Source organism: Pseudopipra pipra, chromosome 2 (genome assembly GCF_036250125.1).
Source record: "Pseudopipra pipra isolate bDixPip1 chromosome 2, bDixPip1.hap1, whole genome shotgun sequence".
Lineage (NCBI taxonomy): Eukaryota > Metazoa > Chordata > Aves > Passeriformes > Pipridae > Pseudopipra > Pseudopipra pipra.
This window is the reverse complement of record NC_087550.1, coordinates 29640408-29923135: the sequence shown is the minus strand read 5'-3', so window position 1 is coordinate 29923135 and position 282728 is coordinate 29640408. Positions and strand designations below refer to the sequence as shown.

The following is a 282728-nucleotide window of genomic DNA, read 5'->3' as shown; positions in this document are numbered from 1 at the left end:
AGCTTTGCTGCCAGGAGCTGCCGAGCTTCTTGCACAACCACACGGCAAGGCCAGCAGTTCCAGTTCGAACTCTGCATGCCAGGCACCACCCCATGATAAGACCTAAGTCATCTACCTTGTTCTGTTTGCTAAACTTTCACCCTGATTGTCCCTTCTTCCAACAGGGTTGCTAAGGTCAAAAGCCTGGAGAAGACAGTGCACACTGGCACAGCTTCTTGCTGCACCCAAAATACCCAGACACCCCTCCTCTCCTTATCTGTGCCATCCTCCTCCTTTTTCCTGTATTCTCCTACCTCTCATCTCTGACCTGTCAGAACAAGTGCATAGATGCTCCAAACAAGTGCTGTGTCTTGTAGCATTGCTGTCTGTTTTGACCAGCAGGCTTAACACTGCGCCTGCATATCCAATATATTTGCAAGCTCACTGATGTTTTTCCATTAATTCTCATTAATTGCTCTCAAGCTCTGCCTTATCCACAGGATAAAGAGGCCTGGAGTACACCAAGTCCTGTTTCTAGCTGCTGAAACAAGATTAGCCGTCAGTATACCACTTACTCCAGAGCTGTTAGCATTTTTTTTCATTCCCACCATCTCAGTGTGCTTGGCAGCCATCTCTGTACACACAGAGCACTGTTGGATGGACATGAAAGAACTGCTTTGGAGGGAGCATGGTGACAAAAAGACAAAGGCTGCTGGGTGACAGCAAGTGCTGAGCTGCACATTCTTGGTGGATATAGGCTAGAGTTTATTTACATCCTCTGCCTCCTAGCTGTCTGCTCCCAATCCACCATGTAGTCATGATCCCGTCACTAAAAAGTGGAGTCTCACACCAAGACACCTAATAGCTAGCTAAAACTACCTGGTGGCCAGTCCACCTCACTTTGTTCAGCTCCACTCACACCCACCCTGACTTTCAAGGATTCTCCAATAAAAGGTCTTTTGCCTTCAGAGAGGAAGTGGTTCTGACCACTCGTCACTGCATGCTTCTTCCCTCTCCTTATTACACACAGCTCTCTCCTGTCTCTTGCTTTAGCTGCTAGACACATTGCCAGCAAGTGACATGTTCTGGGTATAAGATAATCCTTCTGGCTAGTTCACCGCTTCCTGCCAGCTCCAGGACTCCATTCTGGAATCACTCTGCTGGGCCCTCTGCTGCATAATCTCTCAGTGCTTTACTCCATTCTATCCTTCCTTGGTTTCCTCTTACTCTGTTCCCTAAACATCATATTCAGTTTCAATTCAACCAGCTCCATGCTGGCTGCTCTGAGACAGAGGAGAGTGCTGCCGGGCTTTGAGAATGTGTTGTCCTTCTGTGTGGACAGCCTCCTCTTTGTTCACATTCAAACAACACCAGGGAAGAAAGGTAGAAACTGTTTGTGTCCCAGAAATCCACAGTTCCAGTTGTGCCATCAGTCACTCTTCCACTGATTTGCAGCATCGGAGAGCTGTAAAAAGACAGTGACACAATAATAGCAACTATTTGCCCTGAGCGAAAGACAGCATCTTTAAACTATTTTGTTGTGCAGGGGATCTGGTAGTTTTGTAGGAAACCTATCCTGGCTATGGAAGGAGTTTCACAATGAATTCAAGCGCAAAAAGCAGATATACAAGTAGTAGAAAAAAAGATTGGCTAAGAAGAAAGAGGATGGAAGCACTGCTTGGGTACTGAAGGACAAAATCAGAAAGGCCTCTCAGAGCCCAGCTGGAGCAAAAAGTTGCATGGGATAGGGTGGGTGATGAAGGGGATTCTGTAACTATCCTAGTAGCCAGTCCAGGGAAAATCCAGGTCTCCTGCTGAGGAATGGGTGGACAAACTAGTGTTGGATGCCTCGGCCTTAGATGAGGCTGAAGTACTCAAAGCCTTTCTTGCAATAGTCTGTAAGAAGCAAAGCCTGCTCCCAGATTTCCAGACATATCATAATGGTTTGGAAAACTGAGGGATAGCCAGGTGTAGGGCAGCAGCAGACTTGATACTACTTAGAGAGGTTGAATTTATTACAGTGCATGAGATTGCATAGAATACACTTCAAGGGTGCTAGGACATATTCAAAGCTGCCTGGTGTGATTATAAGATCAGAGTCTTTGACAACTGGAAAAAGGTTAACATTGCCCTCAACTGTATAGAAAGCAATCAAGATGACTTGGTGAGCCCCAGACCAGCTATTCTTACCTCAGTGCTATGTCCTCTTGGCACCCAGTGCCAAATGTGCCAAGGACATAAATGTATTCAGGAAAGGTTGATACTGGTTTACCAAGGGCAAACTGACTGCGTTTTAAAATGACAGCACTGGCTGTTTGTATTAGGGGAGAGCAGTTGATGTAATATACTTTGACAAGAGTTACCCTGTAGGCACAGCACACTCCTTTGGAAGGAGGGGGAGGTATGGCAGCAAACCACTACTCAGCATACTGGGAACTGGGAAGATGTAAAATATCACAGGGAGTGTGAATGACATCATCAGTAGATTAGCTCCTCCTAACTGCAGGTTGGTGTCCTGGCAATGTGAGAGTGCCTTGAGCAACCTCTTCACACCCTCACACAAGGTAAAATACATCAGAACGAGTAAGTGTTGCACCTACACCAACTGATTGTTCAATAAAATATTCTGTAGCACTGAACATTGACCTGGAGGCAAAGGTAAAGCTAGATGGACTACACAAAGCCATAATCAACTGACCAAATATTAGCAGATTTCTCCTAACCCTTTAAGGAGAAATATCTGGAAACAGAAGAATCATAGAATCATAGAATAGGTTGGGTTGGAAAAGACCTCCAAGATCATCAAGTCCAACCCCTGATCCAACTCCAATTACTATATCATGGCACTAAGAAGCACCCCACATCTATTGCCACTACATGCTTCTGATGCTTCTAGCCACTACATGCTTCTAGCCTGTTCTGGTACAGTGATGGCCATGCTGGGACAACCAAGAGGATGCTTCAGTGGAGAAGGCAGAAACTAAGAGAGCAGGCCATACAGGTTGACTAGCATTTTTCTGTGCACTGGGGTGTGGAACAGGCTTAGAGCGATACTGGAAGAGGTGGGTCAGACACTGTGAGGTAGAATGACAAAGCACAGCATGCAAATATCTGCAGGTTAATATGGATCTGGAATGGCTGGAGATGAGACCCCACAGTAGCTACTGGTCCATTTTCTGCCCCATGTGACAGGGTGCTGCAAAGAACGAGGCATTGTTGTTTCCTTACTGCAAAGAAGCCCCACATTCAGATTTCTGTCTCAGTCCACTGAGAATGAGGAGCTCACATAAAAGGTAGAGACAGGAAAGATAGAGAGAAGGAAGCCTATGGCTCTCACTTCTAGGGTGATCAAGGCAGAATGGAAAGGCCCAGGCAGCAGGATTATTTTGGAAGAATAATTGATTTTAATAGGCAAATAGAGAGAAGGAGACAGAGTAGAGTCATGAGGAAGTCTTCTCCGGTGTTGAGAGCTTCCCACAATTCACTCATAAAACTCACCACCTGTCCCTCTTAAGCTTCTGTTCCAGGGACACCACTTTTCTTCGCAACAAGCACAGACCTAGCTGCTAAGCACTCGTGTTCAGTCCTGCCTCACTCCCTGAGACACTGCTTCCTCTCTGCTCATGACATTAGTGATAACAACATAGATACCTACGGCATTGAGCTCTGAGAATACGGTGTTGGCATTGAGGTTGGGAAAGATGCTAATGGGCTACATGCAGCTGGTCTTTGTGTCTGTCTGATTGATTCTTCTGTTGTCTCATTTATCTCCTCCAAGACGATATCATCACTTCTCAGACTCTGGAATTCTGTAAGAAAAGAGATAAAAACATTTCTGAGGGTTTTGTATCCATCTGTCATGATTTCAATGTGAATCAAGGGGGCAGAGAGTGGAGCATCATTTCAGATTATGTTATTTTTAAAAATGGGAGCAATAGGAAGTCTGGTTTAAACACAGAAACATCTCCTATCCCAACTGCTTTTTTAATGCCCTACCTTGAGCAAGCAAACTGTATCTGTGCAACCAAAGTGTTCGCACCCACAAACCACACATCAGATATTTCTTTTATCTCAGAAGAAAGACTGGACTCATTAATATGAGTCTCAACTGGGTTTTGCAGTGTTGGTGGGAAGCCACTTCAAACATGGTTTTCATGGCTGTGCTCCAAAAACCTTCCTGGAAGGACCTGGTTCAGAGAGCATGGGGACAGAACAGTACAACCCCTTTGGCTCCCAGGTCTTCCATTCACCTGGCATGTCCTGCAGTCCTTGGCACTAGTACCAGGGAGATTATAACCCCTTTCCTTTGTGCCCCTCTTTCATCACCTTGCCCTTCCACATCAGGGAAGATAAGGAAATGATGAGCTGGGCTATGCCTCTACAGTCTCTGTGTCGGGGCACTGCACAAGCAAACACACCTTATGACTGTATATCTGATGCCAAGTGAGAGCATTTGGAACCATTGCTGTGTCCTTTTGGGCCTCCAGTCCAGAGAAGGCTGCCAGTGAACTGAGGTGTGTCCAGCCTGCTCTCCTGCCCCAGTTCAAGTTGCAGTGGCTGCTTCTAGCTCCCAAGAGCTGTCAGCATTTCCAGGCATGGGTCCCACCTTTCCCTTCCTACCAACCCTCTCAACAGAATTCACACCTTTAAGGCTTCCTATGAGCTTTAGATTTTCTCAGTCTGTATTTTTAAAGTGTCGCTAAATTTTCCTGACCCTAACTTCAGCAGAACAAAATGTATTCTCTTAGTTCAGTTTAGTTCACAAAAAGTTAAGTCCCAGTCAAGGAAAAAAGCTAAAACTATCTTCTCAAGAGCCAACACTGTGCCGTAAATCTGTGCTAAAGCTAAATTTCTAGCCAGCACTGATGTCCATGTTTTGGCTGCTCTGTCCTCACACACATAGCTAGTCAGGAACTGGACTTTCCATTCACAAGGAAAAATGTTTGTCTTTATTTCTATTTTCCCCCTCTTTGTTTTCTTTATTTTGTTTGGAGGTTTTGGTTGGTATTTGGGATTTTGTTTTGGTTTGTTTGTATTTTCGGGGGGGGGGATGTTTTGATTTGGCTTGGTTTCAAATACATTTAGAAAAAGGTATCAGACTTGCTTACAGAAAAAAATTGCTCTAAATGATGTGTTTGGAAACACCACAGATTTACACTAATATGATGGTTTTAATTTTTTGTTTTGTGTGTGGGACCAGAGCATTACAACACACCCCGTTACCTCTCAGGGATGTATGATCACTGTGAATGATACTCTTGCATCAGAACGAGAAAAAAGGCAGAGCATAAAGGCAGTGTGATGCTGCTCCCTCACTCTCCTGAAGTTTTGTCTCAACACTTCTGCACTGGTGGTTTTCCTGAGCTGGACAAGCCCCTGCAGGTTTCAGTGCAGTGGTGGCGTCTGTCCACATTGGGCTTGGCTGACATTGGCCTTGTCTGGCTCTGTTTGTCAGAACCTTGTCTTACATTACCTAACACAGGTCCCTCTGCTTTGTGTTTATGGTAAGGCTGCTTCTGATATGCCACTCTGATAAGTTTAGTCCAGCTGAGCCAGCTGTATCTTGCATGCCCATCAGTTTTCCCTCCCTGTGGCCCTTGAGAGGCATTTTTAGTGCCATCTTTCAAGCAAACAGAACTCAGTCTTTGTGGACCAAGAGGTGAGGTCCTACTGCAAGGAACACTGTGACAGACACAGCTATTTGTTTCAGCAGCAAAGATCCTCGTGGACATGCACGGTGGAGGTGACACCTCTATTTCTCTTTCCCTGAAGAACTGATGACCCCTTGCCTATGAGTCATAAGCTACTGGAGTACTATTGGGCTTCATTTTATTTTGCATGCATCTCAAGGGCCCATACCTTGGTGCTATGCCTGTTGCCTTTCTACCACACATTGTCTTCAGTCTTTCTTTTCCTCAGTTTCTCACCTGCTTCTGTCAAAGTTTACATTTTTCTCTCTCAGCCCTGTTCCACCTTTTCACACTTATGAATGCCTCATCTTCCTTCCAGATCTTGGGGATTTTTTAGTTTGCATCACATTCCTCCTTCAGAGAAGAGAAGGTTGAGTGGAGACCTCATAGCAGCCTTCCAGTATCTGAAGGGATACAGTGAGGATGGAGAGGGACCTTTCATCTGGAACTGTAGCGATAGGACAATGGAGAATGGCTTCAGATTGAAAGAGGGGAAATTTAGGTTAGATATATGGAAGAAATTCCTTACTGTGACGGTGGTGAGGCACTGGCACAGGTTGTTCAGAGAAGTTGTGGCTGCCCCATGACTGGAAGTGTTTAAGGCCAGGTTGGATGGGGCTCTGAGCAACTTGGTCTAGTGGAAGTTGTCCCTGCCCATAGCAGGGGAGTTGGATCTAGGTGGTCTTTAAGGTTCCTTCCAACCCAAACCATTCTATGATTCTGTCCTCAGAGGTCAGCAACCCACCATTCTCTTTTTACTGATTGCTTCACTACATCCTCATAGTCTTCACTGTTTCTCTTCTATATTCAGACACCTATGGGCTCTTCCATACATATCAATGTCTGCTGTTACACTGCTGTGTCCATGTCCCTCCACACCTTCACCACTGATGCCAGCCTTCATCCTCTCCTGGTTCTGGGTCCTTTTGCCTTCCTCAGTGGAAAATTATTCTGGTTGCTCTGTCCTAAACATTGAGGACTCTTTAGGTCATAGACTTGCATCATAGCCTAGGGTCAAAGAAGAGTTATGAGGTTAAGACTGTCATTGTGAGCTTTGATCCATACCAGAGAGAGCACTCTGAAAGAAATAAGCAAAGCAAAGGGGCAATAAAGCTAGTCCAGACTCCAAAGAATTTAATGTAAAAAGTTAAAAACAAGATAATATGGCAGACAATAGCAGTTGGTGACAGGAATATAAAGGAAGCAATAAACATCTGAGTTTGTTTGTGATGGAGATGCAAATTTGCTGATGGAAGGCAAATTTGTTCATGATGGAGAAGACTAAAAGACAGGATGAAACAGAGACCAGAGATGAAAGATCGGGTGCTGTTTGATCAGGTTGATCACTATATGGGTGACCAGTTACTGGTTCAGTACATGATCTGCAATGGCCCCACATTGCATGTCACAGTGACTGGTGCACCAATGTGACTGCCTTACATAAATCCATGTGCCCATTTGCTAAACAGAAAACAGTTGTGCAACACAAGCAGAAAACAGACTTAGCAGGTCAGTCATGTGTCTATCAGGCATGCTAAAGCTGTGTCTTATGGAAAAGGAAGAGACAATTCTTGTAAACACTGTAATTTAGTGAGATATAGCATAGAAACAAGATTTATCACAGCAAGTGAATTATTTTAGAAGTTACACAGCACGTCTCCACTAGAAATGGCATACTTTCAAGTAACACCTATTAAATTGCCTTAGCGATAGATATTTTAGGAAACAATATGATTTTCTTTCCTCATCTAAGACAGGCTGAGTGATGTCTTTCACAGCAGCATGCTATGAAGATAACTGCCTTTTGTCTGGTAACTCACAGTGTAAGGACAGAGCCAGGCTAAAGCGTAAGTGACAGACCACAGACATGTACCCCAGGTTTTCCAGTAAGCCTCTCTCATGTCTTCAAAGAATCCTTCTAAAAGTGCAGAAAACATTAGAACTGCGTCCTTGGTCCTGTCTATAGAAAGCCTGAAAAAAAGCCAAGGACATGTAAGTTTTCTGCACAGCAAACTGTGTGTTTGATTTACCTGCTGTCAGGATCTTTCTCATGATGTGTACAGCATGAGAAAACATTGTACTGAGTCACCTCCTGCTGCTGCTCCATCACAGCCCGTCATAATGGCATTAGCAGTGTGTCCACACCTTCCTTCCTCTCAAATGAAACCTATGATGGCACAGTCCCCCACCACACTAGCAAATGTTCCTTCTTGGAGTAGCCCTCAAAGAAAGGCTTAGCAACTTTGCTTGGAGGTAAGACTGCAGTTCTGCTTGGGCTCTCATCCAGATATGTTCCCAAGAGAGAAGCAGCCCCAGCTCCTGAAATGTCTGGAACTAAAATGTGCTCTTTTTAGAGCACAAAATCAAATATAAAGATTTGTGCACTGGACATGCATCAGTGAAATCTACCTCCAATAAAATGTGGGTTTTGTTCTTTTTTTTTTTCTCCCCGCACATTTCTTCTCACAGAAATAAATTGCTATTTTTGGCTGGTACGCAAATATGTTCATCACAAATAGCACAAGCAAAAAGTGACAAATATTGTCAGTGATGCTGTGACACTCTATCATGCTCTAGCCTGTAAAACAGCACTGAAACGTTTGACGTGGCTGATGTCACTTGTGACCTTCGGGGGCCTTCTCTTGTCAACTCAGCAGTAGTTTCACTCTTTGAAGGGTTCTCCAGTGACTCATTTCTGTGGAGGACTGTGGAGGCCACAAGAACTGCCTACACGCTCACTTGGATGTGATGAACAGTTTCAACTGAAAACAACCCATTTTCACACATTCAAACCATTTAAGTGCAAACAGGTTTTCCTTTTGAAGCTTCCTTACAATTTTCAAAAATAACCAGATCTAAAACAAAGCCTCATTTATCACGAAAACTACACAAAACATTAATTTAGAGCTCAGTGAATCACGTGCTTTGGCCCCAAGTGAATTTGCTCTTTGCTTCCTATTTTGACAAAGAAAACCGAAATATTAAGAGTTAAGTTTGAGCTAGATATGCCTATGAGTTTGGATGGCTGGGTTTTATTTTTTTAGCTCAGCTAGAATTGAAAAACAATCCTAGATTAGCCCAGAGCACTCCCCAGCTCCAAGGCTGGTTGCATACCAAACTTAGCAAAACACAGGCCAGGCGCATGCAGCAGCCAGTAACGTCAGGCTTCAGAAAGTCTATACTGGATCTCTGTTATGCTGAGCTTTTTCAGACTTTACGTTATTCCCTACTGTTTCCTCATTGCAGCCTGCTGACTCTGGAGCTATATTAGCCAGAATCCTGCTCTAGGGTACTCTGGGTTCTGTCATCTTTTCCTTCCTCTAACTTCAGTCCATCCTCCTCCTCTAAAGGATATTTTATTTCTACATTTTTTTGATGAACTGTTCCTATAGTTTCTGCCAAAAACACAAGCATTGACTTTCTGGACTTGTTAGATAGCTGTAGGGCAGGAAAAGGAGAACCTGAGAATAGGTGGATGCCCAGTACTCCCTAGGCAAGAGAGCCATGGGTGAGAGCAGTCCAGACCCTATAGTGGGCCACGGAATACCCCAGTCCCTGAGCTGTAGGATCAGTTTTTGGGAACTGGCTTACTCTGTTGGGCAGTGGGGTTTTCTCTTCACAACACTGCTCCTTTCAGACACTCAGTGCTGAATGCACATGGGCATGATGTCAGAGGAGGACATGAAGGTCACTTGCCAGACAGAGGGAGCAAAGCATCAGCTACAGGAAAAGGGGCCCCTTCTTCACCCTTCTAGCACAGAAGTTGAGGACCACAGCAAGAAGAGAGCAGGGGCAGAAATCTCAGGTACTTTATCTCTGGACAGGATTCATAACCTCCAACAACATCCCTCTCCCTTTTACTGAGAAACACTGGGAAAGTATTTGTAGGCAAACAAAAGGATTTGGGTAAACAGGAAGCAGAGATGCACACCTTTTTAGTTTAAAAACTCCTAAGGAGTAACAGTAAGGGAATTAAAGGTGATTTGCATGGAGGCTGAGAGGAATTACCATTTCCACTAGACTAAAACAGCAAAGAGTGCTGAGCTAGCCAAAAAGGTTGCAGGGTTGATGCGGGTGACATTTCAGGGTATAGTCCCAGGCTGTGATAAAGGAATAAGAAACAGAAGACCTACAAGGTAAAAGCAAAATGCAAATCAGACACTTATTTAATATTTTTTATTTCAAAACCAGGAAACAACCACATTAATAAGCATATAAAATCCATCCAAAATATTCACAATGCTGTTACAGAAAAAGAAAATAACGAAGAGATACCATGTGAGAAAGGCCTACACATTTCAGTCCAAGCCAACACACATCTGATGCAAAGTATGGAATGCTCTTATGCACAGCCATAGGGGTAATTTCCTAACATACAGATACTCCATATAGAAATATCATGTCTGGACGTGCTGGAGGGTCAAAGGAAGGGCACAGAAATCTGTGTAACTGAGTCAAAATGTCAAAGTTGGGAAAGAAGTCTTATAGAATACTTCTGAGAATAAATATCTGGCATGTAAGCCTGATAAAAAGCTAGGTAAAATTGGATGTAGTACAACTGCATTGTGCAAAGCTGGGGTATTTCAAATTAATTCACAGCAGCAAATTTAACTGATCTCTGCAACTGTATCATATTAGGGAAGATAGAAACATCATCACTAGTTACTGAAAACGTCAGACAGACCCCCCAGAATATACATCAATGGGAACTTCTCTAACCTGTTCTGAAGCAGTATGTTGGTAAGAAAGCTTGGGCTATCTATGCTACAAAAGTCTTGCTGTCCTTCCTACCTTTCTGAGCCTTTCCTCCTTTTATCCAACTTGGACTCCGTGAGCTTGCCTCTCTTCTAGCAAATCCAGTAATGAATTCCAGCAGGTAGACCTGAGTTTGATCAAGTCCAAAACTGCAGACTAGATGCAGACTTCATCTTAGAGCAGGAGTTTAAATTGGACCTACCTCTGTGCTACCTTTAGACAGCTTGTGCAGGCCTGGACAGGCACAGGCCTGGAGTCTCCTGACAGAGCAGTGCAGTCACTGAAGTAAAGCTCCCACCCCTTGACTGCAAGTATAACCTACGTGCTACTTTTTGCCTACCTGAACTGAACTGTGCTAGCCAGAGTGCATGCACACACACTCTCAACTGCCCAGCAGTATGACAAGTGGGGATACCAACGTTTTCTGATGTACAATTACTGTCTGCCACATCCCTTTTAACAGAGGCACTATTATAGAGCTGTACACACCTACACAGCACGCTGCTGAGCACCACATCATCATGCAGATATTCCAGAGAGGATACATGGGGCAAAAACATTAGGCCTGCAACCAAGCAGGGGACTGAGCACTACAGACCTTTCATACTGCTAAACTAGCAACTTCCAGTACCTCTGTTCTCTAGTCCTGCATGTCTACTTTTATGAACTTACATGTACCATAACTGACCATGCCTGTGTCCAGAAGGGTCATGCTACATGCCTCTGTAATATTTATAGGAACAACTGCTAAGAAAAATATAGCTTTGAAAAATAATTTTTGTCCTTGCACGCCTTTAAGTAACGATCTGCAACTTTCAGACTTTATGACCTATTAGAATACAACAGAAAAGCCAAAAAGAAAATCAAGAGAAGGCAGGAAAAGTTACTTTCTGGTTAGCAATCACCACCCTCAATCATCCATAGAATGCTTAAAACCATGTCTGAAAATATGATCTAACAACACTCATTGTAAGCTCCAATATCACTTCCTAATGAACACTTGGGAACAGTTATTTAAAATAGCCACCAAAAAATCCCTAATAACAGAGATTTTGGTGGAGAAACATACCTCTTTTCACAAGTACACAATTCCTTGAATTTCTTTCCAGAGGGCACAAATAACTTAAAGGTAATGTGCATAATTGGCTCTGTTGTACATACCACCCAAAATGATCTCTTTTTTAATACCACATTCCTCCTTTACAGTCCTTATTGCGCCTCAAGTCTACAGCATCTTTTGTTAGAATAGCTATTTCTCTTAAACTTCCTCAATTTCTTTATCTGTACATTTTTGTACACCATTAAAAAAATAAATATTTACAAAGTGACATACAAATAAATAAACTGAAGTAAAAGTATGCTTTCAGTTTGTCTATACAAAAAAAAAATAAAAGAGCAGGAAAAATATGCATGTGACTTGGTCCCCTTTTACCTGAGGCTAAAAAAAGTGCACACTGGATAGGAAAAAGCAACCTGGCTTTTTGGTAGGCTTGCTAAATTCCAGTGTAACACTGTACACACGCACACAAGATAGACTCAAAGGGCTGGGGACTTGTTTAGCGGGTCACTTTAACTCACTACAAAAATAGTAATTCAAATACATAATGGTCACTGTGTGCATAAGTATGTCAACCCCAAATGGCAATTTGATGTGAGGAAAGCAAAAAACATTGCCAGCTCTTCTCTGTTCTCCTGGTGTTTGACAGGAAAGATGAGATTATTTTTGCAAGTGCCAGGTGCTTTCCAGTATGGCAGACTACCCATATCAGATTCGATTAATGCTGGTAAGCCTGGCACAATGGGCAAGCATGTGGGTGAAAAGAAGAAAATAGCAGCAATTGAGGAGGGGAAAAATGTCCCAGTTCTCATGGTTTTCTTTTCTCATTCCTTTAATGACTCTTTAGGCATGTGAGAGTTGAAGAATGGGTGTTTCACAAATCTTAGGCAACTTCTTTGTTAGGTCGTATGCTGTTCAGCTCCACCATGGGGTTCTTCTCTAAAGGGGATGTAGGGTTGGATGCTGCTCGTCCTTCAAAGCCCCTGGAGATGTCTTCAAAAGTCCTGCCCTTGGTCTCCGGCACTTTGAAGAATGTGAAGACAAAGAAGATGACCAGGAAAACGAGGAAGATGAGGAAGACATAGGAGCCACACAGTTTCTGCAGGGAGGACAAAAGCAAGAGGTTTTGATTTGAAAATAAATCTAAATGCAAGGTCATTTGCCATTGACAGGTCAAAATTCCAACACATTTCTCCAACAATCTTCTTCTCATTGATGTTTTTTAAAATTAAATCAGGTTCCTGTGGGCTTCTGAAAGACTTTAATGTTCCTAGGGGTGACCAAAATTGAGGCTTTTAAAGGGAAAGCCTTGATGTGATAACAGAAATGGCTCTTTCAACTATTTGCAAGCTTCAAGCAGTTGAGACACCAGAATATAAGGTGAGCAATGGCACTTCAGTAACAATCCTAAGACTGACTCACGGACCTCCGGATTCACCAGCCCTCTGCTCAAAGCAGTGACAGCTTCCAGGAGAGGTCAGGTTATTAAAGGTCATACAGTCATGTACTGGAAGTCTCCATGGATGGAGATTCTACAGCCTTTCTGGACACCTATTCCAATGCTGCAGTGCTCTCACAGTGCTTTATAAACCAGGACTTACCTCTGCATAGGGGAAGAGCATTCCCACCAAGAAATTGGAGGTCCAATTGGAACACCCAGCCACTGCCATGGCTGCAGGCCGTGGGCCCTGGCTGAAGAGTTCTGCCACAATGAACCATGGGATAGGGCCAGGGCCAATCTCAAAAAGAGCCACAAAGCCAAAAGTGGCAACAATGCTGATATATTTGATCCATTCCAAAATGTCCTGCAAGGGAACAAAATACAATCAGCTGCAGTTTGAGGCAAACATGGCACAGCACAATGCCAACTCCAGTGTCACAACTTTCTCAGCTGCACTGTGAACACTGTAGCAGCTTCCAGAGTTACAAAATCACGCTCCCTACTGCACACTCATGTATAGCCCCAGCTCTACCTGCCCTACAGCACAGCACTGCAGATGTAAAGTCTTATAGGTCCCCTGCTGGGGTCACCATGAATAAGAACACTGTTTACTCACCTTCAGAGCTAAAGCAATAGTCATAACAGCAGCACACACAGCCATGCCAGCCAAACCAACTAAATGGAGGGTCCTGCGCCCTGCACGCTCCACCAGGAAGAGCTGGAAAAAGGTTAGAAGAAAAATCCATTACTTTGGTAGCAAAAGTATGACAGGTTCCCTTGCTCAGTGTGTCCTGCACCTCTTTTCTCATCTGCCTATAGCCCTCAGTGACAGTGGTGATCTCAGTTCAGGTCACCAGACTACTCCATCCTCAGCACAAGTTTTTCCACTCTGGTTCTTGCTGCTGCTTTCTCTCATCACTTTTCCCCTATGCACTCCTTTTTCACCTTTCTTTTCACCTAGGAAAACAATACCTCTTTCTGCCCACCTCTCCTCCCACAAATGCCTTTGATTAATTCTTTTCTTTGCTCCTACAGGTCATTGTCTAGCTCAATGCTTTGCCACAGCCACTGGCTACTTGTCTTTAGTCACATCTCTTAAAGAGGTCTAGGCCTCCTTCCACTCACCGACACAACAGTGAAGACCGTGTTCACCACGCCAGCTCCAATGGTGGCATACACAGGCTGTTTGATACCAGCTCTTTCAAAAATCCCAGTTGAATAATAGAATACCTGGTAAGAGAAGCAAAAGTTGGACACAGTCATGATCCCATGTTTGAGAGCATGTCCCTCATTCTCTGCCTAATTGGCTTGCACATCCCAACAGGGAGTTTTAAGCAGCACTCCACAGTTCCAGTCACGGCTCATTCACTTGGTGCAAGGCAGCAGTGTCTTGCCACAGTGTGCGTGGGAAAAGTGAAAGCCAATACAATATCCACCTTCCATCTCAGCCATCTTTGCCATATCATACAACAGTGACCTCCAGTCAAGGCACAAAGAGGTTTTTGGAGGTACAGTTCTCTCTGCATCAGTGGCAAGTGCAAGTTTAGCCACAGATAAGGGAGGCCCAGCAGATGGGACAGGAAGATAACTCACAGCATTGATGCCTGAGAGCTGTTGGGAGAGCTGCAGCATGATGGCAATGATAATGGCTTGCCGATAGTTTGGAGAACGGAAGAGCTCTGGCACAGTGGCTTTTTTTTCTTGGGACATTTTAGCACTTTCTTCTTTCATCTCCTGGATGTCTTGAGACACATCTTGTGTACCACGGAGCTTCTGGAGAACTGGAGGGAGGAACCAAAAAATGTCAGGCATAATACTCAGACCTACCGGCCATGGGTGCGTGACTGTATCCTGCCCTGCTATTTCAGGAAGGGCACAGCAGGAAGAGTGGAACACCTGCCAGCTGGTGTTTGGGCCTGTTACACGGGAAAGACCAAGCCTCTACATGCAGCCTTGCTCATCTTTTCAACCCAGGTCAGGGTGTTGTGATCAACATGGAAATCAGGCACAGGCCCTAGTCATGTTGATTGATCTCCAAGCTTATATTTGATCTCAAATTCTGTTCATGCTCTTGCCGGAGCTGATCTCAGACCTCCAAGCTCCTTGTTAAATGTCATCCTATTTCCTGCCTTTCAGGAGGAGTGGCAGCAGCTCATCCTGCTACTTCCCACCAGGCCAGGTGCCACTCCTCAAGTCTTAATCCCACCTGGCGCCTCTGTTGGGATGCCAGGTTTCTCATGCTTTCTGGCATTGGTGCAACCTAAAGGATGGGAGGGTACACCAGGCCTGATGCCCTCCAGGAGTCACACCCTAATCCACCACAGGCTCCAGAGTCAGACCTGGCCTCCCACTCAAGCTCAGTGTAGGCTGAGTGTGTTCTGGGAGCCAGAACCCTGCCCTGCCCCTTCGAGATGAGTTCGTACCTGCTTGTGCTTTCTCTTCTTCCATCCTGTTGATCAATAGGAAACGGGGGCTCTCAGGGCAGAAAAGAAGACCCACGCACTGCAGGATTGCTGGGAGGACTGTGAACCCCAGAAGCAGTGGCCAAAGTGCTTCAGTCCCCATGATTCCCTCCAGGCCAAATATCTACACCAAAAATTAGAGAGAAAGCAGAGTGATTTAAACACTTCAGTTCCTCACTCCCACCCCAGTATTACAGGACCACATACTGCACCTGATGGCAAGTACAACCCTCCTCACCCTCCCCCAGCCCTCCTTTTCCTCCCCCACGGGTATGAGCAGGTTGTGCCAAGCCTACCTGAGCCACCAGGATGCCCACAACAATGCCCAGCTGGTTGAGGGTGCCAAAAGCTCCACGGACACTGGTGGGTGAGACCTCACTGATGTACATGGGCACAAAGCCGGTGCAGAGACCACAGAAGACACCAATAATGAAGCGGCCAATAATCAGCATCTCCACTGCCTTTGCCGCCTTAGAGAAGGCCATGAGAAGGCCACCAGCAAAGGCCAAGACATTCACCAGTAGCATGGAGTTCCTCCTGCCCAGGAAAAGATGTTAAGACTGAGCTTAAACCGCCAACAGGAAAATCACTGGGAGGAGGATAAACCTGACCATGATCTCCTGTCTCAGTGGTAGGAACAGAATAATACCCATTCAACTCCTGCCTTGACCTGAAACCCTTCCTTTCTTTTTGCTGCCCACATTCATCCCCAGACATCTCCTCCTCCCTTCCGCTCACCTCTGCCCTCTTCCTCCCAAAACTGCATTGCAGAAGGGAAAAATACCCTAACAGATTGTATCCCTCATCCCAACTTACCTGCCAAATCTGTTGACAAACACGCTGACTGAGAAGGAGCCGATCATACCTCCTACTGAGAAGATGGCCACAGAAAGGGACCACAGGGACGTGAGGAGCTCTTGGGAGACAGCCCTCCCACTCCTATCTGACAGGGTTTTGTTGAAGAACGTCCGGATGATCTGCAAGAGATCAGGTGGAGACAGAGTTACAATCCAGAAGGAGGTATTTTGCACTGGGGAGAGGGGAGACTACTGTCTTTCTTGCTGCCATGAAAACAATAGACCCCCTCACTCAAAAAAAAAAAAATCAGCAGGCAGTAACAAGTCATACAAGGGGAAGATGAGGGTGCAGAAAGAGGAAATAGCATGATGAGGGAGAGATTGCTTCACTGAATTGGGGGGTGAGGGTGGGCAGGTGGGGTACACACAAGACAGCAGTGTTTATTAGGGAAAACAGGCTTATCTTCTGAGTATTTTGGATTAGGTGAGTCACTGGTGGTTCTTGGGAGGAGATGTGAGACAGTTGGGAGTGAAAGGGAACAAGAAAACATGAACAGAGAATGGAAGGGGACATTTCTGGCAATACCAAAACACTGGAAGCAGGGAGGGGCTTTCTGGTATGGACATTGTTAAAAGAGACACAAGGCTTCACTGAAGTAAGGCTGAAAAGCAGCATTATGTAAAACAACTCAACAAGGCCATGACGCTGATTTCAAAGGCATTCCCCCAGATAGTGAGGGAAATTTTGCATGGGCTAGGGGGGGACAGAGTGTCTGTCCCCAGCAGATGGCAGCAGGACATTAGCTAGGGAGGACCAACCCCCATCCCCCATCCCGCTGGTGATGTGACATCTCTTCCCGGAGACAGGGTGGATGTGGTATTGGTGACTCAGTTCTTGAGAGAGGAACCATCTTAAAGTTACATGAAAACCACATCTCTCATTTTCTTCTTCTCTCCTTTCTTAGGCTACAGTCATGAGATGATTCGGTCAGAGTGCCCAAGTCACAACCCTTTTGCAAGCACTGAAACTATACTTAACACAAGGAATGAATAAACAAGTAAAATAAAGAAACCTGAAATAAACTAAACTAGGGCAACTGTAATCCTTACCAACCCTGGACTGTTTTCTGCACATTGCTTGCTACATTCCTTCTGCCATGGCTGGTTTATTCTGACTCAAAATTGAAGTTGCTCACGTTCCTCCACATACTACATATGGCAGATGGAGCCCTCCTTCCCCCCCCCCTCCTAATTAGGAGAATTAACCTCTCTGTGTGCTCTTTCTCCTCCCCAAAAGTTTGCCCTTCCTGTCCATTGTTGTATTTGAAAGGGGACTTTAAACGTCTTATTGACTTCATAAACCAGAACCAAATTATAAGCTTGGATGACAGTCCCTCTCCTTTGTATACCTCTGTTTTCCCATCAGCCCCTCACTCATACCATCTCCCCAGCCCATTCTTGCTCTCACCTTCTCAGGTGCATTGATGACACCAGTGTTGTACCCAAACTGAAGAGAGCCAATGGCAGCAATGCAAACAGCATAGATAAGGGGTGCTGTGACTTTCTGTGGAGAGAGGAAACATTTAGTTAATTTGACTTTCTAATCAACTTGAGTTTCTCTTCAGCATGAACAGCAGCTGCACCTCATAGGTGCCATATGCAAGTGCACCAAGGGCCGGGAATGGCCTTTCATCCAGTAAAGGTAGGTACCTACCAGTAGCATCCCCTGGATCTCCCTCCCTGGAAAGGGAAATGCAACTGTACAGAAGGAAAAAGTTCTGTGACTAGAAGTGGGAGGCCTTGTCAGGGCCTCCCCTTTATTATCTCCTGACCTTTAACAACTATTCTCAGCTCATTAGTAATGAATACACTGGCTGCATTAGTAGCTGTTATTTTGGGTTGATCTGCTTTACAGAAGCTTTTGCTGATCTCTGGCGTGTCATGAAAGAAGGGTCTAACTTTCCTGTGCCAGCTGACAAGTTCCCATAAACTGAGTCTCAGATCTGCCCATGAGCTACACTGGCAGCCACTCATAACAGTTACAACACGCACTCTTCAGCAACAGGCTTGTTTTTCCCAGGCTAGAGCTTCCCAACCCTGCCCCAGGGCACCTGGCACAGCAGCCTCCCTCAGAGATGGCAACAGTTACTGCCAACCTTCCCGTTTATTTTTCTTGAAGCTGTGGCAATAGTTGATATTTTAAATGAAGCACACTCCCTGGAATTTCAGTATATGTCAATCTCTGTTAAATTAAAATAAAAACTGCTGAGCCCTCAGAGCCATGGAGAAAGGTGGAAGGTCCAGCCCTCAGAAGTCTCACATACTGAGAAACGTGTCAGTGAAAAACATCTGACATTTTATTCGGTTTTGAAGCTTGTGGCATTTAAGCCAGCTCCGAGTGAGGGAGGTGTGGGGGAGCAGGTGACTCAGGAGCTGGCGCTTAGGCCAACAGTGCTTGAGTTGGCACAATTTGGAAAGATCGTGTTTCCATCTCAGGAGGGATTGGAAGCTTTTCCAAAAATATTAACAGTCCCTTTTCCAAGACTTTCCAATTATTGTACTTATACTGGCAGAGTAGAGATAAGTACTTGGTGGGGCCTACTATCACAGCTCTTTCAGTCGCTCACTTTCTAGCCCAGCTCCAGTAGCTGCTCACAGAACTGCCCAGTTTTTGATAATAGCCTTCTTCCAGTGCTCATACCACCTTCACCAATCTTTCAAGCCAAGCATGTATGTCCTTCTGGCCTGCACAACCCTAAGACGCCTACCAGTTCGGCCCCAGTAAACAGAAACTGAGGAAATTACTCTCGGGCATGGCTTCCTCCACCTACATCATGTAAATGTCTCAAGCTCGAGTTCTCTTCCTCCCGAGGTCAGTAATGGAGACAGAGGGGACAAGGTGCAGATGTTCACCGAGGTAGCATTCACACCTGAACACACCCTAGGCAATCTAGGCATTCTCCATGGCACCCTGTGACTTCTCCCCTCATCTTTATCTCGAGAAAATTTGGCACAGAACCACAAGGACACAGCTCTTTCAAAGCATCTGGACGATGCTGTAAAAAGGCATTACAATATTTAAGCACTTTAAAGACTCCAGGCTATGTCATCTTTAGTCAGTAGGTATAGTTAAACTGCGAACAAAAAAACCCAGCTCTCCACATCTTCAACTCAAGAGCACCTTTCCCCCAGGACTCTGCTTTGTCATGGCTTGCGATGACCACAGCTGGCCTTTTGCTTCCGGTACCTCGCTTTGTGGGTACCCCTCACCTACATGGCACATACATAAGCTATAAGTTGTTCTGCCCTCCTTCATACTTCCTTCTCCTGGCTGTTGCCTGCTATTTGTCTCCTACCCAGCCTCCTACCACCTAGCCATCACGTGGCATGACCCATACCCTCCAATGAGCCAGGCCGTGATCTAGTGTATGGATCATTTGTTACTGTTGCAACTGCCTCACTCCCCAAAAGGCAAACAGGGAGCTCAGAAATAGTACAGCTCCACCCACTCTATCTAAAGGCTCAAGGCTGAGGTCTGTACACCAGCAAGGAATTCACACCACCCCCCCTCCCTCCGACCACAGGCATCAGTAGCATTCGTTATCCAGGAGATGCTCCTCACCAGCTCCCCTCCGTCACCGAGCGGAACTCCAGAGCTGTACAACTTGTTGAGCCCAGCGGGAGCAGCCTCTCTAAGCGACCTTGACCGGGCGCTCCCCTTTTCTCTGCCTCATCCTCTCGCACTGCCCCCATCTCCCATCAATATGGCGATGCAAGGCCTCGTCCTTCCCCGATCCTGCTGTTCCCGTCTAACTCTAATCCCCCGGCATCCCGCTCCGGGTTCCGCTGGGAATTTGCTGTCTCTCTTGGTACATTCAAACACACACATCATGAGCTGACGCCACTGCTACACACCTCACTCTCAGCTGCAGATGAACTACGATATCGACAAATGTCCCCTGTTCTCCATAGGAGAAAGAAGGGAAAGATACGCTTCGCCGCCTTCTTGAAATTTAAAAATGCCTTTATACATCATGCCAGCACCAAACAAAATGCCTTTAATAACAACCCCCCTTCTAGCATCCTAAACCCTGAGACAAACCGAGTGCGGCGCTGCCAGCAAAACAAACCTCGTGATCAATACCCTAAAACCCGGACAGCATCATGTGCATCATCAGGCCACGCGCACGAAACCAAATCGATCTTGCGACCTACAACAACCCGTTCCAAACTGTGCCCGCCCCCGCGCCCCGTCTCCCCTCCCGCAGATGGGGGTTTATTCCGAGCCACCCTCCGAAGGGGCCAAGCAGCGGCCCTGCCGGCACCACCGCCGCATCCATCTTCACTGAGACCAACAGACACCCGGCGGCGGCGGCCACCGAGCCGACAACCAAACCCGGCCGCCCGCCGGTCGCGACAGCATCCCCGCTCCCCGGCCCTCCGCCGAAGCGCCCGGGTACCCGAGCGGCGAGGGGAAAGAGGACGAGAAGGAACCCGCGCTCCCCATCCCACCTTTTTGTCATCCATGGTCGGCGGCTCCCGGACAACGTCTGCGGGCGAACGGCCACCCGTCCCCACCTAACGGAACCCGCGAGGAGGCGGCGCCGCACCCGCCCACGCCCGAGACTTGGTGCGCGCCCGCCCCGCACGGATTTATGGGCTCGCCACGGGAGGGTGGGAAGGAGGGGCGGGGAGGGGCTGCCGGGCATCCTGTCATTTCTGTTTTCAAGGAGAGAAAAAAAAAAAAAAAAAAAATCACGAAACACCCCTCCGAGCTCGCACCACTCTCTGACGAGAACTTGCGTGCCGGGCGGCCGGGCGGTCATGGAGCGGGGCGGGCGGTGGCACCGGGCGGGGCGTGCCGGGCGGCGGGGTGGCCATGGAGCGCCCCGGCTCCGCTCCCCGCTCCGCAGGGACGCAGGGAGAAGGCACGGGCGGCGGGGACAAGGGCCCACCACACCTTGGATGTCACTCGCAGACGTTGGCTAATTGGTACAATACCGCTGGTTTGCGCCGAAAGCAGCTGCGTGACACAAAGCGACATCTTTATTTATTATTTATTGTATTTAAAAATAAAGATATTTATTATTCAGTCTATAAGCCAAAGCAGCAAGGCCGGCAGTGACGGTGCAGAGAGGCAGCCACACAAACAGCACGGGCAGAAACCTGAAGTCTAACGCTGTGCTCTGTGGGTGCTCATCCCTCCTCCCAAAGCTGTGCATGAAGCACAGTTCTGGATAGCTGAGTTTGGGGGATTTTTTTGTTTGTTTGTTTTGTTGGTTGCATGTTTTTATTTTTAAAAACAAATTTTTCCTACGATGCTAGAATCTACGGGGGCAAAGCCAAAGCTGCATTTAGCCTAAGACTTGCACCCTTCCTTACAAGGGCATGTAGTGACAGGACAAGAAGGAATGGCTTCAAAATGACAGAGGGCAGGTTTAGATTAGATAATAAGAAGAAATTCTTTACTGTGAGAGTGGTGAAGCACTGGCACAGATTGCACAGAGAATTGTGGATGCCCCTTCTGTGGAAGTGTTCAAGGCCAGGTTGGATGGAGCTTTGAGCAACCTGGTGTAGTGGAAGGTTTCTCTGCCCATGGCAGGGAGATTGGAACTAGATGATTTTTAAGGTCACTTGTAACCAAAACTGTCCTATGATTAAATCAAACTAGGCTACTGTGCTCCATAGTCATTTACTATCCATCCTTCAGGTCAAACAATTACCAAACTCTTCTAGGAGAATAATGAAGAGCTGTGCTTTGAATCTCGGGCAAAACTGCTGTCAAACAATAGAAGTCTTCACTGAATTAAGAACCTGTCAAGGACTTCGACTTCAGCAAATGGCAACAGCTGAGAGCTGGGGATGAGGGCAAGGACAGGGGGAGAAACCTGACAGCCTGTTTTTTCATTGTTAGAAAAAACACCTTGAGACCAGACACCACTTTTGTCATAAGATTCTGGGGAACTGGAACAATCACATTTTAAATTCGCTTCTGCTGTTTGTTTGGCGTGGTCACCTGGCCACACATAACGAAATCAACAGGTCAAAGCTTTCCCCCACTCACCCTCACAAATATCCTTTTATTTTATGGCATTTATAAGGGCGAGTGAGGTTGATAAATACTCATGGGATATTTATGTGGTAAGTACCTCGTGGGTATTTGTGTGGTGTTAAAATATTATTTCCAGCAGAAAAAGCTGTGTAGAAGGGCACAGGATGCCTGCACGGTCCTCTTTCTTAGGCTATGTGACAAAAGCTCCTCTTCACACCCACAAAAGAGGATGGAGAGACAATAGCAGAAGAGGAGCCCAACTAAGACCCTGCCCCAGCTACTCCCAGGCCCATCAGAAGAGCCATTAGCACATCAAAGGCCCAATTTTCACACACCCGGAGGAAAACAGGGACACAATGCCAGGCGACAACCCGGATTAAGGACTCAGAGGAAGGGACACCCTGCCTGGGCCAGGTGCCGTCCCAGGAGAGCCATCAGCCCTATTGTTCAGGTGTGAAACTCATCACAAAGCCAGAGCTGGAGCACCTTTTAGACTGGGGAAGAGGTGGTGCTGCGTGCAGGGGCACCGGACACCTTACAGGATGCAGGGGAAGAGAATTTTGGGATTGCACAGGACTTAGTATGGGATGTTTAGGGGAGGAAACAAAGAGAAAAGGAGAGACGAGGGGAAAAAAGGGACAGTTGCATGTCAACTCTTAGCTGGCCAGCACAAGTGTCCAGCCTTGTCCTGCGCTTGATTAGCACCGTTTGCCCAATCCTGTTAATTTCTATTTCTAACTCTTTTCCTTGGTGAGGTGTTCTCTATTTGAGGGTGGGGTGTGTGTATGGAGGTCTGAGTGCCGGGTCACAGTGGCCCACGTGCCCAGGGTGCAGCAAGTACGGCTGTACAGATGAGGGTATGAGCACAAATAAAGATCCAACCAGATAGCTGGCAACCAGGTGAAGCGGCCTGGGAGCTGGGCTGCCTGTAAGGGAGGAGCTGCCTATCGGAGGGACCGGGACAGTCCCAGCCAGCTGCTGGAGAGACCGTGGGGTCTGGGGGTCTATAGGGGTGAGAACCACTGGTGTCTGCTTGTCTCTAAGGGCAAGGCCATGGCAGGTTGGCTATAGAGAGACCAGGATTGTCCTGGCCAGGACACCTGAGTGCGTGTCTCTGTGTGTGCATCACCAACAGGAGTGGGGCTGCAGCCTCATGCCAGCGTCAGGGAGACTGGTATCTGGGGTCAGACTCTCTGACCTCAGCTCCTGGAAGGATCCACTTTACCATATTTGCATATTTACATATATATATATGTATATTTCCCACTACTGGACCTCCATCCTGCTTGTTTCGTGAGGCCATTGGTGCTGCTTGTGTTTGTGTAAATGCACAGTGTGTCTGTTGATCCGTGTGGCAGCCGTGTATATACATGTACGTATGTGATGCATACATGTGTTTTTATGCACGTGTCTACAGGGAATGCATGGTCAGCCTTGCTACTGGTTGCACCTGGGAGCAAGGAGCTGTGTCCAGCCTAATTCCCTAACCCTCTTTGACTAATTTTGGCTCACACTTGTTTTTCCTTTTCCTAGTTTATTTTCCATTTGTTTGCAAACACAGCAAACTCTACCTTGAGTCTGATCACCCAGATGTCTCAAACTTTGGCATTAGCTCAGGAAATATTAATTTACTAGTTAGTGTGAATAGTTGCCATATTTGTGGAGGCTCTAAGCATATCCAAATTGTAGAAGCAATTTTTGGACTGCATTCTTCTGAAATGTCCTCATTCCTTGTTTATTCTTAACCCACATGAATCTGTTGCTAGTGCTAAGCAATCCAAACTTCCAGACTAGATTAAATACATACCAGTCCAATTTAAAAGCAATAAGAGTTCAGCTGAAAATTAAGTCTCTAACACATAATGCAAAACATATTGGGTTGTACTTCTTTATTTTACAGCGCTGGCAAAGTAAACAGTAGTAAAAAAGAGACACAAGCTCAAAATGCACCACTGGAACCCAAATTTTCCTAAGGAATGTGGGAAAAACACCCATTTCAGTGAGTTTTGCCCCATTTGCTTATGCTTAAATATTCACATTTGAAGTTTGCATCATAGGCTGTTCCTCCTAAATACCAGTTTTGTTTCTGTCCTAGGACACACACCTACCTCCCACATCACAGATCACTTCTGGGGGAAGTACCTTAACAGCTCCTTAGCAGGGCTATCTGATACAGCACAAGTAAAACTAATCACCCAGATTTTTCTGAATATAATACTCGTATATTATGCAAAATGCATTAACTGGCTAGGATGGAGGCCCACTGCATGTGGACAGGCAGATGTAAGATTGCTAAGGGAAGGGCAAGGCAGAACCGGTCCCAGGTAGAACTTGATGCTGTCTGCCCCACATTAACCACCAGTATCCTAACCACAGAGCTATAGGGATTGGGAAAGGCTTGCCTTCTGCTTAACAAGCTTTTTTCTTTCTAGCTTTGAGAACACTTGCATGTCTAAACTAGTGCATGCCAACTAACATTTCATTTCCAGCTTACATTTTCTGAGGAAAGCTGGTTTAGTCAGAGAATCCCTATCTAACATTAAGCAAGAGCCCCAACAATGGGCAAGCCTGTTCTTATTTTGATTTATTTCAGAGACTGGAGCTGGCAAGTCACAGAATCACCTTGCTGTGGCTTTTTGAGAACATCAGTGGAGGTCCAGCAGGTACAGTTCTCTGGCAAACATGTTTCATATACACAAGGCCTTGGCTCAAGGCACAAATGAGAAGGCACCAAAAATTGGGTGCTAAAAAAACCTCGAACTAACATTTTTGATCCTGACCATGCCTCCACAACCTAATGGGAACAGAGACTGATCAACAGGGATAGATCACCCACAGGGGCATCACTGTGCTGTCCAAGCTCCTGGGAAGCTATATTTCACTTTGCCCTACCTGCTTTGTCAAATCTGCCCAACTTGCTGCCCCATATGATGAAGCTTTTTCTAGTCTCTCTCTTTTGCCTCCAAATTTGGCAAACCCTTTCTCATGTTTCTTCTTATTTTGCCCGGAGAGCAAATTCTTCAGAGATAAGAGGAGCAGGGACAAGGAGGATTATTATGCAGTGTTTGCCTTGAGAGCTGATTTTGTGCTTTTCTGTTTGTTGTATTTATAACAAAAGAGCATTCAGAACAAAAGAGAGAGAATGAGAGCCAGCATGGGCCAGATGCTTCCCCCTCAAGCCATGAGTAACTTTTATTGTTGAGAGGAGGTTAGAAGGAGGGGGGGGAAGGAGGAAAGATAAAAGAGAGAAACAACAAGATGGGTGGGATGTAGGTTGGCCCGTACACAACAGGAGGTTGAGTGAGAAAGGAACCAATGGAGAGACAGAAGGCAAAAACAAAAAGACATAATGAGGTAAAGAAAGAAAGCACTAAAGCAGATTAAAAGGGTGAGGCAGAGGAATAAAGGAGAAAAGGAAGGAAAGGCAGCGGCAAAATACCAGAGGAAAAAGTATAACCTGTGAACTAGACAGAAAATATGAACAGACAGAGAGAGGTACAGGGGGAAGCTACAGAATTACCCAAGTAAGAGAGCACAGACATAGCACTGCAGAGATCATAGCATTAAATCAAAGTCACCTTTAATTTCTGCCCTCTACCACAGTGCAATGTAGGTTGAAGCTAATGTCTGAAAACTTTGCTAATAAACCTAATCAGTTAATCAAATCATTGAAGTAAAAAGTTTTTAATACTTTAACAATCGCTTGCAAAGGGGAAGTAACCATTGTAAAAAAAAAATCTATGGAACCCAACATTTAATACTTTAATAACGATTCACAAAGAGAAAGTAATTTTTATTAAAAGAATGAATAGTTCTGCAGAAACCTACATGCTGGAGAGTAAACCAGGAACAGTAGCATATCATTGAAAATTCTGTTTCCTCTCTCTACCTATCTTGGTGCTACACAAGAGACTCGACAACTCCCAGAAAGCCATCTAAGATTTCCTAGTCCCACTTCCTGTACTCAGCGCTGGTGAGGCCACACCTCGAGTACTGTGTCCAGTTCTGGGCTCTTCAGTTCAGGAAGGATATTGAGGTGCTGGAGCAGGTCCAGAGAAGAGCAACAAGGCTGGTGAAAGGGACTCAAGCACAAGTCCTGTGAGGAGAGGCTGAGGGAGCTGGGGTTGTTTAGCCTGGAGAAGAGGAGGCTCAGGGGAGACCTCATCACTCTCTACAACTCCCTGAAAGGAGGTTGTAGCCAGGTGGGGGTTGGAGGTTTTTAAGATGAGATTGGATGTGGCACTTAGTGCCATGGTCTAGTAAACACGGGGTAGTGGATCAAGGGTTGGGCTTGATGATCTCAGAGGTCCCTTCCAACCCGGCTGATTCTATGATTCTATGATGGAAGCTCAAGAGTGAGCTAGCAGGAGACTGCAGGGCAGGAGTGAGAACCTTTGGCAAAAATATCTGTGGTAGGGGTTTTTTTAATATATCAGCCACTGCATCTCACTGTGTTTTTCTCCACCCTGAGCAAGAAACTAAATTTGAAGGGCAATGTAAGAAAACAACCTGGCTAATGAAGTTCAATTAAAACACATCAGCATAAGAGAAAAAAAATGTAACAGGGAGTAAAATTACAAAGAGAATTTCCTAGCTAAGTCCTGAGCATAGCAATAGGAAGATACACCTAGTTCAGGAGAGTGGTTGGGCTGGGGGTCGGCTCAAGAGAAGGCCTGGAGAGGAACAGAAGCTACTGGGATAGAGGGATAGATGGGATAGAGGGAAGTAGGGTTGCCAGTCAGCTAAGACCCCTTTCCTCCCTTCCTTTTCCCAAGGGGTGAACAGTACATGCATAAGGACTGGGTTGTTTTTGATGAGTCTTCACAAAACTAATATGGTCAAGAAATTACTATATTGGGATGGTAAAATATTATTTTCTAAGGAGTGGGGAAACAGTTTTTCTCTGGAAGAGATAACAAGAAACTCTCTTTGGTACGTGCGGGGCACCATGCCAGCCTGATGAAAGGATGATGGGAAGTCTAACGAATGCAGCTAGACAATGTTCTCTAGCTGCTTAACCAGCTGCAGTGTTTCAGTCACACAGATACCAATCAGACAGCATAGGCTTCCTCACAGCAGCATTTTATGCCTAGCCTGGTCAATCCAGCACCAGGGGAATAGGTGCTAGGGAATGCTGCCTGATGGCACATGGAGCCAGTCTGGGCCTGCACCCCATGGCACAGACTGGAGGTGTTTCATCAGTGTAAGCTGCCTTATCTCATGTCCCCATTTAGGCATACTTCTCACACCCCTACATTAGTAAGAGAAAACTACACGCAGGGCCAGCACATACACATACAGTATGCAGAGCTGAACCCACCCACTATACCTACACACTCCCCAGCAAATACACACATTAAGACATACATATATTGACACAACAGTTGAGATATATAAACACACAGACACACTGGGCACAAGCAGAGCTGCAGATTCACAAACACCACTTCTGGAGGCATTTCTCATCAAGCCATGTTCTTCTCCCAGGTACTTGACCCGAACCATACTATATTTTCCAGCAACAGAGTGAAGGATTGTAGCCTGGGGCGGAGGGGCTCAGAGACTATGATAATGGCTCATTAACACATGTGATTACAGCAGCTGGGTTCACAGCAAAAAAAACAAAGCCCCTGGCTGACCCTTCTCCACTCCCCTCACTATTGTAATCTAAAATTAGCTGCAGATGAGCTGGAAACACTCAGCAGGACCTGAGCCTCCCCTTATCCCTATGCGGGTTGTTTTACCTCGTGGGCTAACAATGGCTAAGCCAGTTTATCACACTGGGGTTTATCATTCCTCTCCCAGCACGAGATGCTCTGAGCTGCCCCGTGGCTGTGCTCCCCTCTCCCCCAAGTACAGCATCCCACACTTGCTGCTCAGTAGCCAGGGGCACAAGGAGCAGCTCATGCAGGACTAGAAAGGGGGTGATGTGAAGAGTGCTCCAAAACACGCATATCACTCCTGTGCTGAGATCCAGGCAGAGCAGATGAGGAAAGATGAGATTAAACCCATCTTTAGGAAGAGCTGCCTCATTGCAGCCAGTCCTGCTCTGCATCACTGGCAGGGTCAACCACAAGAAAGGGGGCAGGAGAGATCCCAGCATGCAGCCCCATCATCCCATCCCATCCCATCCCATCCCATCCCATCAATTCTACCCCACTCCCCCTCAGAAATGGGGTGTCAGCAAGCCAGGGTGGGTATCACCCATAAGCTGCCCCCTCATTTTATACTTCCCCCTTTTCAGGGGAAGACTAGGTGTTTCCCAATTCATGCTCTCTGTCTCTTCCTCATCCTCCTTTCTCACTCTCCAGTGATGCTGCTCTGCTCATGCAAACCCTTCTGGATCTTGCGTTGCTCCCCTCTGGGTGCTCCACACACCCTCTGTCCTCCCCCAGGATCATTCCTGCACCCTTTCACAGCTCACTTCCACTCCTACACATGCATGTATCTGCTTGCCCGTGGCCCTCCTCATCTCTTTGAAAACTAGTGGTTATATTCAGCCAGCCTAGCTGTGTGAGGATGCTGTGCACACAGCTTCTCAGGTGTGTTTCTGTGGGCAGGTGGAGGATTCTCTGGAGCCTGCTGCATTATGGTTGCATTTCCATATAAAATGTTCACACCTGAGTAACTTTATGTTCTGATACAGAAACAGATACATAATGTGTGTTGTTACATACCTGTACGAACATTAGGATTTCTGAGATTACCAGTGCATAAATTCATAATATTAAAATGTGTACATCTATATTACTTTATGTCCATATATGTATTTCTGTGCATGCTTTTATTTCTGAACATACATTCAAATATAAAAAGATATTTGCAAACATGCTACTTTGTACATACAAAGGTACACACATGATCACATGAGTGTATACATAATATATAGCTGTATTTTTGTTTGTGTTTGCATATCTCTACTTGCTTGCATTCATGTGTCTACTATATTTGTTTATATATATACATTTCTATGTACTGGTATTCAGCTGTTCCCTATTTGAAAGCCTGTGTTTTTATTTTTATTTTTATTGTTTATTTCTACTGGGCACAGTTTGTTCAAACCCAAACATTAACTTTCACATTTGCAAAAATAAAAGCAAAACAAAAACCTACACAGAAACTTCTGTAGGTAATGAAGGAGGGCTTTTTCTTTGTATTTAGTTGTGCAAAAAATATCACTCTCTACAGCGATAAGGTCTCAAACCCGGAAAAAGGGAGAGCTTGAACAGTAAAGATAAGATTTTGCTGAAAGCATTAAGAAAGTTAATGCTATTGACCAAATCCTCAAAAGAAATCTGTACTTTTCCAATCAGATGTGAAAGGCAATACTTTCAATATGTTGCAACACTGTTTGCAACAGGGTAGGCCACGACTGCTGCTCTGCTCAGCTACCCTTTGCTTTACAGGGAAATGTATGGAGAGCTCCTTCGTATACCCCAGTGGCAACTCCCAGCGGGGATTGCTGTGAGAATCACACAGGAGCCATGGCTGCTGTGGCCCAGGCCTCTCCAGAGAAAGCTCTGGAAACTGGAGAGGTCACAGGCCTCATCCTTCCAACCCACGTTACTGCAGCAAGAGTCCTCATCCCAAAATACTATGTTTGCTCTGAAACGGCTTTCACTGTAGCCCTGTTTCTCAGCAAGGAACAGGCCACCTACTGAGAAGTCAGGGACCAAGACAAAGAATAAGCTTTGAGGCAGAGATGGTTAAAACATCTCCAGTACTGAGGAGCTTCAGATTCAAGTTCCCCAGAGACAACATACATTACTGGACAGCTGTAGGAAACAGGCTCGGCACTGCTCCATGGCTTTTGGTCTTATGATAGCAACAGCATCCATGAGAAAGCATCTACACCACTTGTTCCAATAGGGGCTTCACTCTTGGAGTCATTCCTTCAGGGAGTTGGGGCAGACTGTGCAGGTATGTATTGCATGGAAAACATCATCACAGTCAGCTCTGACCCTGCTGCAATCTGCCTGAGCAGACAGGTAGTGGACAGTGGGGATGAGGTGCCCATCCCACAGCTCCAGGTAGGGCTGAGGTAGTGTTCACAGGAGAAGTCACCACACATCTTTCCAGGAGGCAAAGTGCTTGGCCTCAGGTCAGTGCTTCTGCACAGATTTGTTCCAGTTTAATTGACCAGGTGGGAACAGGGTGCACTTTGAAAGACATTATACTTTTGAATTAGCTCTCCTGCCAAGTGCATTATCGCTCTACAAACAATGTGAGTATGGGGAAATGCACCTGGGAAAGCAGCAACTAGATGCAGACACTAGGAAGAGTGTAGATTCCTCTGTTGATGACACAGATAAGTAGAGCTGGCCATTCCCCAGCTCAGAAATTAAACTAAAGAAAGAGATGGCAGGTCTAGGATAACAAGGAGCCATAGGGCAGGGACTACATGCTGGCCAGTCCAATAACCCTGGCTACTGACAGAGCTACAAGAATGCTAATAAGGGGACATAGAGAAGGGACATACAGAGGGGAAACCACCTAGAGGGAATAACTGAGGCATCCATTCAGCCTTTAAACTTTGCCTCTTCAGCCAGTGGTCTTCTCCCCAGTAAGCACCAATTTTAAACACCAGTAGTTCCCCTTCTACAAAACTCTGCTCCAGGCAGGCCCAGACATCATGTTTGTACCCACTGGCCAAGTGCCTTGGTTTCAGAATGTCACATAACTCTACTTTAGCCAGCTCTTGGCACCTCCTGCATTCCTGCCTATTCCTTTTCAGGCTATCTCTCTTCTCTTTCCCTTCTTTCTTTTTCTTCAAGTCTGCTTCCATCTCTGTTTGGTTTCTCCACCTGTCCTTTTCCCTATTGCTGTATCTGTTTCCAAACAATGTACATCTTTCTATACACTTCCCCCTCAACACGTATTTCCTCTTTGCCCTGCTACACATCAGTGCTCCTCCTTCCCCCATCCTCGCTCCCCCTCATCACTCCTTCCCCCATCATTTTTCATTGTCTGTGCCTCCCTATAACACCTCCACCTTCTGCAGTTGTGATCCCTCATTTCCATCACAAAGTCCCTTAGGAAAGGATGCCGCGGTCACCACAGGGTTAAAAGAACTAGCGGAGGGGGGGGGGGGTGAGCTGCCCTTCTCTGTCCTTGATTAGTGCCATCAGCCTTTTGGAAGACAGCAGGTGGCCTGAGGGAGCTGGGCTGCATCCTCATGCAGTCTCTCATGCCCTCAGCACTTAGGGGAGTGCAGCAGTCCTGCTATCGGCTGTGCCAGTGCCAGGTGGGAGGGAGGGAGGCAGGCCAGGTAAAGCAGGCTTTTTGGCAGACACAGCCAGTACCACATGGGGAAACCTCAAACACATGAGGATTGAAGGGGATTGATAGGGTGAGTGACTGTGCTTTTTTATGCAGCTGGAGCATATTAAGTGTAATTTTCCTTGTGCTCAGATGCTTTGCAGAGGCCCCTGGGTCCCACACGCTGCTCATGTGTTCCTCTGGGCTGCAGTGAGGCTCCTTGAGGCCTTCCCACAGTATATCATGGAGTCCCTCCTAGTAAATCTCACTTCTGACCCACCTATTCACACATACGTTATGTATATGTGCATAGCTCAGATCACCAAGCAGCTGAATTTCTAAAGAAGTGAATACCTCACTGCAGTCAGTCTGACAGACATCCGCCCTGGAAAACTCAGTCTCCCTGGCAATGGAGAGTGTGAAAACTGAATATCCCTGGCAATGGAGAGTGTGAAGAAACAGACGAAACAGAAGTATATTTTTCAGAAAAGCAAGAAGCAGACATCTCCTGTAGAGACATCAACATTCCCTCCACTCAGAAACACAGTAGGACAATTTAGGGTGTAGAAATAAAATATGCCAAAAACAAAGGGGACTTGGCTGAGTGAGAATGAGTACTGGAATTTATGCATGATGTCACAGACTATGCCTTTTAGCCAAAGTCCCCCAACTGAAGGATTGCTGTGTTGTTCCTGCTTCTGGTACAGCCAGTCAGAACCTGACATGAGATAGGGCAGTATCTTGCCAGGTTCTCAGTCTTCAGCAGATCACAGAACAATATGTCAAGTGCTTCAAAATAAGTCACTAATTGCACACCCTGCCCCATCCATAAGGCACATATACACACCACTTCTGCAGCACTGTAGGATCTGGACATCTCATAGCCTTGATTTTTCACAGGACCCCACTAAAGGAGGAAAGAGCCTTTATCAAATGTAGAACTGAGACAGAGACAAAAAGTACATCCCAGTTTGAGATGCCACAATGCTGAGCACTACAGCATTGGGACTTTGTCCCTTAAATGGGAACTAGGAGCCCATAAGAAGAAATTAATATTACTACAATGGATCAAAAAAGCACACTGGGGAGCCCTAATACAAACTGACACAGAGGAAATCAGTAAATCCCAGCACTGTCCAGGTTACACTGCTGTACTCAGCACTGCTGGGAGCTGCCTCCCTCCAGAGGGGAGCCTGCAACCTCTGTTTTTCTGAATCTACACTCATCCCACTCTTCTAAAAAAGAAGCTACTAAAGAATCTGTTCTTTCTCTCCATTGACAAGAATAGCTTTATGATTAGTGCAATACCCCAGAACAAGAGACCATTGTTCTGCTTCTCCATCAAGGGACCCATGTTCTACATTCCTAGACATGGTGTTCATGGATCCACAAGTTGCTACTGAAGGACAAACCCATTTACCACGTTGCTCTGAACGCCTGATTAGATCTCATAACCACCTGTGATAGTCCTTAAAATATACACATGCTCTGCCTAATAAATTCAAACATGCTCATGGTGAAAAAAGACTAGAAGCCAAGATCACCTGTTTTCTGTACCTATGCCAGGTAAGGTAGGAATCAGGCTTCCTCATGCCTCATACCCAATGCATCCTTCATTATTCTTTGTATAGGGATGTGTCCCACTACCTGACCCAGAATTGCAATCATTAACTTCTTAGGGTCTCCACCACCCCAGTTGCCTCCAGTAGTGAGAACAGCTTCCTATGGAGGCTTTTTCACAAAAGCACACTAAACACCACATGTCATGTCTGTTCCAGTAGGGATTCAAACAGTATCCTCAGAAATAAAATAATAATAAAAATTTGCCTCCAGTATATGACACTCACTGAGTGTGGAGTTTTTTGAACATATTTTTTAGGTGTAGTTGCCTAAATGCTGCCTCTATCCCCCTTCAGATTCATAAGCCACTGTATTGAAGTCTGCCTTAAATAACAAGCACTGCACTACCTGTCTAGAGAAAAAGCAACTGAACAAAGGGTTGGGCAAACTACAAAAAAACATTGCACTGGGCCTGGAAACATGTCTTGAGGGAAGACACTGCATGCATAGGTGGTGGTGTAGTACAGCCTGCTTAGACCATGGCATTCTTAACTCTAGTCAGTGTCCTCGCACTACAAAATAATACAAAATGTCACTTCTCTCCAACTTTAAGTCTCATCTGTTCTTCTAGATCTTCTTATGGTAGCATACTGACTGAGACACAGAAATAGAAAAAGGGATTAATAAGAACTGAAGCAAAACTCTGAGGGAAGGAAATATCTGTCTTACAGAAAGTGGACAGAAAAAGGGGGAGGAAAAACAAGATGCAGGTTAAGACAATGTAAGAAAGGAATAGCTAAGCAAAAAAAAAAAAAAGAAAGTACAGGAATGTAATAAAAAATAAGAAAAGGAGAAACAGAAAAAAGATGGCTGATATAGAAACATATCTCCTTCTACTGGATGATATTCTTCTGATTGTCAGAAGGTTGCATGACAGCATAAGGGAAGGATGTTCTTACAGCATTTTTGTGTCAAGTGAAGCAATTAGTGCAACACTGAGTGACAGGGACAGAATACTTGCAGCATTCCTCCACAACCTGCAGAAGGATTTTCTTGGTTGAAAGTCCACTACTTCAGCAAGTCAGTAACTGTCAGGTCTTCAAAGTTTCTTTTGATCAAGAAATATCTCCTGCACTATGCCTGATGTTAAGTTCAGGCTCTGCGCAGCTCTCATGTCACAAAGGTGCAGAGCACCACAACCATTCAGCTACTCTATGCCAAGAAGTTCAGGTTTCCCTGAGAATTTGGGACCCTTAGCCAAACCACCTTTAACAGGTCCAAAGACTTATCAGATAACACATTCTTCAGCCTTTCAGAAGAGTCACTGGATCAGAGACAGAGAAGACAATGTGCTTGTCACATGAGACCCTAAATCCTGAACTGACCTAAAAATGCAGTGAAGCTCAAAACTCTATGAATAACATATTTATCTGCAACTGATTCCTAATCAAGCACTGATGCAAGATTTCTGGGAACACCTTAAACTATGGAGTGAAATGTAGTAGTAAAATAAATGTCTGACCACTGTTGCCATTATCTGATGTTCACACAGCAGAAACAAGCCTCCCTGAATCCCATGCCATTCTGTGCCAGGCTCAGTGTAAGACTTGGAATTACTTTCCCATGGCAGCCACTCCCCTAATTCTTCCAGAGTTTACCCCACAGAGCTCAGAATATTGCAGAAACCAACAAATGAAACTACTGATGACATGATCTTCAGAGCCTGGAGCCAGCTAGAGATGCATTATTAATAGGATTAATTAATTAATCCTTCTGAAGGGTCCAATTTAAATCAGGATGACACTGTAGAAAGCAGCGTATGTATATCAAGAATAAGAGAGAGCTATATCCTCAAGATTTATCTTGAGGCCTACATACATAAGGGAAAAGAACTAGTATTAACTCTGTTTAGCTGATATGAAAACCTGACACATAGTAATTACATGGCTTGGCCCAAGAGAGGATCTGTGATGGAGCCATAAATCAAACCCCAATATCCAGAGACACAGACCAGTGCTTCACCAGCTAGGCAATCCACAGCCTTCCTCTGGACTAAAAGCAGACTATGACACAGGCAGCTGATAGGTCTGCTAAACAGAGCCACTCTAAGTCCTGTATGTATAGTGTTATTTGTTTTCGTTCTAGATTTCATGCTCCCTTACTTACTTGAAGCCTCCGGCACCAACAAACAATTTTCCGGGAAGCAAGAAAGTGTAGTTATAGATCATAAACCCTCACTTGCCTGCTGGGAATGTGCACAGCTGATGCTATCAGGGGAAAATACATATGTCAGATTCTGTCCATCTAGCCCAGACCAGAAACAAGAAAATGACCTTTAAAGTCCCCTAAATTTTTGTGCTTAGATCACTAGAAAACTGATTTTCCAGTAGGACACTCTTCCTAAACTAGGAAGAAAACCAAACCACTCACTGGCTGGTGTTATACACCAAAAGAAGCTGAGGTACAGCCCTTGGGAAATTGCTGTACAGAGCATGGAAGTATTATTGTGACTGCCTATGTGAACCTAAGCACATTACTTTTCACTGAGAGGAATAAGGGCTGCTCAGTACCATGACATTGTTCCTAAACAGACAGATTGTCTCCTTTCAAAAACAAAGAGAGGATCAAGATAACACTGAAGAAAACACAACAAAAACATAACTTACTCTTGCAGGCCTATGGCCAGTTCTTCTGACCAGGACATTCAAAAGGCTAAAACAAACCTCAGTGGCTTGAAGTGCAGTAAAAGACCTGCCAGTCACAGAGAAACTACATGACATGCTTGAATACTGTACAACCCTTTCTGTCTCTAATTTTGGCTCCCTAATCACCTAATATCTGGACCTGATGTAAACTGCGGTGGCGAAGCAGGTTTATACGAGTTCAGCACGCTCTGTGAAGATCAACTGTCTCCTCCTGCTAGGCAGTAGGTGGATGTTGAACCTGCCCAGCCCCTTCTGTCCATCAGGGTGCCCAGAAGACAGCAGGAAGGTCATTTCGAGTCCTCCATTTTCTAGTACAAAAAAGGCTATAGAGATCCAGAGTCGTGGATGACAAACACACATGGTTCCCAGGCAATAAACTGTACCCACTTTCCCCAGCAGGTACCAACCTTTCTAGTTTCATTCTGCGTTTCCTCCCCTGTCATAGGCTCAGCTGGTGGGCAGTCATGTTTCAACTCTGTCCAAACCAGTGAAGGTGTCTGGACATAACTCAATGGGGTTAACTTCACAGGCAGAATCTCTGATGGGGGACATTTCTCTTCCAAATTTCCATTTGAGGCTGATTTCCATTTGAAAGGCAGATAAGCTATTCCCTGTGCTTCACCTTTCTGTCATCCTTCAAGCAGGGAGGCACAATCAGATCAGGAGCAAGTGCACATGTACACAAGATGCCCACATCTTGTGGGCATGTTAAGCAGTGGGAGTTGGACACATGGAGCAGATCTGGATTTTATCCACATGGGGAAGATCTTATAATAGCTCTAACTTCACTCTGGCTCTTCCCCAGATGGAAAGGTGCTGGCACATCTGGCAGCAATCAAAGGCATTCAAGTACTGTATTCCCCTCACTCTCCGTTCCCTGTATCCCCACCTTGCCTGCAGCTTTGAAGCTCCACCAGAGCTATCCCACTTTGTGACTCACCAGTGGGAATCTGCCAGCCTCCACCAGTGTGAAATTAAGACAGATCCACAGCAGTTTAAGTGACAATGAATTTAACTCCCTTTCAAAGAGAAAAGGAGAATATATGTCACCTATCCCACCCAGTGCACAAATCCTGCAAATGCCAGTTATCACAACCTGAAAAATTGCATGGAAACTAAACGCAGCAATCCAACACAGACAAGCCTGCATCTGCTCACCCCAGATACCACTTCTGTCATTCCTACCTTGTAACAGCTCTCCCACAAGCCTCTTTCTCTTGGGGCCCCCTCTATCTGCAGCATCCCTCTGTTACACACTCAGGTAATCCTCGAGGAGGAGCTCTGTTACCGTTGAAAATCTTTGCCCTCACCACCTGCCCTGACATTTTCTTCTACTGCCTTCCTAATTCCATGATATGGAATTACCCTCCCACTTTCTAAGTACTTTCCTGAGGGCAATAGCTCCTGCTCTGCTCTGGAGATTGTGATACTGCTCTCCCCGCCAGGCTTCCAGTCTCAGCTGACCTGGCTCGATCTCCAACCCCCACATGGCCTGCCAGACTCACCTGCTTTCACTGAGGAAAAGGTGAAAGGCAGCACAGCAAAAGAAGGAGCTACATCTGGACCAGCACCTTAACTGTGTCATCTTGTCCCATTGTGAAGAACGAAGGGGCTGATCTCTTTATACCTGTCCCCTAAGAAAGCTTCTGTTTTCTGCCCAGCTACGAGCACCAATCAAACAGGACTGCTCATCCTGGTGAACAGAAGGCCAAGGGAACTGGGATCTGGCTACGCTGGAGACAGTAAAACAGACTCCAGCACTGCTGGATCAGACCTTCAGGACCTCCTCTCCTTTGCCCTTTCACTTGTCCCTTATGTCCTTTCTCCTCACCTGTGCTCTCCCTCTACCCCACTCCTGTCCAAGAGGCTGGTGCAGAGGTGTCACTGAGGGGATCTCAGTGGCACAGTGACAGAGCCAGCATGTCAGCACTAAGCCAAGACCAGCAATCCTGGACAGATCCATGGTGTGCAGGCTCTACAAGGTCCCTTGATTTGCTGTGCTTTTCCTGCTCCCCAGAGGAGCTGGAGGGACAAAAACACAGACCCTGTGGTTGGACCCAGTCAGGCTAGATCTTTAAACATAAGTAGGCTGCAGCAGTTCCCTGGTGCCTCTGGGATTGCCACAGGGCACGGTTAAATCTCTCTGACCTCATAATCTCTCATCCGTTTCTAGGAAAACCTGGCAGTGCTACAGGGCACTTCCTTCCCTTTAAAGCTTTCAAGTTGTCTTTCATTCACAGCTGAACCAATCAGGTGTCCTGGCTTGCTCCACCTGGGATAAGGACTCTGCCTCTACATATGCAACAATTACGACTATTTTGGAGTTACTGTGGCTCATGGATTTTGTTAAAGGCTGACTGTTTTCCTTCTTTCAGACAAGGAATGTTGTTATCTGTGAGCATGCTAAAACATGATGACTTCTGACGATGCTTCCTTTGACCCCACCATGGGACAAATGAGCACAAAAAATGTTTGTGATTCTTGTGTTGTGCATAGAATAAGTTTAGACTTTTTCTCTGAATTTGTTAAAGTGCAGGTCACAAATGGGGAGCTCTTGAGAAGGGTAAACAAATTCCCGTTTTAGTCTTTCATGTGAGTCATGTTGTCTCAGATCTATTATAAAAATCTCTTATCAGCCTGTTTCACAATGAATGGTTATTTTTATAGTTATACGATCAGGTTTTGATGTGCAAGTTGTTTCAAAGTTGTCTCCAGACAAAAATGGCTTTGGAAACAGGGTACTTGTTACTGATTGAGGTAGTTTTTATTTTGCATAGAAACAGATGTAAGGATATCCATAGCAGAATAATTATCCCACTGAGATGAACGCCAGTTTACTTCCCCTCATAAATAGGTACAGCTAGATTCAATGTCAACATGAGCCTTTGTAGCCAGCAAGGCCTTAGAACAAGAGAATCTTCTTGGGCATATTAATATTGCTCCAGACAAAGTCAGCCTTGATTTGTCATTAAGTCCTTTGCCCAGAACACCATGTTAGGGACTGCACAGAGAAACTTCCACAATAACGGCAACAAATATTCCCAACAAAGGTCAGAGTTATTTAATGATCTTGCCATATGACAAGGATCAGTCATGCCAGACCTGGAAATAGACTTGAAGCCTTCTAATTTTGTAATCCCATTATCCCCTGTTCCCCACCTCCACAGCAACTGAAGTCACTGGCACTTCTTCTGTTCTCTTCCACCTTAGCATCTTTGCAGCCAAAGCTTGCTCCAAGATGGGTAACCTGATGGGAATGTGCAACTGGATCCCTCAGCCTATTCTTCTTACCTCACGCATCTGCCACGTACTTGTTCTCCTGTCCCCTTTCACCCCAAACTTCTGTGCTGTGCTCTGTACCCAGCACTGGCCATCTCCCGCACACGTTACACATCCCCCTTGCCTTTGCAACAGTTATCTTCTCCATCATCTCTTCTCCATCATCATTCTCCTCACCAGCCTAATTTTTTAGAATACCTACCACCTCCTCTCTTTCTCAGGATTAATCTAGACAGAGTTTAAGGTTATTATCCACAAAGGATAATGCAGTCATTTAACCAGTCTAATATGGACACAGCAGACCGGCTTTAAGTCATGTTAGACTAACTGGATCACGTTAGAATCTAAGAAGTGTACCTTAAATCCTAATTGAGGCAAGAAATCAGTGTTTCTTTGCATATTTATTAGTTTTTATCAGTTTCTGACATCTTTCCAAGAGTCTCTCCTCATTTTTGTTCTGGTCATTATCTTTTGAAACATCGCTTTTTCCTCCCTTTCTCACCAAAAAAGGCTCCTTTTCACAACTTGATCATCACCCTAAACAGGACGCAAGCTGCTTCCCCTTTGCATGTGTTTATGTTAATATGTGCTTGCTTCTCATTCCAAGTTTATCGCTCCTGCCTCAAAGACTTTTTTTTTTTTGAGAAGAACAAAGAACTTCTTTTACGTCTTAGATATGGATAAGGTGAGGCCATGATTCAGGAAGACTGTCGCTAATCACATGGGGAGGCAAAGAGAGACTAGAAAATAAGGCTGCAGTGAAAGCATGGAGGCAAAAGGTTACAGATAGGGCTGAGTAACAGCTAATACCAAGATCAAGGAGGAGGCCTGATTCCACCTTCCCACTCGTGCCTTTGGTACCCAGGAAGGGGAAGGCAGTAGCAAAAATCAGACTGCGCAACGGGATCCAGCTCACTCCAACACTCCCCTCTGCTGGCCGGTGCCCGGGGCCCCGGGCAGGGCGCGGTGTACTGGGACGGGGGGGGGCTCCGGATTGCCCCTCTTTGCCCCCAAGAGACAACGGGACCTGGGTGAGCCCGAACTACCTCTGTTAGCTGAACCACAAAGTTCTTCTTTGAGGCTGAGGATGGCTGAATTATTGGGGGAACTTTAGCTCAATTCCAGGTATCTATTTTGTGTTACTCAAACAACTTTAAGGTCAATTAGTGGGTCTTTTTTGTCTTGAAATGCACGCTAATATACTGCAACACTCTTATCTCCTTATGGCTCCTAGCCGTTTCCTCCAGTGGCCTGGATTTGCTTTCCTCACTGCAGAAGCTACAAGAAAATGATAAACAGGAAGACCCAAAAGGCCAGATCATTTACACGTAGGCACATGTATCCATAATGTATTCTGGATAATGCTAAATAGCATGGGAAAGAGTTATTTGTTTTGCCATATCCTTTTGTACTTAAAGAAATACTGATGTATGGTCTTGGTTTGTCAGGCAGTGGGAGCTTCTTGGCCTGCTCCCCAGATGTTCACAGATCTGTAAAATTTCCTAGAGCCTTTTTGTTGATAATGCAATATAGAAGGCACTATTTGGCAACTGCAGAACTCTTGCTGTTTTGTTGCAGGGGATCTGCAATGTATGTCATGTCTGCTGGATATGTATTGCAGAGAGTTTTTTGATTTCCTTCCTATCTGGTAAGACTGCAGGCTTACAGCCAAGTCTCATGTTTCCTAAGGTTCCCAGCTCTAGATCCTTTTACAACTTAAAATTTCCTTTATCTTGCTTTTAGCTACAAGTTTCAGATGGGTTTTCTGGGGTACTTAAACCTTGATAAGCATTCATTTCAACATGAGTTCATTTCCCAAACCTCCTAACTCCGGCTGTGCCCCACCCTCCTCTCTGGTGCCCATAACACAGCTTCCCAGCTGCCCTCCCAGTCATTCCACGCTGCTGCCTCTCCTCGCCCCAGTTCTTCCACCCACTCCCTTTTCCTCTTTCCCCGTTTCCCTCACCAGTCTCCTCTCCTTCCGTCTCCTTCTTCCTTCCTCCCTTTCTCTTCGCTTTCTCTGAATGGCTGTAACGCTGCCAGGATTTGACAGATGACCCAGCCCCGTCTCCGAATTAGCTAAATTAGCTCTATTAGCTACATTAGCTGTGTGAGTTAAGGGGAAACCCTCTTTCGCAAGCTCAGCCCTGCCAATCCTGGACAAGAGAGGGCCATTTTTAGGGATTCCTGCAGTTCCCTGCAGTCACTTAGCTGTCTGACGCTGTTCGCTTCTGAATCGAGCCCTGGCGCTCAGCCAGGGCAGCCTGTGAGGTGTGCATTGATGTATCCTGACAGTTATTTATGGTGTAAAAAAATGTGCCCGTTGCCCCAGGAAACCGGCTCTCCCGCTCATCTCAGGCAGGGTTTGCTAAGCAGTGTGCTTGTGCTTAAGAGTAGCTAAGATCCGGCAGCGCTTCCCTTACCTGTTGCAAAACAGGAGGGCAGGGACAGGCAGGACCACCTGCCGACTGGCGGCAGAGGCCACAGAGGGGATGGGTGATTTATTGAAATGTCTGACGAACAGCTAGCTGCTTGTCAGACACAGTAAGTGGAGGGGATTGGAGGGAAGAGCAATCCGGTTCCCATGGCAACCATGCTCAAGTCATCTGAGGTCAAAATGATGACCGAGGCTGCCAGAGAAAACGAATTTTGATGTGAGGATAAATCCCACGGCAGTGACTGCCATCAGTCTGCCACCTCTGGGTGCCTGAGCAGCCCTGCCCCCCCCTTTTTCCGACCCCCCCCTCAAACTGGACTGCACTTCTCTGCACCACAGTGCTTCTAGGGGTCCTCACAAAGCCTGATCATCTCCCTCAATGCCTGCCCTGAATTCACCCCTAGCTATTTTTGTTTCTGGGTCATCGAGATCACATCTGCATAGCCAGCAGAGGCAGTGTGGGCTGGCACATCCTCGCTCCTCTGAACCACCAGCAAGAGCTGCCCACAGCACTCTGAGGGGCCCAGAGCACCAGCCCACCACCAGCCAGTGAAGGCTCAGCTCGCCAGTCACCACTTCTTTGCTGTCCTCAAGGACCCAACTTCACCGAAAGCCAACGCATAGATGACTAGTGACGATAAAATCACGTTAGCTTCTTTTTTTTTTGGAAAGCAGCTGGAATTGAGCAGTTTCTGCCGAATCCTGCTGCGCTGAAACGGATTTCTGTTGCCATCTGGTGGTAACTGAAGAGCACCTGGAAATATAGACAAATTGCCAAGATCCACATCCTCACCATTCTCTGAGAGGGGCTTGTTCTCCTCCACTAGAACGGGCTGCCCAGGGAGGTGGTTGTCACCATCCCTGGAAGTGTTCAGGAAACAACTGGACGTGGCACTTAGTGCCATGGTCTATTTGACAAGGTGGTTATCCATCAGAAGCTGGACCAGGTGATCTTGGAACAGGGGAGAATGTTAATGCTATTAGATTTTATTTTATTTTATATCTAGATTCAAAGTTATACCTGTCATTGCAAGCACACTCTGCAGTTTTCAATTCAACACTGGCAATTTTCTTGACTATTCCACATGCTGTAGTCAAGACTCTCTCATAACCTCTTAAACCTACACTTTAGCTCATCTAAATTAAAAATCTTCAGTCTAGGTCTGAGAGTTGTTGAATGAGTCATCCACAGTCAGTCAGCTAATGAATGTACAATAACCAACCCCATCTGCCTGTTGCAGAAATCTCCTTAAAGGATTGCACCCCTGCTTGTGGAGGAACATATGAACCACCATCCAGCCTCAGACTCCCTCTCTATCTAGCCCAGGGCTCCATCCCATTGCTGGCTTAGGAGCAGAGGACTCATGAAAGTTTTCACGTCAGATGGTTTGCCCCAACACGTTCCTTTTGTGGGTGCTATTGCAGCTTCTGCTGGAGCCTGGCTTAAACTGTAGCATCAGCATTTCTGCAGGTAGCCACAAATTCACCCTCTTGTTGACTCATTACTCCCTGGTAGAGAATAATTCCCTTCCTGTTTAAGGAGGGCACCAAATCCACGGACAATGCAGAAGCAGGGCACCCTAATGGCATTTGATTGTAATCTTCCTTTGGTTTTTGCTTCCCCCTACTCTTAGCCTGCCTTTGTGTCTCCCCCCATGCCAACCTTGCTCTTGTCTCTGTTCCCTGCTCCAGCCTAGCCACATCTGCCTGCTGGAACCACCCAATTTCCTTCACAATCATCTTGCCTAAACTCCAACAAACTGCCTTTACCAGTCAGGCAGAGAGCCCATGGAGAATTTCCCACTCTGTTTTTCCCAGAGGCAGAGATGACTCATGACATCTTGTCACTCCCAGTAACTTAGCTGATAAAATCCCAGGAGCAGCCAGTCATACTTCAGCTCTGTGTGGATGTTGGTTCTCCAGCAGCAGCATCTGCCCCATTTGACGCAATCTGTGGAAGTGCACCAGTGCCTTCACTAGCCCCATCTCGGAGCTGAACCTTCCCTTGCCACACAAAACTAAAGAAGACCATCAATGTTGTTTTGGTGCTGTTCACCTATGTCACAGGTTATTTTTGACCAATTCTCCTGTGTGTGCTCTTGCTTTGCTTGCCAGAGGTGGATGACAAACAAGCCCTCCACTGCAGAAAGTGAGGAATTACTTTTAACCCTTTATATAGACCCCGGGAGACAGCAGTCAGCAGAGCTGCACTTACAACATTAAACCAAAGGGAGAGGGACTTTGTGTGGATATTTGGCAGTACCGTGACCCTCAGGTCCCAGGAAAGAACTCTATAATGCAGCATCTCCACTTCCAACACGGGCTGATTGGAAAAGTCCTGGTGCAGCTTTAAAAATCCTTCCTTCACTTTAGTTAATTCATTTTTTATTCTCTACATCAGTTCGGACATCCACTGTCAAGACAGGGAGGCTGAATGTTTGAGGGGCTCATAAATGGCAGTGATTTGCACACCCCGTTCTCTGCAGCTTCACGTTTCAGCCCCATATTCGGTGCCTTCGCAATTGAGAGCAGAGACAGACACTAGACAGTGGTTTGCCACCATGCTGCTGTAAGGCAGGGGAGGGATCATTTGAGGGCCATTTTGAGTTAAACACCTGATTCCACACACATCACAAATGTAGACAGCCCAAGACACCCCACCAACCTGTCAGCCCATCATTCTGCTCCAAAATGAGGTAACCTCGTCCCACCACAGTATGATGGCAGTGGATCACACGGGTCTGAAAGACACAGGAGAAACTTCATAGTCTCTAGAAACTTCATAGACACAGGATTTTGCTAAGAATGTTAATGGTCTTCTACAGTTTAGCCCAGGAGCAGATCTTCATTCACTCCACATTACTTTGTGACAGAGATTATTTGGTTACAGAACCACACTAGTAAATGACATGGTGACTGGGAGTGTTCCCCTGCACATTTGATGTTTAAAGTTTAATTAGCAGCCCACTAGCAATCTTCTTAACAGTTCCTTACAGTTTAGAAATCAGCACACAGCAAGGAACGTTCCAGAAGGTAGTCTGCTTGCAGCCAGACTGTTATGGAGGGTAAGAGAGTTTAGCACTGTGGCCACTCCATGCTCATTAGCCTCAGAGCCAGAGAAGAGTCTTGTTTAATTTACTACCAGAGTGAGCCTTTCTCTCCGAATGGGCACAGAACTAATTTATCAACACTTTGTTCACTTTTCATATTTCCCAATTACTTTAGGCTTTCTGCATGGTACCAAAATAATTTGGGGCAAGGGACTAATGCAGTTTAGGCTCAAAGTCATCTATCACTAGCATGTCTCTACAAGTAATGTTTGATTCACTATGATGACAGAGTCAAGTTTATTGATTTCTTTTTTTTTTTTTTAAGTTGCATTGCCTTCAGAAAACTAGAGCTTGTTGCTAGTTTTGAGGATCCAAGTTACTGGAAACACTGTTGTCACCAAGTCAAGTGCACTGCTCTACCACAGAGTTGTGCTCTTCCCCACAACTCCCATTGATTTGATCCCAGACATGAAGACTCCTTGAAAGAACCAAAGCCAATGCTGATTTGAAGCAAAGCCAGTTTACTCTGAATACTTAACACAGTGTTCCTTGTTCCCAGAGCTTCATCTACAGATCTCCACAATGTTTCTGAGCTGGAAAGGAGAGCTTTCTTAAATCTTGTGCTACCTATCAAGAACTGAAGAGAAAATACTGGGAAATACAAGTACCTCTTTCATTGCATCCCTGAGCTACTTGCTTGCATGTGTTAAAAATCACTACAAAGCTGGAGTTGGGGAAGAATAGAAGTTCTTAATCCAATAGGATACAAACGGTAAACCAGTCTCCCAGGCCACAGCTGGTCATTTTGAGTATATGGCTACTCATTTTGCTAACAGTGATTTTTCCAGAGGCTGCAGACTAACTTAGTTCTGAATATTTTGCATCATCCCCAGCTGCATGTCATAACCTCAGCAATGTCATTTTAAGCCACCCAGAGCAAAACTGCTGCCTCGTACTGATTCATAAGAAGGACTAAGAATGATTCATGTAAAGATTTCAAGGCTCACAGATTGAACCAGGCCTACTGGTGCTCAGGGACTCTGCAAATGTTTACTACCAATTTGCTACCAAGTTATAAAGTAATCACTTCCCCTGACACAGAGTCCTTAAGCAAAGGACAGTATTTTCTGGACAGCAGCCATTCAATGAAAACCTTACACAAGCCTTTATAAATAATTTTTCCCCTTTCTGTTCATCCCGTGTTTTCTCACATCTTTGAGTCAAATGTTTGAGTCAAAAATCTTCTGATTATGCACAGGAACATAGTTGTCTCCATTCCTCGTTCCTTGGACAGAAGGGCATCTGATCCTGACTATTCCTATAAACCAACAACTTTGGAACATAATTAGCAATACTGTGAAAAAATCCTGCAACTAATTAGGACCATGTCTGGCCAGTGGTAACACCACTTGAAGGAGTATGTCGTGCTTTCAAATGCGGACTGATCAGAAAGTTTTAATAGTTCAGAGAAGAAACTGAATTAATTTAAAGTTAAATAGCTGCTTCCTTTTCCTGTTTCCACTCTACTGCCTCAGGCTGAGTGAAAGAGTAGGACAGCAGATGCCTGTCTCTGAAAGGAAACCTTAGCCAGCTCCCTTTTCAAGCTCAGTATCTTAATTTTAAATTCAGTTATGTTTTGGTCTGACTCACACACCTTTGGGACATTCTTTGCTATCGTCTCTCCTGGGCATCAGTCCACTAACAGCTAATTCAGCATCCTCAGCCAGGATGTTCCCCCTCAGAAACTCTGAACAGTTTGTGGGTACGTAACCCTAACAAATACCCCTGTCTCAAGTGTATTGACAGTGATGACAGCACTAGACAGTCATGAGAGCTACATAAATTTTCAGTTCTTTCTGAAAACTAGTGAAGTATTTGGCTGAACCACTTCCTTCAGCAATGAATTCTCCAGTGTAATCTCATGATACGGAAAAGAGTTTCCCCATTTTCACTCCCCAGTTTCATTGAATGGTCCCGTTGTTCTCATATTATGATACAGGCAGAACAGAAGCTCTTAAGTCTACTTTTCCTACTCTAGCAACTATTTTATAAACTGTCTGTCCACTTTTATATCTCTCCTTTTCAAAATTGCAACCTCTGTTTTTCTAATGTCTTGGAGTTTTTACATGCCTTACTCACTCAAGTCACCATTTCCTGAAGTCTCCTCTTTGAGAGCAGAGTTCTGTGTCCTCTCCAGAGCATTCAGACAAGATTGTCCCCACTGGTGCTGAAATCTCATGCCTGTGATTATTATAATTTAAACCACAGAAGGATAACATCAAGCCTTGCAATTGCAATGTTGACACTGCATTTCAATTACTGTTGTGCTGCCCAGTCACCTTCCCTGTTTAGGTCTGACTGAAGTCTCCCAGAGACCTCTCTAACATGGCTACTCTGATGTTGATTCATTGTTCACTTTTCCCTCCTCTTCCCAGGTGAACAATAAAGAAACACAACACAGGACACAGGATAATCCTTAAGACATTCTGCTTTTAACCTTTTGCCATTATGCAAATTGTTCAGCTCCACCCTCTGTTTGCTGCTTATGAGACAGTTCTTGTTCAAAGACAATTCTTTTCATTTTACACTGTAATGCTTAAAAATTTTTAACATTTTTTTTTGTTTGCAAAACTGGGGGAAGGACATTTTGGAAAGTCCCTAATTAATTCTGCATTTTCTTTTCCTACTGTTCACCCTAACTTTGGCCACTCTATACATAGTTGTTCTTAAATTAGTAGCATCCTTCCAATTAACAGCTCCTTTCCCTACCTGTTGATTACCATCAAGTGTGTATCTGGCCAGCCATCAGATCCTTCCTAGTCTCCATTTTACTACACAAGTTTTTTAAACCAAAGTTTTGGTGATAGGATCTCCGTTCTCCAGAAAATTCTCTAAGCCATTCTTCCATCTGTTTCCATTTGAATGAATCTTTATTGAGAATGAATTATCAGAATTATTCACAATATTCTATATGAGATATTTTTAATAGAAAATTTTCTTGATAATTTCCTGGATCCCATTTGCCTTTTAGCAGTTTATGGTGTGTGAGCAGCTAATATTCAAAGACCCTTTTGCTCCTTCTCTCTCATTTCCAGTTGGTGAACTCCCAGGAAAAAAAAAAAGTTATTAGTCCCTATATTCATGGTAGTAAATTTTGCATACCTGAATCTCATCCAAGATTTCATTTCATCCATCCTTCAGTATTCGTTTATAACATCCTGATCATTCTGTCCTTGTGTCATCAGCAAATTTCATCCAAATGCTCTTTTTATTTATGCCAAGGCCAGGAATTCAAATATGAAACAAGATAAGGCCCTGGAGTGACCTTCATTAGTAATCCCTTTTCCCTATCAAGATTCAGCTTTTGTGGAGCAGTCTCAAAGACCTTTTAAAAATCTAAATATATCAGATTAAATGTTTCTCTTTTATTAACTTCTTTATTGGCACATCCAGAAAACTGAGAAGAGGATTTATGAGATATTCTCTGCTTAAAGAATTAATCTTGGTTATCATAATCTTCCAGGTGTTTTGACATATTTTTAATTACCATTCCAACCAGCTTTCAAGAAACAGATAAAAGCTTCTCTATTCTACTTCCCTGCTTCATCCCCAGCACCTCTTCTTAAATTGTGGGTACTGTCTGTATTGTGCCCTCTCATGCTCTGGTTCCATAGCAGATTTCTATGAGAGACCAAATATTTTTACTAACCCAAGGAGCCAAGATGCCCAAGTACTCCTCACTTGAAGTTCTCTGGAATTCTTGGAGCTATACCATATTATGTTTAAAATAATTAGTTTGGTCCAACATTCCTCCTTAGGAGACCTCAATCTTCAAAAGCTGCTTCATTGTAATAAACAGAATGCATGCAGGACAGGAATATAAAAGTCTCAAAACTGAAGGCGTATAAGAAAAAGCAAAATTTTTTTCGATATTCTCTTTAACCTCCCTTGATCCAACACATGCATCAATTATTTCACAGGCTTCCTGGCTCTCACACCCTGTAAGATTCTCATTTATCCTTTTCATTCATTTCATTGTTTGCTCTGCAACTCCCTGTTGTATCTTCCCTCCTAATTATTAAATGCTGCAAATTCAAGCTTCTCCCTACCGTAAATTTTAAAAAACCTCTTGCATGACTCCAAAATTATAAGTTAAGTCACACAGGTATCCTATTTTCCTTTTGATCCACGGGAACGCTTGTCATCCAAGACTATTATTATTGCTGATATCATAGGTATCCACTGGCACTTCTAAGGATTTTAATCTTTTACTATTAAGTCTGATGTCTGCTTCTCAGTCAGAATGCAATGGCATGAACCCCTCATTAGTTTGAGTTATTGCGATCAAACTTCATATCCTGTCTGCATTTTCACACCATCTGCTTTTGAAGTGGCAGACAGGCTGTTAATCAGACTTACTGTGCTTCAGTGCCTGTGAAGTGTAGTGGCTCTTTGAAAAGTGACTTCAGGTTGTTCTTCATTTACTGTTTCAAGCAATTTCTGTCCACACTTACAGACAGAGATTTCCTAGCTGCCAGCCCTGGGAATGTGTCCACAGCTTTCCTTCCCTGGCACCATTGCTCAATATGAAGACCCAAACAGGGTTTTCCTTTAAGGACAGCTACCAATTGATCTTTTGGTTTGTTCACTCTAAGTATCCGAAACTTAGAATACAATTTTGTCAATTCAACAGGAAGGAGCAATATCCAGCTTCCTCTCTCAGGGCTATTTTAATTCTGCAGGGTTAACAAGCAGGAAAAATAGTACAAATTATTTCAGCCTGTCAAGTCAGAAGATTAGTCAGAACACACCTAAGCATCTGAATTGCTGACTAAGAAGGTACCTTTTCGTGTAGGCTTTTTAGAGGAAAATCACTTTACAACTTTGCTGTACTTTGAGCCTATGGCAGTATAATGTGTAACAGTATCTTTTTGAGCTTTTGGGCCCTAGAATCTGATCGTCATTATCAATTTGTCTGTCTGTACAACTACTGATATGTCTCACTTGTGAGTACTTCATAATCTTTAACATAGTAACACTACATAAACCTTCTGAGTTGGGAAAGTGCAATTATCGCAGAAATAATTTTCTCATGGAAAACTCTGTAGATGTTTTACACTGACAGAAAACCAGCATGAATTAAAAATGTACACAGAACAAATTCAATTCATTCACTGATGCCTTCTTCTCTTCCCAGCAAAATGCCTTTGTCTCATCCAAGTCTGCTAGAATAGAGGACAACAGACCCTAGGTCTGCCAGATCATGACAGCCAGGAATCTCATCCCCAGGGGTCCTCTACTCTCTAGCCTTGCAAGCACAGAAATCATGCAGGAGTCTGCATTTAAGTATTACTTAGAATCATGTAGGCACTTGCTGATGCTGACAGTTCTGACTTCACCTCCAAGTTTTTCAGCTTGAATGGGAGTTCCAGATCAAGACTCCTACGTACAAACTTCCCTTACCAATCTTTACACAAGACATGGTTCCCAGAGGCCCATTCAGAGCACAGCTTGACCACAGGGAACTCATACGAAGGGCTGGGCAGACCAAGCACATCATGGTTAAAATATTTTCCCCAGTTTGTGGGAGACCTGGATCCCAACTCCTGCCTCCCCACAGTGCTTTCTGTCAGAGATACCACAATCTGAACATGCAGTTGAGCATTTTGCTGTAAGTATTTGTCCTTTTGTATCTCCCTGGTATCTCCCATATACTGCCTGAATGTCCTGAAGGCTGGGGTTTATAATCCACCAATTTTTGTCTCTGTGAGTATTTAATCAATCATTCACACAAGGAGGAAAATGTTCAAGGAGAAAAAAAAGCCTTAGAAAAGCAACTGCCTCCAATTACCTGGATAAAAAATGCTGGATAACAAAAGCATTTACCTAAGATATGATGGCATGTCTTGCTTTCAAATAGGGCATTTGACCTCAGGACACAGAGGGAGCAGTCTCCTTCTGCTCATGATCCTTGGGAATGAGCCCTACTCTGTCCCTGTACTTATCTACAGCCACTATGCCTGTCTATAGGATCAAGGGAAAAGCGGGTGAGCCAGGTTTAAACCTCTGCTATAAAGCTATGACAAGAATGAAGGTCCCTTGCAGAGATCTTAAAAAACAAGAACTCATGTAGGGTTCATGGAAATAAGGGACCAAATACAGAAGACAGACTTTATTTTTGTCCTTGCAGAGGGAAAGGTCATGGTGCAAACTAGAGATTTAAAAGGCTTAAGAGAACCAGAATGAAAAGAGACATAACAAACGCACCAATTAGGGGAAAAGCTTCAGTTAGAACTTGTGCCTTGTCAGTCATCAAAGAATCCAATTACAAGACCAAAACTGGTAAGGAACCAGGCTTTGTTAGTTCTGTAATTCACAGAACTACCTGCTTCAAAGCACATTAAAGTGCAGCTGTAGCCTGAAAAATGACTATTACAGCCATGTGTGATGGCATGGAGCCTGCACAGAGTCAGGCTTGGAGAAAACAAAGACCAAACCATCAGTCAGAAATGAATGCTGGGACCTTCCTTCTTTTGACAAAGCCTCTCTGTATTGGAAGCACAGCCAATGTCCCTGTCTTGGACTTCTGAGGGTTTCAGGGAAGAGTTCATACTGTAGCAGCTCCTACTTGAAAGCAGAGGTGGGATAATGGCAGAGACAGGACAGTCCATGTAGAAATCACTTTTATGGGTAATGAGAGACAGAGAGGCTTCTGACTACCCAAAATATTCCATTATCTTCACCAGTGACTAAAACTCTGGAGCACAGCTGATTTGATTTTTTTAATGCAATCTGGAAGGGTTACAGTGTCACACTCCTCAGGAAGGCAATAGCTGTAAGATATAGAACACGCTCCATTCCTGAGAGCCTGAGTGCAGTGTAAGTGAGAAGAGGATACACTTCACCCTGAGAATTCAGTCATACCTGCAGAGCAAGTGACTAAATTAAATTCAAAGGCCTCCAGGACCAGAGGACATAGTCTTAAACTGCATCAGGGGAGGTTTAGATTGAACATTAGAAGGAATTTCTTCACAGAAAGGGTGATTAGACATTGGAATGGACTGCCCAAGGAAGTGGTGGAGTCACCATCCCAGGAGGTGCTTAAGGAAAAACTGGACGTGGCACTTAGTGCCATGGTCTAGTTCACACGGTGCTGATCCGGCAAAGGTTGGACTCAGTGATCTCAGAGGCCTTTTCCAACCTAATTGATTCTGTGATTCTCTGATTTTACCTGCACCTACAGCAGCACGAGCACACCAGTGACAGCAGCAGGGCCACTGTTCTCCTCCATATACCACCACCATCACCCATCCATCCAAGCACTGTACTGCAGAGAGACCTCGACAAACTAGAGACAGGCAACCACCAACCTCATGAAGTTTAAAAAGGGCAAATGCCAGATTCTGCACCTGGGACAGGGCAACCCTGGATATGTGTACAGATTAAGGAACAAGAGGCTGGAGAGCAGTGGAAGGGGATTTGGGGGTCCTGGTCGATGACAAGTTGAATATGAGTCAGCAGTGCCCTGGCAGCCAGGAGGGCCAACAGTGTTCTGGGGGGCATCAGGCAAAGCATCACCAGCTGGTCACGGGAGGGGATTGTCCCGCTTTGTTCTGCACTGGTGCGGCCTCACCCTGAATATTGTGTGCAGTTATGAGCACTGTAATATAAGAAAGATATTAAGCTACTGGACGGCATCCAAAGGAGGGCAATGAAGATGGTGAAGGGCCTTGAGAGGAAGCAGTATGAGGAGTGGCTGAGGGCACTTGGTCTGTTCAGCCCGGAGAAGACTGAGAGGAGACCTCACTGAGGTTTTCAGCATCCTCCTGAGGGGAAGAGGAGGGGCAGGCACTGATCTCTTCACTCTCAGGAACTCGAGAAAACGGCGAGAAGCTGAGCCAGGGGAGGTTTAAGTTGGATATCAGGAAAAAGTTTTTCACCCAGAGGGTGGTTGGGCACTGGAACAGGCTCCCCAGGGAAGTGGTCACAGCATCAAGCCTGCCTATTCAAGAAGCATTTGGACGATACGCTGAGGCACATGGTGTGACTCCTGGGGAGTCCTGTGCAGGGCCAGGAACTGGCCTCGAAGATCCTGATGGGTCCTTTTCAACTCAGCACATTCTGTGATTGCGCTGTTTGGTCTGAGCCGACCCCAAAGCCCATGCAGAGCCCGGCAGCGCAGCCGCCGCTGCCCCTGCACACAACATGGAGCCTCCGCTGCCATTTCGCGGGCGCCGCTCCCCGCGCGCCCCATGTCCCGGGGGCGGGGCGGCCCCGCGCCGGCCCCGCCCGCCACGTGACGTCACGCACAGCGCGCGCCGCGGGAGAGCTCGGGGTACGCTCACGGCACCGCCCCCGCCGCGCATGCGCTGCACGGAGGGAGGCGGGGGCGGCACCGCCGGGGGCTGAGGGGTCACTCACCCGGAAGCCGCCGGGCCCCAGGCAGGAAGTGACCCCCGCGCGCGCGCCGCAACCAGCGGGCCCCGGATCCGCCCGCCCGCGCGGCCCTCGGTGACTTCTGTGACTGACGGGGCGGCTCCGCCCTGCCCGCCTCGCCCCGCCTCCCGTGGGTCCCGTGGCCAATCGGAAATGCGGGTTGTCCCTCCGTCTCCATCTCCTCCTTGACGGATGGATGCGGGAGCCAATCAGGCCGACGGCCCCGCCCCCGCCGCCCGCCAATGCGCGCCGCGCGATGCGGCTCTCGCGGTCTGGGAGCCGGGAGGGTGGGCCCGGCCGGGCGCGCGCGCCCCCGCCCCGGCCGCGCCGCCGCCCGCGCTCCTCGCCGGGGGAGCCGCCCCCGCCTCGCTGCCGCCCTGGGGGGGCTCCCACCGCTCCCGCGCCGGGGCAGCCTCGCCGCCCGCCACACGTTCCCTGTCTGGATGCGACACGGGGCGGGGAGGAGCCGCCCGGCCCGGGGGCTCCGCGCACTCTTAAGGTGGCCCCAGAGTCCGGCGGGAGCAGGACCGGTGGGCGTGTCCCCGCAGAGGCGCGGTGGCGGCAGCGGGGGCTGCCTGTGTGAGGGCGGCGTGCGGGGGCGGCTGCGGGAGAATTCTCGCTTCGCCATCGGGGTTGGGGAGCCGGGTGGAGGTTGGTATCGGGACATAAGCGCCTGTCACATGAGGGATTCCTGTTGCTGAGACGGGGAGCGGTGGCTGGAGACGAAGTGTCTGCACTCCCGCATGTCCCGGTCTGGGCCAGCAAACACGTCCCTTGACGCTTTTCCGACCTTTGAGACTCCTGAGCTCCCGGAAAGTCCAGTGGGGTTACCCACTGGTGGGTATACCAGGCACTGCTGGGGATACCAGGTATCACGGGCTTTCTTGTAGTTTGGATCCTAAACATGTTTGAAGTGCAGAGTTTTAAACCACCGGTTTTGGCTTCTTGATTGTGTAAGATGCATCGTTACCCAGGTAAGTATGTCGCTTCCATAGAGTACTCTGAGAAGTCATTCAGAGCTCGTAACGTAACTAAAGTAAATTTTTACATATACGTTTACAGAGTCACAGAATCAATTAGGTTGGAAAAGGCCACTGAGATCATCTTGTCCAACCTGTGACTCTGCACCACCACGTCAACTAGACCATGACACTAAATGCCATGCAGTCTTAAACACTTCCAGGGACAGTGACTCCACCATCTCCTTGGGCAGCCCGTTCCAATGTGTAATCAACCTTTCAGTGAAGAAATTCTTCCTAATGTCCAACCTGAACCTCCCCTGGAGCAGCTTGAGACTATGTCCTCTCATCCTGTCACTAGCTGGGAGGAGAGGCTGACCCCCACCTGGCTACAGCCTCCTTTCAGGTAGTTGCAGACAATAAGGTCACCTCTCAGCCTCCTCAGCACCCCCAGCTCCCTCAGCCATTCTCATACTTACACACAAGTACATAAAAGAAAGGATTTCCTAGATAAAAAGAGGTTTTGAAAAAAAGCCACAAGCCAAATGCCAAACCCTAGCCAGGGAGAAAAACACCTTAGGGTACCTGCATGTTACACGGCGTTGCTGAGATGCCTGTTTACTACTAGTTGCAAATGGAAGGAACAGTCCTTCAGTCAGGATGTGAAAGAGAATTCCTTCCCAAATACTGAGAGTTTCAATGTCCTAACTGCCAAAAAACAAAGCCACCTCCTACACCTTCCTGGATGCCAGAAGCCCCAACTGCCCGCTACCCATCTGTCAAAATTTACAGCTCTCCTTAGACAAATATTAACAATTCAGTCATGCACAAAACCAGTGGCATCTTGAAAAAATTGGAAGAAGCATAAAATACACGGAATGTAATGTAAAAATAAGTTACATGGTGACTAGTTTACTTTTTTCCCCCATGTCTCCATCTGCTCTATTTTCTACTTAGCTTGGAAAGTCTTTGGGATGTGTCTTTGTTCTCTGAATGCTAAATATTATGATGGATCATGATCCATTCACCTCTGTGTGTCTCTGCCACACTATCCTTTGCCCTGCCTCCCTAGGGCACTTTTTATGTTGGATGCAAATTTTTGTATTTACATTCTTTCAAGTAGTGGAACAAGTTAAGTTACATCATATATTTTTATTGTCTATAAAAAGCAGGCAGTATTTCAGGTATTCATTTGGGAGAGAGGATCCTGAAATCAAAATGAAAAATAAGTAGGGAACACACACTGGATGCCTGGCACACGTCAAGTCCAACCGCAGCTTTTTAACACCTCTGCAGTTGGCTACAGATCAAACAACTCGGAGATAGCACCCATCAGTGCCTCCCAGCACAGTGGTGCTCCTGCCTTGTCTCCTGGCAAAGAGGAGCCCGAGCACTGTATGGACACAAATCCCAGCTAGAGGGGGACTGGGCGACTTCGTATGGAAATAGCAGAGACCCAAAGACCACATAGCCTAAACAGAAGTCCAAGGAGGGGCAGAAGAACAAGGGAACCGAAGCTAAGATGTTCACCCAGGACTGGAGCGAGGCTAGGAGAAAGGACAGAGCTCTGCTGTAGTGGTGGGAGGGAAAGAGGTGGTTGTTGGCCCTTGGTAATGATCAGGAACACCATAGTGGGGTCTGTAATGAGATAATATGAATATGGGAAAAGGGGCAGGGAACCCTCCTTGAAAGAGGGAAGAAAACGTAAGTAGCATAGGGAGAAGAGCTATGACTAGAGCTGCTGGCATTGGAGCAGAAGAATGGTTTGGTGTGGAAAAAGGAGAGCCTAACAGCATCTTGAGAGGATGGTGACTGACTTCCTGAAATGAAGGCATTGAACTTTGGCACAGGTTTTGACAGGTTGAAGGAATGCAAGGAGTCATTGCAGGTGCAATGGTAAACTAAGCCCTGCAGAAACAGCAAATATTACAACACACCTTCTACCATCAGAACAATTTCCATATTACAGTTTCCAGAAGGAAAAAAAATTACTCAGAAAATGCCATTTCCTCCCAGCATGTGTGCTGTCCTCTGCTCCAAACCTTACAGAAGTGCTACCATTTAGGATGCAGATGCAAAACTACCTCCAAAAAGAAAAGATTATCAAATGCAAGGTGTCTTTCAGAGAACTGGGGTAGGGACCCTGAGGGAGGCTGTTTCACGGTCGTGCATTTCAGATTGACATGTCAAAGCGACCTGCCTAGGACACTGGCATCAGGTGCAGGGGGACGCCGGGCAGCGCCTGCTCCTTCCTACATCCACATTTTGGAGTATTTGGTCTACTTAGTGTGCTTCGCTGCACAGTCCTCTTTAATGCTATAAATGCTATAATGCTATAAAATAATGGCCTTGGTCTGCAGCCCTGAGACACCCCAATATGACACTCCCAGTTTTCAGGCAACTGGGTTAAAGTGGGACAATGCTGTATGTAATTTGCAGAATCACAAAATAGGTAGGGTTGGAAAGGACCACAGTCAGTCATCTGGTCCAACGTCACTACTCAAGCAGGTCATCCTAGAGCACATGGCACAGGATTGTGTCCAGTCAGTTCTTATTCATTTCCAGTGAGGCAGATTCTACCTCTCTGGGCAATCTGTTCCAGTGTGTAGTCACCTGCACAGCAAAGAAGTTCTTCCTCATATTCAGGTGGAACTTCCCATGCACCATTTTCTGCCCATTGCCTGTTTGTCCTAGGGGTTAGTATCACTGAGAAAAGCCTGGCTCTATCTTCTTGGCACCTCCGCTTTAGATATTTATATACATTAATGAGGTGAATTAATGGGGTTTCCTATATGGTTCTAGCTGGTTGTAACAAATAGGAGAGATAGCGATGAGACTTTTAATAGGGTTGTGGCGATCTGGTGATGTCCCTGCAATAGGTTATTGACAAACACAAGGCGTGAGGGGAGATTACCAGAGACGGAGAGAAGAATTGTTTTGCGGTGGAAGTTGACCCCGAGCATCCTGGAGCTGGGCACAAGCACTGCGTGGGCGGTGGGAGCAGCGCGGGTCACCCAGGAGGGAGACCCCGACCCAGGGCCCGGGCAGCCGTCTGGGAGCCGGGAGGGTGGAGGAGCCCCCGGGCGGGGGGCGATGACCGGCTGTCGCCGGGGTGATCCCGCCAGCTGAGGGGCGGCAAGAGGCGGCTGCTGGCAGCGCCCTCGGGGGCGAGGGCCCCGCGGCCACCGCCAGGGTGACTCGAGCCCCGGTGCCGGGGATGGTCGGGGCCCTGGCCGGTCCCCGCGGGCAGCCGGCCCCCCCCCTCCGGCCGGCAGAGCAGGTAGGCAACCGCAGCTCCCCCGGCCCGGCGCCTCCTTAACCCGGGGAGGCGGGGGCGGCCGCGGCCAGGGGGAGCCGGGGGAGGCGGAGCGGCGGCTGGGGAGGAGCCGGGGCCTGCAGTGGAGCCGCAGCCCGGAGCAGCAGCCGCGGGAGCGGCGGGGCCTGGAGAGACTCAGCGCCGCCCGGGCCGGGCCCCCGCACCGGAGCCCGGGAAGCGCCCCGCGGACGAAGCCGCGGCCCGGCGGAAGGCGGCGAAGGCGCCGCGCAGCCCCGCGCAGGCCCGTGAGCCGCCGCGGCCTCCCGTGGTAGCCGAGCCCGGGCAGGAGGAGCTGGGGCCTGGGGGGAAGTCAGGGACAGCGGCCGCGGTGGGGGGACACCCCCGTAGCCTGCCGGGGTGGGGGAGAGACCCTGCCCGCCGCCCCCCGCCCCGCCCGCAACCCCGCCGGGCAGCTCCGCTCCCGGTGCGGGGACACCCCGGCGGCCCCCCCTGCCAGGCCCCTTCCCCGCAGCTGGTGAGGAGCTTAACACTCGCCCCCTTCCCCACTAACGAGCCAAGGCTGCGCAGAGGCCCCCGGCACACAGCCTAGGCAACTGTCTAGAAGGAGGTTTGCTCTTCCTCGCTGTGGGACAGTCTTCTGGAGCTCCCTCGATACGAGGGGAGAGGTGTCCTCAGATCCCAGTTTCTAAGGATTGTGAGAATAACCCTTACCACCTACTCCCCCCTGCTACTGAGGAAATTCCTCCCTCAAGCAGAGCGGACAGCCCTTCCCCAGACCAGATAGTAACAGGGGAGTCTTCACAGAAGGAATCCTGTATGCCCAAGAGAGGCAGTCCCCAAGACAGAAATAAGCAGGAGCTCCAGATACTTACCTAGTAATTTTAATTATTTACATCTACTCAGCAGGCGGCAAAGCGAAACAAGGGAGAGAAAGCAGAGGCAGATTTAGCTTTTCTTTCCTTTTCCAGTTGCTGGTAACTGGAGATAAAGGTAATTTCCAATACTGATCCCATCTTCCTTCATCCCAAGGAATATCCCTCATCCCCTAATTCTAAGAGGGTTTTCTTCAAATACCCTGTGCAAGGAGAGAAGACACACCTCCTAGTTACAGGGAAAGGAAAAGACAGATTTTGCTGATAATATCCACAGAGATAGCAAGAATTTTTTCAGAGAAAGATATTTGCCCACCTTTAAGGACAAGGTGTACCTAGACAAAAGAAAAGAGAGATTTCCAGGTAGGGAAATTGGGGAAATTGATTTCTGAAATAATCTGACTGTCAGTAAAAAGGCTGTCTCCCGGGGGAACACCCCTTTGGTACTTAGCTGCCAAAAGGGAGAGAGGATCTCCATCCCAGGATAAAACCAGCTGTTTTAGGGAACTGACTATCCCAAGCAGATTGTTTTAATACTCAAGATCCTGATTTCATCCACAATCCTTTCACCCTCAAAATATTTCTTGAAGAAGCTCTTGGAATAGCTGACAGCAACACTGAGTATGGGTCTCAGAGAAGGAGTGTGAAGGGCAGCACCCCAGCAACCAGCACTGAAGATAATCCACCTCCCTCCAGAAAATCTTCCAGACAGAGTGAGTGACCACATTATATCACTTCTTTATTCCTAGCTGTCCTTCTCTCTCGCCTTCTGTCCTTGTTTTCCATGTCTTTTCTCTCACTGTATCTGCTTTCCTTTTAATCTTTTCTCTCGTTCTGTTTCTGAACCTTTCCCCAGGCTTCTTTCTCTGTGTGTCTTTCTCTGTTTCCCTCATTTAGCTCCCTTATATGCTGTATGGAATTGACCTGATTCTTTCCCTCACTATTTAGCTTATGGGAGACCTTATCCCTATTTAATTGTAAGAAACCTCTCTGCCCTTTCTCTTCTACTTTTTTTTCCTGGTTTATTCATCCTGGGCTCAGCCTGTTTCATCACCGGTGTGAATTAGTTTCTGTCATTTAGGGGTCATTGAGAAGGGTAATACTGGCCAAAAAAAGCTTTGAGGAGACAGGAGCAGTGATTTCTGGTGCCAGTGTCCAAGGATGCACTCATGGGGTGGAGTTCTCCGTGTGGGTTCTACTGTGCTTGTAACTGTGAGAATGAAATCATTGTGTGATGCAGACCTCACTGTGCTTGGGATCCAGAGGTACAGATCCCCATGCAAGTGCTCTGAGATGTGTGTCCTAATGTACCTGAGGGACTGTGGGATGAATTCTGGAAAGAGTGCCCTTGAGAGTGGGTTCTATGGTGCGCAGGGGCCTGGGAATGAAAACCGTGACAGTGCTGGTGGACCTGCTCCGAAAGCCGGGAGAAGCCATGCGGTTGCCACCAGTCTTCGTTTGTGCTTTATGCTGTGTTCAGGGGCTAGGAACATGAATCCTAATGCTGGTGCTATGTGAGCTGAGCTGCTGCTTTTTGTAAATGAGGCAGTTAATTCCCAGTCACAAATGAGTATTCTGACACCACTGTAGTGATTTCCTGAGAAATCAAGTCTGAGGGAGATTTCATCTCAAATGAAGCCAAAGCAGATTCCAGTAGTAGAAGAATCATGCCTAAGGATATCTCACCTGAAGTATTCTTGTTTCTGTTCTCCAGTGAGATATCAGCGAGGAAATCCAAGATCAAAAGGGCCAGGGCAGGAACCCTTTTAGAAGCCTTTTGGGAGAGCAATGGTTAAACAGGGAGTCCCTAAAGAAGGAACTCCTTGGTGTAATGTGCTAGCCAGATCAGACAAAAGATGCCAGAGTGATTCCCCATTTTGGCAGAGGATTCTGTCAGTTATCCATAGCTTCAGAAGACGCCTCTTTCTAAGGGAAGGCTGAACCACCTAGCATACATATGTTCTGGGGGTACTGTTAGATGCCCTCCTACCTGTTGCCCTATAGTTATGCAATCAGCCTGTTTTGAGTACAGCTGTGTTATCTAGCACGAGGAAAGAGATAACCGAGGCATTTTGGCCTTTGTACATTCAAGGGGGTAACTGACTTCTCATGCTCCTGAGGTTAATTTACCTCATGCTGCCCCCTTCCTCACAGTAATGACTTGACATTTTTCAAGTGCTTTTGGCTCTGATGGATTGCAGAGCACTTTACAGAATATATATGCCAGTCTTAATAAAATTCTGCTCTTCCACAACAATTATCTTTCTGCATATGAAACATTTTTTTTCCTTCTATTAATGATAAAGATTAAGATTTTTATACTTGCTGCCTGAGTATTAAATATTCATGACAGACATACAAGTCTGAAAGTGGTGTGCTGTAGACTAATTGTTATATATTTGTTAATTACTGACAGAGCATGAAGTACTGACTTGGACACAAAATTAAGACAATCTCTGCTCTGAAGATCTTGTAGTCTAAAACACAGCTATGCAAAAGCTAGGGCGTACTCATAAATTTAAGGGAAAAGGGAATAATTTTTAGAGAGCATAGCTCTTCAGTGTGATCATGTGTTCACATCAAGTGTTTGTCACAGGTGAAAATGCAGCTTCCTCTGAGATGGAATACTGCAGCTGTTCTGCACCATTTATTTTATACAAAAGTATTCATAAAAGAAAAAGGGAGAGTATTATTTGTCTTCATGAAAGTGCAAGGTACTTTATAGACACGTTTAAATGAAAGTGCTATGTCTATAAGAGTTTACATTAAGAATATTAAATCTGAATACCTAAAATTAGATTTTAAAAACCACATTAATGTACCTAAGTAAATAGCCTAATTCTTGTAAATCCCCAGGAACACAGAGTTGGCTTCAACAGAAGGAATGAAGTCTTCAACATCTGAGTAAAGAGACACTTAGGTACATGTGTATGGGTTTGTAAATTTAAATCTGGACATTCATGCTTACAAAACTTGACTTTTTAGATTCAAGCAGTCTGATCCTGTCCTATGGGCACTCAACTCCCATCTAAGAACTGAGTGTGTGGCATTTCTCAGGTCAAGTCCTTGAGTAAAATGAAATGAGATGGTATAGAGAGTTATGGGAAAAGGATTATGTTATGATCAGGAGGTTATAATAGTGTTTAAGTATGTGTTCTGTAAGTTCTTGGGTTTTATCTTGAAATCTGCTTTTGTAGGCAAGTTTCTAAGATAGAATAAGGAGTCTGAAAAGTTGGAATGAAAGAATGAAATACAATAAACAGTTTGAGGAGTTTGGATGTAATTTCCCAGTCCAAGACAGGGTTGTGACTATTGTACTTCTGGTTTGGTTTTTTGTTGTTTTGGGTTGGTCCGTCCCCCCCCCCCCCTAAAAATACAGCTGGTGTCTTCAGAGAAGTTTATTCTTACCACAGAGGCACAGGTTACAGCTTACTACCTCCTCCCCTAAACTTCAACTGACCTTCATGTAGTGGGAGATTCTGTCTGCATCCCAGTTAGGATCTTTGGCCTTTTACTTCAAGTGTCAGAAAGGAGGTACGGTTAATGGCAACTGTGATATGGACAGCTGTCCCTCAAGAGCAGGACTGGGCTGATTATCTCATTTTACACAGCTGTCAGAGAGGAATTAGATCTTGGTCGTTAGCAACCAGATGATGAAAAATGTTTTTGGACTAATTTTTCCATTTGCTTCTCCCAGCCTTGGGTAGCACTGTAACCAGTGACTTTCACACAGAACCCTCTATGCTATGTAGTACTCCATTAGCTGAATATGTTTCTGACTGATGCTTCAGAATTGAAACTTCAAAAAAAACATTGTTTCTAGCATTTGCAGCCTGGAAGACAATTTAGAAAAGATGAGTAGTCCATAGATTAATGGACAGCCTAATATGGTATCTCTAACGTGTTTTAACTCTCCAGTTGTGTTAATTCTGAAGCCTGAAGAAAAGCCTTTAACTCACTGTATTGCTGGCAGTTGTACATTTTATTTTAGCAAGAATATCCAGTTGATGTGTTCCACCTCCAAATGCTTATCATCTTGGTAGGAGGCAGTATTGGTACTTGCTATCTGTTCTGCTGGTTTTGTTTCCTTCTTCCTTCTACGGGATATAAGATGAACCTAAAAATCTATAATATGTTTCTTCCTGTACTCATGTTATGTTTTTCACTTTTAAATCCGTCTATGTATTACTGAGATAGAGCAACCATGCTGCAATATGCTTTCACAATTAATTAATTGTGAATTTTCATTTTAAGTTTGAAATGAAAATGCATAATACTGGGAATGTTTCAAAATTCAGAGATCTCACAACCAAGTTTAGGACCAATTTAATGTTGTATCCCGTGGTGCTTTGCCAAGATTTGGACTAGACTGTTGTTTTATCCTTCTAGTTTTGACCTGCCCAATCTTTTACCCCATCCTATTAAGGACCTTAGAATTGTCTTGGAGGCAGACAGCACAGATATTGCTAGTGCCTGACCTTTGTGATCCCTTTCCTGAACTCCTGGGTTCTGTAGCATTGCATGACACTCGAGTTTCTCTCCTGCATCTTTAAGGCCCAGCATGTTTCCACCCTGCCTACTTCTTGACTTGCGTTTCCTCCTACACCCCACTCCTCCTCTCAGCTGTCCCTGCTCTTTGCATCTCGTTTCCCTTGCAGTCCCTTTGGCATTCTGTCCTCTGGTCCTACAAGCCTAAAATGCTGCTTTTCGTCAAGTAAGCATCCCTCATCTCCTCTCTAGGATTCTTCACTGACAGGAATCCTTTCTTACTATGTCTCGCAGGTTCTGGTCTTACCTGTATTTTGACCTGTTCCTAGTTTGGCTTTCATTAGATTATATGCCTGTGTGGACACATATGATTTTTTTTGTCTGAGGTTATCTCAAGAAACTTTTTTTTTAATCAGTGAAAATATCCAGTTCTGCTTGTCTGTGAAGTGTCACTTTGTCTCCACATTCTCTTACCCTTCCTTTTCCTCTGGCCCCCTTCGTTCCTCAGGAATTGCTAGATTTTGGTTGATTAGAATGAAAACCCCTTGCATTACATTTTCTGGTTCCCTCTAGCACTTGAGGATCTTGGTTTTCAGAACTGAGGTGAACAGTTTGTTCAAGGCCCAGTACCTCATTCCTTATCTTTCTGAGCTGGTCAGTTTATTTGATGTGAAGTCAGGAACTAAGGGAATGTATGTTCTTTTTTTGGCCTTTTTTATGTATAAGAGAGACCGAGTAATGAGGGACAGGGTGAGATGATGAGTGAGAGCTTTTATACCTCGAGGAAAAAATATTTGCTTTTTTGTTTTTTACAATTAGCAATTCAAATTTTGTTTATGCTCTCTGCTGTATAAAGACTGTGGCTGATTATAGCAGAAATATGTAATTACTGTTAAAAGTTCAAATCTGAATAATTGGGAAGGAATCTGAACTCTTTGTGGTCACAAATTAAAGGAGCAAAGTTTCTGAATTCTCAGTTTCCCCCTAGAAAACTGTGGTTAAATAAAACCAAGACAAATTCTCCCTTCTCATCAGGAACTTGCAGAGAAAAGTAAGCAAGCTACTAAAATAGTTACATCTGAAATTCCCTTTATCTGAACAAAGCAGACAAGCTTTGAATGTAGAGAAATAGTCTGGGATTTGGGAGACCCATGTTATCTGCATGGTTCTGCTACTCCTTTGCTGGCTGACCTTGGGCTGCACGCTTCTCCATGCATGGCTTCCCATTTATCCTGGAATAGGTTATTGTAAGGGTTCCAAAGTATAAGGATGAAAACCACTTTTTAATGGCTGGCTGTTCTTCTTGCTGTTGATTGCCTTAATTACAATGTGATATTGAACTCAAAAACTTTATATGCTGGTTTTTGTGACATTAAGAAACAGCGAAAGCACGATGCCCTGATTAATTCTTGTTTCCTGGGAGGACCAGTGACTCCAAAATTAAGAGATCCTGTACCATATCTGCAGTCTAGAACTGTTTAGTGAGTTGATTTCACTACAGATATTCTCACTCCCTTGAAGCTTCTCCTGAGATCTCTAATGACCTTTTCTTGGCCAGGTCTCAGGGTCTCTATTCCATCTTCATCCATCTTGGCTTCACTGCTGTTTTTGACACTTGATCATGCCCAGTCTTGAAATCTTGTCCTCCCTTGACTTTTGTGTCAGTATTTTCCTGGTTTCCCTCCTACTGTTCTAGTCATTCATTCAGTAGCTTCTGCAGTAAGCTATTTACCTTCCTCCTTTTTTTTTTTTTTCCCACAAGTTAGACACAATGACCCACTTCTGGTGTCCTCTCTTTGCTTTTCTTTACCTCCTTCATTCCAGGGATATTAAATTATGCAACTTTGCATACTACCTTAACATATTTTTTAAAATTAATTGCTGCAATTGCTGAGGCCAATACGGAATTCTAGACAGCTCCTTTGAGATTTCCCTTTGTTTCCTGCTTTCCCCTGTTGCAAACCACCACAGCTGGGCCTATAACATGTCCTTGCTCTGAACATATAGGATGGAGACTCATCTTCCAGTTCATGGCATGAATCTTTTGCTGCTGCTTTCTCAGTCTCTTTGGGTAACCCTTGCTCCTTCATTTACCATCTCTGTTACTGCTCCCTGTTCTTGCTGGCCTCTGACAACTGTGTTACCTTCTTGTCTTTTTAAAACCACAATTTCTGAAGCTGTCCTCCTGGCATGTTTTCTCAACACGTTGCCATCTCCTCCTTGACAAGCCTGTGCATTGGCTACCATCCACCACATAAGGTTCCAGCTTCTTGTACTTACTCTGAGGGGCCTTCACATTTATGTTTCTCCTCTATCTGTTGCCGTCTCTTACTGCGTTGTCCTTTGCTCTGCCAGCAACACAAGCATGACATTGTGCTTTTCCATTTTTTGCATGAGCATCTCTTCATTTTCTTCCTCAGCTGACTCATATCTTGATACACAGAGGAATATTGCCAGCCGGTAGAGGCCAGACACACTGGAAACTACTTATTTCGTAGAATTGTAGAATCATTAAGGTTGGAAAGGACCTCTGAGATCATCACCTCCAACTGTTAATTGTGTGTTTGCAATTAACTGTTTTCAAATATACAAATAACTGTTACTAGCACATTTGAAAATTATTCAAGATGTCTAACTGATAGTCAGAGGCAGTTGTCTTACTGCATGTACCCCCCTCTCCCTGACTTCTTTCGTGAAGTAAATAAAGATTGTCATAAGCAAAGACACAACATCTCAAAGAGTGGGACGGTCAGGGTTAGAGCAGAATAATATTTACTTGCAGCTGCAAGGTGACAACTGTGGCAAACGTGTGTGGAAGAAAGGGACTTCTTTCAGTGTCTGTAAGGAGATGAACAGAAGATTTAGTTTCAGGATGATACACAAAACGGAGCATTTTATGAGTAGGATGCAGAAAACCAAGTAGCAACACAAGCATTTGAAGCAAGGAGAAACCATTAATGAGTGTGTGTTATGTGGCAGTGTGGTTCTGAATCCTCTTGACCTTCAAGCTTGGTACAAATCTTTACAAGTTGTGAGCCTGGTGAGGGATTGTCAGGTGTTTTGTTTGCTGGAAGACAGTTCAGCCAGTTTAGTTGAGAATAACAGCTAACAGAATAGTAAAAAGGAATTATGTTAAAGCAGTGGTTGAGAGCTGATTTATGAGCTTCACGCAGTATTACTTGATTCTTCTGATCATTCTCCAACTTCAATTTCAGCTGTGCTTTGCTCTCAAACTCCTCTTTAGCAGGCTTTTCTGCAGTGGTTTGGTAACCTCAACTCTGGGAGCGTGTGCTGTATGTATATTTTGGGCACGTGGTATACAACTAAGCTGTGCTGGATAGCAGTTTCCTGATTTCCTATGAATTCAGTACATAGTTCTTGCTAGTGCTTGATACCCATTTCCACAAGTGGGTTGTGGCTTGTTTTAGCAACTATTGCAGAGTTCATATTGACTAATCTATTTTCAGTGGTTCAACCTTTCGTGAACAAGTTCTGACCACTTGCAGTCAGTTTGTCATTTTCCCTATACCTGGCTGCCATTCCTTTCTCTTATATAGAAGCTTTTCACTATTACTGTCATTAAACTGCAAGGTTAACAGTAATTTTTCACTGAGAGACCCATTTTTTAATGTAAGAATACAGTTTTCTTTTTATAAGCATGTTACACACAGAAACCCAAGTTAAAAGAATGTATCTTTGCAATGCTGTGCAGATCTTCTGAGCAAGATATTCTGAATGCTGATCTACTTCTGATGTTGTCTCCAATTTCAGAGACAATCTGGATATTGTATCAGTGTTTGCGTATCTTGTACTGAAGGTTTATGACTGGATGTGATTCTGATAAGCAGATAGAATTGAAATCTTTCTCTTCAACTTGTGTGCTCCCTAAGGCTGGGGGAAATACCTGCTCTTAGATACTGTTTCTCTACCACAGACTTCCTGGTTTCCAAGGGAAAATTTCATTCCAGATATGTGCTCATAAATTTGAATTATTTCAAAACCAGTACCCGATACCTTTCTCAGTGTAAGAGTAATTGTTCTGTTAATATTCTTAAAGCAAATGTCAAAGATTTCTCTCCTGCCTTGGCATATGTTCCGAATTACAGCTCCTACTTCCAATGGTAAAATATTGTGTAGTGATTCTGAGGGTGGAGAGATGCTGGAGAGCCATTTCTGCTGCGGTGATGTATTTTCATTGAGCTTCTTCAAAGTGCTTGGTTTACTTTTTACTTAAAATCTGTTATTGGAAGGGTTGTCATAGGACATTTGGCTTATGATTAGAATAAATCTTTTCTAGTAGTCTTATTACAAAGGAAATAACTTCCAGCTCAAAAGTATTTTAGGCATACCACTATTCTCAATATAATTTGCTGTTTCTTTTGACAGGTGTTACATATTCCCCACTTTCCCTTTTGCAGCATCATAAATAAACAAACTAGTCCTAACTTTGAACACGTATTTTCAGACTGTCTAAGGGGTGTCTGCAATGTCCGTGTAGTATTTCTCAGTGCATTTTTTTCCTGCATGTTTATATAGCAGACAACAAAAATATTTGATTAGTTGATCTTATTAAAATCTGGCAAGTCATTAGCTGTGCTCCATCCTAGCCTGCTATGCCCGTAAAGATACTGTCTCCCTTGACATGAGCATATTTCAGACTTTGGCTGTAATGCCATCTGTTGATAAGTTTAAATAAGCAGGTCATGTTTTGTAAACGAGACCATTTGTCAGTTCCATACAAAGCTAGGACATAATTGCCTTTGGAATTGAATCCTGACACACTTCCAACATGAGGGTTTTGGTGACTTTATAGTCCCCACAAGACTTCATGCTCCATTAGTACCAAAAATGTCTGTGCAGTCAGTGCTGTTCATTTACTCAATTCAGAGTACAAAATTATATCCTGCTTGTGCACCGTTCACAAAATGGAGGGAATCAAAAGGTTCTATGTTAAAATGTGCTATCATGATATTTATGTAATCAGTAAATATTATGAAAATAAATTTGTTTTCTTTTTATTTTTCTTGAGATTTAATACGAACAATTAGTCCAGTGATTTTTATATATTAAGCTATGTGTTGTCTGAAAGTTTTCATCTAACTCTGATTTTTAGTACATCTTAGTGTGTCCTGTATCTTTTAGCAAATTTCCATTCAGCATGCCATAATCACAGAATCACCTGTGTTCTTTTACACAAAATAGCACTGAACATTGAAAGCCATTCTGTCTTGCACACTGAGTGGTTCTGAGGAGGGGTACAGAGCCAGACTGCTGTGACAGGGGCAAGTGCAGGTTGTGACAGTTCCCGCTCATACAGGCGGTACCACGCCGTGTGCTCTTCGGTGACAGCAACTTCCTCCTCTTGGATTATTTTTCCCTTTGTGGCTCATGGCTAGCGAGAACTGTGTGCCCCCCGTTACCACACCTGCAAGCCTATAGTTAATTGGGAAAATGTTTTCCGGCTTGTTCTACTGGTCGCAAAGTAGGGAAGTGTGGCTCTAGGGTATGACAATTTCTCTTACCTCCTTGCCCCAGGGGCTATTTTTCCTTCTTTCATGTGACACTGCAGGCAGAAGTGTACTTTCAAACTGCAATGCTTTTCTCTTGTCACTAATGTGACACCTGCCACTCCTTCCAGGTTAAGTTTTATTTTATGAACAATACCCAGCATCCTCTCTCTCTTCCTTCTTCATTTGATTCCATAAACATAAACATCTTCTGAAGACTTCTCACAATTAGTTACCAAAATGATGGGTAGAAATTTCAGACTGTGCAGATAATCAGGTTCCTTTTTTCCAATTTCTTACATGAAACAAGTATCTCTGTGAGAACATTTGCTTAGAGAAGATCAGATTTTTAAGTGTTTTGTTCCTGCTGTCTTAGTTCACACCTTCTTGTTTTTGAGGGAAGACACATGTCTTAAAATGGCAAATTTCTCCTGCCAGAATTAGCAAAATTGATTATTTCCCCCTTTCTGTATTGGATAAGAACACAGTGTTTTTGCATGTGTAATTTACACAAGTATGTCAAAATTGCCTTTTTGTCATCAAAGTAGAGGCTGTCTGTTTCTTCATGCATGTGGTATTCTTATGTTTTACTTTTTCTTCTTACACTTTGATGCAGTTTCCTTTAGTTGACATGGTGCTCACCTTTCTGTTTCAGAAGGGTTGCAGTCTGTTTTTTGTCAGCTTGGGTTTGAGCTTTTCTGTTTGCTAAATACCTTAGAAAATAGGTGTATCACTGAGTATATTAGAGGGATATTGTTAGTTAGATCACTGGATCTGTGTTTCAGGCACCTAAATAGAAGCGGTCATGTATTTATGGGTCATTGTCAGTCATTGCTTGGTAGTTTTTTGTGCATTTCTTCTCTCTCAAAGTTTATGTTGAGAAATCTATGTTGAGTCTTCTTTGAATGTTTTGCCATAGTGTTTCATTGGATCAGAGTAGCAGCAAATAAAGCAACAGTGAAGGTAAACACAGAAATGTAGAGATTTATTCTAGAATATGCATCTTCTGTAGGCAGAGCACAGCATGGTTTCATTCATTGTATGGCTCCCTGCTTCAGTCGTAACTGATTCTGACTGGCCAGCTTTTGAGTTCAGCCTTGGAGAATGTTTCAGGCTGTAAATGTTTATTAACTGCGTTCAGTGTGACCCTCAGAGTGTTGTTCCCCACATTTCGTACATTTTTCAGTCCTGATATATAAGTAGCAATGATCTTGGATAACATCTGACTGGGTTGGAGCAAGCACTTGCAAAGTAGCAGGGCAGGCAAAGTACAGATTTCTTCACTGTGGCAGTAGGAATAGTCCTTACTATCCAACAGACAGAAGGCTGGCTTGCATGATCTTCGATTTGCTGCTAGTTACAAGTATTCAGAGTAAGGCAGTAGTTTTCCTGGAAAGCTGTAGTGAAGTATTACTAGTCCCAAGCAAATTAGTGGTTATTAAAAGGTATTCAATGCAAGGATTTTTTTTAAACCATTTTTCTTATGAACTGGACAGATTCTTGTCTGTTTAACAGATTTTTGTCTGTAGTTTGGGATCAGTGCTTGGCTGGCATTTTTGCATCTCTCTGACCTGTCTGACTTGAGGTTGTACTGTAACTAGTTAGTGCTTGGGAAGTGAAGACTGCAGACAGTTTCCAGCTGTTGATGGTGGTTATGACTTGGCTACCTTACCCTTGCTTTTTAAAGTCAGCCAAATACATAAACAGATAGAATTTACTGTGTAAAGTGGGAGAATTCTGGTCTTCATCTTTCTTTTTACTTCTTCAAAGTTAATTCTGGCTTGCTAATGTGGTAGGATATTTTAAAATATCCTTGATTTCAATTCAATGTGTTTATTAGTTACTACTATTTTTTTCTTTGTTTGAATGGGATCATAAGAGAAGAGTTCAAAAGAAGATTTGCCAGGCAATAAGCTGGGAAGGGAAAGTTGGAAGAATCATCAGCCTCTCTGGTTTGGCTGCAGTCTTGTTTTATTATACCATTAAGTAGTGTCAAGCTGGTGCACCAACCACTTGAATAAGGTGAATGAGATATACAACACAAATTAACAATAATATTAACTGCATAGCAAGTATTCTTTTAAATAATTTAGTAACCAATTACACAGCGTTATTTTTGCCCTGAAAGTGTTCTGGAATTGCCACCTTACCTTAGGTTTGACTATGCCTGATTATTACAGATCCAGTATTGCCAGCATACAGGCTTTTAAATCCAGTAACATGATCAAGTTCAAACTTGGAAAAAACCCTCTTATTCCACTGCTTTGAAATTTCCCATGGAATTGCTGTTGCATCTGAGTCTTCACTTTCTGTCCTAAATTACTGTCTAGTGTATATGTCCTTAAAGAGCTGATGTGTTTTACTGAAAAGTGGTTGTTTCAATACTGGGTGACTAGTGCATTTGTATAGACAGAATTTTTTATTTAAGATTTTGGGATTTTGTTTTGTTGTCAAAGATTTTTATAAACCAAGGAATGGAAATATTAAAATTCTTAGTGTGGGTGTAATCTGACCCAATTCTAACCTTGCTGTCTCCCTGACAAGTATATTTTACACAAATGCATGAAAGCTTGTGTATTTGATGATGGGCGTATTGCATATCAGCCTTACATTTTACTGCATAGCAAATCATCCCAGATGCTCTACTGACATAACCTGGGCAAATCCGAAGCTCTGTGAAAACTGCAGGGTTCTCTTCTGCCTCTTGAATTTCTGGTGTTTCAGATTGGTATCTTATTCTGCCATAGGCTTTTATAACCTAATTTTCTTGATTTCTATGCTTGCCTTAAAAAAAGGGGGTAGGGGAGGAATGGAACTGAGAAATTTGTATTTATTTTACTTTGGAGTTGTTAATACAACTGATATTTCGTAATGATTTAACAAGAAGCAGTAATCTGTTGTCCAATTGCACCATGGAAATTAAAAATTTTATGAGGCACACTTAGAAAATTAAGCATTCAATGTATATTTAGTTCATGTTTGGTTTTTCCCAAGTGGAATACTGCTTTTAGTGAGGGCTGTACCTGTGAACTTACCATGCTGTGTTTTGCGTACATGGTGGTCTGTCCATCCCGACTGGATAAAAATATATCGTTTCTTTTCCCTTGTATTATTCAGGAAGGAATAGTCCTGCTGGTTTGGTTTTTCTTTTTTTTCTTCTTTTTTGTGTGTGTCTGTAAATTTCAAATGTTTGATACTAGATCAAATCAATCAAAATGTTATTCAATAATCTACATCTTGAGGATGGTGGATAATGTAAGGCCTTTTGCAGCTCTCTAGTTAGCTGTTTAGCAAGTGGTTGTCCCTATCACGTGTGATAGTGTGGCAAATAAATACATGGGTAAATTAGTTGCAGTTGGGGTTTTCCTTTCCTCTGCAGAGAGAAAAATGTTTCCACTCGCCATAGATACTGTAGAGCTGCAATTGTACTTTTCAGTCAGTGAGTGCTGTGAGTGTGAGTGACAATGTTAGCTGTTCAGTTAGGAGGTGTTTTTTGAGGCCAGGGCTTTGGAGCCACTGTCTGTGGGGGTTGAGGGATGGATTTTGTTGGGGAATTGTGTGGGTGTTTGAGCCCTAAGAGGTGTGGTGAGCACATGCATGGAAATGAAAGGCTTAGTGCTTATGAATGCATTGGAATATGGACTTTAAGTGCTTCAGTGCTGTGAGAACACTTCAGTGCAGAAGTGAAAGGTATAATGCATATGGCTGTGGGAGAAGGACCGGTAGCTTCTGTGTCGAAATGCTGGGTGCATCTGTCTCTGGATCTGTGCATCCACACTGTTATTGTCAAATACCTATTTTTAGAATGAGTATCTAATTGGTATTCATGCAGATGGGTGTCTCCCTGTCTCATCTGATCCACTCATCTGAGTGATGCACTCGGTGGGAGGTGTCTGCTGACGAATCTTTCTGAAGCGAAGTGTGTTCGTGTCAGTCTGTTTTCTCTTACATGTATGCATGTGTTTAATTTGTCACAAATGTCTACATAAGTATGTGCACGTGTTTGTGTTTCCCTTTTCTATGCACTAGCATGCTCAAAGATAGTACCATCTAAACCTCAGAAATAAACGATGCAGAACTTGCATCTCTTCAAGACTTGATTCTTCTCTTTATGCAAAGAATAAGCACAAAGCACTGCAGGTTGTGGCCATGGAAACTTACCTACCTCATTCCAGACTTCAAGGGATCGCTCCTAGTGTAGTGATACAGCCAGTTGTGAGTAGGAATGATGAACTTTCTGCTGCCTTGTCTACAACAAAAGACGACATAAAAGTTTGTGTGCTAAGTGCACAAGTTCCTACAAGCTCATGCTGCTAACTATTTTATTAATATGAAATAAATGCTAAGTAGAGATCCCTGGATACTACTGCAATCCAGGTGTGTTTTGTTTTTATGAGGGGAAGTATATAATATTTATGAGAAAAGATCCGGAGTCTCTTCCTACCCTGTGGCAAACTTGTGTGACTTCGGATGAGTAAGTTCTTCCTGTGTCTTAGAATTGGAGAAAATACTTGCCTGCTATGTTGTGAATTAAGCAAGATTTAATTCAATAAAATTATATATATACATTTAGGAAAAATTGGTTATGGTAGGCAAAGCTTTAACTATTAAGAGCTTAATATAGTCTGTTCCAACTCGACATGGTAGATGTAATTATCTATATATAGTATTATGCATGATCTTGGTGTTTTAAAATGAGATATGTAATCCTAGCTCTAAGGAATAGGATTCATTATAATGTCACCTAATGCAAAAAAAGAGGCTAGGCCTTAGAGAGAAATTAATTTGCCCCTGAATTAAGATAGTCTTGACTTTGAAGATTATCTAATTAAACTGTTGTTTGTGTATGGCATGAATGAGTATTCCCTTTTAGCTATGATTTTCCTCTTACCTGACACAGTAAACCTACTGGATTAGAGGTAATCTTGGTGAAGGGTACCAAGGTTATATGGATTGGGTGGTAAGGGAGTGAATGTGATACAGCTGCTGAAAGGACTCTGAACAGATCTTGGTTCTTTACCTGGGGGCAGTGCTCTGGGTAAGACTGCCCTAGTAATGCTACCATCAGCACTGTCCCAGCTTCTGTCAGTAAGGATGGTCCTCCCAGAGACACAGTCATAGGCCCTTTTGGGTGCTTCTGTCTGGCTGTGAATAAGGGATATGAACTAGGATGGTCTTCACACAGGTGTTTGTGATAGGGGGAGAAACAGAGGAGGAATGCAAATGAGTGGTTTTGTTCTCAAGAGTTCACCTTGTTTGTGTCTCAGGAGTTTCCTTTCTGCTCCTTTCTCCTCACAGGTACTCCTGCTTCCAGCACCATGGCCTCTGACCTGGAAAGCAGCCTCACTTCCATAGACTGGCTCCCACAGCTTACTTTAAGGGCTACTATTGAAAAATTAGGGGGTTCCTCACAAGCAGGACCTCCAGGGTCTGCCCGAAAGTGTCCACCAGGCTCACCAACAGATCCTAATGCCACACTGAGTAAGGATGAGGCTGCAGTGCACCAAGATGGGAAGCCACGTTACAGCTATGCCACTTTGATCACATATGCCATCAACTCATCGCCTGCCAAGAAGATGACGCTTAGTGAGATCTACCGTTGGATCTGTGACAACTTTCCCTACTACAAAAATGCTGGTATTGGTTGGAAGGTGAGGGCTTGCACTAAAATACTCTTTTTGCCTAATTACAAGACTTATTTTCTTAATTCTCTGCAAAATACCCCCACTGAGAAAAACAAGACAGCTGTAAAACTAAGTTGAGCGACTGGAGAAAATGCAGAGCTAGGAGTCCCATTTTCTCTGAGAATTTTGTTGTATGTGGTGCTTCCTTAAGAAGGAGTGTGCAAAGGAACTCCACCAACAACTATGAAGAAAAACAAAACAAAAAACCCCCACAAAACCCACATTCCTACCAAGCTCTGCATCATTTTTCTATTTTCACCGCACCTTCTGTAGATGTAGGGGTGGTTCAGCCCCATATTATCATCTAATCCATCTCTCTTTCCACAGCTTCTGTTCTGCTCCATTCCAGGTATATGTAGTGAGCTTTGGCTTTTGAGTATGCACCATTCTATTTTCTCTACCTGTTCCAGGGCATACTCAGAACACTGTATGTTTTTGTTGTAGCACTTACCCATATCTCTTACTCTCTCATCAGAACTCTATTCGTCATAACCTCTCTCTGAATAAATGTTTTCGAAAGGTGCCTCGACCGAGAGATGATCCAGGGAAGGTAAGAAATCAGCATGCTCCTGGACAAGCAATTTAAAACTGCAGGGGATAACCTGGGGTTGCCCTTTCTAACTCATGGTTGGAATTTGAAACCTAAAGTGTAGGCAAAAATGGAAGCAGTAGTAAGATTTACTGCAGTCCTTTGGCTACAGACACATTTACTTAAAGGGAACCTCTAAAGGGGCCCTAGTGGTTTTAGTAATTATTTTTCCTATCTATGATCTTCAGTTGACTTTAAAGATACTGTAAGAAGTCAAAAATGGGGTTGAATCTACCTTACTAGTTTTGTTTCTTTTTCTTCTTGATCTCTGTCTAAAATGTGGGTCTAGTACAACCTGTTCTGTTATGAATATCATAGTGACTACTGGTGAACAGCAGGATTATGATGTGACAGTCATGAATTTCCTGGAGGCAAGATCTGTGAGAGTGAGAGCAGAACCTAGACTGCAAAATATTTAGTGTTGGGAAAAAAATATCATCATCACATTGTTTAAATCTGTAGAAATCATTTACAAGTAAAACTCAAGAATTTAGGAATTTGTTGGCCAAGTAAAGGCTAATAAAGCTCTGATAGTATATATAGATTGTAAAGGGGATTGCTAGCAAAACCAAAACTTGGCAGATATTATTGTTTAAAAAAACTCACAATTAAACAAGCTGAAGGAGATGGTGGGGCAAGAAGTTATGTATCTAGACAGAAAGATTGTCTCTTCCCCCTCGTCCTAAAGTTATCAGAAAGGACCACTTGCTTAGGCCTTTTATTTCAGGTTATATTTAAAGGACTATGTGGTCTCAATTGGTGTTTATAAATTGAAGTAGTAGATCTTTGAAGATCACTGCTCAAAAATATAATTGATTATATGCCTTACTCCAGGAAATCCTAACTGACTTAAGGGTATATGTTTGCAGGTGTTCATTGGCACGTTGGGCTGGGTTTGTAATGAAAACATGTTCTGTGCTTTATACTTATTCGGATTATTCAGATTTCAATTAGAGTTTAAAATGAGCTAAATTACACTCTGGAATTCTCTTTATACTTATTCAGAAAAGAACACACATTATTATAGACTATTTTGTGTTGAAAGGGACCTCTGGAGGTCAACATGCACCCCCACCCCCACTCCCAGGCAGGAACAATTAGATTAGGTTCTTGAGGGTTTTGTTGGATTTTGAGTATCTCCAAGGATAGATATAGCAAAACTGGCCACTTGTTCCAGTGCTGTACCACCAACATTGTGAAGAATTTTTTCTTCATATCTGACTGTGCTTTCCCTTGCTTTAACTTGTATTTGTTGCCTCTTATTCTTGTGCTGTACATTTTAAAGAAGAATTTGATTCTGTCATGTTTTATTTCCCTACACAGTTGAAGACAGTGGTTAGATCCCCTTAGCTTTCTCTTGTCCCAGCTAAACAGATCTCTTCTGTGAACTGCTTGTACATTATATATTTTAGTTCCTAATCATTGTGGTGACCCTTTTGTGGGTGCATTCTAGTCTGTCAGTATCTGTCTTGCATGGGAACCCCCCAAATGGGCAGAGCACTCAAACTGGAATCTCACAACCATGGAAAAAGAACGATCCTTCTAACTGTCTGCCAAATCAGAATATTGAGTTGGATCTCACCAGTCAATAACAAATTCAAGTTTGGGAGGAAGCTACTGAAGGGAGTGTGCAGGCCCAAAGAGTTCACCTAGCTTGGATCAAACCATCCTTTTGGTGTCCTGTCACAGAGTGATGGAAAAGTGGAGTATTCTGCCTTCCACCAGTAGCATTGTATCTCATTGTGTGCAACCCAGTGCAAGAGAGGAATCTCTGTACAACACCCAAGTCTCTGTCTGATGTTTTAGAGGGTGGTCCATGTGGTCTTAATGTTTAGTTGGTGCTACATTCTGTGAGTCAGTAGTCCCCTGCTTCAGGAAGCTCTGTGATTTAATCATGCATTCACCAATGGATCTTCTTCCAGGGCTCTTATTGGACAATAGATACATGTCCAGATATATCTCGCAAGAGGCGGCATCCTCCAGATGATGACGTGAGTGTTTTCCTTTCCAGACAGCATGGAGCGGGGTGGGAATTCCCTTCTGGTTTCAAGGAGTCCTTCCAGCACCAGACCATGGTAGTGTTTTGGGGGCAGGGTGTACAGATGGGGAGACAAAGGCTAGGAACGAATGAACTAGTGTGTTTGTCCTGCTGATTGGCTGTTGGTGCTGCTATTCAGTAGCAAAATTAATCTCGTGTAAAGTCCCTTATCCTGACTTCTCAGGGACTAAGGCCCAGCCCTCCTCTTTTTTAAGCCATGAACTTCTACAGCGGGGGAGCTGGCTTCCCATCTGCAGTTTCACTTCTCCATCTGTTTTTGATTTCTGATCCTTTCCTTTTCTCTTTCTTCCCCATCCACAGATACCGCAAGACTCCCCAGAGCAAGAGGCAAGTAAAAGCCCCCGAGGGGCTGTTCCAGTCAGCACAGAAGCCTCTTTGCCACCTGAGGCCACCCCTCAGATGTCGATCCAGAGCACCACCCCCATTGCCAACTACAGTCAGGTGAGCAGCAGGGGAAAAGATAAAGTGGGAGGAACAGCACGGGGGAGGATGCATGAATGGAAAAGTGGTGAGGAGAGGGAATTGTGAAAATTGTGATATGGAGGCAAAAATAAAAAGAAGGGAAAGAGCTGAAATTGCAGAGATAGAAAATAAGGAGGAAGTGAATTTTAGCAAAGGGCTGGATGGGGATAAGGATAAAGGCATAATGATATTAGATAGCTGAAGAAAATGCTGGAGCCATTGGGCTGCAGAGGGAGGGCAGTGGTTGGTATTCCGCAAGGAAAATGGCATTAGGGAAGATTTGCTGGGGGATGAGCTAAGTGATATGGGACATGAGTGCATGTTCTATGTGTATCTGGTCTCTGGATCTCTGTCTCAAGTTACAAAAACTAGTACAAGCTAAAGGCTTCATTTCTTGCTCCCTTAGCAGGGTGCAGGGCCTGTGGATGTTGCCTCTACTGTAGCCGGGGGGCAGGGCCGTGAAGGGGCTGATGTGCCACCCCCACTGTACAGTGCCAACCATGACTTCAAGTTCTCCTACTCTGAGATCAACTTCCAGGATCTTAGCTGGTCCTTCCGAAATCTCTACAAATCCATGCTGGAGAAATCATCTTCCTCTCAGCACGGTGAGTAACTGCATGCGTCATGTGGGGTGGGCAGGTATCTGCCCACACAGTCTTGTCCATTTGGCATCTCTCAGATCTTTCCTCACTTTGGAGCCTGTGCAAACAGACGTTCCTTCCTTGGCATGCTGTAATTACTTCTGCCAGGAGCAGATAAGAAATTTGCACGTCCTTTATCTATTGCTCCCCCTAGTTCTCTTAGAATAAAGAGGATCGTGATTTAAAAATACCTTCTGTTGATACAAATGCAAGTACTGAAATGGCAGAAACTGAGAGAAATGAAGTCCTGAAGAAAAGCACATCGGAGAAATATTCACAGTCTGTCAGGCTAGAAACCATAAGAGGGAGGAGATTGTTGCATGTGGAGTTTCTCCAGGAGAGTGGAAAGTCATCATTGCTCAGATCTGTTAAAACTAGGTTTGTACAATGCCGTGGAGAACTGTGCTTCTTAGTTTGAGAGCACGGAAGGGAGAGCCCCCAACTCTATTCATAGCTTGCATTTCTGGGATTGAGGAAGCAGCCACCAGAGGGCAGAATCGCTGCAGGGATGAGATGTCCACGGAAAACACTTCAGAAAAGCCTACAGTTCTTCCCGCCTTTAAATACTTCTAAATACTAATCTGGAATAAAAAGGAATATGTTATTACATGAGCCTTTCACCTGTGCTACTAGCCAACACACAGTGCAGGCAAAGTTTGCCACTCTAGGAGGAGCCTCCTGAGCTTGTATCTTACGTGAAATAAAAATTTATATACTTCTACTGCTTCCATTGTGCTGGCACTTGAGATTCCTAGTAGGAATGTGTGAGGTGTTGCAGGATGAGCAAGCTACAAAAATGTAGAGAAGAACCTTGAGTTGGTGTGTTCCTCTGTTTTTGCAAACTTAGCAGTAGTCTGTTTTTTCCCTCTCCAAGTCTTAGGCTGTAAGGCACTCTAGGAAAACATGCAGGTTTTGAGGAAATTTTGTAGGCAACTTTGGAGTCAGGATGGCAGTATTCATACTTTTGCCCCATTGCAGTAGTAGGAAGCTCTGATCTTGAATCAAGGCTTGATCTTGAATGTAGTGAAAACCTGAGGCTTGGTTGCAGATGGTCAGGTAAGGGTACTCAAAGTGAGTAGCTCAGGTTAATGTCATGTAATGTCCCTGTGATTTTTTTCACAGAGGTTCCACAATGTGTGGGGAGAATGAACCAGGGAAGCAGACATAAGAGATATGCTGAGCTCCTGGTATTGGGGAATAGTGGAGAACAACTGATGCTCCTGCATCAGGGGATGCCTGAAATGCAGGAAGATAGAAATTACACACCCAATGAGTCAGGAGGAATGAAAGTCATGAAGGAGCCCTGATGTGTACAATGTGATCTGTGTACAAAAGCAGATCCTTTTATGTGTGTGAGAAAAATTGGGAAGATTCCTGGCCAAGCTGCTTGTAGAAGGGGCCTGAATGGAGCCCTGGGAAACAGCAAGTCAGATGTATCAAGTTAACTGTTTTCTAAATGTTTTGTTGTTTAAGTTTGCTTAGTGGTCATTTATGGGAAAACAACATGTGCATGACATTTCAGGAGAGCATGAGTTACTTTGGCAAATGTAGGAAAAATCCAGGGAGGAATTTAATTACCTAACTGTACTAAAATCCTGCTGGGTCTTTGTTGTAGAGCCTTTTGTTTTGAACAGAGTCTGGAGTGCAGCAAGTGCATAATTGCACAGGTCGTGGTTGTTGGCAGCCAGTAGAGGGAACTCCAAAAGCGTCATAAATAGCGGGATGAGCAGTGTGAAGTTAGAGATGGATAATGTAAGCAGAGGTTTGATTCAGGCTGCTCTTAAAGCTCCCTCCTCTTTCGTTTGCTTGGCAGGTTTCTCTTCACTCCTTGGTGACATGCAGCCCTCCAACCACAATTATTACATGTACCAGCAGCAGCAGCAGCAAGGCCCCTCCTCAGTGGGTGCTGCTCCCCCACTCCACACTCCAACCCCAGAGGGTTGCCCATCCCAAGGCGGAAAGCAGCAGGGTGGTGAGGGTTATGGCCCTCCACCAGTGATGTCCATGCACCCGCCCCCAATGCAGCATGGAGGCTACCACCAGCATCAACAACATCACCCGCACTCCCACCCACAGCAGCAGCCACACCAGCACCAGCAGCAGCAGCAGTCACAGGCTTCAATCAACAGTGCTGGCTTTGGTGAGTCAGGGGCAATGGAAAACACAGCAGGGAAAATGGGAGCAGTGAGGAGCCCCCAGACAGAAATTCCAGAAGTGAGCTTTCCCTAGGTAGTGCCTAGATCGTGTGTAGAAAATGGGTGAAAGCCAGTTAAGGTTGAAATCTGAGAGGGAAATTACCTCCCTACTGAAGGAAAGGAGGCTACATCCACCCTGGATTTGGGATTCTGTTTAGAGATGCAAGATAAAGTCAGGGCCTCAGTGGGAAAGGAGGCACCATCCCTAGTCTTCCATCGGAGAAAGGATTTCTAGCTACTGTAGCATCAGGCTCATTGGTGAAGAGGGGCCAATCTTTTCCTATTAAAGGGTGGAGGGAAAGGGCAATCTGCATTGGATTAATGTTGTCCCTGTTTCATTCCAGCGTTTCCCCCTGATTGGTGCTCCAACATTGATTCCCTGAAGGAAAGCTTCAAGATGGTAAACCGGCTGAACTGGTCTAGCATTGAGCACTCCCAATTCTCAGGTCAGTGTTGGCCTAGTGACTAGAGTTAGTGACTCAGTGATTAGGGCTGTAGTCTAGAACATGTGAGTGCTGTGTCAAGATCTTTTTTCAATGTATCTGTGTCAAGTCCATTGGTTTCTCAGACTCACCTTATTTCTAAAATGAGGTGTCCTACTTCATGGGTTCTGTTTAAGATCATGAAGCACTTGAATGAATACTGCAGGAATTTGGGGCAAGGGGAATTAATTCATAAAAGTATGTCAGAAAGCTGAGATTTTTCCCTCCAACTCTCCCCTCCCTCACCTGAGTCAGTGAGACAGTATCCTTAGATATGGAGCTCTCCAGGTGTTTGGTGACAGATTTGAAGCACTGAAGTTGGGTTTGTGAGGAGGAGGTAGGATTTAGGGACAGAAGACAGAAACACTTTGCAGGGAAGATGACAGTGTGACTGCTGTTTTTGACATTGTCCCCTGTCCCCCACAGAGCTGATGGAGAGTCTGCGCCAGGCTGAGCGGAAGAACTGGACGCTGGATCAACATCATATTGCCAACCTTTGTGACTCCCTTAATCACTTCCTTACCCAGACTGGTCAGCTCCCTCATCTGGTTGGCCCACAGCAGCCCCCTCGAATCTCTGATTCTTGTGCCCTGAACAGTGGCAAACAGGAGCAATCCATGAACCAAGGTAATTAAGCAGAGACTAAAATGATATGTAAATGAAGGCCCAATTCTGTGAATATCATAAATTACTTACAGTCTTGCCAGGCAATATAGCACTGAGCAACTCAGAGCTAGGCTGTCAGAGGTGTTCATAGCAACTTAGCTTTCTCTGGCTTTAAAGAATTGGGTTGTCCTATGCCTGTGGCCTGGACTGACTGCTATTATTTGATGCATACCGTTGGCAGGCAGCCTATCCAGGCAGAAATATATTTAAAAGGTAAACCCATAAAAAGGAGAAGGGAGTGGTATTTTTTTAAGTAACCATCAGAAAGAAATGGCCAATAGATTGCTATTCCAGATGGCATGAGCTGTAAAGGAGAAAGTGCTTGCACCCGTGTTGGAGAAATACTGACTGAACAAGGAGTAGGAAGATGCACTCTGAGGAGAGCACAGGAGATATTGTGGTCTTGATAGAACTGTGATGGTGTGTGTCATCTAGTACTGAACTAAGTGGATAATATTGAGCCAGCTTGTGGTGTTTCTGGATGAAAATCTTCTTCTTTTACAATAATAGAGAAACTCCTGCTGGTTCCAAGAACAAGATCCCAGACCAAGCTATAGCTTGCAGTTAGGACCCAACAGCTGAACATCTCCTCAGTATCCCGTGGGTCTGAGTGAGTTGCTCTGTGGCTGAGCTGCCACCCAGTCAGGGTCAAGACTGTTGACCAGAACCTTAACGGTTGTTTTTGTTTTGTTTTGTTTTTTACCTCATTTCCTTTCACAGTGAACTCCTATGGTCAGCCCCAGCCTCCCCATCTCTTCTCCGGGCCATCTCCTATGTACCAGATTTCCACCCAGGACTCTCCAGGATATAATCGCCCAGGTAAGGAGTGACATTAAGGCATATTATAGCAATGAGCATTAAAGAATTGGTTTCCAACCCCTTTGTGTGTTTCTCCCAAAGCATTTAGTAATCAAATGGAGCACTGCAGGTAGAGAGGGAGGCTGGACTGAAAAAAACCTCTGTTTAGGGTTCTGCCATAGCTTTGGAAAGGTTTAAGGTGTCAGTGGCCTGATTTCTTTCACTTCCCATAGACAGTCTCCCAGTTCAGCCTCACCCTCAGTTGGTTGCTTGAAGGCAATTTTACATGAGAAGCTTCTGTTGATGAAGTCCTTTGTGCTCTGTCAGCAGTCAACTGTGAGAAAAGTAAAGGAGGCTGAAACTTAACTTCTGTAGAAGATGCTGTGGAGAATTTCACAGTAGACCACCTACAGACATTGGTAGGTGCTGTGTGACAGAGAAATTGATGCCAGTAGTGTTCTTGTTTGTTAGACTATTGGAAGGGAGAAGGCCCAAATCACTTTGGGTTTCTTTTGCCCAAGAGCCCCCTGTGAAAAAGCATGTAGTTCTTTATTCTAACTGTTCTCTTTCCTTTTTTTTTTTTCTTGTTTTTGGCTCAGCTCATCATCTGGTCCCCCGGCCTCCAGGACCTCCTCCAGGCGCCAATGAGGAAATCCCCGATGATTTCGACTGGGACTTGATCACCTAGCGAGTTACAGACTTGATAGGCCGTCCTTTGTGAGGGACGTGGGAGGGGAGGGAGACATGGGGTCAATGGTGTCAGCACCGCCCTCCCCAGCCTCCCTGCCTTGCCTGTATATAGATATATATTCTCTATCTCCGCCAGAGAAGCCACCGCAAGATGCTGCCGAAGATAATCCTTCCTTGCGTCCTGTTTTATCTTCTTTTCTTCTTTTGTTTATTATTATTATTGTTATTATTATTATTACCAATAATTGAGCACAGCCCTCCCCCTCCTCTGGTGGCCTCGGACGCATCGGATCAGCTTTCATGTTGTGTAGTGCCCTATGGAGGGCAGAAAGATGGGTCCTTGGTGCCATGAAAAGACCTTGGAAGGCTGAATCCTCGAGTGCATCTTTCTCTGCCTCCGTCATTTTGCGTTTAACAATCCCTCTTTCCCTTCAAGGTGGCCGGTGAATCTGTTGTATTGGCTACTGGAGTGAGAGAGCCTAGTGGACCCTGGGAGCCTGTAGTTATGTTGTTTCGTAAATGTTGTAAAGGTCAGGGGGCTGAAGGGACACTGGAGGGGTGATCTTAGCTCTGTGAACTTTGTCACACCAGCAGGAACAGCAAGAAAAGAAGTGGTGTTCCCAAGTACAAAGAGAAGGTAATCCCTGAGGCAGGGAGAGCTAAGCTGAGCTGGGAGGGCAGACCTGAGTTTGGAGAAAGGAGAACGGGGCAGAGATGGTATTTCAGCAGTGAAGTTGGGTTTCACAATGTGGTGCCATCTGTGAAGACAGAGAGATTTTGAAGGGAATCCTGACCATTTCCTACACTGCTTTTTGCAGTCTCCAGGTGAAGCTTAAATACCCATCAGATAAAAGAAGCAGTCAGGGGTCTCACATGTGATTCAGAAAATTCTGTTCCCCAGAGCTTTTAATTTCACCCCCTATCCCTTCAAGCTCTTCTTCAAAACATGTAGTGAGGCTCTTACTTGCATATGCAAATTTGGAAATTTTCTCCCATCAGTATTTGTCCAATTGTTATTTGGCCCTCTGCCCCTCAGATTTCTTTGGAGACTGTCTTTGCCTGTGTTTTGAGTGCCAGCAGCAGGAGCCTTGTCGCGTACGTGCATGTCCTCTGTCAGGGGTTCCCACTTGGTGAACGGGCTCGTGGTGGGCAGATGAAGCTGCTGCACAGACTGGGGGGGAACTTGAGGGACTGCTGGTCAAGGGCTGGACCCTCTGGTCAGGTACCGGGAGGCCCTCACGAGCAGTTTTTGTAAGACGGGCATTAGAAGAGAGAGGATGAAGCAGGGCAGGCTTTTAAACCGAACAGCTGAAGAGTGTAGTATAAAAGGGAGGTGGGTGGGTCAGACCCCTTTCAGTTCGGCTGGAGAGATGACAGCATCTGGTGTAAATCCTTAAGGATGAGTTTTGTCAGCACTTGCAAATCAGGAAGGTGGAAAAGGTGCAGGAGCAGGAGTGAGTGTTGAGATGCCTCCTCCCCAAAGCTATGTCCTGTGTTCCCCTTTTTTTCTGGTATGGCTCTGTTCTGTCAAACCTCTTGCTTTCTCTTAATATTTTGTAAAGCCTCCCCCCATCCCTAATTTCCTGTTTATCAGTGAAGGGAACAAACATGGAAATAGACCATCATGGCCACTTGACATGGGGCAGGGCAGTAAAGTAATAACCTCTACTATGACTGCAGGAAGGTGGGGAACTGCCATTGCTTTTTCAAATTGCTGTAGGGATAAACCAATTGGAAATTGGATCTTTGTCAGGGAAGTGGACAGAGTCTTGTTGTATCAGGAGGGGGGAACAACACTTTTTTTTTTCTTTTTTTCTTTTTTCTTTTTTTTGTTTTTTTTGGTTTCTTTTTTTTGTTTTGTTTTAAGTGTGTGTTTGGGGGGGAGTTCGTCATTGAGTATTTCCAAGAGAAATGAGGAATCCCAGACAGCTTCAACATGGAGTCAGCTGTTATCTCTGCTGATTCAGGATGGGAATAATACATCTTGGAAGCATGTGTGATAGGTTTCTGTGGGAAGTGGCACCAGAGATAACTCATAGCAGGTGCCAGTTAATGCTTTGCAAAGGACATTACTGAGAGCCGGCCCTATGGAAGTCTGAAAACACCACCGGAAGAAAAACAAACCAAGATGGCTCCTTCTGCGTATCCAAGTGCTCCTCATTTGCATATTTGCATATTAAGTTGTGCCTCATTTGCATATGTAAATACATGCCGGTCAGTGTGCAAATTAGCCTCGTTCCTCTGCCCCTGAAATAAATGTGCGTTGTTAGTGCGTGGAAGACATCAGTGGGGTGGGCAGCACTGGCCTGCAGGGAGGGGAGGGGGGCCAGCCTGGCCTGGAGGAAGGTCCTGCAGGCCCTTCCAGCCCGGTGTGGCCCCCCCTGTGCTTCGTGTCAGTGGTCAGGGAGAGAGGGGCGTGGTTTCACGAGTTTATTTTTGTGCATGCTTTCTTAATAAAAAGAAAAAGTGAATGTTTATGGTTTAACTCTTTTGGTGCCAGTATTGATTTTTTTCCCAGCGGCGCTCATCAGGTTGGCTCAGGTCCCACCTACTTACCTTGGAATTTTGGTGTTGACATGGCTAAATGAACCTGTATGTACTTTAGACAGAGACTTTTTTATGATGTTGAGAGAAAGAGTTGGAAGTTCTCCCAGATAACTGGTTTTGAGGCACTGAGATCTGTGAGTCTTTCAACTCATGCTCACCAGAAAGGCAGAGTGAAAACTCTACCAGTGTTTGGTGGCTGTCATACCATGTGTTGACCTTTCTCTTTTAAGGAAGGAGTAACACAAAATGCAGATTTTTAAACTGCTTCCATAGAGTACCTAGTAAATGTATTACCATTTTTCAGGAGCAGGGAACGTTCAAGCTCGGGAACACCCCAAATAGCCTGACTGGATGAAATTTTTATCTTCCTCTGCCAGAAGGACACAAGAAGCACATCTCTCTTGTAAAGAGAGCCTGATGTGACTGAGCCCCAATGTGCTCATTCCCCACCTTCTTGAGGTTATCACTTCTCAATTCCAGAGTTTTGCCAAATGGCTGATAGTCTAGCAGTCATCTGATCTGGATCATCCATGACTACAGCTATTTAAATTCTGCAAATGTGCCATCTTGAAATGCAGGAGGTACATTTGGATAATCTCAAACTACTTCCTAAAAGGAATATTTGGGACTCTGGTGGTGGAGAGAGTGTTGCGGAGGCAGTGAGCGTGCACATATTAATGAACATAGGTACTGCATGTGCATTGGACGAGTTACAGTGATGTATTTCCCAGTCAGTTCAATGCAGCTGCCTGGGGCAAATGCTGCTCTAACACAGGGCTGTAAAGGAATGCAACATTACCCTCCAGGGGAATCTTCAGATACTCCCCCACACACCTCAGGCCCCAAGTAGAGACAAAGGAGAGGAAAGATGTGATCACATTCTGAGGAGAGACATCAAAGTGAGTTTTATCTGCAGTTTATCAGAGACAGGAGATGTAGAACATAGACATATGGAAATAAAATAACAATTCAGAGGTTCAGCTACATGATCCCACCGCATTCTGCAGCCCTGCTTTCTTCTTTAGGGGTTAAAATTCTCTCTCTTCTGCTTCACCAGAGTCTTCCCTCACTCTTGGTACTTCCAACTTCCCATCTCTAGAGTAGGATGTAAAGGGGTTACTTGTCATGATCTGAACCATACAGCGTCCTGGGTGTGGAGTTGCAGGCTAATGAAACGTGTTAGAGCAAAAACAGCTGTTAAACAGTGATTGATGTGCAGGGCCGTAGCTTGGTCTTTCTGCAATGGTGAGAGGAAGTCCTGCATTACACTGTGCTGCTAATATTCTTCTCTGCTGAAGTCTGGCTTCTGTGAAGGGTTGAACATGTGAGTTCATCACTAAAGGCACCTTCCAAGATTCCTTGCACTGATTGACGTACCTTTGCCCTGAAGTCCCGTCCCACAAAAACATAGAGCAGGGGGTTGATGCAGCTGTTGGCATAGGCAAGTGCTGTAGAAAGGTGATCCCACAGGATCAGTGATTCCGTCAGTCCTGTTCTAAGACTAGGTACAAGGGAGAGAATCCCAACTACATGGTATGGAGCCCAGCAGGTGAAGAACGCAGCTACCACGAGCACAATTGTTCGCAGCATCCTGTTGTGCGGTTTGCTAAACTGATTTGCGCGAGTTCTGAAAACGATAAGGACGTAGCAAACTGCCATTATGCCAATGGGGAGCACAAAGCCAAAGACAGCCCTAGTGATGTTTATTACCACTAAGGCAAGGGGTACAGAATAATCACCGTCGTAGGTATTTCCCAACGAGTCGTTACCATTGTAGGCTAGAGGTGAGTATTCTTCCCATGACTCATTTACAGACTCATTTATATAATCTAGCACCTGATCGTCTCCAAAACTGTACCCACACTCAGTTTTGCCATCGTAAGTGCTTGTCTTACGGTAGTAGAAGACAGGACAGCAGAAAATGAAGGCCAGGATCCAAATGCCACTGCATATTAGCGATATAAATTTCACTGTTCGATGGTTTTGACACCAGACTGGTTTCATGACAAGGAGGCACCGGTCGATGCTGATGGCCACGAGTAGGAAGACACTAGCAAACATGGTGAAGATTATGACTGATGGAATGACTTTGCAGAGGAACCAACCATACAGCCAGTGTTCATGGAGGGCCAGGTGAACAATGAAAAATGGCAAGGACAAGCAGCACATGATATCAGCCACAGCAAGGTTTAGGAACCACACAGTGTTCACAGACCTTTTCATTTTCAGACCAGCTACCCAGATTACCAATCCATTGCCTGGGATACCTGTGATGAAAACGATGATGAAGATAGCAATGGAGACAATTGATACCGATGCATAATATACAGCAGCCTGTTCCTCTGAACTGCTATTGCCCAGGAGCTGAGGCATTCTGCAGCTATAAAGCAGAGAGCAAATTAGTAGCAATTCACATTCTCCTCCCCAAATTCTTCTCTTAATCTTTCATGAAGCATCCTGAGTCAGGTGACAGTACAGAGCTGTGAGGATACAAAGGCATTGGTCTATACAAGTTTGTGCTAAAGGCTTACTAATGTGCCCATTGTACACCTTCATCATTCTCGTAGTGGCTAAGCTACATAAGCCCCACTGTTCAAACAGCTGTATGCATTTACATTCTCTTATCTCTGTCACCCCCTTTGATATCTGGCTCTTTTTAGTCTCCAAAGTGGTGTGCTCTGTTCATATGGCCATGCTGTCCCGAGGTGTTTCCTGTTGCCTTCCTGCTTTGATTACACTTCTCAGAAAGGGAAATCCGGGTTTTTAAGTCCTGTTCCCTTTAAAACAAGCGACTTCCTCAGGCATAACCAGTGAAATACATCTAGGCTAAGAAAGCGGTGCTTGTCTTTATGAAGTAAACCTGCTCCGCTTTCTGGACATCATAAATAGAACACAGAAGACAGCAACTCTGTTGCTAAGGGGTATTTTAGGGCTAAGGGGTATTTTAGGGAAGTCTCAGTAACCACTTCCTTCTCCCTTGCTTGTATTCTGACCTGTCTGCTGGTTCCTTGGAAAGCTAGTCTTGATGAGGAGAAAGGCAAGAAATTAATGGTTAAGGTTCTATGAAAGGCAAGAAATGAATGGCTTAAGAAGAACAGAGATTTATTTGTAGAAATAAAAATGAAAATACAGAGTAACAGCAGTAAGGTTCTTGAGCCATTTTAGATATAAGAGGTGCCTTATTGCAAGACAATGAAGCTGAGCTACCACATATTAAGTGACATGTTAAAACTATGAGAATAGTAGAGGAACAATGTTAATTGCTCAGTTATTTTTGGACTTAGATATTAGTAAATTTAGAAAGGAAAGGACAACTAGCAAAGCCAAGATAGAACTGAGAAAAAGTGCCCGATCTTCATCCTTTAGGTATTAATAGATTTGTCTATAAAATGCCTGTTAACTAAATCCTTGCTGAATCAATGAAAGTAGTTGTGTTGCTGAAAGGTCCCTAAAATGGTACTAAAATGCAAGGAAGCTGCATAGTTAAGAGCTGAATACAGCCTGCAGAAGCAACTGAGAAGACATGAATAACATAACTGACCCTCTTTTTACCTCTCTTATGCCAGTACTTAAATGACAGTCAGGGACTGTTTTGTGCAGGACTAAATATCAATCTTATTAAAAAAAATTAATTCAAATCATCCATCTCTTTCTTGCATAACATATAGTCTAAATGTGGAGCGATGCATAAGTGTTAGAACTGCTTCACCAGGAAGAAAATTAGATTGTAATTTACCAGTTTTTGGTAATAACTGCTAAGAAGTTTTAGATGAGGGTGACCTGCAAGAAAAGCTATGAAAGAAGTCTCTGGAAGACTTAACCTAAAGCTGGAGTCTTAACTTAAAATTCTAGCAAGTTTGTTCCATTTCCTGTGGTCTTGCTGTTACATGCAGAAGTGACTTTTACAGGGACAGCTGGAGAACAGTGCTGCAACAGCTGAATCTTGTTGCCTCCTCATATAGTTACAGAAAATGGTGTGAAGGGGATAGGGAATCAAGGAATGCTGTAAAGACAGTAATGCAAGTCCTATTCCAAAGTAAACGGAGAGATGAATCAATACAAAGATACTGCCCACTCTGTGTTTTCAAGAGTGCTAAAAGGGCTGAAATGTTGTCCAAAAATGGAAGAGGGAACTGGAGGAGAGAGAGAGGTTTTCGGGAGTGAATAATAATAAATTGCAAGTAGAAGAGGAAAGCAGCTTATGATACTTACCTGAGTGAAGTTATTTCAGTGTGTCAGGGAGCAAGTACCATCAGTCCTGTCCCTGGAGTTACTGAAAAAAGAAACTCACATGACATTTTAGGAACTGCTTGTTGTTTCCTGTATGTGTGTGCCAAGTGTGTTCTTTCGCCCTGATGGAAAGGCTTAGAATGATTCATATTTGAAGTTTTAGATATCATCTGCTCTTTAAATAAACAGTCAAACCAAAAGAAGTTATCCTGATACTGTCAAAATAAAACAGTAGCCTAAATAAAACATTAATAGAAAGCAAAGGAATAATGTGCACAGACCTATACTTTACTAGAGTTTCCATAAGACAACTGAATGACATCTTGCCTGTTGGCATAGTACTGACATTTGATATAATTCATAATTCCAAACTCTGCCATGTTACTGTCAAATGTCTGACCTGTTGTCTTGTAGCAACTTCCATGTTTTATCAGATCAGCACATTCACCTAGTTAATCCCATTTTTCTAGGATTCTTATCAATCCAGATCAGCCTCTGTCCCATCTTGAGACATCTTAGAACATTATATTCAGCAAACCATGACTGGTCATGTCGAAGGGATTTTAATCTGACTTTTACATTTCAGGGTATTTAAACTCTATTTTTTAAGAAGGAACTTGACTGACAGAAAGTTAGAAGTGGTTAACTGAAATGCTGATTGCACAAAATGAGGCAAGACGATAAGAACAAAAGATCTCTAGGGCAAGACATTTCCCCTCACAATTTGGCAAATCAAGACTGCTAGCAGAAATGACAAAGCCCAGACATTCAAGAATCAGCCTCAGTATTTTGGTTTTGGTCTGGAAAAGAAACCACGACAGAGCAAAGTTCTGTCACCTGTATCTCTAGAAGGCACACTGCAGTCGTCTGGTGGCCAGGCCTTGCTAAGTACTTGCTTTCCTCCTCACAACTGTGCATTTAGGGACTCTCCAGTAACATGAAGTACCCACGGCGTTGCCCTGGTACTCCCCATATTTCCCTCTTTAAAACATTCACTGAATGACTCCAGGGCATTTCTTTACAGTGTTGAGTAAGCTCAGGTAAGCACAAGCTTCGGACACCAAGTAGGGAACAAAGCCTGGCAAAACTGGTATCAACATAAAACCTACATAATCAAAAAATAGCCCTTCACAATAACAGGGTCTCAGTACTGGATGAGTGTTTGGGTCAGTTTTTTCAGTGAAAGAAACATCATTTGAAATAGTATATGGTCTGTTTTGTAAAAATCCTCATAATTCTTAAGTTATCTAAAGAGTAATTTTGTGAGACTGGTTTCCCCTGTACCTTCTGCGCAGAAAAGGAAAATTCCAAATGTTGGGTACAATGAAGTAGGTTCCTGGGCAATGCCTTATTTTTTCTTAAATAGGCAAAGCAAAAGCCCAAATGACTCTTTTGCATGGTTTATTATGAGGCTACCTACAGATTGGCATGAACAGTGCATTTTACCCTACTTGCACACCTCACATGATTGCACATTGTGGAGTTCCATCCAAGATTTCTGCTGTTCCTTGTTTTTTGTTCATTGAAAATTTCTGTGTGGGAAAAATATGGATTCTTCATTGCTTTCACAGTCTGATTTTAAATATATTCTACTTCAAGATTTCAACCTCACTGCTGAATTCTTAAAAAAAAAAAAAGGTAAAAAAAATTAAAACCTTTAGCTTTTATCAGCAGGGCTTTATAATTTCTTGGTCCAGAGATGCCTGTTTGAACCAGGCAAAAGAATGTTATGTTCTCTGCTGGTTAAGTCTCAATGGAAATGGATGTGAGGTGTATTCCTGGAGTCCTGGTGCTGCTTGCGAATTTTTTCTCACATGCCTTACAACAGCTGGCCCTTTGCCACTCTCTCATCCTAGAAGGACCATAGGAGGACTGTAGCACACTGAATGACAGCACAGTAAAGAGGTAGGTAAAATTTAGTATTGCTAATTGTGAATCACTGAACTTGGAAAAGCAACTGTAACTATACAGAGGGATGTACTCCAGATGAGTTATTAGAACTCGAAGAAAAAACTTAGCAGTCACTGCAGGATGTCCTCTGAAAAATCATATCAACACACAACTCAGTCCAAAAGGTAAATGTAATTGCTTCTTGAACAATGAATGCTGTAGTAGTCCCCGATCTTAAAAAGAATTATAGAATCAAAAATAATGAAGAAAATTATGACTAGACAGCCATTGCTGGGAATGGCTTCTTTTGGTGGACAAGCTAAATAGATGAGAATGGTTCACCTAGGAAAAAGAGACAGGTGACAGTATGAGAGACATGAATTCTTATTTGAAAACAAAAATTTACATTTTTTCATATTACACAATCAGATTCATAACTCCAGGGATGATACGGGTAACTAGAAGTATAAATAAGTTTTAAAAAAATTAGATGAGTCCATAGAAGACTATAAAAATATTTATAAGAAATGCACTAGACCCCTGGCCCTCAAAGCCCTTACACCACAGATGGCTAAGCTACTATACTAGGGAAGTGTAATTCTGTGCTGTTTTACAGGCTTTCTTTAAGTTCTTCTGCAAGGTTTACCTCTCATTGATGTCTTCACCTCAATTCTGCAGTCTGACAAGCAATTTAACACTGGCACAGTGCAAGGAGGGAGGCTGAGCTGCCTCTTACACATGTATCTGCATTGAGTGTGGGTGCCATGTATTCCTACTGGCTCCTGCGCATGCTGATTCAGCACAGTCGCCGAGTTGTCTTTATTAGTTTCTTCCTTATCTTGGGAGTGTTGCCAAATGTCCTTGTGGCCCATGAATTCTGCATTGTGTCCACTATCAGTGGTACATCCTTCTCCCCCAAGCTTTGCTAACTTCCCCTGAGGTCTGAGGTTATTGAAACATGTCGAGCCCTAACAAGGTACTTCTAGTCACAAGCAATTTGTCTTTCTAGCACCTGGACATCACTTAGAGCTTGCTTGTTAGCTGCTCTGGGTTTCACGGATTAAATCTCTCTTCTTGTTGATTAGGCTTGAAAGTATACAAAGATCAAACATCAAAGAACATCCTTTCTTAAGAGATTTTTACATATTCCGTATTTTTGCGACAATTAGGCAGTACTCCGCTTCACAACCCCCTCCTCATTTCCTGGAAATTCCTGGGCAAATTGTTAATTTTTCTGACCCTTGAGATGTCAGCATCACTGCTAGTCTTAACTAAATCGATAAATAAAATAGTATCTACACTCTTATTTTCGCCACATTTTTGGGGAAGCCACACTCCTGTGTGGCATTTTCATCAATTCCAGCAGCAAAACCTGTAGTGTTTTGCGCCACGTTTTCTCTTGGTTTGCCGTTTTACCAAAAAGCCACCCGATCCCAGCACCACAGAAAGTCCATGTTCACTCAGAGCCCCAAGTCTGGCCCACGGCTGCAGGGGAGCAGCCCCTGGGGAACCCACACAAGCAGGTCGGTGTCCGTGTGGCGCCCCAGACAATCCCGCTCCTCCGGCCATCCCTGGGGACGGCGCCCCAAGAAAACATGGCCGCGCCAGCCCCGGCGCGGGACCTGCCAGGTTCCAAGATGGCGCCAGGCCCCGCTGCTGTGTCAGAGGCGGCTCCAAGATGGCGCCCTCCCGCCCCTGGGCCCCGATGCCAGTATCCAAGATGGCTCCCTCCGCTTCTCTGACGTTACTCGCGTCCCGCCCTGCCGCCCCCGCGCCCCCAGGCGGTGTCTGCCCTCATCAAAGATGGCGGTGGGCAGTACAGCTGGTCATTAGGCTACCGCTGCTTGCTTCTCGCCGGGGTTCGTGGCCGAGATGGCGGCGGCCGAGTTGGAGTACGAGTCCGTTCTCTGCGTGAAGCCCGATGTCAACGTTTACCGCATCCCGCCTCGCACCTCCAACCGCGGATACAGGTGAGGCAGCGAGCGGCGGCGCCCGAGATCGCCCCGGCTCGGCTCGGCGCGGCGCGGCCCGGCCCAGCCCCTGGCCGCAGGGCAGCCAGGGCCCCGAGCGAGGTCCTGGGGAGCCGTGTCCCGCGGCCGCGAGCAGGTCTGGCCCGTTCCCTGAGCCCCCGCCGGCCGCAGCTCGGGGGGACCCGCCGCCTCGGATTGCCTCTTGGAGGTGGTCTGCGCCTGAAAGCAGACGCGTGCGCTCCGTGCTGTGGAGGAGCAGGGGCTGCTCCGTCAATCAGGTGCAGGAGGTGAGGGCGCCTGAGCACCTTGCTGTTCCAGGCAGAGCGGACCGTCGCTCCGGGTTTGCTCGGTCAGCGGGGATATGACTGATGTGCTGTAACGGCGCGTTGGCTTTGGCCTGTTCGCTCTGGCAGCAGCGGGGAGGAAGGCGGGAGGAGTTCGGCGTGATTTTTAGGAAGAGGCTGCAGGACCAGCAGGTAGAAATGCTGTCTCTGATTAGCTGAAAGCAGTGGCGTGCGGTTTTAAAAGCTGTGACCGCAGGCCTGCTGGAGAAGGAGATTTGTGTACTCCCTGAACTTGACAGGCTGTTGGTGCTGTGGATGTTGTAGCAGGCCACGGATGTTTGTTCACAGTTGTAAAATCCTGTAGGTTTTACAGCACCAAGTCTGCCAGAGTTCAGTTATTGTTTGAACAATGCTTTCAGGCACATGGTGTGATTCTTGGGGATGTCCTGTGCTGAGAGTTGAACTCTATGATCCTTGTGGGTCCCTTCCAACTCAGAATATTCTATGATTCACTCGGCGGGTTTTTTTCTCTCTTTCCTTTTTTTGTTCCTTCACAAGACTGTGGTAAAGAGTTTGATGGGCTAGTCAGCACGTATGGTGTTTTATCTGGTGTAAGCCAGGTGCCTACAGGTTCAGAAGTACTTCTTATTAGTTTGCAACAGTAGGGTAGAATAACGGTGTGGCTTTTCAGCATGCTATTAATTAATTTTTGGGGTCTTCCTGATGCTCACAAGTCACTTATTAGTCACTTGTGGATTTCCTGTTCAAGAGAGTTTCTAGGCTTCCGTCTCCCCTCTTCTGTAGGCTTATAAATGTAGAGAGTTGATATTCTTTGGACTGTGTCTATTTCCCTTTATCCAGAGAGGCCAGTCAAAGTCATGTGTTGATTGGCAGCAACAGAGAGGAACTGAGACCCAACGTGTTGTTTGGGGAGGGAAGTGGAGTGAGGCAGTTTCAGGTGTTGAGAGTTTGGGAGCAGAGACTTCTTCTGAGATGGTTGGGCAGAAGTAGAAGGGTTGCTGTATGGTCAGTGATCAGCTGCTTGTCCTTTCAGGGCATCTGACTGGAAGCTGGACCATCCAGACTGGACAGGACGGCTTCGTGTCACCTCCAAAGGCAAAACTGCTTACATAAAACTGGAGGATAAGGTTTCAGGTAAGGCAAAGGCTATGCCTTGGCAAGACTGCAACTGCGATTGCTGCTTGTGAGCCTACTCAGAGCTGTGTGGCAGCCCTGGCCACATTTAGCAAGAGGTTGCTCTCCTTAACACTTGATTCTTTGTCTGCAGGAGAACTCTTTGCCCAGGCTCCCATAGATCAGTACCCTGGCATTGCAGTAGAGACTGTGGCAGATTCCAGCCGCTACTTCGTCATTCGAATTCAGGATGGGACTGGTAAGTTGAGGGACAATGTATGTGCCAAGTGCTAGGGGTGGAGGAGACTTAGCCTGGTGGAGCTGGGTGTTTGCCAGGTGGATTGGAACTCTTTTGGGAGTGCTGGCAAGGCCGGGGAGTGTGCCTGGAGGAGTCAGAAGCTGAGATAAACAGAGGAGGTTCTCTACATTGTACAGAGCCCAGGGGCTGGGAAGGAACGTTTGGTTTCTGAGTGTGCCCCATGGGAAGAAGGGTGTATCCTGAAGGCTAGGAACAGTGAGCAGCTGGTGTCCAGCTGCAGCTGTGTTGGAGGGAGGTAGCACAGAGTGATTTAGGAGAAGCAGAAGGATTTTGGAGCGATTGAATACAAGGGCCCATTTGCAGGGCACCTCCAATGACTCCTCCTATCTCCTTGCTAGGACGAAGTGCTTTTATAGGCATTGGCTTCACGGATCGTGGTGATGCCTTTGACTTCAACGTCTCTTTGCAGGATCACTTCAAGTGAGTTGTGCTTTTCTGGAATGCTGTTTTTCCTCTGGCCTGTAGAACGTGGTGGGTGGTGGTGCATGGTCCTTCAGTGCAGGCTTCCCTGGGATGGTCCTGAAGCCCTGCTCTAGCAAGGGACACTTGAGTGTGCTGCCAGCAGGGTCAAATCTGTAAGTCTTAAGCTTAGGTCCTGTGATGCTCCAGGTGCAGTGTTACATAGTTTTTTGGGTTTGTGGTGGTCACAACTTTTTGCTGTACTACAGTGGGAGTAGGGAGGCAGCAGGTTTGACAAGGCAAGGTAGTTTAGTGGGATGGGGAGAGAAACCACACATTTTTCTGAAACCCTGCTCCCTTTTGCCACAGGGTTTCATGTCTTCCTCTCTTCTTTTTAGGTGGGTGAAGCAGGAGACTGAGATCTCCAAGGAGTCCCAGGAAGCTGACACACGTCCCAAATTAGATTTAGGATTTAAGGAAGGGCAGACTATCAAACTAAACATTGGGGTAAGCAGACCAGTTTACTCTGCTTCTTTCTCTGGATGTGCCAGTGGAGACTCTTCTTTACATGTCCTTTTTTTTTCATACAGAACATGACAACAAAGAAAGGAGGAGCAGCCAAGCCCCGTGCGTCTGGATCAGGTGGCCTAAGCCTGCTGCCACCCCCACCAGGAGGCAAAATTGCAGTCCCTCCTATTCCTCCTCCTTCTTCCACAGCCATTGCCAACCACGTCACACCACCCCCTGTGCAGAAATCCAGTAATGTGAGCGGTGCAGGTAAACATTAGCACAGAGCAAATGATCAGGCACCGGTAGGTGCTTAGAGAGAGCTGAGATCTGCTGCAGCAAACCCATGTTCAGCCTCGTGCCAGCAGTGCCCTGTGAGACATGGTGTGTCCCTGCTCTCTTCGGCAGCTCTGGTGCCCCAGTGCAAGAAAGACATGGGCCTGTTAACCTGGGTCCTGAGGATGATCATGGAAATGGTCAGAAGGCTGGAACACCTTTCCTGTGAAGAAAGGCTGAGAGGGTTGGAGTTGTTCAGCCTGGAGAGGACAAGACTCTAGGGAGACCTCATTGTGGCCTTTCAGTATATAAAGGAATCTTGTAAGAAAGATGGAGACTTTTTACCAGGGCCTGTAGTGACAGGACAAGAGGTAAAAGCTTAAACTGAAGGAGGGTAGATTTAGATTGGATATCAGAAATGAATTCTTTACAGTGAGGATAGTGAGACCCTGTAACAGGTTGCCCAGAAAAGCTGTGGGTAGCCCTTCACTGGAAGATTTCAAAGGCCAGATCGGGGAGGGCTTTGAGCAACCTGATTTAGTGAAAGGTGTCACTGGCTCATGGCACGGCAGTTGAACTGGATGAGCTTTGAAGGTCCCTTCCAACCTAAGCCATCCTGTGATTCTGTAATGGAGAGGTCACTGCAGTCTTCTGGAGGCTGTACTAAAAATGTGACCATGCAGAGGTGTCTGGAGAGCTGATGATACCCTCATGAAGGCAGAGACTTTAGCAGTGCTGTACGCAGGTTTGAGTGAGAAGAAACCACAAGCTTCTGAATAGGGCTTGTGTTGTTCCAGAGCATGGTTTTTAGTGTTAAGGTGATGTCTGTTTGGCAACTGTTATGATTGCTGAGCCTTATGTCTACTGGGAGAGGTAATAAGTCACAAATCTGCCAGTTGGTGTGGTAAGTGGAGACTGAAAAGTTTGATGAACCTTTGCAGTGTGAGCTGGAGGCTCTGTGCACGTTCAGTAAAAGGTGATGCTGTTACAACAAAACCCTTGAAAAGTCACTTCCTTCTTCTGGAAGGACAGCTGGAGTCCTTTAAGATTTTCTGCCCCTGCATCCGGGACTTTGTTAAAGGTGACAGTTTAAATGCCTGTGGGGTTTTCTTTTTGATTAGCTTGATATTTTTTTTCCTTCTCTCCTCCCATAGATATTCTCTTAGACTTAGATGCTCCTGCATCTGCATCCAAGGCACCAGTACCAGCTACCACAGACCTCTGGGGAGACTTCAGCACTGCATCCAGGTAAACTGATGAAGGGAACGCAAGAAGGGTAGTGTCCTGATGGGCACTGGAAGAACCATAAGTTAAGAAGTCTTATTAGATCTGCCCATTTGACTCTCCTTTCTTTATTGCAGCGCTGTTCCCAATCAGGCTCCTCAGCAGTCCAACTGGGTCCAGTTCTGAATGATCAAAGCAGTGGAATGGGGCAAACTGATGACCAAGAGGCACTAGAGGCACCAAATGGGATCAGAGGGGGCACAAACCTCTCTAGTCTTCAATCAAAAACAAATTTGGACAATCTTTCATTTTTAAACCAGACCTTCACTTCAGTAAAAACTTACTATTTTTGATCCCACTGAACCAAAAGAGAACATACGGACTCCTCCCAAGATGGGCAAGGAGGAGAGAGGTAGCCTTATCTCTTCCACCTACTTGGCCATTAAATGGTACATCCTAGCTCTTTTTCCCTGTCTTTCCATACAGGGGAAGCAAGAATCCTAAAGAAGGTGGGTACAGGAGTAGGCTGATAGGTGCCCCCGAGTTCCTTGTCCTCTAAATTTTCTCTGGTTAGGCTGTTGCTTTTTGTGGCTGTTTTCAGTAGTGACTCCAGTCTTTGCAGCTTGCAGTGCTGAGGACAGCTGCATTTGGCTGCAGCTGGTAAATGGAACATGTAAGGAGATAGTTCTTGTCTCAACACGAAACCCTGTTGGATTAATTACATCTGTGGTGAGGAGTGAACCTCCCCCTGCACACACTACTACTTGCTGTCTTTGGTGCAGTTCTTGGTAGTGCTTGATCTTCTTGTGCTCTTGTGGGAGGAGTCACCCAAGTCCTTGAGCAGACCTGCTGCCACTGCGCTGTAGCTCCTTGGTGGGCACCGTCTCCAGGCTCCTTATTTGGCTTGCAGGTTCACTGGAGCAACTTAGCTCATTTTAACTCCTTTCTCCCCGTGCAAAGGCCTCACTGTCACTGAGCTGTTTTAACTGGAAATAGCTTTAAAAAAAAAAAAAAAAGGCTGGTTGTTATAATTTGGTAGCTACTTGCACTAGATGACAACCAGATAATTCCCACCATTTAGCATTTCATGTTCCTGCATCACTGTCCTGAGCCCTGGCCTTGTATGTGACTTGGCACTGTGTTACAAGTATTGCATATCCATGCCACAGTAGGAATTACGGTGGGACAGTGGATTATTTTCTGGTGAAGGACAGTCTTCTTCCTCTTTTCAGCTCACGCTTGCCATTTGGATAAGAAATGTATAGTAGGCCCAATCTTGAGAACTGGCAGCAAAATTCTCCCGCTTGTATTCCTTATAGCTTTTCTTCTGGGGCTAACTTTGTAGAGATGTGAGCTGGTTATTGGAACTTGGATTTTTTTCTTAAATTTTTAATGTGCCCCAAGCCCCCTCTATTTTCTGTGTGGTTTAGGGGGTTAGAAAGAAGATAAAGGGCCCTTACTCTCTGCTTTTCTCTTTGGGAGAGCTCCCTGAGGCCCCTTGATGTGGATGCTATTTCATCTTCAGTGTATGAATGTGATCTGGGGTGTAAGTCTGTGATTACTCTGGGCAAAGCTCGCAGGGCAGGCTGAAAACCTCACAATGCTGGCTACCCTTCATGCTGGCTCATAAGCCAAAACACTAGCTGGGAAGGTGATCTCAGTGACTCTTGGAGAGCTGTACCCAGTTACTGGAACACTAGGGTTTTGGTGCTTCACTGGAAGGCTTCTTCCTGTTTTGAACACTCAACACAGCAACACTTTTGTGTCTCTAGCACACCTCCGCAAGTAAACTTTTGCCTTTGGGCAAAAATTTTCTGGTGAGGCTTTTAAAAGAGTAGTTAGATGTATGCACCTTGTACTGGCCGAAGGGTCTCTTGTCATTTTTGTCTTCTTATTACACTGAGGGCATTTTGGAGACAAAGTTTCACTTAGACCATCCCTCTGGGAAGCAACATTATTGGAATAGCTCTAAAGCTGCTGCAGTTCCACTTGTGGAAGTGGGGACCAGACTGCTGTTGGATGTATTTTAAGTAGTCGTTTAATCCTGATTCTCTTGCTCTCTTGGTGTTTCCCCTTGCCTTCATAGTCACTCCTGCAGTCTCACTGCACTTCAACTTCCTGCCTCCTGAACTTGTGGATGGCTATAGTCTGCCAGTAAAGTCATGGACTCTGCTGGTTGGCTTTTTGTTTTGTCGTCTTTTGTTTGCTCAAATCCTAGTGAGGTCCTGTCATTTCAACTATGTATCAATTCCCCAACCAAGGAAGTTCATGGCACCAATTAACAACTAACTAGGAGCCTCTTCTGTATTGTCTTAGTTAGTATTCTGGAGATAATATATTATGTATTGAAAAGCTGAAGAAGCAAAAATTAAAGATATATGTATATAAAGCATAAGATGTACTGGTGCAAATGGTAATTAAACAAGTAATATTGGGGAAAAGAGTGTCATGAATCTTCTGAGTTGTCAAATTGTTGTTGCTTTGGAAGCCTCTAGATTGAAAGTCTTCATGTCTCCAGCAAGATCCTTGTAGCCTACTTACCCTTCTGAATATGTGTTATGACCTGCAGACTGGACAAGAGCAACCTCAGGAATGAATGGGTTCAGGACATTCTGTCTGGACAAAGAGGGAGTAGTGTGGAAGAAGGACACAGAAATGACATGGCCGTTCCAAATGGGGTAAAACACCACACAACACCAAACACAAATCAACAACATAGAAACAGGCCTGACTGTAGGTGCATATGATGCTTGATAAGAGTGTGGATAAAACTACAAGTGAGAAAACTTAGTTGCCCTGACATTTAGCATTTCAGACATTAGAGGCATTTACAGCCTGCAGATACTTTGAGAAATTATTCTTGCCATGCTGGTAGATGGGAAGCAGTCTCTGCTGACTGCAGAGGTGAGCAAGGTGAGCTTTGTCAGGAGCAGCAAGGGCAGGCTGCTTGGAAAGAGAGGGCAAACTGGAAGCTGAGTCACAGCAGGGCAGGCAGGGGCAGTGGGCTCACCAACAAAGGAGCAGTCCTGCAGTACTTGAGCACAAAGATCAGAGCCCGTCAGGGTGAGGGTTTAGATCAGCAGGGTATGTGGCCAGATGTGGGCATGGCTGCTCTAGCTCAGGCAGGGATCAAGCGTGAGACCCTTAGCTGTGATAAGCCTGCAGGCCAACTTTGCTAAGGTTTCTCAAAGCCAGACACCTCTATTACTTAAGCTGGACCTGAGTCCAGGCAGCCAATCTGCCAGAAAGTGGGGAATATGCTCAGGGCCCTGATGTTCTATCAAGCCTGCTTACAGCTGTTATCTTGTGCAGCCATGCTTTCTCAGTGTTCCTCTGCCAGACAGCAAAGCTGTGCATATGGCTGTGTTGAAAGTACAACAGAAGTCTTATGGCCTGGGTAAAGATGAGAAGTCTTAACCTTTGAAGTTGGTTGTTTGAATTGTCAAATATTCTAGCATCTGTGGTGACTGAAAAAAAAATCTAGATTTTTTTCAGATCTAGGAGCAGAGCTGTGACCCTGTTTTGGTGCGATGTTGTATGCGTCCTGGCAGGTGGAAGGTGAAGCAGCATGCCCACAAGCTATGGTGAAGTTTCTCTGACTTTTCAGTAGGTACTTGCAGCAAAAAGGATTAAAAAGCTTAAAAGGGTATTTCTCCAGAGCAGGAGGATTTTCAGGTGAGGTGCACCTAAGGGAAGTGCAGGGATATACTCCTGTTTATGCATAAAGAAGCATAGAGGATTGGGAAACAGTTCATTGAGGAGAGTTTAGTCCCCTCTGGAAATCTTCCCAGTCCCCATATCTTTCCTCCCTGGTAAGTTACTGGTGAAATTACTTGGCCTGGCCTGTGGCTGGACCAGCTGAATTCTTCCATCTTTCTGTACTTCCCATTACCAGTGGTTTCTTCTAATGTAGCAGAAGCCAATAAGCAGGCTGCTTGAGAACTACAGTTTCTGATACTGCAGACAATAGTCTTCTCTAGGTAAAGGATCAAGGTCAGGCCCTTAATATGTATCAGCAGATCAAACTGAGCAATATCCCCTGAACATTTACGTTTTACATAGTAGATCGGCTGATTTCCTTAGGCTTTTGGGAAGACCTGCCATCAGTCTGAGAGGGACTAGTCAAAGGGGCAGAAAAGTTTGTGCCAATTGAGAGGCAGACTGTAGCAAATAGAGTCAGGAAAGAAATGTCGAAGGGAAGATCCCAGTTTCATCTGGTTTTTGGTTGTTTCTTTTGTGAAAGTTGTAGTTGAGGTGGGATGTGAGTGTTTCCCACCCCTTTCTCCCATTAATTATGTTCTACAGTCTATGACTTATGTCTCACAGTCATGCAGCAACTGTTCCTACCACAGCCATGTGAATTTCAGACTCTAGACTTCACAAAGCCTTGATGCTGTGTGTGGACTCCTGAAGAAATGGAGAGGAAGACTTGTTCTTCCAAATAAAAACCAAACAGGAAACCAAAAACCCCAAAGTCTTTCTGAGCATTGGTAATGAGGAAACAGGATCTGAATCTGAACTCAAGCTGTTAAATCAGCATAAATCTACAAAGTTCTAGGAGGGAGAACAGCTGGGCTGGTAACATAGAAGCGGAGCCCTGGGGCCTAAGTAGTTAACACACATAATGCCTCAAGGTCTAGGCAATCTGTTGAGTGCTCATTGCATTACATGAACAATAGACTCTCACTCTAGAGGTGGTTATTGGTTGGTCTCTTTCTTCCAAGTTAATATCTCTGTCCATGCTCACAGGAAAAGGAAAAGCACATTGCAGGATGCAGTGCCCTTCTAGTTTGGTAGCTTAATTTTGCCCCATCCAGAGTTCGGACTCTGACAGACATTCCTTGAAGCTGAGCATGGGAAAAATCCATCAGTCAGCAATAGCTGGTTGTTATAGTGGCTCCTGAGCAGAGCCACGTTTTCCAGCTGTCACTTTTGGGATCTTATTCCATCACTTGTGTTTGGGGCAGGCCAGCCAGGTAACTTTCAATAGCCTGCTTTCCCTTTTCTTTCCTAGGTATTGTAGAACAGTAGAACATTGTAGACTCCCGAGCCCTGGGACAGAAGCATCTGGCTTGCTTAGTAGACTGGCTTTTTAGTCCTTGAAGCAGGCTGAAGAGACATGCCGTAAAGGAGGGAGCCACCTGTAACTTACCGCCTTTGTGCTGAGCCTTGTGTTTTAGGGATGTGTGGTGCTCCCCTGCCCTCCTAGCCTGGTCTGCAAGCCTCATCCGCGATCGGGCATTGGAAGTTCAGTCTCACCTATGACAGTGTGCTGCCATCTGCTGCCGAAACCCTTTGTTGCGGGCTTTCCTGCAATTCTGGGCTCAGCCACCATCTTCAGGGGCTGGCTGGGCCTCCAGGAATCGGGGGAGTGGCAGGTGGGATGCAGGCAGACACCACCTGAGACCTGGCTAGCACTGGTGAGGTGCTCTCTGAAAAGAAACTGCAGCTGGCGATTTGCACTTTGATAATTTGGCAGTAATGGAACTGGTGCTTTCAAATGTACCCATGTTCTGCAATCCTAATGCCCTCTGTGTTTCCCTGCTGCACAGAAAGCCTTGTGTGGGGCTTGGAATCAAGCTGTGCCAGGGCAGGCACATATCTCCTCTTGTGGTCTAGTGTATTTACAGGTATGTATTTCTGTTGTCTTTGAAGTTTGGCCCAAAGGAGCAGCACCCCTCCTAGTCTTTTTTAAAGTGATGTCTAAACATTTGTCTGTAAGTGCATGTTTACGGTGTTAAGCAAACTGTTCAAAGATGTGTGGAGATGCTATGTCAGTAATGCTATGCAAACCAGCACTTTGGTTAGCTAGCAGGGACAAGGAACTGTAGTCCAGTGAGCAGCAGTGCCAAGTGGTAAGGAGTAGGAGAGCATTTTTTTGGGTAATATGTGCTGAGGGGCTGTAGATATGGCAGCATAGGCTGTATGTCTGGCCCAGTGTTAGGGGCTGCTGTCACCAATACCTAAAGCTGAAGTCAATACCATGGGTATGTGCTGTGCTTGGAAATGACCACTGCATATTTTTTGGTAACAAAAAAGCCCTTAAACAATACATTTCATACAGAGGCAGGGTTACTGTAAGCAGATAACTTGCCCTGTGTAGCCTGGTCTAGCTCCAGAAGTAGTCCTGCTTTGAGCAAGGTTTTAACAGGATACCTCCAGTTTGAAGTATTTCCTAGCACAGCTTTAGTGTTGGGCTGTGGCCCATGGTGGGCCAGCAGTGTGGTGAGACATCTGACATGGGAGGGTGGTCAGTGGTGGGGAATGCTGAGGTCTGACAGCTATCCTTCACCTCAGGAAGGGCAGAGGCTGGGTGAGGGCCAGGATGGTGTGCTGAGCCTGTCTGGTCCAGTCTTAAAATGCTAAATACATGAATAACTGTGAACTGGAAGCAGGGTCTAAGAGACTCAGGCCATGGTTCTGCAGGCCAATGTGAGTCATCAAGGAGCACTTTGCTCTCTGTGTCATCTCAGCTGGCAGCTCCGGGACCTGCAGGGAGTCAGCAGCAGGGGCCCTTCGCCCTTTGAGTCAATGCTGGCTCCATGCTGGAGCATGGTACCCTGAAGTGCCATTTGCCCGCCCTTCACTTTACTGTGCTGACTTCAGTGTCCTGCCGTGGTAAAAGTTGGTGACACAGGCACCTGGAGAGTGTGCTCTTCAAAAAAAATTGCCCTTCCCCATCCAACTGTGTTGGCATCTGTGTCATGAGGAGGCTCTTGCATACAGTTGAACCCCAAAGCTTAAGCACTCCCTGCCTGGCATTAAAACTTTCCTAGCATGTTTCAGTGACGAGGTGCCAAGGAGTGTCTGACTGAGTTGACTATTCTCCCTGGGTTTCATTCAGCTTTCTGTCGCTGTTTCCAAATGGCCTTTGCCTTGTCATGTCCTGACTGGACAGGACAGTGCAGACATGGGAGGTCTGCACTCCTCTAGGGGCAGATGGTGTCCCCCTGCCCTGCTGCTGTCCAGCACGAGGAGGGCTCGGAGGCTGCAAACGGCATGCAGGGCTGCCTTGGCTACGGATGAAGGGTAAGGGTCAGCACAGGCCATTTACAATCTCACTGATACATCTGCCCTTGAGGATATGAGTGGGGTGAGGGAGCTCTGCAGGACCAGGGAAGTTTGTGCTGCTATTCCAGACCCACCTGCTGGGACAGCCTAACCAGTAGGGCTGTCCCCAAAACCTCCCTATGAGAAGATTTTACTATGTGGAGAGGATGTGGAGGGAAACAGCTTGAGATCAAATAAGAGTGGCCCTAAGATTACGTCATGGATCTGTGTGACCTTACCTGATAACCCTCATAGTTACTTGGTGACTGTGGTTGTTTTCCATTTTTATGCTTTTCTTTCCACTCCCCCCATTCCCCCTTCAAAAGAAGAAGATCAGGTGCATTCACCTCACTGGGCAGAGAGTAGCCAAACTGAATTCAAGGCTGTTGATGATCTGTGTGATCCTTAGACAGAACTGAAAATAAAACATGAAGAATTGGAGGTGTTATGTGGCCACAACTTTTTCATGCGAATCCCATATGCAGTTTGTCTAAGATGATAAACTTCACAGCCCTGCCTCTGAAACAGGCCACTGGGGTCTGATCAGGACTTGGATCTGGCCCAGGTTTGAAGTCAGATATGCCACTGTGGCAAGCAACTGCAGTATCTGGACCCGATTTCCAACAATTTCTGGCCTTGAGACTTGTGACTCCGGTCCAAAAGAGGAAGGGGGCAAAGGTGCGGCGTTCGCAGTAATGGCATAAACCAAAGCTGTGAGATAAATGCATCTGAATGTGTCCTCGGTCAGCTTTGACTGGATAACTTGTTAATTAGGGGAAATAAATGAAACATATCTCTTCTCTTCTGAAGAAACAATCCTATGTTAATGCTTTATGTAAAGAGGCAGGTTGGGGCTTCTTGTCTCCTTGAAGATTCCCTGGATAGTGTTCTTACTTCTCTTATTCTTTCCTTTGCGCCTGGGGGATTTTGATAGTCTGTCATTACAGCTGGGCACTCGACTTTCCCTTCCGGAGTCTGACTGAGTTTGAGCTGCCTCAGCTCACATAACTTTGGGACATGGCTTCTTCTGCTTGAAAACCTCAAGTCTCACTAAAACTTGGTAGAAATGTGTGCAGGGGAAAAGTGCACAAACCCTTTCTGGGGGGAAAAAATTTCTTTCTCATCTCTTCTACTTTCCTGTCACCATGTTCTGCATGGTACTGTAACCATATATTTTGGTGAGGTGCTGACCTCTGTCTATGTACTACTGTTACTCTAGGTGGTTTTGCTCAGGACACCGTGTGTTGCTGCTGACTCAGGCCTGCCTGTGGTGAAGTGCTGCCACCTGCCAGAAACTAGTGTGGCTTCGCAGTGCTGCCTTCTGTTTAACCCATCCCACTCATTGCTCTCACCTCCCTTTCTCACTGTCCGTTCAGTACTTCCCTGTTTTCTCTTCTCCCCTGGATGCTGGCTCAAATGTCCTTTTCTCTGAGCTTTTATAGCTCCATATAGCCCATTTCTTCCTAGGTCTCCTGGCAATTTGTATGGAACCCTGGTTCACCTTCTGTGACTGCCTTCCACAAGAGGTCTCTTATCCTTGCAGCTCTGGCCAGTGTTATCAGCCATGGAATGCCTTTCTCCCAGTTCCCAGGGGGCTGCAGTGCTCTCACACTGTCCCCTGGAGCTGGGGGAACTCAGCTCCTGCAGTAAGAACTGCAGCATACTGCCCCTCCCTGCCTTAACCAGTTCCTTGCAGCAATGTTGGTAGATCCTCTCTAACGAGCCAAATCCCTCAGAAGCTTTCAAGGAGCTTTCACTGCCTGAATCCCTTTGATTAGGTATCTCACCTCCCTTATTAACTTCTCCCCATTTTCCATGCTCCACTGTCTTTTTTTGCTCTTCCCTCGGCTGCTCTGCTCTCTGGTTCAGATGGATTTTCAAAAGAAGTAAGGCCTGTGCAATGGCGCTGTCTCCTCTGTTGTGACATGGACCTGCTTGCTCGATTGGGTGACACTGTCTGTGAGGTGAAGGGCTTGCTGATACTACATTATTCAAACCTTACTGACAGGTAGGGGAGAAAGAGCTTTCCTCCATGCTTTCTGTTTGGGTCAGGCAGCCAAATGGTGCCCATGGAGTTTTGCGGAACAACCCGCAACGGGAGCACAAGTAAGAAGGAAGTACAGGGCTGTTGAGGTGAGCAAACACGAGTCCTAGAAAGTAGCTGGGTTGTGAGGCAAGTGGGAATTGGGAGTGTGGGAGGTATGTGGCACTGCAGAGTAGGGTTCAGCTGAAAGATGTCTGTGGGGAAACACAGTTATTGTTGGAGGACAAGGGGATGAGCAGAACACAGAAGTGGGGAAAGAGAGGAACTGAGGAGCAGCAGTGGGAATGCAAGGAAACAAAGCGTGAGTTTGGGGTTTTTTATAAAGCAAGATGTTATTTTTTTGGGGTTTTTTTTTTAGCACCACAACTAACTGCAGGGCCCAATTGTTCCTGTCTTCCACCCAGTTAGATGCCATCAGTGCGTATGAAATGCAAAGGACAAATTTTACCCTCAGGAATATCGCCTCACTGTTGTTGCGCAGCTCAGCATTCCATCCTATGGAAGTATGATTCAAGGTTGAATTTCGATAGCAAGCAAAAACAACTCTGATGGCTGAGAAAGAAGAATTGAGCTGTCTACTGATGTTTGAGTGCAGTCTAGTGTAATCTAATAAAAAGAGCAGCTACAGCCTGAATTCGCATTTGAAATGCCTCAGCTCTGTTTGGAGATGTGATTCAATGGAAAAAACTCTGTGACTTCCTTCTTTGTCTGCTGATTGTATTTCCTGTTTCTCCACAGTGGAAATCTTGAAACCCTGACAGGAAGTAAGCCTTTTCCTCACGAGACTGGGTCTGTTGAGCTTGGTTGGGTGGTGACAGGGGGAAGCATGCAGAGGATTGCTCTGAAATCTCAACATGAAATTTGAGGGCTTACTAGATTTCAGCAGACACTCAGGGGAGACTTAATTCCAGTGAGAGGGCCAAGCCTGAAGACAAAGCATAGTGCTGGAAGGATGTTGGAAAGAAAAGCAGGCAGCATGCATATTCTCAAGGGGCCAGGCTTCTGTTCTGCAAATGTTCTGATTCTTGTATAAAAGTCACGCTCTTTGCAAACAATACAAAATGGAGAAATAAAGCCAGTTTAGAGCACACAAGACATGAGGAGGCTCCTTGGTAAAGAAATCCAGCTACATATGCCCCACTCTGTTTAGGGGTAGTTCTCTGTAATCTGTGTTCATGTGCCCTTTACCTTTTACCACATTACGGTCCTCTGGTGTCTGATGCATGTTCTTCCTGGTACTGCCCTATCTCACCTCCAGCTCTGCCCTGTGTGCCCTCTGTGCTAGCTCCCTGGATGTCCTGTGAGCATCTCAGTCTGCTCTGCCTTAAGGAAATTCCAGCTAGCTAAACTAACCAAGCAAAACTTTTTCCTTCTCCCTTCTGGTTGTTTTGGAGACCTTGTTGTGGCTTTTCGATACTTAGATGGGGCTTAAAAGAAGGATGGAGAGAGACTTTCTACCAGCACCTGTAGTGATAGGACAAGGGGTAATGGTTTTAAAGTGGAAGAAGCCAGATCTGGATTAGATATAAGGAACAAAATCTTTACAATGAGGATGTTGAAACACTGGCACAGTTTGCCCAGAGAAGTTGCTGATTCCCCTTAATTGAAAATGTTTCAGACCAGATTGGAAGGGGTTTTGAGCAGCCTGATGTTGTGAAAGATGTCCTCGCCCATGGCAGTGGGCTGGACAAGACAGTCTGTGAAGGTCCGTTCTGACCCAAACCATTCTGTGATTCCTGAGTCCTATCTGCTGACTGAACCCTTCTCACCCTGCCTGACTTACTGGCTTTTCTTCTCAGAGTCTTTCTGATCTAGCATGTATCTCAGCAGCCATTTCCCTTAATTGTCTCCAGCTTGAAATCAGGCTAAAGATCAGAATGACATTTTGTCCAAGGTAATATCAGAGGCCTTTACCAGAAAGCAGATAAGGGAGATAAATTACAGTGTGGGAGCAAAAAAATATAAACCATCCCTTTTCAAAAGCCTCTGAAATGGAGCCTGAAGCAAGCACTGCTCTGAACTTCCACAGGCTGTGAATCAGGTTGTGATAGAAAGGTCACTGTGTGTGGTCTTCCCAATAACCTCTCAAACCATCAACAATTTTTTTTTTAAATCCACTTTGCTTGCTCTCCTCCTTGACCTTGGCCTCATCCTTTTGTTTCTCCTTGGATATATCATAGTTCTGATTATTTTTATTCCTTTGCCTAAGGCTGCAGATCCCTAGTCTCACTTCTACAGGAACATTTCCTTATTTGAGATATGTTATAAGTGCTAGCTCCCAACTGGGACTGACTTCCGAGAATGACACATAACTACAACATTTGATGTAGAAAATGCAGCTTAATCACAAGGGACTAGTGAGGGCAGGATGCATTTTATATTGGACTGCGGGTTAAACTGGGCTAGGAGCTGTGATAGCTGCAAACCTAGGGACAATAGTAGAATGCAAACAGACAAAGGAAGGCATGAAAATATGAGAATAGGAGAAAGTTAAATAAGAAAGGTAAAAAGACAAAAAGAAAACCCAAAAAATATCTTTAAAAGCAAGGCTATCAGCTGGGAATTGGTTAAGGGGAAGGAAGGATGCAACTTCCTTTTCAGTTGTTAGGTTCTCTTTTTTTTTTTTATGTCTCAGAAGTTTTCATAGTGCCAGGGCTGATTTTCTGGGCTAAGAAACTGAAGACCCATATGGAGCACTTCTGAGCTCCCAGGAATTCTGAGGTTGTTGCCAGTGTTTCCGGTGTTTAACACAGCCTTCTTTTATGGGCAGAGGGTGAATGAGCTGATGGGAAAGCCTCAGTAACCTATTGGTGTCACCCCCTGGAAACAAGGACCTAAAAGGACCACATTTTATGTGGGAAAACTAAGGACAGGGTCAGTGGTCACACTGTGATTAAATGGCATCAGAAGTCACCTATGCTGAGGTGAAGTTCAAGAATGCATCACTGGCTCCAGTGGTTGAAGGTAAGGAATGGATGGGTTATTCAGGGGAAATGGAGCTGGCATGAAGGGGGGCTGAAGAACAGGGAACAGAGTCTTTTCCTACCTGGTCTTGATGGATTGGTGAGAAAAAGGAGCTGTCTACCACTAAATGAGCAGGAGACTGGAGGAGTTTTGAAGTAAGAGTCTCAAGGAATGTCTGCAAGAGTAAAGGTGAGTTGGAGTTGCAACATGATCAAGAATGACTACTGGGAGCACAGACAGTAGGTTTCAAGTGAACATTCATTAAGGAATGTATTTGGGCTCCCTCAGTCCCCTGGTTGCAACACCAACAGTGGCAATAGGTATAAGGTGCAGCATAGGCACTGTACAGGAGTAGTGCTTAGCCCTGCTTCCATGCTGGCTGCATCCTTACATGGTATGTAGTCTTGAATGAGTCGTTTTTGGACAGTATTGAGTACCAACAATTTATTACAAACAATCTGATCTGTCACAAAGGTGAAGGGGCTCCCAAAGCAGCAAATAAGCCCAAGCCCTTGCTGCTACTGCTCCTGCTTCTAAGAGAGTGAGACCACAGATTCCTGCTTATGAAAAGGACAGGAGTCTCCCTATAGTAGAGCAGTCAGTTGTACTCTGCAGCTTCATGAGAAGTGGTACTGGCTGCAGGAACTTATAACCCCATTTTCCATGGTTGATTGAGATATGGTCATTGAAGAAAAGAGACCCAAAACTTGAACAAAACACCCTAAAATACACAGAAGGAGAATTATTTAAGATCTGGAGGAAGATCCAACTCTATTATCGATGTCTGCCACTCCTGAAAAATAATTAACACACCAAACAAACAAATTTTTATTGCTATTAAAAATTACAGTGGTAATTTTTTTTTTACCAGACTTTATGCAAATGTAAGGCATATTCTGATCAGTTTGTATTCTGTAGTCATTATGCCACAAGTAGGAACACATAGAGAGGCTTTATGTATGGCTCATTGCTTCTGCCCTGACATAGAGAACCCTATACAACAGGTTTCAGGGGAGTGAAAGTATGTGTGCATAAATTAATTACTGCTGCTAAGGATATTAACTTGCCTATTAACAGCTTTAACTCAGTTTTACAATCCCAAACAGAGCAGGCATCAGCTCCAGGTTATTCCTTGCTTGCTCTGAGGCATGAGTCATGGAAATAAATGACTGTCTTGAAAGCTCACTGTTTTCAATGCACCAAGATTAGCTGGTTCTGGATACAGCTAGCATTTCCATTGTGGTGAGGTGGGGGTGGTGGAAGTTCCGCAACGTGTTCCAAATGATATTCCAAAGGCATCTGATCCAGCCATGTCTGCTTGAGCTGTGGATGCCAAGCTTATGCTATAGGTTTGGGTGTGTGCTTAGGGTCTGATTTTGGGTGTGCCTGTTGAAGTGATCTCACACTGCCTGTTGTTTATACTTGGAATGCAGAGGAGTGTCTGGTAGTACCATTGCAGACAGTTCTGTGTCTCTCACAGCCTCACACTATGCACATAGGATGAGTGTTATGATTATTAGTGAAAGGTTGAGACAGTCTTGCTGCTCTGTTGTTCTTCTGAATGGTTACTCTGGCCATGCAGACCCCGTGTTGGTAATGGCCAAGCACACCTGGGTTTTCCCATTCTGTAGCCTCTTCAGTTGGGTTCTAGGGATACCAAAACTGGCAGTCAAGAAGTTAGAGAGGAGAAGGCTAATCAAACAATACATGAACTCTAGCAGGAAATTCCTCATTTCCAACCAGGATTTCCCAGATAAAAACACAGGCATCTGTGCTGCCGCACACTTGCTGCCTGTGCCTAGGAGATGTTGGATTTACATGCTGAATAACCAGCATATGCTCATCAAGTCTGTTGTGTTGGGATCACGCTGGAAATTTTACAAGCAAGCAGACCAGCTGTGGAAAGCATTTTGCAGGGAGCTCAATCCACTGAGTGTGCACAAGATTACTGCACTCAGCACTACTGCTGCTGAGGGGGATGGCATACAGTGCTCCCTGTGCCGCTTGGGTGTGAGTGTGGGATGCTCAGGTCTGACTGGGCACAGGTTGAACAGTCATACTCTGGATGTGCTGCACATCAAAAAAGTTATTTGGACTGGTTAGGTCTGAAGTAGGTGGCTGGACTCCAGAGCTGGTTCCTTGTTTTCACTACAGACAAAAGCTTTGGCTAGAAAAACGTTATTTCACCAAGGAAATCTGGATCCTGTCTGTCTATGAATGTTTTCTCTACAAATAATGCAACATTGTGCCTTTTGCCCTTCTGTAACCTTTGGGAAGTAGTCAGAAGGCTTTCACAAAGAGCAGGTTTCTGGAAGTCTTGCTTACTAGACATGGCTGGCAGGCACACATGGCAGCTGATAGACTTGGGAGTTTCATGCTGAGCAACAAATGAAGTCTCTCTAAATCTTATCATTAATATCAGTCTCTCCAAAAACTTATTTACTCATGTCCCGCAGTGAGTGCTGCAGTCTCTTTACTTTTCTATTTGCTCTGGCTTGTGTACCTGCCACAAACTAGAACAATCTCATAACAAGTGATGGCTTCTCCTTCCCTGTGACCTGCTCCTCTGTCTACTTCCAAACCTCCTCAGTACTGGCCCCTAGACAAAAGTCAAGTCCTGTCAAGTCTTAATCTGAGTGTGATACTTTACTTAGGCTGCTGGACACAGTCCTTTGCTCTCCCGAGGTATCCATCCTAGTGGAACCTATTAGAGCAAATCTCTGAACCCTGGCTCGGAAAGCAGAGATGGAAGGGAAGAATATAGCTTTTAATCTCCCAATGATTATGAGCCATCATAGCGTTGTACATTTTTTGTCTCCTGTACTCATTCATCTTATATCAACTTTCTGCACAGGAAGTCCGAAATGCTAAGAAGGAACTGAATCAGGCATAAAAGGTTTTCTGGGAAGAAGTCAATATGAAATCTTCATATGAATCTCTCAAGTATTACAGATAAAGCAATGTTGTATTTGGCAGCTTTGGGCTCATTCTAGAAAGACACTGTTTCACTTTAGATTTTGAGGCCACATGAAGGCCTCACCTCCTAATAACAGCAGTTAGCATTGTTAGCTCACCAGTTGGGCTGGGACTGGGAATACTGTCACTGAACTTGACCTTCTCCAGAAACCACAGAGGTCCCCTGCTTTGTCCCAGTCTGCTCTTCTCCCCAGCCATGTAACTTCCACATCAGAAATTAAATTGCTTTTTATTTTTGAGGAGCTCTTTCTTGAGTAGTACATCCCTGATATGTGGACTGGGGACTGACCAAAGCATAGTTGACTGTGATGTTTTGTTTGGTGTGTTCCTTCACTTTTAGCACCTCCTGAGACGAAGAAGTGTGAGCACCACCCCCAGAAATACCCACCATGGCTCCCATGGCTGATCTCACTGTTGCTCCTCTTGACATGCATTGCCCTTGTTGTTGTTCTCCTTGGTGAGTATGTGCAGGCTGGTTACAGAAGAGAGGTCTGGGGGAAGTGCTGGGAGAAAGGAAGAGAAATCAGTACCCAGAGGGGAATACCTTCCAACCAGAGGGGGCTTTTACTCAAGAACAATTTTGTCATAAGAAAAGGATGCAAGCACCAGCATTTGGGTTCAGAACATCCAAACGTTGAACATTTGAATGGTATGTTTAGGAGCAAAATCTTCCCTGATTAATTAAGCATTGGGGATTTAAGGGTACAGTTGCAACATGACACAAACTTCTCTCTTGTAGGCCAGCCAAACCAGAGGTTCTGGCCAACTGGCATGTGGGAGGCAGGACTACCCCAGCATTATGCCAGATGGTTCTGTTATACCCACCCTCTTCCTGAGAATTATGAAAAGAGTTAGGCAGGAAAGGGCTTCTGGAGGTCTCTAGTCTATTGCCCTGCTTGAAGTATGGCCATTTTCAAAACTGCATGGTTGTTTGGGCTTTGTGTAAAGGTCTCAGGTTTTCCTGACCTGACTTTGTATATGTCTGCATACATCCCCCAAATCTTCCACTCTTTACCTGGGTTTTTTCAGTGTGCCCAGATTGCACATTCCCATCTTGAATGGCCTCTTTGAAACTTAGGAACAATTCTCTACCTTCATACTACACAGAAAGGAACTAAATTACATTTAGCAGAGGGGAAAAAGTGGAGATGGAAGCACAAGGGCCTACACAGGCAGCTGAATCTGCACTTAGGCTCTCTAAGGTGCTTGGACACACTTTGTGTCCTAATGGAAAACATGGCTTCTCATAGTCCTGGCATCTCTAGGATGAGCTGCACAGTGCTAACTCTCACACCTTTTTAGGGTTAATTGCAGATTAAATAATTAAAAGTTATTCTTGCACATGCAGTTTGTGGAGATTGTGATTACTGTTTCATTCTCATTTTCTGTTAAAGACAATTCATGGCATGTTTCCACAAATTGTCAATAACTGTAATGGATTCTGATAGAGGCATATATTATGATAAATCACTGCCCTTCCTTTTGCTGTCATTAGTTCCTGAGTCCCAGGAGTTTGTACTGCTTTGTTCCCAAATGTATAACTTTTCACAGTAAAGGTTGGGGAGTTTTAGAGTGGGATGTTAGAGCCTGAAACTTTCTCATACACATGGAAGGTTTAATTTTTAGTGGCAAATTTACTTATCCAAGTTAATTGATGCTACACAGGATTTTGGTTTAGCAGAGTGATACAGCACATGTATTAAAGTGAAAACACCAGTACAAATTTCACATAGCAGAGAGTGGCAATTGCAGTGCACAGATGAATCACAATACAAACATGATTTTCGTTAGCGGTCATACAAACATAGAATAGTAAAATCATTAATGTTGGAAAAGACCGCTAAGGTCATGCAGTCAAACCGTTAACCAAACACTGCCAAGCTCACGACTAAACCATCTCCCCAAGTGCCAAATCTAGATGTTTTTTGAACACTTCCAGGAATGGGGATTCCACCACTTCCCTGGGCAGCCTGTTCCAATCCTTGACCCACCTTTCTGTGAAGAGGTTTTTGCTCATATCCAAACTAAACCTCCCCTGGTAGAACTTGGGGCCATTTCCTCTTGTCCTGTTAGCTGTCACCTGTGAGAAGAGGCTGACTGTAACCTGGTTACAGCCTCCTTTCAGGTAGTTGTGAAGAGCAATACGGTCCCCCCTGAGCCTCCTCCTCTCCAAGCTAAACAACCCCAGCTCCCTCAGCCAATCCTCATAAGACTTGTGCTCCAGACCCTTTCCCAGCTTTGTTGCCCTTTTCTGGACAAGCTCCAGCACCTCTTTCTTGTAGTTAGGGGCCCAAAACTGAACAGAGTTCTGCAATATATTCAGCATCAAGACATCCAGTGTCCCCGATGACCAAGAAAAAAAAATGTGAGGGGACAGCTCAGGCCCAGTGCTTTCCTCAGGTAAGTCTTTGTTAGTCATTCATTTTTTTACTCTCTTTTGGACTAAGCCACATATACACTCATCCCATGCTGGTCTGGCTAACTTAGGAAGACACCACTCTTTTCGTGATCTTTAGAGGGATGCACAGTTGGTCAGTTTGCTCAGCTGCACTAAAACAAAGGCCATCTATCTTCTCATCCCCCTTTGTGTAGTGATAAGGTCACCTTTATTTGCATCAGAGGTGGTCAGTCACTCATTGCCCTTGCCCATCTTCTCTGAGCCTTCTTCCATTACAGGAATTCATTCCTCATCAGGCACTGAGGCCACTATGAGGCCTCACCTTGTGTCCTGCGTGCACTTTTGGGCACCACAATATAAAAGAGACATTCAGCTATTAGAGAGCATCCAAAGGAGGGCCATGAGGATGGTGAAGGGTCTGGTGGGGAAACGTTATGAGGAGTGGCTGAGTTCACTTGGTCTGTTCATCCTGGAGGAGACTGAGGGGAGACCTCACTGGGGTCTTCAATATCCTCATGAAGGGAAGCAGAGGGGCAAGTACAGATCCCTTCACTCTCAGGACCAGTGACATGACCCAAGAGAACGGCATGAAGCTGAGTTGAGGGAGGTTTAGGTTGGATATCAGGAGAAATTTTTCATCCTGAGGGTGGTTGCACACTGGAACAGGCTCCCCAGGGTAGTGGTCACAGCACCAAGCCTGCCAAAATTAAAGAAGCATTTGGACAATATTTTCAGGCTCGTGTTGTGATTCTTGGGAATATCCTGTAAAGGGCTAGGAGTTGGACTCGATGATCCTGATGGGTCCCTTCCATCACAGCATACTCTATGGTTCCCTGATCCTGTGATGCCTCTATTCTCCCCACTAGTAAACATACTTCTAAATGAAATAATTGATAAAAACAGACATCTGTGTTGCTGAGCACATCCTGATTGGTTTTAAGTCTGAGTGTTTGAGTTAGTAACAGGTCCTTCAGGCTGTGGATGTGACCATTCACCAACACTGTATTATTCCCCAGACACTGCGGTCTATGAAATCCTATGAGTTTACCCTCCACCCTGATTTCAGCAGCTCCAGCTGTATGTGATTACCTTCACCTGCACTGTCTGTTGCTGAAGAAACAGACCCACCTGATGTGCTACTCCTCCAAATTACTGTTGATATCTAGTTTAGGGAGTGATAAACTGTGACACTGAAGAGCAGCTTTTTATTCACTGATTGTACAGAGGTTTAGACTGGCAGCTTGGCTGTAGGTATGTTCATGGTAGAGTGGCTGTGGTTGGGTGCAATCAATGCTGCCCTGTCTGGCACATCCTCAGGGTGTGTCCTTCCAGTGTTCCTTCTGCTGTCTGAGATGCAAGATTGTCTCTTTGCAGCTGGGAAGGCAGCCATGCCACTTGTTTGGGCCAGGAGAGGTGATGGCTGGGACAGTGCTTGGTGGGGAGATGGTGGAACAGGAGTGAAGCCCAGAGATGCTGTGTGAGGAGCCAGGAGGAAGGAGTAATCCTGCCACCTTTCCTCTCCCTTTCCAGTGGCTCCCTTCTCCCACAGCAGTGACCAGCCCACAGCCCTGCAGGAGAAATTCACGGCGTGGGAGTGCGACTCAGCGGTGTCAGAAAACAAAGGTCAGTAGGGCTGGCAGGGGTACAGGAGGTCTTTGGGATGGGGACAATGAATGCTGAGGTCTGCTCTGACAGCAAGTGGTAGCAGGAGCAGACTTGGGAGAGGCGGACTGCAGAGGAGGGAAGCAGGCAGAAAAAGGGTTTCCTGCTAAGAGCTTAGGGGGAGGTGTAAGGGGGGTACTTTTGAATTAGATGATCAATGGAGCATAGAGGCTCCATTACAGTGAGAAAGGAATCATATTAGGATGTGAAACCAGCTAGAGTATGGTACAATGTAACTTCATGGCACAAGCTAATTGTAAGGTCCACTGTGCTTTTTAGCAAGTTAGCCTGATATCCCCTATTATCAGAGCTGAGTTCTTCCTTGGTTTTGCTACATATTGCAAGATAGATACATCTACTCTTGAAACACAATGGTAGAGGTCATACATAGGGGTGAGAAAGATGATGATGGGAGGAAGATTATGTGGGCAGGGGTCGCTCGCCCCTTGCCCTACAAGTAGGGCACGTGCAGACTGTTGCCATGAGGTAATGATTAGGCAGTGTTTGGCTGCCATTCAGGCATCACCTTATACTGCATACTGGCCCTACGTAGTGTAGTGTGGAACTGATAAAAATGGGGTGTCAGGACTGCTGAGTTGAGCGATCCTCATCCTACCACCGAGACTGTGTTGCTCCGTGGGGATGCCCGCTAAGGATGGGTACCGACCAGCTGCTGCAGATCCTGACAGCCCTGGCCTGTCTGTGTGGGTAAGCACAGTTTATTGACAGGAAGCAACCGAGAAAGCAAACTTTTTAATATCCTTCTACTGTTCCTTTAATTCCCCTTTTATTATTGAATATTGTTACATAAATAAGTTGTTCATAGTATTTCCCTTTAATTTCCCTGTTACTAACCAATATCGTGTTAATAGCTATCCATAATATCATGTTAAGATCCTTTTTTGATATCCCTTTAAACTCCTTTTTATACTAGTTAATATCATGTTATAAATGCTGTTCATATATTTTTTTTTTAAGGCCACGCAATAAGGTAGTTATTTTGTATCCATTTTAGTTTTTAATTCTTTTTGCTAAGTTTATTATCATCATTATTATTCTCACTGTAATAAAAGATATTTTGTGTGTTTGAATGTTTCTGGTACTTGTTTTTATTCCGGACATGTATCCAAACGAACTGTTACAAGAGGAGAGGGCCATGTTAATGATGTCCTGGAGGGCATCATGCCTGTGAACTCAGACCAGACAAAGGGGACAGCACAGAGTGGCACAGGGGAGGTTAACAATGGAGCAGTAATAAAAGGGCAGCTCCAGTCAAGGAAAGAAGCAATATCCCCTGTTTCCTGGGGCTAAAGGCCTAAAGGAGACTGACTTGACAAGGAGAAGGCAAACCAGACCACCAAAATAATCTTGTGAAGACCTGCAAGGAGATTACCAGGATTTTGTGTACACAAACCTCACTGGTCGTCCTCAAAGCAGTGGGAAAAAGTATCTGTCCTCTGCTTGTTTTTCAAGCACTTTCTGTCAAGAAAAGTGACTAAGGAGAACATGAGCACTGTCCCTGGAGAACTTGGATCTTTGCAATCACCATCTCTCTTGTTGCTAGCATTCATTGCATTCATTCTGTGTTCTCTCCCCGCACAGGCCGAGGCTGGATGTGCTGCCCGAAGGGCTGGAGAAGGTTTCAAAACAGCTGCTATTTTCTGTCCCTTGATAAGATGCCCTGGTCTGAGAGTGAGCAGAACTGCACTGGGATGGGCTCCCACCTGGTGGTGATCAACAGTGAGGAAGAGCAGGTACAGGCACAGGGCTGAGAGAGGGGAGAGCAGCCATAGACACAGTGCTGGGCCCTGGAGGGGACCCAGAGCCCCTCCTTGTCCTGCACTGGGTTCTGTTTGCCACCATCCCTACCCCACACGGACTCCTGATGCCTCCCTCTGATCAATCCTGCATCTCACAGACATTGCACTCTCCCTCATTTCCAGGTTTTCCTCTCTAAACAGATAAAACCAATTCTAAAAGCAGAGAATTTCTACATCGGTCTGAGAGCAGAGATTGTGGATCAGTGGCAGTGGGTGGACAAGACTCCCTATGATGTAACAGCAGCGTGAGTATCCCTGGATGGAGAGTGATTGGTGTGCCTCCTGGTAGTGCAAGAAAGTAGGGGAGATGTGAGGGTGTCTATTGGTGTGTGAGAGGGAGGTATCACAAACTTGCCCTGAAGGCAGACACGTGTCTCTGCTGGGTGTGAAGTTCATGGGGTGAGTGGTGGTGATCAGTTCCCCTCAGAAGGAAGGAGCAGGGTCCTTCTGTGTTGGAAGGCTGTAGAAAGAAGGCAGGTTTCCACATGACACTTGTGCCAGTGGGATATCAGAGAGGGAGGAAGGATACATCTTCTGTCCATGAATCAGCATTGGGAATTTTTCTCTCTCCCCTTCAAGTCTTGCATCCTTCTGTGGCCTTTTCCAGCAGTGCTTTACAATGAAAGCTGGGGAGTAACATGCCTGTCTCTTGTCTCAGGTTCTGGCGAAGAAATGAACCAAGCGAAGGTGATTCTGAGATGTGTGTTGTAATGCATAGGGATTCAGAAATACCCAACAACTGGAATAATGTCGAATGTCGGATGTTTTATCGGATTTGTGAAGCTGCTGCTGTAACTGTGTGATGGAAATACCCCCATCTTTAGTAAAAGTGGGAGATGAGCAGTGAGCTGAGACTGGCAGAGGGCTGTGCTGGAGGGGTGGGGAGCCCTGAAGCCTGCATCTTCACTGTGCTGTGTGGGAAAATGGAAGTGGAAGTGATACGACCCTTTGTCCAGCATCCCCAGTGCATCGAGGGGCTGAGGGAACACTTGAAGGCTGAGGGTCATCAAAGTTGGTCCTGTGTTCTTGTGTCCTCTTCTCTCTGAGTGGGTCCAGAGGCCACTGGCAGAAAAGACATGGAGTTCTCCAGGAAGAAGACACAGGAATGGAAGACAGATGTCCTGAGCTGCATTTTCTTTCTCTCCTTCAGCAGAAGTCTCTGCTTTCTGTTGAGTCACACGCAGAATGTCCTCCAGTTGCACTGGTTTTGTTGAACAAGTTCTGAAATTTATGCAAGAGAAAATACAGTATTAGACCAATAAAAAAGTCTCTGTGCAGTGTGTGTAGATCTGTCTTTCTCTCTTTCCATCTCTAATCTGCCGGGGTATAATCCTTGAATCATGGAATGGTTTGTGTTGGAAGGGACCCTTAAAGATCATTGGGTTACAAGCCCTGGGTCTTGAGCGTGGACACCTTCCACTGGAGCAGGTTGCTCAAAGCCCCATCCAGCCTGGCCTTGAACACTTGCAGGGATTAGGCATCCACAGCTCCTCTGGGAAACCTGGGCCAGTGCTTCACCAATGTCACAGTAGAGAATTTCTTTCTGAAATCTAATCTAACCTACCCTCGTTCAGTTTACAGCCATGAACCCTTGTGCCATCACTACATGGCCTTGTGATAGGTCCCTCTCCAGCCTTCCTGTAAGCCTCCTTTAGGTACTGAAAGGTTGCTCTAAGGTCACCTTGGAATCTTCTCTTCCCCAGGCTGTACAAATGCCACAGCCTGTCTTTAGAGGAGAGGTGCTCCAGCCCTCTCTCTCCATTCCCTTTGCCTTCATCTCCATGGCTCTCCCTCTGGACTTGCTCCCATGGGAGAAGCAATCCACTCTGGGCCTTGAGTGCCACGTGGAGGAAGCAGTCCTCTTCCTAAGTCAGAGCTGATCCCAGGCTCACCTGATGCAGCAGCATTCCTGCAAGGCCAAATCCTCCGTGGTCCCTGTAAGAGGACCAGGCCAGGTCATGCTGCAGAAGAGGCTGCAAGGGGCAGGACAGGGCTGCTGCTGCACATGAAGTCCCTTCCAGAGGTTCATTGCCTATTGAATTGCCTTCATGTCCCACTGCAGACCGTATGCCACCATGGATCTCACTTCTTCTCCATCCCTTCCCCCATCCTGGCCCCTCTGTTCTCTTTTGTCTTTCCCCAGAAACATCATCTGCCCAAGTTCTAAGGAACTGAAATAAAGGCCATCTTTCTTCTGTTGAAGCAGAACTGCTGTTAAAGAAGAAGAGGACCACCAGGTTAACAGTAATTACAGAATTAGCAAAAGGCTTCTGAGACAGAGAAGAATCAGTCTGAAAGCAAAATTTGGAAGAATGTAGAACATTCTTCCATGAGAGAAATGAGAGAAAACAGAGAAATGGGAAGGAAGTGGCAGTCGACACCAGGCTGTTCTATAACTTTGCAGTATCTGTCTGTAACAGAGCACCCTCACCGTGGATGCCGTGGGCATCCTGCACTCGTGGCAGTCAGGGCTGCAGCAGGTACAGACTCACAACTGCAGTGTGTGTACGTGACCCTGTGCTGTCCCACCGGCCTGTGGGTCAATGGGCTGTAGGAAGTGGTGTGCATACACACAAACCCTGCATCTCCAGCAGGAAGTGTGTGAGACTAGCGGAACCCTGCTTCCAGAAAAGGGGATGTTGTGAGTGGATTTAGCCCTTTGCTAGGAAATACAAACAGCAGAGGCATTTTCATACAAATACTCCCTCACCAGGAAAGAGCAAGTACCAAAGACAGAAGGCTAGTACTGCTTGAGTATGAGCAAAGGGAGATTGTTTGAGCTGGAATGATGGTACTCTTCATCTGTTCCCTTTTTTCTCTTTGTGTTCTTATTTGCTATGAGCATCTTCTGATGTGTCCTTGCAGGGAAATGATGAAAGTCCCCAATCTCCATGTGCAGTGGGGAACAACCAGGATATGGGGTTTTTACACACCGGATTAGAGGCTGTGAAGGTTCCTCACCAGTGTGGGCGTTGCCCTAGGTAGTAGGAAGGCTGTGTTTGTGGTCACATGGGCAATGTGGACCCTTGGAGAAGAGTGAACTCTGTTTTCACACTGGTGGAGAGAATGAATTGCCAAGGGAGAGTCAGTCCTGGAACTGCAGGTAACCACGTACCCTTCTTTTCTGTCCTCCTCTACAAGAAGGAAGAGGTGGGGGAAATACAGGGCTGGGATGGATAATGGGCATGGTATGGTGGCTGTCCTCACACCAGGAGAAGGGGCTTAGGACAAGGGCAGTGTAACAGATGAGGGAACTGGGGAGTACCTGGGCTGGGAGAATGACCTTTATCCTAGAGCCAGGGGGAATGAAAGTCCAGGCAGACTATGGTCTGCCATTCCTTTCAGTGTTTTTTTCTGTAACTGATGGGACTGAAGAGTGCTATCCTACTATCATTACCCTGGTAAAACAATCTGCATCAAGCTGAGCACAGGTCACTGCTCCCGTCTCTGGTGTCAATACAGAGGACCAAGTAAGGCCGTTCCAAGAGCTTCTGAGTGCCTTTTTTTCCCTTTAGAAACAATCATTTCTGTGTGTCTGGCTGTGCAAACACTGAGCTGGAGAGTCAGTCCTTTGGGTGAATATATGCTATTGCATAAAGGGGCTTGTGGTATAGAGCCAAAATAAAAGCAGCAGAGGAAAAGAAGGTTGAAAGTGAGATGAAGAGGAGAGAGGTACAGAAAGTGTGTTCAGTGAAAGGGCTAATGGAGGACAAGAAGGAAGATGTGTTGAGGAGAAAGGATGTCTGACAGCATAAAAGAAGAGTGAAGTTTGGGCAGATTACAGGCAGGTCTTGTGGCAACCAGCGAAACAAAAAAGCAGCTTCAGGGCAGCCCCTGTGTTACTCTGCTCTGTGGGTCTGACCCACAGCTACTGACAGGCAGCAGGACCTGCTTACAGCACCCGTGAGGCTCCCCACAGGTGGGGATGAGGGTACCCAGCAGGGTGCTGGGTTACAGAGCCACCTGGGTTATGCTGCCCCTGACTCTGGGCTGGGAGATTCCCACTCTTGCTTTGTGTTTTTCAGCCCCAGCAGAAGAGAGAAGCTGCTCCTGGCTGAACCCCTGGGTCTTCCTTATTTCTGTCCTTGTCATCAAAACTGCCTTTGTGACTGTCTGTTTTGGTAGGTTCCAAGGTCTCTTAATTCCTGCGGAATGAAGGGATCATTTCACTGCCTTTTCTCAGATAGGAAAAAAAAAAAATTGTAGTCTCTCTGCCACCGGGCACATGTTCTGAGCCAAAATGGCCTATCCCAAACTCAGGTCAGAGATCTGTTCTCATGTAGCCTCCTACTTTACAAGAATATATCTGTAACTTTGGATAACCTGGCTGCATAAGGAGCTGCCTGTGGTGGCTGCAAGGCTGTCAGAGCAGTTTACTGTATATCTCTCAGTCTGCATGAATTAAGAGCTCAGCCAACACTACTCTGATGGAAGTGATTCCAGAGGATCACGAGACAACTACTTCCCATCTTGCTTCCTCAGGAAGGGTAAGCCAGAAATTGTATCTCTCACCAAACAGAGGTTGCATGGCTAACTTAGGAAGACACTGCCCTCTTTTTGATCTTCAGAGGACTGAACAGTTACTCAGCTGGTCAATTCAGTCAGGGGAACTAAAACAAAGGCCACTATCTTCTCATTCCCTTTGTATAGAGATAAGGTCACCTTTATTTGCATCAGGGGTGGTCAGTCACTCATTGCCCTTGCCCATCTTCTCTGAGCCTTCTTCCATTATAGGAATTCATTAAACAGGCAATGATTGCTATCCAGTATGATTACTCTGCTCTCCTCACTAGTATTTTTCTAAATGAAATGATTGAAACAAATAGGCCTCTGTATTTCTAAGCACATCCTGATCAGTTTTCAGACAATACCACTGAGTGTTTGAGTTAGTAATAAGTCCTTCAGGTTGTGGATGTGACCCTTCACCAACACTGTATTATTTCCCAGAAACTGGGGGCTATGAAATCCTACGAGTTTACCCTCCACCCTGATTTCAGCAGCTCCAGCTGTATGTGATTACCTTCACCTGCACTGTCTGTTGCTGAAAAAACAGACCCACCTGATGTGCTACTCCTCCAAATTACTGTTGATATCTAGTTTAGGGAGTGATAAACTGTGACACTGAAGAGCGGCTTTTTATTCACTGATTGTACAGAGGTTTAGACTGGCAGCTTGGCTGTAGGTATGTTCATGGCAGAGTGGCTGTGGTTGGGTGCAATCAATGCTGCCCTGTCTGGCACATCCTCAGGGTGTGTCCTTCCAGTGTTCCTTCTGCTGTCTGAGATGCAAGATTGTCTCTTTGCGGCTGGGGAGGCAGCCATGCCACTTGTTTGGGCCAGGAGAGGTGATGGCTGGGACAGTGCTTGGTGGGGAGATGGTGGAACAGGAGTGAAGCCCAGAGATGCTGTGTGAGGAGCCAGGAGGAAGGAGTAATCCTGCCACCTTTCCTCTCCCTTTCCAGTGGCTCCCTTCTCCCACAGCAGTGACCAGCCCACAGCCCTGCAGGAGAAATTCACAGCGTGGGAGTGCGACTCAGCGGTGTCAGAAAACAAAGGTCAGTAGGGCTGGCAGGGGTACAAGAGGTCTTTGGGATGGGGACAATGAATGCTGAGGTCTGCTCTGACAGCAAGTGGCAGCAGGAGCAGACATGAGAGAGGCAGACTGCAGAGGAGGGAAGTAGGCAGAAAAAGGGTTTCCAGCTAAGAGCTTAGGGGGAGGAGAGGGCCATGTTAATGATGTCCTGGAGGGCATCATGGCTGTGAACTCAGACCAGACAAAGGGGACAGCACAGAGTGGCACAGGGGAGGTTAACAATGGAGCAGTAATAAAAGGGCAGCTCCAGTCAAGGAAAGAAGCAATATCCCCTGTTTCCTGGGGCTAAAGGCCTAAAGGAGACTGACTTGACAAGGAGAAGGCAAACCAGACCACCAAAATCATCTTGTGAAGACCTGCAAGGATTTTGTGTACACAAACCTCACTGGTCATCCTCAAAGCAGTGGGAAAAAGTATCTGTACTCTGCTTGTTTTTCAAGCACTTTCTGTCAAGAAAAGTGACTAAGGAGAACATGAGCACTGTCCCTGGAGAACTTGGATCTTTGCAATCACCATCTCTCTTGTTGCTAGCATTCATTGCATTCATTCTGTGTTCTCTCCCCGCACAGGCCGAGGCTGGATGTGCTGCCCAAAGGGCTGGAGAAGGTTTCAAAACAGCTGCTATTTTCTGTCCCTTGATAAGATGCCCTGGTCTGAGAGTGAGCAGAACTGCACTGGGATGGGCTCCCACCTGGTGGTGATCAACAGTGAGGAAGAGCAGGTACAGGCACAGGGCTGAGAGAGGGGAGAGCAGCCATAGACACAGTGCTGGGCCCTGGAGGGGACCCAGAGCCTCTCCTTGTCCTGCACTGGGTTCTGTTTGCCACCATCCCTACCCCACACGGACTCCTGATGCCTCCCTCTGATCAATCCTGCATCTCACAGACATTGCACTCTCCCTCATTTCCAGGTTTTCCTCTCTAAACAGATAAAACCAATTCTAAAAGCAGAGAATTTCTACATCGGTCTGAGAGCAGAGATTGTGGATCAGTGGCAGTGGGTGGACAAGACTCCCTATGATGTAACAGCAGCGTGAGTATCCCTGGATGGAGAGTGATTGGTGTGCCTCCTGGTAGTGCAAGAAAGTAGGGGAGATGTGAGGGTGTCTATTGGTGTGAGAGGGAGGTATCACAAACTTGCCCTGAAGGCAGACACATCACTGCTGGGTGTGAAGTTCATGGGGTGAGTGGTGGTGATCAGTTCCCCTCAGAAGGAAGGAGCAGGGTCCTTCTGTGTTGGAAGGCTGTAGAAAGAAGGCAGGTTTCCACATGACACTTGTGCCAGTGGGATATCAGAGAGGGAGGAAGGATACATCTTCTGTCCATGAATCAGCATTGGGAATTTTTCTCTCTCCCCTTCAAGTCTTGCATCCTTCTGTGGCCTTTTCCAGCAGTGCTTTACAATGAAAGCTGGGGAGTAACATGCCTGTCTCTGTCTCAGGTTCTGGCGAAGAAATGAACCAAGTGATCACAAGGATGAGATGTGTGTTGTAATGCATAGGGATTCAGAAATACCCAACAACTGGAATAATATTGAATGTCAGATGTTTTATTGGATTTGTGAAGCTGCTGCCGTAACTGTGTGATGGAAATACCCCCATCTTTAGTAAAAGTGGGAGATGAGCAGTGAGCTGAGACTGGCAGAGGGCTGTGCTGGAGGGGTGGGGAGCCCTGAAGCCTGCATCTTCACTGTGCTGTGTGGGAAAATGGAAGTGGAAGTGATACGACCCTTTGTCCAGCATCCCCAGTGCATCGAGGGGCTGAGGGAACACTTGAAGGCTGAGGATCATCAAAGCAGATCCCATGTTCTTGTGTCCTCTTCTCTCTGAGTGGGTCCAGAGGCCACTGGCAGAAAAGACATGGAGTTCTCCAGGAAGAAGACACAGGAATGGAAGACAGATGTCCTGAGCTGCATTTTCTTTCTCTCCTTCAGCAGAAGTCTCTGCTTTCTGTTGAGTCACATGCAGAATGTCCTCCAGTTGCACTGGTTTTGTTGAACAAGTTCTGAAATTTATGCAAGAGAAAATACAGTATTAGACCAATAAAAAAGTCTCTGTGCAGTGTGTGTAGATCTGTCTTTCTCTCTTTCCATCTCTAATCTGCCGGGGTATAATTCTTGAATCATGGAATGGTTTGTGTTGGAAGGGACCCTTAAAGATCATTGAGTTACAAGCCCTTAGTCTTGAGCAGGGACACCTTCCACTAGAGCAGGTTGCTCAAAGCCCCATCCAGCCTGGCCTTGAACACTTGCAGAGATTGGGCGTCCACAGCTCCTCTGGGAAACCTGGGCCAGTGCTTCACCAATGTCACAGTAGAGAATTTCTTTCTGAAATCTAATCTAACCTACCCTCGTTCAGCTTACAGCCATGAACCCTTGTGCCATCACTACATGGCCTTGTGATAGGTCCCTCTCCAGCCTTCCTGTAAGCCTCCTTTAGGTACTGAAAGGTTGCTCTAAGGTCACCTTGGAATCTTCTCTTCCCCAGGCTGTACAAATGCCACAGCCTGTCTTTAGAGGAGAGGTGCTCCAGCCCTCTGTCTCCATTCCCTTTGCCTTCATCTCCATGGCTCTCCCTCTGGACTTGCTCCCATGGGAGAAGCAATCCACTCTGGGCCTTGAGTGCCATGTGGAAGAAGCAGTCCTCTTCCTAAGTCAGAGCTGATCCCAGGCTCACCTGATGCAGCAGCATTCCTGCAAGGAATTCCCCTGCAGGGAAGAGTAGTTTGGTTTGTGATGCTGAAAAAAAGTCCTTTGCTGTCCCTCTGCTTTAGAGCTTTTGCACACACTCAAGTGAATTCTTGTGAGGGTGTTTGAACAGACCTTCATGTTGGTCAAATGGCCTGCATAGCAGCAGGTGATTAAATAGGAATGTAAGTGCAAACAGCTGTGTGAATTGAATACTTGAAACTAATCGAAGGGGCACTTGCCCCAAAACCACTGCGATTAAAGTAGAACAGGACCACCAGGCTAACAGTAATTGGGGAATTAGCAAAAGGCTGCTGAGAAAGAGAAGAATCAGTCTGAAAACAAAGTTTAGAAGAAACAAAAACATTTTTAACACAGAGGAGACAGAGAAATGGGAAGGAAGTGGCAGTTGACACCGGGCTGTTCTATAACTTTGCAGTATCTGTCTGTAACAGAGCACCCTCACCGTGGATGCCGTGGGCATCCTGCACTCGTGGCAGTCAGGGCTGCAGCAGGTACAGACTCACAACTGCAGTGTGTGTACGTGACCCTGTGCTGTCCCACCGGCCTGTGGGACACCACTTCCATGGGCTGTAGGAAGTGGTGTGCATACACACAAACCCTGCATCTCCAGCAGGAAGTGTGTGAGACGAGGGGAACCCTGCTTCCAGAAAAGGGGATGTGCAGCTGTGCTTCCTGTGGTGGTGGTGGGAGACTGAAGGTTGCAAAAATAGTTGTGCAGATGTGTTTTTCTAGAGGGGTTAGAGCTTTTGGACATTGGTTACGTAAAGGTGTTTAGAAATATAGGGTCCACCCCTGCTTGAAGCCTGGTGTGCACAAAAAGCATGTTCAGAGGATATCTTCTACATACAGTTTAGTGTTGTCCTCACTTGTAACCCGTTCTGTGCCCTAATCTTTTGATGCTTCAGCTGATATCCCTCTGTTACTGCTATTACCTACCCCATTCCTTCCTCACTGCACCCATGCATGCCCCTTCACAGGGAGAAACCAGCTGACGGAACAAGGAAGAGCAAAGGCTGGGTACCCATCTCAGTCCCTTCAGGGTACAATGAGACCCAGTAGTGATTCTTTATCCTCCAGGTTATCTTTAGGGACACTGTCATGCAGGATTTTCATTCAAGTCACCTTGAGCAGTGCTAGAACCACCATGTATGGTTGTGCCTTTTGTAGTCATGACCAAGTCAAACCACCACTTCCTTCCCATTTTTCTGTCTCCTCTGTGTTAAAAATGTTTTTCTTTCTTCTAAACTTTGTTTTCAGACTGATTCTCCTCTTTCTCAGAAGCACGGGGATTCTGGCATTGTCTAGTGATCTTTTCTAGCCTCCAGCTCCACAATGACAGGTCATATGCAGCCTCTCATTTCAAAGCTCCATCCTCTTTTCCTGAGCAGTTAGTTAAAAATAATGTTGGCAACTTCTTTGTTGTGCTCTGGGTTACTGGGCTCGGGCTTCGTATGGGCACTGCTGAGGATGAGTCACAGATATGCTTTCTTCCTATTTTCAGACTCCCTTTTGCAGGATGTTGTGAGTGGCTTTAGCCCTTTAGTGGCAAATACCAGCAGAGTTGCCATTTTCACACACATACTCCCTCACCAGGAAAGAGCAAGTACCAAAGAGAGAAGGCCGGTGCTATGTACTGTGAAACTCGAGTATGTGCAAAAGGACATTGTTTGAGCTAAAATGATGGTACTCTTCATCTGTTTTCTTTTATCTCTGTGAGTTTCTGTGTTGCAAGGAGCATCTTGTGAAATGTCCTTGCAGGGAAATGATGAAAATTCCCCAATCTCCATGTACAGTGGGGAATACCCAGGATATGGCTTTTTCCTGCGCACCAGATTAGAGGCTGTGAAGGCTCCTCACCAGTGTGGGAGCTGCCCTATGTAGTAGGAAGGCTGTGTTTCTGGCCACATTGGTAAAGTGGATTCTTGGAGAAGAGTGATACAGTGGTGGAGAGAATGAATTGCCAAGGGAGAGTCAGTCCTGGAACTGCAGGTAACCACGTACCCTTCCTTTCTGTCCTCCTGTAGAAGAAGGAAGAGGTGGGGGAAATATGGGGCTGGGATGGATAATGGGCATGGTATGGTGGCTGTCCTCATACCAGGAGAAGGGGCTTAGGACAAGGGCAGTGCAACAGATTAAGGAACTGGGAGTACCTGGGCTGGGAGAATGACCTTTTTCCTAGAGCCAAGGGGAATGAAAGTCCAGGCAAACTATGGTCTGCCATTCCTTTCAGTGTTTTTTTCTGTAACTGATGGGACTGAAGAGTGCTATCCTACTATCATTACCCTGGTAAAACAATCTGCATCAAGCTGAGCACAGGTCACTGCTCCCGTCTCTGGTGTCAATACAGAGGACCAAGTAAGGCCGTTCCAAGAGCTTCTGAGTGCCTTTTTTCCCTTTAGAAACAATCATTTCTGTGTGTTTGGCTGTGCAAACACTGAGCTGGAGAGTCAGTCCTTTGGGTGAATATATGCTATTGCATAAAGGGGCTTGTGGTATAGAGCCAAAATAAAAGCAGCGGAGGAAAAGAAGGTTGAAAGCGCGATGAAGAGGAGAGAGGTACAGAAAGAGCTTTTAGTGAAAGACAGGGGTAATGGGGGTAACAAGGAAGATGTGTTGAGGAGAAAGGATGTCTGACAGCATAAAGAAGGAGTGAAGTTTGGGCAGAATACAGGCAGGTCTTGTGACAACCAGCAAAACAAGAAAGCAGCTTCAGGGCAGCCCCTGTGTTACTCTGCATTGTGGGTCTGACCCACGGCTACTGACAGGCAGCAGGACCTGCTTACAGCACCTGTGAGGCTCCCCAGTCCTTGGAATGAGGGTACCAGCAGGGTGCTGGGTTACAGAGCCACCTGGGTTATGCTGCCCCTGACTCTGGACTGGGAGATTCCCACTCTTGCTTTGTGTTTTTCAGCCCCAGCAGAAGAGAGAAGCTGCTCCTGGCTGAACCCCTGGGTTTTCCTTATTTCTGTCCTTGTCATCAAAACTGCCTTTGTGACCGTCTGTCTTGGTGGGTTCCAGGGTCTCTTACTTCCCCTGGGATGAAGGGATCATTTCATGGCCTTTGTCAAATGGAAAACAATATCTCAATCTCTCTGCCAACAGACAAGTGCCATTTACCAAAACAGCCCTTTCCACCTTTATTAAGCCTATCCCACAACTTACTTTTCCCTTTCCTGGCCCCATTCTTGAAGAATGTCTAAGCTGGTTTTGTCAGTTGTGAGAATGAGTCTCTCAGCCATCGAATGTGAGACAAGCTCATCTGAGGGAGGGGCTGACTGGTAGTGGGAGAAATGGCCTGCTGTTTCTTACCTCTTTGTTCAATACAGATTTCAGAGCTTGGTCATGTAACAGAGTCCCTGTGGGAGCTATAAGAAGGTGGAGGATGGGACAGGTTGCCTATGAATGAGGAGGAAAGGATGACAGTAGCATTTTCATTCTTGTTCCTCTCTTCCCAGTTGTATTACTTCATGAAGGCTATGGCCAATACAAGACTCTACTCCAGAACTCTACAGAGTGGCACTGCCTTCCCAAGATTTCTGCAGACAAAAGTGAGTGATGTTGAGACCCTCCTAAGAAGCACAAAGTACTTCACCAACATTTACTCTAGTGTCACTCAGCCTTTGAGGTTGGGAATGTCATTGTCAGAAATGGATTGTTTGAAGGAAGGAAGATGTGGATTTGAGGGAAGAAGATGCTGTACTGCACAATTTTACTTAGGATGCCATGAAAACATGTTCTGGGCCAGTGGAAGAGGGTGGGTTGTTCCATACCTTCATTCTGCTCACACAACCCCTCAACTGTTAGTCTGGTTCACTACTCTAGCTGCAAATGCTTCATCCTTTTGTCCAGGTTCATTCAACTCCATCCTTTCTGGCTCCTTCCTGTTGACACAGGCATCACAGTCAGTGAGCAGGACAGAGATCTGAGGATGTTGTCAAGTGTTCAGAGTAGCTGGAGAGCTGGGCTGTAATCACACATGAAGTGATGGCAATATCAAGTGCTAGAATGCCTGCAGTGGAAGTTCCGAAACTCAGGTCAGAAATTTAGTCTCATGTAGCCTCATGCTTTGAGAGAATATATCTGTTGCTTTTTAAACCATCATGTGACTTTCTGGCTATAAGCTAGATCTCTAGGATAACCTGACTGTTTAAGGAACTGACTGTGGTGGCAGCAAGGCTGTCAGAGCAGTTTACTGTACGTGTCTGCCAATCTGCATGAATTGAGAGCTTGGACAATACTTCTCTGATGGAAGAGTTCCCAAAGGAGTGCAAGCCAACTACTTCCCATCTTGCTTCCTCAGGAAGGGTAAGGCAGAAGCCATGTCTCTCACCAAACAGAGGTTGCATGGACATGGCAGAACAGCTAGAGAAAGGGAAAGGCTCTTCAGGCAGGGGTCTTGTGACAGGAGTCTGTCAGGATGTTGACAGCTTTACTTGTTGGAGTGCTAAAGAGAGCATTTACCTCTGTCCAGACTAAAGGTGTGGTTCAAACCACTCCCCACCAACACTTGGGAACCTATACTGAACTCACAGAGATGAAGGACAGCACACCTTGTCTAAAAGCAGGATTTTTTTTCCCCACAGTGGAAGGCTGGATGTGCTGCCCGAAGGGCTGGAGAAGGTTTCAAAACAGCTGCTATTTTCTGTCCCTTGATACGATGTCCTGGGCTGGGAGTGAGCAGAACTGCACTGGGATGGGCTCCCACCTGGTGGTGATCAACAGCAGGGAAGAGCAGGTATGTGCACAAGGCTGAGAGAGGGGAGAGCAGCCATAGGCACAGTGCTGGGCCCTGGAGGGGACCCAGAGCCTCTCCTTGTCCTGCAGGGGAGGGGGCATTGTTCTGTCTGCACCCTGCAGGGGAGGGGGGATGTCCTGTCTGCACCCCTGCAGCACCGGGTCCCCTCTGTCATGAGCCCCACCCCACAGGGACTCCTGATTACTCCCTCTGCTCAATCCTGCACCTCATGGACAATGTACTTTTTTTCCAGGAGTTCCTCTTCAATTTGGCAAAAGAAAAAGTTACTAACACCTATGAAACAAAATACTACATAGGCTTAACTTCTTATCAAAATGGGCAATGGCAGTGGGTAGATCAGACTCCATATGAGAAGATAGCCACGTGAGTATCCTGGTGAAGTGGGGAAGGTCCTGTAATTCACTTCTCCTCAGTCCAAGTGACCAATACACTGTCTAAGGCAGGTATGTATCGGATGGGGATTTCTGTCTTCAACTGCCCTGTAAGTCAGAAAATTTGACTGGTTTTCTAGTCAAAACTGTGGCTCCTGATTCTTATCACAGTAACCTTTCCTTTCTCTTCCACAACTGTTTGAGGTGACTTCACCTCCACTGTCAGGCATACTAGTGTATTTCCAACAGAGGAACTTTCTTTTTCAGGTTCTGGAAACCTGGAGAACCCAATTTACTCTTTGCAGAAAGATGTGCTGCAATTCATGTCAAGGGAAACAGAGACTCCAACACTTACAGTAACTGGAATAACATTCTTTGCTTCACAAGTTGCTATCGTATTTGTGAACTGGCAGTCAAATTTGTCTGAAGAAGGAAGCTCCACTTTGGATGAAGGATCCAAAGGAGTATCCTTGAGAAAGGCCAGCTCATGAAAGCTGATGAAAACCTGGCCTGAGCTCGTACAAATACTTTATCTTGCAGTGTAGAATGAGCAAGCTTGTCATAAAGTCCTAGATCTGAAGGACCTCAGTTCCCAGCCTGTGTGTCTGCATCTCTTTCCAATCTGGAGATCAATCCTAGATGAAATAGCTCAGGCTGATGTCAAGGACTTACTGTGCCCCTTTTCACTCTCCTCCTTCACAGATGAGGGTCCTGATTCTTCAGTACTTTCCTTGACTCCCTGTACAGTCAACATCTCGATGTGGAAAAGGCCATCTCTGTTTCATGAAAGGATACTGGTTCTTCAAATCACTGGAGCAGAATTTGAAAGAGGAGGATTCAATGGGGTGTTCTTGTCCCTCCTCTGAAGGGAAAAATTATTTGTGGCTTATCTTTAATGTTTCCTTCTTCCTTCAATATATTCTGTGTTGATGCATTAGGAAAAAACCCATATTAATAAATGTTAATTCTGCTCTTTGCATGAGGATGTCATCTGAGTGACATGTCCCAGATTCCCACAACCCAGCCTCCTTGCATGGAGGTTTTAACTTTTTAGTATGTTTGGCACCTGTAGATGAGAATATTGCTGTGAGTGTGCTGGTCATGCCAGGAGCATGACCCAGTGTTCATCTGCAGAGCCTGTGGAGAATCACATGTGAGAGAAACAGAGCAGGCTGGGTCATTTTCAGTGCCAGCCATTGTTTGACCAGGATGCAGCAGAAAGGAAATGGATTTTGGAGATTCTGCTGAGATGTGTGGCAGGATGAGACATGGCAATGAAGGGGAGAGAAAGAAATTAAATATAACAAGAAGTATAAAAGCCAGAGTCCCCCAAGGAAGGATTTCTAATGCGAAAAAAGGGTAGAAGGCCCCTATCAGAGGCATCGCTGCAAATCAGACACAGAGAAGTCTTGAGCAAGTGCTCTGCTTCCCTCAAATTTTCCAAATCTCTGTCAGTATGTTCCTCCCTTTTTGTCAATGATATCCATGCTCTTTGAAGAGCTGGTAGTTTCCACCTTGGGACTAAAAATGCATCCTGAAAAATCAAGTTGGGGTGATTTTTTTCCCTTATCAAAAATCTGAGTACAAATTTGTGTAATTTCTACCTGAAGTAGTGTATTAGTCAGGTTTCTGGTTTAGCCATTGGACTAAAAGCTAGGCTACTGCAAGATCTTGGCCTCCTACTTTCTAAAGATCCTGTGATACTTTCACAATGGAGAAAACTTTTTTGTCTTGTCCAACATCACAGCAAACAAAAACATTGCAATGAACTTCTGTTTTGTGTGACTTCTCTTTTTTATTTCCCCAAATCAGTTCTGGAAATCACAACAGCACAGTTTCAAGAAAGAAAAAGGGGCAGATAAGACACACAGAGTGACCAATGTTTTGCAAGAGCTTTTAGGGACAGCTGCAGTTCTGGCTCTTGGAAGGTGGTATGGGACAGAGCAAAACCTACACCAGGAGATTGGTTTGCAAGAAGATGTTACTTGCTAGACACAGTCTCCACGCCCAAATTTGGAACACAAAATTTTTCTTGACATGTCATGACAAAAGAGGGATTTTGGGAGATGCCTGCAGAATCGCTGAAGGGAGGTTCCCGAACCCCTCTTTGATACAGATTTGTCTGAAAGAGGTACCTTTCTTCAACATATGAGAATCAGTCTTTACCTCTCAAGTCTGTCTTAATTCAGGAGGTAGCAGATGTCATAGCAGGAGGCAGAGGTGAAGATATACTGTCAGGTACAGCACTTTCAGAAAGCTTCAGAAGGACAATCCTGCATACTGAACCAGGAGGCTGGGTGGAAAGGACAAAATGTTTATCAGATTAATATACTTCATGATGACACCTGCAGTCCCTCTTTTCAGGTGGACATCCTGGCCACATCTCAACTGCCTGTCAGAACAAGATCTGGATGCTCATGACTCCTTGGCATATTAATTTTTCCTTTGGAAAGGAACTCAAGTCGGAGGGAAGGAGCCACAGTAACCTTCATTTCTGAGAATACATACACCATAGGGTGTATGTATCCTGACTGCAGCAAAAAAATTCTGTTGTGGTTCAAACTTGAGCTAGCTTCTGCTTTTCCTCAAGAAATTTCATGATGCCCAGTCTTTGAGATGTTGCCTTCAGCTGGAAAAACATCATAGAGTCCATCCATCATTAGGACAGCCTGAGAATATACCTCATTCCCCTGCACACTGCTTCTTTTTGCAGAAGAAAGCAGTTCTCCCCACTTCCTCAGTCCTATGCTGCAAGTCTCAGAAATTTCCCAGTGGGAATCTTGTTGTGGGGGAGGTGATGGTGTACCCAGCTAGTTTTGTCCCACCTGCTCAGATTACAGCTCTGGTAGAAAGGGAGATTGGTTTCCTTTCTGCTGCTGGCAAACACTATGCCCACTGATGGCATCATCAGCAAGAGATGGAAAGAAAAGGCCAGGTATTACTAGGGAGAGAGAGAAACAAGAGTGGGAAAGAAATAGTACTGCATTCTGTTTTCAGAAAACATCTGATAAAAATGCGTATACCATATGAGCTGGAATATTTCTTCTAAGTTATTGCATCCTGAGTGCAATCACACAACACCTACAGGATGGACAAGGGATCAGACCCAGCCAGCAGGGTTTAGGAAGGGCAGGACCTGTCTGACCAACCTGATCTCCTTTTATGATCAGGTGACCCACCTGGTGGATGAGGGGAAGGCTGTGGATGTGTCTATCTGGACTTCAGCAAAGCCTTTGACACCGTCTCCCACATCATACTCCTGAAAAAGCTGGCAGCCCACGGCTTGGACAGGGGCACTGTGCTGGATTAGGAATTGGCTGGAGGGTTGGGCCCAGAGGGTGGTGGTGAATGGTGCTGCATCCAGTTGGTGGCTGGTCACTAGTGGTGTCCCCCAGGGATCAGTGTTGGGCCCAGTTCTATTTAATATCTTTACTGATGATCTGGATGAGGGGATTGAGTCTACCATTAGTAAATTTGCAGATGACACCAAGCTAGGGGGGGAATGTTGATCTGCTGGAAGGCAGGAGGACTCTTCAGAGGGACCTGGACAGGCTGGAGAGTTGGTCTGATTTCAGCAGGATGAGGTTCAACAAGGCCAAGTGCCAGGTCCTGCACTTTGGCCACAACAACCCCCTGCAGTGCTACAGGCTATGGACAGAGTTGCTGGAGAGCAGCCAGGCAGAAAAGGACGTAGGGGTTATGATTGACAGGAAGCTGAACATGAGCCAGCAGTGTGCCCAGGTGGCCAAGAAGGTCAATGTTATCCTGGCCTGGATCAGGAACAGTGTGGCCAGCAGGACCAGAGAAGTGACTCTGCCCCTGTACTTTGTCCTGGGGAGGCCACACTTTGAGTACTGCCCAGGGAGGTGGTGGATTCACCATCCCTGGAGGTTTTTAAGATGAGACTGGATGTGGCACTTAGTGCCATGGTCTAGTAACCATGATGGTGTTGGTTCAAGGGTTGGACTTGATGATCTCAGAGGTCTTTTCCAACCCTGTTCATTCTATGATTCTGGTACAGCTAATAAAGAAGACATTCATTGTGCCCATAGATGGCATTAAGCAAGAGAAGAGAAGACCAGTGCAGGTGCCAACATCTGTCTCACAGGATCACATGGAAGAGGGGTGGTCGTGGTGCAGGGTCTACCACAGTAACAATATATTCACCTTCTTAAAAAATTCCCTATTGCCCTGGAAAGCACTGACATGTGCTGGCTTACCTTCCTTCTCTGTTGCTGAGAGACGTGACACCAAAACCTCTGGGAGATCAGAGCAGTTAATACTGACATTGACTGGGCAGTGGACATGTAAAGCAGTCAGTGTTGATGTCTCCTCTGGTCAGGCTTATTAATTTCATCTGTACACTGCGCATGCTACTCCCTATATGTCTAGTTCTGACAGCCAATTCTTCCTTATAGGATACACCAGACTTTCTCTAAAAAATGATCATCCTTGCCAAGCCAAAATTGAAATGTATGAGGTTTTCATGACAGATATTATTTTTTATAAGGACTTTTCTATAAAAATTTCCTCCAGGGGTGTCTGTTGTTTTTTTTTTTTAGACAAAGCAGAGAATTATCCCCCTCCTCTTCCTCTTTTCATGTTTTATCTCACCTCAGATTCTTTCATGTTCCTTTACAACATTTATTTCTCTGCTTCTTTATGCTTCTTTGTACTCCTGCTGTCTTTCATACTGTTTCCCCTTTACTCCTTTTTTTCTCTTTTAAATTTTGTTTCCTTTTACCTTTTCTTGCTAGACCACAGATGAGGACCATACAATGTTGTTTGGGGGAAATAAAAGAGAGAAATGGCATTTAAAGGAGTTCTGACACTGGAAACACACCTGTTCTGTCTTTTAAAATTTGGTGTTTCTGAAACCATTTCCTAAGCAAACTTGTGTAAGATATTAGTAGTAAACCAGGTACTGTTGGCCTTGCAGAAAAAGAAAGAACAGCCATAAGACAAGCAGTTGCTTGGCTCAGGATCTTGAAATACACCACAAAAATTGGCTTTTGCTGTAGTCTGTATGTTAACATTGGGGAAGTTCAGTGTAGCATTTAAGAAGAGGCCATTGCTTTGATTATTTAGATTGGAGATCAAAACAGACCACTGTAAACACACTCCAGTGCTGCTTTCCTATCATGACATTCAATCCTGTGAGGTGAGGCACCTGCTGTCTCAGGTCCTCAGGTAAAGTGAGTTGCCATGATTTTACATTCACTAAAAGTCTGCAAATTTCCTCTAGCTGAAGATCAAGAAGGTAAGTTCACTGTCTGAACACTCTTTTGCTTCTGACATGATCTAAAGCAGCTGTTTCTCACTACACAGCTACCAACTCTGAAAGCAGAGCACGAAGGCAATCCCTTTCAGAACACTAAACACCAATCAAGGCCTTTCCTACACTGTCCATCAAGGTTCTTTTTTAAATGATCGTTCTTATTTCTTGTTGCTGTAGGCATAATTTCACCTGAGTTCTTCTATGTGTTTGTAGCTTTATTATCTCCTAATGTCTCTCTATTTTTTAAAGTTACTTTCTTTCCCCTGTTCCTACTCGTGTCCTAATGATCTTGATTAACAAACTTTGCATACTTGAAAACAGAGTATGTCTGGAACAGAGAACTTTTTGGAGATAAGGAAACAGAGGAAGAAAAAAATTGGAAGGGGTTTCTTTATTTCATAGGTATTAAGACAGCAAATGTTTCCCCTCCTGTGGTTAAAATGACTCCTGTTGGGAGAGGAAGCAGTGGGACCCCAACACAAACAGGCAGACTTGGGAGGGAGCTAAGAACAAACTTGTATGATATGTTCAATGCACGGTCGCTTCTCAGATTAATTATGATACCATACTATTCAGACACCATTTAAAAGTATTGCAGGGCACTGGCTTTATGATAGACAATCACATTTTCATGAGCCAAAACCTGCTTAGGAGATATATTGCTTCATTGGATCATCTGACCAGCTGGGAAACGAAACAACAAGATGCTGGGAAGGGTTCTGCTTGACTGGACATCCTCAGGCCTTAGAGAAAGGAGTCAAATTCCTCCTCACCAGAGAAGAAAACGTTTCTGCCTGTAGATTCATTTTTGAGCCATCGTCACCTGGGAGCTCAGCATATTTTGGTATTCAGAAAATATTTCAATGAAGCTTCCCCATCTAAAGGCCTCTCGTAGCTATGAATCATAAGAATAGAGACAGTGCCAAATACATGTATGGGAGTTTAGAATTACTCTGCCTGAATTCTTAACAAAATCTTTTACTGAATTCAGTTACTGATCTTTTTGCGTGGTATTTTTCTTTATTTTTTAATAAGTGTAGCTACTCCACAAATTCTAAATGTCTACTGAAGAACCAGAGTAGCCCTTTAACACCATCAGACTATTTAACAAGCCCATCTTTTTAGTATTCACACAAAACAAGAAATAAAGTATTTATGTAAGTGCTCTTCTTTCTGAAGGGTATGGATGTGCTTACAGGCTTGATCCCTACTTTTTTTTACAGTTGTTACAGTTGTTCAAAACAAGATTGATACAAATGTCAACCCACCTCTGCATGCTTATAAGTATGCATATTTAAAATATCTTTTAATACACAGGACTTGATCTCTCATCACAAAATACTAGTTCACTGCTTGATGACTCTGAACACTCAATGTTCATACTGTCATTTAATCCTGGGTGTTACTGAATAAAGTATTGCACCAACAAAACTGAAAGACTGGCTTAAATTTATTATTAAAAAATAAAAAATTTTCTGTGATCAGAAGTCATATTTGGTAATACCCAAAAGCTGTGGTTTACCATTGCATTCTAAACTGGTACATTCCACAGACCAATGACCTTTGCACTGTGCTGAGATCACCAATGATTCAAAAGAAGTACATTTTTTGAGGATCACTTCAAAACTTTTCCCTGCAGCCCTGAGTCTCCTGTAGAAGTGTGCTGTCTCATGGACAGATCAGGACTGACTCATGTCAGTTTGTAGAATCCTATGAGCTGGCACCCACACCCTGTTGGAGACCAGTAGTTAACAGAGAGACATAATCTGGGGTAGGGATCAAGTGGTTGCAGAAAGTGAGGAAAAGGAAAGAAGCTGCCCTGGATTAAAATAATCAGTTTGTAAATCTTTTGCAAGCCTAATTTGTCTGCAGATTACCTGCAGGTGTGCCTCCAGGGCAGTAAATACTTTCTAGTCCTTTAGTTGTGCTCCATTTTCAAAGTAATCTTGAATCCCCCTCTTTTTAAGTTCTAGTGCAAATTCATTGTGGGCCTTATTTCTTGGAATGCCCAATGAAGTCCCATCCACACAAACAGACCAGAGATTGCAGGTGGCTTCACTGGTTGTGAGGAGGAAAATCCCATTCAGATTGCTGCTAACTGTGACCCAGATCACAAGTTGCTCTCCAAAGGCCATCGGCTTGGAGGCACAGCACATCTACCATCTCTGTCACTGCCTCCAAATGATGAATAAATGGGTACCCACTACGTATCCAACCTCTAGGGAAGTTAAACCACAAACGGTCTAGGTAATCTGTCTGGGTAAACTCATGGGATGAAGCAACACAGTCAGAAAAATACAATTAATTCTCTTTACATTAACTCATACTTTGAGGTGTTTGTCACAAGTGAACGCTGCTCATTATGTGCTTCCACCCCCTCTGCTGGAGTATCAAACATATTGAACACAATCTAAGTTTAATGTGTGTATTATATGCCTTTCACTCCTCAGCACTACTCACTGCCAAGAGAAAAAAGGCCAAATTATTTTGCCAGAACTACAGACCTTGCAGATACTCACAGCTATAGGAGTGGAGAAAGGTGTGGAAATTTAAATCTGTCTGTAGAATTTTCTGTTGACAGTGGTGATTTCTTATTTTCAGATCTGGCGAGGAAGATGCTATTGCCAGGACAGTTTGCATCCTTATATAGCCAAATAACTGTGTGGTTTGTGCTGATGAAAATGATCCCAACACCCTATCCAGTTCTCTCTGGAAACTCTGTAATCTATGTTCTGGCTCTGGAGAAAATACATGGGGTAAAAATGGTGATGATAAAAAAATCATGATAAACAGCAGGCATAAATAAAGTAGAAAAAGAGATTAATTTTCCTGAAGTGCTCCAAAAGAAGCAGCAGATTTTCACCTTGAAGGCAGGGGTCTAAAATGTTTAGTTGCAAAATTTTGTGTCAGAGTCCTGAGTGGAACAAAAGGCTTTAATGGCCTTGAGCAGCCCCACCTGGCATTCCACCTACCCCTCTTGTACACAACCCCAGGAGCCACATTTCAGTTCAGCCCTGGGCCATCAGTTCCTGCCTGAGTTATTTTGAGGACATGCCTGTCTCCAACTTTGTCACAGCCATGCCTGTGTCTTGCCACAGAATCTGTTGATCCAGACCCTGATCCATGGTCTGACTTCTTCACCTGATTTCAGATGTGCATCATCACGATGAGCCTTCCTGGTAATCACTGGACTATGTCTGAACTTGGTCCTCATCACTGGACCTGACCCTGACCTGAGGATTGATTTCCTTGCTTGATCTCGGACCTGTCTCGTCTCTGAAGACTTATCTAGCAATCTGGACTCTTGGCTGACCATGGATGTTGTGCCAGGTCTGCCCTGCTTGCTTTACTCAGGTGTTGTGGGACGCCCCCCAGCTGGCAAGGTCCCTGTCCTGCTGGCTGTGTTACTCCAGCTGGTTCCTGGCCACCTGACCCTCGGGGAGCAGCCAGCCTCCACTGTGCCATGACAATGTCTCCTGAACCAGAAAGCAAAACATGAACTGGGATTTATTTTTTTTTGGGGGGGGGTAGGTAGATTCTTGTCAATGTTTTTAGTAAGGCAGCTCTTTAGTATTAAATATTATTCTATGGTTCACTTCAGCTTTGGGTAAAACTTGCTCCTGATGGTCACCGTTACCCCTTCACTGTAATTGTCATCATTTCCATTCCAATTTTGCTGTTTTTCATGCTGTTCGTAAAAAATCTTTTTTTTTTCAGAAGAGACAAACAAACAACATACTCCTTAATATCTTCCATGAGTTCCTCAGTATTGCTGACTACTGTAACCAGCTTTAAAAGTCATGTTTCAGTAGCTTTTCATAGGATTTTACTATCTTTGGTTCTTTTTCCTTCAATGCTGATTCAATAGGCTCAACAGATTCTTCACTGGTTCCTTATTGCTCCAGAGTAGCCCAGGGAGAATACAGAGCCATTCACATCTCTGAAATCGTGCTACACTCAACTGATTTCAGCAGGTGTGATGGAAGCTGGAAGAGTTTTATGTGTTGGGTTCTACCAGTGTGGCCTCTGGTGGACAGTGCTGTCTGGCACACAGTGAGTATCTGTGCAGAGGGCTGGTTACCTTGAGAGAAGGAGCCGTGTAAATCAATCCAGAAGGATCTGATATGTAATCTGAACACAGTCGTTGCAGAATCACTGACAGATTGCAACTATGTTGTTAGATTCAGAGCCACATGTGGCCAGATGTAATGATCGATTAGTCCGAAAAAACCCTTCTTACATAAAGATACGCTGGGAGGAGTGAGTGCTGCGTAGAGACACAGCACCTATTTGTCATGGAATCATGAAACTGCTTGGGTGGAAAGGGACTTTAAAGGTCATCTAGTCCAACCTCCTTGCAATCAGCAGGGACATCTTCAAACAGATCAGGTTTCTCAGAGCCTGACCTGATCTTGAATGTTTCAAGGCATCTACTACCACTCGGGGCAACATGTGCCAATGTTTACATTCGAGCCAGCCTCTCTTGAGTCAGTCCTACTTGACCAACAGCAGCTACACCACATGAGTTAAGCTGTTAGAGCTGTGGATTATTGACAGAGTGGTGGCCTGGGCAGCTGATGAATTTATCAATTCAAGTGGTAGAAAACACCTCTAGTGCTGCAGTCAAGTAGAGCTGAAAGTACCTGCCAATCCTAATGAGAAAAGTGCAATACCTGAATGAAGATTGACTGAAAATAATGCTGAGGCTTGGCCTTTAGGAGCCTCCTTACCATCCATAACAAACTTCAGTTCCACTGGCCTAGAGAATTGTCTTTAAACAAAAAATTTCTCAAATGACAGATAGCAAAATGCTGCTTACAATAAACTGTTCCCCTACCATTGCCCCCATTTCCCCACTGATGTAATGGCTATGCCTGCTAACATCAGGGTCTTATTACATAACAGAATGCCTGTGTGTCTGTTACATGCCTTAATTTAAGTTTCAAAATCTCATTTGTCCTGCCTAAAACAACTAGCTGTGTTTCCCTTCTTTCTGTTGCAATTAGCATAAATTGATTCCCAGTAATAAGACACAGTACACATGTCATTTGGTGGCCAGCCTGTTTCCCTTCATTGTGTTTTATCCTCAGATGGTGCCAAATTAGCAGCAGAATATGTTATTTTTGTGTACAAGTGCTTGAAATTCACAAAAGATTCTTTCTCTCTCAAGCAACCTTCTTGAATATGGTGGAATTAATCTGCTGTTTTGAGGATCTGCATGGTCTTATGAGAATGTTACTGCCTTGTGTATTTCCCTTATGAATATTCATCACAGATAATGACAAAATGTCCTAGTTATTATACTTGTCATGAGATATCTGGACATCCGCCACCATGTTTTCTGGCCTTGGAAAAGTTGCTGGAATAGCTGCTGGCCTGGCTATTGCATTCATCTTCTTGTTCCAGATGGAAAGCAGACTCTCTGGGTTGTCCATGTGGTGTACGTCAGCAGCTGGTTCTGTCAGGATGATGTTCTTGTGGCCAGCTCAGCCCAGGGGGCCAGGTGCTGACAGATGGTTGACTACCAGGCAGAGATGTCCGTTTCCCCTAATTCAGCATTCAGCTGAAAAAAGGTAATCATTTTAAAAAGAAGTTTTAAGGGTGAAGAAAGAGGAGAATCACCATAGCTAAAACCTTTTGCATAACCTCAGAAGCAATAAATAATCTAGATGTAACTGTGTTTTACTGAATCATGGGGGGATCCTGGGATTTTGGCACAGAGTCCAGTCCTCTTTGGTGACCCCATTCTGTTGTTGATGCAAGGAATTGATGAAACTCAGTTTTTAATATCAAGCCACTTTAAAGGGGTCTCAGACATGCTTATACTGGGAACCTGGAAAGAGATTAATTCCTAAATGAAAGTCTTATCAATATAATTTCTTCACTGAGAAACGTGAAGCTTTATGCAAAGACGTTCCCGGGACTTTACATATTTTGACATTTTCTATTTACATGACCATAAAAAAAAAAACAAAACAACAAAACAAAATGAAAACCAAAACAGGAAAATACAGGCAAGTAATAAATACAGAAATACTTCATTACTGCCCTGCTATAGTTAGGTTTTGGGACCACTTACCTAGCCTGAAGAATGGAGCCTGCAAGCGTGAACAGCTTCTTTAATTTTGACTGATATTTGTCCTAATGTGCTCCCCTTTGTCATTATGATATATATTATATATGAGGCCACACCACAGACTAGAGACTATCATGGTTGTTTTTTTTTCAACTTTGAACTTCTTTACCAATGAGGGAGGCTACTTCAGCTCTGCAGAATAGCTGAGGTCATCAGAGTGACAGTCACCAAAAGGTGCTGCAACTTGGACAGGCTTGGGTAGCTCCATTCCAAACTCTGTTGTTCTGTAGCTACCACAGTCAACAAGACATTCTTGTCTCAGCAGGGAAAGGCAACAGAATACTTCCATATGGAACATTACTCTTCACCTCGGCACAGACATGAATCAGATGAAAGTAGCTTAAAAGGATTCAAGGGCAGAGGTTTGGTAGGTACCTGACTTACCCATATACCCTTCCACAGCACAGTGACAGCCACATTCCTCCCCTCTGAAGCTGCTGCTATTTGACACAACCTTGACCCTCTCTCCTATGTGAGCATTCTGGGACACCTTTAAGCACAGCTGAAAATATACATCTCCATTGCCAGAAATCTCTAAGTTTCTTCCTCTCTTCTACAGTACAAATGAGATTCTTCTGTATTTCCACCCTGTTTCTTCCCTGAGCAGTTTAAGCTGTTGTGCAGCTCACAACTCTCTTAGTTGTTTTAGGTGCTGTGGGAATTTCAGGAAGCTCTGTTTCAAAAAGCAATTTGTTGCATGTGTGGAAAATTCTTCTTTACGAGGTAGTTTAAGATTAATCCCTTGGTTACGCTTTAGTTTTTATGGGATATTTTCCTCTGTTTCACAGTCACATATGTATGTTTATTTCAAACCATGGGACATTCAAACACACTAATTAATTCCAAACTGGTCATGAGATTGCTTTTGGACTGGTCTAATCCTTGGAGTTAGGAGCTGGATCCCAGTTTAGTACATCCCACACATACTTTCTTTTCATGCTGCAGAAGCAGTAGCAGCTTCTGGCTGATTCTGTGCCTGGCTTTGTATTTTCCAATGTAAGAAATGGCAGTAGCTATGCAACCCAGCTCTGTAGGTTTCAGGTACATTTTTGAACCCTTACCATGAGCTGGACCATATTCAGTTTGTCCTGGTCTTATTACTAGCCAATTTGGTAAGGCCGTATCCCTAATCAATACCCAGCAGAAGTATTTGTTGCATGAACTATTGTGCAAAAGGAACTGTACTTCCTCAAAGAAAAAAGCCATTCCTGTATTCCAGAAGAGTTTTATGTGGGGAATACAGTGGCCCATTGAAACTTCAGTTTGCTCACATAGCTTGTGTTCTCCAGCTTCATCTGACTGTCCAGAATCTCTGCACCTGCAATAGCTTCTTTTCTTTCTTGTGTAGCCTTAGGCTATCAAGTATAAAAACCCTCAGCAATTTTTTTATCCCACTCCTTCTATTCTCACAGAACTCCCTGCGCCCCTAGTACTCTACTGCTCTGCAATGGAAATCCAACTTATGCTCTGCTCTGGCAGTAACCAACTCACATTGAATGTTTTCAAGTGTTAGTTCAATCATTCATCCTCTCCAAACACTATTCCCCATCCTCATGAACACTGGTCTTTCCTATTACTAGCACCATTTTACCATGCAAGGCTGACTGGGAAGAGTCTTTAAGTGCCCAAGTCAGGTGGGTATAGCACTGAACTAACTCCTGAGCAAAGTGGTCAAAAAATCATGTATGTCACTGCCATAGTGCAGACTTCACTTTCTTTCATGCTGAGGTGATGGTTCATCATACCTTAGAAGTAGGCAAATCCTCTGCGCTCCCTTAGGGAGTGAGTTGCCCTAAAGGGAGCCTTGAGTGAGCAGCTCAAATGGCTAATATTTGGAGGCCAAACCAGAACAGATGAATCCCACTTAATCTATGCTTGGTTTGTGGATTACTTCCTAAAATTGCTGCTGGAGAATCAAAGGCTAAAATAACCAATACAATTAGCACAAATTTCTCTAGTAATCTAACTAAATTTTGAGAAACACAATGAGCAGAATCTGTTATTAAATCAGCAGCTCCTTTAGTACCACTGAGTTCTTTACTGTCAACAGAAGAAAAAGCCATGTTTGAAAATAATTTGCTGCTAGCAAGAAGGGTTATACAAAAGTAGTTAATGAAATTGACAGTTATTGCTATTTTATTTCACATTTGTCCTTGAAGAGGTATTGTGCCTCAGTGTGTTTCCCCAAGTGCCTTGGTAAATCCGATGCTTCAGCTATTAGTGAAATCCCCCTTAGCCTGATAATAATAGGAAAGCCTGCATCAAATCTTTGTTGGGCTCCCTACTAGCAGAAAGGAGTAAATAGAAACAGCAGACAATTTTCCATTAAAAGCAAACTGACTATAAAAATGAAGCCAGTAAGTCTACATGTAATCTGAAAACCTCACCACCGAACCCACCCATTCTTAGTTTATCACAGCACAAAAATCCTCTGTTTCTGGTTTTATTTTTGCTAAGGTCAATGTGGCCTCCTAATCTATTTTACTTTTTTTCCACTTCAGCTCCTGCTCAGGTCGGTCTCAGGTGTGTCCTAGGATTTTCCCATGCATGCTGAATTGTTCTGTAACTGCTGTTTGAAATACAATGTCACAGAAATTGTTCAGTGTTTCATGTGTGTCATGGTTTAACACCAGCTGGAAACTAAGTACCACGTAGCCGCTTGCTCACTGCCTTGCCTCTGAGCAGAGGATGGGGTGTGATGGAGTAGAATAAAAGAAAGGTAAAAGTCATGGACTAAGAACAGTTTAATAACTGAAGGAAAGTAAAATATAACAATAATGCTAATGATAATAATAAAAACAATAGTTGCAATGAAAGGTAGAGAAAGAGACACAGAGAGGAATAAACCCCAGGAAACCTGAGTGATGCAGAGGCCAGTCGCTCACCACCCACTGACCGATGCCCAGCCTGTCCCTGAGCTGTGATCAGTGGCACCCGGCCAACTCCCCCCAGTTTATATACTGATCTGATAACAGATCTGATAGCACTTTGAGACATTTTGTATATTTTTTAAGTGGACACAAGCTAAACTTTTATTCATAAACTCATTAGGGATGAAATATGCTTCTGTAGGTAGGGTCAGGTCTAAATCTTTATACCATGTAAGTCTTCCGAACCTTTGAACCAGTACTGAGATACTGTTTAAACTATGTATGGCCTCTGCATTTATTCTGTTGGAAGATAAACTCATACTAGTTGTCAATAAGAATGGAAAAAAGTTTGAAAGACAAAGTAAAATATTAGGCCGATAAATCATTGGGAAATCAGAACTACATCTGAGCCAACACAGAAATGAAAAGCTGTTGTAACAAGTATTTGAGTAATTTCTATTCTGGTCTTTTTTTACTGTCTTGATGAACAGTTGTCTTCCTTCTCTCTGCTCCCTCATGCTGTCAGATCAGTGCCTGTGTTTTAACTTTTGATGAGCCCATGAGTTAAACCATTACTGACTACAATCAAGTCACCTCTTTGCTTCCACTCTCTCATCTACATTGGCATGTGTCTTATTGTCAGGCCATGGTTAAGAGTGACAGCTACAACTTATAATTGACTTATACACACGAAGCTGCATGTTGGGTCACAGAGTCATAGAATGTAGGAAGAAATCTACAGCATTTCAGTATCAGTTATGTATTATATAACCTGTATATAAACATTACAAGGTCACTATCATAATAGTAGGTGTGGAAGTTCTGCATAATTAGAGGAATTAAAAATTAGGGATTTTAGGGTAAGAAAAACAATAGTGAAAATCTCATGTCACTGAGGTTATGACTGAAGAGTACAACATTGTGGAGGCTACTATTTGCTTTAAAGATCTATATTCCCTTAATACTGTCCTTGAGACTGTTCCAGTGACTGCTTCACCCTGAAAACTTCCATTTCATCGGAGAAAGGCTCTGTAGGAACTAAATAAACTCAGAATTACATTCGTCCTGAGGTGAAGAACACAGAACAAAGCTCATTGGTTATTTAATCTTTCAGAAGATAGCTTAGATTGCTGATCTGCAGACAAGTTCCTGTTGAATTTCTGTTGGGGTTGCTCTCCATTGTCAGCAAGAAGCTGAAGAATCCATTGTAAATCTAAGCACATAGTGAGCTGTCATGCAGCACACAAGGAGAAAAAGATAGGCCATAGCTAGTATGAGAATCAAGATTTAGATAGTTTTCCTTTATGGTTTATAGGATCTCATTGGGTCCTGTTCCCAGCTGGGTAGAGAGGACAGTTCCAGAGACAGCTCTTTCTTGATGGGCCATCCCCAGGCTGTAAAGAATGGAGCCAAATTTTTATTCACCTGCTGAGAAAACTTCCGTGCCCACAAGTTCATCTTAGAAGGGTTGTCTTTTGGGATGGTGGACATTTTCTGGTAGTCAGAGAAGAGGTGGGTGAAGGGGTCCCAACCAAAGCCTTCCTGCAACTGATGGAGAAGAATACACTGTAAAACCAATTAAATTATCATTTCACTGGCATTATTCCTGTGTTACAAACAATAGAAGATTTCATAGTTTTCTGCAGTGTCTTTTAGAATGAATGTAAACTTAGATGAAAGCATCCAACTTTCAGGCTTCAGAGCATAACTAGAATACAGAAAAATACCTTCCTATTACACTGGCCTCCCAAAACAAACAGAGATGAAAGATGCAGAAATGTCAGCAACCTACTATACAAGCTGCTGCTTTGGAGAGAGGAAAGCTTCTTGTGCAGTGAAAAAGCACCAGAGGATACTGATAGAATATCTAGAAAGAAGGGGCACAGGAGAACAAGGAGTCTTGAGAAAACAGGAAGGAAAGATGGTGAGCAGGACACGTTTTGGCTAGGAATAAGAACAAAAGGAATTCATACAGAAAAGCTGCTGTTGCAGAATTGTAGTTGTTCTTTCACGTCACATTTATTCCAGCAGCTGTGTTAGTAACCTCCCGTGTTAGACAGGAGATGGTTACTACATATGTATATATATATATAAATATATATATATATATATATAACGCCAGCCTATAAGTGAGAGTGAGGCAGGGGGACAGCGGCCAAACTGGTAAGGTATTGTGGGAAAGTTTCCCTTTTTAAAACTTTTTCACTCTGTACAACTATTTTTATATTCGTTGCATGAAAAAACCCAAAGGTTTACTCTTCAGCTTGATGATTCAGGTGCTTCTCTGGGATGTGAAAAAATCAGGATTGATACTTAAATATTTTGTTGCTCATGTAAGATGTGAGAGCTTCCAGACAAGGGGGCTGAGGGAAACTCACTTTACATCACTCAGTAGGTTAAGACATCATAATGGACATTTGCTTTACAGTCCCCAGTTAAAATCAGATTGAGTGCTCTGTCCATTAGACTACTGGTTGCTAAGAGGATTAAGGGAAAGAGGAAAATCTCTCTTGCATGCTTCCCAAGGGAATGCACTTTAATCTAGGACAGGGTTCATGTTTTAAAATCTCATGTTTTATCTCTCTCTAGAGCTGAACCCATTCCCTTCCCACTTGATGGACTACACTGGCTTCACTCAGTGCATTGATTGATAAAACAAGCAGCAGTTCCTGTTTCTCTCCTGGGGAGAAAGATTAGTATATTGCAGTAAGCTACCTCCATGAGTGGCTAAGCCCAAGTCTGGCAAAGGAAGGTTTTCAGGAGACATCAGCATTAAACACTCTGTCTATATACCTCACATGTGCTTTCTGAGTCCAAGACGAACCCAGACAGCAAGTAAACGTTTACGAGGCTTGACAGCTTCAGTCACCAAGCTGCAGACATCCCTCTGACACAGGCTTCACTGACTGCACTAGGAATGCACACATTTTTCCCAGTTACCTGCAGGTATGTCTCCAGAGCAGTCCACATCTTCCAGTCCTTTAATTGAGCACCTTTCCTCAGATACTCTTCTATCCTTTCCTTCCGACACTGTGATTTTAGGGCCTCATGGGCCTGATGCCTGGGAATCCCCAGCACCTTCTCATGAACATAGACAGACCAGAGGTTGCACGTGGCCTCTGTGGTATGAGGGGGAAATTCCCATGCTTGCTGCTGTTGATTGTGTCCCAGCTCATGGATAGGACCCCAAAGACCAGTAGTTTGCATATGCTTCATATCTAATATCTCCTTCACCGAATCCAGGTGGCCCATGATGGGATAACCAGAGTGCATCCAGCCTGCAGGAAGGACAGGTACCAACACACGTCACTAGTGCTCACCTCAGTGCCTCTCAGACATAAGTGACTAATCTTTTTTTTCCATTTCTGAGTGTGTTGCCTTTATCTCACAAACCACACTGTACTACTATGAATGACCAATTTTCCCCCTTGTGAAGTAAGGAAGTGCATCATGTTTTGCCCTAGCAAATAGTCAAATAAGCAGTGTAAAGGTAGGACTGAAATATCAGTTAAGCACAGTTTCACCTTCTTTCCCTTTTTATACATAAGCATGCACTCATGGCTGAACTGAGATTGAGATTTTAGGATGAGGGGAAAGGCCTGACCATTGCCCAGAATACTCACAAATTGAGCACAGTTGACACTGACACAACCATGTGACTCAGCACCATGGCAGACCATGAGTCTTCCTGTGCAGAGTGTGGATACTGCAGGTCTGCACTCCAGGAGTCAGTGGTGTGGATGAGACACATGGAAAACAGAGTTTTCCTGCAAAGCTTGTCATACTTAAGCCTGTTCTTAGCCTTGTAGGATAGCTATTCTGTAAAAAACTTCCCACCATGATGCTGGACAAGAATCTTGCATTACAAGGGAGTTTACTTATTATGACTCCTTTGTGTCTTCTTCCCTAATTGGTCCTTCTTGAAGAAGCCCAAAACTTGATACAAGAGTCATGCCTCCAAATTCAAATGCTTATTGTAACAGGGAATAAGCAGCCCTTTACACTCACTGCATAGGGAGCCTACACAGCTGACTTTGAACACAAAGACTGCCCAAGTTGGAGAACATGAATGGAAATCCCCTTCCCACAGGAACTCAGATCTTGTGCCTCCTCTTCTTTTAACAAGAGGGATGTATGCATTTAGCAATCACTGTTCAGGTCCAGTAATGTGAGTGAAACCATTTAGTCCACCCAAACCAGAAGGGAATTTTATGTTTGTAGACTATGATCTTTATAACGGACATTTGCTCAGGATAGCAGAACTTAGTGCTCCCAAGATGTGTCACAAATTCTTTCCATGGGGCTTAGTAAAGAGTTAGGACATCAGGGTTCATGCCAAGCCCTTGTCTCTTTGTGGGATGATGAATTTAACCAGTATATTTTGAAAAACCACTGAACAAAATTTTTATCGCAAAGTTCATTTACCATATAATTTGACTCTAGATCAAAGGCACTCAGTTCTCAACTGGAAAAGCTGGAGTGGGAAGCATCAGCTGCAAAAACACACACTCATGGGCTTTGACAGCAATACAGGTTCTACTTCTCCATTGCCATCCTCTCAGGCACATATTTTTGGGCTCAGGTTTGCCCATAGTAACCTTTGTGGAGCCCATCTCCAGCAAGTAGGCACTTGGAGGTTTAAAAATTGTCACTGAACACATAAAACCAATCCTGTGGCTGAGGCAGAGAAAAAATAGAAATCGGGTCACTGTCTCCCAGCTGTACTGGCATTCAGGAGGGAGAATGAGTAACTACATGTGAGCTAAAGCCACTGCAGTCAGCAGCTCTGCATCTTAACATACCCAGACAGAAGAACAGCTGAGGAGACAACAGTAGTTTTGAGAGCAGGGAGTCATCTGAAAAGGTCAATATGTTTTTCAAGCCCTGCTTTACCACATTTCCAACCTGATGGAGTATCTCGCAATTATGCAAGGGTCACAGTCATTTAACACCTCACATATGTTCCCTGTCTGGTTTTAGCAAAATAACCTTGAAGGAACAGACACTGCTGTTGGAGGCCACTTGTCTCTTAGCCCTTGAGAAGGCCATATGGCAATGTACCTACCACATGAGATCTGGACATCTGTTACAATCCTCTCTGGCCTTGGGAATTTTGTTGGTATGGCTGCCAATTTGCTTATTGCCACCATGATCTCATTCCACAGGGTCAGCAGCGGCCGTGGGTTCTCCATGTGGCGGATGCTGTCGGAGGGCACCGTCAGGATAAGATTCTCAACAGCCAGTTCTGCCCAGGGAGCAGGGTAGTGTCGGATACAGGCCTTCCACTGGCTTTCACAGGTCTCCCCTACATCAACAACAAAGGAAATAGATTTTAGAGCAGCTCTGACTTTTGAGCACACTTACAGGGGTCAGGTTTGGAGAAGTAGACTGTGGTCACAAAATTTGCATGGAAAACAGTTCCATGACTGGGGGTAGTGGCTGTTAAATAGTCAATCCTTATTCTGTGCTTAGGAAGTCTCCCCGGGCTCTTTAATGGGTAGGAAACAGACAGAAAAGGACTGGCATATAACAGAGTAACATAGCAAGAACACATCCCTGTTTTCCATCAGAGAACAAGAAGCATCAAGTTTCTCCAGTGTCTGATTTCTTCTTCTCTAGCAGAGATTTGCTGTTTCACACAACAACCCTGGTCCTGTTTAGTTTGACAGAAGAGCAAGAAGAAATTGCATCCAGGAAGACAAGAGAAACTGCTGGAAACACGAGAAATTCACCAAAGATTTATTGTAGAGACTAGAGATGGCCAGATGGGGGCACAGTAAAGCAGGCAGAGAACAAGGCATGCTTTGTCGTGGCAGAGGTCAGTCTCCCTCTTTTGGTTTAAAACCATTACCCCTTGTCCTATCATGACAGACCTTGCTAAGAAGTATGTCCCCATACTTCTTAAAGGTCCCCTTCAAAGGCCACGATAAGGTCTCCCAGGAGACTTCTCTTCTCCAGTCTAAACATCCAAACTCTTTCAGCCTTTCCTCACAGGAGAGGTGCTCCAGCCGCCCAGTAATTTTCACAGCCCTCCTCTAGACCCACTCCAACAGGTCCATGTCTTTTCAATTTTGAGAGAAGGATTTTTTGGGGGAACCATGTCAAAGGCCTTACAGAAGTTAAGATAGACAATATCCATAGCCCTTCCCTTGTCCACCGATGACTCCATCATAGAAGGCTGCTAGGTTGGTCAGGCAGGACTTACTCTTGCTGAAGCCATGCTGGCTGTCCCAAATCGCCTCCCTGTTCTCCATGTGCCTTAGCATAGCATCTCAGAGGATCCATTCCATGATCTTTCCAGGCACAGAAGTGAGGTTGACAGTCCTGGGGGCCACCTTTCTACCGTCTATAAAAATGTGTAGAAAAATGGGAATCCCAGAGGACACAACAGTAAGGAAACTAAAGCTGGCTATTCCTAAACCCAAGCATTTTTTAAGACCTTCCTAAGCACAGGACCATCTTTACTTTCAGTCACAGGGACAGCATCATCTGTGAGCAGCCCTAAGGAAAAAAGCTCTAAGTTAAACAAACATACCAAGCTTGAAGAAAGGAGCTCTGACTGCCCCTTCCACTGTGATGGGCACCTTCCCCAGGACACTCTTTGCTGGTACTATGATGTAAATCAGGCCACCCCAGAGGCAAGAAATGGACTGCTTCTGGCAGGCAACATCACAGGTGCGTATTACCACTGGTGCCCGTTTCAGCTCTTTGGCATTAGAGAGGTCATCTGTGTGACACCCAATCTGCACCTGCCAAACAGAAGCATAGGAACAGCTGATCAACGGTGTCCGAGTGCAACCTGGCAGCCTGACCTCAACATCCTGAACTCTCTGCTACAGCACTCTCCCTGCAGAGCACACTCACAGAAGCAGCCTTCCGGCTCCAGCCTAGTTCAACTTCTCAGTCTGTGGTGGCCAGGATCAGTAAATACAATGAAAAAAGCTGATGAAGTTCAATGCTATCCCTGTCTCAGACAGTCTTACAGCTATTCTCCCATTATTACTGGCTCAGCTACATCCTTCACCAGCTGGTCAGGGTACCTCAGTGACTTCTTTCACTACACTATACTTGCATTGGTCATTCCTCTACCCTTTACCAGCATCAAAGTCACGTCCTGTAACATAGGAGATGGAGAGATGTGCACATGGCTTACATCTCTTATTGTGCCTTCTCCTTAGACCTCTTGCAGGAAAACAAGCAGCATGTGGCTGCAGGATCAGACGGATCACCTGAATTAATTTTGCATTTCAGCTGCAGGAAGGTCACTGCAAAAAATGTTCAAGCAGGTAAGTGTTTACCTGTGTCATATTTTGTGGAGAACGGGATCCCAAGTAACAGTGTATCTCTGCTCTGGATACATCTACATGAGCATTAATGACAGCACTGTTCAAAGTAATTTATGAGAAATCTGAAGAGATGGAATCAAGTTTGGTGCATAGAAGGGCCCAGTCCGCTTTGCACAATAACAGAACAAACATAGTTGCCCTCAGGCAGCGGCCACACTCAATTATCCCTCCAGCACACAAAACCAGGAAGAATGCAAAAGAAAAGACTAAGAACATGAGGTGAAAAAATGATAACAAAGCATTTGAAGTGCCACAGGGTGGCAGCAGTAGGAAAGGACTGAAAAGGTAGCAAAAAACATTAAGGAGAAAATTGTTGAATGCTCACCTGTCAAATACAGAAGTGTAAACTAAAGCCAAAATAGAGAGACCTTACCTTCAGACCAGCACCGACCACTAGGCATGGGCATGTTATAACTGCTGTGTGCCCTTCAGGGAGGTAGAGTCCTGTACTCCTCCAGGCTGTCTCACCTAAAGGTAAGAGATGACACAGTCCTGAACAGTCAAGCACTTCTTTGTCCTGACCATTACAGATTCTGGAGATTTGAAGTTTCAGCAGGAGAATAATCTTCCATCCTTTTCTTATCCCTTGCTCTACACTCAGAGAACCGTCTCGCATTTTACCCAACCTGTCAGAAATACAGTTTCAAAGCTGTAGGGTAGCAGCATAAACAAGAACATCAAACCATTAATAAGCAAGCCCACACAAATTTGAACTTCTGGAAATTCCAAGCTTAAATGCATCTACTAGTACCTTTTAAAAAAAATACTTAATAATAAAAAAAGAAACCAAAATTCCAACACCTCCTCCACTCAGATTCTCCTACCCTAAAGCCCTCATAAGGGGTGCCAACTATGCTGGTATTAAACACAGTTGAAGTTGTAATGGTCATAAAATATTTCCCAAATAACAGACTGACAGGAGCATTGCGTTTTTCCTTATTGACTGTATTTTTCCAGCACAAGCTGCAGCCCACAGGAATTCCCATTTCTAGATGACTGAAGTTATGAGAAGGTCTAAAGAGATTATTCCATGCTAGGTATCCCATCGTGTCACTACAATTCAGCATGTTTCTAGACAGTCTTCTCTTGGAAAAGCAAGTCTCCTCATCCTAGATCTCTTTAAATACTTGCAGTACATAGTGCAAAACTGACCCATCTCTACCATACATATTGGGTACATTCTACTCCTAAGGTCTGACATAAAGTTTACTTAGTCATGTTTCAATACAGACACCAAAAGTCCTAAAAAGAGCTGAACTGTCGTAAAGCACCCAGCTTACTACCCTTCCTGTCATCCAAGAAAGCAAGACCAGTTTTGTCAAGCAAAATCTAATCCACAGAAAAATGCCGATTAGACTATATCACAGTGTTTTACCAGTTCATTTCAGTTTTGCTGAATTTGCATCAAAGGCAGTTTTGAATGGTGTTCAGGGTTTGCTAGCATTTCTTTCTTTTTTATTTATGTGAAATTACACAAATTCTGAATATTTCTCTTCAAACAAAATACTGTGTTTGAGCCAATCCATTCAGTTCAACCAACCCTAAGAATTTTCCCCTTTTGTCCAGACTCAATGCTAAAACCAGTGAGCAGTTATTCCACAACTTTTCTCTTTGCATAACCTCTGCAGTCAGGCATTGCCACTCCAGAAACAGTCTCCTTCATCTCATTAGAACAGTTTGGAAACAACTCCTCTAAATCATATCCTAATACCAAAAAACCCCCCATAAAATCTCAAGATTAATGTGTCCAGGGGATAAAACCTTACTGGTGGAATTTAACCTAGAGTTTAAACATATCAGTTATGAGCAGGAATCTCAGCAAACTTGTACAGATACAAGGCCTAAGCATAGACAAATCATTAATGGTGTAATTACAAATACCTTGGCTCCAGTGGTGGTGTCAGCCCAAGAAGTTCCCAACATACTTCCAGCCTCCCGTTTTCACCCCCAAAAACAGATCTTCACTCCACTAACTGTGCTGATACAGCAAGATGTGAGACTGTGCTCTAACTCAAGTTGAAATTATCTAGATAACAAAAATCCCTTATGTTTCTAACTCCTACCTCTTTGTAGGATGCCTCCATAGATGGCTGTATCAGCACAACTATGACAACAGCAACCTGTAGTGTAGAGCACAGGGTTTCCTAAAGAAGCTTTATTGCCAAAGCCATTGTACTGTGCAAGTACCCTGGGGTACGAGTTGTTAGGGGGTTTGTCTTCCCCAGGTGCCTGTGCACCAACAATGAGGAAGAAGGACTTTCATAGGGTGTTTTAGAGTGCTGAAATCAGAGCTGGCCACAAAAGGATCCCATCTGCCACTACACAGAAGTTGGCCTCCTCTCAAGCCCACAGTGAAATTGCACATGTTCAGACATACACAGACGGATGCATGCTGAGGCCGGGCACCACACCGACCCCAGCAACAGGACGTTTCAAGAGGACAGGAGATACACTCCTCACCTGGGTTTGTGCCATCAATTTCCACAGTGACAGGGAGGGCACAGACCCCAGCAGCACATTTCTGCACCAGGGCTGCACTGTCTGTCATGGTGAGGGACAGCTCGGTTGCCATGCAGAGCAGGACTGCCTCTTTGGAGTTTCTCTTGACAGGGTAGTGCCTGCTGACCTGTGGGATCCCACTTCTCTGAAGCACTTTGGTCAGGATGCGGTGCAGCGAGGCATATGCTGGGCAGTCGTGGGCTGGGATGCGCAGGAAGGCAGCACAGTCCCGTGCTAGGCAGTGCAGCCAGTCCTTCAGGGGCTCCGTGAGCTCCTCACATTTGTTCACCTGCGTGCTGAAGAGCAGGAGTGCCTTGCGGAAGTGGTAGTGCTCCCCAGGCCCCACGGGCCGGTGCTTGGCCGCCTGGCCACTCTGCTCCAGGATACTCAGCCCAAAGCGGTTCAGGATTTTGTTGCCAGGATATTCTGCCACAGCAGCTTTGCCACAGTTCTGAGAAGCCCAGTACCAGGCCTGGCCTCCCACCAATAGGCCACCTCCCTCTGCCACGAAAGCGTGAATCCTTTCCGCCTCTCTGTCGCTGTAAGAAGAGCAGCAGTACACGCTGAGGTCACCTGTCAGCTGTGACACCTGCGACTTCACCCCTTCCACAGAGAGGAGACTACACGTTTTCTTCAGGCTGGGATCCACACCCACCAGCCCCTTTCTCCCGGCATCCAGCCAGCAGACAGCATTGAGCAGGAATCTGGCCAGCTTTGGGGAGAACAGGTGGCTCTCGTGGGTTGCCACCACAACACGGCCTCGGCCATAGTGTGCTGCAGCCAAGAGGCAGCGGTGCGAGCTGTCCAGGCAGAGGGGGAAGGAGAGTACACCATGCACCAGCAAGGTGGAGGGAATGCCCCCCGTCATCAAGTCCAGCTCCAGCACATCACGCAGGAGAAACTCAGCATCAAGGCTGAGGTTGGCCTGGTGCCTGCAGAATCAAGACAGGTCCAGGTTAGCCCCCATCCCACAATTCTTGGCTCAAAACCAACCTCATCCATCCTTGCCTATTCTTCTTCCCTCGTCCTAGTACATCATGCTGTCAGTTCTTTCATTAAAAAAAAATAAAATACAGCAATATCTCATTTTTTTCCCCTTTAAAGCCTCAGTTTCTATAGCCAATCAAATCTGTAAGAATCTCAGCACTCATTTAGAAAAAGGAAAGAACAGGCCAAAAGGAAGTTTCTAGATCTCTGACTTTGAAGAGCCAGTTGAAAATCTAAATACATTGCAGAAACTCAAAAATCAGACCCCTCATGTTTTTTAAACTGCAGATTTAAACTGCAAATGGTGTGAGAATTGGCAAATCTATAACAGAAACTTTCTCCATTTGCCCCGCCCTAGTCTTTAACAACTAGGCAAGCCCAAAAGATTTCTCTCTGCCATTTCCCAGCCTCTGCCACTGCTGAGAATTGAAGAAGGAGAGCAACGACAGATGGGCTATATGGACAGGCAGACACAGAGCTAGACAAATAATGAGTGATTTGAAGTTGAATTGGAGCCCTAAAACATAGACCTCACATTACCTCACATTGTTGGTTTCCACAATATAAAGAGATTAGGCTGTGCAAGGCCCTCTTATCTCTGTTACTTCCATATAACTCCTTTATGTCACTGTGGATATAGACATGCTGAATGACTCTCATTTGCTTTGTACACACTTTCTCCTGGTTCTGCCAAACAGTTTTCCCCCAACACCTGTAAAGTATCTGTTGTTACGTGGCCATTGCAGCCAAATCAGTAAGAATAAATTATGCTGCCCTTCTGCACACCTGTATCACAGGAATTAAATCTGCAGCTCTCCTTTGGTTACTACTTTACTGAGACCCTTTGTCACACAGAGTATGTGCCCTGGCTTATGTCACAGCACCTGCCTCAGACTGCAGTCAGATTCTCTGTACACAAAGCTACCAGGAAGGCCTAGAGGCACAGAGCTGTTGTGTTACACAGAAATTAGATACCTAAATTTCTCTGTGGCTCTGGATTGAATAAAAATCACCACAGAAGCAACCTAAACAAGGTATATTTCACCTTAGTTACCATTTAAAGTCATAATAATTGCGATGCAATTTTTCTCTGCTGAATTCTCCAGCCCTATGCACTGTGCATGAAGCAGTGGGAACATGCCTGTGCAATACAGGTGGGGACAAAAATGAACCAGCAAATTTTAAATAATAACTTTATTTGTTAGCTGTATTCTAAGCATCTCACTGAATCCAACAGCTAAGATTTCTACTACCTTTATTACTAAATAAATTGAGCATCCAGAAAGTATCAAATCAAATTGTTTGAAAATATTAGAAATTTAGTATTATATATCCACAAGGAAAAGGCTGTGAAGGAAAGACTTGCAGGGAATTTTACTGCAACTGATGTGGCTTTCCCTACAGTGAAATGAAGCTGCCACACAGCAGAAGCGCAGCAGCACTCACACTCCTAGGAGAACCTGCTGTGCCCTGTGTAACTCAGAAGAAAGTGGCAACAGGCACACCCAGGAGGGTGGCAGAGCAATGCCCAGGACTCCAACGACTGGTCGGCTGTGTGATATGAGTCATAACAGCTCTGAGTTTTACACCTGATGCTCCAGGACCCAAAGGGACAGGCTGGAATCCCAAACAAACTGTGAGCACTGAGATTTCCAGCCCTCAGCCCAGGTCAGAACTGAGAAGGAAGGTGGCACCCAGCCTGCTTCCTCACCTCTGGGGCGGCCCCAGGGTCTCACCTGCAGAAGGTGAATTCCTGCAAGTAACAGGCTAAACAGGTTTAGGAGCTGTCAGCCAAAGCCTGGCCCAGAGGGCTGCCCTGGTGCTTCATCACCAACCTGTTTTTCAGCTATGGGAAAATTTCCCTAATTGTACAATATGGGGAGAGGGAAAGTAGTTCGTCCTCCTGTCCCTCCGTTGCTGTGTGTTGCACTCAGGTACACTCAGGTAGAATGCTCTAAAAGATGGCTCCCCTCATTTTCTTCTCCCTGAATGGATTCCGTGTGCCTGTCTCAGCTGCACTGGAAGCAGTAGAAAACATCATTCTTTCCAATTACAAAGAGTGGAAAGGTTCCCTTTAAACTGGAAGACAACAGTTGCATCCCATCCTGGCTATTAAAGAACCAGCATTCACCATCATCCTCAACTCTCATCTCACAAATCTTCTATAAACAGCTCACTTGCACAACCTGAACCATTGTTTAAATAGAGAGCAATTCAGATACTCACGGGACAACTAATGGGATCTTGGGAATTTTCTTAGCTACTTTGAAGATGCCTTTTTCCACAGAGTTTCCTGTGAAGTACACGCCAGCCACGCTGGTCACCTGGTTCCCAGGGAATTCGAACAGGACCTTCTCCTTGCCATGTTGACTAGCCCAGTGCCAGGCTTGGCCTCCAATGAGGAGCCCTCCACCCCCTTTTACAAAGCCAACCAGGTCTTTTGCCTTCGAGCTGTCATAGGTATCCACACAGTACACTCCCAGGGAGGGGCTGAGCTCTGCCCCAGCCTGTACTTTAGTGCCAGCCCTGAGCAGCACCTGGGAGAGGGAATCCAACCGAGAATGAACGCCAACCAGGGCCTCGGGGCAAGGCTTAAGCCACTCCACAGCATTTCTGAGGAACTGGGAAAACTTGGAGTCCTTCAAGATTCCTTCATGGGAAACAACCACCATCCGGCCCTTCCCATACTGTGAAACAGCAATCAGAACTTGCTTCTTAGCACTCAGGAGCACAGGGTAGGCATCCTCTCCGACAAGTAGCAGTTCACAAGGAACAAAACCACCAGTGAAGTCCCATGGCCCAACACTGTCCACTAACAGCTCATAGATGGCAGAGGGTTTCATCTTCAGGAAGCTCCTATCTGGTGGAGAGAAGACCAACATCCATTACAGCATGGCTTAGCAATAAAGGACAGCTGTAACAACCCTGTGGAGTAATTTTCTTGTCTAGTAGGAACTCCAAACAAAAAGGAATCAGCTTTGTGGACACAACTTTTTGGGGGATTTGGTATTTTTTTTGTTTGTTTTTTTTGCTTTGTTATCACAGTATTTACCATTTAAATAATTTTAAAAATTATTTTAAATTGAACTTAAATTTAAAATTTAAATTTAAAAATTAAAAAATTAAAGTGACAAGTATATCAAGATGATGGAGGCAAAGAAAATGACTGCTTCAACAAATTCTGCTAAGCACCATGGGACAAAATAGGGAAATACAGGTATTCACTTTCCCATTAACAATTTATTTGGAGAGGGAGAGTGCCAGAGGTTCCAGGAAGTCTATTAGGAACTTGCTTAGTAGAGGTGGTTTACACGGAAACACCCAGAAAATGAAAAGATTGTATCAACAGAAAACACAACATAATTCAAACATGCATTTTAGCTCCTAATTGGATATGTACAGAGCTACACACAGTTGCTGCAACATGCTGTTCCAAAGTTGTATTTTTCTACCTTCACTTAGGCCCTATAAGCTCTTGCTTAGTATTAGAAGTTGCTCTGAGGCTGGGGGAGAGCAAGCACAAACAATGGAGACAACCAGCTCCCTGAAATAACTTCAGTTTAAGTTACACAGTACCTAGGAGAGCAGGTCTGGGCACAGGAGATTCATGCCCTAGTTCTCTGATCCAAAATGCTTTGCAATCTCAAGAAAATAATTTCTCTTTTCTGTAGCTTCGTTTCATCTGTTTTCCCATCTACGAGGTAAGGAGGGTGGTACTAACCTTGATTGCCTACCCCTTTGGGGTCTATGGGTGATACGTGCTATTAAGGCTCCCTCAGTTTGAAAGTTTGGCTTAGCTTTTCCCTGAGGTTGTCTTCTGTCGAGCTGCAGCAGCTGTGACTGTGCAAACAGGAAGACTTTGAGACAGAGAGTACAACCCACTCTCTCGCAGTTTCTGTCATTCAGGACTCAGAGGAGTGACTTGGAACGCAACACTTACTGCATGAAAGGAGCTGCATCACGGGGGCGTGGCCCTTTCCTGGGCAGCATCCTGTGCCAACACCAATCTTCACATGCATTTCATATTTGGCTACCCTGAAAGCAAATACTTGTTAGGCAAACGCAGGAAAATGGTAAGTCCTGGAGCAGCTGCATCCTTGATTTGGATTTGCCACAAGTCCCAGAGTACTTAGAAACAGCAACCTGATCAAGAATGACAGTATCATTCTCATTTCTTATCCTCTGGACATGCCTGGAAGCTCTGTTTTTCCATCCAAACTATCATGAGACTCCACTGTTGTTTAACATGAGATTTATGAGTCAAACATGCTGATTAACATAGGACAAAAACTACACTTCCCATTGTGCTGGTTTAAAAACCCAGCAGGAAAATTAACCCCACTCAAGTTGCCCACTTCCCTGATCCCTTACAACAACGGAGGAAACACTTGGAGAGGCCACAACTTGGAATCACAATTTTCCTGAAAAACTTGCCATAACCACATCAGTATCAATTAAAGAGGGAACAAAAGAGAGAGTGCCCTACTCACAAAAGCGTATCCACCGCCGAACAAACAAAAACACTTCCCACAGAGAGCACCCGCCGTCATTTTCTCAGACAAAGGCAAGATGGCACCTGACCCCCTCTCTGTCCACTGGACTGTGTGGCTCAGGAGAACAAAAGCAATGGGGCAAATAAGTTTCTGCAGGCCTGAAACAATGGAAAACGGGGGCAAAACAAGACCTGAGAAGCTATTTTGTCTGAATAAGGATTGATGCTGATGAGCTGTTCACTCCACTCTGCTAGACCAGGTGATCAAAGCCCCATCCAACCCAGCTCTGAACACTTCCATGGATGAGGCACACACAACTTCTCTGGGAAACCTGTTCCAGTGCCTTACCATCCCCGCAGTACAGAATTTCTTCCTAACATCTAATCTAAACTTGGCCTCTTTCAGTTTAAAGTCAGTACTCCTTGTCCTATCACTCCATGTCCTTGTAAAAAGTCCCTCTCCAGGTGTCTTGTAGTTTCGTTCAGGTACTGGAAGGGGCTCTAAGGTCTCCCCAGGGCCTTCTCTTCTCTAGGCTGAACAACCCCAACTCTCTCAGCCTGTCTTCATATGAGAGGTGCTCCAGCTCCCCGATCATCTTGGTGGCCCTCCTCTGGACTTTTTCCAACAGGTCTATGCCTTCCTTGCACTAGGGACTCCAGAGCTGGATGCAGTACTCCAGGTGGTGTCTCATAAGAGTGAAGCAGAGGGGCAGAATCCCCTCCCTCAACCTGCTGGTCCCACTGCTTTTGATACACCCCAGGACATGATTGGCTTTCTGGGCTGCAACACATTGCCAGGTCATGTTGAGCTTCTTGTTGACCAACATCCTCAAGTCCTTCTCAGAAGGGCTACTCTCAATTTATTCTCCATGTAGCCTGTATATGTGCTTAGAATTGTTCTTCGGGTGTTCTACATGATGATTACCCTACAGGACTAGATTTGAAGTAAACTTAGAAAACTTCTTAGCCCCCACCTTTCTTCTTATCACAGGATGTGAAAGCTAACATCTTAGACTCTGGATCTGGGAGGACTGCTGCTCCCTGGCATTTATCCAGAGCAAGGTGTGGCTGCCTTGCAAAGGATTTTAACTCTCTCGACTGAAAGCAATTGTCACTATATAAGAGAATTTCCAATTCCTATGTAATCACAGTTTCTCCATTTCAGTTGTGTTAAGCATTTCAGTGTGGAGAGAGGGAAGGAAGTGCACTCACTAGACCCAGAACAGACACAACTACAGATGATCTCTTTCAAGAGAGAGATGGGAGAAAACACAGCAGGGACAGAGAACACACATGGCTAACAAGAATTGAAGGAAGCTACAGAGGACTGATCTGTATGTCTGTTGTGTCAGTCAGGAGGAAACAACTACTGTTGGGCACACACAGAAGGAAGGGGAAGATCTTGGCTGCTAGCTGCCTTCCTTCTTAACATGGAAGTACAAATTATCTATGACAGTGTCTCAGACAGATTTTTGATCCCTTGTCTTCCCTTCTGCCCCTTATACCTCTCACCTCCAGACAGTTCCTACTCCCTGCAGAGCTGAGAAAATTGAGAGTAGGTATTGGAGGATACATTTATAAATCCTGCAAGATGCCTAACTCTATCATAGCCTTTTTTCTGCCTCTGGGAAAGGGACAAAAATGCCGTGAAAGGTAATCGGATTTCATTAAATACAGACTTGAGATCGTATCATCTGCTGTCCAGAAGCCATCACACACAAGCAAAAGAGATGTGCTACAAAGGAAGGAATACCCCTTGGTCCACTCAGGAAGAATATCTGTGAGACAGATGACCAGAGGGAGCCCTAAGGGTGAGTAAGGGAACAGATTTTGTGTGTCAAGTGGTCAGTCACTCCGGGTGAGCCTTTAAGGTCCCTGTAAACCCTGTGAGGATCTTCATGAGTCAAAAGTATGGGATTGTGGAGAACCTGTGAGGAACAGGACAAAAGACACAGGACAGCCAGTGGGGTGGATCACGTGTTAAGAACACAGGCAGCCTAAGTGAGGGAGACACACAATTCCTAGGGACTTGGCTGTTCTTCTTAAATAGAGTGGACCCATGGGCTTTCCACTCTTTTCTCTATTTCAGATTTACAGTCCACCTGTCTTCTACACAATAACCAAAACCCAAGTATGCTGCAAACCCTGCAGCTAGTAAGGAATTGGTGGGCTCTTTCTTCTTCACATGTTTTTTGACAAATTGAGCAAGGAGAGGAATGCCAACATTTGGCATTTGCCGAAGAGACAAAAATACCTATATTCATTATACCTATTCATCATCAACAAGGTTTTAAACTGAGAGAGGGTAAATTTAGATTGGCTATAATGAGGAAATTTTTTACAGGAACAGTAGGGAGACACTGGAATAGGTTGCACAGAGAAGCTGTGGATGCCCCACCAGTGAAAGTGTTCAAAGTCAGGTTGGATGGGGCTTTGAGTAACCTGGTTTAATAGAAGGTATCACTGCCCATGACAGGGGGTTTGGACTAGGTGATCATTGAAATCCCTTCCACCCAAAACATTCTGTGATTCTGTGACTTGTGTGCTGTGTAGCACAAATACAAATTTAACATACATAAAATCTGTGAGGATGCTTCAAAGTTCTATGGTACGTTCTTATAAAGAAAAGCAGTGTCTACATTGCAAGACTAAGCGGGCTCTGCAGCTGGTCTAAGCACTCAAGAGAGAGCCTGGGCTGGTGTTGGGGCAGTAATGTGCTCAGTAGCCTGCACTGCTGGAGGACCAGGAACTTGGTCTTAGCCAGTGTGTGCTCCCATGCATACAGCATCCAGGGTAACTGTGAGGCTGGTCCATTTCTGAATGGGCTCAAACTTGTGTTTCCGTGGATGTGACAACTCCCAGAACTGAACATTCTTTGCCCTATACCTGTGAAAGTATAAGCACCCTGAAGTCACCACTGGGATATGTTAGGTAAGCTAAAGCAGTAAGCCATGAGATGTAAAGATCAAGCAATGGGCAAAAAAGGTGGTGAGATAAAGCAAGAGATTCAGATGCAACTGACTGCACACAAAAGAGAACACAACACTTGGACAACCAGCTTTCTTAAAAAGTGCTCAAAACTACGGCAAAAGAAGGCACCTAGTGCAGATCATAGAATCACAGAATATCTCAAGTTGGAAGGGGCCTGTAAGGATCATCAAGTCCAACTCCCTGCTTCTCACAGGACCGCCTAAAACTAAACAATATGAGTCAGAGCATTGCCCAGATGTTTCTTGTACTCTGACAGGTTTGGTGCCTGACCAAGCATTCTCTCTGTAAAGAACATTTTCCTAACATCCAATCTGAACTTCCCCTGACACAGCCAGAGAAGAGAGATGGAGAAGGTGCAGGCAGCCAAGCAGGAAAGCTTGAATGGAAAGACAAAATTAGAAAAAAATACATTAAAAGAAAACCTTTCCAAGGTTACATAATAAAATTTAAAAAATCAAAATCTAAATACATCCTAGGAAAATAGAGCCAAAGAAGTAGATTAGGTTGCAAATTAATGAGAACTCTAAAATTAGATCAAGAAAGAAATTAACAAAGAAAGTTACTGTATTTATTTTTTTTTTTACAATTACAATCCCAAGAGTTATTAGGAAAGAGATTGAAAATTGATAAAACCTTAAAAAGAGTATCTTTTAGTAAAAGTACAGGAGAATCAGTCAGGCAATTGCTATCCATAATTACTGTTATTGGTGTTATTTTCATATGGCACTTCACAGCAATAGATGACAAAACATTACAATTTCTAAGCCTGGTGAAATGTTGCTGTGTGTGCTTTAAGGAATAAAAACCAAACATGAATTGCCCATCCTTTCTGGTGGTATTAACATACACACATTAGGGTAGACTCACTGGCTAACAGGATGCAAAGAAATATAAAATCAGAATGTCTATACATACATTTGTCTAGTAATCTTGATTGCTTTTAAGGCAAGGAAAGAACAAAATGAAAGCAGCTGATGAAACTTGACTAGGCATTTTAAAATAATTTTGCATCTGGAAAGGTAAATAACATCTTAATTAAAATTAATTTTATTAACTTTCTATGAATTGAAATTAGGCTGATGAGCTATGAACAGTAAAGACAGGAATATGCTGAATCAGAAGAGATGTCTATACAAAAAAATTGCTGTTTAGTCTTTTTGAAAATCTACATCTGTGATCAACAAAGGACAGTGTATATATTACATAAATGAAATTACTAAAAAATAGAAGGGAATGTACAGAAGCAAAGGAGAAGAAATCATAACCATACCAGGAAATAATTTTTTAAAAATTAAACCTTGCCTATCTGCAAGTCCTACAGCCCATAGTTTTAGAAAAATGTTGACATCTGTTGGTGAACAAGGAGCAGAGCAGCTCAGAAATCCCAGGGAACTGCAGATACAGAGAGCCCTTTTCCAATCCAGTGCTGGAGGGTTGAGTCTCATGCATGCCTGCTATACTACAACTCAGGTCACGCCCCTTTAAATGTTGCTCGGTTTTAAAGCAGGAAATGAGTGTATCACTATGTTTTCATTTGAAAAGGAACAGAAAAGAGGTCTGATGCTCCTTGCATGTGGGTCATGACTATCTACTACAGTCTGTAATGATGCGGTAAAGGATAAGGAAAACCAACAACTTTATCCCTTCTAAACTAAAAGGACAGGAATTGATTTGCTTTACACTGCCGGGGAGCAAGGGAAAGCAGGGATACTGGGACAGCTCAGCGAAGCTGAGAATGAAAAACAGGCAGGGTATAGTTCAGGTGGTACGCAGCAGGTGACATTCTTAATAGCCTGTCACAGGCACGTCACACAAAATAACGGGATAGGGTTAGACTGATGAAGGTTTGTGCCCTACTGTGGACTTCAAGGATAGAATTACTCCTTGCAACAAAAAAGTGCAATTCTATATACCCAGCATATTTCCTCCTTATCACTGTCATATTTTATAATGCAACAAGCAGAAGTAACTACAAGCTATCCCTGATGTCTTAAATCATATTCTTTTCCAACTCAGCATAAGTGTGACACATCAACATCTTGGGTTTCTTTTGGATTCTGAGACTAACCAAACAATATTCTTAAAAAAACTACCTAAAAAACCTGACAATTTTACTTAGCTCTTCATTATTGCAGCTAGATAGATATTTACAATTGAACAAAGTTTTAAAGCCTTATTTCAAATAATATGGGTGCACAAATTATTGCCCTCGTTCATGTCCTGTGAGCTCTCCTTTTGGTCCTAGTTTCCCCCGGAATGTCTTCACCACACTCAAGCCACACAGGGTTGAATTTTGTCTTCCCTTACAGTTGGCATCAGGAGTGTCCCTGTTGATGGCTGGGCTGTAAGTCCATCTGCAAGCTGGTGGTGAGTCCAAGTCGATACAGTGTGTGGCTTCTGTCTTTATTCCTTTCTTACACCCTGTGCTCAGCCCTTCCAGGCCAATCAAGCGTGAAAACAGTGCTCATGATGAGCTTGGGTTCAGTTCCTGTTCCAATCACAAATTAATAGCCACGGTCATTCCTTTTTTGGTTATTCTGTTTGCTGTTATCTCATAATGCCATCTTTGAGCTTGTGCAGATATGCATTCCTCACTCCTTTTCCTAGTTCCAGTGAGTCTGCAGTGCCAGCATGATCAACACAGCTGGGCAACTGAACTTGAGGCCACAGCCTGTCCTGGTGGGGCTTCGGTCAACCCACACAGTGCAGTGACTCGAGCCATGACATACCCAGGAAGTCAACCATTTGATAGCAACCCAAAGATCCTCCCTTCTTGATGGGCTACAGGCTACCTTGAGTCCTGCCCTTGCCTGTGTAGGACCTGCCAACAAAGTTCCAGCTGAGCTGTGTTGCCCCATGCCATCTTTTATGTTTTATGTCCAAACCTTGTTATCTCTAGCTAGTCTTTGAATAAGCCTATTCATAATTCTAGCATGTTGCTGACCAGGTTTAGATTGGCTCTGTGTTTTGGGAGGCTGTATCAGACTCTTGCTGCAATTAGATATTTTTCAGGACATTTTACTGCCTGGGCTAGTCTTTGCTGTTTGAGGCAATCATCTCACTTGTCTTCCACTCTGCCTGAAAGCTATTGCCAGATTTTTCATTTTCACTTCACCTAAGCATACCCATCAAGCTCTGAAATCTTTTCTTTGTATTCTCCCATCTTCCTTAGTGACTGTCTTTAGTTTCAAAATTGTCTCTACAATGTATCTTCTGAGAACAGGCCTGACACAAAGCTCCTTTATAATGCCTTAAAGGCATCTCCTCTTCTAAAATGCCTTCCCTCCATCCATACCCTAACAAAAGCATTATGACATTGACATAATCTAAAATACTCACTGTCTTTTTGCTACTATCTCTGTCCCCTGATCCATAAAACTCTGCCCATACAGCCCTTAAGGAAGGCCTTAAACAGTATCTGTGTAGTCTTAGAAAGTTACTAAGGGACATAGCTTGCAGTACCTGCTTTAAATTACTTATGTAAGAGTTTGCACTGCTATGCCAAAAACAGGGAGATGGCTGAAAATATGAGACATATAACATCTGCAAGCGATCTCCACTAAGAGGTATCCTTTCCTTTCTACTATTTATCACTTTCCTAAACTTGATTCTAGCATGTTTGGCAGTTGTAGATAATTTGGCATCATTTCTACATACTGCAATTATCAAAAGCTGGATTATGACATATACAATATGTGGCTGAAAAAGTATCAGAAACTTCAAACAGAAACTTCATTGCCAAACATGAGGCAGGTGATCTGCAAAAATTTATATTAAACCAACTATAGTTGATCTATTATTAGAAAATTTAGATGAAAAGAGAGAGGTCAGACCTGATGAATTGGGATTGTAGAGAACTTGTGTGTTAGTACTGACTGGAGAATGTAAATTCAGTGCCACACAGACTCATTAGATGAAGAAGTATCTCCTATATTTTTGCTGTGCCTCCCCTAACAAGACCTGCTAGACCTGCTGGACCAGAACCAGCTTAGATGCTTCTCTGTGTTCCTCAGTGTATCAGGGTCTAGAGTCCATGTACAAAACCTCCTACAGATCTAATCTGCAATCAAATAACTCATCCATGTTAAATTGCAAACTGAAAGCAGCTAGAAGCTTCTAGACCAAATGCACACAGAAACCACAATTCTCTCCTTCTCCACCTTCCCCCTGCTTACTCAGTTTGAAAGTGCACTAAAGTGTATGTTTGCTTGGGGTTGAAAAGCAGGCTCCTCCTCAGGGGAAACTTGTAGATTTTGCAGTTTATGCCCACTTGCTGAAGTAACTACAGGTTCTTTATTTAGGCTCTATTGCTACTACTTTCCTTCGGCATCAGCAGAGCCCACCTAAGGGTGCTGGAGTTTTTGTGCACCATGCACAGATACAGCTTTATACTGGCACAGAACAACTCCAGGTTGCGTGCAGCATCAGGACTCACAGAGCAAGCTCGCACACTGCCAAACTTTCTGCAGCCTTCCCAGGCATCCCTTCTGAACTTAGAGGTCTGCACTGTATGGGCCGGTGCTGAGAGGGAAAAGTAACTCCGGAACACTGCACACCTGCCTGCGAACCCCCTTCCTTTCACCCTCAGTACCCGGTTTTGTTAATGAAGGCTCAAACATCACGCTGAAGATGCAAAGGCAGAACGCGCACAAGAAGCAGGCGGCTGTCCATCCCTCCGCCCCTCAGCGAGTATGTGCGGTACAGACGCGGTTCCGCAGCCCCGGCGCTTTTTTGGAGCCGGCGGCGCGGAGGAGCGTCTGCAGCAGGTTGGCAGGCGAGGCTGCGGTGCCACCGCACCCGCCCAGAGCCCAGCACCCAGGGGGAAAACGGAGGGAGAGAGTGGAAAGTTCAAGAAGAGCCGGGAAAGGTGCCACCCTATGCGGGGGGCGGGCAAAGCTGCACGGGGCGGCCGGTATTAATAGCTTGCAGTGGAAGGTTGAACCCATTTAACGCTCTTGCTTTAGTTATTTATGCCCAAGATTATGGACAAGGTTCTAGTCTGAATTTAGATCATTGGATGTTGCAAATGATTTGGCCAAAAGCACCATACCACCGTTTTTATTTATGCATCCCTAAATATTCCACCGGCAGGTTGAGGAACAAAACGGTGCTGACTTTATCCAGACGGATACAGATGGGCGAAACACAGAGGTTACACTCTGTGCTTTAAGCACGTCTTCACCTTCCCTGGTCCTGGGAAACAAATCGTTTTCAAGTACATGGGTCCTAACGTGATCCCCAGCCCTGCAAGCGAAGGGATGTCTGAGCTCGTCGCCGGCACGGTGCTTCCGTGCCCGCTTGTACAACCTTTCCTGTGACCGTCCAAGACCGCGTGGCGGGCGAAAAGAATACAAGCCCACGCACCTGCACAGGGCTGCTCATACCGAAGGGGGACGAGGGGGACTGCCACTACTGAGAGGGCAGGAGGGTTACTTTCGCTCTAGGCGCAGCTTCCAGCAAAACCTGTCCAAGGCAGGGCAGGGCGCAGCAGCTCCTCCTCGCTGCCGGGCCAGGCACCCCTGCAACACCTGCGAGCCGTGGGCGCTCCTGCTCCGCAAGCCCAGCGCTGTAAAAGCGCGCCCTTCCTCCTGTCATGAATAATCTATTCCTCTTCCTCCTCCTCTTCTTCTCCGTAGCCCCAGCCGCCCTAGACGTGTAACGCGGCCAGGCGGCTGCCTTACCCCCGCCCCGCCGGCGATGGCCTCTCCGCCCCCGGGGGCGACGCACACCTTCACCCCGGCCCCTGGCTCAGCCAGGCGCTTTGCGGCAGCCCGGCGGCTGCTCTAGAAACTTCTCGGTCCCTCCCTCTCCCCTCCCCTTCCTCCTCCTCCTCCTCCTCCCCGCCGACCGGGGGCCGGCGCTGCGGCGAGAGCAGCAGGGAAGGAGGCGTGTGGCGCCCGCCCCCGCCCGCGGTGCCCAGAGCCGGAGGTGCAGCGAGGCGCTCCCCCAGCCCCATTCCCGGTGCCCAGTCCAGCACCGACCCCGCGAGGCGGCCCTTCCCTGCGCAGCGGTGGCAGCGGCGAGCGGGATGACGGCGGAGGAGATGAAAGCGGACGGGGCTCCCCTGGAAGGGACAGACATCACCCCCAAGCAGGATGAGGGCGTCCTCAAGGTACCAGGCGGCTGTTCCCCATCTTCACCCCCCGCGCTGGCTCGCGGTGGTCCCTGCGCCGGCGGGGAGAGGAGGCGTTTCTCTTGGCCTGCGAGCGGGTGCTCCCCGGGCGCCCTGGCCGCGCCAGGCCCGTTATGTCGCCCGCGGAGAAGGGGACGAGGCGGTCCCCGGGCAGCCCGGCCGGGTTGGCGCAGCGCGGGCGATTAAACATCGGCGGCGGCGAGCGGGGAGGGCGGGAGCGCGCCCCGGCTGCGCAAGCGCTGCCCGTCCGCCCGCGGGGGCTCCCACGCGGCGGCTCCCGGTGGCTCCCCTCTCCTCCCGGCTCCAACTTCCCCGGCCCGGGCGAGCCAGAGCCCCGGCTGCCCGCCGGGAAAGCCCGGGGTAGAGGGGGGGGGGGGGGGGGGACGGACACGACTGTGCAGGGGAGAGGCGCTTTCCTGCTTTATTCGAGCTATTCCCCGGGTCTGCGGGGTGTGATGCGGGATGGGAGGGCCAGGCCGGGCTCACTGCCCGGCTCGCATGGCAGGGCTATGCCCGCACGGCAGGTTTTGGGGGTCCGGGTCCGCCCCCCGCCAGCACGTGTTTGGGGCTGGGAATTAAAGATGGAGCCCGGGCCGGGCACGTGGACTCAGTGCAGGTCCCCGCCGGTGCCCGGCCGTGCCGCCCTCCGCTCTTTGAGCTCCGGGCACGGCGCTCTCCGTCGGGGCACGGCGGCCCCCCAGGCCCGGGGGTGCGCGGTGCGGGCGGGCACGGCGGCGGCAGCGGAGCGGGGCGGCCGCCCCTCGGTGCCGCTGCCCCGCGGTGCCGCTTGGCGGGCGGCCGGGCAGGTCTCCGGCGGTGCCGCGCATTCCGGCGGAGCGGCTGCTCCCCTCTGTAAACTGGGAAGCCGGGCGATAAGGGCAGCAGAATTTATACCGTGAGGGGGAGTTGCGCGAACTTCCTCTGTCAGACGTCGCCTCTTTCCATATCTCTAGAAACTTCCTCAGTCTCTGCTAAAACCTGTAACGATCCTTAGTAGCGTTATTCGATCGCAGTAAAATTTCAATATTCAGAAGAAAAAAGTGGCGCCACAGGAAAGGCAAAATTCTGGTCTTAACCTTTAGAGCCCTCTGGCTTTAAATTTTAGGTTCGTCACAGAGGTGCCGTCTTCCATTCAGGAGGGGTAGCTGAGACCAGACTGTAGATTTTGTCTTCTGTACTCTTTCCCATCTTTCCTACTAGCATGCTTTGGTGAGAATTTCTGTTTTTTGCACATAGCACAATAATCAGGTCAGAGTTCTCGTCTGCACGGCTGCCCAGAAGGTGCCTGTGGGTCTCCCACAGCTCAGGTCCCTTGAGCACGGTGGAAGGCAGTGGTCGTCTGCCTAATCCATGCAGTACCTACTTTAGATGATGAAGCAGCAGGTGTTCGGGGGGCGTTTTTGGTTTTTGCCTTTTTTTTTACTTCAAATTTTTTTAAGGAGGGGAGTAAAAAATACTAGCAAAATAACTGAGGTGGTGAAAACCACAAAGAAGGTGAGATAGTGAATTGATAAGCAAAATACTGTAGAGGTCATGAACTCCAGCCTTCATGGATTTTATTTTGCTAGTAACTTTTGGAGTGCCGAATGCACCAATGGAACTAGGGGTCTAGCTCTGAACAAACCTACACCAATTTTGTACTGGTATCATTGCACTGATTGCAGGAGTGTGCTTATTTGTTCATTAGCTTTGTATCAGAATACTATCCACAGGTCTTTACCCGATACTGCTGAATGTGCTTGCACTATTTCTAGTGTAAGTATTTAGTTTAGAAATAAACTATTTGAAATCCACAATATGAACTGGAAAATCCTGTTTCTCCATATGAAAGGGAAATGTAAACCTTACCGAAAATAGGGTTACCATATTGAGTCTATGAAAAAAGTGAAACTTGAGTCTCCTCAAAATGCAATAATTGTAAAAGAATAATACTGTATAAATAATGAAAACGAGATATTCACTACTGTGAATATCTTGGTATGACACTACAAGAATATGGTATTGGGAAAAGCTTAGTAAATTTGCATTAAATGTAGTTACTTTTTCAAAAGCCTTTCAGACTGGCTCCCTTAAAATAAGTAGTTTGGATCCACTTTGTATGTATATATAAGCATTACCTAGATTAGGTTGATTACAAGATTCATAGGGTTCTTTTCATAGGTCTCTGTTTGCTTATCTCTCTGAGTGGTTTCTTGAACTGTCGACTTCCTTGGAAGAGATACCAATAGATTAGTTTTGTCATGCTAATAGCTGCTGTAGCATGATGCAGTGCAGAGTAAAGGGATGGTGTGCTGTGTGAGGTCAGGCATCCTTTTTCACACTGAGCATTCTCACCTTAGGAAACAGCAGGTAGTATTTTTTTTTCCGGATTTTCTTCACTTGTGGATTTTTTTTTTCTTTGTTTTATGAATCCAGTGAGGTGCTTTCAGCTTGTTAAGAGTCTGACAGAAACTGCCGACATTGCCTTGGCTTTGGATGGAGAGTACTGGCATTTCAGTTGTATAGTTGCAGGGATGGTGGGAGGCAAAGTAGGAGTTTGACAGTGGTGGGTTGTAAGAAGTTAAAATTTGTGAAGGAGACTCCCACGGGTCTGCTTCCTTCAATGAAAAATGTGATTTGTGTAGAAATATGACACTTGTATAGCTTTTCTTTAAAGAAGGGATGCCAATCCATACTTTTGAGTAAGTGGCCTTGAATAAATGTTTATCTTGTATGAACAGTATGTTTTCCAGGTCTCCACGATCCAAGCAAATAGGGTCCTCCATTTTTGCCTAGCTGAAGGAATGCACAACTTTGGCTCAGAGCTAGATGGTTTCAATTGGTATTGGAGAAAATTCAAATCTGAACTTCAGGAATCCTGTTATGGGCAAGGCTTCGCTTCCTTGCCTATAAGATATGTCATTATTATTCTCTATTTTTGTGTGAATTTCAAATGAACATCAGAGAGGTTGGCCAGTCTTGCTTTTTGGATAGTGTAGATGTAGTTGATACTGGTCCTGCTAGGCACGCTGGGGAACCTCTTGAGAAGAAGATCAGATCCTTGCAGCTGTATGTGAGATGTGCTGGCAATCCATGTCAGATTTGCAGGGAGACAAAATTAATGCAATATAATAATTTTTAAGTACTACTCTGTAAGCTGATAAAACTAACCTGCTATGTGGTGAGACTCTGTTAACCTTTGTTAAACTGCCTGGTTTAACTCAAGTAATCTGAGATTACATGTTAGTATAGATTTTGTATGGAAACAACCACCTTGTTTTCTTGTGTAAATGCTTTGCCTGGAACACTGAAGTGGGGTGTTATGATAGAAAGGTGGTGAGGCAAATACTTGAATCAAGCAAAAACCCCCTGCCTAATACTTTACCAGTTTGAGTTTCAAGAACATTTAAAATCTAACTGAGCAAAGGTAAGTGACATGGCTAACTATAGATGCAGAGATCTGTAAGCTGGTGCCAACTGTTGCCAATTAAGTTCTCGTATCACAGCACAGCCATCTTGAGGTTCTGCATTTGCAGCACTGCTAATCTGCAGACAGAATAATCAATCCATTTCCAGATAACTGAAATAAACCTCCAAATCCTTTATCTACTGAAGACGATAATGCATGCATCTAATAATGTCCAATAGGCAGACTTAGTTTCCATGATCTTAATGCTGTTTTCTTAATGTTTTTCTCAGGTTGTTAAGAGAGAAGGCAGTGGGACAGAGTCTCCAATGATAGGTGATAAAGTGACTGTCCATTACACAGGATGGCTTCTTGATGGCACAAAATTTGACTCCAGTCTGGACAGGAGAGACAAGTTTTCATTTGACTTGGGGAAAGGTAATACCTTGTGTTTGGTGTTGATCACTTTTGCTAATAATTGAGGTAGGATTTCATGACATGTGAGCCTCCTTTGCCTTTTGAAGTTACTACTTAAACTTGTTTTCAGATTTTGTTCTCTCAGAATGGCCCACTCAGAATGTCTTTGAGATTTTTCTGAATGAGAAAACTGTGTAGCCCCTTGAGGCCTGATGAAGGATTCACAGGCCTCAGACAAAGCACCCCAGGGGAGCAAATCTGCCCTGAAGTGCAGTGACAAAGGGTAGTTAAATATGCCAGAATATGCATTTTGTTGGTTGGTTTTTTGTTGATTTTTTTGGTTTGGCAGACTCCAGTCCAAGGATATTTAATTGTGACCAGATACTGGGACAGGGTGCACAGAAGCAGCTGTCAGCTGCTGCATGATGAAATATACTCCCTTTTCCACAAAATTCCCAAATTAACCCAAATATGAGTCTTTGAGCAGTGCAACTCTTCATTATCAAAATCCTTTATTTTCTGAATGCAAAAATCCAAGCATCCTTGTTCCAGCAAATCTTATTCCTCAGTATTACATTTTCCCTGCTGCTTTTAAATAAATGGATACTATCTCTTTTCTTAAAAAAGAGATTAATTCATTGTACTGAAATTTGAGATATTAAGCGTACCTATTAATACGGGATTAACAGCCTGCTTGATCGAGTTGAAAGGAGCAGCAAGTAGGAGAGCTTGAAAAAGAGGATTTTGTTACAACTTCTGTTCCTTTTTGGCTTCGGAAGGAATACTATTTCTATTTTCCTCCCCCTTTTTGTTACAAATGTTTGTAACTTTTAGTTACCACTAGTGCTGCTCTTTGCCAACTGATAAAGTACAGAGAGAAAAGGCTGTTGGTTTGGATTGTTTTCAAAACAAGAGCAGGCAATCTCTCGCCCTGAGACCTTCCTCTCGGAAGAGTTTATTGTTACTTCCTCACACTTGAGACTTTGCCAAGCACTTCAGCCTGTGTCTGTGTTCAGATGACTTGTATTCTCTCTAAGGAAGGAAGCACAGGGTCCCTGCCCCTGGCAGGGTTGGAACTAGATGACCTTTCAGGTCCCTTCCAATCCAACCTGTTTTATGATTCTATGAAAAGAGTTGCTACACCAAGAATGAAGAAAGATAGCGAAATTTGGGTCCCAGGAAACTTTAGAATTTGATTAGGCTTAAAACTGATGTAGGTAGATGAGAGTGAGCACAAGTCCTTCAGTGTTTCTGCTGTCTTAGCTTCTGTACACTAAAAGTGATGATCTTGAGTTTCAGCTGATCGTGCTTTTCGTGTCTGCCTTGCAATCATGTGATTGACATTTGACTTGTATAGGTGAGGTGATCAAAGCATGGGACATTGCTGTGGCGACTATGAAGATTGGTGAAATCTGTCGGATTACATGTAAACCAGAATATGCCTATGGCTCAGCTGGGAGCCCCCCAAAGATACCTCCCAATGCTACACTGATTTTTGAGGTAAGTGAGAGACGGTCATTAAAACCGTACACTTGAAAAACAAGCAAAAGTCATATTTTACAGTAGAAAATGTGTGATGCAATATGCTTTCAAAACTGGGTTTTGAAATGATTGTTAGGTTTTCTAAAGAAAACAATATGGTCGATTTTGGGTAGCGTGGGCAAAGTTTTAGTCTGGCTGCTACTGATCTGCAAGAGCTTCGGTTCCTTTTTTTTTTGGCATTTTTAAAATACTTGAATGGTTTCCAATGTTCAGTTTTAATATTAGTTATGGAATGATTTGCAGTAGGAAAGAGCAGGCTGGGAGGGTGGATGGACTCTGAAGTAGTTGAGAAAATGAAATGGAGCCAGTTATTTCTCTTAACCTCACCAGGAGAGGAGAGAATTTGTCTCCTGCTGATCTTTAAGTCACTCCCCCAAACCTCTTCCCAAAAGAGTGTGGAAATAGCAGCTGTCTCTTGTGTGTTATTTCAACAGCAAGAATGGTTGCTCAGAATGCTGAGACTTGTGTTTGATTTTTTCCATGGAGAATGATACTAAAGCTGTTTCTGAAGCATGCTCTGACAGTCTCAACAGAGAGGATATCTTTTTCCTACTGTTGAAACAGTTCAATTTTCCAACAATTACTTTAAAATAAATTCTACCTGAAAGAAGGCAGATTCTTTTAAAGTGAGATTTTTAAAATTTCTTTGCTCTAAAATACTTAATCAATTGAATGGACTCCTATGTTGGGGGCATACAGAAAGTTTTAAAACTCAATGATTGCTCAAAGATTGAATGTTTTATCTAATATCTGAGAAAGGTAAAAATAGCTCATGGAGTATTTAGATTTTATTGGAAACAATTAGCATCTGTTAAGAAGAGTAAATTATGCATAGAATCATAGAATTATTTAGGCTGGAAAAGACCTTTAAGACCATCTAGTCCAGTTTAAACCTAAAACTGCCAAGTCCATCACTAAACCATGTCCCCAAGTACCACATCTACACCTAAATACCTTCAAAGAAGGTGTCTCAACCACTTCCCTGGGCAGCCTGTTCTAATGCAAATATCCAATCCAAACCTCCCCTGATGCACCTTGAGGCCATTTCCTCTTGTCCTGGGACTTGTTACTTGGGAGAAGAGTCTGACCCCACCTCACTACAACCTCCTTTCAGGTAGTTGTAGAGTGCTAGAAGGTACCCCTTGAGCCTCCTTTTCTCCAGGTTGAACCCACCTGCAGTTCCTCAGCTGTTCCTTATAGAACTTACTCTCTAGACCCTTCACCAGCTTCGTTACCCTTCTCTGGACATGCTCCAGCACCTCAATGTCTTTCTTGCAGTGGGGGGCCCGAAACTGGACACAGGATTTGAAGTGTGGCCTCAGCAATGCCCAGTACAGGTGGACAATCACTGCCCTGGTCCTGCTGGCCACACTATTTCTGATACAAGCCAGGATGCCATTGACCGTCACATAGTTGGATATTGTATTTGTATTGCATTTGGACAGTCTATTGGCATTTCTTTTTTTTTCCCATGGACTAGTGAGTAATAGGATTAAAGACGTATTTTGTGCAGAAGGATTAAAAAAATAGTGCTACTGTCACTAAGGGATGACAACTTACTCATTTTAAGTACATCAAAATTAATGCCATTATTTCTGTAGTTGGCTGCTGAAAAATAGTATCTTGTAAAGCTATTGGTAAACAGCATTTTCTTATGTATAAATCTTAGGTTTCTCATGGCTTACTTATTGGATCAAACTACAGGTTGGAGTGCTGTGTGCTTCACACCTATGCTAGTGATACTAAGTGTAATCAGGACAGGATACAAGGGGGAGAGAAAAAACACTGAGCTGATGATTCAAATGCAAGCTAAAAGCTCAAGACCTTGTACCTTTGCAGCACAATGGAGCATTCTTAAAGGCCTAGGATGAGTACACAGGATGTGCATGGACAGTACAAAGCAGAGAAGCTTTCACTGCCCTGCAATGACATAATACCCAGTGTTTTGATAAATAAAAGTATGAATCAAAGCAAGACAGGATTTGTTCCATGAGACTGAGTCTATCTGAAGTAGTCATCCAGGTTATTCACTTCCCACTGGGTTTTTCTTAATGATGCCAGTCTGACCTCTCCATCATTTTCTGGGTAAGCAGTGTTTCATTCATGATCCTTAATATCCCCTAATGCCTTCCTAAGCAGTAATGTTAAAGGAATAAAGGGAGAAAGAAAGAAAAGCACTGAAGCTGCCTATGATGGTTTTGTGCTTCCCTAATAAAACAGCCTGGAGCTGACTGGCTGCAACAAATATATAGTGCCGGGTGTGTCCTGATTGGGGGTGTGGCTTGGGACTTAGATCTAGAAAGTTTTTCTAAGTGTTATTAGGTAAAAGTAATTTCTGACTAGTATGACTCTCAGGCACTTAGTCTTTTAAGTTTCCACTTTTTTAGTTTTGCTTCTATGTTTCCTTTTTATTATTTGAAACAATGTCAGCATGGGTCCTTTGTAATTGCTTAACACCATACCAAAATTTTGTACAAGTTGCCTTAAAAAGCACCCTCTAAAACTTAAATTAAAAGATTTTGTATCTGTGTCATCTCATATCTGTGTCATCTCATAAAGCATTTCTTTATGACCTGAAATAATGGACATCCTATGATTTGGGTTTTTTTGATCTGGTGGTGTTTTGTTGTTTTGGGTTTGTTTTTTTTATTTCCTCATGATTGTTTTTGCAGAACAGTATAAATAGGTAGATTATTCCATAGAATATTGGTGTTCAGTTTTGGGAGAAACAAAAGGGACACATATACCTGTATGGCCACCAGTAGAATGTTCAGGAATGACTTAACATTTTTCAGACAGACTGAAGAAAAAGACCAGAATATTATTCATTACTAGGTGTCCATCAAATAAAAAGTGGAAGTACTCTTTGTGTTGGTGGATATTCAATTCCTTTTACATTCCAGGTATCTTAAGTCTGGTGTGAGGAACCTTCACAGCATTAGCCCTGAACTTTTTTTTTTTTTTAAATGAGGTAGTCTAAACAATTCTGATTATAATGGCTTGCTCTTTTGTGCTGTTTTTACTATTGTTTTACTCAAACGTGGAATACAAAATATCTTTTAATTCATTTCATAGCAACAACAAATATGTTTTGTAACTAGACTATTTTTCCATCTCATCATGGTACTCCCACGTGAAACTATGATTTACATTAGAGACTTGGGAGGGCATGTGAAGATTCAGACTGGATAGCTATTTCCTACATTAACACTAGCTCTTAAAAATTCTAAACAATTTATTGCAGCAGGGAGTTTAGATTAAAGGTGAGTCAGATCATGGTTTTTTTGTTTTATCCTTCTTCTGGAAGTATTTTTTTTTCTGAAATGATCCCACAATACAAAATGGTACAACAAGACTAGAAGGGAAAATGTAACAAGTAAAAAGATAACTCTGGCTCTGTTCAGGCGTGCAAGGGAGAATGCACAGAAGTTTTGAAACTACTGTCCTGTGGTACAAGAGTAGGAGGATGAAGAAATGGGTAGGGAATGGCTGAAGTTGGAAAATATATTCTTGAATTTGTTTTAATGTTTCAGAACAAGCATTTGGAATCAGTTAAAGCTCCATTCCAAGCACTTTAAAGTTGATCTCAATTTGACCATTGATGACATTAAGGGTATATTCATGAATTAAGGATAAGAATTACATCTTCGTTTTATTGTCCTGCTCCTTTTGTCCTTGCCTTACTTAAAAACCTTGGCCTGTGGATGCAGTGACACTACTGGTGGTTCTACTTGACTGTAGAGTAAGAAGGTGGAACGGCTGATCAGTGTGGTAGCACTGCAGAGTGGCAAGTGAGAGTAAATTCCTCCTGCCTTAATGTGTTCAAAAGGTATTTTCCCTCATATTAGAAAAAAATCAAACCTCAACCAAAACCAGCTATCCATAGTTTTGCTTGCAGACATTGGCAAAAATAGTATTAAAGAAGCCAATAGAATCTTTTTTTTAAAGTAAACTCTAAGCATTGTGGCTCATATAAGCTTTATTCAGAAGCCAGGTTTACAGTCCTTTAATTTAAAGGATCTAATTTTTAGTATTGGGAGACCAAGATTGGTGGAGAAAAAATAGCTGAAAAGGTCTGAATATAACCTGAAAATTGAAATTCTTCAATAGGTTTCCATCTAGGATCTACTGGTTTCCATCCAATATCATCTTCAGAGCCTTGGCTATCCCATATCTTACAGGACATTAACTAAGATAGTGACTTCCTGCATAGCTGTGGTTTCAAAGATCACTGTAGAACAAATTCTGTGGGTTACTGTATTGGTGTAGTGAGAATAAATGCAAGATGTTTCTTCCCTCCACAGATAGAACTTTTTGAGTTCAAGGGGGAGGACCTCACTGATGAAGAAGATGGTGGCATCATCCGGAGGATCCGTAAAAGAGGGGAGGGCTACTCCAAGCCCAATGAGGATGCACTCGTAGAGAGTAAGTTTGTTGTTACACAAATAGTAAATGGGTTTACCATGTGGGATGGCAAAACCTGTTTCACAATCTACAACTCCTTGCCCTGAGAGAGATGAATACATGGCTTTTCTTTCCTTTATCAAGTAACTTAACAACATAGAGTAAGATTTCATTCTCTTATTTCTAGCAAGGTTTACATTTTCCAGCAGCAACTGTGTTCTTCCAGCGATACTGAATCTGTTAAAGTGCTTATCTGATCACAAAAGATTGATGAGTCTACTAAAGTATTTCCATTTGCTGAGGAACAAGAGGGGGATCATTCTGGGACCTGTTGTTGGAATGGAAAAAACAAACAGATGAACAGAAAAAAGGGGTTATTAAATTTAACAGCAGAAGTTCTGTTTCCTGCCAGTAGCCACCATGCATAGGAAGCTGTTAAAAACCACTGTTCAGAAGGAGGCTTTGGCACTTTGTATGTTCTGCCTGCCTATATAGAACTCCCAGTGTACTCCTGTGCTACCTCTCCCATTACCATATATATATATATACATATATATATATATGTGTGTGTGTATATATATGTGTATGTATATATGTATATATTCTGATTTCAATCTGTGTTGTTCTACTTTTTTGTTACTAGTCCAGTTTGAAGGCCGATACGGAGATCGTGTTTTTGACAAGCGGGAATTGCGGTTTGAGATTGGGGAAGGGGAAAACTTTGATCTTCCTCATGGTCTGGAGAAAGCAATTCAAAAAATGGAGAAATCAGAGGAATCTGTGTTCTATCTTAAACCCAGGTACACTTTCCCTGATCTTTTGATACTTGAAGGGCCTATACTAAGAATCTGGCAAGAATTAAATGCTTTGTTATAACACTTTTCAGTTTTTTCGGTGCTGTGGTAAAAACTGGTGTATGAGAAGTATCAAGCTAAGATTGCTTTGCCACTTCATAATGAAGTAGTAGCACTACAAAAGAAATAAGATTTACTTAAATCTCTATAGTGTTGATCTCTGTGAATATTTTAAAAAATATTGTTGCTCTATAACTTAGATTTTTGCGATCCCTCTTTGTTAGTACTTACTGTATAACAGTGCATATATAGTCCTAGACATAAGCAGAATTTTCTCATTACAGTGAGAACACATCTGAAATGGATTTGCACAGATTGTTTTCATCAAATGTTAATTTTAATTTCAGTATTTATTAAGTTTTTTAAAGTTGAACTGAACCTGATAAGAGCAGAAAAGCTAAGCAATCTGATCTTGAGGGTTTTCCTGCTAATATGCAGCTTCTTACTGGAGTTGCTTCACAGAACCTTTCTGTAGGCATTTCCTGTTTATCAGTTCATTAGCAGTATGTTAAGTGTACATCTGTTCACTTAATCTTAGTATTCATTGTCTTTGCTTTTCTAAGAATAGTACTAAAATACAGGTGCTCTGAAGGAAACGCTCAGTTTCAGACCGTGAATATAAAGCAAAATGCATATAACTTGAAAGCTGGTTGTTTTGTTTGGGTTTTTTCTTTATTGGAGAGATAACTTGCTTTTCCTTCACCTAAGCTAAAAAAGAAAACATAATACGAACTGGTAAGAGCTAAATGAAATCAATGCTAGGTTTCTCTTGCTTTCTTCAGTCTTGTGCTTGCTAATTTTAGAATCGTACCTAGAATTCTTGAAGTCTTTGTGTTGTAATAATGATGTGTGGGCATCCCAGATTTGCATGGGATTTTTGTCTTCATCTTCCTATGTAGAAAATACAGCTGGATGGAGAGTTCTGAACTGTTGTCTTTGTTTCTCTCCCCCCACCCCACACCCATCTTATAGCTATGGTTTTGGAAGCACTGGGAATGAGAAATTTCAGATCCCTCCAGATGCAGAGCTGCAGTATGAAGTGAAACTCAAAAGCTTTGAAAAGGTAGGAACAAGAGATGAAACCCCAAAGAGATCCTGGATGTGGAGGGAGGAGTGCGAGTGCAGCTTAAACAAGGACAGTGGAATCCTTGAATGGTGATCTGAAATAAGGAGGCTACTGTTGCCAGAGACGATGACACACTGGAGCTCTTGGCTGAAATGGCCCTTATTCTTATTGGTTCCCTGTCCGTTGCCGTCTCTCGCGCTCTAGGCTGGTTTCCAGCAGCAGTGCAAAGCTCTGCAAAGCCAAACCTATCTCTATCTCGCTATGGGAAGCAACATAGCCACTTGATTTCCTTAGAAGTTGTATTGTTGTACTGAAGTTGACTTGAACTATTCCTTTTGGGGTAGGCTAAGGAGTCTTGGGAAATGAACACGGATGAGAAGTTGGAACAAAGCTCCATTGTGAAGGAGAGAGGCACTCAGTACTTCAAGGTAAGTTACAGTCCCCAAGTAATAATAGCATTTCTTAGTCCATGTCGTGAATTGATAATGATGATTACAGCTTCTGTCATTTCTGAGTGGTGTTCATGGTATTCTGTGAGATTTTACAGTGAGAACTGGGGGGGAAGTTGTCTGAAAAAAAGAAACTCAGTTGGATTATCCAAAGAACTGACTCTGCAGGGTGTTCTCTGTTAAAGCTGTTTGCTGTACCTACAGATAACTTTGGGGCATACATGGAATCGTAGCAAGGTTACAGTATTTAAGTTTCTGCTGTGGGATAGTGCTGTGGATGAACAACATTCATTTGGGTAGATATTTGTGAAGAAGCTGTTTCAAGCAACTTAACCAGCTAAAGAAAGAGTTTCCCATTATCTTCATAACACATTATAAAAATGCCCCATTTTCCTTTTTCTTTGTATCAAAAGTTGAATATAAGATGGGAGTTCCGAGTGAAGTATCAATGCTGGCATATATCCCTAGTTTTAGTGGGGAACCAGTAGGTATTCCTAAGGATATTCTGATCCTATGCAGGAGTGTGTTTCGAAGTAGTATGTTTTTGATGATAGAAGTTATTTTCTGATCAAATTTTTTTTTCAGATCTATTGCTCAAGGTAAGCAGAAGGGGCAAGAGGGATATAAAAGTTACTGTGATGAGCTGTGTGATAATTGAGCTGCCTTGTTTACAGGAGGGAAAATACAAGCGGGCAGCATTACAGTATAAAAAGATTGTGTCGTGGCTGGAGCATGAAGCAGGACTCTCCGATGAGGAGGAATCAAAAGCCAAAAGCTTGAGGCTTGCTGCCCACCTTAATCTAGCTATGTGCCATCTGAAGCTAAAGGAATACTCACAGGCTTTGGAAAACTGCAACAAGGTAGTAGCGATTTATTTATTCTTAAACTGTCAGACTGCTTGTGCAGTTTATCTTCTGCTTTAGAAATCTGACAAACAACAGGCCATGGGGTGTTGGGCTTTTCTTATCAGCTGGCATTTGGATAGTACTGAATACACTAAAAATACCTAACAGATTTTCAATTACTTTTTTAATTACTGTCCACATCTTTTTCTAACTCACTGCTACATGGAGAATATTCAAGTGTTTGGAAATTAGAAACACTTGGTGAAGGTAGTCATGTTGGCATACATCTTTCAAAGAGCTGAATTAGAGCCAGGACAAAGTCTTAGACTTGCTGGTTCTCTGTCAAATAGCCTACTATATTCATTCCTCTTTGTACTAACTTCTACTGTATTCTACTTACATTACTAGTAAGCCCTGACAAGACTCGTGAGTCTGTACCAGAAGATACAGTTCCTAGCAGTCTCTGGTGTTCTGAGGTTTTATAAAAGAAAAATCACTCTTGTGTCTGGTTTGGTTTTGTTTTTTTAATGCAGGCACTGGAATTGGATAGCAACAATGAAAAAGGCCTCTTCCGGCGTGGAGAAGCGCATTTGGCTGTCAATGACTTTGAGTTGGCCCGAGGAGATTTCCAGAAAGTGATACAACTTTATCCAAGTAACAAAGCTGCCAAAGTGCAACTGGTAACTTGTCAGCAAAAAATACGGGAGCAGCATGAGAAGGAGAAAAAGATGTACGCCAACATGTTCCAAAGGCTTGCAGACAAAGACTTAAAGGTAAGTAACACTGCTCCAGAAGACTACAAGAGGTGGTGTCGTGTTAGACAAGGAACAGTAGTTTAGGTATTCAGCTTACTTCTTAGAACAGATAATTATAGCAGGAGAATACTCAAGTAGACTCATTTGGGAAGCAGAGGTTGAACTCAAAATAGCCAACAGTCAAAATTATGAGGCCGTCTTGTTTGAACAAGAAGCTAGCAGTACCAAGCACTGCACAGAATGCTTTTACTTATTTCAACTGAATTTGCAACAGACCAGTGTTAATCAGAAAGCAATTGAGGTGATGAGATAAAAACACGATAATGTTCCAGTTAAAAAAGCACCTTTTCTCCTTGAACCAATTGTTCTAAAGAACAGGCTGTTCTGGTGCCTGGGTGGCCTATCTAGTGAGACCTCATGTCTGCCATACAGATGGTGCTGAGCACCATCTTGCTTCTCATGGAGACATTAAGAAGTGGTTGATGGTCTCCATTTCAAATGTCATAGATTGATTATTCTACGAATGGATGGTTTTCATAATAAGCATTCACTAGAACTTCAGTAAATACTAGTTCAGTTAAAAATGGCAGTATGTGGATACAGGGTTATAACACGATTGTATCAGCTAGTAAGAAACATTCCAAGTTGCTAGTGAAAATCACATATCCTAAGACAATGTTGTTTCTTTTCCTTAGATCTGATGGTGCGGAAGGACTAGGTAGACCTGTAACTTCTAAGATAAATCTGGGATTTACATCATACTCAAATTGCCTCAGTAGCATTGGGGAGTGCAGAAGCTTGCATCTTGTGAGGTTATTTTCTCAGATCTACCTTTCCAGAATACGCATGGAGAATATAAAAAATTGTTAGATGTTGGTATGTTAATTACCTGTGGTTAACTGTGTCACTGAGTCTTTCCAGAGGCCTGGTGTCCTCAGATGAGTGTATCCTGACAGTTCAGTCATCTCAGACTGTCAGCTGACAATTTCCTACATGAAACACTTCACAACCATCTCTTTTTTTTTTTTTTTTTTTTTTCTGGCTAAGGCAGCGTGGTGTCAACAGTCCTTGCTTATTGGAGCTTGGAAGGAACTATTTTGTATTTCTAGATATAGTGGTGTAAAGCTACACAGTATCTTAGTTTTCATAGGCTTTAATGAAAAAAATCTCAGGAAGGTAAAGATACAGCAACTAAACTAGAATTATTTCACTGTTAGGCATCTTCACTTTTGAAATGGCAGGGTTTAATTGCCAGCTGTCAGACTCTGTTGTGAAGGTTCCTTTCAGCTAGCACAGCTGCTGGGAATCTTGCTTCCTCCTCTAGGTGTGGGACACAGCAAGATCTGCTGTTGAGAGAGGAAGAGTGGGTTGCTGAAGCAAGCGTAATATTCTTGGCAAAAGGCAGTCTCACAATCTTTGCGTTGCAGGCTGTTTGGGATACTGGAAAGACATAGCACTTAGTTCCAGTTTTCCTATCTGCTTGGGTTGAATCAGCCTAAAGCCATAAAATCCTTTATGTTGGAATCCTACTGACTGTAAATGAAAGATCTCAAACAACAACCTAACACTGCCAAGTCCACCACTAACCCACGTCCATAAGAGTCACATCTACACCTAAATACCTCCAGGGATGGTGACTCAAGCAGTGCCCTGGGCTTTCTGTGAAGGAATTTTTCCTGATATCCAATCTGAGCCTTCCCTGGCACAATTTGGGGCCATTTCATCTTGTCCTGTCGCTCATAGCCTGGGAGAAGAGGCTGACCTACACCTTGCTACACCCTCCTTTCAGGTAGTTGTAGAGAGCCTCCTTTTCTCCAGGCTATACACCTGCAGTTCCCTCAGCTGCTCCTCATCAGACTTGTGTTCCAGACACTTCCCCAGCTCTGTTGCCCTTCTGTGGACTTGCTTCAGCACCTGAATGTCTTTCTTGAAGTGAGGGGCCCAAAACTGGACACAGTACTTGAGGTGTGGCCTCAGCAGTGCCCAGTACAGGTGGACGATCACTGCTCAGGTCCTGCTGGCCACACTGTTTCTGATACAAGGCAGGATACCATTGGCCTGGTGAATTCTTCTCAACAAGTAAGTTGATCTTGGGAATGTGCATTGGTTTTTTGTCTCCAAGCCACCTGGCCTACCTTAAATGGATATGATTTTATATGAAATGGGATTGCTGGAACTGTAAACTGTAAAGGATGCTTACTCTCTAGGTCAGTCTTGAGGTCGTTTTCTTGCATGAAAAACTTGTTTTCCTGTTAATGCATTTATAATTCTGCTTTACTCTAGCTCCAGCAGTTTCTCCATTAGTGGTGGTAGTAAAACATCAGAGTTCTGAGGAAGTTGGTTTGTTTATCAAATATCTTCCACTTGCTAAGAGGGTAGCTTGGACCATAGTTCTGAGATTCCTGACACTGCATGTCTTACACTCTGTTGAATTCACCAGCCACTCTTGCATCAGTAGTTCCTTTCACGAATTCAAATAGTTCACATATGTAAAGTGTGGATTTTTATAGGTCAGGACGTTTGTCACCTTATTTTAAGCCCAGGATTGCTAGCTAACAGGTTTTCTGTGGAGAGAAGACTTGGTTCTTGTGTGCTTTACAGAATGCTTCTAAGGATGAAAGGTTGACCTTTGATGCCTGGATGTTCTTTTAACTGGTTTTTTGTTGCAGCCAAGTTGATGTAACATTGAAGGATTGTGGCTCTTTTTCCCCTCCTATTCACCTCTCCCAGCACTGCATGCTTAAGACTTTGCTTGGTTTTGTCTGCCAACATCATAATAAAACAGATGGTTCAAGGTGCTAGGCTGGCAGGTGGAATAGCAGTTTAATTGCACTAGTTTTTGAGATAAAAAGACCAAGACATTTTTACCTCCCTTTACTGTGTTTGAAAATTATTGCAAGGCTAGGATGTGCTGGTTATGTCCTATTGAAAAACCTAACCTTGGACCCCTGCCTTCTACCTTTATGTGGACTGGAAGATGCAGCAAGGAGAGGGCTTTAGAGCAGCCACCTTGTCAGATCATATTTTCTTCCAACTAAGCTCTTACAGATGACATCCAAATCACTGTTGTTGAGTTGAAGTCACTCTTCATGAAACGAAGTTGTCCAACGAAGATAGTTCTTTACATGCTGAGCCCAAGTGTACCTCATACAGACTGGGGGGGTGGGGGTAGGCTAAAAATTAATCACATTCATATTGAAGCAGGACAAAAGCAGTTCTGTGCAGAAGCTTTGTAAATGAATTTTAGTTAAGACTTTTCTAAGAAAGTGTTGTATGGCAAGCGTGTGCAGGCATTATGAATCATAACCACCTAATATCAATATTATATCTCAGCCTCTTCTAAACAGCATCTGGTTTCTTAGTTGCATGAAAAATGAAAAAGAAACTTTTAATTTCTCTTGGCTGAAGCTCCTACTATATGAATTCAGTCTTGCAGGGGAGACTAGGTTTCCTAGTGATGGGAATCAAACAGTGTTTGTGCTAGCAGTTTTGTAATTATATTTATATTTTCTTTGTTTTTCCCCTTTAGTCAGCTGCTACTCTTCAGACCAGCCACACTGAAGATGCAGAAATGAAAGATGAGCAGAATGGAGTTGAAGATAAATCAGAAGCTGAAGCAGAAGCATAAAAACAAACCCTATTCCATTAGTTTTGTAAATGAAAGAATTTCCAGTGAATTTAGACCTTTATTTTTCTACCTGGTTGGATAGTGGCTTCAAGGGAGCAGAGGCTGAAGCCACCATGCCACAGTCAGTTACAGCTTTATGTGGCTGTTCAAGAAGCTGAATGGCAGCATAAATCCAGTTTAATCCTAGTGACTTTATTTATTCATTCAGCCTCTGTTACTGTTTGGGTTCTGTCTGGATTTACTCTGCTTGGTTGATTTGCATTTTCATAGAATCATAGAATGGCTTGAGTTGGGAGGGACCTCAAAGATCATCTAGTTCCAACTCCCCTGCCAAAGGCAGGGACACCTTCCACTAGACCAGGTTGCTCAGAGCTCTATCCAGCCTGGCCTTGAACACTTCCAGGAATGGGTCATCCACAGTGTCTCTGGGCAACCTGTTCCAGTGCCTCACCACCCTCACAGTAAAGAATTTCTTCCTAATATCTAATCAAACCTACCCTCTTTCAGTTTGAAGCCATTTTCCTTTGCATTGTCGCTACTTGCCCTTGTAAATAGTCTCTCTCCATGTTTCTTGTAGGCTCCCTTCGGGTACTGGAAGGCCACAGTTTGGTCATTCTGAAGCCTTCTCTTTTCCAAGCTGAACAATCCCAATTCTCTCAGCTTTTTCTCATAAGGAGAGGTGCTCCATCCCTCTAATTGATGGCCTCCTCTGGACTCATTCCAATGGGTTGATATCCTTCCTTTGCTGAGGACCCCAGAGGTGGATGCAGTGCTCCAGGTGGGGTCTCACCAGAGCACAGCAGAGGGGCAGAATCACCTCCCTCAACCTGCTGCCCACGCTGCTTTTGATGCAGCCCAGGATACAATTGGCTTTCTGGGCTGCCAGTGCACACTGCCAGGTCATATCCAGCTTCTCATCCACCAGCACTCCCAAGTCCTTCTCAGCAGGGCTGCTCTTGGATCTGTTCATGCCCAGCCTATATTGGTATCAGGGCTTGCTTCAACCCATGTGCAGCAACTTGTACTTGGCCTTGTTAAACCTTGTGAGATTCCCATGGGCCCACTTGGCGAGCTTGTCCAGGTCCTTCTGGATGGCATCCCATCCTTCAGGTGTGTCAAGTGCATCATTCAGCTTAGTGTCATCTGCAGATTTGCTGAGGGTGTACTCAAACCCTTCATCTATGTAATTTATGAAGATATTAAATAACACTGGTCCCAATATGGACCCCTAAGAGACACAACTTGTCACTGATGTCCATCGGGACTCTGAGCCATTGACCACTACCCTCTGGATGTGACCATCCAACCAATTTCTTATCCATCTAACAGTCCCACCCATTGAATCCATCTCTCCAATTTAGAGAGAAGGATAATGTGACGGACTCTGTTAAAGGCTTTACAGAAGTCCAGATAAATCCCATCTGTAGCCCTTCCTTTGTCCACTGATGTAGTCACTCCATCACAGAAGGCCACTAGGTTTATCAGGCAGGACTGGTCCTTGGTGAAGCTGTGCTGGCTGTCTTGAATCACCCCCGTTTTCCATGTGCCTTAGCATAGCATCTAGGAGGATCTGTTTCGTGATCTTCCCAGGCACAGAGCTGAGGCTGACAGGTCAATAGTTCCCATTTTGTCATTGGTGTTTGTTTCTTTCTGGTTCCAGCTTGCTTGAATCCCAGGTTCTGCTTTCTACATTTATTTCCTTCTCTCAAGTAATCAGCTTTTTCCAGGAGTCCTCACGTGAGACTTCAGAACAAATTGGCACTCCCAGTTCTGCCCTAGGGTTGCCCTCTTTCCCCATGTTCAGTAGGGAGTCCCTTCTATTAAATATTGTAACCTTTCTTGTATGCCTCCTCTTTGCAAATTGCTGAAGGTGAAGACTGAAGTCACAGCTTAAGTAATAAAGCTCCAATTAAACTCAAGAAAACTGAACTTTTCGTGGGTTTTTATTGGAATTTGCACAGAACTGAGAGAACTTACTGTCCTTTGGTCATTCAGTGTTTTTTTAATCCACATAACCACAGTGTCTTGATTATTTTTTTGTGTTGTTTGTTCATTACCATAGAAAATTCCCCCAATATTTGGTAAAATATTTACACATACATTTGCAAGAGGAAAAAATATGTTGGTGAAAACTTCAAAAAGCAAGTCTGTAACCTATGTATAGAGCTTATCTGTTTATTTTGCTACCTTCCTCTTTGCCCCCCATGTTGTGGAACTGGACCAGAGGAAAAAAACCACAATATTTATACCTAAAAGTGACTGGCTTTGAAGAGAAAGTAAGTGATAATGGTTTACATATTACAAATACTTCTAAATCCTAATGAACTACAAACTCCTGAGTGATTCTAATGTCTGCTTATCCCCATCTCACAAGAAAGCTATTACTTGGTATTCTGCTTCTTTCTGCAGTTTGTGTGTCTTGTTTGGGGCTGGGTGTGCTTTTGGGTTTTGTGGGGGCTTTTTGCTGGGGTGGGTTTTTTGTTTGTCTGCAGGCATGGAACACAGTACTCAAACTCAGCTGTTCTGTTTATCCTGTCGTGTAGTGTTAAACTCAGCATCTCCAGTGTCCTGTTTTGAGACCATTCTAGCTGCAGGGGCACTTTTTGCCTGCTCTGCAGAAGGAAGGTAGATAATCTGTTCTTCTCAGATGAAAAAAAGTGTTTGTTTGTTTGGTTTTTTTTATGGTGAGAAAGATTTGCATGGCATGCAATGGGCTGGAATTGTGTATATATTGCAGAGAGTATCTCTGTTTTAACATGAATTACGTTAGAAATCTTAGTTTGAATTCCCAGTCTCCTTTCCTGAGACAGAAATACTGTATAAGTGCTTACTTATGGGGTTCTTTGGGGCTGGGGGGTTGCCAGTACCTGCCCCACAGCAGTGCCAGGAAAGCTCAGGCACTGCAGCTGTAGAACTGGACTGTCACCAAAATGGTAAGAGCTGCTTGACACATTGTACTGGGCCCGAGATAATAAATTCACCACCTGCTGCTGGGCTGTCTGGCTTAGGGAGCTGTGAGCTGCACTGCTCTGCACAGTGTACACAGTGTAGCAGTGCCCTACGCTTCAGTGGTGTGGGGGTGGGATAGGAGAGGCAGGATAGAGTGTTTGGTAGATCATCATGTTTAAGGAAATGCTGATTTGATTTGCCTAATAAAATCTTAGAGCTGCCAGGTAATACAGGTGTTTTTCATGAGTTCTAACTTGATAGCAAGAGCCGTGTATATGTGGAAAAACTTGTACCAAAGCATTATTGCCTCCTGTGGGAAACAACACTGTGTGTCGACTGGAGTTACAACAAGGGCTTAATAGACATGGAAAAGTGTGAAAGGGGGCAGGAATGCCAAGCAAGAGTACTTTTTCTCCAGCAAGTAAATACCTTGATTTGTTGTAATTATTACTGGAAATAACAGCCTCTGGCAGAAACTGTTGCTGCTGTTAAAATAAGCATAGCACCAAGTCCTAATGATAAGTTGTTGAATAGCAGTTTTCAAAAATATCCCACAGGCACGACAGTTCTACGTGTTTCTGAAAGCAAAAAGTCAGATGATTTCTGTAGCACATCTAAAACATTCTAGAGTCAGTGGTGGATATGTTAAGTGTGAGCAGTCTTGAAAGTACTACTTTGCCCTCATTGTTACTACATAACAAATTATGAAATGTTTAAGAATGTAACCTACTAAGGACACTAAACATGCTTTACTCAGGCAGCTGAAAGGATGTTCCGTGCTGTCACACATGGGTCTAGTTGCCAGCAGAAGGTGGCATACTAGTGTTTATCAGTGAGGTCATGCATGTAAACTTCAGATATAAACTATTCGTTATGTATGTCCTTATAGAAAAAAAAAATGCTTAAAATAAACAATTACGATACTGACTTTGTAAACCACACGCATCTGTCTCTCTCGGTTTATAAACCCTTCATCCTGGGCGGTGTTCCTGTAATAACCGTGCGGTATTTAAGAGTAACAGAAGCGTCCCGGCTCACTGTTGTCTCTGGAAGAGGAAACAAGGGGTCTTTGCCGGGAGCTCCGCCCCGCGCTCCCGTGATTCCCTCCCGCGCCTGCGCTTCCCGACTCCCTCGGTGCCTGCGGGTGCGGCGGGCCCGGCGCGGGGTCCCGCGGGCGGCGGGATGCGCTCCGTCAGCTACGTGCAGTGCGTGGCGCTGGACTTCGCGGGCAGCCTCTTCCCGCACGCCATCTGCCTGGGGGACGCCGACAACGACACGGTCCGGGGCGCGGGGGCGGCGGGAGGCGCGGCGGGCGGAGCTCGGGGCCGGGCTTGGGCCGGGCTGGGGCCGGGCGGCGCTTGCGGGGCGAGGGATCCCGGCTGGGCAGCGCCCCGGGCGGGCCCGCGGGCCGCGCTCCCACATGGCGCAGGCGGGACAAGGGGCAGCGTCCCCAGGAAGCCAAAACGGGGCTGAGGGGAAGGACCGAGGGGCTGGCGCGGCCCCGGGGGGCTGGCGGGGCTTCCGCGCTTAGGGACACAGGGAGCTTGAGCAGTGTCAGAGATGCAGGGTTTGAGTCCAAATGCCCGCTGGAGTTCCCTTGCAAAGGGAATGTTTCCGTGGTTCTGGGCTGCAGGTGGCCGGGGCTCGCATCACCGTCAGACGTGCTGGTCACCCCTGGCGTGGGGCCTGGATGGTGTGTATCCAGAGGGGAGGCTGACTTTTGGTCCCGAAGAGAGGCACGCTGCTGTCGCGGTGGTGGGGATGTAGGGGTGTGGGAAAACACTTAGCTGGGGCACAGCAGATCACAAACAGGGCAGAGCCAAGTCTCAGTGTCTGATCTTAAACTGTATGAGGGATGGATGTGCATTGGGAATGTTGCTGTCAGCCACCACAAATGGTTAGTTTTGATGTGGCTGATTTGTCTGTAATTAGGAAGAGATTAGCTTTAATATGTAAATTGTTTCTTCTCCTCAACGGTCGAATTTTGTTACGGCCTTATGCTGAAAAGTGCCATAACTTTTCATACCATAATGAGGTAGATAATTAAAACAAATTTTCCCACAAGAAGTTATGTTATATAGGGTAAGGTGTGCAGGGTGAGATGCACTCAATTTTAATACACAGAGGCATGATGCAGGAGATGGGATAGTGGGAGTAGGTTCATCAGCAATGACGGTTGGTGATTTTTAGCAGTCATCTTTGAAGAAATAATCACCATTCCAAAAGACCTTTGCCCCTTCATCAGTGAGATTAAACATAGAGTGTAAATCTTATGTTTAGTGTTCTTGCAGCCTCTTTCTTGATGGTTACATTTTCCTCATTGTCATCATCTTCCTCGGATAATTTAAGTCAATCTAGGTTGGAGGATGGAAGGTGGGGTGATGATGCAGAGCAGGATGTTAAAATGGTCAGTGTCACAATGCTGAAACAGTGTGTAGAGAAGCAGTAGGTAATGAGATATTGCTCTAAGGAGACACTCTATATCTTCTATCTGCAAGAGTAAAACTAGAGCTTTTATATTTTCCCAGACTTTCCCTGTTGATTCAAGACTGTCCCTTTAACTCTTGTTTTGTTTTGCTGCTTCTTCCCACTGAGTGATTTTTAGATGTGAGTTCTGATTGTTGTATGGGAATATTGTTACTGTAATTGTGGACTTCTTCCTAATAACCCACTTCTCTTGTACAGCTGAATGAACTAGTGGTGGGAGACACCAATGGAAAACTCTATGTTTACAAGAATGATGACAGCAAACCCTGGGCTGTGCGATCTTGCCAAGGAATGGTCAGTTCTCAACAAAATTTCTAAATGGTTGGGCCTTTCGGTGTATGTGCAGCCAGCTATCCTTGTCCATAGCCTAGGAATATGTAGGGCAGAGGGGAAGGGCGGGCCTGAACTGGATCTGATGCCTTTCATGTAGTTGTGCAAGACCCTGCTTTTGCCCACAGCTGGCCTCATGGGCTGGAAGTTAAAGAGCTGAATAAACACAGGAACTGGACTTCTGTCCCACCTTGACCCTGCTCTATGTGCTGTGGATTTTGACGCAGGGCTCTGACCAGTTGTGTGACAGATGTGTTTCTGTTCCTGACTCTGCTCTTCTTGTCCTTCAAAAGGCTGTTTAGAGTTCAAGAGATGCTTTATGAGAGAGGAGGGGTAGGGCAGAGGCTTAGCCCAAAGTGCTGGTTTTAGTTGCCTTCTCTTATGTATGGCCTTCTTTTCTTTTGCAGCTCACGTGTGTTGGTGTGGGCGATGTATGCAATAAAGGAAAGGTGAGAGGAACCAAACTCTTCCCAGCTGTCTCTGTAGGGCATGTGGGAGGTGCTTAGGAGATCAGGGTTATGTCATGTACTGAGTGTGGAGGAGGACAGATTGCTGGTGCTTTCGCACCAGGATCTGCCCTCGTTCAAAGAGTTTTAGCATTACTGTTTTTAAACTGTTCTTCTGTTTACATGTAATTGGTATCTTTCTGTGAGTCATATACAGGTTTTAGTGAGCAAGGAAATCCTATATTCAGAGAGCACTATTGATTTCCATGTGCCTCTGTGTGAGCACTACAAGGCTTTGGTGGTTTGAGGGTTGCTCCTATTGCTCAGTGGCTTTTGGTCTGCTTGTGCTGATGCCTGCTGTGGGCCATGGCCCTTCTGCCACTTGGCTGTGTGCATTTAAGGTCATCTAAACAAGACTGAGATACAGAATAGTCTGGACTCCCAAGCAAATTCCATTGGCTCTAATATGACTTCTTTTGTTGGATTGCTGTTTCTGGGGGTTAAGTCAGGACCAATGAGTCTGAAGGTCCCAGTTTAGGCACCATGCCCAAAATACTGTTGCTCTGTTTGCCCTAGTGGGGAGCAGAGCTGACATGAGCATTGAGAAAACCACACATTGTTTGAGGATTGCATGCACACATCAGCTTGATAGCGCAGTCTGACAAAGATGAACAGGAAGTTTTGACCCTGCCAGTGCCTGAATAGTTTGTATGCTGGCCAAAAACCTCCTGTTCCTTCTGTAGCAGTCATTGATCTTGATGGATTTACCCTTATATCTTCCCTTGCCATGCTGTGAGACAGCTTCTGCAGTTTCTAAAAAAGAATCAAAAAGTTTTTTTCTTTCCTTGTAGAATTTCGTGGTGGCGGTGAGTGCAGAAGGCTGGTTTCATCTTTTTGACCTGACTTCTCCAAAACACCCAGATGCTTCAGGCCACCATGAGTTGGCAGCAGCAGAAGAGCAGAACCCAGTGTTCAAGCAGCACATTCCTGCCAACACCAAGGTCATGCTGATCAATGACATTGGTAAGCCACAAAGCTGGTGTGGGAGTGCAGGGTGAGGGGGAGAGGGGCAGGAGAGGAGAGAAACTGTGGGGGAGTTGCAGAAGGAAATTACTATCTTGCTGAAAAAAGATAACTCCTAGGAAACCACAGCCAAGTCATGGAGAAAAGAGGCAAGAACTTCAGGAATTTTTCTAAAGTGCGAGTTTTCATTACAGGATTGGGATCCTCAGGGATGCTACCTATAGAAACCAGCACAGTGGTTTCTGAATGCTGGGGCTCTTGGGGCTGTGAAAGCCTGACAGAGTCCATCTATCCTCTTCTATTCCCTGCAGATGGAGATGGGAAGTGTGAGTTGGTGGTGGGTTACACTGACAGGGTGGTGCGTGCCTTCCGCTGGGAGGACTCGTCAGAGAATTCAGACCACATCTCTGGGCAGCTGCTCTTGTTGAAGAAATGGCTGCTAGAAGGCCAGGTAAGAAAAAAGGATGTTCAGAGCAGTACTTGTCATACAGTCTTCAAGAGGTGGCTCTTCCAAGGGAAGAAGTATGAAATCTCAGTTGTATGAACGAAACAATTGTCACATTGATGGCTTGAAAGGAGATTTGCCCAATGGTTGTCCGTGTGGAACAGCTGCTGGGTTGGTCTAGGAAACAGTTGCTCTCGCCCAACTAGAGAGCATTAGCAGAAAGTACTAGTGTTGTTCTACAAGTGGTTTTTGGTAGGGAAACAGCCTTTTACTGAACTTGGACATTTTGCTTCTAGCTGAATTTGTTCAGCTCCTGCTCAGCTGTGTCAGAAGATTTGCCATATCCAGATTTAGGTTCAAGGAGCACTGTAAACTTTTCAGAGGTGTTTAAAGTTCTCAAAAATACTCTGGCAGTGTTTTGTCTCTGCCAGTGTAGGTGGACAGCCTCTCTGTGAACCTGGGCCCTGATGGCTCCCCGGAGCTGATGGTGTCGCAGCCAGGCTGTGGCTACGCCATCCTGCTGTGCACCTGGGACATGGAGCACCGGGACACATCTGCGGGAAGGGACGGCTCTGCTTCAAGCAGGTGAGGGGCGTTCCTGCAGGGTACATGAGGAAATGCTGCTGTGAAGGCCCGTCACAAGGGGGTGCCAGCACGCAGCTGTTGTGAGGCGGGGAGCACTGTCACTGTCCTTGCTTCGGTGTCCTGCTGTACTGCTGGCAGCTCGTCACTTAAGCCCACCTACACCAGAGCTTCCATGAACACTCTTCATGTATGTCACAAAGATGAGTACTACTGCTTCTGTTGTATTCCACTCTTTTGGGTTGGGCAAGGAGAGTGATGAAACGAGATCACTGAGGAGGGGGTTACTGGGAGCTAAGGCAGGGAAAGGAGTAATCTTGATCTCCAGAGAAAGGGTAGTATGCAATCCAGTGACCTATCTAATGGTGGGAAGGGTAACAACTGAAAGGCTGGGCCAAGCCAAATTAATATGAAGCCCAGAATGAAATTTTAGCTTCATTTGCTTGGGTTTTTTTCCAGGTGAGGCAATTAGAGGCTGTCCTAATGAGACCCCTGACAGCCAGTGCTATAAACACAACAGAGCAATCAGAATGGTAATGAGGTGTTTGTTATTGTCTTGGTGCTGAAAGAATCCTTGTGGGGAATTGGGGTGCTTCTGTAGTGTTCTATAAGACTTGAAGGCAGAGACAAAAAACTGCAGCAGGAGGGGAGCTAGGCAAGTCTTGATGTCTTAAAGACCTCAGTGGAATGGTACCCTCCTAGCCAGAAGCCAGGCCCAGATGTGGTCACTCACAAACTTATTGAACCCTGGGCAGATGCTTCTTGAGTGAAAAGCAGCCGGGTTTATGTGAGTAATAATAAAAATTGTCTTTTTTTCCCTCCTTTGTTGGAATACATGCCTTCGTCTTTTTTGGTTTTGAGCTCTTTCCATATTTTTTTGATGCATAAAATCATTCTTATTTTGGATTTTTAAACAGTTGTGAGTTCCTTTTGTACCTGGGGTGGCACATATCCTTTTACTTAGCCTTTACCATTAAAGGGCTAACCTCTTCTGGAACTCTGTCAGTGTCTGGACTTGTGGAGCTTTGGAGTACACTGCTCTTGAGATTGTTGTGGCACAGACTCAGTCATGGTTCCTTAACCTGTCCCTGATGTCTTTCTCTTTTCCTTAGTGAGGCCCCTGTTCGAGATGTTATTCTACACCAAACATCTGGACGGATTCACAACAAGAATGTCTCCACTCATCTAATTGGTAGCATTGCCCGAGGTGAGAGATTGTCAGCTTGGGGTCTGTGGCCCAACAGTTGCCCCTGATTTTCAGGGGGCAGTTTTTCAGTACATCAGTCCAAGAAGAAATTGGATTTCCTGTGGTTGAAAAATAACCGTGGGAAGCGGCTGCAAGAGCAGAGGAATCTTGACTTATCTTAGCTGGCTCCCAAAGAAAGACAGTTGGATTTTTGCATGTGAGCTTTTTATAGCCTTTGTCCTTTCCTAGGTAGTGCTTATTCTTTGCCTAGCACAACAGTTTCTCTGCAGCCTCTGCTGACCTGCATTTAGTCCGTGTGAATGGCTGCCATGCCGTGCTCCTGCATATGTCCTTGATCTTTGCTTTTGCATGACTGCAGCTTATGCCTTCTTCTTATTCCCAAGATGCATCTCTTCCTTCCCACAGCCTCATCTGTTACTACTTTTTAGCATTTGAATCTCGATACCTGGCAGCTACATGCTGCTCCTCCTTCTCCTATGCAGTCCCAATCTCCAGAGCTGCTTCCATATTCCATATCATTGTCTTCTGTCCCCTTCCACTGTGTTCTGTTCAGCAGTTGTATCTAAACTCTCCACAGTTGCTGGCTTCTCTCAGCCCTGACACACTGCTGTTGTGTCTTTTCTTTAAGACTTTTCTTACACACTGCCACAGCTTCCCTTTTGTAACTGCTTTGTGCTCTGACCTGTGCCTGGTGCACTTGCTAACCCCTCTCTTGATACCTATGGAGAGTAGGCAGCTTTGACTCCCCCTTGGAGTGTGTGTGCAAGCAGAAAATTCCAAGTGGAGATCACTTTCTCTTGTTTTCTGCACAAGTATTGCCCCCTGCAGTGCTGTCTGAGAATTATTTAGGTTGTCCAAGGTAATTAGAGCTTGGGGAGAAGAGCAGTCCACTGCACCCCACCCCCTTCCCCTTCCTCAGAGTACCTTTCCTCCCTGATTCCTAAGCTTGTCATGTTTTCAGCATCTCCGATGCTGCTGTGAGCAACATGGTCAACAAAGCGTGAAATCAATTATTTCACTGCATGTGAAGCCTTGCATCTTATGAGAGATGTCTGTGAAAAATGAAGGCACACAGTAAAAGGGATGAAGAGAAGGTTGTAAAAAAGCCCACTGATGCTGGACCATCAGTAAGGAAACAGCTGAGGAGTGCAATGCTGACCAGTTTGTGAGGGGGACACTGCAGATTAGAGCTTGTCTGAGTGAATGAGCAACAAGAGGCAATTGAGCACTCAAACAGCTGACTTTGCTTTAAGCTGATCTGTGGAAACAGGGCAGTTTGTAACTCAGGAGTGTGCAGGGGTCTGTAGCTTGGAGCTGCCTGTGGGCAGTGGAGGTAGGCTTGCATTTAAGTTATTCTGGGGAAACTGCCTATTTGCTTTCAGCTCTGTTGGCTTGTCCCCGACTGCCAGGTTTCCTGGGTTCCTGCAGACCTCAGGGAGCCCGTGTCTCTCCTACGTTGTCACTGGGAGGATTAAATGCAGCTTTAACTGAACACAGCTCCAGTCCTCTCTCTCTCCAAGTGTGATATCACTTTTAAAACTTGACCTTGCATGTCTTTGCTGACTGGTAGCTAGGCAGAGGTTTACTGAAGGGCCGAAGCAGCCCAGTGCTCAGGGGACTCTCCTCTTGAGATTTAACTAGTCACATTTGTCAGTGCTGTCCTGCACACAACTGGGCAAAAAAAAGAAGGCAGGATGGATCAGCTTGTTCTGCATCTTTTTTATTGTTTTCAGGAGAAAGAGGGGACAACACTTATAAAATGGCATCAACTCCAGCAATTTTCTTTTGCACTTACAGGTGGCTCCAGTGAGAATAGTGGCTCAGGTCTCTTTGCCCTCTGTACTCTGGATGGTAAGTCCTACCACTGTCCTGGAAGAAAGGCCTGTGGGCTGGACAAGGCCTGACACTAATTCAAAACAGGGAACCAGGGACTCAGTGCTTTTGATTTTTGAAAGAAGGTGAAACAGGGCTTCAGAAGCCTGTCCTGGGTCAGGCAAGAGAATTTGTCCCAAAGACTCCTTCTGCTGACATATTTTTTATGAAGGCATGGAGGCCTCTATGAAGACAGACTCATGTTTATGTTCCACTCTCATGGCTGGTCCCCCCTGCCCAGTACTGTCACAGTATATCTGGATAATAGAAAAATGGTTAGTGGGGTTAAGTGTCCAGTATGGATTCAGCAGCCAAGAGACCATGCCTATGCTGTTAGCAGCCAACTCTCAGCAACCCTGAGTGTTGAAGGAGTGTGTAGGGCCCAGCATAAGCAAACATATTGCTCCCTTTTAATGTCTTCAAGACAGTATTTTTTCTCTTCCTTCAGGGACATTGAAACTCATGGAGGGAGCAGACAAGCTGCTCTGGTCTGTTCAGGTTGATCACCAGCTGTTTGCTCTGGAAAAGCTGGATGTTACAGTGAGTATCTGAATAGGGCTGGGAGGGATGAAGACAAAAACTTAACATGGCTTTGTATATATGGATTTAGGAAGGGCAGAGTGAGTGTGACTCAGCTGAAAAAGACTGGGATTATCTCAGGATGACATAGAGTGCTTTGACTCTGGTGGTATATTCTGCACTCATGTCAGTCTGTCCACCTGCCAGAGGTTGAGCTGTGCTTGCCAGTTAGACCTACTGAGCCTAGTTTGCACTGATCCATTCATAAATTTATTTCCCGAACTACTCTTTTATCTTATTGCAAAGTTGAATGGTTTTGCACACTCCTAATACCCTGATTGTCTACAAACTCTTATGATTTGCTCTTATGATTGCTATTGAGAAGAGAGATGATCTCAGACTGCAAAATGTCTGGACATGATGTCCAAAAGTCACATTTTGTTCAGACATTAGTGTTCTGTCTGAACAAGCAAGAAAGATTCTTGACTGTCCCTGGGAATAGGTGATGTCTGGCTAATATGCAGTCTTCTGGTTCCTGCAGGGCAATGGGCACGAGGAGGTGATTGCCTGTGCGTGGGATGGTCAGACATACATCATTGACCACAATCGGACTGTTGCCAGGTTTCAAGCAGAGGAGAATGTCAGTGCGTTCTGTGCAGGTGGGGAGCCTGACTGCAAAGCCACCCCTCACAGCATTTTTCTCTCAAAGCTACTACTCCTGTCTAGGAGACCTGGAATCCTTTGTCTGTCTGCCGTGGAGAATAATTTCCCTCTGTGTGTACTGCAGAAGGCCCAGTTAGTCTTTCCTCTGGTGGCATCTGGGAAAAGTAGGGGTGAGAGGAGGTGATGCTGAGGTTTTTCTGTGATGGTTTGGGGTTTTTTTCCTGTCCTTTTCGGGAGTACTACAGGAGTCTCTTGTCTTCCCCACTGCTTTTTGAATTTGCAGACTTCTAAGCTGTTCTCAAGTAGAGATAAGGAGCCCCATGGAACCAGCCCGAGCCTCGGCTTTGCTCAGTCCCCTCTTTCAGGTCTGCAAGAAGCAGCTTGCAAATCCCCAAGCTTCCTGCAGTTTAGAGACACTTTCTTGGATTGTCTCAAAGGGATTTTGTATACCCAAGCCCATGTCTCTGCTCAGGTGCTTGCTGTTTTCTGCTAACAGCTTTGGTACCTCATCATGAGACGTTACCTCTTTGCTTTCACTGTCCTTTTGGAAGTAGTCAGATCTCTGCATTCTGCTTTCTGCAGGCCTCTATGCATGCAAAGGAGGAAGCAACAGTCCCTGCCTGGTTTATGTCAGCTTCAGCCAGAAGATCTACATCTACTGGGATGTGCAGCTGGAGAGAATGGAGTCCACCAACCTGTTGAAAATCCTGGAGGGTGACCCAGAGTTTGCAAGTCTCCTGCAGCAGCTGGGTGTAGGTGAGTGCAAAAGAGTGGAGGGTGTACAGGAAGAAAGAGAGGAAGGGCTGCTGGCAGGTGATGTGCTGGGAACTAGAGTTCCAGGTATTTTTTGCAGAAGAGGCTTTCATAGTGCCTGTTGAGAATCCCAAACAACTGTTTTTCTCTCTTTCCCATAGATAAAGATGATGTTTCTGCCGTCAGAAATCTGATTCACAAAACCCTCTATTTTCCTGAGAAATATCATCTGAGCAGCCCTTCGCAGTGTCAGGATCCTGCTGGAACAGATTCCTCTGCCCACTGCACTGTCATCCAGGATCCCTTATAACAAGTCATATGGAGTCTGACTACCAGCACAGGCTCTTCTGCAGCTGGAATGGGGCATTTAATGAAGATGACTATTCTTTTGCTATCTCTGTCAAAAGTTCCAAACAGGAAAGGTTGTACAGGCTGTGGAGGGATATTCTTGGCTTGTAGGCTTGAGTGTAGGTGGTGGGTTCATTTTCTGTTAGCAGAGAGAGCTACCAGAACAGAAAGAGTCAAGGGTCTTGCTTGCTGGCCTTCCATTGCCACTTTCCATATTCTTTACTCGCTGAAGTGCTTTATGGGTCACTCTGAAGAAGCACTGAGGACATGGATGGAGAGAATAGCTGAGCTCAGTCTCCATTCTGGCTCCAGTGATTACTTCTGAATTCTCAGCAGGATTACAGTGCAGGAATTGCAGATGGAGGGATTGAATAGGGAGCAGGCAAGGGCCTTCTCTCACACTTAGTTGTGTGTTAAAGTACACCTGTGCATTGATTGCCTTTGCTTTGCCACTGCTGTTCTAGCAAGCAGTTTCTCACAAATCACTTCCTGTCCTGAGAAGCTGGAGACAGGTGTGAGAAGAACCACAACTTGCACTAATAAGATGTGGAAAGGTAACAGCTCCAGCAAACTCCATCTGTACTCGAGAGGCATTGCTCGTCTCCATCTTGGTCAGGGTGATCCCAGAGGAGGCTGTGACTTTACAAAGCAGCTGCACGGTGAATAGTAAGAGGAATCTGACTTAACCACGGAACTGTGGTGCTGTGAGAGCCTGGCCATTCTACAATAAATATGCCACACTTGCCTCTTCTTGTGGAGAATGTCATGCTGTTTTGAGTCCTACACAACTGAAAGAGATGGACTGGAGGTGAAGTTACACTGGCTGGCTTGAGCAGTCTGGAAAAGGGCATTGCTCACCGAGGCTGCTCATTTGCAAAAGCCCAGACACAAACCTTTACGCATGCTGCTGAAGTTGTGCTTTTCCCTATCTTGCTTGCCCCTTGCCTAACTTAGCTTATTAGGATAGTGATGCATATGGATTTTTTTGATTGTTAGCTTTTTGTAGATTTTAGAAGTAGTTGTGTAGTAAATGTAGATTTTAATGTAGCTGTATAATTTGTCACTCTTTTGCACTGTAGTTTACATTTACCCAACACTATTACCCCATTTCATATCAAACTTTCTGAATTCCTTTAAGTTTGTTTAGACTTCTCTAAAGGCAGGCCTTCATTCTGTTTAAGAACATTTGCACCATGGCTTGAGCAACAAGGTACACCACAGTCAAAGGAACCTTCAAATCCTTAACCGTGGAGGAGCTCCAAAAGACTGTATGTGCTGTGAAGAAGAGGAAGATGAGGAAGAAGGGGTCTCAGAACCCCCAACTCAATTTCCAGAGGGGCATGCCGGGAGCAGAACTGGGGAAGATCTAGGGGGCAGATAGTTCTGGGATTGGATGGATGATACCATAAATAGTGGAACCCCTGGACATGTGGCACATCTCTGTACTCCCCATGGTTGAAGGCCTTCATTAAAGAATCTGCTCTCTATCTTTTCTCTACTAATAATTGCCTGGTGAGTAATTTTTTGCTCCCTAGTGATCTTAAGGCATCAATAGGGGTGGCAGGCTCACCTGCTGGTTTGCATCTATTATCTCCTCTCACTTGAGTGATGTTTTACTGGACATGTGCAATGGAGGGAGCTGTCCCTTCTTCCCCTTTATGGCAGCCTGAGTCAGAGCACACGTAATTCAGTGATCTGTAGCAAATGGTAGCATTTAAAGGTCTTGCAGGCAGTTGAAAACCTGCTGTGCTATACTCTGCAAAGGGCAGCCCTAATTGGGAGAACATACTTTGTATAGAGGAAAGGAGTGTCTTGCCCTTGGGTTAAAACGACTGTTGTTGGAGTAGCCCTACGTGGTAGAAGGGCAGGATCTTTACATAATAAGCATTAGCTATTCTTTGCAGTTTTCATCTGTAGATTTATATAAGCTCTATAGAGGACATACGCTGTCCTCTGTGTTTGGCAGTAGGGAGAGTTGAAACGTGGAGCAGTGAAATGGTATGACTTACTCTGTATCAGCTTGCTTGCTTCTCAGGCCACCATATCCTCTGACTCTCTAAATGCAGTGGAAGTTTCTCTCCATTTTAATGACCTCACTGAGAAGCATTTTTATATGTTCCCCTGTCATACTAAGTGGTTGTGTAAAACTGGACCTTTCAGACAGGAGCTTTCAAGTTGTAATAGAGCTTATTAACAGTGGTGTTGAGAGCAGCAGGGCTTGAGCTATGGAGAGCTGCTATGGAGACCATGTAGTCATGGGTTAAAGCAAAGAGTTGTCCTGAAGCTTTTCAGATCTAGAGTGTAACTTCAACAAATTGTCGGCTCCCATGATGCTGAGATGTGCAGCAGGCAATCACCATTGTTTCTGGCAAATAGTCAGAGCCTAACAGGATTGCCTACACTCATAACAGAGAACAACTCAATGCTATCTGTCCGTGCCAAATATAAACCTTTATTAGCAACACCAAATATAAACCTTTATTAGCAACACAAGCGCAAGGGATGTACAAATGGCTGAAACTGTTTTACGCAGAACAAACTTGGCTGTACAGGTCAAATGATTTCCAAGAAAAGAAGGTCAAACTGATCCACTGTTGGACTGTTAATTGTTGAGAAAGGGAAAGGGTTACCAAGGGAGAGATGACATTTATCTAAGGACCATCTTTAAAAAAAAACAGGGCAAAACCATTGTATATGTTGGGCAGGGTCATCTGTGCACCCTAGCCCTCTTCTTTTGTTGGCCTGAGAATAACATTGCTGTGTGCTGTGCAAGCCCAGGCAATGTGCACTGTGGAAAGCAGAGGTGAGAAGATACGGACACTACAAAAACATCCATTCCCCAAAACTCTTCATCTCTTAAAAACCACTGGAGAGGAAAAATACTAACGTTTGAGGATTTCCCTGACAGTTTTATGTTGCGTGCAGCACATAATAACTAGCAGATGCATTTTGCTCCTGTGCCCCTTGTGCACATAGGAGAATGAAAAGAAGAATTAGTTGAAGATCTGTACTGTTCCTTGGCCAAAAGATGACTTTCCTTCTTTTTCCTGCCCTAAACTCCAAAGTGCCTGATAGACTGGCTACATCCAATACTTCCTGAAGTGAGCGCTTCTACTTCCATTGGCAACAATTTCCAGTGAAGTCTACATTTTCTCAGGAAAGGGGCCAGTTAAGGCTCTGTCTTTGGCCTGAGTTACATTATACTTTCACTGTAACTAATTTCTTGTTTGTCCTTGCCAGCCGACACAAGCCACAGAGTTGGAATTAGAAGTGATTCCTTCCCACACAGCAGAAAATGTTCACTGTATCCTACTCTGTAGCAGATTGGCATACCCACTGGTGATGGGAAGCTTTTCAACTGGCAAGATTGGCCAGACACCTTTGTATGTCCCAGTGCCAGCGCACAGCAAGTGAGGAGTCTGACAGCATTCTCAGGCACTGGGGGTATTTGCAGATAAATGATTCATGGCTTTGGTTGTGATGGTCAACTTACTAGCAAAAAAATAAAGGAAGGGGATTGCCTTATTTTCCTGAGACATAATAAACCTGCTGGCCAACCCTGCCTTTGTTTTTATGCTATTTTTGCTGAATTTAGTTATTTTTTTAACTCTTCAGGTGTATCCTGGCATTTGCCAGTGAAGTCTCTTGAAAGGAGGAGTGACTGCAAACATACATATGTGACTCAGTGGTCTTCAGTTCCATAGGTCACCTTCTAGTACTGAAAGAAGGAGCAGGTCTCTGGGAATGTGTATGGTTGGAGCTCCCATTCTGTTCAAAACCAAGTGACCCCAAGCTCCTGGAAACGGTCCTGATTATGGCTTTGGCAGAGTGCATATTCCCAGGATAGATTTACCTCTTGCACGTAGGCCTTGAAAGGGGCCTCAGAACTCCATCTCCCCATTCCTGAGCAGGTTCAGCCATGTGTATCCCACACTTGCTTCTGTTTCAGAAATTTGCTTTGACGGATGTTTCCCTGCAGAGTGTTCCACAACCTTGTGCCCACTCTATTGAAAAGTAACCCAAGTAGGAGTTGACCACCAAGGCAGTTCAAAGAGTTTGTCCCTCAAATAATAACATTCCATTGTCTATATTGAAGGGATGGGCCTCATCACAAGGAAGCCAGTGTTGGACACATACAGAATATGCCTATGCCCTGCTCTGAGCTGGCAGTTTGTACTGAATTTCTACTTTCCATATGAAAGTATTAATATTTTTTGATCTTCAGTGGAAAAGGCCTTTAGATAGCTCCTTCATTCCTTTGTCTGCCAAAAGCAATAGAGATAACTGGGACTGGGAGTAGGGAACTGTATCTGTATAACAGGCTTACCAAAAGAAACTACATTTGAGACAATCTTCAGCCTTGCCAACCGACTCAAAAATTACTTACTGGGCTTCCTGTGCTGGAAGACTTTGAAAAATTATCATGTTTGTAGATGGAGTTGAGTTGGCTTCTTTGAGATCTTGTAAGTCCTATTTTCTAATCATATTTTTTAAAGCCAAGACTTCTTTCTTTCACAGTGGAAGCTGAGATTTCTGTGTAATGACACAAAATGCTCATCTTTGGAGAAAACACCGTTTTGGGCTAGAATATATGTGTTCAAGTCAGTAACAGCATGTAATTTAATGCCAAGGAACTTTGGGCAATAGGAACCCACCAGAAGTTCTGTCAATGAGAAAAGCAGGTACTGACACTAGGATTAGACTGTGATTTAGGGAATGAGTTGAAGTGAGGTGTCTGCTATGGCATTATTACCTGCAGTTCCCAGTCGTATAAATGTGGTTTTCTGCAAGCTCTGCTTGCAGCAAGGCTTGCTCACAAAATATTCTGAGTTGGAAGGGACCTACAAGGATCATTGAGTCCAACTCTTAAGTGAATCTTAAGATCTAACCCACCGCCTTGGCATTATTAGCACTGTGCTGTAACCAACTGAGCTAATCTCAGGGAGATGTGGATGTTCCAGGATAACTGTTAGCAACAGATTCCTCAGTGTCTGGATGAAAGAGACCTTTACTGTGTGGGTCTGCATGCTCAGCTAACATGGACAGGAGGAAGGTGAAAAGCATGTCTTCTGCCCTGGAGCTGATTTCAAAGCTGAGAGAAGAACTCTCACATGCTAATTTGGTGCTTTCTTGGGAACATCCTCTCTGTCACTGAGAAGTGGCACAGTCTACATTTATACATCCAGTTGTTAACAACAAAGAGGAAAGGCTGGCAAAGTTGTGGCACAACATGCAAGTGTATTAACAACCAGGGTATAGGAAAGTGTTGAAAGGATTATGTAAAAGGAAAGAATTCCTTTGGGAAGAAGCAAATTTGTTGCTTAGTGTGAGGAGAAGGAAAGGAGGATGCAAAGAAGGATTTATTATGCAGAGAAGAGAGGGACAGGGAGGGCTGGGGATTTTCTAGTGCTGTAGCACATTAATTCACAGAGGAACCTGAGCGGTTAGTGTTTTGAGAAATGAGGCATGTGAATCACAGAAGGGCTTCAGAAGGACTGGAGAATGTTCTAAATGTGAGCAAAAGCAGTTATCCCAAGACAGACATGTAGGAACAGCTCCTAATGAATTCAGACAGCAGCTAGTGTGCAAGTATCTGTGAGGCTGTGACAGTCAGTAGTCAAAATAGAACTGTCAACTCAAAGTCGTGCCAATTTTCTATAGAATCCCATCCAACACCCTTTTAATCATTGGAAAGACTCCTGTTGGCTTCAGTTTAAAGACTCCTACTCACCTACACTCCCATCCTAGCCAGAGCCCAGCTCCAAAATGGACACCCATCAGGCACAGCTCTCACAAGGAAGTGGCCAGGATTGAAAGCTATTGGTGACCTTCTGCTTCCTGTGACAGCCACTTTTGAGCACCAGCAAGGCCCAGAAAAAGCTGTCAGACATTTTGGAAGGCAACAGAGACCTCCCTGGGCATCAGCAAAGTCCAGCGATAGCCCTGTGGTGCTCCAGAGGGAAGCAGGACCCTGTGTGGGCCTCACAAAGCCTGGCAAAAACCCCAGAACACTCTGGAAGGCAGCAGCGCCCCTTGCAGGACAAAGCAAAACCCAGCAAAAGCCCCAGGGCACTCTGGAGGGAAATAGGGCACTGACAAAAACCTTCAGAGGTTAGGTGGTTGAGGTCACGTGTAGGCTTAGGGTTATGGTTAGAGTTGGGGTTAGGAATTAGGTTTAGTTATATGGTTTGGGATTTAGAGTTAGGTTTAAGCTTTAGGTTTAGGGTTGGTTTTAGGGTTAATGGTTAGAGTTTAGGGTTGGGCATTATGGTTAGGTTTTGGGATTAGAGTTTATAGTTAATGTCTTTACAATCATGTTTATGTTTTGGGTTTAGAGTTAGATGGTTAGAGTTGGGATTACAGGGTTAAATTTAGGGGGTTATGATTAGTGTCAAGTGTTACAGTTAGGGCATAGTGGTTTGGTTTAGAGGTTAGGGTTAGCATTAAGTTTTAGGGTTAGAGTTTGGTTTAGGGTTAAGTTTAATGTTATGTTTAGCTTTATGGGTTAAATTTAGAGTCATTGTTGGGATTTAATGTTTGGATTAGGGCTAGAGTGAGCTTTAGGGTTATGGTTTAGAGTTTGCCTTTTTTTTAATAAGAATTTTAATGGATATGGTATCTATCAGATAATTAACAGATTATTTGCCTTGTTCCACATGCCAGTTTTAGAGGGCAATGAGAGTTGGAAACTGGGTGAGTTGCTGCATGTAGGAACAGGTGTTTCATCTATCAGTAATAAGATTTTTTTCAGCAGTTGACCCAGGTACCACGTAGATTCCAACTGACACACAGGATGGTTTAGTACAAGTCTAAACTGTCATAAAGAGCCCTGGGTTTGAGAAGCCAGTTAGCCATGCAAGTGATACAAATCCAGGAAGAATTACTGGTACTTTGGAAGACAGACTCATCAAGTAGGCATGTTTCCTGACTAAATGAGAGAACTGTTGGTGCCATTAAGGAGATTCATGGAAAGCAGTTCATGCAGAAATAATCAGATGCACAACTAGAAGAGTGGAAAAGAAGTCATGGAACGGATCAGAAGATCAGAAGATGCAAGATGTGATGACTAACAGTAGAAGTCTTATGCTCCATGTAGGAGGAGCAGATGCTAGTCATACCAACTAACACTGGTAAGTGAATCCCAAATCATATCAGTCGGGCTGTACTCTGCTGTGCTTAGCATCTGTTAAACTACAGCATACAGCATCTGACTTTGGAAAGAACTAACAGAATTAGAGCAAAAATGCATACACAACTTCTTTGAGAAACACAACACAAACAGTTTGATAAAAAAGGAAGAGAGTCAGCAGTATTTAATCCAGAAAGAGAGGCAAAATTGGGATATCATGACATTTTAAGGGTGAAAAAAGGTACATTTTGGAGAGTGTGGATAGTGAATCAGTAGTCATGAGGCATGGAACAAGCCCTGATCTAGTGCATCTTTCCTAGAGCTAGTAAAGAATAGACCATGGATTAATAATACAGCTACACTCTAGGATGGAAATTAAAAAAAACCCCACAATTATTAAGTGACTTAATAATCACCCTTGACATCTCAGATGAGTTCACAGTTCTCTGACCTGAGCGGGTACTGCAAGGAAGTCCAGTTCTTGTTTTGTGCAAGAGTACCAAAGTTGATGGGCTGTGTGATGCCAGGACTTGAGGCTGATGATGTATTCAGTCACCAGATTTCAAGTTGAAAGAAAGGAGGTGACAGAGCAGAAGACTTTGTGCTATAATTCACTGCAGCACTTAAAGTGAACAACAGGATCTCTGATGAAGCAGCAGAGGTAACAGAATGTAGCTCTAGCAGCTGGAGTACAGAGAGGAAAGGCCTGATTAGAAGAGCAGGGTCTGCAAGTCTGACTACTATGTATGACACCAAGAGATGATAAGCATTGCCATGCATATAACATAGCTTAGTGCCCCAGGATGCAGTGACAAAGCCCAAGCCCCTGTGTGTACTTTAGGCATCTACACTCAGCATTTTTGCAAAGGTTTCTCAGAATTGAGAACTCTAAAAATGTTCTTGCTGCGGGGTTTTCCCAAGAAAATACTTCTGTTCTGCTCTGAGCCAGAAAAAACTAACAAAATCCAGCTTGCCAGAGTACAGGCAAGGAGAACAGGGCCCCTCCCACAAAGAAACGGGACGGGTATCCACTCACATTGAGGCAAAGAGAAGGGAAACATTCATGGCAGTCTTCGGAGGTTTTTGGAGAAATGCCATCCTTTTGTCCACAAAGCAGCTGGAGATTGTTCACAGAGACTCTCTTGTCTCATGAACAGAGGGTATTGTAGTCATTAAAGGGGGTAGGGTAAATTTACTACAGAAACAGAAATTGGAGTGACTAGGGACAAATAGAAAAGCAAGAACAAAATGCCCACTCGGCACACTGGGACAAGCGAGAGGGTCCACTGAAAAGAGGGACATCTCTGAAGTTGAGGCACTCACAGTAACAGCAGCTTCCAGCACCCACTTGCCTTTTTCTCACTCCCCAGTGAATGCCTCAGCCTAGAACTCAGCAAGGTTAGGGGCATGTGAGCCTCACCCTCATCTCTCTTTCATGGCAGCAAGTCTCCTCAGCCCCAGACATGGGGAACACAGCTAGTCACTGAGCAGGCTCTTCAGAGGCATGTAGAAAAGGCAGCTCTTGACTCAGTGCTTTAAATCTCAGGACTCCGTCCTCCAAGTCGATGCAACACTAAAGAAGGGGAGAGCCAGTTACTTGCTGGACATTTCAGATCACAAATCTCATGATGTCTATGACTGGAGAAAACCTGCAACACCACTTTGGTTTTAGAGAGACCTTAGTTTCCCTTTGTGTTCTCCATGCCTTCTCCTTGGTCCTGTTTCCTACAATGGATTCCTCTCCAAACCCTTCACAGGGCCATTCCCCTCCCTTCTTCCTATGATTCCCTCTGAACTGATGTCCTCACACCACTTAGCCGTTCAGCCCAATGCTCTTCCTGTTTTATGAGTCTGAGATGTGGCTATAAATATGTGACAGGCAGGAGCCAGGTTGCTCCAGACATATTCTGAGCCACCCAGGAATCAGGCTCAGCAGAGCATTGACCCTGAGCCAAGCTGATAAAAGGAGAGGACGCTTTCCATTCATGGCCAGCTAGTGTTGGATACTGAATATGATTATACAGCTTCATTTGGCTTAAAGCAAAAGCAGAGCTTGTTCACATCTGCCTTCAGAAGGTGACACATATCTCGTGACAGAGTTAGTGTATTGCCTTTTTTTGTCTCTTCTTCAGTTTCTTCTTCCTGTTTGCAACTTGTATGGTCAGGAATATAAAGAATGGGTGATGTTATAGTATCCTATTGGGAGTTTCCTTTCTTAAAACCCTTAAGAGGGAGTAGAAAGGAATCAGTGACTCGGCACATACTGCAGCCAGTCAGGCAGCTGTGTAACAAATGTTGCCCTGAAAGACCTGGATTTAAGTATTTCAGATGCTTACAGCAATCAGATCTTGGAGAACTTCTTGAGAGGAGCCCTCCAATTAGCAAGGAGTTGTTCCTTACCTTGAGAGACCACAGAGTCTGGAGACCAATGCAAAACTCCAGCATTTCATCATCTGAGAAGAGAGAAGACACCAATCAGGCTTAAAATTATACAATACTACCCATCTAAACAAAGAGTGTTTCTCCTGTAAGAGGATATGGAATACAAGAAACATCTGATTCATAAACTTATGTGGTTATGGTCTCTTCAGTATAAAGTAGATAAAAAAAATAATGAGGAAAATGATGAGTTAAACACACAAACACTAACAAGCACGTGGTAACAGTGACAATAGTAAGTCAGCACTCTTCTGGCAATGACTGATAAGCCATTAGAGGAGCTATTTATGCACAGTCCTGAAGATGGTCAAAATTAACTTTGTTGCTGATAAGAGGAGGAAACCATGATTATCTTGACTATTATGAGATATTTGAGTGGGGGCGTGGGATTGTTTGAAACTTAATATGAAATGTCAGAAGGGGCTTGTGGGATCTCATAAAACTTACTGTGGGTTGTGTAAGGGAAGGACCAAAGGCAGGGGATGGCAAGCAGCAGGGTGAATCAGGGAAGAACAATCATGGAAAAATGGAGAGGAGAGGGGATAAGGGGGCAGTCACATGCAATCAGGCAGTTGGTCAGTTCACTTGTCTGACCAAACCCTGCACCTAATGGCTGCAATTTATCCAATCTTATTAGATAATTTTATTAAGTAAATTTTTCTGTGTAACTTCTCTATCCTACATTTGACTGCTGCAAGTCTTCAGTGTCAGCAAGTGTAGAACATGCCATGGGTTAAATAGCTGTAGATGTCACTAACTTCAGGGACTGGCAAGGGAGGTGCCAGTAACTGAAGGGATTACAGGCCATAGGGCTCATAGGTGTGTGTCAGCAACTGGAGAAAAGGACGTAGCTCACAGGTGCCAGCAACCAGAGACACCAGTGTGCAAGAGAAGTCTGGGTGCCATAGAGTTTATACACCTGAGTGCCAGCAGTGGAGGGATTACGATGTGTGCTGCAAGGTCTGAGTTCCAGTAACTGAATAAAGACTGTGGATCACAGAGCTTGTAGGTCTTGGTGCCAACAACTGGAGCGCTCAGCATGCAAGAGAGCTCTGGCTACCTGCTCTGACTGGGGTCACAAGGGCCTTGGGTTTATAAGTCAGCAATTGAAGAGGACAGAGCACGACCATGAGAGATCTAAATGCCACTAACTAGAAAGACTTGGGTGTGTTTATGTTTTCCTGATGAATTTGATTCTATGAGGTTGTGGCTTTGTACTCAAGGGTCTGGGTCAGTGGCTAGGTAGGGGGCCTATGGTCCCGACATGGATATAAAACAGACCTAGAAGCTGTGCTGTTATTCGAAGACTGTGAATATAACTGTGCTTGTGAATCTAGAGAATGAGGATCTGTGAACTTCTGATGATGAACTTCAATCCTGGTCAGCTGGAGAGGAGGACCAGGGCTAGGCTATCTGTGCTGGTATTTATGTGCCTGCTGGTAAAGGCTACTCTGCATGCGGTGATCTGTGTGGCTTGTCTCTGTCCTTTCTGTATGTGCCTCTTTGGAATATACCTTCAGCCTTGCTACTACCTCAACCTGCCACTAAGAACATGCATTGGACTGGGTGGGAGTGACCTCCTGCATCTTAGAGTTGCCCATCTGGACTTGAGTGGCAGCTAAGGAGGAATTTCCAGGTCCTGGAGTCTGCAGGAATCAGGAGCCACCAGTAATATCATTAACACTTCCATGTCTCCTGAATGCCAGCTTGCCCTGTAACAAGGGACTGTAATTTATAATTTATTTATAATGACATAAGCAAGAGCACTGTGTGTACAGGGAGGTATATGACACAAGGGTAGCAATTCTGCTCCTTCCAGGCAGACATCTCCACATCCCAGCAAAATGGATAGATGCTACTGGGCTAAATTCACCTGTGATGGTACTAATACAGATTCTCCATAAAGGACAAGAACTAGTACAGGAAAAAACAGAAGAGAAGAGTGAACTTGAGTGTATAAGAAGAGGAAGCTCTTTCTAGATGACTAAGAACATGGGAAGAATGGGCATGAAAAGGGGGAGCAAGGAAGGTCTTGGAAGATGAATAGTACTCATCAAAGATGAGGAAACAGATAAAGGCAAGAGAGTAAAGCTGGAAGATTAATAGGGATAAAGAACAAGGGGGAAAAAAGACAACTAAGTTGTTTTCAGCATATTCACAGCTTGATGTGAATGTGGAACATGCAGCCTTTCTGCTGTTTGATGGGCGTGCCTCAGCACCTGCTGACTTGGCCTTGGGTACTATGGCTCCTTCCTTCAAAGGGTCCTGCTTCAGGACACTGAGGGAGACTCAGCACTCTGTGGTTACCAGGTTCTTTCAGGGTGCTCCCTGCAGCAGAAGCAGATGAGTACACAGAGAAACACTCTGGGGAATAAGCTGTACCCTCTGTTGCCTTCTCTGATGACTCTCAGCCAGAGATACAAGTGCCCATTCAATAGAACATAGGGCACCAGAGGACTAATCAAGCCTTCTGCATAATTTTAACAAATGTCCATTTTAGAATGTAAATGAGAATTTTCCACATCCTTTTTTAAGACCAAAAATCACATCATTTCTTCCCACTTTCTGTGTCTTCTCTCTTCTCTGTACCCTTCCTATGCCCTTTGCATTTGGTTAGATTGAACGTGTTCACAGCGCATAATGATGTTGGCCAGCAGTGGAAGCGACCACATCACCAACCTCCTACCATGTTACACTCTTCTTAAAGGTCCTTCTAAATGCCCTTGACAGTGCAAGAGCAACAGAGGAAAAATAGGGGAGATGAGGGGCTGGCACTCTCACCTACAACCAGTGCCGAACACAACACTGTCTCCGGGCCAAATTGCAACTCCATATGTTCTACTCGGCCAACAACGCTGGGGATAGGAAGAGAGAGGTCTCCACAGTCCATGGCAGACACTTCTTCCAGCCTGTGGGACACAAGAAGTGTTATTGCCTCAAGTGGAGGAAGAGTAGGAAAAACAGGACTTCTCACTGACAGCAGTTCTTCTTGTTCTCATTGGGAATAGGCCCACAAGAGGAGGAATCTCTTTCACACAGTATGTCTGGAGGCAGATTCAACAAGCAAAACCTCACCACTAGCCATCAGCTGGGCAGCTTTGCCTTGCACTACACACAGACAGAATGACACAGCTCTGCCTCCCAGTCTGGGGTCTTCACACAACTTTGCCAGTGCTCCTGATGCCTTGCCCTGTATCCCACCTTCTGCACCTTCTCCTAAACAGCCGTGTGCACATGCAAAGCTGCTGGTAATTATCATTGGGGCTGGGGAATCAAGGGTGCCTAGGTTCTTGCCATAGGTTTTCTTTTAGTCATCTCTCCTCTTCTACTGTGCAAAGACTTACCCCAGCTGGTTTAAACAGCTCTTGGAGATGAGGTTCGGTAGACACCCAGTGTTAACAGTCGCTTTCAATACCTGACCTTGGCACTAGAAAAAACAACAACAGATGATTACTGTGGGCTCAAAATGGGCGTACTCACTCCTCTAACTTTCTGAGCAACACAGCCAAAGATGTGGTGTTTTAGGCAGTAGTCAGAAGGTAGGAGACTTATCCAAGACAAGGGTGGTCTCCACAGTGCTCTGCAAACCTCTGTCAAAGATTTCTTTTTGAATTTGTCTTCTTTCATTTGTATTTGATTGCCCAGACATTTATCTGTTTTTAGGGACTTTACCTTAACAGTGTTCCTGCCAAGAGATGCATAATTAGTGAATTTGTTCAGAAAACCCCCATGGACTTTATTAGCAGAGCAATAGTTGATATGACAAAAGCTTCTAAAGGAATACAGGCATGTGCTACAGCCTTTGTCATTTCTCCATTTCTTCTGGTGTTGCAGGTAACAATTTTCAAGGGCTAGACATTTGTTTTCAGTTGAAGAGCTTCCAGAGGGAGAAGTCGGAAACAGAAGCAGCCAGCACATATATCCCTGAGATGAACCGACAAATTCAAATGATTCCTGAATGCAAGACACAACCTAATCAGAAGGTATTTATTTTGTGTAGGGCTTACATTACGTTCCTATATAGCTCTTCAAGGATATATGACATGATATTATAACTACAATAGTAACAGCTGGTGTCATTTAGGAAAGGGAAAGACTGGATGCCTTGCACCCCAGTCACCTGTGCTTGATCTTACTGGAATAATCCCCAGTGCCTTGCTCACTTCATTTCTTCACCCCTTTGCACTTGAAAGGGAAAAGGAAATGTGTTTGCCATATGTTTTCTGCCCCCTCTGCCTTAATGGCAGGCCAGAGGTGATGAAGTAACAGCAGGTCTCACATATGTTAGAGGTCTGAAAAAATAGGGTTATCAAGGACGTTGATAAGAATTATGTTCAGGGAAAAAAAGGAGGAGCAGGACTTAGTAAAGGAATTGGAAAAGATGGGGTAACTGCCATCTACAAAATATGTTTTTCACCTGTCTCTAGTGCCTAATATCCATTCTTGATGGCCTAGTTCTTCAAGGCTCTGTCTTGCACCAAGACCCACAAAAAGCCAGCCACAAAGCTTCCCTTTAGAGAGGCTCTTTTTTTCCCCTACTGTCATTTGTGTTTTTCCTGTGATTCCCTCTCTTCCATTCACTGTGGTACTCTGTGCCATTAGTCACCCAGAAGCAGCAACAGACCTCCCACTGCTACTCTACCCTTTTGCTCATTCCTAAGAAGGTTAAATGCTTGATCACCTTAAGCAGACCAGCATGGCTATGAGGTACTCAGTGCAGCACCAGTAGGGTCAAGGAAAACGTTTCAAGTCCATGATTTCTTAACTAAATCTGTTTCTGACTATTAATCATAACAGAGAGCGAGCTACATTATTTCCAAGATTTCCAAGAGCTCCAGTATTTCCAAGATTCCATTTTCAAAAATGAACTATTTGTGAGCAGTTACAAAAAGAAAGAACAAAATATCTCTTGTGAGAAATACTGGAATGCTGCAAACAGACACAATATCACTAGGGTCCCTTTCAGCCCAAATAATTTTGTGATTCTATAACAAAATGCCTCCCTTCTGATTTTAGAGCTCTGCAATGTCTGTGCTGTCTTGTCCTCACTGATGTATCAGCCCTGCCTACGAGGATTGTGGCCAGACTGAGCAGAGAGGTAAGATAAAGGCACAGAGTGCAGATGTGTGCTAAATGTCTGTCTCCTCATCCTCTCTACTGTGCTTCACAGAAGAGGCTTCCCTGTGCCTCCTCACTGCCTAAGTGGGTATACTGACCATGAGTCTCAGGTCACGTGTGCCACCACATTAGCCCAGGCTGCAACCTGCCAACACTGTCCAGCTGAAACAGCTCTTCCTCAGTAACAGACATGGATTCTACTGGGAAAGCATTAACCATCCCTCTGGCTCACAGAAGCCAACTGTTCATTGCCCAGCTGCAGAAAAAGCATTGTATCAGCTTCTCAGAAACAGAAAACCTGAAGCATGGATAGCAGTTACTAAGGAATCACTTTGGGAGCAGGCTGACCTGAGATGCATGAGCTGTTGTTGTTATAATAAGCCTAAACTCTATCACTAGGCAGATTCTTGAGTTTTGTTTCAGAGCAGGCTGGAAAAGTTGCAAGTTAGAAACTTGCTAGCATATAACAGGACAGTGATTATTCTGTAGAAAATGACATTTAATCTCATTCAGTGTAAACAGCCCAGCACAGTTATCAGTTCCAGCAGCATCACAAAAGTTATCCACTTTCAAATTAGACCACTATTTGTCCAGAGAACTCACCAGGAGCCTGAGGAAAGTCCTCCATCCAGCATACCACAAATACAACGCAGTTGAGGTAAGGACTACACAGGCAGCTGATGAGAACTGCAAGCCTTCCTGGCCTAAGAGGACTTTTCATCACATTACCCACTCTCATCTCTGTTCCAGAATTTTCAGTTTGCTACCAGTCACCATTAGTCTTTATCTAAATGTCAGTTATGGGGATTTCCAAGAAAGAGAGGAAGGAGAATCAGTAAGAATCACCACTTATAAAGAACTGTGTGTTCTGAAATAATGTAAGTTCCAAAGTCAAGAAGCTGCTTTAACAAACAAAAGGCTGATTAACCCCAGATTGCTTTGGCATAGAGGAAAAGTGGACTGGGACAGCACTGGACTCTTTCATCATCTATTTCCAAGCCAACAAGAGACAAGCTCCACAAGAACAAAATAACAGCTTGATTCTGTAATGCATCTCCGTCATGATAAGCTTTCCAAAGTGCTTTGCAAAAGTTGTCACAAAAAAGGACAATTCTGCTAAAATACCATGTGGGCAAGCCACCTAAGGGAATAGGAGGACTCTGCAGTACAACTCTTACAGACTGGCTCTGTCTCTGATCTCTGAGACTTAAAAAGGCCTTAGGCACAGGGCAACTATAACCTGTTAGAGTGAAAACACTTCTTGCCTGAACCTCCCTGTAGCACTGAAGTCTACAGATATTTGGACTTATTCCCCAGGCAAGTTCAGTTCCAAGTCAGTTAATGCATTTGTTAGCACTTTGAAATTATTTGTCTGTGTGTAAACGGCAGCTTTAAGCTGGTAGACTGTCTTTTCTCAGGAGGTGCTGTCAGGGAAAAGAGACTTCACTGGGGTCGTGTTCCATTTCTAATAAAAACTGGACCATAATCAAGCAGTTCTCCAAAAGGTACCAGCTCACCTCTCTGGTTAAAATGAACTGGCAGCCCGAGTCCTATTTCCTGCCACAGTTCTGTTACTGACAGGAGAGGGTTTTTGAAGTTCACAAATGAGAACATCAAAAGCAACAAGACTAAAAAGAAGGGGAGGAGAGCTCCCCTTCCTTCAGTGTAAGAAGATTAGGTGTGACAAACAGTGACTGGCTCTTAGAGAAGGGCAGAAAAAGAGAGAAATGCCTGTGCAGAATTCAGGTTGTGTTAGACTTATTTCCTTGACTGTGATGTTCATTAACCCTCCTCTGTGAGGGAAAATAAAATGTGTGTGACAGCTGGGGTCCAGTCCATTAGAAACACAAACGGTCCACTAGTGGACCCTGCTGCTGACTTAACTACTGCCCCTGGGATACAACACCTGTACGTGCTTGTCCTTGCTCAATGTACATGCCTGCCAAAACCCCCCACACTTTGTCACTGAATTTCCTCATACAGAACAATAAAGAGTGATTATTAAAGAGAAAGAAACAGCTTCATTTGCTCAAAACCAGGCTCCAGGTATTTGGAAAAATTATATTAAAAAGCCATTTATCCTACTAGTCTGTTCCCAAGTAGGGTTATGTTAACCTAGCTACATTAAGGTCTAAAACTCAGGGTAAGCAATGCCTGACTGCAACAGTAAAGACTGCAAAACAAACTAGACAGTGTCTTTGCTTGCAGCCTTTCAGAAACTTGCTACCATGCTGTGTTCATATTGTAATTTAGTGCCAACTGAATTTTAAAATGTGTATGTGTTTTTCTTGGAAGTGTAGTCTTTACTGTCTAACACGGGAGATGTTTTTAGGACAGGTAACTGAATTAAAAACAGCTAAAAACTTTAAAATGTATTTTGTATCCACCCTGTACCAGGTCTGTATCTTGGTGAGCCTCATATCTGCATATTACTGAGCAGCTTCAACCATGCAGCCTTGTTTCACGGAGCACAGCTTTTGGATGTGCTTTCTGAAGTACAAGGGTCAGGGATTAGTGTGCTCCGCTGTATAGGAAGGTATAAGAAGAAAAGGGAGCTAAAAATACTGCTTCCACCAAGAGATGCAGCAATGCTAATTCGGAGCACATTTAGCCACTTTCTGAGGAGGTCCTCTGACACCCAAGGGAATCAGACCAGACTGGATCCAGCAAGTGTAAATCAACTAGGGTCACTTGTCTTTAAGTGATAAGGAGACATTCCTTGCTTCTGTATGCAGTTATGAAATACCTCCTATCATAGGAAAACTGGCCTTCAAAGGAAGGAGATGTGATTAAGGTAATTTATCCTCAAATATGGACAACTAGAATGCATGTAGCAGAAAGGCTTTCCTCTGGCTTTGGAAGACCTGAATCCAGACTCTAAGAGAGGCCATGCATGAAATCTGCTCTCTCTGACTGCAGCTGGCATTGCAATTTATAACTCAGCATGGCCCTTAGGAGGGGGGCAGCTGGAGCTCTGAGCTTTTGCCATCACTGTGAAATCAGCAGCACCGTGTTGTTGCCTTACCTGGCACTGTATTAGCAGGGGTGAAGTCTCTTTTCTCCTGTTCTCTCCCTTTTCCATCTTTTCATCCTGGTCTTTTGCCAGCGGAGATTGTACCCGTGCAGACTGAACCCGTAGCTTGTTCAGATTGCCTTCCAAGAGGCGCCGCTGGACCACACTGTGTGGCTGCTGTCTCCATCACAAAGAAAGAGAAATCCCAGCTAAGAATGAAGCTAAGGACAAGGACATTTGCTAGCTCAGGGAAGCAGGTTGCAAATGCCTAACCCAACTGATCATTCTGATGAAAGACAGGCTTATCCCAAAAAACTTTCTTTAAATCCCAAGATTTTTTTCTGTAGCCACTAAGGTGATGTTAAAGTGTTGGGATGTCTGTGACAGGCAGATCTCTGGAATGCAGCTGTTGGAGGAGAAAAACATGCCTGATGCATGGTCTCCCCACACATATCTGTTCCTTCAGCTAAACATGCACTGGGCAGTCTCATACCTGTTCAGGTACTGCCATACACTGCTGAGTGTGTGTGCTGACAACCAACCAGGCACATTCACACCTTCTAATGTGGGAGGGGACAGGGAATGCAGCATGTGTGTGATGTGTACCTGTGGGTAAGAAGGCAGGACTCTAGAAATTTTAGGTGTACAAGCAATTATTTGTAGTGAAGCAGAAAGCTTCCCCTGAAGAGGAAACTAAAACTAGCTTTTAGTGTTCTTTGTAGCCTGTCTCTGCTCCCCCCCATGAGATGCTCTAGCTTTTGTCCAGTATTGATCCAGCACTGCTACTGAATCAACAGTGGGCAACACCAATGAAATAGGCCTGTTGGAGGAAGCTTTGTCCATTCTCCATGTACTTGGCCCCATGGCCCTTCTCCAGGAGAGCAGCTGCTCAGAGCTGACCATGGCATTCTCAGTAACAACTGCCTGAGTGAAGAAAGGCAAAGAATCTAAAGGGGTCAATGTGCTACAGCATAAACTGCTGTTTTTATCTTTCTAAAAAAAAAAAAAAAAATTAAAAGATAAATTAAATCCTAGATTGTGCAGCAGCTTGATGTAGGATCTTGTCAATGTGCAGGCCAAACACATGAATTACACCAGACCTGCCAATGAGCTGGGTACCCACAGCATACATGTGCTTCAGACCAGCTTCATGCTTGGTCAGAGGGCTGAGGCCAGGGAAGTGTGTAAATTGCCACTTGAAGTGCCCTGACTGGTCGTATTTGGCAAATGATTGGAGCAGGACAGATGTTACTGGCTTTTTGGTCACACTCAGCATTGCTCTTTGCAAGATGCCAAGTCCCCCATGCCTCTGTTTCCTTGTCACTCAAGGGGTGAGGGTCAGATCATTCACATGCTGCGTGGGAGGCACTGCAGTAGTTGAAAAAGTGAGGTAAAAATATCCCTCTGTTCCCAGTCTTTTCCCAGCCTACTGTGCCGGCCCACAGCACAGCTGGTTGTTGTACTTAACTCCCTAAGTACTCTGAGCACAGTGCCAGTTTGCCTGCCAGCTAACATCTGGGCCATGGGAAAAGGGCAGGGAATAAACAGCAGGTCTTCGAATTCCCATCCTCCCTCCTATCTCTCACAATCTGACATGCAAAGGACTTTTCCCTCTCCCTGCAACCTTTCCCACAGAAAGAGCAGGCCAATTGCAGCTGCCACCTCTGTCCCCATCTTGTCACTCAGGCTGGGAAGAGGCCAAGTGCTGATGGGGATTTGCTGGGATGTGGAGTCATCTGATCAAGATCAGACTCCTGGGGCCCTTCCTATCTTCTCTCTCACCAGGAAGATGGAGAATGGGAGACTGTTGTCTCTCTTGGGCTGGTCAGAAACAATTAGATTTAGAGGATGGTGAGGGAGGACCTGAAGGATGTTTTGGCCAGCAGCTGGAAAGGAGGCCCTCTCAGGGCACTTAAAAGGGTCAAAGCAGGTTGCCAGTGCAACTTAGGGAAGGTTCAGGCTCTCTAGTATGAAATCTCAAGGCCTTGCTATGATTAGTGACATTGTACGAGCTGGGGAACTTGATTTTTGGGAGGCAAGAAGCCAGATCTTCAGACCTTCTTGGTACTTGCAGAATGTGTAGCTCATGTAGCTACTTATTTTATTTTGGCATTAGGAAAAAATAAATCATGCTTGTTGCTACAAAGCTGGAAATGTGAGATCTCCATAGAAATGTGTAATTACTCATTGTTGGAGACATGATGGGCCCATCAAATCCCAGGCACTGCTGGATGCATTGCATAAGCTGAATGAACACCCAGAATACAAGAGAGGAGTGGCAAAAAGTAACAGCCTGTGACTGCAAAAGAAAGCACATGTTTAGTTTTAAATTACATGAGGCCTTACTCTAATTTTAGGACATCTGGGATGGCCACAGCTGGAGTCTTTGGTACTGTCAATGGAGACCTGTTTTGGGGAATCAATTAAACTCTCCTCCTAGTGTAAGTGCTATAGGACTCTGGGGTGTTTTGCTCTCTGTCCAAGATCAAACTCTCCAGCACTTCCTACTGCTGCTTTGTTTTCAGTACATTCCTTTTTTGTATTCCTGTCCTCCAGGAGGGATCCATATAAATTTAGGAAACATAGATGGGGTTTTCATAGGGCTGGAGAAATGCCAGGAGATATATGCCAAAAGCATATTTTGGACTCTAACTTGCAGTCCCCAAAGTGTCACAGCAACGTCAGAGTATCCCATCAAGTTGCAGGAACTTCTGAATTACTCAGGCTTAATTCTCCTCTTGCTCCAAGGTAAAGCAGAAATGGAGGTACTACACAGGTCCCATGTATGCAAACTTTGCACAGGGGCCACACTTTATTTTGTGCCCTCTAATGCCAGAGCAAAACCTCCATGTCAGAAAAGATGTTATGCCTTATTCACTGCCCCCTAGCTCCATGGTAAAAATGTTTCAGCTATTCTGTTGTGGACCAAACATGAAGTATGCAGTGTTTTGCAGTGTTTTGCATGCTATCTACGCACAGGGAATTCTCCCGCTTAGAATGGTTAATTCAACCAGGAGAGCTGCTCATGGCAAGTGATTTGGACAAGGACTGTCTTGCTCAAGTGAGCATTTGTGGTTTCAGGGTGCCAGTTGTCACTCTGGGGCATGGTGTGACAAGAGTCAATTCCAAAGCAAAGCAGGCAGACATGTTTCTCTCTGCCTTGGTGACTGGGGTCAACAAACACACACTAAAAGCCACTCAGAAGTGGCTTCTTCCCGTACCCTGCCAAAAGCTGTCCAGGGACAGGCCCAGGGGTATGTCTGGCTGTGCCCTCCTGAGGAGATGTTTGAGCTGCAATGCTGCAGGGCTTGTGCCTGCCTGCCTGTGCTGCCAGCCTGAGCGGAGCCCTCGGGGCTCCAGCATGGCCAGACCTCCTTCCCTGTGGGGAGGAGAGTCCCTGTTCCTTGCTAAGACAGCGCTTCTGTGATTTCCCTCTCGTACTTCAGCAGTGACAGTGTGCAGGGCCAGAGGGACACTCAAGACCAGTCCCTGCTGACGTCCATGTGTGTGCAGCTGTGAAGGGCCGGCAGAACACAAGGCGACAGCTCAGGGTGACTTTGAAGAGCCACCCTTTACCCTGCTGAGCCACAGACTCTCAGCAGCTGCTGAGGCAGCTGTGTTGGGTGTGGGAGACAGGAGGGTGTGCCAGCATGGGAATGTGGCACTGACCCCTCGTCTGCGCAGGGCAGAGCTGCTGCAGCTGAAGGGTTCAGCAAGGAGAATAGCTCCCACTCAGGCCCAGTGCCAGGGACCCTGCCCATCCCACACACACGTGCTCCTGTGTGCCTGGCTTCCAGCAGCCTTGGAGCCTGCCACGGGAGCCGGGAAATGATGGGAGACACACATACATGAGCATCTGCGGTGTTGTGATTGTCTGAGGATACAGAGGGAAGCACAGACTGCAAGGAGGGGCAAGATCTTTTATGACACCCACAGGCACAGATGGAATAAGTGATTGTGCCCCCATCACAACTAGACCTAGGCACTCTTTCAGAAAAATAGTTTAGACCTCTGCATCCTTGAGCAGCTAAACTCCACAGCGGAAATCTAGACAGCAAAACTGCCAGAGCAAGAGGAGTATATGTACAGTTGAGCCAGCAAGAGATCCCATGGGGAGACTGCTTCTAGCCTTGGGGAAGTCCCTCCAAACCACAGACTGCCCAGGCTCCTGGAACAGATCTCCCTTCCTGATGCTTCCTGCTCCACATCTCCACAAGAAGATGCCCACAGGCCACACTCCCATGCCACCTCCCCAAAGGTGTCATCCACAAGTGCCAGGCACTGCATCTGCCTGCGTGCCTGGTTAGTGGTCCTGCCCCGTGCTTGCCCCTCCACAAATCCAGAGAGTGAGGGGAGAGAAAATAATGCAAAAAGGTGACAAGGTCAAACATAAGCCTCTCAGAGTTTTATGAACTGTGCTTCCCTCCCTGCTGAGTCTGGAAAGCAGTCTGCGTTTGAGCTGGATCATGCAGGAATAGATGGGGGTTTTCAGATATGTCCCACATGGAAATATACATGTCACATGAACATATATAGGTACTGGTGAGTAGAAACTTGGATACTGGAGAGTCCTTCCAGTCCATATCTGCCTGCCTCTGTGAGGAGTTTGGTTCCTATGGGGATGTATAGAGAGTACAGATGCATATAAATGAGTGATTCACTCTTTCGCTCTACCCTGACCTGCTTCTAGATCATCCTGAAGGGAAGTTTCATCTTTGTCCATGATCCTTTCAGAAACCTGACAGCAGTTCCCAACTGGGATGAAAGCTATTAGGAGGACTCCCTCCCAAATGGGGTCCCACTGGACTCACCAGATCCTTGGAAGTGCCAAGCCTTGTCAAGCCATCCAGGGGCAGCAGATCAGCAGAGTCCTTGTGCACAAACTGGGTGGCCTGTTTAAGGCGTCTCTTCTGTTGCAGAATAGCTTTGTTCCTCAGCTCCATCTCACACTCCTGTCGCTCCAGCTCAGGAGTACCCTCACTCTGCTTTTCCTCCTGGTCTCCTTGCCCCAGTGGCAGGTGGCAGCTCTTCTTTGTGCTCATGGTGAAGATTCAGACAGAACCGGTCCTTTTTGTTATGCTGGGGTGTTCCCTGAACTCGTCTCCCGGCGTTTGCCCTCTGGAGGCTGACTCAGTCTCTGATCTCCTTTCCCTTCCCCACAGCTCTCCTTCTCTTGCTTTCTCTGACTTTCTTCCTGCTCTTAGTTATAACTCACCCATCTCTGAAGTGTCTCCGTGCTGGTTTCTCTGTCTGTCCCCTCCAGTCCCCCGTGTCCCTCTGCTCCCCGCCTCTTCCTCTCCCTCACTTCTCCTGCCCTGACTGCAGCTCTACCTCCTCCAGTCCGTGGGTCCCTGTCGTAACAGAAAAAGCCCCGCGTCAGAAACCGATTTCCATAAATCACAGCAGAGCCGGCGAGATGCTCTGGCTGGAAAAATCCAGCAGCAGAAGGGTGGCCCCGCTGTCGGGGGTTGGACTCACCTCCCCGGGCTGCGCGCACGCACCCGCGCGTGTGTCCGTGTGTGTATTCCCGTATTCCCTGTTCCTAGCACTCTGGAGACACACTAAATCTCCCAGAGGCAGCCTGTGCGATCCAGCAGCTCTGCCAGGGGGCTCTGACGCATCTCAGTGTATCTGCAAATACTGGCAGCAACACGGTTCAGCCTAGGAGATGATGCAGTACCGTGGTAAATGGGAGAGAGCATCCTCCTCAAGGCTCCTGGCAGGCATGCCCAGTCTCCTTTCTGCAGAGACTGTCATGCGTTTGGAACAGGCTGCACTGAAGGATTTTTCTGTGGAGCTTGAATGAAATGCTGAAGGTCTGGTCTCTGCTTCCAGCCAGGGCAATTGTATTGGGCCCGACTCTGCTCTCATTTTCACCCCACTCCATCTAAAGCAATCCCCTCCAATGTTGCAGAAGCCTAAAATCATGGACTTGTCGATACCAGGGGACTTGACTCCCTGTTTACACTAAGAGAGTGCTGACACTGCTGCAGTGTGGGATGTCTGGACCAGGGCAGACATCCCTCCTCTCAGGGGAGAAAGGACGTGGCAGAGCTCGCTTTTTCAACGTTCTGCCTTAATACTATCCTGCTTGAAACAGTAAGTTTCAACTTGAACTGAAGCTGCTTTATTTTGATTCCTGTTCACTGCTTAATACACTGCCCCATTAAGCACTGATTCTGACATCAGAGGACGAAACCAAATTTTACTCAGCTGTGAAGCTGAGAACAGCACTACCTTTCCATGAAAGCCAGCAAGGGGTGAAACAACTTTCATGTGCAACACAGAAGGACTAGAAGGAACTATGAAAGTTACAGCAAAAGGAGACTTTCTATTGGTCCCTCCATTTTGTTTTCCAGCTTAGTAGTATGTAACATTCCAATATTACTGACACCAATTATTTCTATGTTCTAGATTCTATATAAAAAGATAACAGTGAGTTTGCAGTATTAGGAAGTAAATCCAATACAAAGATCCAGATATAAGTCCAGTCAGCCCATTGTGAGACCTGACTGTGGTTGTAGAAACTACCAAAAGGTTGTCCTCAGTGCAAAGGAAACTATGGTTTTCTGTGGTGCATTTCTTACTCCCTGCTAATCCTTACAGTGTTAGCACTTGTCTTAGGATCTTTGCTCCTCAAATGTGAGAAGGGAGGCTAGTCATTTAGAGTCATTCTAAAATTTGGAGAGGTTGGCCTTTTTGTTCCCAGTATGCTAACTGCTTTATACAAGGTATTACAATTTCCACAGCACCAAATTGCAAAACTAGATTTGGCAGGAATGGGAGTAGAAGTACATTCTAACTGCTTTACACTCCAAAGCCAAACTTCAATACCATAATGCAGGCAGAGTCCCACCAAGAGCTCAACAGAGGTGTTTACAACTGTCCTTATCTATCTGCAAATCAAATTAAGAAAATAATTTAAATAAAGGATATTCCCAGGGAAACTGTGTTCCCACAGTCTTATTTTCTTGCCTCTAGGTTGTTATGATTTTTGCTTTACACACACTTTTGATCTCTTGTAGCCTTGCAGAGTATACTGTGAGTCGTCTTATCAAGTTCTTTTATCATCCCTGTAAACCAGTACTGAATCATGCACCTCTGCTCTCACACAGGGCCAGGAGGTGTTTCCCCTCCTGCTGACTGTGAATACCTCAGCAGGCCAGCCATGACAAAGCAGGTCTGCTTCTGCTTGTAGCAATGGCAGGGCCAATTTTCTCAAAGCCTCAGAACAAACCTCAAGACTATAAAGTAGAATGGAACATTTTGGAGCCAGACCACCTACAGTCTCTGCCTTGAAACCTATGGGCAGAGCTACAGAGTTTCTGACAAGATCATCTCCCACCATAGATGTGCATGTGGGCATGAAGAGGAGGGAGCACTCCTAGTTCCCAGTCCCTGTACTTCCTTGCAGCTAGTTTATTTTTCATAGCACTTTGGCAAAGTCCAATCAAAATCAGTTTGCCTTGCAGCAGTGCTGTAGCCATTGCTCGAGCACTTCTGCTTTAGGGACCAGTTAATCCTGGTCCCTAACTCACAAAATATTTCTCTCCTTTTGCCTCGAAGAGGAGAAACCTTCAAATCTTATTTAAAGCTTTCTCCCCTCCTTCACGCCTTCTGCTTCTAACTGCATGTCACTTAATTCTTTATATCCTGTGATGTGTTAGTTTGTAGACCTGGCAAAAAACCCTAGCATTCTTATGGAGGTGAAGTCAGCTAAAACACTGTCTTCTCCCTTCAGAGGCATGCTAGGTTCTAGGTCACTGTTTTTTTTCTATTCAGCTATTATTTTTTCCATCCTGTTCTTCTTAAACAGAGCCCGTTTACTAAGTAGGTTAGGTGCTCTCTGGTTGGTTGGGTTTTTTTGCAGAATGGACACTCTTAAAGGTTTTCTACAGGAAAATCAGATCAGAGTGCAGCAAATTTTAAGGGTTTCTTTGTGCTGGTTATACCTTTCCCAGTCATCTTTTGTAGGCCCTGAAAAATAGTATATGACTCACCGAGGGCCTTTGTTAGATAAATAAAACTGATTTAGATGAAAATATTGATGCACAATCCCATACACACTGACAAATTATTTTCCTTTCTTGATCCAGTCACATACAATAATCATAACACATTCTACCTCACTATTCTGCACTCTTCATTCAGAAATCCTTACAGGATGTGTAACAGTACTATTCAGACAATAGAAGAACCACTCTGCCTCCACAGAAGATAAATGCCCTTCTCCCTGCTCCACAGCTTGGCCTTCCAGCTCAAAGCTGTTACAGGTCAGTGAGAGTTCTGGGGCAAAAGGTTCCAGGTTTTAATCACAAAGCTACAGCACTCTATCTATATTTATGGGTGTTGGTTCCTGATCCTGACCACCTCCATGTCAGAAACAGTGAAGAATTCAGAAGTAGTGCATATATTTCTAAGGAAAAACACTGAAAAGCAGCATTTCCCAGTAGCCAGTTTGCCAAGCCAAGAAACAAGAGAGGATCAATATTCCAGTCAGCTACCCCGTTGTTGGAAGAAATTCATGAAGAGTACCTGGAGTAGTGAAGGGGAGAAATGGAATCCTTTGCTGATGGAAGCAAATCACAGATTTGCTCACATGAGACCAATATTTTACTGAGTACTCTAGCTGTTTGAGGAGCTGCTCTGTTGAGGGCTTTCACTGGTTTGACTTAAATTTCACAAGCTGAGGTTCTTTCATCAGAGATTTTCCTTGTATCTCACTTCTAGGAAGCTTTACCTTTTCCCAATTTTTTACCTTTTTTTAATGACTAGGTTAAATCATTCCTCCTTAAAATATTCTCCTGCAACTTTTGCAGCTTCAAATGGTTGTTTCTTTCTTAGATATTTCTCTTCAGCTTTGAATTTTTCAATAGTTTGAAAACTATTATTTTGTCCTCCTGAGAGCTGACACAGTGGAGGTGTGAGGGTGGATTGTAGATAAAGAGCTTTACATTTCTTTTGTGACAAGCTGTTAAAGAGCTCAACAATAGCGCCCACACAATGTAACCAGCCCAAAGGTTGTTTCTACATTACACCAGTTTCCAATGTACTGTCTCAGTTTGGCAGTGCAAGCTTCAAGTGGGTGTAAAAATGGCCCTGGGTGTAGCAACTATGTCAAGACCAGGATACTCCTTGTGGTGCCCAGTGCAGAATCACAATGAGGTGACTTTCTGCCCATTCTCTTTCACTGTCACAGCCTGTGCGCGGTCTGTGGATGCACAGATGGTGCAGAGGAGTGATGAGAGGACAAATCTTACTCAGGCAAATCATGCATGCTTCTCTCTCCCCTTCTGTCTTTGAAAAAAAAAGCTTCCTCTGCTTTGAATTCCCTCCACTTTTATTATTTGTATAATAAAATATCTTCATACTCTAGAAATAATAAGTAATAAATTACAGTATTTGTATCTGTGAATATGTCTGGCAAGTTTCCTTGAGATAAATGTCATCTCAGATGTACATAACATTTAGCTTGGCTGCTGGATAGTGAAGTGTGTCCTGCCAGTAAGGTCAGTCAGAAAGTAAAATAGTTTCCTTAATTAGGTAATTTACAGTCAATGTGTAGTCATCTGCCATATGGGCTAGAGTTATGGTTACACCATAGCAAACTTAGAACAACATTGTCCAATATGAAATCCCTCTGCTATATAAATATTGCTTGCAATGGTTTGTGTCCTGCTTGTATTGATTTCCTTGCTTGAGCTAAACTGCATTGAAAAGGGGCCTTTTGCATTTGGTTAGAATAGTTAGTATCGCCACAGAACAGTTGCTGATCATGCAGCAGGCAATACAAAATTCCATTACACAGCTTCATGAATCACACTAGAAAACTTTGGCTTTGTTTTCACGAGGGGAAAGAATATCCACTTCCGAGTGCTAATGCACATAGCAATGGCAACTGTCTTCCTCATGCTAGAGCTTCTCTGTGCTCATGAAGAGGCTTAAAGCAGAGAATAATTTCTGCTAGGAGTATGCTTACTAATAAAAGTATGGAGGAGTCTGAGATGAAGGATGGTTGTGTATTTAAGGCCAATAGCACAGTACTTGGAAGCATGCAACCTCAAAGATGTCTCCTGTATGTCTCTCTAGGTGGTTGTTTTCTTCACTGTCCTTTCACTTTCTATCTGTAGGTACAACAGCATTTCCATTACCTGCTTAGCTTGAGGCTAAGAATGAACTCTCCATTAACACAGACAATTTAAGTCTCTACATAATGCCATAAAAATAATAATGACGATTTTGCACCGTTAAATCTCCTTTCGGAGGGTGTCCTCAAAGCTGAATACTCAAACAGTAAAACTCAGCACAATTAGAGTTGCCTTGAAAAGCTTAATCTCGTATGTATATGTATGGGCCTATTACTAAAGTCCTGGCAAGGTGCTTTCAGTGGCTGTCTATGGGATTCTGTCAGTATGGATATTTTATTTACTGCTCAGACAATTCAGGATTTTATGATGGAATCCCCAGCACTTCTAGTACAGTACTTCTAGTACAGAAGGTGTTTTGTGTACACGGTGCACCTGCAGTGACAGGAAGACAGAGGGATGTGTTATCACCTCAAGGATGTGATGAGTAACAATGATGCTTTAACAATGTAATTTTATTTTAGATTATAAATACTGGTTTCCTAGCCTTTAGGATGCATTTGTATACGCACCAGCTGTTTGTTACATTCTTGATGGTTAGGCCTTGACATGATTTGAATGACAACTGAGATTATTTCATGATCTCCTGACTCCAAGATTTTAATAAAAACAGCAAACAAATAAAAACTGAGATTCAGCCATGGGAAACAGCAAAACAGCTCTTATCACTGTGCATGCCAGTCCCATGGGTATGCTTGCAGAGTGCAGACTGTCAAGAACTAATTAGCGACAGATCAGAGCTCCTCAGGTCAGACCATTCTGTGTCATTGACATCATTACTTGCAAAAACTTGGAAAACCATATTGATCCTGAAGGCATCTTCAGTGATCCCACATGTTCCAAGCAATGTGTTTTATGATTTCAGTTCTGCTGCATTCCTGACCTTTCTTCCCCTCCTGGAGGGTTTGGATTAGATGCTAAATATATCAAACACTGTTAATTGTCTGAAACTTTAAGACTACCATGAGAGCAGGCTAAACTTTAGCTGCTCCAAACAGGAACTTTTCTAAAGCAAACCTTAAAGTGGAAAATGCGTGTTGATAACTCAGGGCAGATTAGACCACAAGACTCAGATAAACACTCCTAAATCAAGTGTTTCAGGGCTTCGCAATTGCATTATCCAGAAGAGAAATTGTAGGTGGAATACGGTTCCACAATCCAAAATAACTTTGTGCATAGAAAAAACATAATCTCAGAATTCAGAAAACAACAACAAAAAAAAAGATGTAAGTAATCTAAATGTGTTACTTCATGGGCAAAGCATAGAGTTGAGATGGAATGTTCTGGCCTGTTGTGTATTTTCCAAAACGTTGTCTTTATTAAAATTTACACAAAAATGCATCAAATGTGAAAAAACACAGTACACCAAGAAAAGATAACATACTGGTAGAGAAAACCAGTATTCTATAGAAAACACCAGCAATATTAAGAGATTCTTCTGAAGTCCAGTGAAGATGAGGGGGGTTTTTGTTGGAAAATTAGTCCATCCTTTGAATAGTCATGGTTCTAATGAGCAGGTCTTTTGCTGGTAATCACAGATGAATATAAGAAAACTTATCTTCAACAAGTTACGTAACTAAATAAACAAAGGCCCTAGTGGCAGCAACCTCCTATACATCCATGAGAAGTTAATAGAGACCTACAGCAGGGAGGGGAGAGTAAAACCATGTCTGACTGTATTTTTGTAATCATTTGTGGCATTTTCCTCGACTTCCCTAAATAAAGTCATTAAATGTTTGTTTTGAAATGGGTGCATTAAAAAAAAAATGGAAGCAAATTAGGAGGATAAATTCTGATGATATACCTTCTATGAAAACAGTTCATCAGTGTGATCTATATAACGACTTCCTACCGATTTTGCGGCGTAGAATGGAATCTGCTTTGCCTTCATTGTCTGTAAGCTGTATATCAGGGTATTCATGATCTTTATTTTTCCAAGGAAAGTCATAGCTGAAACTCAAGGAAAAATGTGTCATTTGACCTGCATCAGCAGTTCAGATTCGTGGCCTTTACATTCTAAACTCTCTTTGTTTCAAAGCAAGAAACCAGTCTGAGACGACTGGTAAAGCAGGACATTTTCTTCTTAATTTCAAGCAGCTAATACTTTGTTATGCCTTGAATATCTTCTTATCCAGTCGTAGCTCACCTCTGTCACAAAAAGGGGAGGGGGAAGGATGCTATTTCTGTTCAGGAACCAGCTCACATTTTTCAAACCTGTCATTGTGCTCTCTGAGTCCATACTGCATTTTAGAGAGGAAATCAGATATTTTACTAAAAAAGAAATTTTCACCTTTCTTTAGAGCTCTGGTAGAGCCCTCTGGTAAAGCCCTCTGGTAGAAATGAAGGCCTGACACTGTCACAAAAAGACTGCTACTTTGTAAAACAGGGTTTCTTCTCTTCTGTATGGGGAAGGAATCGAGTTCTTCCTCTGCCAGCCAAGCTGCAAAATCAAAAAGGTGGCAATCATCCTTGCTCACCTCATGTCACGGGGCATCCAGTCCTTTTCAGCTGACATAACATAGTAGGAAAAACCCCACTCAGCCAACAAAGGGGAATTACCTTCCCCTTTACATCTGTTGCGCTTCCTGCCAGGTGTAGAGCAGAATTTTCAGAGGACCAGAGCATCCACAGCACTTGCTGTCCCCCTGCAGATTTGTGTGTCCCAGGTCTCTTAAAAATTGTATCTTAAATTAATGTTTGTTTTTACTGGCTAGGTGTTAAACAGTCTTCTCTATTATCAGAAATTAAGGGCAGTCTTGGGATGCTCCTGCACATCATTCAGAGGAAGATCCGGGGGGTGCTATGCAAAGGGTGTGAAGAGCTATGCCCACTTGCTCTTGGGCTGCAACAGGTTCATGAAAAGACAAGAAGTATGGCTCTGCTCTTACTGAAAGAGGGTGGACAGAAGCATCCACTGTCTTACAAGATCACACCTCTACACTATAATTCAAATACTGAGCCTGCAGAAGGACAGGTGATAACTACCTTTCCTTAAGGAAAGGATCCAGGCAGAATATGAGGCAAACACAGATAGAGAAACATTTTGTAACTAAATCCTCACCAATGGGGGCTTTGAACTAGGTTGGCCCAAACAATGAGAAATCTGCTGGGGAGCAGTATTCTGGAATTTTTTCTGTTGTTCCTCCCACCTTTTTCATATAACTGCCCTCTAGCAGCGCTCTCACTGGAACACTTAACAGGAAGGGAAACTGAACTTTGGGACTACTATGTTCAAAACATAATGTGAGGTGGCTATCAAAGCACCTCAGCTGATAGGGACAGCAGGGGATCACCTGCCTCGAATTGACACAAAGGACAAGAACATTTCATTATTTGCTGGAGACAAATAGCTGGCTCTTGGATGTCAGCTGTGTGCATACATCCTCTCAGGCTTGAGAAGTGAGATCAAAGGATGACAGGATACCTTGAGAAAGCCAAGTAGAGTGTTGACAGCTGTACAAGATGTGCTAACAGAAAGTATGCCACAAACCAGGCCTTCTCCGCAGCCTCATAACCAGAGAAACTGAAATAATAACCGTTAAACCAAAGTTCTTGAAACATCTTCTGAGGGCAAATACCTCTAACAAGCACACAAGAGAACTGCAGTTCTGAAAACCACACATATCTAAAACTGGTTTTATCTCTTTAAGGGAAGGTAAAAATACAGAGTTTTGATTGAGGTTTTTTTTGCATTTACGAGACAGAGAAACTCATCTGCTGGTGGTGTTGTGATGTTTCAGATTGTATGCTTCTGACTTGTAAAGTCAGGATTAATCCACAAATTGCAGGAAAAAGTATATTGTATGAAGCAATGGGTTGAGTAACCAAATTTAATGTGTTTTGGTCAACATGGCCTGAGGAATACTGAAAATGTCCCAGTGACCACTTGCTCAGTGATCACAAAGCACACACACGAGATGTGCAAAAATTGGTTGCTCATGCTATGGCTCAATCCCAGCTAAGAGGGGTACAGATAATACTCAGCTGTGTTCCCACAGAAGCTTTATTGAGTATGTAGATACAGGAGTCACCATTTGTTTGAAAGCAGAAGGATCAGATCTTTTCCATGGCAATTTCCTACTTTGACATAAGTTCTAGAGAGCTGGGAATAGTTGTTCTGCTGCACCGAGACACACATACCTTGTATCTCCAGAGGTCACTTTACAGTGGAAATATCAGCATTCGCTTTAGAGGTTCTTTTTTACATTTTCAACTGATGACTGTAATGAGAGAAGCTTTAACAATTCAATAGAGGTCCATCTTACTGCAACAGTGTCTCTACCTAGTCCTCCAGGTACATAATAGGACTCTGGAGTCAAAAGAGCTATATGGCTTGATGTGAGCTCTTCTCCACAAGTACTTCACACCTCTCACTTTGAGGTCTTATTTAGGGTAGAATACAGGAGGTGTGGAACATACGGACAACACTCTAGGTCAATCCCTTACCAGTCAAAATATTCCCGTAACCCTACAATAATAAAATTATTCTTATAATTAAGGGCTAATTTAAGGAATGTACAGTATTTACACCCATTAAATCTAGACAGAAGATACTAAGTAACAGGGGAACAAAATAAAGGAAATTAAGATAGAGCTAGGATGAGGTTCCTAGGCTCTTTCCTGAGAACACACTGAGGAGTGTGTTCATTTCCTCTGATACCCTGAGGAGCAAATGCCATTCAGGGCCTACCTAGATGTTCTCTGGATAACCTTTCTCCAGGGATTCTTATCTCTAGCACAAGGCTAGAGCAGTTCTACCTTGTTCTACACAAAGTCTATAGCATCTTATAAAAGAAGCTCATAGCAGCTGATGGGCCTGTCTCCCAGCTTAGCAGGAGTCAGTTACACCCTCTTATTATTCCTATTGTGGGAATTAGTCAAAGGAGTTGTCTTAGACTACTCATCTGAGATCCATACATGTAGAGTGCTTTCTGTAACATCAGAACAAGCCAAATTCAGCCCTCAGGCCAGTTTACTTCAGTTCAGGTATCAGCTGAGACCAACTAATGTCTGTTCCTAAATTTTCATCCTCAAGACCGGGAAAGCTGATATCCAGAAGGATTTTGCTCAGACTATCATTCATGGTGTCCAGGATAAGGCCCTCCATGAGTGACCGGTTTTCAGTAAAGCCAGAGGCTGTCAGTTCAGCAGATAATTGCTTAGCGGACTCACGAACCAACGCTGGAGAGCTTGTGAGGGGGGCATGAGCCAGATCACTGGATTCTGTATTGAGAAATTCCCGAGGAGAATCAAAGAGCGGATTTTTAAGGGGTGTGCTGTTAAAACTCAGTAAGTCCTGGTTGTCCTGGAGGGGTGTGAATGGCAACTGAAGGGTTTTCACTGGACTGAAGTCCAGCTCGTGACTTCCCTTGGCTAAGGAAGCAGACTTCCAGAGGTCAAGCCCCTCTAGAGAGGGGGTAGTAGTGGCTGAGACTTTGCTGGGAGTGGAAGAAACTGGCAATTTGCTGAAGATCTCCTTGACTGGTGTTTTAAAGGCTCCTTCTTCTCCCTGCGAGCAGCTGAGCTGTGATACCTGTTCAAGAGGCTGGCTTTCCAGTGGGAAGGGACAGTCTGCCGCTAACCGAAAAGGGTCAAAGCTGTTGCTTTCTGGCAAAACAAGGACAGGTTCTTCTGAGCAAGGCAGTGCTAGACGTTGTTTCCTCCTGGATCTGCCCATTTCCCGCCTTTCCCGCCTCTTTATAACTAACGAGTCAGAAACAGCCCTAGGTGGGGACTTCAGTGTGGTGAACTGTTTCTTCTCCTTTGTGGATGAGTCTGGGAGGAATGAGCCTGGCTCTTCCTTTACCGTTATGGTTGAGGCAAATGGGGACAGCCAGTCATCCAGTTGACAGCCTTCTTCCTCCTTTATACAGACACCTTCAGGGAAAGAAGCCAATTCCTCACCAGGCTGGGAGCTGTTCTCCTTTAGGGAATGGGCTGGGGAGAATAAACCCTCATCACATTGACCCTCTTCCTTGACAGCAGCCGTGGGTAAAGAGGGTGACTCTTCTGTAGACAGTGACATCTATAAAGAAACACAAGTGACATGCAGTCAGTAAGCAAGGATCTAACCCACCCAAAATGCAAATAAGAGTAGAAAGAAGAAAAAAAAGATTGGCACTTAAGATCAGCAGAAAAAGGTAAGAGGAAGATCTTCAGAAAGCAGTAACTATAACAATAGATACAGATGGATCTTGGTAAAGTCAACAGAAAGAAGCCTACAGATCACATGGGAAGGATTTTAGCTAAGAGACTGAAAGTCATTCCCTTCACAACACTTCATCTATAAGCAACTTCTAGGAGTGCAGGCAGAAGGAGAGCCAAATATTTGTGGAAAAAATGTAACTCCTTTGATTTCTTCTTATACTGTCTATATGTGAATAACAAAATGAATGAGGACAGCTTTCTCAGAAACCAAGGAAAAGGAAACAAAAAAAATGAGGTTATCAAAAGAAAAAGAACACAGGAGAAAGATAAATCATAGCAGGGAAGGACATAAAGCAGCAGTCACACAAAGGAAAACAGAATTATGATTCGATCGGATAGAAGAAGCTAAAGCTTTACAATGTCTAAGCATACAAGAGCAGTCAGTGAGATGCCAAGAGAAAGACCTGTTTAATAGCTGTTTTTCTTGAGCCCAGAATAACTGGGAACTTCACCAAATTAGTAAACAGCAGATACAGAAAACCTCTGGGAAGAAACTACATGAAATAAGTACTCTTTCAGAAAAAGTTCTTTATGTTACATGTCATTAGTGCTATCAAAAATACGAATGTTTTAGGATCAGAAAAAAGACACTTCTCTCATTCTTTTTTCTTCACACCCAAGCGGTAGAGAAAAATTGTTTTAACCAATCCGTAAGTCCCTTCCTCTGACAAATTATAGAAACATCCTTATAGCAAGTAAACTAGCAGGTAATAGTCAGCCTAGAGACAGTAAAGGATAGTAAGGATTAGTATGAACTTGGGAGTTTCAGAGCACCTAGAAAAGATGCACAAAGAAATGATATGAAGAACAGGTCTATTGGAGGCAAGAGATGTAGAAAAAAATCCAAACAAAAACCCCACAAAAACTCAAAACAAACAGATGAAACCCCAAAACCACACCCACCCACCCACCCTTCCTACCCTACCCCCTAACCCCACCCCCAAAAAAAAAGCCACACAAAAAACCTTGGAAAACAAGGAACCAACCTTCGGAGCAATGCGCACACGCTTATTGCTCTGCAAAGTCTCTGAGCTATTAAGGGATGCTCCCTGTGCCATGGATAGAGGAACCTTCATAGAAGGCTGCAAGACAAGAGGCTGACTCAAAGGAAACTGGATTGGAACCAGGTAGGAGTTGACGCGGGGAAGCAAAGGCTTCATCTTTCGGCCTGGAAGGGAGAAGAATGGACTCAGTAGCCTCTTATCCTCTACAACTACCTCTTGAAACCCAGGCATCTAACAGAGTCCTTCTAACCCCCCCCCAAACAAACATTCAATCAGATAGGCTCACCTGCCTTCTCTGCTAACTTTGAGAATACAAATATGAAGCCAGAAGGCCTCATTAACAAGAAAATAGTCCTTCATACAGATCCTAGCCCTCAAGCTAGGGCTCTCACTCTATTTGCATACCCAATCCTCACCATCTCCCCATCACATCCTCTCTCAGACACAGCAATACTGCCTTCAATTTCAGACCTGACAATAGGGAGCATAAAAGCTGGCAAACCTGGATAACAAATTCAACTCGTATTCCTAAAGGAATCTGAGAGAGTGCCCCAGACTACTGAATTGATTCTCTTTGGCCTAGGCTGATGTAGACACTTACGTGAATTCTGGGGTTCAGTTTTGCTTCCCACGTTCTTCAGGGTATCTGGAAGACGATTCTTTTGCTGCTGCAGTCATTGTGAAACAAGAAAGAGGAGAAGGAGAAAAGAAAGATTAAAACAAAGAATCCATATTTATTCTTCTGCCTCATTTAGAACAGTGAGACCAGAATTTTGGGCTGCGCTAATGTAGAGAGAGCAGCTGTTAGCACCCAGCCCTCATGTCAGCTCTAGGTCCCTGCAGCTTGCTGTTTTGCAGCCATACCATCCCAAAGCCAGCTGCCAACCAAAGGCTGTGTAGAAAAAGACAGATCTGCTTCAGCTGCAGACTCTACTGCAGAAGGGACCTGGTTTTGGCATCCTCAGAGCCTGAGGAACAGTGATTAGGATGGCTTTATTGTATATGGGATCTCTGTACAAACCATAGACCAGGTAGATGTTCAAATGGAATAGCAGAAGCAACAGAAGAATCAGAATTCTGAGCAGATGGAAGGAAGGCCAGGATTGTAGCTGCAAGAGAAATGTTTGACCGGACACTTGCAAATCCATCACTGTTAAAACTGCCGAATGCAAGAGCGACAGCAAACAGGTTCATCCTTCTCACAGCTACAATGCAGCTGGGTTCCAAAATGAAAAAGCAACACAGAGAAACCCTATTCTCTCTGGATCTGAGCCCCAGAACAGATTGGGACTGCTGCCATGGAGATGATAATTTTGCCAGAAATCTCCGGGCTTGTTCTCTGAAGCCTATTGGTCACCATTGCAGCCTATTTCAGCAGCAGAATTCCAAGTTGCTCAAAGCTGTACAGCTCTACCAGCTAGAGAGAGAGCATATCATCTGAAGGCAGTTAACCTTTGGCTCAACCTCTTTCCCCAAAAAGGGTGTGCATGGAGCTATATGATTAGGTGCAACAGTGACCCAGTCCCCCTCCCCAGGCCTCTTGTCCTTTCCTTCAGTGACTAGCAAGAAGAGAATGGAAGATCAAGCCCCAAGCCAGAGGGTAATTCTTACTGATTCAGAGCATTCAGGCGATGTTGGTGACCCCAATTCCAGCGGCTGGTGGCAGAAGGCATTGAGAGGGAAAAAAATTAAGATGAAGTTATCAGCCAAAGAGGGGGACAAATGGGTCATTTTAAACTTGCACAATCTGAGTGAACAAAAGTCAATCTGGCTACCCAGCAGAAAATACAGAGGAGTCTAAACACACCTATACCAGACTCACAAGCTCTATTTCCCCCACAAAATGATACTTCCTAAAACACCTAGTTGGGATAGGAGAATTCTATCCTATGACTGACTTATCAAACAGCGTAGGAACATCTGGTTGGCTTCAGTGGAAAGCTTCTCATTAGGAATTTGAATCAGGTTCATGGAAAGAAGTTGAACAAGCTGACTATTACATTTGGCACAGCATCCGAAGAATGAACACGTTCCACAAAAGCTCCAGGTCAAAAGCACAACCACAGCACCTTTTCTTTCAAATGCAGAGCTTGTCTATTTGTCAAGAGAAGTGACTGAATACAGCTTCTACAAAAAGGCTGATGTCAAAGCAGCTTAACTTTACAGTTAAAATAAGGTGCATCTGCCTAGAAACTGGATAACCTGTCCTATTTTCTTTGCATGAGGCAACTCACCTTAAATACCTGGTCCAATGTTAGGCAACGGTTTGCATCAGGGTGAATAGTCCAGAACGAGATTTTACCATTAGCAGATGTCTCACGGACAAACATATCATGAAGGGACAGGTTGTGCCGAATGGAATTCTGGGGAGAAAGCAGTGAGGGGAGTTGAAAAGCAGTAGTTTTGTTATCAGCAAAGCAAGGGCTACCTCAAACATGACTGCCCTAGCAGAGGGATTAGATTCCAAAGGGTAGACAACACTGAACTTTCATATTCACAGCATACCCAGCCAACCCTGTCATCAGTCTCTTATTCTATTTACTCTTGAATTCCTTATTCTTAGTCCAGTGATCAAATATACCATCATCTTGCTCAAGAGGAATGAGACAAGGGATACAAGAAGTGGGAGAGTGAACATCTGGAATGGGAGGGTATTTGGGGTGGGATGTTTAAATGAATTTCCATCTTGCTCTGCAGGCTGGGGAAAAAAACTTTTCATTTTGATCCAGAAGGCTTATAACATCACCCTGTGGCCCACAGCAACTTGAAGGCCTGCTTGTTACCTTCCAACCTGGCTTAGCTACATGTTTAAAATAAGGGAAATGATCCTCAATCCAGGTATAGATGTCCTTCAGAGTCATACGCTTCTTCTCAGTGCTGTTGATGGCAAACTGGATCATGGCCATGTAGGAGTAAGGAGGTCGTTCTGACACTGAATCCTGCCATGATGAGGATGCAGCAGCAGTAGGAATAGCAGCAGCAGCTTCTTCTTCAGTCTGAGAGACAGAAGGAGCGATACATGAATGATCCCTGGATCCTCCATGTTCTGTTCAAATCAGTAAAGGCCAAACCCAGGTTACTTAGAGACAGTGATGCCTAGTTCTTGGAAGTCTTCTGATCCACATAGATTACTTCCTTACCAAAAATTTTAGCACATGCTGTTGTCTTCTCCTACTTACCTTGATTCTTTCCTGCAGAGGCATTTGGTTCTCCTTCTCTGTGTCTTGCTTCACAGAAGAGGGATTTAGGCCATCAGATCTCATCTTCCCCAGCCACTGGATGTTAGTGAGACTATTGTCCAACACAGAGCTCATTGTCTCACCACTGCCTGTTGGGATAGCAAGCCCATATTACAGAATCACAGAATCATTTATGTTAAAAAAAGACCTCCAAGATCACTGAGTCCTTTCTTTGACCAAACATCACCTTGGCAACCAGGCTATGGCACTAAGTGTTGCGATCAGTTGTTTCTTGAACACCTTCAGGGATGGTGACTCTACCATCTCCCTGGGGAGCTTGTTCCAACGCTTGACAACCCTTTTAGGGAAGTAATTCTTGATGATGTCCAAACTGAACCTCCCCTGGCACAGATTAAGATTATGGTCTCTCATCCTGTCACTAGTTGCCTGAGAGAAGAGGCCAACTCCCACCTGGCTACAACCTCTTTCAGGTAGTTGTAGGGAGCAATAAGGTCTCCCTTGAGCCTCCTCTTCTCCAGGTTGAACAAACCCAGTTCCCTCAGCCGCTCCTCAGGACTTACTCTCTAGACCCTTCACCAGATTTATGTCCCCTCTCTGGACACACTCCAGCACCTCAGTATCGTCCTTGTAGTGAGGGGCCCAGAACTGGACACAGCACTCAAGGTGTGGCCTCACCAGTGCCAAATACAGGGGGACAATCACTGCCCTGGTCCTGCTGGACACACTGTTCCTGACACAGGCCAGGATGCCAATGACCTTCTTGACCACCTGGGCACACTGCTGGCTCATGTTCAGCCACTGTTGACCAGCACCCCCAGGTCCTTTTCTTACTGGGCAGTTTTCCAGCCACTCTTTGCCCAGCCTGTAGCACTTCATGGGATTGTGACCGAAGTGCAGAGCCCCTTATCATAGTTCTGCTTACTTACAAGTAACCCTCTTAACCCTTCATCTCAACTGTCAAAAGGAAGGCATTTAGTCACACTAGTAAAAGATGGTATTGCAATGTTAATGTCGTGGAAGGAATTACTCTTGAATTCCTGATTTCATGTGAAGTTGCCTATTTCTGAAAAGAGCTGCAGCCTTAAAAATGAACACTCAAACCAGATTACTGCTTTCAACCAAAACAGGACAATGTTGATTTAGTGCTTCAAGAATATCGTTAGCTAAAGGATGAATTTAGTAAGCAGAAGCCAAGGATGGTGATGACAGACTCTAACCAAAAGACACAGCACAAGATCCAAGTCAGAAGCTCAGATGTCTTCCACTAAAAACATATGCACTGTGATCCTTCAGATTTCACTAGATATCCAAAGCTATGTAGATTATTAGAATCAAATCTATAGGCTATTTTGTAATTAACAAAATATTATTTGTTACTCCATACCGAGATTCAAGCACTACATTCATTGGCCCACTTCACATCTCTTTGTCTGTCAGGACAAAAACCCAACCAACCAAACAACCAGCTAAAAGAAACCTGGTAAAGACTACATACTGTTGCTCTCCTGTTCCTGTCCACCCGCAGAATCAACTCCTGAATGCCAGAGCGCTGTCCCGCCTGCAAGACCAGGTGTCTGTGTAACATTCTTCTCTCTTTCTGCACCATCTGCAGCCTTGACTGCTGCACTGGCTTTCTTCTCTGATGGGAGATGCTGTGATGGTGCTGGACCTGCCGAACGGGACGTGCCCCCACTGCTAATGAGGATGAACTTGTTGGGTCCATTGTTGCCACATTCTTTTCCTTTTGCCGTCAGTGCCTCTATGATGCTCTGGATATCAGCATTTGTAGGGATGGCCACCACTTGTGTGTTGGGCATTGTAGGATGGTCAATTATCTTTATTCCCGCTGGGAATTTCTGCAGGCCACTGTCCCTTTTGTCTCTGGGTTGTCTGTTGTGTTGGTCCTCCTGGCTGTGCTCCTGCTTGGGAGTCTTTTCATCCTGACCTCTGTTCTCATCTCTTGCTGAAGTGCTGGATTCATCCGTCTGTGGGAGGGTCAGTTTCCGCCTTTTGAGAATTAAGGGCCTGCGAGGGCTGGTCCTCATTATTGATCTATACTGTCACTCTCCATTGAAAGGGAGAGGAACAAATCCTGTAAAACAAAAGATACAAGATAAAGACTGCAGCAAATCATCACAGGTCTCCCACAGAGCACACATTCTCAGCAATTGCTACAAAGCCAAAAACACAAAAGGAAAATAAAATCAAAAGTGTTTAATAAGGTTGGCAAGGCTACTGAAAAGTCATACTGTACCTCCTTTACTTGCAACTTGTGTAAGCAGGACAGGAGAGACATTTGCACAGTCGATAATTTGCATCACAAAGTACATAATAATGAGGAAAGTGTGTATTTGTACTTTATAGAAAGTCTTAGCTATAATGTGACTTGGCCAGCATCAGCCAGCAAGCAGGAATGGATAGAAAGTAGAACATAGAAGTAGCAGTCCTGATTCTTATAGAAGATTACACAACCTGAGTGAAAAGGGAATTCACAGATGGTTTAAGATCTGGGAAGAAGAGATTATCTCAAACACTACAAAAGCACACAATAAATGCAGCAGAAGTTAAGCGCTTTAAAACAGATGTAAAGTAAATGTTCTGGTCATTTTTTCTGTAGATTTGTCAAGAACCAGATAAATTCCTCATTGGGCAGCATACATTTAAATGTCAAACTTTTTGACAACAGGCAATTTAGACTATAAAGCAGGAAGCAGAGGAAATAAAATTCATAGATGCTGCTTCCAGGACAAGATGCAGTGAGAATACTGCTTATAATGCCATCAAGAACTTGGTGGAACCTGTGTCTTACAGCAAACTATAACAGAACGAGAACACACAAATTTTACTTTTTGTTTATCATTAGGGATGCCAGGCATCCCTAATATAAAAAAGGAGGCCTTTTACATTGCTAGATTGGACTGGGCCAGCAGGTAAACGAGAAAATTCTCAGTAAGAGTCACCTACATTGATACAAAGCAGAGAGTCCAGCGGAAAACAAACCGAGCTGCCCTACGCGCAGGGATCAGACAGCCCCGGGATCGCGGGCTGCCCGGCAGCGACGGGAACGCTCCGCACTCCATGCGGGTCGTGGCACACAAGCACACGTACGGCCCTTTGCGATCAGCTCCACCCCCTTAAAGAGACATCCCGGTTAGACAGCGCCCAAAGAGGAGCCTTTAGCCAGCCTCCAATAGACTGCGTTCCCTACAGGAGCGCGCCGCTTCCCAAACAGGCCTGGAGCTGCTGCCACCAGTAAAGGCCCAGGAGCATCCCTGTGCACATGAGGCCTCAGGGGTGGTAAGAGGGGCAGCGCTAAAGGGCTCTCTGCTCCTCCTCCGCCCGCTCCAGCCCCAGCGCCGCCGCCCCCGCCGTTAAGTCCGCCTGCCCCGCCGGGGTCCCTCCGCCCCGGGCCGAGCCTAAGCGCTTCCCTCTCCCGGGCGCCTTACGGTCTAAGTGCAGCCGCCCGGGGTTGCCGGTCCTTGCAGGGGGATACTGGAGGTGGGGCAGGCGCAGGTGGAGACTCACCAGCTCCCGGGCGGACAGGGCCGATGGAAGTGGCGGCGGCTCCGGCGCTCCCGGGGCGGCCCCGGTTTGAATTTGGCGCCCGGCGGGGCCCCGGCCTGGTCACGTGCCGGCCTGGGCCAGTGAGCGGCGGCGGGGGCGGGGTGGCCCGGCGGCGGCCAATGGGCGGGGGCGGGGGCGGGGCAGTGGCAGCGCGGGCCAATGGGCGGTGGCGGCGGGGGATACGGCTGGGCCGGCGGGACGCGCCGGGCCGGAGCGGTCGGGCTGGGGTCGGTACCGGGGTCCCGTCCCGTCCCGTCCCGTCCCGTCCCGTCCCGTCCCGTCCCGTCCCGTCCCGTCCCGTCCCGTCCCGTCCCGTCCCGTCCCGTCCCGCCTGAGGCAGTCCCCGGAGCTCCCTCCAGCCGCGCCGCCTGGAAGCCCTGCTCTGTGCCCGGGTCGCCGGCCGTGCGTTGGCCCCTGGTGAAGAGCCGCGGAGTTTCGCCGTTTAACGTGTGTCACGGCTATACTGGGTTGCGGGGACCCGCAGGACGCCCCGAGGAGGCTGCGCCTCTGGTAAGCAGTCAGGATGTTGCATTCGTATACATCTCTCCTAAAACGTTCTTTTTGGAGTTCCTCTTCTGAGCTCGCCCGTGGTGATTCAGGCTGGCTGAACATGAGCCATCAGTGTGCCCAGGTGGCCGAGAAGACCACTGGCATCCTGGCCTGTATCAGGAATAGCGTGGCCAGCAGGACCAGGGCAGTGATCGTCCCCCTGTATTTGGCACTGGTGAGGCCATACCTCGAGTGCTGTGTCCAGTTCTGGGCCCCTCAATTCAAGAATGACACTGAGGTGCTGGAGCACGTCCAGAGAAGTGCAATGGAGCTGGTGAAGGGTCTAGAGAGTAAGTTCTATGAAGAAGAGCTGAGGTAGCTGGGGGTGTTAAGCCTGGAGAAAAGGAGGCTCAGGGGGTACCTTCTTGTACTCTACAACTACCTGACAGGAGGTTGTAGCCAGGCGGGGTTGGCCTCCTCCTCGGTAACAAGTGGCAGGACAAGAGGACATAGCCTTAAGCTGTGCCTTGGGAGGTTTCGGTTGGACATTAGGAAGAATTTATTCACAGAAAGGGTGATTAGACAATAGAATGGGCTCCAGAATGGGCTGCTCCAGTCGCCATCCCTAGAGGTGTTTAAGGAAAGACTGAATGTGGCACTTAGTGCCATGGTCTAGTTGACATGGTGGTGTTTGGTCACAGGCTGGACTTGATCTCAGAAGTCTTTTCCAACCTAATTGATTCTGTGATCTGTTTTTCAATGGAAAATTAAATTAAATGTTACTTCAATTCAAATTTATTCCTTAGGTAAAAAAAAAAAAAAAAAAAAAAAAGCAAGATCTGTAGAATACAGGAGGGAAATGTCAACTCTGTCCTGTAACAAAAACAAACTAAAAAACTTAAAAATTCCTGAAATTAAAAGGTATTTAATTAAAAAGGTAGTTAGCAACTAGAAATGTAAAGACTTCTGGTTACCTTGGCCCTACAGTATATTCTTGGCATTACAAACCAAATTAAATTGAAAAGAGAAAGCAGGTTTTTCTGACTTTTTTTTTTTGATAGCTGATTTGATATAGCTGGATCAGTAGGTCAACTGCTCCAATTCCTGCTGTGCATTTCTAAATCTACCTGGAAATCAACAGAAGGTTCAAAAACTACTGGTAGGAAGAAGTCTGCCTAGAGACTTGTATGCTCAACTGCTGCATAAATGTTTTGCTTTTGTTAAAAACTAGATCTGAGGTTTCCAAACAAGTCTATCTTCAAATACATTTATTTGCCTTCTACAGAATCGAGAGCACTTCAGCATTTCCTTGGGGTGCTTCCCTCTTTCTCCAACTGGCTCTAACAAGCATCATGAGGTTTCTAAGTGGTTTTACCATACCTCTTGATGCCTCCAAAGAAGAAATGTACCCACAAGGCCAAGAAGGCAGAGCTGGTATTCCTCGAGAAGCCGCGGGCAGGACCCATCCATTGCTATGAAACTCCGCTGCCTTTGGCCCAGAATCCCAGACGTGTGCCTACAAAACCTGTAGACCGGAGCACCTCTGTTGCCTGGGTTGGTATAGATTATCCTTCCCCCTGTGTCCCACAGCCACGATTTTCAAGTTTTTCCCATATGTCTCAACAGAAATTTATCTCTTCTGGTTACTGAAAATTAGTAGCCCAGACTTGAATTCATTGTAGCAGCCTAAAACATAAATAAGTGCTTATGAGTTGCTTCACAGTCTAACAGCAACCACTCAGGTCTTGGTTATTCGAAGGTGTAAAACTGTGTGCAGTCTGTACTGGTTAATATGACTATTTCTGGGAAAATAATTCTTATCAGGAAGATGCTGTTTTCTATGGCAACTGAAAACCCTGCACATTATAAATATGAGGGGGAATTTTATTGGCTTACTGCTCAAAATAACTGCTGAACTCTAAATGTTACATGTTAAAGTACTAGTTGCTTTGCTTAAATTTGACACTGCTAAACTTAGAGAACATAGGTTTTCACTTCAGGATTATTTGTTCTAACCTGTCCTCTTTTCTATTCTGTCTTTTGAATAGTTTCTCTCTATATCAATCGTCTTATGGGCCCCTCTTCTGGTCTGATGGGCTCCTGTTCTGGGACTGCTTGCATTTTCCTAAGCTGTTCCTTCTATCATGTAAGGATAGGGTTTTTTTTAAACAAACAGGTGCTGCAATGACAGACTGTTCCTATACAACAGCAGTCTCACCTAGGGGAGCTCTTTTAAGCATTTCAGCACCGTTTAAGCATTGCTGCTGCTCAACATTGCTCATCACAAAGGAAGCTCAGGAAGTGTGGTTTCAAACCTGCATGAGACATTCCTTTGTTCCTGGTGACCTGAAGTTATTTTTGTGATGCCTTAATCTTGAAGTAGAACACATTCCATCTTTTCCCTTTAACTTTTTTTTTTTGTATGTGCTTGAGGCAGTTAGCTTTGTGGCTTCTGAAATACTAAGTAAAATAACTGCTGTGAATAAGCATTCTTTTTGTTTGGAAGAGTTGGAAATATCCGCATTGGTAGCTCTTTGATTCTAAACATACAATGATTTTAAAATTTGTTTCAAGTGCTTAAAATGTTAGATATTTTTCAGTTTGAAAATGTGGTAGGTTTGTAACTTCTGGAGGCATCCTCTGCAGAGTGTCAACCTGTTTGAGTGAGAACTGATTTTCTGCTCCTCTCTTCTTGATGTTATCTAAGTTTTTCATACCTTCTCGACTGCTAGGCTCCTACCATACATGCTCTCTGAAGCCAGGAGGTCATATCCTCAAAGTCAGTGATTGACCTGTGTTGAGTATGTGCTAGGATACAATTATCATGGAATCACTTTCCTTTTCCTGCACACAGGCTTTGCATTCAAGCAGTTCAGTTGTACAGCAGACAACTGCTATCCTTAATTCAACTGTACTTAGTTTTTTGAGGAACTATGTTGTAACTTTGGAATGCTGAAGGAGATTGTAGTTACCATAGCGAGAACCCAGTTTGGTGTCCCTTGGGGAAAAACAAATTGCAATTTGAAACAGAATCTGACTCTTTGTTGATAACCAGGAAGATAAAGAACACAGCAAAAAAAGGATTTCCAGGGTTTGAGTAAGAGTCCAGAATCTTTCAAAGAAACGTAGATTGTTGAGCTTGGACCACCTCTTATAGAAGCTGATTTTAGAAGAGGATTTTGGGCGATCTGGATGTTTTGGGGGAAAATTGTGAATACTGTATTAACATAATCTAAGGCCACTCAGCTAAGTGGGCATCCTTTAATCACTCTCTCAATTCAACCTCTACCTGTTCAGGGAGACTGAGGATTTAGTTCACTGAATTGATTTGGAGTTATGCTAAGACAAAGAAAGAAAAAGGATCCATTTCTGAACTGTTTTAAATGTGCAGGGGTTACAGGAGTAGCCAACAGTTAGATTTCCTTTAAACCCAAATCTTGAGTTCTTTCTAAGTTGCCAGAGAATAGCTCACTTGCACCCCAATGAGTTTTCTGAGGAGACTGGCAGAATGTGATGTTCATGAGGCATCTGCTGCATAGCAGCTTTGTTAGTGACTCCCTTTGCAGCAGACCAGCTTACTCAGTGAACACACCGAAAAAAGATGGGACAGGTGGCGAAGCAGAATCAGGTTGGCATTACTTGTCTGGAGAAAATGGCTGGGTTTTTATCTTATTATTATGTCTTTTTTCAGGTGTGCCCACAATTTGAAACAACTAAGCCAGTGGTGTTGAAAGCGTGCCAGAAGAAGCACTGTGGTCCTCACAAGCCTCAGAATCAGGATGTCAACCACAGTTTGCTTCATGCAGGAGGACCTTGTCGAAGAGCTTCAGCCTGCAAATTTCCTCCTTTAACTTTTGAGAATCCAGAAGGACATGCAGGCCACCCCTTGGATCATCCAAAGCACTCAAGGAAGGACACACAGTGTTCTCACAGCCAGCTCAAGAAAGGGACAGCAGCAAATGCCAATATCCAAGTGCAGGGTTCAGAGAACTGTGGAGAACCTGCTCTCCAGCCTGTGGAGCAAGAAGCTTTTAGTCTACCAGATGCAGAGGCTCCTCAGGTGCCTTCCTTAAGGAACTGGAGATGCAGCAACACTCTGTCACAAAGTAGTGATACCTGGCATCCAGAAAAAGAGCTGGCATTTGGTATTGATCCCTGTGGGAGAGGGAAGTCGGCAGCAGTGCTGGTTACAGATACTCCCGAACGTGAGTATGGAGTAAAGGTCACTTGGAGACGGCGACCTCACGTCATGAAGTACCTGCGGGAGCGAGGGAAGCTGAGCGCTGCCGACATCCTGGTGAAGGCAAACTTCGAGCTCTCGAAGAGATAGGCCAGCGCCTGACCCGGCGGGAGCGGCACTTCAGCTACGTGCGAGGACACGACCGAACGGACGATGGCACTGCCGGGGCTGAGGACATGGGCGGGGTGGGAGCGCCTTGGCGACGGGGGTCTGTTGGGCCGGGCTTCCTTGGGGAAAAGTGTCTCTGTCGTGGGGAGTGTCCCCGAGGGAGCCCTGTGATTCCCGTGGCTCCGCGCCGGGGCTCCTCCCGCGACTGTAGCGGAGACGGCGATAGGGGAGGCGACCATCGCTCCTCTGCGCGTGCGTGGCTCCGCGGCCAATGGGCGGGCGGCGTCCTCGCGGTCCGGGCCAATGGCGGCGCGCCTCAGTGCCGCGCGCCGTTGTTAAGGGCAGCGGCGGGCGGGGGCCCATAGCAACGGCGGGGCCGCGATGGAGGGAGCGGCGCGGCCTGGGGGTCCCGCCGGCCACAGGTAAGGGGGCCCGGGGAGGCGGCAAAACGGCCTGGGCCGGGGCTGCCTCGCATGGCAGCCCCCAGCGGCAGCGCCCGATGCCGGGATGAGTGGCCGCAGCGGGGCCCGGGCGGGCGGAGCCGCACGGCGACGGCCACGCGGGTCGGCGCTGCCCCCGTAACACCCGTGTCCCGCTTCGGGCGGCCGCCGTCCTGCTGATTTATGTGTTGTTGTGTTTTATGTGCTTCACTCTTCAGCACTGTCTGTTGTGCATCATCTAAATAATTGTACATTAAACCGGTTTTGTGGGGTCTCGGTCCACTCTTCGTTTCTAGGCGCTGCTGTGAAGCGTTTTCGCGATGTTATTGAGCCGTTCTGTCCCTCGTGAAACTCTTGGGCTGTGTGATGACATAATCCGTGTGCCTTTGCAAGGGAAAAAGGAGAAATAACTGAAAGGAATTTAGCTGATGTAATAGGAAAAGCAGCTGTGAACTGTGGAGATTTTGGGGAGTTTGTGCCTGTGGCACTTGACTAGCTCAAAACCAAAATTATTTGAAATGAAATGAGAGGATACAGGCAGGCAGCGAAAACGGGTTTTGACTGAATCAGTGTGATTGTAAAAAACACAGGAAAACCTATACCTTGTGCCTCAGATGTTTGGATAGGGAGAAGTGAAGCAAGTAAAGAGAGACACCTACACTTCTAGTAGTTATAAGGAACACGGTGTAGAAGAGAAATAGTATTTATTTAATACATATATTATTAGATTTTGTAATTTTAGTTGAGAGTGAAAAGCAGCAAAAGAGAAAAGGTCCTGTAACCGCTTGGGTGCACCAAATATTCTATGAAACAGTAGAAGATTACTTCTTTATGCAGACTTTAAAGACTGAGGGTTGTGTACCAGTTCTGGAAACAATTTTTGAAAAACTGATGACCAGATACATGTAAGTTTTCTTGCATAGATATTAGATGTTTAAGTTAAGAGTTGAAGCTACAGGAAATAATGCTGTTTTTCTGGTAACAGTTCTACTGGTATAATTTCTTTCTGCTAAGAAATTTGTTTTGTGTACTTTTATGGGTCCCCCACAGAAATAGCATAGCAATAATGGCAGTTCATGTGACAGCTGCTTCTCTCCCACCCCAGTTTATTAAACAAACAATCAGTTTTTTAACTTTATTAGTCTCCATGGTTAAAGTAACAGAACTAGAATACACGAACTTAAATAAAAATGCACAGTTTTAAAATAGATCGTTAAGGTTTGTTATTTTAGGGGTCCAGCTCTGAACTTACCAAGTTCATCGGCATTGTAGTAAATTGCAGGAAGACAAAAGTCTGTATTCTTAGGAAGGATCTTCTCTTTCTGAGATGGAGATAGTAAAATGATCCCTAAATCACTAATCTAGTCACTAGAACTCATTTGGTAAAATAACTGTCAGTTTTTCAAACAGTGTGTTTTAGAGGAAAAGTAAATGTGGTGTGCAATAAGTGACTGTTCATAGCAATGAAGATACTACACTGGAAAGCTTAGAAAGGCTGTACATGAGAACTGATTAGCACCATTTTTCCTTTTTTTGCCATTTCCCACCCCCCTCACCAGAGGTGGAATACCTTTACTATTGGGCAATGTGTAAAATACACATAAAGATATAAAAAGTATTTTATTTCTAGTGGATAGAGGTGAAGGATACAAGCCAAAATAAATGCATAAAGTTTTGTAAATGTGCTGTGGGATACATGATGATAGATAAAGAAGGAAGATCTTGGATTTAGGCCAACTCTGAAACCTATGTTAATCTATCTTCCATTTGAGGTGGCTGCAACTGAAATTGCTCAAGTTCATTTTATTTTAGAGTTTGATTGACTTTCAGGGAGACAAAGCACAACCATCTTAATGCTTTAGGAGATTATAAAACTTGCAGTGCTATTTCATAGTTTTGATAAGTGCTATACTTTCTTCCTTTGGGAAAGTCCATTTTGAGACTTAACATGAAATTACTAATGTTGAATACAGTAGAAACATTCAGGTAAAAGTAATTCTAAACTATTGTAAGCTTTTAAAATATTGAGAAGGAAACTTGGATCTTATGGTAGTATGTATTTTAGAATTTTGGGGAACAATGGACTTCACCTTTTTGTACACTAATTACACCATATATGGGAATACTTAAAGCTTCCCACATGCTGCATTCCCAATGTGTTTCAACTTCTGACTTGCAGATGTCATGTATGAAGATGATAATTTTCAGGGTGCAAAAATCTTGGCTGAGTCTGCAGAGACTACAAAACTGGATGTCAGCTGCAGAGGTCCCACAGTCATTTGGATGCTTCCTCGGGATCTAGACGTGCATGACTTAGTGGCTTTCAGCTTGTGAACTCAGGAACTCTGGGATACTTCCTCAGTGTCTTCAAAAGTTAATGAATAAAAAGAGCCTGTTGTCAATGAGCTCAATTTTCAAAATATTATGAGCCCCCAGACTGAGAAGGGTTCAAAACTAGTTTCAAAAGTAATATTTGTGTCCAGCCAAAAGCCCTTTCCGTATTTGAAAAACCTTAGTGTAGTTGAGATTGACAGGGATCTCAGAGGCTACTGGGCTTGAGTGTTTTGTATAGGTGCACCATAATTATAATTTTGAGGAAAAAAGGACAAAATACTTCGCTTATTATTTTAGCTATACTTGTAATCCAGAGAAGACAGAAGTTTAAAATTGCTTTTAAAAGCCCGTCGTCATCTCTGTTAGTCCTTGGGTGTTTTTGTTTTGCCACCAGTGAGCTCCTTCAAATTAAAAAGCATTGTTTTGTAGGACTTGTAATTCTGCAAATCTTATCCTTAGATAAAAGAGAATTGGCTTAGTATCCTGTTTGCTTCACCTTTTTCAACGCTAAACATTATAATCAAGAAATCTGTCCCAAGTGAGATAAATCTGTAAATATTTTATAAATGTGGTTTATATTTACTCGTTGGAGTACAGATTCAACAGGAAAAAATCTTTTGCAGTTTTAGTGTGAATGAAGAAGGAATCACCTCACTTCCTACCAGGTAGACAGCAGTGTCGAGAGAGAAAATGTAGCAACAATGTGTGACTGAAATTTCCAAATACAATTTGAAATTCACTTGGTAACTGCAATTGCAAAGAGGTGTCTTAAAGTTGAACCTTGTTTGAATTGTCGCTTCAGTTTCTAATAAGTTCTTCTCCCATCTCTTATTACTTAGATTTGAGGTTGCAAAAAAATGACTATTTTTTATAGAGAACCATTATTTTTATCTTCTGCTTTTTTAAACACTGTTAATGTGGCATCTGTAGGGGGGACAAATGCCCTGACTTAACATAATTATGACTTTGTATGTGTGAAAACTTTCTGCTACCAGACTTGCACTGCAATAGCTCTAGATTCATGTTTTGTCACTGAGGCACAGTTGACTGATCTCCAAAATAAAACTGTTGATTGTATTGTAATTGAGTCATGGGATGAATTCTCTTCTAAGTGGATTTCTGATGTGCTTAGAGAAGTTGTTGTAGACTACTCCAAGAACATTTACACTTACTTCTAGAGCTCTTTAAAATGTATAACCTCTGGGATGTTTGAACTCTTAGCTGCCTGTGTTATTGTAATAGGAGTCTGTGGTCGCTTTTGCGCTCCTTTCTGACTTTGCGTTCTTGTGTGAAATCTGAGGCAAAAAAAAGAACAAGAACCTAAATCTAGCAGTGGTATCTTGCTGAGTCACACAGTTTGAGATGGAAATTACTTTGCACTGTTTCTATCTCTTTAATGGCTTCCCCTTTCAATCTTTTAAAAATGTAAAAAATGCTGGACTGGAAATAAAAGCCCACGATCAGTTCTAGAGCGTCAGTTCAGAAAATTTCATGTTCTTTCCCGTTTTTAATTCAAAAGACTATAAAACAAGTGCAGTTTGTGATGTGAAGTGTGATGCAAATTATTTTCAGGGAACTTTGAGTTTTGTTACCTGGTCTGGGTTAAGCATACCACGTGCCATTTAACTGCTGGCTTTGTTGCTAGGAGAGAATAGAGACTGCTCTACATTTCACTGGTTTCATGTTGTAATTAGGTGCAACATCAACAAAAGTGACAGTCAGGGTTTAATAATTTACTAACAGAAGATCATAGGAGTCAGAATTCCAAGCCCCTGTGGATCTTGCTTTGCCTTTTCCTTGGGCAGAGCTATTTCTGTAAGTGAAATGACCGTGGGGATTTGGAGCACGTAATTGAGAGGACATTAAATAGAAAGCTGGTGTTCTGCTTGTGGAATAAATGTTTCTTTTCTTTAGGAGAAACCTAAGTCTCATTAAGTTCACCTGAATAAACATGATTTTGGAAGCATAATGCTCTGTATTTGTAGGGGTAGTTGAGCTGAAAAGTCCTTACTCAAGGAGTCACCAGCTGTGAACTCTTGAAGGAATGTGCCTGGCAGGAAGTTCCTTGTCTCCCTTTTCTTGGAAGTATTTAATAAAATGCCAGTTGAAAACCCCTGTTTGGCTACACACTTAGAGATAAGTTTATGTGAACGTTCTTATGGTTGTCTTTGTGCCACCTTCCCAGCATCAGTGATGGCTTTAATGGTTGATGGCTTGTGTGCATTTCTGGCTGCTTTTGGCCTTCCTTCCAGGAAAAGAATACTCCTTTCACTTTAGGTTTGGAGAAACAAATTACTTGAGATTTTGGCTAAGGGAAACAAGAATCTCCTTTCCATTCTTCCAGTATAGTATAGTAGAGAATGACACAGGTTTTTGTTTGTGCTCTTCTTTGTAGTCCAAATAGAAGATCTAGTAGCTTCTGTCCAGAGAGTGCTGTTTATTTTCATTGCTCTGTTCCCTTGTTCCTAGGAGGAGCTAGTCTTTGGTACTTTATGAGTCAGTTTTTGAATGGCATGCAAACACTAAGAAATACAGTAGGCAAAATAGTTCTGAGCTTAGAATGTAACTATTTCATGATGCTTTTGTTCCTGTTGCATTTTCTTGTGACAGCCTGTATTCTTTATTGTCATCTAGTTTGTTCTCTCAGGATCTAAAGTATCTCCATTTATCTTGTGATCTCTAGAACCCAAACAGACAGAATCATGGAGGTTGGAAGGGGCTTCTTGAGATATTTATGTATATATAATCTTCAGAACACCAACCTTTTTGGGGTTGGATTTTTTTGGGGGGGATGAGGGAGTAGTGGATGTTTTGATTTGTGTGATTTTGGCATGCTTCTAGTCCATGTGACTTTAAAGTGAAATTATCAGGTACTTTTCTGTAAAGTTCCATCATTAAGCCTGGAGGTAGGTAGAAGCAGAAGTTTTAAAGGACTAACTTGCCTTTTTGTTTCTTTTGGATCTTTTTTAGTAACTTGTAAATTGTTCAGATAGTTGGTACAAGTTATTGGCAGGAACATGTAGTACCCAGAGGATTCAGGTGTATTTTGAAGTGAAGTAGGACATACAGATCTCAAGGCTTATCTCTAGATGCTCCCTCCGTCCAGCCTGCTCTGACATAATTTATTGTTCTTATTAGTTTATGTTATACTTATTTTGCAAAATTCTGAGATAGGGCTTACTCAATCTGTATTATGTGGGACATAATTTCTATATTAAAGCATATCAAAGACAGTCTTTATTAACAACAGTTTATTGGCTCATTCAGAATTGCTTCCAAAATTGTGTGAACTGTTGCTATGTCATTGTTTTCATAATACGTTTAGTAGGTATAAAGCTTCCAAACAATTTTTGTGAAATCTTTCTCAAATCAGCTATTGGCATTAGTAATCTGTGCATGTTTCTTGGGACGGGGAGAAATCAAGGGTAAATCTAATTTCATCAGGAAAGGATTCTTTATGTAAAAAAGGCAGACAGAGACTAAAACTTGCCCTTCTTGAAATATCAATTTGTAAAGAAAATGTTGGTGCAACCTTAGCTATGTCACTTAGAAATAGATGTGGCATTTTATGGCTGATTTGCAGCAGATCAGTTTACTTTGGAAGACTTACTGCTATTTAATTGTGAAGGAAAAAATACCAAGTTTTTACCAACCCCGCCCCACTCTTCTGCTTTGGGAAAGGCAGAAAAAATTGATAATCCTCAATCTTATGGATGCTATGTTACATGTTTTCCCAGAAATGTGCAATTACAGTTGTGTCAGTGGGACTCCTCCCTTTTGTGGATTGGAAGGTGCATTACAGATAAATTTTGCTCCTCAACCATTTCCAGAAACAGTATTGCAATTGCTGTTTGGATTATGTCTTATATCTTTCAAAATATAAGAATCCTTCTTCAGCTGATCTCTTTTCTACAGCTTCTATTTTCCTTCATAGCTGTAGTTCACATGAGGACAACAGTCCCCAGGAAAGATCTCTGGAGGGTTAAGAGTGAAAACACTTTCACACCAGCTGACTCCACATTTCTTACTGAAGTTGCTTTTACTTGCTCTTCTACACCTAAAAATAAAATCTAGTTGACAAAGATATGTGCCACAAGCCACTTCTTGTTCCCTGATTCTTAAGTTCTGGGAGTATTGCTCAGAGACATAACTGCTGCTACAACTTTAATAAACTGTCCTGCAAAGGAAAGAGGAGCTACATGGGCTCTGTAAGACTCCTGATGGAAGTAGTCCTCTGTGGAGTAAGAAATGGAAAACAACATAATGGAAAATTGAGGATATTTGTGGACAGAAATGGTGTTATTGTGCCTTGGAGCTCCTTTAAAAAAAGTAGAGCAATGGCAACAACTAAAAATTTAAGAGTCTTGATTATTAATGTATAGATTCATATTCCCATTTAGATCAAAAGACTGTGTTTGTTAAAAGGATTTATGCATCAGAATGCTATAAAAATATCAAGCTTGTTTGTAAAAGGCGCTGTAAACTCAAAATTTAATTCACTTTACAATGAGCTGGAAGTTTCTGCTGGACACTTTCCCTGAATCTCCCTGCCAAACTATGGAGTATCTGAAGCTGTAATACCTTCCCTAGAGCTGTGCAAAATAGGTAATAATTCCTGAATTTCTCTCACCAAGAGTTCAGTACATATACAGTGCTAATATAGGCTCTAAAGATGCTTAGAACAATTAAAAAGCAAAACAAGCTATCTTTGCTTCTCTTGGGTCAGATTTTCTTTTAAGGTGGAGTCTGTTTCAATCAGCTTATCTGACCTTCCTCTTTTAAGAGGCCAGGACTCTTTATTATCAAATGTTTGCAGAATAGATTTAGCCATCTGGGAAGCTTTTAAATCTGCACGGCCTTGTTGCATTGCTTGTTTAGGAGGAAAAACTGAGTATAGTATTTCTTAGTGGACATATGAGGAACATACATTTTGTTGAATGCAGGAAGAACTTTCGTGATGGTGTTTTCCTTTGTTTAATGTCTTTTCAAATCTGTCTTTCCAGTGAGTTCTCACTCATTTTCTCTCTACAAGTTCCTCTTTCCTGTGGCTTTTCTTACTTTCTCTGCTTCTTGCCTCTCATTCACAGCTGCAACCAGTCAATTCCTTGCAAAACTAGTCTATGATACAAATAACCTTTTTTTTTTGATTCCTTATAGCTTTAACAGTCTGTATATAAGGGGGACGTAATTGATATGAATTAAAAGCAGAATGCTTAGCTCTCCCATTCTGTGTGATAATCACATCTGAAATCTGAGGTAAACTGTAGCCTTACTCTATGACAGCAATTTTTTTTTAACATAATAATATTCAACCTTGATTAAAACCCCTTGTTTTCTGTTGAAAATCCACAGCTCCATGAGTTCTCTCTATGGTCACAGTATTAAATAAAAAAAAAACTATTTGCAGTCTGAATTTGTTTAGCTTCAATTATGTATGGCTGGATTTTGTTGTCTTTTCTCTCATCAATAGTAATTTGTGGCATCCAATCCATGGAATACAGTGGAGCATATTGATTTTTCTTTTGAATAAACCAATCCTTGGTCAATTTGTTCAGCTTTCTGCTGAACCCTCTTCAGTTCTTCAGAATTCTTTTTCTTGTGTGGACCTTGGACAGAATGGAAGACCATTTTCAGGCTGATGGATTGCTTTCTTGCCCTGTTTTCTACATTCTCCTACTTCAATATCAGGGTTTTTCGTTGTTCTCAGAGTTGCATTATACTATGAGTTTGTATTTGGCTGATTCAATGGTAATTATTGCCAAGTGTTTAGAACATAACTATTTTGGGGTTTTTTTTTAAGTATAACATGTTCAGACACACAGCAAAGTTGCAATGAAAACAAGAGTGTAAATTCTGCCTTTCCACAGTTTGTAATGCCAAAATTGGAGTGTTATTGAAAAACAGTATGTCCATTCTGAAAGAAGTGTCAATAGATGTAGTGTGCCTTTTTTACAGAATGGAAAATAAACTACATAAAAAGGAAGCCTTAATTGCATATATGAATATCTGTTAAATAATTTTTGAGTTACCTGTTCATTGTCGTTGTTTGATATTCTGAAAATGGTTAGGAAAGACCAAATTAACATTTTTATAATAAAATTTGCTGTGTATTCCTGTTGCAACACTTTAATTTCTGTTTATGAAATGGAAACCAGGCTGATTCTGATTTCAGTAGGAATTTGAGATGCTATCAATTAAAAATAAAACTTTGCTTCATGTTGGTCTGTGTCAAATCTGGAAATGGATCTGTGAACCCCTTTATATCTTGCTGTCTTCTCCCGCATCCAGACATGCTGTTGTATCTTCTCAGTTGAGTGGTTTTGTTAAATAATTGCTTTCCCACTCTCATTTTTATTCTGTATCCTGGATTATCATTAGTCTTTTCTTGTATGTTCCATTCTGAGTCATTTTTCCTTTCTCTGGCATGTGTCCACAGCTTTAGCAGGATTGTTGGTGGATTCTGATAAACACAGCAGAGGAATTGGGGGGGCAGAGTCTCTTGCAGTCTGCTGGACTGCAGCGCTTGGGAAGAGGAAGATCGTGACAGGCTACTTGAATGTTTTCAGTTCTTATTTGTCAGAAGTAAATTTGACAAGTTTACTTGTTTGGTGGTTTGACTGGTCTGATGGCTGTGGGGTTTTTTCATTTTTTGAACTGTGTTGTTGTAGCTATGGAATTGCTGCTAATTTTTCCTCTTCCTGCTGGATATTTAAGTCTTCTTGCATATAAACCCTTCAAACAGAAAAGCAAAGAGCACAGTGGTTTTGTGTGGGCATGTCCAAAGACACTGATCTGTGTTGTCAGCCCAGTAGAAGGAGGATTCCTGTTTGAAGCCTGCAGCTGGATTAGCACACTACTTGCATTCCTTAGCAGTGAGTTGCAGGAGTGACTCTAGAACAGCCTTTTCCTGTTAAAGTTTGTAATACCACCAACTGTGCTGTGATGAGTAGGAAAAGGTCTGAAGTTTGGGAAGCTCTTTTTTTGTCTGGTTATTGTGTTACACTTTCATGATGACTGACTGCTGGAGGAAAGGTTGAAGGAGGAGTAAATAAAAATATCGTAAGATTGCTGTGTTTTTTTAGCAACTGTTTATAGAGCCACAGTGCTCGTGGCTTTGTTTCTTTTTATTTTGATCCTTGTGTGAATCCTTGCATTCTAAAATGGGAAGGATGGATTGATGGCTGCTTTCCTTTTGTGGCCTTCTATGAGGCAATTTTGAATTGTAAGAGAGAACACTCTGGTAATCTTTTTGCTCTGTCAAGCTCTGTGACCTGTTAGAAACTTTGTATTTCAGCCATGTTTGAGTGTCAATTAAGTGGCCAGAGGTGAAGCACTGTGTAGTCTGCTTTATGCTCCTGTTACATTGTGTAACTTTATTCCAGTGTGAGTAGAAAATAATTTAGCATATGAAGTAAATAATTTTCACTGAGGATTTCCGCAAGATGTGTATGTGTATTTCAGCACTTTGTCAACTTTCAGGTAAAAAGGAAAACCTGGAAACTTATTTCCTAAAATGGTAGTGTTTGTATTTGTTTTATTATTTTCTGAAGAACAGACTCAAACTGTTTGGGGATGCATTTTCTATTAGGAAAAACAACAAACCCACAAGCAGTAGCTTGTATCTACACAGGAAACTTTCGTGTCCATAAGAATATGTCTGTAAACCTACTGCTGATCAGAGATACACAAATTGCTTTATAACAAACTTCACTGCAGTTTACAAATATAATCTATTTCTTAAATCAGTAGGTGTATGAGAAGAAAAGGAATATTCCCCCTCTTTTTTTTTTTTTTTATCATGAACATCTTAAGTGGAGCTTTCAGGCATTTTTCAAACTTTGCTAAAGATGGCCTTTTCCATCACCTATGCTAGAAATAATAAATATGCTGAAGTGTCATGCAATAGCTATTGTATATCTTGCTGCACTCAGTAGCTTCTGCTTGTTTCTTTCTTAAGTTGTGGCTGTTTTCAAGGGAAGACAACTGTATTACTGTAACTGTTGTTTTGGGGATGTGCAATAGCTCTCCATTCCTCTTCAAGAAAGACACTAATTTTTCCAGGCCCTCCATTGCCTTTGAATCCAAGATACTATGTATTGAAGATCCAAGTAAGGAGTAACATCAGTTTTCAGAAACAAGATATTTTCAAGGTCCTAGACCTGTTTTGTGATGATAGTTCAAATACATTAGAAAAAAAAAAGTTCAGAAATGACGAAAACTGCAAAGTGTATTAAAAAAATGGCAGTCATAGCTTGCTTTAAAATACTATTAGTTCAAGAACTAGTATAAATTTTAGATCATATAAGTTGTTATGTATGATGTGTATATAGAACTCTTCCTCTGCATAATTCCACCTTCCAGAGCAGGGCCTGTGTTGGCCAGGGTAGGCTGTCTCTAAGGACCTCTGATCTGTCATCTGCTTGCCTGGAAGCTGAGTCAAATGTGGGTTTACTATAGGTTAGGGGGACTCAGGCCTTTTTCACTCTTCAGCTCTATGTGCTGTAATCCAATTTCCATGGCATGTGTTTTGCAGAACCACCCCCTCCTCTCTCCCTGTCTCTTGCTGTCTCTCTGGTTTTCCTTGTTAGGATTATACTCAGCGCTGTCTGCCAGCTTGTGGCTTCCCATCATTGGACATTTATGGATACCTAAACCAAACAGAATTTCCTGTTTAAACTGAAATTTTGGCTTGCCCTGCTTTTCTATGTGCTATTAATAAGATATATAACATTTGTCCATTTCCCACATCAAGTAGTATCTTCTTCCTGATGCTTTCTCAGTTCCAGAGAGGTCTTTGTCAAAGCTGTGTTGGAGGAAGTGCACAACTGTGATAGGCAGAATATGTGCTTAATTGTCAATTAACATTTCCCCTAGGGTTAGCTGCTCTAAATTGCACTTTATGTAGTAATCCATTATCATACAAAAGGAAATGGGAAATCTGTATGGAACACAACTTAGAATGAAAAGCTAGAGTTCTTATGAAAATTATCTATAAAACAACAAAATAGTGAAATAATTATATTTTTATCTCTAAGAATCATTATCAGATGTTGAAAATACAGATTCTCTCAGGTATTAGCAGTAGTTTTGGAAAGTCTAATAGGAAGAGAAAATTATGTAGGTTTAACTCCAAGAGAGAACTGAGTTAATTTAGAATTGGGTGTCTTATGACGGAGCAGGGACTTTACTGAATCAGTTTGAACTGTGTTAAACCTTCAGGTATAAATTGTCTCATAGCCCCACCTCAGTAGTGGCTCATAATCCATCTACCAATAATGAAGCCTTTAGTGCTTACAAAATGTTTTCAGAGCAGTTTACTAAGGGGATTCAGCTACAGTTTTTGTCCTATTTCTGACAGAATACAAAGTATGTTTTATTTTTAATTCCTTGTATCTTGGTCTTTTAGTGGGATAGAAGTAATGTCTAACAGTTGTTTTTAAGTCTTGATGGTGAAGTTGCAGTCTGAGAATATCTTGTGCTCTTGTAATGGAAACTGTTTAATAGCAACAATTAATGAATTTGTTTCTTTCCCTTTCCCAGCATCTTTGAGGATGAAAGCATGAAACTACGACAGCTGAAACTACAGAATCAGGTAAATGATAGTACTGAAGCTGGTAAAAATAAGTATAGGAAAAGAAACAGCCATCTAGAGACTTGAGAAATGGGGATGAAGTACTAAAAATGGTTGGTCTAAAGACCAACTTGCTAATATTTTTCTTTGAAGATTTTCATGGTTTTTATTAGTTTAAGTCAACTTTGCCATGGCTTGTATATTTGATGTATTTGATACATTCATTTTTCATATGTCCTCTCATTTCATTGCAATTGAGTCACCAGAACACAGGAATTAATTGAAAGATAGGGAGACTGCAGGGAATTATTGATTTTTAAGCATCAGAGCAAAAGAAAAAGTTTCCCCAACCTACAGAAAAATCTCATTAACAATGCTGTTGAGAAAGATTTCCAGCACCTTTTGACCTTTTTTTGTTTCCTACAGAGAAAATATTTACAGCCAAGCATGGGTCAGATGTTAGGTTATAGGTCTCAGTTTTTGAAGTGCTGTTTGCTGGATGTTTACATCACCATGTTCTTCAAAGCAATAAAGTATCCATCCTTAATATTCTTTCTCTGTGATATTTCAAATGCTTATAAATAGATTAGAAGATTCTCTAGCTGGCCATTTCATATGGACCACAAATCAGTCTTACATTAAATTCATCTTGTTCAAATTAAAGTATGGTTTATAGAAAGGCCTTTTCTCAGCTGAGGGTCTTTAAATCCAGACACAACAGTCTTCAGGCTACTCTTGCAATGGATAATAATCCTCTTTACCAGAACCTATTCGTTATTTGTAGTCTGAGTTTGCTTAGCTTTGGCTTCAGACAGTGAATTTATCACTGGGAACCCTGTAATTGCAGTAAAATATTATTTATAATAGTGCATGACATCAAGTTCCATCTGTGGGCCAGCTCTGCCTGCCAGGATTCTTTTTTCTCCTGGACTTGAGGCAAGAGCACGTGGTTGCTCAGTCAGTGCTTAGTCCCTCATTAGTAGAAGGTTTTCATGTGCCTGAGCACAGGAGGTGCCTGCAGCTCCAAGTGCAATGCTGCCATCTCCCTGTGCCTGGAGAGCACGGAGCCTGACATGTTTCTGAATGCACCTGGTGTGGTGCATTACTCTTGACATGAAGTTTCATTAATGCCACCATCACTAGCATTGCCACTGCTGCCCCAGCATGAGCTAAGGAGGAGCTGGAAGAGTGGAGAGGATGTTTCCAAGCTAGGATCCATCCTCTATAGCCTGCTCAGGTTAGGACTGTGCAAATAATTGCACCTTTGATGGTGTAGTTGGAACCTTCCTGTATACCATCTTCCCATCATCACAATTGCAGACAGAATACTTAACTAGTTGTCTTACTAGTTTGCTAGGATATATTCATCTGACTTCTTGACTTGTTGGAAACTCATTAGGAGTTGGTGGTTTGCGATCTTATAATTGTCCTGTATTCTGATGTTACTGTTTTCTGCGGTGCAAAGAAAACGTTTCTGAAAGTATTTGATGCATGGAGTTCACAAAATGCTGAACAAATCATCATAATCTGTATCTGTTACTTAATTAATGGATTATGTGTTTTGGTGTCCATTTCATGAACTGTCTAAATTTTATGTTGTAATATTATATGAATTTTTGCTGTAACACAGAGCTGGAGGAAAAGGCTACTTAGTAGGCAAAACGAAACAAAATACGGTTTCCTTTTTTCTGCTTCTGTAGTGGAATAAGGCCGGGAATACATGGTACTGAAGAGCAGGCTGCCACCGTATGGAGAGAAAATGAACTACTATTTACTGTCCTGTCAGTGGACTTGCAGATGTTTTTTCCTGCTCAGTAAGCAAAGTATTAGAGAGAAGCCCTTTTAAAATAAATTAAATTACTATTGGATTTTGTCACTTTGATTATTCTGAAATTCTTGCAAGAAGAAGGTTGGTCACATCTACCAGCAGTCAACTATGTTTTAATATAAACTGATGCCGTTGGATTGGTGAGTCCTAGAAATTCTGTGGTGAAACACAATGTACAATAATAATAATAATAAATTTAGACTGGTGTGCAGTGAAATGTTAAAAAAAGCTTATGTAATAGAATAATCCATTAAGTAAGTCTTAAAGTTATTATATTCTATGTTGATCTCAAATTCAATTTTGCATTCTAGCAGTAGCTGTGCATTTTCTTATTTTTTTTTACTGCCTTCAGGGTGTGTCTGTTTTGTTGGGTTTTTTTCTTGCCTGTCTACTTGTCAGGTGGAGAAGTCTTGACAACAATTCTCAAATCCTTATTCTGAGTATAATGTTCTGATTCTTGTTTTTCCTCTCTCCTTTAGAGATTTATAAACTATCATGACATTTTTTACTTTTCCTCAGCATTAATTTAAAAAATAAACAACACAAACCAATGTAAATTCTTCTGGAAGGTTTGACTACCTTTCTAGAGAACATATCCACAATTAGCAGTTTCTAAGAAACTGATTTTACTGCTTATTTTTCTTCACTCATTCTAGACCAATGTGATTTGGGATTCTATGTAATTCTTGCTCTGCAGGACAATCCTTGCAAATAATTCTCCAATAGCAAACACTACCTGTATTGCAGTCCAGTCTTCAGAGTGTAATTCTGAGTTTAAAGGGAAAAAAAAATATTTGTTTTGAGGTTTTTGTTGGGGTTTTTGTTTGTTTGTTTGGGGTTTTTGTATGTTTGGTTTTGTTTGGGTTTTGGGTGTTTGTTTTCTGGTTTTTTTTTTTCAATTTGGTTTTTTGGGGGTGGTTGGTTTTGGGTTTTTTTTTCAGATAAGTGAAAAAAGGAGAAAGAATAAAGAACCAAGGACTGAGTTATGTTGGAATTCCTCAGGGAGAGGTTGCCTGAGAAACTGATTTCATTTGAGATAAAAAGCCTAATAGGAGAGGGAAGAACTAACAAGAGAAAAAAATAATGGGAGAGGAAAGGGCTCCAAAGATGTCTGTGTCTCAAGTGGATTGAATTGTTGGTACTGTTTATCTGGTTGGGTCCATCAAGACTCCAAATAATTTAATGGAGAAATGGTTTCTGTCATCAAAAACAACTTCCAGAGGTGCTCAGGTACAGAAGAAGCAGCCGTGAATAAACTGCATCTACACTAAGGAGCTTGCATATTGTTTGCATAATGGTGCAGAATATTAAAATATGATCTTTCATTCTTCATGCATTGCCTTAGGTTTTAAGGATTAGGCATGTCTGTCTTTAAAATGGTACAGTGTCCCCATTTGCCTTGATTTAAGTCTAGAAGTTGTTTCTATTCTTGGTTAGTAGGAAATTATAAATTATAAATATCAAATGTATGTGTATCTTGGAATTTTTTTTAACATGTGGATTTACCACTCTGCTTTCAGTCCTGAATTACATGCAAAAGTTTAGCAAGGAAGATCAATTTTCCTTTTAGTGAATCATTCCTATTTTAATTATTGTTGTTTATTTGTTTGCCCACTCTAAGTCTTATCTCTCAACATTGGTTTCTGGGAACTATTTAAGTTCTCCCTGTTAGATGATGACTTCTGAGGCAAAAACCTTTTCCTTTGCAAGTGCTGACTGTTTCATATTGGACTATAAATGACTGCTGAATTTATCTATTTGTATTAAGGATTGCTGCATTTTAGAGTGGATGAAAGGATTTCACATTATCTGCTGGTGGTCTCAGGATAGATCAAAAATACACAGGTGTCCATGTCACCCATCAAATTCTCATGGAGAATCACAGGCAATATCTCACTCCAAAGACAAAATGATACCTGTGTCTAGGATTTTTGTAAGAGATTACAAGAATATTTCAGGTTTGTTTGAGGTTCTGGTCAGTGAGAATGTCTTGGCATGTTATTGCCAAGGGCTGAGGCATGTTTTCTCTAGATGTGTTTACTCATCTCTTTCATGCTTTTCTTCAATCCACAGAGAGCTCTTCTAGAGAAGAAGCAGAGGAAGAAACGTCTTGATCCACTGATGGTACAGCCAAATCCTGAGGCAAAGCTGCGCAGGTCAAAGCCCAAAGGGTGTGAGGAGCAGACTCCTTTAGTAGAAACTCCTACCCCTGTCCACAGTGATGTTGTTTTACATGGTGAGTAATCAACCTAATTGCAACAATGTTCCCCAGAGTGCCAGTACATGCATTATATGTCACAGATGGGCACCTACGTTGCTGTGGCAGTGGCCAAGTGATAAATAAGATTGATTGCATACCTTTCTATGTACAGAAGTAAAATTCTAGTACAGTATGGTTGAGCAAGACTAAACTGCAAAAGCGAACAAAAACCTCACCTTGAATTTTTCTGACAGCTGGAAATCTTCATGTGCCCTTGAGTAATCTCTCCCTTGTGTTAGGCTAGAAGAACTGTAGAAATGAGCTAGGAATGTCTACAAAGGTAGGGAGATACAAATCCAAATTAAGAAAAAATCTTCTGAAGCTGTAGGACAAAGAAAAGAAAATAATTCAAGAGTGACTGCTTGTACTTTTCCTCATGTTGTCATGGCGTACTCTGTCTCAAGGTTGCATATGACTGAATGATAGAGAAAAGCAAAAAAAAAGTGTTATAAATACTGAATTAGGTTCTTAATGGGTTTTCTGTGGGCTTCAGTGAGACAGCTGAAACATGACAAACAAGCTATAGTGGTCCACAAAGTCAAAAGCACAAAGTGGTATCAGGGCCAAAGGCAATAACTTGGTGATCTCAAAACAGTAAAAAATTACAGTAAAATAATGACCATTCTTTTAGAAGTAGAAAGAAATACAGTATTGAGAGCCTTAAGACTCCCTTGTCACAGGGAGGGAAAAAGAGCAGCAATGAAATCCTTACACTTCAGTGGAAATGTCAGGAAATTGTTTATGAGAGCCAGGATCCCATCAGCCTATCAAAAAAGTAACAGGAAACATTCTAAATCTTCGAGATGCATGCTGTTGCAGGATTTTATAATGCAACCATTGTAGTAATAACAAGTTAATATGCAGAGTAGAATTTTAAAGACCCAATCAAACCAGTATTACTGGCTTTGAAGATCACATTTGGAACTATGCTGTTCTCTCTCTCCTGAATATTTTTCTCATTCTCCAGATGTCTTTCAGAATCATAGGATGGGGAGGAAAGTGGTGATGTGGATAGTAGCATTTATGTGTTTAAAGTCAAGCATAAGAAAGCTTGTATTAAAGGATGCTTTCAAGTCAAAAAGAGAGTGAGAGAAAAGAGTGATATAACTTCTAAGGCAGTAATGTTCGGTAATACTGAAATGAAAACTAACTGCTCACTTACTAGCTTCAGTAGTTCTGAGGCTTCTACAGTGCAACAAATACTGTTAAGAAGAGATAACAGGAGTAAACAAGTCAGAAATATGATGACTAGATAAAGCAGTAAAGTTTTAAGAAGGAAAACAGTAGGAAAGTAATAAATCCAAAGCTGGAACTTACATATTGTGTGCTACACAAATGCATATTAAGTATTATGCCAGACCCTGCCATCAAGATGTCTCCACCACTTAGAAAGTGTGGTGCACAGCTCTGTTGTGTGTTCAAACATGGAAATTTCATTTCTAACAAAAAGATAGGGAGCGTCCATTTACAGTTTTTTCTGCCTGTGGCTGTAAACATTTTTATCAAATTGATTTGTGATGTTCACTGTGGAGCCCTCACTTACTGGCACAGGAGCAAACAATGAATGTGAAGGAAAAGAAAATAGAGTATTTGCCTATAAATAAATTGAAGGGTAGCAATGTGCATGATAAATACAACTTGTTTTAATTGTTTTAGCCCTCGGAAAAAGGTAGATACAACCATTCTATTTATATAGGGAGAAACTGATGCTTGGTGTGTTTAAAGTAATAGGCAGTCTGTACCAGAGTTAGGCCTGACTCCTCCCAAGTTTTCTGACAAAAATTGAACAAATATACTTCAGTACTTTAAAGGGATGTTTGAGCAGGGGAAGGTGAAAAGAGCCACGATCCTGGGATGCATCCTTAGCTGTAAAAATTAAATTTTATATTTCTGTTTCATTTTGGCCTGCAGGCATCGATGGACCAGCTGCTTTCCTGAAATCAGAAGTGCAAGATTTGGGGACCAAGCTTCAAGCTCTCTCTGCTGGATCTACTGAAACAGAAGAAAATGCAGATAAGGAAAATGATGGAGAGGCTCTAACAGACCCAGCAGGCAAGCCAGATCTGCAAGAAATCTTACAGAAACGAGGTAAGAGTTAATAATGGGCAAATGTCTTTTCAGGACTCTTTTACTTTTATAATGTTTTTCAGTACCATTAAGAAACCTAAAAAATATGAGGAATCATGAAGTAAGCGTCCATAGGATATCACTTGTAAATGCACAGCTAGTAGATTCTACATGTGGAAATGCAGTACTGTAGTTCCTTCTTGTGACATGAATTGGAATATACCATTTATGTTTAAGAGTTTATCAGTGTGCTGTATAATTTCTGGCCTTTCCAAGGAAGTTGCTGACAAAACGCTATACTTTAGATTTTGCTAAAATTTGGGATATTTTTATTCCAGGTATGTTATATCTGGATAAGATGCTTGAATACTTTCACAACAGCAGAACTATCTATAGCCAGCAAATGCTGTAATTTAATTCTTTAGGACACTAACAGAAAAGGTGTTTTTTCTGAGTCAGAGGTTGTCACAATTAAGGGTTTTAGAGTTTTATATTCAATAGTTTGTCTCAGTCTGAAGAGACTGGAATGTTTGCTAAAGAGGATGAGTTATGAGATAGACCAAACTTCTCTCTCTCAGCAATCGTAAATTCAAAATTAAGGGGCTTTAATCGAGGGAGTGTGGAAAAAACAGAAGAAATAACAACCCTTTATTAAAAGATAGATGTATGTTGGCAAAAACAGTAACAGAACACAAAAAAAAAAACTAGACAGTAGTTCTGTACCCAAAAGTCCCCTTCAAACCAAAGGAAAAAACCAACATCACCAAAGTCCGACTGAATACTTCTCTGTCCTTCAGCACAGTCCTGACCGTGGCCTGCAGGGGGCGCTGTTGGGTGGCTGGCGGTGCAGGGCCTGCAGTTCGCTGTGTTGGCCGGCAGGGGGCGCTGTCAGGCTCTGGCGGTCCCCACACGGGGAGGGGGTTGTTGTTCCGAGCTGACGGTGTTCCAGGGCTCTGCCTTCTCTCCCAGCGAGCACAGACCTCTCCGATGGAAAACCCAGGAGATCCCGGCTGGAGTCACGAGGCAGTGGCGGTGCAAGGCCGGTGGTCAGGCCTCACCAGGACGAAAGAACCAGAAAGACTGGCTCCCAGGCTTTTCCTGCGGAAATGCCCGGACACAGTCCCTGTCTCTGTCCCGGCAAGAGAACTTAGCCGTCTGACCTCTCCTCCCTAAGAGCGGCCAGTTACCCCCAAAATCTCAAACTCCAGCCTTCGAATGGGCCCTTAGCTAGAAATACAGCTCTGCTGGCTATCCCTTTTGTAAAGCTCATAACCTCCCCTTCCCATTCCAAACTCTGTTTTTCTTACAGTGAAGCAGGGAAAGAAAAATTCACCTCTCAGATTTATAACCTGTAACATTATCTACCCCTAATTTTACTTTCCCATGCTTTCACACTTTATCAGATTAAGTCTTTGAACTTCATACGTACATGCATTATTCTAACTATGTATACATCTACTAATAGGTAAATACAAATACAGATACAGAGTTACATACAGATGCAGATACACAGATACAGCCAGTTCACCCGAAAACAAGGTCTCCTTGAGGTATACACCGGGTTTCTCCATCTTCCTGCATCACCCACCAGGTGCAACCGGGCCCTTAGGCAAAAACAATCCCACGAATGGGTTTGCTTTTGCTCGAGACAGGGTTAATCCCAACCTTTTTACCTAACATACCCCTCCTGTGACTCACTGGGCCCATATGGAAATTGTTTCCCTCAATCCTCTCTTTCAACCCTGTAGTTAATTCCTTGAGCTCATTAATCATTGTCTCTACAGAGGAGATGCGGGCCTGTAGTGGTCCTTCGATCATACTGTCGTACAACTGAAGTTTATTTATTACAGACATCACTGGCTCCCGCTTCTCCCCAGCCTCCAATGATGTCAGGTAACCTTTATGTGTGGACGGCCCCATACGTGTGAAGCTCCACCACATCTGTGGTGTACACTTAACTCTGTCAGGATCGTTGGTGGGCTGCCCATCCCCTCCAAACAATACTTCCAGCAGTGCCATTTCCCTCAGACGTAGGATCCCTTCTTCTATGGTCTTCCAGCCCGTGGTATAATGATCTGCTTGCAAGGAATCTCTGTAGATGAACCTCTCCCTCACACCATCCAAAAGCCGTGCCCAGAGGGACAGGGGCTTCGATTCCCTCACAAACGCCTCCTCAATACCCACATCCTGGGCAATAGACCTCAAGAACCTTGCTTCACCACCATCAAGGTTTATGGCATCACCTGTAGAGTCCCAGACTCGGATCATCCAGGCCAGAACGGGCTCATTCGGACGACGAGCAACATCTGTCCGTAAGCTCCGGAGGTTGTTATACAATAATGACTCATTGATGATTTCTGGCTCTGGAGCAGTTGCCTGTGAGGGTCCTGCCTCCCCATCATCGTCAACTGGGCGAACTGATTTGGCTTTATATTTCTTCTTTTGGGTGGGGACAACCTCCGTTGGCTTGGTCTGCCCCTTTGATTTGGCCTTATCCTGAGTCACCTTGGTATTAGGCATTTTATTTTCATCTTTTCCTTTTCCCTGGAAGTGCTGCACTATACCGAGCAACTTCCGGTAGGCAATGGCCAAAGCCCCACATGCAGCTGCCACCTCCCTCTCCATGGATCTGTCACGGCCTCTCTCCCTCACGGCTTTCATTATTTTTGTAGGGTTCAAGAGCTGTTCAAGGGTGAGCTTCCATGTTATGGGAGCTGAGCAACTTTCTAAGAATTTACCCATGTCCTCCCATAACCCATGCCACTCGAGGTTTTCCACCCCTGGGGCAGGCTCCTGGACGCCTTCTCGGTAATTCTTGGCCTTGGCTTTGTATATTAGGTATACTATAATGGCACAAACTAGGATAGAGAGCCCAACAAGTAAAACATCTCTGACATCTAAAGAGGATTTAAACTTCCCAGAGGCCATTGTATTGTATCCAAAGGGAAACTGAATAAAGGGTTGGGCGAATACATTCCCCTGTGTTTCTCCATAGGAATGGATGTTATTATCCTTAAAACCCCAGAGGAAACAGCTCAGGCTAGAACAGTAGTGCATCCTTGAGGACATATTCTGGATGAAAATCACAGGTGCTGAGTTTGCCATATCATAAACCCAATGCACAAACTCGAAGGTACTTATCGCAATGAGAGTACTAGTATCTGAACTGAAACACATTGACAGGTGGGACAGATACCTTGGCATGGTTATATGCCAGAGGAAAGCAACAACCCCTAACATCATGGTGCCTACTGGTTCAAAACGCGTGTCAATCACACTAGGGGTTCAAAATGCGCGTAACTCACACAAAGGGTGGTTATCCTTTTTCCACCTTTCCTCTTTCCAGGCCCCACGTTGGACGCGAAAAATGTCTCAGTCTGAAGAGACTGGAATGTTTGCTAAAGAGGATGAGTTATGAGATAGACCAAACTTCTCTCTCTCAGCAGTCGGAAATTCAAAATTAAGGGGCTTTAATTGAGGAAGTGTGGAAAAAACAGAAGAAATAACAACCCTTTATTAAAAGATATATGTATGTTGGCAAAAACAGTAACAGAACACAAAAACACCTAGACAGTAGTCCTGTGCCCAAAAGTCCCCTTCAAACCAAAGGAAAAAACCAACATCACCAAATTCCGACTGAATACTTCTCTGTCCTTCAGCGCAGTCCTGACCGTGGCCTGCAGGGGGCGCTGTTGGGTGGCTGGCGGTGCAGGGCCTGCAGTTCCCTGTGTTGGCCGGCAGGGGGCGCTGTCGGGCTCTGGCGGTCCCCACACGGGAAGGGGGTTGTTGTTCCGAGCTGACGGTGTTCCAGGGCTCTGCCTTCTCTCCCAGCGAGCACAGACCTCTCCGATGGAAAACCCAGGAGATCCCGGCTGGAGTCACGAGGCAGTGGCGGTGCAAGGCCGGTGGTCAGGCCTCACCAGGATGAAAGAACCAGAAAGACTGGCTCCCAGGCTTTTCCTGCTGAAATGCCCGGACACAGTCCCTGTCTCTGTCCCGGCGAGAGAACTTAGCTGTCTGACCTCTCCTCCCTAAGAGTGGCCAGCTACCCCCAAAATCTCAAACTCCAGCCTTGGAATGGGCCATTAGCTAGGAATGCAACTCTGCTGGCTATCCCTTTTGTAAAACTAATAACCTCCCCTTCCCCCTTCCCCTTCCAAACTCTGTTTTTCTTAAGTGAAGCAGGGAAAGAAAAATTCACCTCTCAGGTTTATAACCTATAACATTGTTATATCCCATTAAGTAGTTTCCTAGTGGAGTGTCAAGCTCTGTCTGCCAAGTATCTTAAGTTGCTGCCAGTACTACAGGAAGCCTTTTTTTGTTGTATGCAGCCTAACCACTTTGCAGCAAAATATTGGCTGGCATTTAATATAATACCCAGCTTGTTTTTGTTTTGCAGAGCTTGTCTCCCAGAATACTTCCAATACACTTCATGTATTGAGATACTACCGTGTATAGTACTCCCATCCAGTCAAATGCCACAGCTGCTTACCTATGGATAGCAACATTACACAAGAGTTAGGAAAGGAAGCAGAAGAGAATATCCAGTAACTTCAAGGGAAACTAGTGGAGGTAGAATATAAACAGTGAATTTTGAAATTGGCTGGAGTACTAGGGTTAACGCCTTTCCTCTTCCCAAACGTCCTTTGGGAAGTTTACTGACAGGTTGTTAAGACTAGATTTTTCTGTTTTATCTGAGACTTCCAGCAGTGCTCCTTCTATGCAGTGCCATGCTGGAGCACTGTTATAACATTGTCTCTCAGAAAATAACTCAGCTTAGCAGACTGAATGTGTTCATTTTCTATAATGCTTTATGTGCTTTTCCATTCTACAGCCAAATTAAATAATGGAATAAAAGAACAAAATGGTGGAAGTTTCCTTCCAAGTGGAAGGAAACACCAGTGATATGTACAGAAGCTCTTTATAAATGCTGTAATAAATCCAGAGTTATTTTAGTTATATACCTACAGTCAACTCTATGTAACTGTGCTTAGGTTAAGATTTAATTAATAAGTCCTGGAACTACTTAGTTTGTGCTTCTATTTTAAAAATCAATTTGTTAATATTGTTTGTGAGACCTGAGTTATATTGGTACTGATGTAAGAACAGGAGGGGCTGCTACTGAAAAATTAATATACTCCATTTCAGTGTGTATAAAACTAAATGGAAATAATAAAGGATGTAAACTGTACAGAGTCTAATGTACAGGATAGGTGTCAGCATATTGATCTGGATTTACTTTTTTTTTATTGTTCTTAAGACATGGAAGACTTCTTTGCATGAAAATAGGCAAAATCAATTCAATGACAACATGTACTAAAGCAATATGTTACATCATGTAATATCATGTGAAATATGTATTATTAAAGGCCTGACAGCTGCTCAATCATCTGCACAGTGACAGCTGCAAAATGTCACTATGGATTTGAATTACAAGGCTCAGGAAACAATATACCACATGAAAATCAACAGTTGAAACAACAGAAATTAATTAAAAGAGTGAATAGCTATTCAAGAGTCATATATAAATTAGTGGTGCCATAAACCTTCTTTCAGAGATTACATGCTTGATCTTGTATTTTGACAGGAATTTCAGACAGTCTGAATTTCGATGAGGAGGACACAGAAGAGGAAGAAGCTAGTAAAAAACCAGCATCTCATTCACCACACCCTGAATCTGAGAGGCCTAGTTCTGCATCCAGTGAGAAATCTTTCGCAGTAAGTGTCTTGAAATCCATTTCTAATAAGTGCTGGGCACATGCTTGGTTTTAGTACTAACCCCTTGATCAATGGGTTAAAATACAGTAGTTGCAGCTATGGTAACCAGCATATTAATCCCTGAAAGCAGAGGAAGGTAGTGATTGTTAGGCTATCTGACTGAAGGGCTATTGAGTTAAACACAAAGACCTAGCAGTGATCAAAGGAACAATAGTGGGTGGAGAATCCCAAATTCTGCTCTAATCAGTGAAGATGGGAACACAGTGAATCAGCACTATGACCCTCAAAGGAGACAGATTGGGCCATTGCCTCTGGTGCAAAATCCACCAAAATGACTCAGAGAAGCTCTGAAATGCCATGTAAACTTAAAAGGGATCATTTCCTGAAGGATTGTAGCATTTATTGTTGGATGCAAGGAGGAACAGGATTTTGGGATTGAACAGAGTGGTAGGATTAGACAAACTTTTTATGGAGTGTTTAGGGAAAGGAACTTAAGAGGGAAAAGAGAGGTGTCAAGGTGGATCAGGGAGTAATAAGCATGGGAAAACAGGGATTAAAGGGTGTAAAAGGCATCAGATGCATGTAAACAGCTGCAAGACAATGTGCTTGTCTGCCCAAGTCTTGTGCCTGATTATGACAGTGTGTCCCACTATCTTCTAAGATTCCATTTTTAACTATTTCTTGTGTGTGTGCGTGAGGTATATATACATACATATGTTGACAAATTATATGCTGTACTAGCCAGTGAGTTGGAAGAGACCAGCATGAGGAAGACCCAGGGTCTGAGGTAACTCAGACCAGATAAAGGCCATAGGGTTTGGGCATGAATTCTGGACACCCTTGAAAGTCCATGGTACTTTTGGAAAGACCTCTTTGAGTATATTTACGAGGTGACTATGTATTTGTTGTGTTATACTAGTGGGAGAGTAGTACAAGTGTTCAGGGTGTCAGATAATTGGGAGACCGGGCTGTGGGTGCAAACCGCTGGAAATACGGGGTGGGGGTGCTGGAGGCGGGAGAGGGTGAGAGCCACTAGTGAATTTCAAGTCTATGTGCATGTGTCCGTGCTTATTGACTCAGGCTTCCTTCTGGCTGTAGCTGGAAGCAGGGATAAAGCTGCAACTTCATCTCCAAGGCCCAGTAAAGGAGGAATCTCTTGGGTGCTGCAATTCACAAGATCCAGCTACCTAAAGAAAAAATTACTTTAATGACCTGTACCAGATTTTCATTAGAATGTCAATTTCTTTGGTGACCATAACTTGCATCCTCACTGTACACATTGTTCTAAGGCTCTTCCAACATTTAGTTGATATGGTTCCACCAGCAGCTTACTCCATTTCTGCTACTGTTCTGAACCAACATAATCTCAGTGCTCATTTCAGTCACAGAAATTCCAGCCTGTCTTACTGCAGCATCCATCAGTCTCGCTTTTATCGTACTGCGTTATTTCCCAAAGTCTGAAGTTCTAAAAGCAGAGAGGCTCTTTGCTTAGAATATTTACAGCATCTCACTCTGTCCTCCCCTTCCTAGAAATTCACTTATGTCTGGTTAACAGGTACTTTTCTCCATCCCCTTGGAGGGTTAGTCTTTTCTCAGAGTAAAAGTCTTCAGCCATTTTCTTCAGAGAAACACAGGTGGTAGCTTGTTTAACCTTCCTTTCCCCAGTATCTTCTGGGTATGATAACTTGTATTTCAACAAACTTTTATTTTCTTGGGGAATACCAGAGTCTCTAGTCAGATATTAATTTGCTAATATGATGCTTCTTCCCACAGGAAACAGGTGCTTCCTGTAGTCCCTCCCCTCAGGCAGATGCACAGCTGGGAGAAGTAGAGAACTTGGAGGATTTTGCATTACGCCCCGCACCCCGTGGTATTAGTGTCAAGTGTCGAATCACTAGAGATAAGAAGGGAATGGACCGGGGCCTCTTCCCTACTTACTACATGCATCTGGAAAGGGATGACAACAGAAAGGTATTGGAAACAGTACACATTCTTGGCTGTTATACTCCTACCACATAATATTTTTGGTGCAAGGGAGAGCTTCTGGTAAGAAACCAGTAGCTGAGGAAAGCCATCATGTAGTTGAGGACGGCTTATATTTGGCCAGGGCACTAAGAGGGAATTAGCAGGTTTAAAGGCCATAATACAATGAAAAATAAAATTTAAAAAGTATAAAAATGTTAAATGTTAAAAAAGGAGCAAGAAGACTGAGCTGCTCCAGAAGAAAAGGAGGGAAGACTAGAAAGGACAGTTCTGTTAAATCGAGATTGCTGAGTGAGCTGATTGGAGGAACAGGATTTCAGGGTGTGCACTTCGGAAGAGATCAAAATTGTGGAGACAGTAATATTGGCATGGAACAAAAAGGGGAATGGATATGGCAAATGGAGAGATAACAGTTTGGATAGCAATGCCTAGCAATGCCTGTGCATTCTTACAAAGCACCAGTCTTGATCAAAATTTTGTATTTCCAGACATTCCTTCTTGCAGGGAGAAAAAGAAAGAAGAGCAAAACATCGAATTACCTCATATCAGTTGACCCAACTGATTTATCCCGGAAAGGGGAAAGTTTCATTGGAAAACTCAGGTGAGGATCACTGATGAAAACTATAGACAGGTGAGATAGGATTTTCACTTTATTTTTGTTGTGGTTTTGGCTGGCAGTCTGGTATCGATTCAGAGGGAATGAGCTTGCATCATTCTGCTGAATGTAATCTGTATTCACTTGGGTTGGCAGCCTTCTTCAGCATTACCATTCACTGTGGCAATTCAGAGAAGAAATTCTGTCTAGATGCTTTTCCAGGATAAGTTACAGGCTTAGTTCACTGTGGGCACTGCATGGAAGCTCCTTACTGAGCTGGCAATGGGAAGATTCAGATGGCAATGGGAAGATTCAGATGGCAGGAGATACATGTTTTCGCTGTGCTGTACCAATACCTTCAGAAGAGGACAAAACTTTCCACTGATGCCTCCTTTTCTGTTTCTCCATAACCTGACATTAGGTCAAACCTCATGGGAACTAAATTTACAGTCTATGACCATGGAGTTAACCCAATCAAGGCACAAAGTCTAGTGGAAAAGGCTCATACAAGACAGGAACTTGCAGCTATTTGTTATGTAAGTACTGCCTTTCTCTTTTTGCCCCTTTCTTCTTTGTGCCTGGTTACCGAGGAAATGGGGCTTACAAAACTGTGCTTCTGTCAGCCTCCCCCACTTAACTTTGGAAGCAAGTGACCAATTTCAACCAGATACAACAAAGGGCAGAGGCCTCAAAGATAAGTTCTTGAGAGTTTAATGAAAAAAAAAAATCAGTGCCAGAAATCTGGGAGGGAGAAAGACCCAAACTAACATCCTGATGACCTTCTTACCTAGCCTATTGTTCAGTGTGTGGCCAGTCAGCGTACCATTTACATGGAACCAGCCACAGCATGAACTGCCCCTTGCCCAGCTGGTGTCTGGTGGACACTGAGAAGGAACTGGGAGTATCCTGTGAAGTAGAATTATTTTTTGAAGAATCAAAGGCATTTGAGGATAGGAGAGAGCTGGTATTACTTCTGTAGCAGCTTGTTGTTGATAAGGATGTGGTTCTAGGGAAATCATAGTTTGTTAGCTCTGTCCTAGAGATATTGTCTTTGCAATTTGTGAATCACCTCAGGCAAGGCTTCAGAGTGAGGAGACACTCAAGGACACTCTAGAATTATGTGAGGGTTCTCATGTTACATTGTTTAATGTTCCAGTCCGACAGTTTGAGTAAAATTTGAGGTTCTCTTCAAAATGATGGCTGCCAAGTGGAAGGATTTTTACTTTTCTCACTGGTATGGGAGCAGAAATTTAAAGATGCATTAGCCTACTGGAGCATTATCTTGATTTTTTGTTTTTGCTGTTGATCTCAGTGGCACTTGGGGGGAAAAGAATCGATGTGATAATTGCAGTATTGTCCTGTTTACGGAAATATTACTGGATATTTTCTTTGTATACAGTATTCTTCAATTCCCTACCTAGTTGAATGCAGCAAGGTGTTAAAATGAGCACAGCAGTTAATATTAAGTCAGCTTTTCAAAATTTTGAACTTATCTGCAAGAAGTTTGTAAAGTTTATATATGAATCAAATCAGTACCCTCATTCTTATATGTGCCCTTAGATTTTCTGAAGTGAAATAATAGAGGGTACAATCCAGAGACCTTTGTCTGTGTCTGCAAAATGCACTAATGTGTCAGAAGAAGCTGTATCACTTCTATCAATCAGTTTGGTACTTCTGAAAGACTCTGGCTTTTTAATTGGTCTTTGGGAATTTTAAAGGTTAGCACTGATATTGTTACTGAACACTTTAAATGGACCATTGGATTTTGACTGACATTATTAAGTGTATGATTTGAGAATACCAGCTCTTTTTTTCTTTGCTTTTTGTACTTGGAGCAGTCTGCTGCAGTACTCTGGAAAAATCTGCTTGACTTGAAGTTGAAGTTTGGATAGATGCTGAATACTTCCCTTTCTGGGTCTGTTCTTAATCATTTACAAAACAGCATGATTTGAGAGAAAATTGTAGGCATTCTCTTGAACACAAATAACAGCACAGAAGAAGAATGTTTGTTTATTTTTCAGGAACATTTTAGACTAACTGGTAATATAGAGATAACATAAACTCAGGTCAAAGATATTTGCCTTTTATCATACTTACGGCTTGTTAACTAGCAAGATTTCAGCACATTATTGCCTCACATGCAAAAACTTATGCCTGGAAATTGCACTTGTCTGATTTTGTTATAAATGTTTCAGTGGGATAACAGATTGCTCTAAATTAGTTAATACCATGTATGTCTTATAATGGTGTTCTCTAAATGGGAGAGAAAGCAGTTCTCAGTGATTAAACACAATTGGAGTTATTTAACTGCTACTACAGTTGTAGCCAGCAAAACTCTAAGAACTAGTAAAAATGTGGACACAAGTTCAGTTTTGCTGTCTTTACTTCTTTGAGATGTATATCATTTACTGAAAATAATGTCTTTCCTTGTCTTTCAGGAAACCAACATCTTAGGATTCAAGGGTCCCAGAAAAATGTCTGTGATCATTCCAGGAATGAATATGAATCATAAGCGAATTCCAATCCGTCCACGAAATGTGAGTTACGGAGTTCGGTCATGTTTCAGGTTGGAGGAAGAGGTTAAAACTTCCCTGTAGGGGTGTGAGTGTTACTAATAATCAGGGTTTAGAGCAAGGTTGTTAGTAGCCTGGGGTTTAGTAAGTCTCATGGAGAGTAAATACAATGTAGCCTAAATGTGTTGATTAATTGGTTCTTGCCTTTTACCTAATCTGTATCCTTCTGAATATCCTTTGGTCAGCCTAAATATTATTTACTTATCTGTATGTTGTTGCTCTGGCACTTACAAGCCATCCTCATGGTGGGACCCTGTTATGCTGAGAGTTGGATGAACACAGGGCACACTTGCTTCTCCCAGGAGCTTACATTCTTGGCCAGGATATGAATTGCAACCGATAGGTAACAGGTAGATCCTGTGGTAGGCTGGTGTAATAGCAAGAGTAAATATGTTTTTGATCAGAATGCTGTCAGCTTCTTTGTAGGAGTCACAGAAAAGGAGGATTCTTTAAGAAGAAAGAAGGATGAGAAGGATGAAGTTTTGTCGTGACTATTTAGCAGGTGTTTCTCATACATGTGCTGGACATTATAGCTAAAAGCTTACAGAACTGTATCTGAAGATATATTAAGGTGTATGATAAAAAACATTTGGTTCCCTTAATGTGGGTTTTATGCTTGATGTGATAGAAGAACAAAAGGCAGAAAGAACAGGTGCTAAGACATGACCAATATTTTAGGCTAGAAAATGGGTTTTGTAGCCATGTTGTGAGTAGATATGAGTAGGAGAAGAATGAATTTCTTGATATCAGAATAAAAAATCTTCAAGAATAGAAATTCAGACTCATGAGAGCCTGGAAAAGAGATTTAATTTTGCAAATGGGCAGGAAAATTGTGTCTGTTTGTGAACATTTATTCATTGTCTTTCAATTGGTATTGTCATCTCCTCCATCAGTACAGTAATGATTCCATCACCCTGCCTTTATTTTTCTCCCCTATTTTCCCAACTGTTTTGCTATCAGACAAGCATACTGACAGTGGACAAGACTGAAACACAAAGCTGTTCTGGAAAGTTGGTAAATCTTTCAGTGTAGAGGTTTGACTCTGTTTTTATCATTCCTTTTCTGTAATGTAATGCCACTAAGAAATATTGCCCCCACTTCAAAGGAGGAAAAATTGTGCCTAAATGCACTGTGTTGGTGCCAGTACTCAGTCATTTTTGCATCTTTAAACAGTAAATAAAGATAAATTCAAAGATATAAAGTAACTAAACCGAACAGTAAGTTTCATTTAGATTATCCTCAAAAATCCATTATTGAATCTGTATACAATACTAGCCCTATCAGTCAGACCTAAGCAACAGGTTGTTTTCTGAGCATTTTTCCCTGTTAGTAATTTCAGCTTGGATTTTTTCTCTTAGTATATATTATTTCAGTTCGGATTTTATTTGTTGCAGAACTTTGAAAATTATACATCATGTTTCACTACAACTTGAACCTCTTTGTAATTAATTGTTTGTCAAATTTAATGGACTGGTTTACTTCCTTTTTGTATCTTCCTTGTTTTGTTTATCTCTCTTTCACATTGTGCATCACTTGTTAGATCCAACAGGATGAGATTTAACCTTACAGCCTGCTGCAGCCTTTGGACTTTGTACTGAATCACCTCGGGGCCCAGCACTATGCAATTAGTTGTAGATTATTTTATTTTAAAGTTCAGAATGTTAGAAATGTAAGCTGGATGCAACAGGATCAGAGAAAGCTTATGAGACTCAGAAGGGATTCCTGTCAGCAGGATGGCAGTCATCTGTGACCTGTGAATTGCTCCCTTTCCTGTACACACACATTTCCTTCTCTCTCATTCTTTTTACTTTTTTGGAATGGAAATACGGTGATAGCCTATTGAGTGGAAAAAATGCTTGGACTGGGAATCTGTGAAAGTATCTTCCTGGTTCTTAGAGGAAATTTTCAGTAGGACTGAGTTTAAGTGCTGTCATTGTGTTTCATTAAACAGGGAATGGCCTTCAAGTGACAGTGCATACACGAGAGGCAATACTCAAAAGCGGAGCAATTCCAAATCTGATAAATATATTTCTTTCTTCTGAACAGGAACATGAGGGTCTGCTGTCAAAATGGCAAAACAAAAATTTGGAGAACCTCATTGAGTTGCACAACAAGGCTCCAGTCTGGAATGATGATACTCAGTCCTATGTTTTGAACTTCCATGGGAGAGTCACTCAGGCCTCAGTGAAGAACTTTCAGATTGTCCATGACAATGACCGTAAGAATCTGATGGAGAGTGTGTGGGACTTATTTGAACAGGGAGAACCCAATTCATTTCATAAGGGTTGGGAGGAATAGGACACGCTTCCTGGAGAAGGGAAACTGGGTGAAGGAATTTAGCTCAGGAAAATTATGTAAGGCCTCCTTCTTTCTGGGGTGGGTGCAGACACTGCTTTCCATTGCTGCAGCAAAGGAAGGTGCGAATGCAAACTTCCTGAAGAGAAGGAAAAGGATTAATACAGCACTTTCAGCCTAGCAAAAGAGTGGTTTGAGCTTTGGATCTGAGAAGAAAAGTAATCTCTAGAACAGCACACTAACTCTAGAGAACAGATTTCAAGGCCACTCCGGTGGGAAAGGATGGAAACACCAACCAAATATATTTGGGACTGCCAGACGAGTGGGTTTTTGTTTGTGGTTGGGTTTTTTGGTTTGTGGTGGTTTTTTGGGTTGTTTGTGTTTGGTTGGATTTTGTTTTGGTTTTTTTTTTTATTTTATTTTGGTTTGGAGTTTTTTGTTTATTTGATTTTTGGTTTTTTTTTTCTTTTCACTTCACTGTGAAGTTGTTCATCTCTGAATCTTTGTTTTCTCCCCAGCTGACTACATTGTGATGCAGTTTGGTCGTGTAGCAGAAGATGTGTTCACTCTGGACTATAATTATCCCCTCTGTGCTCTTCAGGCCTTTGCTATTGGACTCTCCAGCTTTGACAGTAAATTAGTCTGTGAATAAGACAACAGACTTGAAACATGGAACTCACTCGCATGCTTGCATCTTGTAGGAGTTCCAGGTGTAGTAATGAAGAGCATATTGGAAGGGAAATGGAGGACAGGCTTCTACAGGCTTATTAGAAAGCACATTCCAGCCCTCAGAGCATTGCGAGTGTTGGCAGTAGACCGTCTTGGGAGCAGTCTCTGTATGTACTGTGGAAGAACAAGAAATGTAGGTGATGGTTTTGTCATTGGTGTTGATTCTGCTTTCAAAATCTTTGTTTACAGATGCTGCATGACAGTGGGCTAAGCCCACTAATTGGAACTCCTTGCATCTAGGATAGAAAAATAATGGCTAAGTGTTCCTATCCCTTGAAACTTCCTTAAAGCCTGGAAGATGATGCTACTCATGAGTTTCTGATCAGATGAATTCAGAAAAAACGGAACAGCTGGAATAAGACATTGGCTCTAATACAACACTTTTACTCTGTGAGATGATTCTCTGTTAAGGCTGATAATCCGTTTCCCTTTCAGTATTCTAATTGCTCTCTTATCTCCCTTGACAGTCTTTTTACCAAATAAAGAACAATCAAATCTCAAACACTGCCTTTTCAGATGGTGATATTGTATTCATTGCTGGTTCTGTTAAAATGAGACTGAATAGATGATAGAATCTGACTGAATTTGACAGAAGGTAGTACTGTAACAATATACAGTACTGTTCCTGAAAAGCAGTGTTGTGATTGAATTGTCTGTTGTTCATAAAATTTGCTACATTTTTAGGAATAGGTTTGTGACCAATTTCATTTTTTTTAATATGAGATTATCTCAAGTCATGACATATTAAAGTAGATTTTGTATAAATAATTTTAACCTGACTATAAGAAGGAGTTACCTCAAAAAGAGATTACAGGTATTTTCAAAGGCATCAGTAAGTTTAAAGGAATTGTATCATAAGGCTTTGCAATGTGTCCTTCGAGTGTTCCATTTTTAATACTGGATGTACAATATGGAGTCTGTAGGTCACAGCATGGAACACCTCTTGATTCATACGGCCTTAACTCATCAGAGTGGATTGCTGCACAGTGTGACATGGAGGCCTCATAGTGTACACACCTGCTGTCTACTGAAGCAGAGAACAATCTTGCAACAATCCCATCTTGGAATCCTATCTTGCCTGTTTCACGGCCATTACACATAGTCATAATGGTCCTGGAAAAGACCATCTTTCTATTGAGACAAGAATTAGTTGTTCTCCAGCTTTGGGTATTGTCCTTGTCAGCAGACTAACTCTGTTTTAAGCTGCAAAGAGCAGACACATTGCTTTTGGTCTCTGGAGTCTTTGCAGTGATGAATATCACTCACTCTTTCAAATTAACAAAATTTTGTGGAGACGTTTTCTGATATTGCCAGAAAAAATAATTATGGTAATCATGTGTAAACTCTGTATTTAACTGTAACTTATGAATTGATGCTGAGAAGTCCATCTCAGGTATCTCTCAGATGACCATTCTGCATTAGCTGGTGAGCCATCGTCTTGAGATGATCTCATCAGAAAAGCAGTCAGTGAAGAGAACTTGAATCCTGATGGATCTCTTTTGTGCCTTTGTGTACTTCCTGCTCATCAGGCTGGGGACCAGACCTGGCAGTGCTTTCCAGTTGTGCTCTTCTGAGGTCTTGGCTGACGGTTCTGCATTCCTGCTACGCGTCCAGAAAAATGACATCCATTTGTGTACCTGTCTGATTATTTTTCTGACTGGGAATGTGTGAAGGAAACTGCCTTGTGTTATTTTGGGATGACCTGAAGGTAGAATGCTAATTTCCAATTCAAGATGATTTTCTGTGTCCTCAGAAGGCCACGGTAACATCCCTTTACTCAATTAGGCCTGTCAGAAGTGGCTCTTCAAGCTATTTGTTGACATCAATGATCCTGTAAGGGCCTCTCAGTCAAATTATACAGACAGATGAACAGATTCAGTGCTCTTTATCAGATACTGTTTTACATTAATTGTATTTATAACTTTTATATCTAAATGAAAATAAACTAATTTATATATTGAAAAATCCTTAATTCTAAATGAGTTTTTTGGGGGGTTGGTTTTTTTTTTAATTTATTTTATTTTTTGTAGGATTTTGCTGTCACCTGTAGGTTTTCTTTTTCCTTCTGTATGAGATACTACCTCAATTTCTTCCCATCTTCTTGAATCTCATCTCTCTTCTTACTCTCTCTTTTCCTTTGTAATTCTCAATTCTCTTTCTTTGAAGTGTTTGGTTTTTTTCCATACACTTAGAAGTCTGGGAATAAATGTAAGGTTAGTCTCTCTAATACTTCCCTCCCCTGTTACCAGGTCTTCCCCTAAAGTTCTTGGTTTCCATTTGATTCTCTCTCTAAGCTAGTTCCACTTCTCTGCACCATGTTTTTAATGTTTTTCCCAGTGTCCAGTTAAAGCATTTGAGATGGTTCTTAATGCATTTTCCTACCTTCCATCTGAACCCATTCAAGTGTTGAAGTACAGTAAGATTTTTTTCTGAAACAAGAACTGAAGTAATAGAAGGGACGGAGGAACGTGAAGTCAAAGCGGTTATTTTTTCCTATTTCTACTGAGATATGTATAAACTTCAGTAAGT

General features: G+C 44.1%; 13 protein-coding genes across 32 annotated transcripts; 8 read left to right on the top strand and 5 right to left on the bottom strand.

The window, feature by feature from the left end:
- Positions 1-9830: 9830 nt before the first annotated feature.
- LOC135409373 (solute carrier family 2, facilitated glucose transporter member 3) lies at positions 9831-20826 on the bottom strand. The gene is made up of 10 exons (XM_064644798.1): positions 20694-20826; positions 17650-17745; positions 16201-16361; positions 15681-15921; positions 15346-15508; positions 14516-14703; positions 14048-14152; positions 13539-13640; positions 13083-13286; positions 9831-12580 (listed from the first exon to the last, which is right to left on the bottom strand). The coding sequence occupies exons 1-10, from the start codon at positions 20706-20708 to the stop codon at positions 12365-12367; spliced, it is 1491 nt and encodes a 496-aa protein (XP_064500868.1). The 5' UTR covers positions 20709-20826; the 3' UTR covers positions 9831-12364.
- A 36429-nt stretch (positions 20827-57255) lies between these two features.
- On the top strand, positions 57256-84812 carry FOXJ2 (forkhead box J2). Its single transcript, XM_064644762.1, has 11 exons — positions 57256-58779; positions 73360-73712; positions 74221-74295; positions 76257-76325; positions 76694-76834; positions 77262-77460; positions 79310-79636; positions 80036-80137; positions 80600-80800; positions 81560-81658; positions 82237-84812. The coding sequence occupies exons 2-11, from the start codon at positions 73380-73382 to the stop codon at positions 82323-82325; spliced, it is 1635 nt and encodes a 544-aa protein (XP_064500832.1). The 5' UTR covers positions 57256-58779; positions 73360-73379; the 3' UTR covers positions 82326-84812.
- Positions 84813-85743: 931 nt separating this feature from the next.
- On the bottom strand, positions 85744-92770 carry C3AR1 (complement C3a receptor 1). The gene is made up of 2 exons (XM_064644772.1): positions 89087-92770; positions 85744-87254 (listed from the first exon to the last, which is right to left on the bottom strand). The coding sequence occupies exon 2, from the start codon at positions 87245-87247 to the stop codon at positions 86138-86140; it is 1110 nt and encodes a 369-aa protein (XP_064500842.1). The 5' UTR covers positions 87248-87254; positions 89087-92770; the 3' UTR covers positions 85744-86137.
- Position 92771: 1 nt separating this feature from the next.
- Positions 92772-99548, top strand: NECAP1 (NECAP endocytosis associated 1). Its single transcript, XM_064644790.1, has 8 exons — positions 92772-92964; positions 94303-94403; positions 94537-94641; positions 95040-95121; positions 95499-95607; positions 95691-95877; positions 97038-97131; positions 97245-99548. Exons 1-8 carry the CDS (start codon positions 92867-92869, stop codon positions 97291-97293), a joined length of 825 nt encoding a protein of 274 aa, XP_064500860.1. The 5' UTR covers positions 92772-92866; the 3' UTR covers positions 97294-99548.
- A 1265-nt stretch (positions 99549-100813) lies between these two features.
- LOC135409367 (C-type lectin domain family 4 member E-like) lies at positions 100814-119307 on the top strand. 3 transcript variants are annotated; one of them, XM_064644792.1, is made up of 6 exons: positions 100814-102737; positions 112482-112598; positions 116070-116162; positions 117804-117955; positions 118163-118266; positions 118680-119307. In XM_064644792.1, the coding sequence occupies exons 1-6, from the start codon at positions 102608-102610 to the stop codon at positions 118822-118824; spliced, it is 741 nt and encodes a 246-aa protein (XP_064500862.1). In that variant the 5' UTR covers positions 100814-102607; the 3' UTR covers positions 118825-119307. The 3 variants fall into 3 exon arrangements, with proteins under 3 accessions (XP_064500862.1, XP_064500861.1, XP_064500863.1); XM_064644791.1 differs by having other exon boundaries at positions 118145-118266; XM_064644793.1 differs by lacking the exon at positions 100814-102737 and adding an exon at positions 108057-109165 and having other exon boundaries at positions 118145-118266.
- A 2624-nt stretch (positions 119308-121931) lies between these two features.
- LOC135409370 (C-type lectin domain family 4 member E-like) lies at positions 121932-125681 on the top strand. Its single transcript, XM_064644797.1, has 5 exons — positions 121932-122142; positions 123483-123575; positions 124183-124334; positions 124524-124645; positions 125054-125681. The coding sequence occupies exons 1-5, from the start codon at positions 121947-121949 to the stop codon at positions 125196-125198; spliced, it is 708 nt and encodes a 235-aa protein (XP_064500867.1). The 5' UTR covers positions 121932-121946; the 3' UTR covers positions 125199-125681.
- On the bottom strand, positions 125141-169828 carry TCAF2 (TRPM8 channel associated factor 2). 9 transcript variants are annotated; one of them, XR_010428146.1, is made up of 11 exons: positions 158792-169828; positions 155540-156510; positions 153453-153547; positions 152269-152482; positions 150799-151038; positions 148674-149011; positions 133616-133742; positions 132122-132311; positions 131382-131557; positions 130093-130196; positions 125141-125616 (listed from the first exon to the last, which is right to left on the bottom strand). XR_010428146.1 is itself a non-coding variant. In XM_064644753.1 (8 exons), the coding sequence occupies exons 1-7, from the start codon at positions 159445-159447 to the stop codon at positions 133635-133637; spliced, it is 2622 nt and encodes an 873-aa protein (XP_064500823.1). In that variant the 5' UTR covers positions 159448-169828; the 3' UTR covers positions 125141-125616; positions 133616-133634. The 9 variants fall into 9 exon arrangements, 8 of the variants coding, with proteins under 8 accessions (XP_064500823.1, XP_064500825.1, XP_064500820.1 ...); XM_064644753.1 differs by lacking the exons at positions 130093-130196; positions 131382-131557; positions 132122-132311; XM_064644755.1 differs by lacking the exons at positions 125141-125616; positions 130093-130196; positions 131382-131557; positions 132122-132311; positions 133616-133742 and adding exons at positions 145592-147281; positions 155143-155295 and having other exon boundaries at positions 155522-156510.
- LOC135409369 (C-type lectin domain family 4 member E-like) lies at positions 128349-132123 on the top strand. The gene is made up of 5 exons (XM_064644796.1): positions 128349-129329; positions 129778-129870; positions 130906-131057; positions 131311-131441; positions 131717-132123. Exons 1-5 carry the CDS (start codon positions 129179-129181, stop codon positions 131874-131876), a joined length of 687 nt encoding a protein of 228 aa, XP_064500866.1. The 5' UTR covers positions 128349-129178; the 3' UTR covers positions 131877-132123.
- A 67-nt stretch (positions 169829-169895) lies between the features above and the next one.
- On the top strand, positions 169896-191416 carry FKBP4 (FKBP prolyl isomerase 4). The gene is made up of 10 exons (XM_064644771.1): positions 169896-170160; positions 173860-174004; positions 175341-175483; positions 179830-179950; positions 180573-180729; positions 181756-181846; positions 182194-182277; positions 182973-183158; positions 183677-183916; positions 187428-191416. Exons 1-10 carry the CDS (start codon positions 170077-170079, stop codon positions 187524-187526), a joined length of 1350 nt encoding a protein of 449 aa, XP_064500841.1. The 5' UTR covers positions 169896-170076; the 3' UTR covers positions 187527-191416.
- A 169-nt stretch (positions 191417-191585) lies between these two features.
- ITFG2 (integrin alpha FG-GAP repeat containing 2) lies at positions 191586-217854 on the top strand. 6 transcript variants are annotated; one of them, XM_064644767.1, is made up of 14 exons: positions 191965-192168; positions 193161-193256; positions 193700-193741; positions 194590-194761; positions 195073-195212; positions 195643-195791; positions 196901-196995; positions 198793-198846; positions 199316-199407; positions 199928-200045; positions 200632-200805; positions 214553-214701; positions 215735-215816; positions 216431-217854. In XM_064644767.1, exons 1-13 carry the CDS (start codon positions 192055-192057, stop codon positions 215768-215770), a joined length of 1431 nt encoding a protein of 476 aa, XP_064500837.1. In that variant the 5' UTR covers positions 191965-192054; the 3' UTR covers positions 215771-215816; positions 216431-217854. The 6 variants fall into 6 exon arrangements, with proteins under 6 accessions (XP_064500834.1, XP_064500839.1, XP_064500833.1 ...); XM_064644765.1 differs by having other exon boundaries at positions 215735-217854; XM_064644764.1 differs by lacking the exon at positions 191965-192168 and adding an exon at positions 191586-191753 and having other exon boundaries at positions 214553-217854.
- Positions 203583-223891, bottom strand: NRIP2 (nuclear receptor interacting protein 2). The gene is made up of 6 exons (XM_064644794.1): positions 223661-223891; positions 218862-219026; positions 214063-214145; positions 213500-213627; positions 210680-210732; positions 203583-209852 (listed from the first exon to the last, which is right to left on the bottom strand). Exons 1-6 carry the CDS (start codon positions 223889-223891, stop codon positions 209760-209762), a joined length of 753 nt encoding a protein of 250 aa, XP_064500864.1. The 3' UTR covers positions 203583-209759.
- A 9088-nt stretch (positions 223892-232979) lies between these two features.
- On the bottom strand, positions 232980-243383 carry FOXM1 (forkhead box M1). Of its 5 annotated transcripts, XM_064644758.1 has the most exons (10): positions 242931-243252; positions 242370-242538; positions 240901-241497; positions 239385-239533; positions 238989-239201; positions 238440-238568; positions 237817-237861; positions 236807-236873; positions 236188-236369; positions 232980-235019 (listed from the first exon to the last, which is right to left on the bottom strand). In XM_064644758.1, exons 3-10 carry the CDS (start codon positions 241448-241450, stop codon positions 233967-233969), a joined length of 2388 nt encoding a protein of 795 aa, XP_064500828.1. In that variant the 5' UTR covers positions 241451-241497; positions 242370-242538; positions 242931-243252; the 3' UTR covers positions 232980-233966. The 5 variants fall into 5 exon arrangements, with proteins under 5 accessions (XP_064500828.1, XP_064500829.1, XP_064500827.1 ...); XM_064644759.1 differs by lacking the exon at positions 242370-242538 and having other exon boundaries at positions 236807-236870; positions 242931-243382; XM_064644757.1 differs by lacking the exon at positions 242370-242538 and having other exon boundaries at positions 242931-243251.
- A 4400-nt stretch (positions 243384-247783) lies between these two features.
- TULP3 (TUB like protein 3) lies at positions 247784-282166 on the top strand. The gene is made up of 11 exons (XM_064644770.1): positions 247784-248228; positions 260121-260172; positions 264053-264215; positions 266151-266327; positions 271894-272024; positions 273798-273995; positions 274496-274608; positions 275024-275138; positions 277041-277139; positions 279222-279393; positions 279989-282166. The coding sequence occupies exons 1-11, from the start codon at positions 248188-248190 to the stop codon at positions 280120-280122; spliced, it is 1395 nt and encodes a 464-aa protein (XP_064500840.1). The 5' UTR covers positions 247784-248187; the 3' UTR covers positions 280123-282166.
- Positions 282167-282728: the final 562 nt, after the last annotated feature.

Coding starts and splice junctions, on each gene's coding strand:
- TULP3 (XM_064644770.1), top strand. CDS start 248,188: ATGGAGGGAGCGGCGCGGCCTGGGGGTCCCGCCGGCCACAG. Junction 264,216..266,150: donor CAGTGATGTTGTTTTACATG/GTGAGTAATCAA, acceptor TTTGGCCTGCAG/GCATCGATGGACCAGCTGCT. Junction 275,139..277,040: donor AACTTGCAGCTATTTGTTAT/GTAAGTACTGCC, acceptor CTTGTCTTTCAG/GAAACCAACATCTTAGGATT.
- FOXM1 (XM_064644758.1), bottom strand. CDS start 241,450: ATGAGGACCAGCCCTCGCAGGCCCTTAATTCTCAAAAGGCGGAAACTG. Junction 239,534..240,900: donor ACAGGAACAGGAGAGCAACA/GTATGTAGTCTT, acceptor CTATCCCAACAG/GCAGTGGTGAGACAATGAGC. Junction 239,202..239,384: donor CTCTGCAGGAAAGAATCAAG/GTAAGTAGGAGA, acceptor TCTGTCTCTCAG/ACTGAAGAAGAAGCTGCTGC.
- LOC135409367 (XM_064644791.1), top strand. CDS start 102,608: ATGTACCCATGTTCTGCAATCCTAATGCCCTCTGTGTTTCCCTGCTGC. Junction 102,738..112,481: donor GTGGTCTAGTGTATTTACAG/GTATGTATTTCT, acceptor CTTCACTTTTAG/CACCTCCTGAGACGAAGAAG. Junction 117,956..118,144: donor TCAACAGTGAGGAAGAGCAG/GTACAGGCACAG, acceptor CCTCATTTCCAG/GTTTTCCTCTCTAAACAGAT.
- NECAP1 (XM_064644790.1), top strand. CDS start 92,867: ATGGCGGCGGCCGAGTTGGAGTACGAGTCCGTTCTCTGCGTGAAGCCC. Junction 94,404..94,536: donor ACTGGAGGATAAGGTTTCAG/GTAAGGCAAAGG, acceptor CTTTGTCTGCAG/GAGAACTCTTTGCCCAGGCT. Junction 95,878..97,037: donor CAGTAATGTGAGCGGTGCAG/GTAAACATTAGC, acceptor CTCCTCCCATAG/ATATTCTCTTAGACTTAGAT.
- LOC135409370 (XM_064644797.1), top strand. CDS start 121,947: ATGAGGGTACCCAGCAGGGTGCTGGGTTACAGAGCCACCTGGGTTATG. Junction 123,576..124,182: donor AGCGGTGTCAGAAAACAAAG/GTCAGTAGGGCT, acceptor CTCCCCGCACAG/GCCGAGGCTGGATGTGCTGC. Junction 124,646..125,053: donor CCCTATGATGTAACAGCAGC/GTGAGTATCCCT, acceptor TCTCTGTCTCAG/GTTCTGGCGAAGAAATGAAC.
- FKBP4 (XM_064644771.1), top strand. CDS start 170,077: ATGACGGCGGAGGAGATGAAAGCGGACGGGGCTCCCCTGGAAGGGACA. Junction 179,951..180,572: donor TGAGGATGCACTCGTAGAGA/GTAAGTTTGTTG, acceptor TTTTGTTACTAG/TCCAGTTTGAAGGCCGATAC. Junction 182,278..182,972: donor GAGGCACTCAGTACTTCAAG/GTAAGTTACAGT, acceptor CCTTGTTTACAG/GAGGGAAAATACAAGCGGGC.
- ITFG2 (XM_064644763.1), top strand. CDS start 192,055: ATGCCCGCTGGAGTTCCCTTGCAAAGGGAATGTTTCCGTGGTTCTGGG. Junction 196,996..198,792: donor AATTGGTAGCATTGCCCGAG/GTGAGAGATTGT, acceptor TTGCACTTACAG/GTGGCTCCAGTGAGAATAGT. Junction 198,847..199,315: donor TGCCCTCTGTACTCTGGATG/GTAAGTCCTACC, acceptor CTCTTCCTTCAG/GGACATTGAAACTCATGGAG.
- FOXJ2 (XM_064644762.1), top strand. CDS start 73,380: ATGGCCTCTGACCTGGAAAGCAGCCTCACTTCCATAGACTGGCTCCCA. Junction 76,326..76,693: donor GGCATCCTCCAGATGATGAC/GTGAGTGTTTTC, acceptor CCCCATCCACAG/ATACCGCAAGACTCCCCAGA. Junction 77,461..79,309: donor ATCATCTTCCTCTCAGCACG/GTGAGTAACTGC, acceptor TTTGCTTGGCAG/GTTTCTCTTCACTCCTTGGT.
- LOC135409373 (XM_064644798.1), bottom strand. Junction 16,362..17,649: donor TCATCAATGCACCTGAGAAG/GTGAGAGCAAGA, acceptor GATCTCTTGCAG/ATCATCCGGACGTTCTTCAA. Junction 12,581..13,082: donor TGCTCTTCCCCTATGCAGAG/GTAAGTCCTGGT, acceptor TCCTCCCTGCAG/AAACTGTGTGGCTCCTATGT.
- LOC135409369 (XM_064644796.1), top strand. CDS start 129,179: ATGCTGCCCCTGACTCTGGACTGGGAGATTCCCACTCTTGCTTTGTGT. Junction 129,330..129,777: donor CTTTGTGACCGTCTGTCTTG/GTGGGTTCCAGG, acceptor CTCTCTTCCCAG/TTGTATTACTTCATGAAGGC. Junction 131,058..131,310: donor TCAACAGCAGGGAAGAGCAG/GTATGTGCACAA, acceptor CTTTTTTTCCAG/GAGTTCCTCTTCAATTTGGC.
- C3AR1 (XM_064644772.1), bottom strand. CDS start 87,247: ATGCCTCAGCTCCTGGGCAATAGCAGTTCAGAGGAACAGGCTGCTGTA.
- NRIP2 (XM_064644794.1), bottom strand. CDS start 223,891: ATGAGCACAAAGAAGAGCTGCCACCTGCCACTGGGGCAAGGAGACCAG. Junction 214,146..218,861: donor CCCTGCTAATACAGTGCCAG/GTAAGGCAACAA, acceptor TGTTTTTTCTAG/TGCCAAGGTCAGGTATTGAA. Junction 213,628..214,062: donor AGCTGTTTAAACCAGCTGGG/GTAAGTCTTTGC, acceptor TGTGTCCCACAG/GCTGGAAGAAGTGTCTGCCA.
- TCAF2 (XM_064644755.1), bottom strand. CDS start 159,447: ATGTTGGTCTTCTCTCCACCAGATAGGAGCTTCCTGAAGATGAAACCC. Junction 156,511..158,791: donor AAGATCCCATTAGTTGTCCC/GTGAGTATCTGA, acceptor TTGATTCTGCAG/GCACCAGGCCAACCTCAGCC. Junction 149,012..150,798: donor AGATGTCCAGATCTCATGTG/GTAGGTACATTG, acceptor TCCTTCCTGCAG/GCTGGATGCACTCTGGTTAT.